This window comes from Lepisosteus platostomus, chromosome 24 (genome assembly GCF_059453375.1).
Source record: "Lepisosteus platostomus isolate fLepPlt1 chromosome 24, fLepPlt1.hap1, whole genome shotgun sequence".
Lineage (NCBI taxonomy): Eukaryota > Metazoa > Chordata > Actinopteri > Semionotiformes > Lepisosteidae > Lepisosteus > Lepisosteus platostomus.
In genome coordinates this window covers 13,577,112-13,792,500 of record NC_142634.1, presented here as the reverse complement: position 1 = coordinate 13,792,500, position 215,389 = coordinate 13,577,112, and the positions used below count along the sequence as shown (strand labels likewise).

General features: G+C 43.0%; 14 protein-coding genes and 1 long non-coding RNA gene across 35 annotated transcripts in view; 9 read left to right on the top strand and 6 right to left on the bottom strand.

The window, feature by feature from the left end:
* cux2b (cut-like homeobox 2b) overlaps positions 1–6,263 on the bottom strand; it is a 154,638-nt gene extending 148,375 nt beyond the window's left edge. Inside the window, exon 1 of one of the 5 annotated variants that reach the window (XM_088618155.1) lies at positions 5,576–6,263. In XM_088618155.1, coding sequence (XP_088474281.1) covers positions 5,576–5,638 — 63 coding nt within the window. In that variant the 5' untranslated portion in view covers positions 5,639–6,263. Of the gene's footprint in view, positions 1–3,356; positions 4,679–5,575 lie in introns of those variants that run through there. The other 4 variants (XM_088618157.1, XM_088618156.1, XM_088618158.1 and 1 more) reach the window with 4 other exon arrangements.
* A 12,689-nt stretch (positions 6,264–18,952) lies between these two features.
* Positions 18,953–23,883, top strand: LOC148641738 (myosin regulatory light chain 2, ventricular/cardiac muscle isoform). Its single transcript, XM_088618747.1, has 7 exons — positions 18,953–19,068; positions 21,028–21,117; positions 21,975–22,050; positions 22,145–22,249; positions 22,785–22,863; positions 22,945–22,993; positions 23,451–23,883. Exons 1-7 carry the CDS (start codon positions 19,066–19,068, stop codon positions 23,553–23,555), a joined length of 507 nt encoding a protein of 168 aa, XP_088474873.1. The 5' UTR covers positions 18,953–19,065; the 3' UTR covers positions 23,556–23,883.
* A 1,809-nt stretch (positions 23,884–25,692) lies between these two features.
* LOC148641737 (coiled-coil domain-containing protein 63-like) lies at positions 25,693–37,157 on the bottom strand. 4 transcript variants are annotated; one of them, XM_088618724.1, is made up of 11 exons: positions 36,865–37,157; positions 34,517–34,669; positions 33,919–34,108; positions 33,121–33,243; positions 31,858–32,039; positions 30,800–30,993; positions 29,686–29,903; positions 28,620–28,694; positions 27,114–27,306; positions 26,402–26,596; positions 25,693–25,925 (listed from the first exon to the last, which is right to left on the bottom strand). In XM_088618724.1, exons 2-11 carry the CDS (start codon positions 34,651–34,653, stop codon positions 25,768–25,770), a joined length of 1,665 nt encoding a protein of 554 aa, XP_088474850.1. In that variant the 5' UTR covers positions 34,654–34,669; positions 36,865–37,157; the 3' UTR covers positions 25,693–25,767. The 4 variants fall into 4 exon arrangements, with proteins under 4 accessions (XP_088474850.1, XP_088474851.1, XP_088474849.1 ...); XM_088618725.1 differs by lacking the exon at positions 36,865–37,157 and adding an exon at positions 36,007–36,099; XM_088618723.1 differs by lacking the exon at positions 36,865–37,157 and adding an exon at positions 35,902–36,025.
* Positions 37,158–39,732: 2,575 nt separating this feature from the next.
* Positions 39,733–51,526, top strand: LOC148641736 (serine/threonine-protein phosphatase PP1-gamma catalytic subunit A). Its single transcript, XM_088618728.1, has 7 exons — positions 39,733–40,047; positions 47,396–47,527; positions 47,917–48,147; positions 48,602–48,706; positions 49,119–49,342; positions 49,544–49,678; positions 50,828–51,526. Exons 1-7 carry the CDS (start codon positions 39,993–39,995, stop codon positions 50,915–50,917), a joined length of 972 nt encoding a protein of 323 aa, XP_088474854.1. The 5' UTR covers positions 39,733–39,992; the 3' UTR covers positions 50,918–51,526.
* A 6,215-nt stretch (positions 51,527–57,741) lies between these two features.
* Positions 57,742–65,997, top strand: hvcn1 (hydrogen voltage-gated channel 1). 6 transcript variants are annotated; one of them, XM_088618737.1, is made up of 6 exons: positions 57,742–57,765; positions 62,255–62,463; positions 63,081–63,185; positions 63,855–64,086; positions 64,368–64,480; positions 64,833–65,997. In XM_088618737.1, the coding sequence occupies exons 2-6, from the start codon at positions 62,287–62,289 to the stop codon at positions 64,887–64,889; spliced, it is 684 nt and encodes a 227-aa protein (XP_088474863.1). In that variant the 5' UTR covers positions 57,742–57,765; positions 62,255–62,286; the 3' UTR covers positions 64,890–65,997. The 6 variants fall into 6 exon arrangements, with proteins under 6 accessions (XP_088474863.1, XP_088474861.1, XP_088474858.1 ...); XM_088618735.1 differs by lacking the exon at positions 57,742–57,765 and adding an exon at positions 58,206–58,409 and having other exon boundaries at positions 62,156–62,463; XM_088618732.1 differs by lacking the exon at positions 57,742–57,765 and adding an exon at positions 58,208–58,409.
* Positions 65,904–78,267, bottom strand: LOC148641734 (tectonic-1-like). Its single transcript, XM_088618748.1, has 14 exons — positions 77,477–78,267; positions 77,090–77,207; positions 75,938–76,068; positions 75,600–75,760; positions 74,966–75,068; positions 74,603–74,715; positions 73,739–73,759; positions 72,483–72,623; positions 71,705–71,830; positions 71,166–71,248; positions 69,898–70,038; positions 69,147–69,300; positions 68,116–68,247; positions 65,904–67,574 (listed from the first exon to the last, which is right to left on the bottom strand). Exons 1-14 carry the CDS (start codon positions 77,976–77,978, stop codon positions 67,428–67,430), a joined length of 2,073 nt encoding a protein of 690 aa, XP_088474874.1. The 5' UTR covers positions 77,979–78,267; the 3' UTR covers positions 65,904–67,427.
* A 507-nt stretch (positions 78,268–78,774) lies between these two features.
* On the top strand, positions 78,775–100,714 carry LOC148641733 (protein phosphatase PTC7 homolog). Its single transcript, XM_088618729.1, has 6 exons — positions 78,775–79,406; positions 88,682–88,861; positions 92,595–92,793; positions 94,933–95,056; positions 95,337–95,466; positions 95,821–100,714. Exons 1-6 carry the CDS (start codon positions 79,205–79,207, stop codon positions 95,877–95,879), a joined length of 894 nt encoding a protein of 297 aa, XP_088474855.1. The 5' UTR covers positions 78,775–79,204; the 3' UTR covers positions 95,880–100,714.
* Positions 100,715–102,126: 1,412 nt separating this feature from the next.
* rad9b (RAD9 checkpoint clamp component B) lies at positions 102,127–119,339 on the bottom strand. The gene is made up of 11 exons (XM_088618727.1): positions 118,535–119,339; positions 118,208–118,278; positions 117,200–117,349; positions 115,288–115,402; positions 114,177–114,276; positions 113,638–113,744; positions 113,172–113,278; positions 110,860–110,924; positions 109,884–110,012; positions 107,485–107,719; positions 102,127–103,506 (listed from the first exon to the last, which is right to left on the bottom strand). Exons 1-11 carry the CDS (start codon positions 118,566–118,568, stop codon positions 103,408–103,410), a joined length of 1,212 nt encoding a protein of 403 aa, XP_088474853.1. The 5' UTR covers positions 118,569–119,339; the 3' UTR covers positions 102,127–103,407.
* Positions 119,340–119,435: 96 nt separating this feature from the next.
* On the top strand, positions 119,436–125,022 carry vps29 (VPS29 retromer complex component). 5 transcript variants are annotated; one of them, XM_088618741.1, is made up of 5 exons: positions 119,756–119,776; positions 120,980–120,991; positions 122,455–122,646; positions 123,148–123,383; positions 124,033–125,022. In XM_088618741.1, the coding sequence occupies exons 1-5, from the start codon at positions 119,771–119,773 to the stop codon at positions 124,148–124,150; spliced, it is 564 nt and encodes a 187-aa protein (XP_088474867.1). In that variant the 5' UTR covers positions 119,756–119,770; the 3' UTR covers positions 124,151–125,022. The 5 variants fall into 5 exon arrangements, with proteins under 5 accessions (XP_088474869.1, XP_088474868.1, XP_088474867.1 ...); XM_088618743.1 differs by lacking the exons at positions 119,756–119,776; positions 120,980–120,991 and adding an exon at positions 119,436–119,577; XM_088618742.1 differs by lacking the exon at positions 120,980–120,991 and having other exon boundaries at positions 119,620–119,776.
* Positions 125,023–131,618: 6,596 nt separating this feature from the next.
* gpn3 (GPN-loop GTPase 3) lies at positions 131,619–137,379 on the top strand. Its single transcript, XM_088618731.1, has 8 exons — positions 131,619–131,806; positions 132,759–132,867; positions 133,358–133,525; positions 133,657–133,781; positions 134,273–134,388; positions 135,157–135,253; positions 135,880–136,008; positions 136,392–137,379. Exons 1-8 carry the CDS (start codon positions 131,759–131,761, stop codon positions 136,458–136,460), a joined length of 861 nt encoding a protein of 286 aa, XP_088474857.1. The 5' UTR covers positions 131,619–131,758; the 3' UTR covers positions 136,461–137,379.
* A 1,181-nt stretch (positions 137,380–138,560) lies between these two features.
* On the top strand, positions 138,561–143,970 carry arpc3 (actin related protein 2/3 complex, subunit 3). Its single transcript, XM_088618746.1, has 7 exons — positions 138,561–138,689; positions 139,269–139,368; positions 140,088–140,164; positions 141,299–141,367; positions 142,060–142,186; positions 142,764–142,858; positions 143,519–143,970. The coding sequence occupies exons 1-7, from the start codon at positions 138,684–138,686 to the stop codon at positions 143,579–143,581; spliced, it is 537 nt and encodes a 178-aa protein (XP_088474872.1). The 5' UTR covers positions 138,561–138,683; the 3' UTR covers positions 143,582–143,970.
* On the top strand, positions 139,378–139,748 carry LOC148641729 (uncharacterized). The gene is made up of 2 exons (XR_015929885.1): positions 139,378–139,497; positions 139,696–139,748. It is a non-coding gene; the product is annotated as an uncharacterized LOC148641729 (long non-coding RNA).
* A 633-nt stretch (positions 143,971–144,603) lies between the features above and the next one.
* ube2g1b (ubiquitin-conjugating enzyme E2G 1b (UBC7 homolog, yeast)) lies at positions 144,604–152,536 on the bottom strand. Of its 2 annotated transcripts, XM_088618744.1 has the most exons (7): positions 152,315–152,536; positions 150,721–150,823; positions 149,394–149,491; positions 148,839–148,940; positions 147,938–148,116; positions 147,090–147,210; positions 144,604–146,743 (listed from the first exon to the last, which is right to left on the bottom strand). In XM_088618744.1, the coding sequence occupies exons 1-6, from the start codon at positions 152,355–152,357 to the stop codon at positions 147,124–147,126; spliced, it is 612 nt and encodes a 203-aa protein (XP_088474870.1). In that variant the 5' UTR covers positions 152,358–152,536; the 3' UTR covers positions 144,604–146,743; positions 147,090–147,123. The 2 variants fall into 2 exon arrangements, with proteins under 2 accessions (XP_088474870.1, XP_088474871.1); XM_088618745.1 differs by lacking the exon at positions 148,839–148,940 and having other exon boundaries at positions 152,315–152,535.
* Positions 152,537–152,914: 378 nt separating this feature from the next.
* Positions 152,915–163,923, top strand: anapc7 (anaphase promoting complex subunit 7). 2 transcript variants are annotated; one of them, XM_088618336.1, is made up of 11 exons: positions 152,915–153,142; positions 153,698–153,839; positions 154,288–154,407; positions 154,753–154,864; positions 155,784–155,937; positions 157,259–157,401; positions 157,895–158,012; positions 158,929–159,125; positions 159,398–159,622; positions 159,954–160,104; positions 160,786–163,923. In XM_088618336.1, exons 1-11 carry the CDS (start codon positions 153,042–153,044, stop codon positions 160,973–160,975), a joined length of 1,653 nt encoding a protein of 550 aa, XP_088474462.1. In that variant the 5' UTR covers positions 152,915–153,041; the 3' UTR covers positions 160,976–163,923. The 2 variants fall into 2 exon arrangements, with proteins under 2 accessions (XP_088474462.1, XP_088474461.1); XM_088618335.1 differs by having other exon boundaries at positions 153,698–153,884.
* Positions 163,924–164,875: 952 nt separating this feature from the next.
* On the bottom strand, positions 164,876–214,815 carry LOC148641725 (sarcoplasmic/endoplasmic reticulum calcium ATPase 2a). Of its 3 annotated transcripts, none has more exons than XR_015929837.1 (21): positions 214,006–214,815; positions 213,087–213,104; positions 212,896–212,978; positions 204,789–204,893; positions 197,831–197,969; positions 183,026–183,106; positions 181,592–181,677; positions 180,668–181,132; positions 178,001–178,089; positions 176,577–176,679; positions 175,829–175,960; positions 175,429–175,548; positions 174,935–175,153; positions 174,066–174,401; positions 173,719–173,939; positions 172,951–173,153; positions 172,528–172,613; positions 171,669–171,802; positions 170,960–171,077; positions 168,020–169,840; positions 164,876–165,713 (listed from the first exon to the last, which is right to left on the bottom strand). XR_015929837.1 is itself a non-coding variant. In XM_088618333.1 (21 exons), the coding sequence occupies exons 1-21, from the start codon at positions 214,121–214,123 to the stop codon at positions 165,697–165,699; spliced, it is 2,994 nt and encodes a 997-aa protein (XP_088474459.1). In that variant the 5' UTR covers positions 214,124–214,814; the 3' UTR covers positions 164,876–165,696. The 3 variants fall into 3 exon arrangements, 2 of the variants coding, with proteins under 2 accessions (XP_088474459.1, XP_088474458.1); XM_088618333.1 differs by having other exon boundaries at positions 169,720–169,840; positions 214,006–214,814; XM_088618332.1 differs by having other exon boundaries at positions 164,876–169,840.
* Positions 214,816–215,389: the final 574 nt, after the last annotated feature.

The following is a 215,389-nucleotide window of genomic DNA, read 5'->3' as shown; positions in this document are numbered from 1 at the left end:
AAGTTTAAAGAAAAACTCTCCTTTCCTGCGTGGAAGCTACAAGCAGCCTTGGGACAAGGACGTTCGGAGTTTAAACTCAACCAAGTGCTTCCCTCACTCAGTTGCATGCAATTATTTTGTCCATTTCATGTTTGCTTTTCGGCACACTTAATGTACCAGGGAAAGCGTGTTGCAACAGAAGGATCAGGACCATCAAGAACGTGGGAGAAGGCACCTTTCCACAGCATGACCTCGCTAATAATGTCCCCTGATGTCTATTCTGCGAAATCATCTTCATCTCTGCGCAGTGATGGATTACTTGGGCATTTCCAAATTACCAAACACCTCTAAGTGAAGCCAGCTCTAGATAAGACTGATTGATAGCTCATAACTTCTTGAACTTCCTTTGCCTTTACATCTCCTGTGATAGATCAGCATTGCTATTGCACTGCAGCCTTTTGGACAATGTATGTGTACAGTATGTGCTTATGTCCTGCTCTCAGAGGCCATAAAAGGCAATTACTGTAGGTAACAAGAAAAGAAGCAGCAACAAAAAAATATCCCAAACCCTGAAGCCACAGTCTAGGAAATATGGATATACACGAACACAACAAAAAGTAAATAAATTCCTAGTAAAAGGAATTAATAGAATACAGATAGTAGCTTCTAATGCAGTTGTTCCCCGTGGCAAAAAATCCAAAAAAGAGAGCAATAAATCAGGCCTATTGGGGCCCAGTTATGCACGTCTGGACAAAAGCAAGGAGACCGTTCCCCCAGCAGTGTCCTCGGTTCATCTATAGACATGTGGAGACCTCAAGGTCAGCAGACACCGACATGACTGTTCCTTCGCCCCTTAGCTGCGTTCAAGCAGACCTTGGAGCGGGACGGCTCACCTCCTGCTGATTCAGTGATCACTGGGCAGCACTGGGCAGTTCTGGAGACGCATCACCAGACAAAGAAGGAAATTCATCTTTAAGCGACAAACACAAAAATACCCATGTCCTCCTAAACAATGGAGGTTCCTTTTTGTACCATTTACGCTACTGTTAAAAACTATGTACTTTTCTATTCCAGCTTTCACACAGTCAACACCCCGCCCCTGTAGGAAAGTGAGCACAGGTTGCCCACTCTCACTCAGTTTGGACTGCGTTGTGCACGGGATTCGGCCATCCTATCTCGGTACGGTAGTTTTTAAAGTAATAATCCCTCACGGATAAAGATTAAAACGACTTCACATAAAGGTGGGGAGCTATGTTATCCACCAGTGAAGTTCACCTGGGTGATGTACAGCAGTAATTATATACAGCGTCATCAGCCCTTTAAATCATTGCAGCACAGTGGGTGGCTCCACTATCCAGCTATCACCATGCACAGCCTTGCATGCTAACCAATCCCTGTCATTTCTTCTCTGCTATTTGTTTTGATAATCTCATGTCTTCTTGGTCCACAGTCACTTCTTGTTAGTGGTGCTGTGTTTTTGAGTGGTATTTCTCAAAAGCACAACTTATACATGCGTGAAAGCTGTCACCTCACATGAAACGTCAGATCACTTGTGATTACATGTAAGTACCAACATTTCAGCTTTTTCCAAAGAGTAGCCATGTGACCTTTGTTACGATGAAAGTACTCAAGACAATGAGTGGCTCATCTGCATAATTCAGTTCTATACGTCTATTACCCCAGTCCAGCTCAGCTTCTAAGGATGAGAAAGTTTCAGAGTGTTTTCATATTATCTTTCATAAACACATTTCGGCTACTTAACCATGAAACTATGGAAAGAAAAATACCTTTTCAAAAGAATCAAAGCCTCTGTAGGGCCATCAAGATAGCATAATTAGAAGTTAACAAGTGTTTTTGACAGTGTATAACTGTGACTAGTGTGTGTAATCAATTCAGTAAACAAATTGCATTAATTAAAAAAACCCAGTGTGGCTCTCTTAAAGTAAAAAGCCTTGATCCTTGCTGCTAACCTAACTGCTTATGGTTTAAGACTCGGCCCACGCATGTTCAGTTTCCATTCATTCAGACTTCGCTTTTAATATAAGGCTGAATACGCTTCACAAAGAAAGACTCTTAAGCACTGATAGTCATACGTGCAAAGAGATTAATCTGAATAGGTATCTGTTCAAATCGAAGAATCAAAACAGTTTTGATTCAAAATGTACCACTGACCTTAAGGTCTGGAGTGTTTAGCAGAGTGAAAAAGTTAAAATCCCTTTGTTCCTTAGAACTGAAAACTCTTTTTAATCTGCAGAAAACCTGAATTGCAGTTCAACTCTGTTAAAAACTGGCATGTTAATTAACTGCATAAAATGGAGTTTGATAAGTAATCATGAACCGGTGACCTTCTATGATGAATATGCTGCATACCATAATACTACAGAAAATGTAAATATTTTACAATTACAAAAATCTTCTTTTACTCTATACAATCGGGTGCATGTTAATACCAGATAGGTAGCTGGCTCTTGTTGTTATCGGGGAAGAAGAAAAATGGACCATATGCCTGCAACAGCAGACATTAACCTGATTTGAACCCTTGTTCCTAATAAACTGTGCAATAGGTATGACTGTACTGTAACGTTTGCAAACTGAAAATTCGATTGGGCTCCTTTCTGGGTCTTGAAGATAACAGGCAGGAAGTCCTTGGTGTTACTAATGAGTAAAGGATACAAACGTGAAAGTTTTGTTCCACAAATATTTTGCCTCTGGTGAAACAGGCCACTCTTATATCAGGATGGCAGTACTACAGTGTTTTTCGCATTGCGATCGAGTTCGTCGCACATTACTTCACTACACTGTAAGAGAATATTTGCTGTCTGTTGCACACTTTCAAGACAGTTTGTACTAATCCCATTACAGAATTCAGTTATTGATCACCTGATGACACAACCTAACTCAAACAGAACCACAAACCCACAATCTCCCCTGTTTAATGTCTTCAAACATGACTCTATACCATTATGCTCCCCAGTTGAAATAATTATTTATGACATACAAATCTATTGATTCTCCATCCTTCTCTTTAATCTAGTCCCATAGCACACTTTTTTCATTTTTCATCCATGGGGAATCATATATATAAGTCTATGTGGACAGTGATTCTTTTCATACTTTCCCTTTTTTTATGATTTTGCCGTCTTCCGAGTCTTGGAAAGAACTATTTTTACTAATTGCCTTAGGGTGGGGATATAGTAAAGCATCCTTTGTAAACGCATTCTATTTTAAGGACTATGGCTCTGTTGAAAGTTGTTTTCCTAAATTAGTTTTAAAAATGCACCGTGAAAAAAGAGGGGGGTAGGGATACTTCTGTTCATCTTCGAGAACTACTGATGATAAAGAAATCTTATCACAGACATATAACGAAAGGTTTTTACCGATGGAAAGACTTCAGTCTAGTCCCGTGGAATGCGTGTATTTTCGTTTTATTCACCTCCGACGGTTTGAGCAAGGCAGACACACAAAGGGGGCAGCTGGAGCAAGAGCGTTTATAACAAAACGAAAAAAAAAGCGATAAGCGGTTTCTATCGGACAATATCAATGTATTGCCTTTTCCCAAGCATGGCAATTTCTCCGGAGGTGACAGCGCGTCACTAGAGCAATCAAGCCTCTAAGTACTACCGACAGTACAAGGCACCTCGCTCCTCCTGCGCGCAGAGCTGCTCCTGACAGCTGCACAGCGATGACCAGCGCTCGTAATCACAGACACAAAGCTCAAGACAGCACCTTCCTGCTTCTGGAGAAAGATTCACAAGGACATGTAAATCGTTACAGCCAACAGCACCTATCCGGGGCGCAAACATATCCCCTAAAAAAGGAATTTAACTGCTTTGTGTATGACAGCGTATAAACCTTAGCCAGTGTCCGTACGCCACACAGACGAACTGTATTAATTATTAATAATGATCTTAGTGTTGACATAACAGACCCTTTACAGTAAGTAGAATGTGGTGTCGAAATAACAGTTGACGCCGCTGAAATCCCTCAGTCTGATAGCCGTGCGGTAATGCGGAGCTGTTCCATCTCGCTCTGAATTTGCAGGCTGGTTGAAGGTGAATGAACCCCCCCCCCCAACTCTGCCGACGCTCCACGGCACAATGGCCGTACAACACACACACACACACGCTCAGACACACGGCACATTCCTCCGACAACATGAGTGATACGCCGTGGTATTCGCCAAGCCTGAATGACAACAAACCGGCCACACCAGGGCTCCAGCAGCCAGAACCCGAGCGAGAAGCGATCCAGTTCTCCGGCACGCCGCCTTTCCGCTACGCGCCTGTCATTCCTCCTGTTACAGAACATCAATCATACAGAGCGAGTCCGTGCCCTTGCTCTGCTCAGGTCTGATTTACAAACATTAGCAGGGAATACAATTACACAGTCCCTGCCTGAGTACCCTACTCTTGCACACACTGCGGCTGGAACACAAACTGCAGCCGTTTTCCTCTCCAAAAGGAGCCGTGCGTGCCCTACCACTGTGAAACACTGACGGTACCCCGTAAAAGAAAGCTTTATTCATATTACACAGACTTATTATAATCAATCGATCATTGTCCTTCGGATCCCGTTTCTTCTGCCTTTTGCCCACCTCCCCTGCTTTTAAAATAAAATGTCTTCTTCTAAAAATGAACAAAAATTGGAGTTGCAGGCTTATATCCAGTTATTTTAAGACCAACATCGTCACGATTGTTCCTGAAGAATGCAACCATCCAAACTTGTATTTAATTTTATGCCAACGACACTCATGCATATAGAATGGAATCCAGAATGAATACGATTTAAATTTGACCCGTACATGATAAGTGTGCGCTTCTCAAAGTTTTCTTTAAAAAAATTCCTGAGCACCACTGCAAAACACAAGCGCTACAATATATCTCTGACAAGCTGCAACGGTAACACTGCATTATTCCCGAAAAATATACATTGGCGGCAGATTAAACCATTTGCCTTTCAAATTCATTTTATGAACTTTACCAATGAATTAAAAGTTCTACAGAACCATACGAAATAACTTTTCGCGACCCCATTCATAAAGCAAAGTTTCGCAAAATGCAAAATCACACTTATTAAAATAACAATCGCAGCATTAATTATAATAATACTCCCTTGTTTAAAAACAACGAATGGTCCGAACAGAAATCCAAGCAAAACCGCGAGAGACGAAATGAAGGCTAACGTGATAAAGTCACGCACCGTTATCATCTTTATAAAACCGATTTTAGCAGGAAAAAGTAAAGTCCCCGGGCAAGACATTGGCACGTATCAGAAAAGTTTCAATTTTCTTGCAAACAATTGTACAGTAGGCTCAAATCAACAAGATAAATATTTCAAAATTCGCAAATTGCCAGACAGCATCCCAGCAGTGTCGGAGAGTGCACAGAGCGCGCTGCTGCTGCTCTATGGTCGCTCTACTGCTGATCAATGATTGAACTGAACAAAGGCAGAAGAAGATCAATTTCTAATACCTATCAATGCAACAGCGCTGCTTTTACTCGCCAAAACTCGCCCCAAAAGCCTCTTTCTCCTCATTTTCCGGTAGAGCAGCCTTTATATTTTCATATTCTCCAGAAAGGTAGAGATTCGCACTAACCTGAAGCCGCCGTAGATCAAATTTCTTCCAATATTGAAACATCGATCCCACATCGGCGGCCATCTTGGGGGATATTGAAGCGAATTTTTTTTTCTCACCGGCTAGACTAAATATATGGGCTGGATTCCCTCCGTTAAACAGCGCTGGTGATTATTTCATTCCCAACGAAAAAAAAAAGTCGCCCAAAAACTGAATGAAGCAAAATCGAGACGTAGAGTAGATCTACCGACGGAAGGCCGTTTTAAAAAAACAGCAAAATAAGATGTATCCTGCATTTGTGAAGTACTGGAGATTTTTGAACTGAGCAATTGCACTTGACTTTGGTTTTGTAAAGTTACCAATACTGACGTAACACGTTGATCAATACCGTCTGGAAATAGGGAAAACAAAACAATTTAATTAACCGATGTTACACGATGCTTATATTTGAAAGTGGGACAGGTTCGTTTTTATTTAGGAACATATTGATTGTATTTAAATTAGTGTATTTAAGTGCCAGATGTTACTCAGTCTAAACGTGGGTAATAGCGTTACATATTTACCATGTAAATCTCAGTGTTGTGTATAACTAACACGGCGAACAATTCATTTAAAAAAAACTTTTTCCAATACGCTTTCTGTAACACCTGTGTTGTAAATAAAGATTGTAATAGGAAATCCACAATAGGGCTAATCTGGGGTCATTCCACAGAACTACAGTTCAGCACAGACTTCTTATTTTATGCATTACCTGCTGCAAAATATGTTACGTAATCCGTTATATATAGCCGATAGATCGGTTGCGTTTTGGTGCAATCTGCGGAAACCAATCCTTCTTAAATAATCAATTTTAAAATATCCACATTCATTAACACATAGTGTGTTACTAGCAACGTCTGGGTTGGGGAACAAACGAAATGTCCAGAGGGGGCCAGCGGGGTGCCATTAGTAACCTCCTCGTAAGTAATACTATCTCTCCTAAACAGGCGCACAGCACGGACGAGTGTGTAATTGTGCGTTAATGCCCGTTCCTTATTGTAAAGGAGATCTTATCTCGTCTCGGCGGCGCTGCATTGATCGCGTTACATCTGAAGACACTTCGCGAAGAAAACAATGTACACATATGTATTTGCATATTTTAATGAGGCTGGAAGTCGGCGAACTCACGGGAGCGCAGGCGGGAGAGCCGAGAGGACGTATTGAAATAGCAATGCGTGTGTCACGTTTTCTCAAGCCTATAACCCTCATTCTCACGAGCCACCCTTTGGCCTATGACTCGCACTGAAAGTACTCAGTGTGCCTACTGTATAGGAGGAAAAAAGAGTCACCTACAGCACACAGGGGTGTTTATATTTTAATTTTGACCTCATAAACACTGGTATTGTATTGTTACGGAATATGCGTGGACCTAATTTTTCTGGTGATTTTGTTTTAGCAGTAAAGCCAAAGGTACCATTCTCTAATACCAAAAATAAGTCTGTATTTTGCCCGTCCTATCATTTTCAGAAACCCAGTCGCGGTGTGCGAGCCCGGCAGGCATCAGGCGCAGGGTGGGATAAATCTACAGTAGCAATGACCCACAGATTAGACAGGGCGGGCAGTCGAGGCTGTGGGAGGACACCCGAGACTCTACCTGCCCTGCTTCAGCACAAGACCAGAGGCAACAACGTGGGAGCGCCACGCAGACACACGCCTGAGTGCTTGGATCCCTCTGAAATGCACACCGTCCACGCACAAAAGTTTACCAGCAAGTGGCGACGATTTGACTCGTTATGTCAGGAGGCCTGTTTGACAAGAACAAGGCGGACCGCGCTGTTCCTGACCCAAGAGTGGAGTGCGCCCCCTACCGACCTACACCACGAGTTTGCGACCTCTTTTCGAAACTCCCAAGCGCTGGTTGTTATTTTGTGTCTAGATTGACCCACGACGAGAGAGAGAGAGAGAGCAAAGAAAGACTGGAAGGAACTAAGATCCACTTGTGTTCTGTAAAAGAAACTGTTTGCATGCCTGCTGTAAAATGTAGGATTATCGAGGCACCTCTAGCTCATTTGAGAAGGAATACACAGTATTCTGTCTGTACCTGCTAACAGCAGTATAAGTATGAAAAACTACATATTGATTTTTCCCGTATGTATAGGAGTATATTTAATACCACGATGTACCTTTTCATTAGTGAGGTCCAGGGTGCAGGTCCTGTACCTCTGAGGACTGTCCAGCAGGTATCTCACTCGCTATTGACATGCTTTTTTCATGAAGTGGTCGCTGCTGGGCCGCTTGACATCCATATCGTCAGTTTAGAAGGACGTTTCTCTAGCTGCAGTCTATAGTTCTCAATTGTAGATGTCTTTTAGTGAGGTCGGTGACTGGTTGTTTGTTGTTGTAGAAAGGGAATGGGAAAGCCTACAACTCGTGAAATATAATGCGTGAGACTATTATGAGGCTTGTTTCCAAACCGATTTTGTTTTGTTTTGGTAGTAGCACAGTAGTAGCTTTAAATTGCTTTTTGGTAATGATTAAGTAGGAGAAGACCCCTACACGTGTGTTTCATTTGATCAAATTGCGACCTATGTTTGTAACATAAAACAAGTGAGGAAAAGCAATAAATAATAAAATCCCTCTTGTTCAGATACTAAATATCAACTTTGGTCCTAGATGTCTGGTCAAAGATAACATTAGCCGTGTGCATGCAACCTGTTGCCCTACTCTCCGTGGGCATTTTAGGAGCTCATCGCTAGTTATCTAGGTTACTGAATAATTATCTACAAATACTTTCCCCCTCATTCCCCCCGGCCCAAGATTAGTTTTAACCCCGAGATCTGCTGCCTCAGTCTCACTCCTGCCATTCGTTGACGTATAGTTTGCCTGCTTTTTGCTTAAATGTTTAGAATTCTTTGCGAAGTCACGTTAGATCTCATTATGATTTGAAAGGATGCCCTATTCGTGTAATTGCTTCTTTCTTACTTATTATTATGTTCCTGAGACACTCGAAGTTCTGTTTGATCAATCAACACCGTTGGACCAATAGGTAACTAGATTTAACTAAGTGTACGTATTGTACACTTGTGTGTGTAAGGTATGGTGCGGAGGGGATGGTATAATCAATGACTCGTTTGAATACTGCACACTTCACCGGATTGGGACGGACAGTCGAAAACACGGGCCATTATATGAGACGTGAGAAACTCAGTTTTCTCTATCTGACTTGGGTTGAGTTAACCTTTTTGAAGCTCACACCTGGAAGAAATAGATGAGCAGACAATTTTCCAATGTGAAGTTTACTGTATCTTTACCGAACTGAAATTGTAGTCTATTCTAAAGTGTTCTACACATCTCCAGTCTGGAGAACTAGCACAGCTCTCACATTTTAGTGCACAATGTATTATTTTGGTCAGAGTATAACGTATCAAATATAATTGAACTAGATGTTCTTTTTTTAAGGGACGATAACCCTCTTAATATTTATGCAACGTGAATTGTGCATTAAAAATATGAAACGACAGCTTCCGGTGCCCTCTAGTGTCAATACTGCTTTAATGCAGGAGAAATGTTTCAATTTATACAGTGGCTCCGAATGATTTTGGATCAAGTGAGATTTTTTTTTTTCCAGAACGTGAAATTGGACATACTGTAAAACACGAGAGTCAAAAATATAAAATATTTTGTAAAAAAAAACGTAAAACAACTCGACTTATACAACTTAAAATAACATGGTTTACACCAAAGAATTCACGTGACACTGCAAGGTTTTTTTGGTTTAGAAGAGAAACCAAAATGGACCTTTTAAGTCACAATGCCTAAATCTGGCACCAAACCAGCTCGGTGCATCATCCAGTCAGCACCATCTCTAGTCACGCATGGTGGTGGCAGTATCATGCTGTCGGGCTGCTTCTCCTCAGCAGGGGCTGGAAAGCTTGCTTGGACTGAAGAAGAAATGCACAGAGCAAAGTACAGGCAAATGTTAGGGGAAAATATGCTTCAGATTCAAGTCTTTCCTTGAATCTGATTTCTGACCACTTCATTCGATTCAGGATCACAGAAGAGCCCGAGCTTATTCTGGCACAAGAATGCACAAGGCAGGATGCACCCTGGATGTAAACCAGTCTATCACAGGGCAGGCTGACACTCATAGCAGGGCCAGTTTTCTCACAGGACAATTAAGCTACCTGCATGTTTTTGAACTGTGGGAGGAAACCCACACAAACTCCACTCTGAGAGCACCCAGCTCCAGAATTGAACACAGATTCCCTGCACTGCAAGGCAGCAGTGTTACCACTGCACAACCATTCCTTGAATCCTATTGAGAACCAGTGGAGAAACCTGAAAATTGCTGTCCATAAGTCATCTCCAAGCAATTTAAGAGAGGTTGAGCAAATTCAAAATTGCACAAAGCCAGTGTTCAAAGTTAAGAGATTTATCCAAAAACGACTCGAGGCTGTAATTGAGACCAAAAGTGCACCAAATATCGAGTTCATGGGTCTGAATACTTGTGTAATTGACATATTTTTGACAAATTTCTTTATTTTTTACTGAAAATTACTGTAACCTACCTTATCCTTAAAGTATTCACTTTGAGTATTCAAGTACTGAATAAAATACCAAGTTAAAAAATTGTGTATTCATCAACATTTTGAAATTTCACAAGATGGGTCTATTCTAATTGTTTGAGTCAACGGCAGCAAAATATTTTTAAAATCCTATACATAACTTGGAAAATAATACAAACACAAAATTAAGAAGTCAGTAGCATTTGACCCTAGTTTCAAATCTATATCACATAAAAGCTATTTCAGAGTTATGAACTACTCAGTGCAAAGTCTGATTTTTAAGCTGTCCACAGATACGTACATGAGATGTATTAAATTTGGATGTGGGAACTAAAAAATTAAACATTTTACTAATAAATCAATCAAATGATTAGTCAATTTATTGCAAATGACATTGTAAATTGTATTTATAGCATGAATAACGTCTAGTGTTATAGACAATCACAATATGAAGCAACCATAAAGAAGATGCTAAAGACAGATGCTAAAATGTTTTTTATCTATAACTAATTTTTAGGCCAAATTACCTTGATTAATCTTTGTCTTGCAGACACTGTGGCTCTGATTATTCCCAGTGTGTCTGTGAGAAGCCTGAACTAAATAAAAAGAAGAATTTGATTTTTTTTTGTATAAAAGTTAATGAAAGCTTCCATTTTTCCAGAACAATAGATGTTCATCAAAACACCTGAGGGGAAAACACACAAAAGGTACTTATTAAAAGTTTCGGTTTTATTACTCTTTATTTGTAGCTTAAGGGAGGAAATATAATGCACAAGGTTGAAAACAAAGTAATAACATTTTTTATTTGGAAATGATTCATTGGGAATTTGAAATTTAAATGAGAGCTTTTGCATGAAAGGAAGCTGTATGTGCAGGCCTGTGTTGGGTTTTTCAAATACTGTGTACATGGCATAATACGCCCGTTTAAAGGTTTTTAATTGTGTTTTTAATCCCAGGTGCAAGGGGAAAAGGCTGTTGTTGACTTTGGTTGAATGCAACAAAAGAGCTTCATAAAATGTTTAAAAGGATCCTTTCCTACAAAATGTAATCAAAAATGTCCAACCTGAAAGACTCAATTGATCTGTTGTTTTGTTATTGTTATACTGTATGTTATTGTTGGTCTCCCACATTACACAGAAAGATCAATGATGTCTGCTTAATTAATATTAAACATTCATTGTAGACCTCTGAAATGGTCTGAGACAATACTAGTGACCCCCTTACAATTTAACAGTTTTGTATCTCTATGAAAAGGTTTCATGAGAAAAGAATATAGAATGGTGTGAATTAGTAGCAGAGTAAGCTAATACCACATTACTTTCAGTATGTTTATTTACAATATTTAGAGCTTATTACACTGTGTCATAAATTATCATGGTACAGCCATATAGTAACCCACCCATCCATTTTCTAACCACTTTATTCAATACAGGATAACGGGGAACCTATCCTAGCAAGCAACAACAACAACAACAACAATTATAATAATAATAATAATAATAATAATAATAATAATAATAATAATAATAATAATAATAATTGCTTACACTTATATAGCGCTTTTCTGGACACTCCACTCAAAGCGTTTTACAGGTAATGGGGACTCCCCTCCACCACCACCAATGTGCAAGCAATGAACTCAAGGCAGGATACACCCTGGATGGGACGCCAGTCCATTGCAGGACACACATAGATACAAACACACATACCAGGGCCAAGTATCCCAGAAGCCATTTAACCCAGCAGTATGTTTCTGGACTGTGAAAGGAAACCCACATGAACACAGGGAGAACATACAAACTCCTCACAGCACCTTCATAAAACATTTGAAACAGTTTGATCATCCTGCAACCAGTGAAATGCCCTGAACCCCACTTTATTATAATGAACATCAAAAGAACAAAATAAACTAATTACTCTCTGACTGTCTGTATACATGTTTTCAGAAAACTAAAGTACAAGGATTCTGGAGAATGATAAAAAAAAATTGCATTTTGATTAATTTATCATTCATGACAGACCATGATACACTCAAGTGACTGAAAAATGGTTTGTAAGCACTAAATCATGAATTAGTGAGAGAACTGATTGGGCACAGATGAGGTGAAATGAATATACTTATCAAAAACAGCACCTTTGTGCCATTGGTATGTTTCTCACTTTCCAGGGTTTTCACTACTATCAGTTTCTAACTAGAAAAGCCACATTCCTGTCTGTCACTAAGATCGATGAGGAAGTCCAAGTGTCTGGGCAAATGTGTCAAACCTACAAAGCTCTGCTTGTTGTGATTGATTAAATTCCTACTGTTCAGCCCTAAACTGATCGAGTCCTGGCCCCTCACTGATGCCCTTCCTGTGGGCTCGCCCTCGTATGACAACATTCCAGCAGGACAAAAGGACGTGGTGTGGCTGCTCGATTGACAAGCGCTTTCTTCAGTGACGAGAATGTGAGAATTATGCCGTGGGTGCCCTGGCATCCTGAAATGGGTGCCCTGCTTGACAGACCTGAGCACCGCTGAGCACCTGTGGGATGAGCTGCTACAACATGTGGGTTCTAGGGCTTAGAGACCAGTGAACTGGAACATGCTTGTCCAGGGAACTGAAACAAGAACAAGACTGGGACAGAATCCTACAAGACAATATCTGCAACCTGAGCCAGACATTCATCCCACATGGATAGCTTTCTTCCAAACTGTTGCCACACACTACTAGCTTGTTTCACAGTAGATCCCCACTGATCAAATCTGCTGTTGGCTGACAAATCAGAAAAATTGATTCCCTGTGTCATGCCTGGCCATTCATTTGCACATATGATATATACTGTACATCCAGTATATTTATCTAAAATAAACATATTGCAGAGATCCTGTGTATGTACTTCTCTACATCAACAGCTAAATAAAAAGCATTTTTTGAGGGCAACATTAATTAACGGAAGGGATATATTTCTATTTCATTGTTTAGGGGCACAATAAGGTAGCCTGCGCTGCTGCAGGATGCAGATGACATATTAACTAAAGCCAGCTGTGTTTCTATTAAAAACTGTTTTGTCTGCAAAAACCACCATCTTTCCCAGCTCTGCTTATTAAAAGCCAGAGAGGCGACATTTACTGTCTTCCGAGAAAGCTGTCAGCACTTAGAGAAGATGAATTACAGTTGTATTATGTCAAATATAGAATTGCACACAATTGAGTGCGATCTGGGCATTTGATTTGTCTGCAAATGGAGGAAGGTGGAAGGGAGGGGCTTTCAGACTGGTCTGTGATGAAAGCTGGGTGAAATGTAATAATACGAACAACAGGAACGCATCATTCTGTGCTTCTGTTCATACTGCTCCCGCTGCTGATAGTCTAACACTCGGGCTGGGGCAAGAAATTATTTTTCTCCTCATCCCTCACATATTCCAAAGACCGGCATAGTAGATTTGGTGTCCTCCTTGTAATCATATGAGATGATTGTGTTTCCCTGCGGGCTTGTACAAACCGGCCATCCGATGGAACAGATCCGGGGAAAATAGAAGCCGACAGTTCTTAACAAATGGCTTGGGTGTGTTCTCAGCTCCACCCAGTGGGCACCAACGAGGTGAAAAATAAAACAGTGCCACTGAGGCATCTCTTCAGACTTCGGGAGGGGAGAAAGGATGCTTGAAACAAGCATATGGGAATTTGAAAGGTAAGTGCATTGTGGTATGGCTGCTCCAGAGTACAAAAACCCTCTTCTGTCATCATCCACAGACGTCCGAGGAAGATGGTGATTAATTAGTGTGTCAGCTCTGTTGAAAACTTTGTGATCTGAGCACAAGCATCGAGGAGAGGCAGAGCAACAGCCTCAGGGATAGCATAAAAAGGGAAATTCATTTTAATAACAGAGCAAATCAAGATTTGTGTAAACCTTGGTGAGTTGATCTAATCCTATTTGACAACTGTAATTACCATAGGTCAATACAGCAGTGCTTTCCAAATCCTTTCAACTACTGGCATATTTATAATATCCCAAACTATAATATCCCAAACTTTTGACACAAACCAAGAGGTTTTAAAATAATCACTTCTAATAAAGCAAGAAATAACATTCATCTCTAACTGAAAAACAGACTACAATGTGAACTTGACTTCATTCTTTTGACTGGGATTTCAGTGTGAAATGTGAGCCTGCATCTGTGAGCTGTTTAATATTTGGTTAAGTGCTGCGAAGAGCTACACAAAACTCCTGATGCACTTTTTTAAACATGCTCTCTCCTGATTCCCCAAGTCACCTGAGACCTTTCTACAGTTCCCAGGTTAGGAAGCCCTACAACACAGTATAGCAGTATAGCAGTTCCCAGCTCTGGTACTGGAGGAACAGAGGAACCTGTCCAGCTACGTTCTTACTCACAGCTTAATTGATTTCAGTTTTTTCAGGTGTATTTGTAAATGTGCTTTCTGCTCTCAAAAGTTCAGATGTGTTTTTTAATTGGTATCACAATGCACTTACCTTTCGAATTCCCATATGCTTGTTTCAAGCATTTTTTACCCTGTAAAAATGTTTGAGTTTCAGACCTACCCTCATTCAGGTGTGCTGTCTTGAGTGTGCCCTGATTTGACTTGTGCGGAAGGAATAAATGCTCACTGTGTCCGTTCATCATCAGTTAATCAACTGCTCAGAACAATGTGATCAGAAATAGTGGCTGGCAAGCTGAGGAGAGGCTGTGTACAATTCTGCAGGCTGAAGCTGTTGGAAAGAGTTAAATAACAGTTATATAAAAGTCTCAGAAAGCATGTAGATCAATTAAGTCATTAATTAGCACCGGATATGTAGGGCTAAGCTGAAAACCAGCAGACACAGTATTCCTTAAGATCCAGAGTTTGGGACCCAATGCATTATAGCACAGTCTACGATCACACTTGGTCCTGTGGTAATTGCAATAATAAACTATAATAATTTAGTACCAGCGTATATAATACAGATTTGTGCAGGGTTAATTATGGCATTATGTAGTTTATCACGGAATGTATCAGTTTTATTATATAGCCCACATGGTGGCTGTTCTAGCAATTTTTCACATGAGAGGTTTATTACTCACCTCCCCTGATAGCTTTAATTTTGTGGCCCAAGGTCATGATAATCCCTTCATAATTCACTGTATCTCCCTGCCCATAAACTAATTAGGAAAAAGTTACGTTGCGGCATACAGTAATGTACTTGGCACAGTGTTGCAGCATTTCAGCAGATAACGTCTAAATCTCCTGTTGGAATAAGAGCTTGTTGGCCACAGCCAGGGCACTGCCAGCTGTGGAGCTGGAGAGAAAATGAGACAGCAGGCTTCTCTCTGCATCACAGGCAGCAAAAGAGTCCAAGGGCTGGGACTGTGCAGAAGCATATTGAACTCAATTCATATTTCTGATTTCTAAGCCTTTTCTTTCACTGAATTAAAACTCCCACTCAGATCTGAGGAAGTTCAGAAGACAGTCACACATTTCAGAATACAGATTCCATGGTTTAAGGACTGACAAGGGGAAGACATATACTGTTAGTGGGGCCATGTACATGTGCAGGATGCTACAATGTATTTAATGAAGATATCCATGTCCCCCAGCACCTACGTGGGCCTGAATACCACTGCATCCCAATAATCCGGGCCTATTCCTTGACTTTGAGCTGTGCCTTTCTTCTCATCCCATAACCTCGGCTGGAAGTTTGCAACTTTGAGTTGCTCACTGGAAGTTCATGTGATGTTGTTTGTCAGCTCCCAGTCATTTGTTCGTTGTGGGGTTTTTGTTTGAACGGTGATACAGTCATGATTGTTGTTTACCAGTATTTTATTTTGCCTGTACAGCGTTACTCTTTGCAAAGTGCCGTGGGAAGGGGAAATGATGAAAGACGTCCACAACAGGCCGTAAGGCTGCTTTTAACCTGCATTCGCAACACACTGCAGGACTTTCAGAGCCTTTCGCTCAAGTGCGAGGACAACGGCTCTGCTCTTCTCAATTCCAAATACAGGCAAGACAATTTGCCAAATGACTGTGCGAAAGAAAAAAAATATTTTCCATATTAACAGAACTCTTTTTTGACTGTCTCACCTGGCTGACCAGGTAAAAACTAGACTTTGGAAGATGTACTACATAAGCATCAGATTCACCCCCCCCAAAAAAAAAACTATTCCGTACTGATACATCTCCTGCGACTTCTGTTATACATCTTTCAACTAACTGAAGGCAACGGGCTACACTGAAATAAGGCAATTTAGGTTTATAAGTTTGTTTCCGTTTTATATATAGCTGTGAGACCTCTCTGTCTGATACTCATGCTAAGCTGTAACAATACCTTTCTCACACTGACGCGCAGGCATGCAAAGCAACAGCTGCCATTTGTGTCTTAGACTCAGAATAACCCAAAGAGTCAAGACAGCTGAAACGACAAAGGCGAGCTGAAGGGCATTGTCACACACGCAGGGAAAGAGCAGATCTCTTTAATCCATACCACCGCGCCCTCGACCCAGGATTAAGACACATTAAAAGTTAATAGCTGAACCGTTGACGTACTGTAGAGCAGTCAGGAAGAAAGGGGGATCGGACGTCTTTTCTAAATGTGTGCTGTGTGCTCTTTCTCCATTTGCTTTGAGGCGCGGGCCAAAAAAGAGGGCAGCTTATCAGTACAGCATGAAAACCATACATCTCTCGCTGCCACCCACAGCATAAGACGAGAGATCGTAGCAATCAACAAGAGAGGGAATGCCATGTGGATTTTTTTTAGCAACATTATTTTGATCAGTTTACTGGCTCGGCGTGCTGGAAACCCGCCTCGGGGTCTGCTCTCCTGGCTGTTCCCTGCCGCCACTGCGAGCTCACAGCCCTCGGCTCGGCGGCCTGTGACACATTCTCCTGTTTCACGCAGAAAAATCCCCTCAGCAGGATTGCCAGCGCCTTTCCTTGGCAATCCAACATGTTAAAATATAACTTGTGATCCTTTGTAAAAGAAAAACAGCCTCGTCAGACATGACATAGATGTAGATAAAAATATTTCTCCATCTGCGTCTACAACCAGATGCAGACGATGAAAAAGGAAAATAGAACTGGTACAGTTATGAACAATTTACTAAAGATCTATGGAATGATAAAATCCATTTTAGTTCCTTCATTATCATTCCATTTCCAAGTAATAATATTTCTGCTCCACGTGTTGCTTTTGCTGAGTTTTTATAAAGCTCTATTTTGTTTTCACCATAATTATCTTGACTAGATTATAAGAACACTTACCATTGTCACAATTTGTAATAACGATGTGAAACTATCCTGTGAAAAGCTACGTTTATGCATGCTCTGTACTGCAGTACATTGTACTTATATCTGTTCTCTGAGTTGGGCCCCACCTGACCCTTTCTCAGTTTAACCACTGTTACAGGGAGTAGCCTTTTCTCCCAGCACAGCTCAGCGCCTCTCCAGAGCAGAGGTTTGCTGATGGAAATGTTAGGGAGACGTCAAATGGCTGTAATTGTCAGGCCGACCAATTTGAGAACAAGGAAGCTAGGATTCAGCTGTTGTGAGGATGCCCACTGTTCAGACAGGGACGGCCACCCAGCTACAATACACTTGTAATGACAAGGAAGCAATTCCTGGTCATTAGGAACCTTTGGCTTTGAAGTAGGGGGTGTACATCAGAAGCCTGGGGGTTGGGGGGTGTCTTTGCTGATGGAGGATGGGCTCAGAGGGGGCGCTAGGACAAGCTCCTCATGTTTCGGTGAAGACAACAGAACGACCAGCCTCCCCATCTCCACCAAACCCCCAGCTACAATCCCGCGACCCTGCCCCAGAGAACAGCCGCCCAGCCAGTGCCACAGCTCGGTTCCACTGACAAGAGCCTTGGGGAAGGATTCTGCATGAGAGCCAGCCAAATAACTGAAGTCTCCTCTTGGGGCACAGGGCGAGTGGCAGTGATGGAAGCTTCTATTATTAAACGGTCTTTTGTTCTGGCCATTTCTGTAGAGTGTCAGAGTATCAGAAATAGGCCTTCGGGGGTCTTGTGTTTCAAAGCCAGGCAAAATCTCAAGAGGGCACAAGCTGCCGGGCAGGGGGGTAACATCTGCAGCAGGTTGTGTTAGAGGTTTCTGGGCGCAAGGCCGGTTGTTTTGACAATTCATGTCTGGAGACAGTTGGAAAGGAACACCTTGACTTCTGCTTCCTACTATCTTTCAATCGCATTTTTCAATGGAAACCTGTACCAGCTGTAGGTATAAACCATAACTTACAAGCACTAACTTATTTGCCATATTGCATCGGTGATTAGAAATCTAACAATGATTTATTATAAGTATGAATAGTGGCACAGGCACAGTTTCACATTTAAATACACTACAGTCCATCCATTTAAGTGCTCAGTCTTTCCTGGACCTAATCGTGGTGTCTAGTTTGTGCCACAGAAACTTAAGCAGGGGATTTTGAAGGTAATTTGAATATAAACAATGAGAAAGTCCTGTAATATCTTCCATTCTGCTTCAGCATTTCTTCCTTGCAGAGATAGCATATTCACATCAACCCAGACTATTGCGCTCAGTGCTGGTGTATATCTTTATAAGACACAAGAGTGGGAGCTTTGAATTCCTCTGCTGCTTTTGGGAGGTCTGCCGGGGCAGCTGTCAGTCAGCCTTGTGCGTGTGGAGCAGGTTTCTGACCAGGGAAGGGAAGAGATGCACATCCATCTCGGGGAGAGCGTGCCATTTCCTTAACCTCCAGGCCCTCGCTGTGCCAGCAGACATCGTCAGAGCACACTGCTGTTATTCGAAACCACTGTTATTCCAGGCCCTGGGACAATGCAGCGGGGTGAGGGGTGGGACATAGCTTTTACCTGTCACTGCCTAAACAAGGCAACGTTTATTTATAACGTGGGGTGCAGGGGTGGCGCGGGGGTATATAATTCTGCCCCACCCGGAGGCCTGATTGTTAAGCAGCAGCTGGGAGCCTCTCTTTAGTCCTGCCCATCTCCAGCTTCAGCCATGGTGAGTGCACTGCGCAAGAACTCTGCATTGACGATGAGTGGCAAGTTTGCACCCACACGTAAAGAGCTCTGATCCTGCAAGGCGAATCGGGAACTGCTAGCATTGCTGGATGCTTCCACTGGGGATCACGTCACCCCAGTTGTCCCTTCAGCCACCGTGTTGCGCGCGGCTTGTTTACGCGGAGATGGATGCACGTAGCGCAGTATAGAGGCGCACAGGACGTCGGGAATGTTATCTCTTTCTCCTAATCCGCAGATTTTGGCAAGTCATTTCCTCAGGCTGGGGAGAGTGGTGGCGTAGTGGTTAGTACAGCTGGGGCCCTGGGTTCAATTCTGGACCTGGGGTGCTGTCTGTGAGGAGTTTGCATGTTCTCCCCGTGTTGGTGTGGGAGTCCTCCCACAGTCCAAAGACCTCCAGGTAGGTGAACTGGATTCTGGGAAAACTGGCTCTGGTGTGTGGTGGACTGGCATCCTGTCCAGGGTGTATCCCACCTTGTGCCCATTACTTGCCGGGACAGGCTGCAGCTCCAGCACTCCCCTATAATGGGTAAAGAGGTTAGTAAATGGATGGATGGATCTTCTAAGTCTGATGTTCACCTTTAAAATCACACTTTGCCTGTGTTTTGAGTCATCTGTTTTGGGAACTACAGCCACAGTGTTAATAACAGTATCTGAAAAACTGCAGGCAGACAGAACGCCTAGAAAGCGCCTCAGTGCAATGGCTGGATATAGAAAAGAAAATCGTCAATCGTCTAAGAACACATTGAATATAATAAGACCATATGTCGTGCAAAGAAAATAGAGCATTTTCATGGTTTGCACGATATACAGTTTTGCTTACTTGCTTTTGACCATAAATAATTGTTCATTCCTAAATTTGGCATTTTTTTTAATATTCCTGTTTATATAAAGGATGACAGCTTAGATTGTTGAACAAACTTCTCCCTTGTTGATTTATAGGGAGATTGTAAAGACATTTGTGTAAATAAGGGACAGTTATTGATTGTCCTAAGATTCGTTTGTCTGATTTTGATCGGAAACGAGCTAATTGGAAACAGTGTCCCTTACTCAAATTCAATCTTTTAGGCTAACTAGCCAGAACGGAGAAAATCCATTTTTTTTAGTAAATGAACCGTGATTTAAAAATGCTTTACTGAAATGGTGAAAAAACTAAATTTAATTCTAATAAAAGGTCTCTTAACCAAATAAACCCAGCGACCCTGTTTATGTACAGAGGTATTGGAAAGTATGCTCCTGTGTCATGGCCCTGGGCTGTCATGCACATTTGTTGGTTGCTAATCCGCACACAGTTGTCCCAAAGCGGCTGAATTTAGAGCATGTCATTTGAACAGGAGAAACTCTGTTGACAAATTTCATTTGGGGGACGAAATGCACTTTTTCTTAACAAAAGGCTCATAATACCGGTCTTCAACACTGTCGAGACACGCACAACTCAGATCTATTTTTATCTTGTTGTGCGACAGCATTGGTAAAACCTATCCACTCAAAATGTGAATGATAAACATTTCTGATTAAGAAGAAAGTTATTTTATCTCTCAAAAAGTCTTCTATTGCGTGCTATGCTTTATCTTTATGCAATTAAAATATCAGTCAGATTTTTCTCCACAAATCAGGGAGTTCCAAGTAAAGTTTATATGATGGAACCCTATATATAATACAATATTTTTTAAATAAACCCTACAATGGACTATTAAAACAAGATTGAAGATATCTATAATATGGAGAAAAAGAACTCATACATTCAGGAGCATTTAAAGCTTATGCATGGTAACAACTACAATTGTATGGCTAAGAAAGCAGAGGCTTGATGGGGCTAATACAGTTGTGGTGCTTTACCACTGAGCTCCAGGTTCTCAGAGCTACTCTGAGCACATTGAGAAAGGGAGTCTTGATAATTCACACTGTGGAATAACTCGCTGGTCTTTGCTGCCCCCCACAGTCACCCAAAAAGGCCAAGAAGAGGGCAGAGGGAGCAAACTCCAATGTATTCTCCATGTTTGAACAGGCCCAGATCCAGGAATTCAAGGAAGTGAGTGTCTGCCCGTCCATAAAGCTCCAGCTCAAGGGATATTTACAGACTTCTTGGTTTCCCAAGTTGTTCTGCTTAATACATCCGGCAATCGCCTCGGTTAACTATTTATTGGCTATCAATAATCAGCCAATAATTAATTAGTCAATAATTAATCATTAAATAATCAAGGATGCAGCTCTTTCACCTTTCAGCAATACTTCTCAATGGGACATACATTGCCTGTAGGAACTTTTCAAAAGCTTCTCAAATAGCTTCTACGTGAAACATTTTCAGGTTTTAGGATTTAAAAGGTGGAATCCTGGGAAGGAAAGCGCTGGAGAGGAGAAGAGTGAAATATGTATTCTATTATATCTATATATAGATCTGCTTTTTAGCTGGATGTTATTTGTGGGTAAGAAAATGTGGGGAAAATGTGTTTGCATGAGAGCTAAACACCTTAAAATCTGTTCTGCAATATAATTAAAGAGCCATAAAGTTCAAATAGTCCCTCTAATATCAGGCAGCCACAGTTGACCCATAAGGAAAATAACTATTGTGCATACATCATTAAAGACAGAACAGTGCACTGCTAAACAGGAGTTAGGGTTACACAGAGGGTAAAACAGGCTATAATTCCTGAGTTTACCATAACATCTCCGGTATGGCTGTTTGTCGGTGGGAGATTTAAAAGAACACTAAATATTAACAAAAAGAAAGAGTTAAACTGGCTTTCCTCAGTCCCCCCTCGACCTACAGAGACAGTGATGTCCACACAGAGGGCTGTTGGACAGTTTGTGGAAATTCTCAAGCAAGTTTAGTTACTGCCTCCTCATGCCAGAAACGTGCTGTCACTGACTAGCTGTGCCCCCCGGTAGGCTTTCACCATCATGGATCAGAACCGAGACGGGTTCATCGACAAGAACGACCTGAGAGACACCTTCGCAGCTCTGGGTGGGTCTGACTGCCGCCCTTGTGCGATCGCCCGTCCCGCCCCGCCCCGCCTGAGCCTGACGGGGCTCAACTGTGCTTTCTGTCCCTACTTTAGGGCGGTTGAACGTGAAACAAGAGGAGATTGACGAGATGCTGAAAGAGGCCCCCGGCCCAATCAACTTCACTGTCTTCTTAACCATGTTCGGCGAAAAGCTAAAAGGTAAGGAGGGAGTGGCGCACACACACACACAGATCGGCCAATTTGGTCATGGTGGAAAGAAAAAGCCCGGGAAATCTGACCAAAACGACTTTCATTCATCACAGACACCACTCAGAGTGTCTAATTACATTTAATAGAGTTCTTTTGCTGTGTTGTTCTGCACCGGAATAGAGACATTGCAGGAAAACGCCTCCAGCTTTAAAATACTTTAACATCCAGTGCTGAAAAGCTCACCGTAGAATGTATGACACAAAAATAAGAATTAAAACCAGATACATGCATCAACGAAGATGCGAATAAACTTTACACAAGTGCATGGAAATGAAAAAAAAAAGTGGAACCTCCTGAAACATTTAACTTCACGCCTGAGAGCTGACAGAATTGATTGTTATCGCCGAAATGGACTTCTGGAGTTTTGCTTATCATCCTTCTCCCAGATGTTACACATACAAACAAAACATCAGTGCAGTCATATGATACATGTACAAACGTGGTTCAAAATGACAAGCCAGATGAGTCAATGTCGGCCTTGTAGGTGCTGACCCTGAGGAGACCATTCTGAATGCATTCAAAGTGTTTGACCCGGAAGGCAAAGGAATTCTGAAGAAGGATTAGTAAGTACCACTCTCCATTGCACTATTTTGAATGGGCTCTTCATTCACATTGAATCACAATATACTGCTCTCTGTTTTCAGCGTTACAGAAATGTTGACGACTCAAGCTGACAGATTCTCCCCCGAAGAGGTAGGTTTTCAAGAACATCTGCTCTCTACCAAACCTCAGTCTCTTAGTCATGGACAGTAGCAAAAGTGTCTGTCAGAAATCACAGCTCCCACATTCATACAAGAAGTAAAACACCTGGGCAGTAATCCAGAAACTGGAATCATGATTATAATGCTTAGGTGTTTCAGGTACAGGGATTTACTGCTGTCCTTTGAAGACAAGACCAAACTGGAGCTGAGGAGTTCCAGTGACTTGAATAACTTTTTCATGAGCATTTCTTCACAAAACCAAACAGAAGTATTGTATCCTCTTTCTTGTTGCATTAAAAAGGTGTGTGTAAAACACATTCTCAAGAGTAGTGGTGAAGCTTTAGCTGAAATGTGAAGGCACTATTTGTCTTTCATTATTAGGTAGGGAGGTGCTGGTTTTCCAAAGTCTTTTTACCAGTTCTGCTCTCTCCCTCTGCTCCCACTTCTAGATGGAACAGATGTTCACTGCCTTCCCCCCAGATGTGTCCGGAAATCTCGACTACAAGAACTTGGTTTACATCATCACACACGGCGAGGACAAGGATCAGGAGTAGTTATGGTTATATCGGTTAAGTCCCCCCCCTAACACATGATCTGCCCCCTCTCTCACCACATCCCACTTTGTCTTGCTTAGATGGCCGAACCCTGTTTAGTCAGCTCAGTGGTACAGTATGTCCTGCCACAAGCAGCGCAGCACAAAATAGACAGAATAGTGCAGGAAGTGACCCTTCATCTCCTCCCCACACTGTGTTTACATTTCAGACCTTATACGTGTTCATCATTTTTATTTCTTGTTTTGCTGCCTTTTATTTTCAATAAAAATATCACCCGTGGCCGACAATTCACCTATAAACTTGTACAATAAATGATCTCAGCACTGTTCTTGAGAGGTCTTGCTGCTGACTTTTTTTTACTGTTCTGGTAACCGCCCCACAGGCTCATTCTGGTATGCTGGTATGAAAAAGTCCTTTCTCAATTAACTCAAAATATTTCCAACAAAACAATTTTATTAAGGTATTCACACTCCTAGATGTTTGAGTATGTTAGACACTCAGACATGTAGCCACTTTGCATAGCTTAAGGTGTTTGTTTATTGTGTTTGTTATTAAAAAAGGTTACTCTGGGTTGTTTTATTGACATGTTTAAGGAGTTACAAAATTCGTAGTTAACACAAACATTACAGTAGCATGTTAGAAATGTAATATGTTGTCTGTGACAAAATTGAAAGGTTTAATAAGATCCTCCTGGGGGTTTCAGATTGTTTTGTACAAAGTTGCAAACTTTTTCGTTTCGTGATGTTATATTTTTAACTGAGCTGCGGCTCAAATCCTGACCTGTGCCTATTGACTCTAGTTCCAGGCAACCCTTGATTTTGCCCAGAAATTAACTGCTGAGTTCTCCAACTTCAAAATGAGGAAAAGCTCAGTTCACCAAGTGCAAAATCAGGCAATCAGATTTCTCTTTCACTTGACTGCCCCTCTCAGCTCAAGCTGTGCCACTCCACATAGAAGAAGTTTACAACGATGCAATCATGTGCAAAAGGATACCAGCAGTACGCTAGAGCAGCTCTTGTGCTCTCAATGTACTTAGAAATATGTAGAAACCAGAATAATCCCTAAGAACTGAAGCTTGTTAACTCATACAGTACTGGGCTGTACTAATGCTCTGGTCAACACATTGCCTGCTTCCTTTAGCTTCGACCCACTGGGAAAATGAAACCTTTACTTTTTTTGACTCCGCCAATTAAAAAGCCTACTGACTCACATAAGGCGGCAGCAGCCTTCGGGGATTCTTTAGGTACAAGTCCTGATTAGCATGTACCGCACAGCAGCCCCTGACACGAGCTCCCCGTGCTGCATGGACTGGATGATTGAAGTGCTGAGAGCCCAGCGAACTGTTGCACAGTGAGGAGAATGCAAGGGGCTTCCTGATTCATCCCTCACTAATTATACAGTGTGCGTTCATGTCAGCGGGACCCAGCTGTCAATTTGTATGTCGGCAAATCTGCACTGCAAGAATACACTTCTGTTTATGAGAATCTACGAGGAATTGTTAATCATCTCATTTATGGGTTTCAAGGCTCACGGCACTGATTCTCCCCAGTCCTGGAAGGTTAGTAAGCCAGCTGATTGTGTTCTTCAGTGTTCGGTCGTGCACTCTAATTGTTTGCCCTTTAAGAAAAAAGAAAGAGCAGCCAACACACGCTTATCTGATGTGCTTTACAGTCAAGGGCAGTCAAGGGATGCCTTTTTCTTCATTTAAATGCAACACATTTCAGTATGTGAGATCGCATGATGCATATTATTAACCCCATAGATAAAACAGTGCAGTAGTCACTTTCGCATGGAACAGAAAGGAGACCTTTCCCTGTACGAAATGTATTTTAAAAACATGAATGTGTACTGACAATAAATTACAGGGACAATCAAGACGTGTTTAACTTGCTAAGCGTATTTTTCAGAATGCATATTTTTGTCTAGCTACTTTTTTTCACTGTTCGACTTGCTGCCAGGAGTATTTGCTTTTCTTCCGTTTGGAAATATATCTCTGTGACAAGGGTTTGCAAATGATAAAAGTGAAACGAACTTCCTTTCAAAATAAAATTCAGTCTGAAGCACAGTTATAACTAGATGGCCTGTACACACAGATTCTCAGCTGCATCTAGTGACAGTCAAGCAACAGACAACCCACTATGACTAGAGCTTGTCTTTCTTTTATTGAACAGCTGGAGGTGTTGGGGGGATTTCTGGGCTCTGGCTTCACCTCTCAGGTGGTTTTGACCACAGTGGACAGCTTCTTCTTTTCCCGGTGGGTCCTGCAATCGGCCTTGGACAGCTCGCAGCGTTTCGCCAGCTCCTCTGAGGCCTTCACCTTGGGAAGCACCTTCTCTCGCAGGCTCCTAATATCCAGAGGCTTGCCGTCATCTGAAAAGAGTGACAGATCAGCCTATAGGTATGAAGGGCAAAGAACAGTGGGATAGCTGAGATCTTCACCTCCCACCACTAACTGATGAGCCACATCTGCAGTGCACATCTGGCTGAGGGCTAGGACTTCACACCTGTGTCATATGAGATGACACTGCATCTGGGTTATCCACATTGACAGTTTGTGAAGATTTGTCTTCAAATGCATTTCCACTTGCATACAGCATGCGTATTGTTCTCAGACAAAATCAAAACTTTCCTCACATATTAGGGCTTCCCCCCTTCAGACACCCGCAAGCTTGGCAGAACAGATCAGGAGCTGGGGATGAATTATTCCATTCAATGGAAAGAAAACATCTGAACAAAACTTACAAATACAAAATGAAACAAACTGTAAACAGGCCTGGTAAGACATAGTATTCACTGTCACGACATGACTCGTCTTGCTGTTTCGGAGGCTGGTGTCCAGTCAGTACCTGCCGTCTGCTGCTGTTCGGCCTCGCTCTCCTCAAAATCAGGTGGCACCTCCGTTTTCACAGGCATCACGGTGGGTATCAGGGCAGAACTGGCCAGAAGGGGGTTGGTGGCAGGCAAGTCCTGCTCCTCTGCATCCTTCAGGTTCAGGTACGATAAGACCATCAGCATTTCATTGACCTTTTGCTCCAGGATACCTGTCAATCAACAGCAACAAACTGACAACATACCTTCAGATGTATTGTATCTGAGTATCCAGTATGCCTGCCAATCAACAGCAATGCATTACACTTCAAGGTAAAGGAAATGGCAAAAATCTGCTATACAAGTATTTTGTAAGATTTCTTTAAGATGGTAAGGTGATTTTTTCCTTAATTTGTCTGGCGGTTTCAATCCCTCTCCTAGGTGTGACACTTGCTGAAAGCTGAAGGTCATTGCTTGTTCTACAAATCAGCGATATAAAAACATGAATAAGTTCATCAGTAAGGCCCAGTGTACCGTAAGATCCCTTTGCAGCTATTGTTGATATGGTTCATACTGTACATTACAGCAGACCCTGCAAAGAAACTATGAACTGACAGCTGAATGGTAGTGTTTGTCCTGTTACTCTTCTATAAATACCGGTGTTGACTTGGGGAGAAATGACATTCCCTTCGCTCAGCCTGTTGCACAACAAGAACAGTACATGTCTGGCTCTCTGCACAGGAAGCCTACCAATATACTGGGTGACGTTGGAATAACTGATTCCCTCACTACCGCCCAGTTTCTCCAAGATGGGCAAGGGGTCGCAGTTCATCTTGGTGAAAAGATCTGCAATGCCAGTCTTCAGCTGGTCCAGGGATTTGCAAGTCAACTTATATCGAGACTCCAGGGCATCTGCTTGGCTTCTGGTTGTCTCCAGCTTCACCTGAAATGGAAAAGTAGACAGATGATCAGCACTGAGAGAGTCAGCCTGTATTCAATCCCTTCCAGTTCTGTAAACATGCAGACTCTTGCTCCTCAAAATCATCGTAACACAACCTAAAGGATCTAGAGTCTTTAAAACTCTGCATGAAGTGTAAAGTCCCGGCAATAATGTACCTATGGAGCCTATACTGGCACACAGTGGGCAATACAGGCATGAGATACACTGGTGTGCCAGCATACAGCCTCCTAACCATGTAAAAAATGGGCTCCCACATGGGCAACTTAAGGGCACTATCCACTCATTCTGTACATGCAAAACCAACAGTAACCCTTATCTGGTGCGGTAGCCTACGACTGTTGAAAAATGAAATCGATAAATTTAATACTACTAATTCAACATTTGGAGATCCGGTCAAAAAGATTGCAATATTTCTGTGCAGTAATTAAACATCTTTAATATGGTCTGTCACTGAGCTCTATTTTTTATGGAGTGAGAAGAAAAGGTTGCGGAGCCCGACACCACAGAGCACACAACTTCATGATTAATTGGACTGCCCGTCAGGCCCATCTTATTTTCTGATCTATGAAAATATTCCACCAATCACAGTGGGCAGATTTCGCAAGGTCACAAGTGACTGCTGCAATTCCCACCTGCTCTCTACCCACTACATCAATCGTCATACACAACGGTCGTCAGGTCAGCGATCGACAGAATCATTCAAATACCCTTTTACCTCATAAGAAAGAATTTTATTTAGTTTGTTTTCTTACTGTGCTGTTTAATTTTTCATGTTGTAATAGATTCCCCGGTACAGAGTGTGAGAGGTCCTGAGATTGCTTCTCCTGTGTTGTGAAGAGAGAGTAGAATTCCCCCTTCCTATTTACACAATATACAGTGAAACTGATGAAGTAATACTACAATATCATGACAGTAAGTTTTCTAATTTTTTCTATCCTTTATATTTGTAGGAACAAACACTCAGTCCTCCCAGGACCTGTCTTGCACTTACAGTGCGATAACACGTTACTGCTTGATGAATAGTGTGACTGTCCCTGATTGATGGGATTGATGGGATTCCTTAGAGCTTAGATCTTTTTGTTTCTTTCTGTGAGTGTGGATGTCTTGCAGCAGCAGCCCCCTAAAGATATGTGCCTGTTCTGCAAGATTGCAGAGCCAATGGTGAAACCTGGTAAACCAGGTACTGTTTCTGATCTGAAATGAATGCTGTGATGACTTCAAATACAGTCCATCAGTAGAAGACCACGCTGCTGTGCTGTAGTGTGGCTTGAGTGCCAAAGCTCTGTTTCCATTACCTCTAGCTCCTTTAATGAAGCGTTCCTCTGTTCCTCATGGTGTCTGTCCTCCAACTGGAACTGGAGAATCTCATTCTGGAGAAAGTTGGCAAACAAAATGACAGCAAATTCCGTAGAACCCTCAGTGAACTGGTCCTGCCGCAGGAATGAATGTTTATTGAAAGTGACTAAAGGCATGGGCCGCAGCTGGACAAGAGGCAGATGGCATTATTAGTGGTCCTGACCCTTCGCCTTACGCATGGACCAAGAAGAGGGGATGTCTGTGAGCAGGGCTAAACCAGGCAGCTGATGGACACCATTATGACCCAGATTGACTACAGATACAGTATCTGCGACATGCAAATTTTACCAGAAATACTTGAAATATGGTCTTAGTGCACATTCTGTTCTTGTATGCCATATTCCTGCTGCAACCGATTTCTTCCTATCTGATTGCACACTATTCGAAGGGCTGCGGGCACTGGCCACCCTCCCTTCTATCAGCAGTCCTCAAGGTTGGCCTCAGATGACAGAACGTTCTCAGAATCTCTGTCCCAGGCTCCTTTTTTATAGGAGCTCTATATTTAGTCCAGCCGATGTGCTACATTTTACTACTGCTTGTCTTGAATTCTCTTTACCATCCTGGCCCCAGAAAAGGCATTTGGTAGCTTGCATAAATTTCAGCATACAAAGTACATGTTTCTTTTCAAATATTTGTTCTAACATCCGCGCATTTTTTGCCAAAACAAATCACAAGAGGCTTGGAAAATACATGTCATGGGGATATGAGCAAAGTAGGATATGAAAACGTCTAATTTTAAATGATAGAATTCACAATCAGTTGAGACTTTTTTAAAGGGTACTTTCTTGTAACAAAGTCACTGCATTCCATATTTTGAATTCCTTGTAACTGGGGTAAAGTAAATCAATTTTATAATCACACAAAAGTAATGAAATAAATTGCACTTGTTGCTGTCAACTATATCACTATCCATGTCTTCATTCAAATGTTTGCTGCTTTTTTTTAAAAAAAGGACTGTCCACTGTTCTGGAAGGACAGCCTTTGTGTTTGCAAGAGCATACTCACCTTCATCCTGTTAATCTTCAGCTCCAGCATCTCCGCCTCATTATTGAGCTCGTTGATGTAGTTGAAATACGCAAAGTTCTTTTCCTCGTTCTCCACAAACTTCCTCCCTATCTCCTTAAGGTTGTCCTCTCCTGCCAGCTCCACCATCCGCCTGTGAACGGCCTGGTAGGTCTCCAGGCTTTCTGCACCCGTCCTCTCCTGCAGGGCCTGCTCAGCATCTGCAGTGCATGGAGCAGAGTGAGGCACCAGCACACTAGTCGCTGCAGGGGTACCTAATTTTACAGGCACAGCTACCGTCAGGGGGACGGTGAAGCCCCAGACACTGCGGTGGTTTTCGTCAATTTAGCCTTTAACACTAGCTGTAGGCCTCTTTCTTCTTTATTACTTGGGGAGAAGACTTTCACTGCACTACGTCATGGAACCAGGGTTAATGTCACCTCGCTCACCCCTGTTTTCACAGGGAGGGAGGCCAGTCCTGAGTCTATCAGGGCAATTCTCTTCGCATCTGAATCCTCCCTCTGGGGGTTTTTTTATTCAGGATGAAATTAAAGTTGGTTTTGAATCGATGTTTTGCAATGAAATGAGTCAAACAGATGGCGCGGACAGACAAGGAGATGCTGGGGTGGATTTCCATATGGGCCGAGGTGGAGATTCAGACACATCTGAATCAGAGGGCTGGGCCACATACACATGCCTTTTCATGGCATAAAACTTTGCTCCTCCCCGGCTAATTTTCCCTTTACAGTGTCGGAAGACTTCCGGCAGATTTGAGTCGACCCTGCCCTCCACCTTGCGGAACAACGTATCGTAAACTGACCCAGTTCCTCCCGCAGTCACAGTGCGGTCTCCTAGCAACCAGGGCCACTCGCCTCTCCTCCGCAAAGACTCATGGGAACGCGGGACAATGTGGGCTACCCCAGGGAAAGCCAGCGAGGGGAGCCGCTGCCCATACAAGATGGATACATGTGAACAGCACACGTGTCCCCCTTCTCCACATTTGAGAACCCAAACTTTCACGCCCCGGAAACTTTAAGCCAGCCCGTCGGTGCTGGCACGGGGCCACCCTGAGACATACAGGGGACAAACCCCAAGGGGACCGGAAATAAAAAGTTACTTTTCTTCTTTTTGCCAGAGGTGGGCTCGTCCTCCGCAGCGGCGGAGCGCTCCTGGGACTTCAGCATCATAAAGCTCCTCAGCTTGTCCTCGTGGTCGATGACCCTCATCATCTCCTTCAGCTCGGTGTTGTACAGCACCAGGTCCTTCTGACTGCGGTCCTTCACCGCCTGCATACGGGCCAGGGCCTCGGACCTGACAGACAGACATACGGACGCCTTCTCACATGACCGCTGACACCGTTTTACTCACTAAGGTTGCCAGTCCACACCAAAGATCAGCAGTGAAAAAATTCTTAGGGACACAGATCCTTATTTGAACAAAAGGCTGTTTTTTTAGGACTTAATCAGTTGCTGGTTGAACAGTAGCTGTAAATTTTGCAGGACCAAGCACCTGAGCCTCTACAAGAATAAACTGAACTTACTAATTAAATTAAATGTTTTCAGAATTTGTAATATATGGTGGATGTCTTATTTTGCAAGGCTTACCCATTGGCTCTAAATAATTCTAACCCTGTTACTGACTGACCGCTGCTACCGATATCAGCCAAACAGACCAATGCAATAATTGCCCCAGCTGGTGATTAAACACATAATTATAACCCTCCTTCAATTCCCTTGAGACAAGCTGTACTGCTTCACAAATTGCCTAATGAGTACGACAGAAGGAGAGTGGAGCCGTTGTCCCTTGATCTCAGCCTGGAGGAGCTGTGGGATCTTGGCATTGATCTGAACTACAACTGCAACTTCAGTCATGTTCTGCTTCATCCAGTAGATGGAGCCATTGGACTGTCTTTCAGTGTCAGACGTTTCGGCAAGGACAGGACTATGCGTAACTGTATCATCTCCTGTATTGACAATGTGTTGTTTATGGATTTCGGTATGGGGTTTTATGATTTATCTGACAAGAGCTGTTAGAAACAGGGCCTGCAAACTTTCATTGAGACAAATGGCAACAGTGGTCAGCAGACAAGATTGGCAAACCCTGGTGCTCTTGCAAATAACGCTGACACTGACACAATAACACTGGAGTATGGTGGACATCGCGTTAAAACTTCACCTTTGGTCATAGGCCTGGGTTGACTTTTCCACCAGCTCCTGCATGACGCTGTGCTGGAGCAGCACGTCCTTGCTCATCTTTTGGTACAGCTGACCAAAAGTGTCCCTTTGCCACCGGAGGTGGTCAATATCCACTCGCAGTGCCTGGTTCCTGGACAGCAGCTTGTCAAACTGCATGGTGGCCTGCAAGCAACACAGGGAGAGCTGGACTCAGCAATCCAGATCACAGCTAGCACACAGAAACACAATGTTTCAGGGTGACAGTGCTACTCACAGTACGAATCAGGAATGACTCAACGCAGCTTAACGTCACACACTCCAAAGAGAAGAGATGTTAAATAATAGTCATTAGACTGAGAAAAAGAGATCCTAAACCTATTTCGGTTCCACTGACTTCAAGCTCACTACAAAAAGAGCTGATATTGTCTTTGCTGGATAAGGCTGTAGATCAAGGCTGTAGCTACAGTCATGTTAGAAATGTCTTTGCATTTCAAAGTACCTTTCAAACGTGCCTTTTCTATGATGAGATTGACTGCTATGTATTTGCTGTACTATATATAGTAGAGCAGCATGATGGCCAGTAATGACAGGATCGTGGCACAGTGGTTAGCATTGTGTATGTGTGTGAAGTCTGTATGTCTCCCTGTGTTCACATGTGTTTCCTCTGGGAGCTCTGGCTTCTTCATACACTTCAAAGACATACTGGAAGGTCAATTGATTTCTGGGAAAACTGGTCCTGGTGTGAGTGTGTGTCTGTGTTTTTGTTGGTCTGCCCTGTATACCCCGCCTTGCTCCCATTGCTTGCCAAAATCTGGCTCCCCTGCAACCATGAATTGCATGAGCAGTTAGAAAATGGATGAATGGACAGATCAAATATGGCCAATTGCCTAAAGATAAGTTATTATTTTACTACAAATATGGAAGTATTAATTCTTTTTTATTATATGTACATGGCAATTGTTTAAATCTCAGCTATTGTCATTTTTTTACCATGCTGCCGGCTCCATAGTGCCATACAGGAGAGTGAGAGACAATTGGAGGACAATCCATGTCTCTCTCTGATGTCACTGTAATCCTACAGACACCTGGGAACACCACTCTGCACCACCACATGTGGAGTCCCAGTCACCCAGTGACATGTCCCAGGCTTGACGTCGGGAATGGAGGGACCCAACATACACTCACGGCGAGGCACTCAGATCTTTTATTTTCCTTAAATTAGACCCCAACTGCCGGAGGACACAAGACTCGGAATGGGCCTAACCTGGCTAACACGGCTCTCCAGAATTCGGATCTGCTTCTGCTGCTGAGCAGGCCTGTGCTGTGTGCAGTTCCTTCCTCTCATTCTTTTCTTCTTCTCCAGGAGCTTCGCCTCCACCTCTTTAATCTGCGAACAATGCGAGAAACAGCAGGGCTGAACGACGGGGAAGAACGCGACGCACACTGCTGCATGTCATTTCCTTTCCGAAACGAGGCACACAATAGTACAAATGCAGTTCCGTTTTGCTGTCTGGCAGGACAAGGATATTTTCCTACTTTTATCACAGGAAGAATCCCAATGACAGCTTCTTTCCTGTTGGAATTCTTACTATTTTCTCCAGCTCTACTCCTCTCAGACTCATGGATCACCTAAATATTCCTGGTCAAAGTGTCTGAACCTTAAACTCAATCCTGTCTTAGCCCCAAAATTGCTGAAGCATTTTGTATTGCATTTGAGATTAAAAATAAGTTATTCCTACAAAATACTTGGGAGGAATTCTGCAGGAATTTGGTGCAAACATAATAGTTTTGGCAAGTGGTTTACAATACTTTTTGCAGGAATAGTGCAATGTTGTGTTGTTTGGGGAAATTCATCTCTGATTCCCAAATAGATTCTGGCAGAATCAGAAATTTAGTGCTCAGTCTATGCAAAATCATGTTAAAATACATATAATACAAACATATTACTCCCTACAATATGCTCAGCAGAGTGTGAAAATTTTTCTCTGTTAAATGAATTCAACACAACAAGTCATGCGGTGGAATGCAGTGATCACTGGTGTTGTGAAAATACTGTACCTACCTGCACTTCCAGCTTGGTAATGTGGTCTTTCTGCTTCTGGATGAGCGTGTTGTAGTGGTCCTGCTTCTCCAGCAGACACTTCAGCTCCAGTAGGTGACAGTGGTCACTCAGTGTCCTCTGATTGGATGTCATCAGATTTATGTTCGTCTCCATCTCCTCCTGTTCTTTTAGCATGCGGTTGATCTCTTCTCTGTTGGCACAATTACTTCACTTGAACATCAGCATCAGCCAGTAACAATAACAGAGCACAGTGTGAGTGAACGTTCATGTACCGTTTCAGTTTTGTCATCTTACCAGTCTAGTCCATAAAAACCCATTCCTCTGACCTTTCATGTAACTGAACTGAATACATGATTGGACCACTGGAGCAAACTGCATTTTATTCTCCATTGTTTAAACTAGGAGGTTGAGAATTATTAGTTCTTTAAAATGTCTTGTGACTTTGTACCTTCAAGGCCCAGAGAGTTTAACAGACCAATGGTATAGTTAATTTACTTTGAACAAGACTATGGCTTGTGGACCTTGAGAAAGATTTACAACTTTTTTTTCCGATTTTTCCTCGCTCAGACACACACAGCCCAGGAGAGCATGCACTCACTGCTGCTTGTGGATCCGGTGCTGGGCCTGGTCGCTGTAGGTCTTGCTCTCCATCTTCAGGACATGATGCTGGTGCCTCAGCCTGCTCAGCTCTGCCTCCATGCCGGCTTGTGCCTCTTTATCCAGAACTAGTGGCATCTTTCATGCAACAAAGCTAAAACCCATAAAGAAAAACATTTAAAATATATTCAGGTATTTAAACACATTAAGTCTGTTGCCTATGCACACTGGCCTTTAATCTCCCTGGTTAGGCATTACTGTATATTCACTATATGGCCAGCAGCCATATCACCCTGCAACTCACATACTGGACTCCTGGAAAAGCTAAGGCTGCTGCTGGAAGAGGTGTTAGTAGGGCCAGCAGGGGGTTTATGTGGGTCCTATTGCCCCAGTATAGTGATGGGGACACTATACCATAAAAAGGCGCCGTCCTTCAGATGAGACGTAAAACCGAGATCCTTACAAATCTTCTCGAAAAGAGTAGGGGTGTTACCCCAGCGTTCTGGCGCACTATGGCTACCGTCGCATTATCCAGGTGGGGCTGCATATTGGTGGTGGTGGAGGGGAGTCCCCTTTACCTGAAAAGCACTTTGAGTGGAGTGTCCAGAAAAGCGCTATAGAAGTGTAAGCAATTATTATTATTATATTAATTTGTTTAGCAATCGGTGCGTCGGGCTCCTCAAGGGGTGCTGGGAATCAGAGGGGCCTGTTTGTATTTACACACACTCCCACTATGGGGCTGCAGGTCCAAACTGGTGAGGTCTATAATTAAACAGTGGTAATTCTAAATGGATAAAAAAACAACTCTACATTTATTTTGATATAGATTAATCACAGACAAACCTACACACATACAGTACATGCTGATAGTACAGTATATGTGAATTACACTGCTCAGAGCTGCTCAGAAGAGTCCAAGCATCCCTTTTTTTAGAAATTAGTCTTTTATTAAAAATTGGAGTCTTAGGTTAAGGACGATGTAAATATCTGTCCAACATAACCACTTTATGTTATACAAATCTTATATCACCTTGTTGACATTGCTTTAAAAACCATCCACCATGATGTGTACAATTTTCAGCCACCCAAACTCCACTCTCAGAAGGATGACAGCACACCCACAGACATGATGCCATACATTTGTAACTATAGTGACAAAGCTGACTACTTCGATAAGTCATGCTGATCCCTTCGCTAATATGAAAAATAATAATTTAGATTTTTAATTGTGCTCTACACTAGATGTTTAATTTAAATAAATATTATATGCGACAGTTTAAACTTAATATTACACTTCAACATATTGTATTTCATGTCAAACACGTCAAAAAATATAACATTATTTTTTTTATAAAGACTATTTTGGGGAAATTATAATAATCGTACCTTAGCAATTTTGTAGACATCAAAGTTACGGTTTGCAGCGAACTCAAAATACAGTGTTTACTTTAAATTAAATTATAATAGAAAATAGCTAAAAAATTAAAAGACCTCTAATTTGCTTCGGAGATGGTCAATGTCACTTGAGCCCAACTGTCTCCTGGAAACACTTTCGAAGCCGCAGAACGTTGAGAAATTCCACGATTGTGAAGTTTTGATTGTGACGCCTTGCATTGGCCGGTGACGTTTATTTTTTTTTTAAATCTATACTTCTATTCTACAAGCAATACACACATACGTGACACGAGGTTTTATTGCTTACAGTCGACTTCGTTATGGCGATATAGAGCTGAAAGAATAACGGAATCGTATTGTACAGTATAGCCTACTTCATGCATGCTGTATTTAGGACTTTACAAATGCGATAGAAAACCTTTCTTAGGTTCGACACATCGCACGGGTTATTGGTGACACATGCAAATGTTTCTTTGTGAGATGTTGCATTGCTGATTAAACGTAACACAGTTCGTCCTATTCTGCTCTTTCTTTACATCCACGCGTTGTTCAGCCTGTATATTTACATCCCATGACTCATGACGGTTCATGTTGGCTGTACTTTAAATTATTATTTCGTGTAATGCTGAATTCTCAGCTTTATACTGTGCACTTTTGCACATAATTATTTTACTTCGTATTTATTGTACAGTGCAAGTTGCGACAGGTGAAGGTGTCAGTTAAGTTCCTATTATCAATTAAAGGAGGAACACGCTTGTCAAAAAGACGGGCAACGTATCGCACTTTCATTGCTGCGTTAAAAGGAACAGCTGTTGGCATGTGGAACAATCTGAGCTTTGTTACTGAAAAATAGAGAATTAATTACTCCGTAAGCCAATAATCTCACACCAGCCGGTAACATGACTGGACTGCTGTGAGGACAGTGAACCTGGTGTTATCCAACAATTGACTCACCAAGGGAGAAGCATAATCCAGTCAACACTGCTCGAGCAAAACACCCCACTGGCTGTTCTTGAAAAAAAAAAAAGATTTATTGAAAGGGTGAAGAAAATGAACCATGTGTCTACTTTTCAGGTATGTCTTGTTTAATGCATGTTTGAATACTGTTGAAAAATCAGCTGTTCAATTTTCAAAAACTAAACGAAGCAATAAAATAAAACAAGAATCTGAATTCATATTTCAGTAGTAGTGTTTTGGGGGGATTTGTGCGAGTGAGCGGGGCTTGCTGGTTTGAACAAACCCTTTTATGAGTCACCTGCACAGAGCTACAATGCTTGCACTTTGTTGCTACTTTTATAGTTACTGTATTTGTAGGCACATGATCCTTTTATGTAACTTGGCCCTTTTGTCCGTGTTACATCTTGTTACAGCTGATCTCATTATCAGCCTCTGGTTATTGTAATGCTGTATGTTACAGTGGTTTGCAGTATTGTGTCCTCCTGGTATCTGTGTTTGTACTTTGCTCCATGTGAAGCTGTGAAACTCTTTATCCTGAAGTGGACGTACTGTTCTTGGCAATGTGAGTGCCAGGTGATAGTAATAGAACTGTAATACAGCCCTACTCATTTTGTGTCACTTCGCTACATGTGTTTTTGAATTGTTTTGGAAAACTGCAAGAAAGAGAAGTGTTTGGTTTACAAGGGAATACGCAGCTGAAGTGTACCACATGTTTGCTGTACTGCACAAAGGTGTGTGGCACTCTGCTGGAAAACGCAAAGGCCTCCGTCTGTAAGAATTTTAGTACATGACATTTTCCTTCACCAGAAGCTCAGTGCAAAAACATCACAAATACATGACAAGCCTACGTTTCTAAAGCCAATCACTAGCGTGGACAAACACAAGGACAAAGGTAACATGGAGCTCAACTGCTTTTTTTTTTCCTTCACAGCCTCCTCCTTTAATAAGCATAAAATAAGGGCGTATATTTTACAAACCCAAACACCTATGATTACTAGTAGGTATGTTATTTGTGACGTGCATAGTGTTTTAGGCAGAGAATTTGTTTCAGACCTATATCCACTTTCTAACCACACCTTCCCATTCAGGGTCACAGGGCAATCGGAGCTATCCCAGCAGGCAACAGGCGCAAGGGTAAGGGTACTGACTGGATGGGACGCCAGCCAGACGCAGGCCAGACACACAGACACGCACACACCCAAACCTAGGGCCAGTTGTCCCAGTTGTTTTTGGAGTGTTGGAGGACACTGTGTGCCTGGAGGAAGCCCACGCGAACGCTGGGGGAACATGGAGAGTCCACACAGACAGCACCCCAGGCCTGGAATTGACCCCAGGGCCTCACTGCTGCAAGGCAGTGCTGCCCACTGGGGAGTGGGCTGCAGAAACCAGCTAACATGCTTTGCTCTACTCTCTGTAGGCTTGTGCTCACATCAAGCAAGAGCATTCAGGAAGCAAGATCTCACTGCGTAGTATAACAATTATATTTTAAGGCTTTGCTGTCATAATTTACACATTTAATAGTATGATGTAATGAATGAAAACAGTCATTTTAGCTTACTTTATTAACTTTTTTTCGGGGGGAGAGATATTTATTCTGAATGGGATAAAATCCTAGAAGAAGAGATATTATCCCATCTGTGTTTAGTGTTTCATAGTTAAATAATAGCAGTGTGATCAAAAGCAGCTGATTACTACATAGCTCTTTATATAAAAATAATTATGCAAAAATAGCTAACAATTCGGCTGTTCCTGTCTCCACTACCCTTCCACTAAAATACAGGGTGGTTGGTGATCCAGGATTTAGGCACTGTGTGGTTTTGCAAGTCTCTCAATAACAGTATTCAGCCGCACTGGGCGGGAGATGCTGAAAGGCAATTGCAACACTAGTAAAAGAGATTTTTTTTTCAGAATTGAATGTTTTTCATGGTTCTTGAGTTGTCGTGCTGGGCGTGGCAGACACTTGACCTGTCCGAGCCAGAATTAAACCGAGTCTGAGTCCATTACTGTCTTTGTCATGCTAGAAGCAAGAGCAGGGGCTTGCCCGGATTTTGTCACAGAGCTTGGTTTTGGTTCCAGCACTCACTCTGCCATACAACTAAAACCCAACTAAAACCAGAACAAAACTGGACTGTCGGAAAGGTTTTTATTTATTTTCAAAAGTGAACAGTTGGACTAAACCACAGAAAAATGGACAACAGGACAATTCACTACAGTACACCTACTGCACATACAGTACCCAACTGATGGGACTGAGGAGTGCCCAAAAGGATCATGGGAATTCTGTCTAATTGTGTAAGTATACATTTGAAATTACAATACTACCATATTGTTTTCTGCTTCATTTACCGGGTCCATAAACATTGTTTTAAATCGGCAGCATTTAGAACCTTGTTCCATCAGGGTACAAGCTCTGAAGTCAAGTCATTTAGCATTTTTTGACTTAAAGATAAATCAATTTAGAATAAGAAATGAGTAAGAAAGTGCTTGTCTAAAAGGTTACGCAGGTGACAATCTGTAAAGCATTGGTAAATGTAACTGTAAGTAAAAGGCAGTTTTAGTGTCCTATTTCCTTCGTTTCAATCAATTTCACCCATGTTGCCTTTATTTGTGACCTACACAACGCACGACGGCACCGAACACAAAACGCATAATGAAACATTTCCATGCGGGGTTTTGCGGTAGCCTCGTCGTACTTTATGGCATAACATGCTTTCAAAACAAAAAAGTAGGGGGCGGAGGGGGGGGGGGGACGCACTTTTTGTCTGATCGGATGAGTAACGGGGCGTGCATCGTGCTGTGTCTGCATTGCGTCCTCCGCCCAATAAAAAGTGCCTGTTCAGGGCCGCTGGTATCTCTACGCCACCCGGCAACGAAGGCTGAATAGAAACAGTCGCCATTTTTTATTTCAGGCCAGAGAGCTGGTGCCGCACATAGGAGCGGACGGAGGAGTGAAGTCGTCTTGTGTGTTTGCGTGTTACAGATCTCAGTTTTTTTTTGTTGTTCCCGTCGTGGTGAAAGGGAAAATCGTCCCAAGATCCGTAGCGTAAAATTGTTTTTTTTTCTTTTTTTTTTTTCTGTTGGTGGTTGTTTTTAGATTTGATTAGAACTGTAGCGTGATCCGAGATATGGCCGATACCGACAAGCTGAACATAGACAGTATCATTCAGCGCCTTCTGGAAGGTAAGGAGAAACCGCCTCTCTCTCTCTTTTTTTTTCCTGTGTTTGTGTTTTTCAACCCCCCATCTGGGGTGTGGGTCCACCGGAAAAAAAAAAACGTGAAATCTGACGGGATTGAAGCGAAGGAGCCGTGTCGGGTGTGTTTTTTTGGGCCGTTTCGTGAACTTGGCGGGGCAGGCTGTGCGCCGGGACCCACGCAGGGTGGGAAGGCAGCCGTTTCTGAGCCGAAAATGGAGGGGAGCTGGCGCTGCATTATTAATGCCGGGCGATGCTGTGGAGGTCGTCCGTGTGCGAGGGCCCTTTTTCGTGTCCGCCCGCGAATTGATTTTCTCTTTACGGATGAGAAACGGGCTTTTTTGTTTTGTTTTTTTTTTGCTGTGTTAGTCCACGTCCGAACGTGTATTTTGGTCCAATGGAGAGCCTTTCTTTTTTTTTAAATATGCGTTCGACGTGTGAGCCAGACGACACCTCTGAAAGCGTCGGTTGATTTTTTTTTCTTGTTTTTTTTTTTTTGGATGTTTTTTTCCGTGAACATGCCGCCCAATCGGGCTTTTTATTTTAACCGGGTTTTAAGATGTTTAAATCGGGGTGGTGGGGGTTACAGTCGATCGATTTGCGGGAGAGAAAACTGGGCCCGGCCCGACCCCAGCGGCTCGGCGCCCTGTTTGATGGGGGGGAGAAACTGGAACGACCCAGTTTCCGCCGTGAACGAAGCCAGTCGGATCTCCAGTGCGAACTGGTGACATGTTTGTGAATAATGGAAGAGTGTGTGTGAGGAGGGGTGGGGGGTGAACCGGTTTCTCGCGTTTAAAAAACGAAAGGTTTCGTCGTGCTACTCTTCTCGCAATAACGCCTTTTTGAGGGATGGCGGTGCCGGACGGATGACGTGCGACGTTTATGCGTCTCTCTCTCCGGTCCTTGTTGACCGACTGATGGTCCCAATGTGGCTCAGCGACTTCAGATCGTGACCGGTTAGAAAAGAGCGGATGGAGGCCATCCGTTAGGTCATTGATGGTCCGAGGGTCGCGTCTTGAAAGCAACCGAGCACCCCCCCGGGGTTCAACAATATGGCTGCTGAGCTTGTTCCCCCCTCCCACCACCCTTGGGGTAAAGGGGCTGCTGTTCTCGCTTTTAAATGCCCTTCCACGGAGTTTCTACTTGTGCCCCCCCTGGTTCGTGACTTGAGCCCGGGGGTCTCATGCGTGCAAAGAAGGCGCTGACTTTGAAGCCTCGTCCCCCGACGACGTGTAATAAATATTCATTTAAACCCCGAAATGCCTTATGACTACACATTCCTAGTAGGTACAGGCCTTTTAATCTTCGCCATTACGAGCACCGCGTCAGCCAAACGTGTTGTGGAAGTAGCCCTCGGTATTTTGACTCTTAAAAAAAATTGCACGATTTTAAACAAACCCATTTATTTCTTCTTCTTTTTTGGGGAGCAGGCCTCGTGTGGTTATATAGCACTTCCACGAGATGCAAACTGCTTTAAAACGAAAGGTCTTGCAAGATCAGTGAGGAAGGGTGGGACATGACGTTGAACCTAAGCTGTTATTTCTGAGAACCTCAGGCCCGGCCGTGGGACTATAATGAGACGCCTCAGCATCTGTGACTCTGGGGCGGCTGGTTTAGTGCTGCACGGCTCCACTGGGAGCATTTAACGTCTTCCAACCAATTAGGAGCTGGGTCAGCTTCATCTGCAGGTTATACTAAACACCTGAAGCAAACGCCAGTTTTAAAGCCCATAGAGGTCGGCTTTCCCCTATTTCCCATTGCTCTGACGTGATGCATTGGTTTTGGGGATGTCTCAAGTTCCGTTTGGGTGCAAGTTCCTCTCGCCATAGGAATCGAGGAAATGCCTTATGCCTTATTCACGAGCAGTAGTATTTTATGATGCAGCTGAAGCGAAACGTGTTTTTTTTTTTAACGCGTGACGGATCAGAACGATTATTTTGCTGTTGAAATGTAAATTGATGTATTTGCCGTGAGTTAGATCTGTACAGCGACAAGGCTGTGTCGAGAGCTGAAAGGCTGCGCTAAAACCACTTCCTGTTTTTTTTAATCTGCTTAGAAACCGATTCCATGACAGTGTTCCGCGAAGCCTCTGGTGCGATCGCGTTTTCACAACAGCACCGTGCTTCGGCTTCAGGTGGTTTCCCTGCCAAAACGGGACTTCATAGTGAATTCACCGAGTTTTGAATTGGGGGTGGGGAGAGATTCAGGAATACTCTGACCTTATCTGGCTGTTTCCAAGTACTACATATACACCGATTAGTTATCTCATAAACATGTGCAAGCAAGCTGGAGCTGGCAGTATTGAACCTGCCCTTTAAGTCCATTGACAGTGGGGCGTTACATGAATGATCCTGTCTTGATGTGCCAGCCGAGAGAATACTTCATATTAAGGGCGTGCTTATTGGAACTCGATTTACTGGAAAGATTAAGGCTTTGCTTTAAAACCTAATCTTTAAATGTAGAAATGAAGAAATAAACTTTAAGTGGCAGTCCTGCATGGTTTACATCCTGATGATTTTGTACCAATTAAACATAGCTGCTGCTCATTAGCCTCTTACAGTAGCATTTTCTTTGTGGCTTTTTTTACTAATATTTTTTTCTCTTAAATGTTTTTTTGTTCAAAGATTCAGTTTTGTTTGATGAAAATGTTACTGTCTTGTGGCACTTCTGCAGCTTTGCCTGAGAAGTCACAATCTGTAGTGTTACAAATGTGGAGTTGGTATTCATAAGACTCTTCCAGTGTCTCACAGGAATATTAATTTAAAATTGGCTTGTATTTTTTAATATTTAATACTTTCCCAAGTATTTTTAGTTGCATTAGAAATTAAGTGTATGGTCCTGAACATAATTCTGTACTATTTTATGAAATTGAGTTACAAGATGGGTTTTAAGAAGTGGTGTTGAAACATTGAAATTTACAATTTTAAATTACTGTGCATTCCAGCAATTGAGCTCTAAATTCTGTTTATGTACTGAAACTGCCACACCCCTGATAATTCTGTCAGATTTATGACTAAGGCTGTATTGAAAATTGTGATTTGAGCTTGATGACAGCTGAATTTCAGGGCCTCTCACGGCGCCCTGGGCTCCTGCCAGCGATCGCATGTCATACACAGCATCATAAAAGTGTCTCTGCATTTGTATGGCCATTTTGAGTGGCGATAACAAAAACTGAATTAGTTTGGTTAAAAGCTCATGAGTGACCATGATATTTGAGTGCCTTTCTTGGCAGTAAATCGCCTTATTTAGGCAGAGGTTGGATGGCGATATAACTGGTTTGCCTGTCAGTTCTGGTGAAAATCAAGGAATGCAAAGAAAGCAACGCGCCTCTCATCGGGAGAATGACATCGTGCCGTTTGTAAATTGAAGACTGGACTAAGATGCTTCAGGTGGATTCTCCAGCATCATAGCCAAGTCCTCTTTAAAAATGAATCAAGATTTTGTGTAGATAGCGTTGGATTTCTAATTCATAAACCCCTATTGTTACTGTGCCTTTTAAGTTGCTTAGGAAACACAGTCTCCGGCTTACACACAGAAATGAAAATGTACTGAAGAGCACAGCCGGGGCAGGCATCTACTGGGCCGTGGGCCTCTGGGATTGGGAGCATGTGGTGTAGACCACCTTGGAACATGCTGGCAAGTATGGTGAGAATGTGCAGAATGATAGTGTTATAGTGTAATTGATGGCAGGGGTGCTAGTGTGATGAGCTGGGTTGTGGAGTTGCTGCTGAACTCCACTCGTACTGCCTAATGGCAGCCTGGCTGCATGTCATAACCTTTTGCTGCCCTTCGTGTAGAATCACATTGCTGTGACACGGTTCAGTAGGACAGTGCGTTCTCGGGCTCCACCTGTACTGGAGAACGGCCTGCTTGCGAAATGTCAGTGTGGTGGCTTTGCTATGAATTTCTCCATTTCGTGGACTTGAGCCCCATTTAACTGAAGTGGAATGAGCTGGTTTCTGCTCTGTAGGGATTAGAAACCATTGAGCAGCCTCCTGCTTTTCGAGAGGAATGGGAGCAGAATCCCCCAAGCCAGCATCAGCGATCCGCAGTGAAGCATGAGTTGAGCAGTCTTCTTGATGACCAATGTTAATTGGCATAATGTTTTTAATCGCATCTCTTTAACTTGTCAGTGTATTTTTTTTTTGCAAAGTCACTTTCCTGATAACTTTGTGAATGTTGCAATTGTGAGCAGTATTTTTTCATGCTCCATGTACATACTGTACGTGGGCTTTCAGTAGTTGAGGAAGGCTGATTCAGTAAGTGATAGGCAGAGATGTCAGTGCTCTAAAAACCGCTTACTCTAGAGATCACACTCTCTTGTCCTGGAAAACTTCTACAGGTTTCATCAATTCATAGGAAGATCGGCTTTATCTCGAGTTGACTGAGTAGTTGGGAAACTTGCAGTAGTTGTAAGATTAGTTTTGAATGCAAGAGAACCCTGTGGCTCTCCGAAAAATGTGTTCACTCGTATTTTACTTTTCTGACACATTTGCCCTTGCATACAGCTGTTTACAAACTGTTCTGTAGCTTATGATAATTAATGAAACTACCATGTAGTTTAAGTAGTGAAGTTAAATCTTACACAGAACACAAGATGACATTTGTAGGATAAAATTTTTTTTTAACCCTTGTGGAATCTAAAAAATGAATTTTAAAGGTGCAAGGGCTGTGTGCATTTGAGAATCAATCTGATACTTTTATCAGTAGAAACATTCACTAGCTTGCATCTGGCGACTTAGAAGGTGTTCTAAGAAAACAAAATGCAAACAGGCTTTTTTTACTGGGCTTTTTCTGGGAACTTGTTTATGATTATAGTACAATCCTGTCTAGCTATAAATGAAATTGAGATGGTTAGGAATGGAGACTAGTCATTGTTCCTTTCAGGCCTTGTTTACTGCACAAGAATTAAGGGACTGCATATAAGCTCCTTATTGTTCCCCTGCCAGTAGAATAAGTAGACTTTCAAGTGTCGATATACGAAATGAAAATTTTATCAAGTCTGAGTTTGGCGTTTGACTTGTTGCATGGGAGTGTGGTTTTTGTTCTGCTTAACATTGATTCAAGAGCTTGTTATTAAATGTAATTGGTCACACCTAATTAAACAGCCTTAGTCATTCAGATGTTGAGCCATGCATTTATGGAACTCTTTTCTCTGCACCCATTTTGGCTAGTATGGGTCTCTTATTCCTTTTGTCATGCTTATAACTGATCTTGCTCTTGGTGGGGTTGTACAAATTCTCATTTGGCCGACTGAGTCAGTTTTGTTTTAATTGAGTTCTAGTTCTTAATCACTGGTTGCATAGCAAAAAGTCATTTGTCAGGCATACTGGTAGCTTCACCAGTCTTCCTGGAATCATGTCTTTGGCACAAGGTACCCCTGTGGATAGCTGGAGTGTGGGTAGATGGTTTAAAGAGGTGGCTGTCGGTTCTTTTCTCTAGGGTAAATTATAAGTAGGTTTATTTTCAGCCCACTATGCAAGTTTAATTTAGCCTTTAACTACAGGGTGACCTCGGACAAACGGTGTACTTCGATGTTCAATGTGTATCATTAATGCAGACGTCTGGCTTTAAGAAAGCAATCATAAAGACCTGTTTTGTGTTGTAGTATTTTCCAAAGCTGATAAGCAGAGTGATCTGTAGTCCAAGAAAACCAATCAGCTTTCAAATAAGCTTTATTTACGTGATGGTTACTAATCCAGAACTGTAATTTTATTAATAACTTAATCTGCTTATGTTCCAGTGTTTCAGCAGGACAGCTGACCTCCTATATTAAGTATATTGTGCTGGTTTATTTGACGCTTGATTATAAAAATAGAAGGTGTAAGGATTAAAAGCTTGTATAAAGTAGATATCCAGCTCAGCTCTGTATGCCATTCGTATACAGTAGCTATCCTAGCTTTCCGGGTGAGTTTAAAGTCTGGAAGACAGGAGTAGCTTGATGTGGAGGAGGAAAAATGGGCATTATCCTGTGCATGTCCATGGAATCACTCTTCATTCTCATGAAAGCCGCTGTAAAAAGTATTGTTTGGATGTTTTTGTACTGAGACATCTAGGAGTAAAGCACTGTCCTTTGGATGATATGTAGAACTGAGGTCCTGACTCTGATCAGTAAAAATCGTGATGGGTGTTTCTCTAAAAGAGTAGGGGTGTGAGTCCTGGTGTCCCGGACAAATTTGCCCCTGGCCGTTATCAATGCTGTCCTCCTAATAACCCCCATCTATGAAGTGGCTTCATGAAACTGTTCTCCCTGCTGACAGCTGGAGTGTGGTGAGCATACTGGTGCACTATGGCTGCCGTCCAGGTGGGGTCTACATGTTGGTGAGGGCGAGGAGTCCCTGTCACCTGTAAAGCCCTTTGAGTGGAGTGTCCAGAAAAGTGCCATATGAGTGCAAGGAAATATTTGTATCTCTGGTCATGGTCACGTAGTTCTGTTGCGTGGATGAATAGCCACAGCTTGTTTTGCGAACATGCTGTGCTGATTGTAGGTTGTACTGTATTTCCCATGAGGTGGGCTGTGATGCTCGCTTGTGTTCTTTGCTCAGTAAAGAGCTTCAGTGTGAAAGGGTTACATGGAGATTGGAACATGTCCATGCTTTGTAAACTTGTAATATAGGTTGCTTGTTTTTTAGCCATTGTTGATAAACTTTGTATCCAAGTTTCTTACATCCTAACGTATGAGATTTAAGGGGACAATTTCCCACTAAACTGGTTCTGTACATTATGCTGAAGAGGGTGAAGTATTCACTATAGCGGTTTAAATTCTTTCCGAGGGTCGGGTTACTGCTGTAAGTTGTGCACTGACATCAGGAAAATGTCAGGTTGTTGGCACTCTTGTCAATGTGAATAGTTAGCTGAGCCTTTTTTTTAATGTGGATGTTACGAACTTTAAAGTTCACTGAGAGATCGGCAAAACTGGCATTGTTTTATAAAAATACTTCACTTTAATTTTCATGTGTTAAATGGTAAAGTCTTGGAAAGGAATGACCTAATAAACCAGAGTCTATTTAAAGCTTTTAATGCAATATATTTTAATAGTGTTAAGTATGAAGATGGAGCCTTTCATAACTTTTCCAGTAAGGTGTCATTTCTGATTAACCTTAATTCTTGGCTTTCATTTAAAGACTGTGAATTCAGGTGGCTCTAACGAATTCATTAACCCTAGGTACCAAAGGTAAAAAATCTTAGAGAAGTATGTCATCCTGGCATATTAATAGTACAGTGTATAGTTATAGAATTGACTATCTTAAAGCTTCTTACTTACTACTTTAACACTTTCAATTTCCATGTTACTGAATTCTGTAGTGTTACCATGACTTTTTTTTTCTCCAAACAGTGAGAGGCTCAAAACCAGGCAAGAATGTCCAGCTACAAGAAAATGAGATTAGGGGTCTCTGTCTCAAATCCCGGGAAATCTTCCTAAGCCAGCCAATCCTGCTGGAGCTGGAGGCACCTCTTAAGATATGCGGTGAGTTCACAAGCCGCCCCCGGGCTGATGATGAAAGATCCTGATTCGAAAGCAAAGGGAGGAATATTGAACTTTCCCACACTGGGTGGATTGTTTGCGATAGCAGGGCAAGTTCCTTTTTCTGTGTGTATTTTAGTTTTCCAACGAAAGTGTGGGAACTTGCACACATGGGAGTTCTTGGATGACAAACCAGACTCCCTGACACTTTTCTTGAGCAGCATTGTGTTGTGGAACTGTGGTTCATGTGCAGAGCTAAACCTCAGACTGGTTTCCTTCAGAAACCATGCTAAAGATCCAGGTTTAAAACTTGTTGACTTGTTCCATTCACGTTAAATTAGTTTACTCAAAAATATCCGTTACAGAGAATACTAAAAAGGCTTGTTCTGTAGGTGACATCCATGGGCAGTACTACGATTTGCTGAGGTTATTCGAATACGGTGGATTTCCACCTGAGAGCAATTACCTGTTCCTTGGAGACTACGTGGACCGAGGGAAACAGTCACTGGAGACCATCTGCCTGCTTCTGGCCTATAAGATCAAATATCCAGAGAACTTCTTTCTGCTGCGAGGAAACCACGAATGTGCCAGCATCAACAGAATATATGGCTTTTATGATGAATGTGAGTTGATTGTATTTCAGAATTTTTAAAATGGTGTATACATCTTGCAGTGGAGAGCTGGCACGTTTTCATTTCATTGAGTAGTTGATGTGCTTGGGAGGGGTGGAGAGGTGGAGGTACAGAGGGGGAAACTGATTCAGAAACAAATTTTGATAGTGCTCTAATGCAGTGTTGTAAGTTTGATTACTCCACTTTTTGTGAATTGCAATTAGTGTATAATATACTCATTTAAAAGTGGGGGGGAAAATGGAGTGGTTTGAAATTTTCAGCATCCTGATAATAGTGATAATTCACACCCCTTCTTTGATACAGCAACAGAAGCTTTACACGTTCTTGTATTATTACAATACTCTTCTGTGATTTGAAGTCATGAGCACTTTATATTTGTTTGCCTGTTACCAATTTTATTTGCTTGAAATTCTTGCTGCTAAATGAAAAATCTCTTGCCCTGCAGGTAAAAGGCGATACAACATCAAGTTGTGGAAGACTTTCACAGACTGTTTTAACTGTTTACCCATAGCAGCTATTGTGGATGAAAAGATTTTCTGTTGTCATGGAGGTAGGAATTGGATAGAAATCTGATCTTTCATAGGTTGTCCTTGGGTGACTCCTGCAAGTCATGAATGTTAGTGACTCCTCTGGCATGTTAATGAAATTAGTGGTTAGTGAGCCAGTGTTTTTTTAAATGCACTTTATTCTTGAACGTAAAGGGAAATGGGCTTCTGTACATGTATATTATATGGGTGTTCTAGAAATGTATGCAGTCCTGACTCCCTTTCATCGTACTGTTTATTGGGATTTGACCATGATGCATTTTATGCAGGTTTTTAACTTTTAAGATACCTAAAGAGTTTGTGAACACTGTAGACTTTTAATAAATTGAGAATGTGTTCTGTAAATCCGTTTTAGGAATTAGGTTGGGCAAAACACTTTTGTGCCCCTTGAGTAAAATGTCTGTGTGTTGTCCTCAGGTTTATCCCCAGACCTTCAGTCTATGGAGCAGATCAGGAGGATCATGCGTCCCACTGATGTGCCTGACCAGGGGCTGCTGTGCGACTTGCTCTGGTCTGATCCGGACAAAGATGTGCTGGGCTGGGGAGAGAACGACAGAGGAGTCTCCTTCACTTTTGGTGCAGAAGTAGTTGCTAAATTCCTCCATAAACATGACTTGGATCTAATCTGTCGAGCCCATCAGGTAGGCAGATGTTTGGGGAATCGACACAAACTTAAGAAACGGGTTTAATTTAAAACTTGATGCATCAAACATAGCTAGGGGCTTTGAAGATTGGTCCAGTTGAGGGGTTTTGTGTTTTCAGGCTGTTTTTGTGCACATCATGAAACTCCATACTTAAGCAGTGCTAAAACTTATTTAGTGACTTTTTTTGGTTACCTCAAGGTTGTTGAAGATGGCTATGAGTTCTTTGCAAAGAGACAGTTGGTGACTTTATTCTCTGCGCCCAACTACTGTGGGGAGTTTGATAATGCTGGTGCCATGATGAGCGTTGATGAAACCTTAATGTGCTCTTTTCAGGTAAGATTCACTTCTAAATTGTTTAATTCTTGTTTTATGTAGTCATGTATTGAAGCTACACTGCACCAGAGCATCTTTTTGGTATTTACTCACATTCATATGTTGCTTCACCTTTTATCAAGTGTGCTTGGTGAGTTGAACAGTTACACTTCAAGTCCAGGAAAAAGCAATGGATTAACCACAGGTAAATTGGAGTGATCCATCTTGGGAAAACCCATTCTCCGTGTGCTTTACATTGCAGACGGACGTGATCACTGGTCACTACTAATCTGACTTGTGCATGTCTCTACCTAATTGCATTTTGCTGGCTCTTGGTTGTTGGGCATTATTATTACATCAGGTGCAAAGTAGATCATACATTGGTGTAACGTGATTGGTAAAACCAATTTCCGTTGTGGTTTAATTTACTCAAGAGCCTGCAGTTAATCCCAGGGGAAAGTTTTCAATCGCTCAGTAGCACTTTTTCAGCTGGGTATGAATCTCAATAGGGCATCAACGGGGATACTGGCAGGTTTCATTTAAATATTGGGGAGGGGGGTCTTTTGGCAAAAGTGCCTGTGGGAAGCTGTTTAATTCACACGTGCGGTTTTAATACCTGGCAAATGAAGTACTTGGATTGGTCCAGTCTTTAAATCAACAAATTCAGAAATCGCTGAGAGTCAACCACAGTGTCACTCCCAACTGTTATCTGAGCTTTGTCCAGAATGAGTTGCCTTAGTATAGTGTTGCAGCTTAGATACATCACTTGTGGTCCAAGTAGATGAAGTCAAAAGCTGTTGCTAAGAAATGTACATTTGGATAGTTCTGTACGGCTTCAACATACTTGTGCAGCTGCATGGCATCTTAATACAAGGACACAAAGTCAATTCACAAGAGTCCAGTGCAGCTGTGATTGTCCAGTTGATTGACATCTGCATACACACCTGGGTTGTCCTTGCAAAACTAAACTACCTTCAAAAGTAATTTGTCTGTTTAGAGTCCTGTCTCAAAGGTGCATTAAATGAACCACAGATCTTTTGTACACAAATGGAATATTAGTCCAGAAAACTTTGTAAGTTTACGAAAGTAGTAAGTTTAAACCTTTCCCAAAAATGCAACTAAATGGATACATTTTACTTTTTTCTTGCACTAATGCTTGTTTTTTTGCAGATCTTAAAACCTGCGGAGAAGAAAAAGCCTAATGCAAGCAGGCCAGTTACACCTCCAAGGAACATGATCACAAAGCAAGCAAAGAAATAATACAGCCTGGCATTACCCATCTGGACTTGTACCATACAATCTCCATTTTTTAAAAATTCCCCTCTTTGTGTAATGTTATCAGTTGGTGTGCTTGGAATAGATTTTTCTTGTTTATTGGTTTCTCGAACACCATACGCTGGTGATATTTTGCAACTGAGAAGACTGCTACTTCAAGATAAAGGATGGAAGTGCATAGATTTTATAGATCTTCAGACTAACTGGCTGTTCAACTTCAGGTTTGCACACTCCATTGTGGCCAGTCTTCAACACATTTCCGAACACTTGTAGCTACCAATGGATTTTAAGTGCTTTTTTTTGGAAGCTCAGAAGACATCTTATGAACTGGTTTGACATAATAATCAAGACCTGCTTCCTAGAACTGTTAATGATGGAGACATCACAATTTGCTCAAACCACTGTGAAAAGTAATTGCATAAAATAAACTTAAAGACATAAGGATTTTAGTTAAGACTAGGTTTATTTCTCCACTTTAGCACGTGTTGTGTAGCTACCAGAAATATCTACTCCGGTGTCACTGAGTTGGTGTATGATTTTAAGCACTTCTTGTACTGTGCACATCAAATAAATAAAGCTGTTATTTTAGATGTTTTTCTTAATGCTTCTCCATTTCTGGGTAGGAACTTTAAGGATAAAACTATTTTTTGCATTTAATTTCACTCTCCATAAGTGTTGTAGTCAATCGGTAAAAATACAGCTGTAAGTGACTAACCACAGACAGACTATCAATGGGATTATTACTATTGGCTTAATTTGTTTGCATTTAGAACGTTTTGAATCAGTTGCCTTTCTGTTTTATTGGAAAGTTCCTGGATGTGTCCCTAAGTATCTTTCAGTCCTGGAGGTGAACTGCTCCAGATCGGTGATGGCATGTAAACCCTTTCTAATAAGGGCTGGGGGAAGTCTTTTTGTTGCATGTATCTAGCTTTAGAACTACAGGAAATAAGGTCCCTTTTCCTTAAACAAGGCATGTGTATTTTCTGTCTTAAAGCTAATGTAGCTCTTGATTTCTTCAGGTATCAGTAACTTGTAATTACAACTTAGAACTTTTAATATTTGACAAGTTTCATCTTCTGTACCGATTATCTAATGTGTACATATATATTACAATGCTTTGGTCAGCCTTGGCAATATCTTGTATAAATAAACTCAAGCTCAGTTTTTCACATTCAGAGGATTGTATACTTGTTTAATAAAATTGTGGGGAGGGTGGGAAACTTGAATTACACAATGAAATATTAGTTTTTATTTGTGAAATAAAACCAAGAACATGACTTAACTGTTCCAATGTTTGTATTGTAAGGAATGGGTGCCTGGCCTGTGTGACAACAGTCTAAACTTGTAGCAGTTTCATCCGCCGTGATCTTCACGTTTAGAAAGACCGAAGCTAATGCATTGAGTCCCTATTTAACTGCATCCACGATGTATGTACATTTGCTTGAATTTATCGCTTACTCTGCAGTGTGATGTTGCCATTGCTTTTCTTATGAAATAAATCGCTGGTTTTTCCCAGATAAAGTTTGCATTTTTCCTTTTATAGTTGAAAGGTATGGGAAAAGTTACGCTTTCTTTTCAAATGAAAGGTGGTTTAATGTTTCTTGGTGCTGGTGTCTTTTGAGCGCCGTGAAGTTAGCCCCCCTCCAGCCAGCACAAACGATGAAACCGACCTCGTTAGTGCCATGTTTGTGCGTTGAAAGTAGCGTTTGCTGCTTTCGTTTCCGAGGTATCGCGCCTTGTTTTTCTCAGTCGTGGCGTCAATCAGCCCCCCTACAATGTCTTGGGGAAACCAAACCGGTCTCATTCGTTAGTGCTATGCTTGTGCCATTGAAAGTAGCGTCTGTGCTGTTTTCGTTCCCGAGATATAGCGTCTTGTTTTTCTGGTGATCATGTGACCATGCACGGTGACTTTGACCTCCAGTGACTCCGCCTGCCGAGTTCAAGCGCTTTGGTTGATTAGCTCGTACCCTTAACATTTTAAAGACAATCAATATCCATAAACATATGAGCCTCCTTAGATGTGAGTAATACTTAGACATGACGCACGCCAACAAGTTAACCATCTATGACATAAACCTGTGGTTGTAATGTATGTAAAATCACCGTGATTGTAAGATCTATGGTTTTTATTTTCTAAGGCACGTTTTCCTTTCTTTCCCTACCATGACATGCTGTTGCCAAACGCCTAACTGTAGGATATCATCACGATAAGACCTCCGCAGCATGTCATGATAGGGACCCCATGTATAAGGCATGTATATCACGGCAGTGTATATCACGACAGGCGCCTTGCTTCCATGCCACCATGGCACCGCTGTTGCAACAAATGTCTCATATCAGGACATGATATACCCAGATAGGACATGTCCCGATATATGGGGTGAGCATATCCTGTCAGGGTATGTCCTATCGCAACATAGGGACTCCAAGTTGCAACATGGGGGTGGGGCATTTTGTCGGGGTATGTCATATCGCGATATATGGACTCCATGTCGCGACATGGGCGTGGCAGTTTTTGTCATATTGCGATATAGGGCCTTTCATGTCGCGACATGGGGCGGGGCACTTGGGGTACGCCATATCGCGATATGCGGGCTCCATGTCGCGACATGGGGGGTGGAGGACGTTTTGTCGGGGTATGTCATATCGCGATATATGGACTTAAAGTCGTGACAGAGGCGCCATGACAGTGATGCGCCAGTCGCAATGGGTATCGGCATGTGATCGTGATGCGCGCACTCCTATCGTGACATGCTATCGGAGTCGTGAACGCGCTGTGGATGCCATGACATTCTTTGTCTGCTATTCAGTTTTGACCTCAGTGCGACTTCTCTTAGATTGATCAGTAATCGGAAACCAATGGATGTGTTACTGTTACTGTGTATCCAGCGTGCTCATACAGCACACACGGTACACAGAACTTCCGCTGTGGCGCTTTACCCAATCAGAGTGTCGGTTCTCACTCTTCACCCAATCGCGGCCCGAGCTGTTCGGGGGTTTAGCCAATCACGGGTCTGAGAGCTGTCAAAGCCAGCAGCGCCAGGCGGATCGGCTTGTTTACTGTCAATGAGAAACTATTTTTAAAATGCTTTACTAATTTGCAAAATAACTACATCGGCTTGTTTTTTTTAACTTCTTTATTGATTCACAATGTCCCGTACTCTTTTGTAATAAATACATTTTTTTCAATATAACTGTCTCCGCTGCTTTCTGTAATGAATACATGGTATTTGAACAATTTTAATCGTATATTTAAGGTAAGGGAAACACCTTCTGCTTTGTACTTCAAAAATGAATAGAAATGTAAAGTGTATGATCATTATATTATTATTATCGTGCTTTCAATTTTGTTTTTATTGTTAAATTATATCGATCTTGAAACTAATACCTACAAATGTGAATATGGGCTCTCGTGTTGTACCAGCGGTAATTTGGAAACTGGTGTCTCTTCACTAATGAAAGGAGTACACAAGCAATACATTTTCGAGAACATGGTTAAAAATTAAAAGAAAACACCTAACCCAAAGAACTAACATAGTAACTCCTCCCTAAATGTAAGGCTGCAAAGTCTGGGGTCAACTGATCAAAAGATCACAACTGAAAGATCTGGTTGGTGGTCGTGACTTTGCTGTTTTGTACGTCACAGAGTGGCGCTATATTGAAATGTATTGAAACATCCACCCCACCCGAGCAGACAGACTCGGGAAACAAATTGCCCCCATTGTTTTAATCACAAGTACCGAGTTTGTTGGTACCTGTAAACTTCCTTGTAGACAGTCACGTTATAATCCGAAAACCCAAGGCGCTATATCTCGGACACGAAAGCTGCACAAACGCTACCTACAGCGACACAAGGCAGCACTAATGACTGCGGTGAGTTTTGTCGTTTGTGCTGTTCGACGGGCGGGCGGGGACCTTCATGGAGCAGGACAAGCAAACATGTCTGGGTCATTACACTGCAGACTGCAGAAGACTCGCCTTCACCTGAGGATGTAACACAGGCAGCCACACCTCTGTCTTCAGAGGGCAGGTGTGTCCTCCCGCTGTATTCTACACCGAGGACTGCCGGAAACACAAAGATAAAAGCACTGTGAGCTCATCGCTTCATGTCTGCGCAGAAGACCCCTGTAAATACAAACACACGGATAATGACAGGTTATTAAATAATTCAGATATATGTTCACTTCTGTTATGTGAAAATCAAAAATATGTTTCCAATATTGACGCGGTCCGCAGGTGTTAGACGGTGGACTTTCCGGTGTTGCTTCTCGGCTGTGTTATTTACTACCCGCGACACCCTTGTACGTAGTGCCCCTTAAAAAACACCCTGGATCTTTTTCACGAGTGTGCTTTGCATAAAAAGTGCAACAGTGGTCTTGTTGTTCGTAAAGTTGCAGGTTCAAGCCTTTTTGAGCACTTGGCTCGACTGACGGGGTCGATACTTCACACGTCCCTCGGTGTTTATTTAAGGAGACTTTTTAAAAAAGCACACCACTACGAAGTATTAAGACGTGCTCGTTAAAGCCTCTTGGTAAGAACATGCAATCGTTTTCTAGTGTTCGCTTTTTGAGACTACACCCGCAACTCTTCTGATTAGGGTATGTGATATTCGTGACAAATTTAATTTTCCTGCTCACACAATTGCACAGAAGACACTGATATTAAATGCAATATCACCCGGGCCAACAGAGGAACACCATTGCAGAATTGTTACTCTCGCACCGGTAACAGACGCTTGAACTCGGCAACCGGGGTCACTGGAGGTCAAGGTCACCGTGCATGGTCATGTGATCTCCGGGAAAACAAGGCGCTATATCTCGGGAACGAAAGCAGCACAAACGCTAGTTAACGGCATAAACCGGCACAAACGCATGAGTTGGGTTTCATGGTTTGTGCTGTCTGCAGGGGGGCCAACTTCACGGAGTTTGTGTTATTGTGCTGGCGCTCAAGATCGCCATCTTGTGGGGGAAAGGTGGACGTTACACAATTCTGTTGCAGGAGGAATGTGCTTGCCTGTTTTTCAGATGGCCCCTTGCCCTTTTAAGATGCGCCGGTCATCATGGAAATTGACATCCGCAACAAAGACGTCGCTTTTCTGGGGGTAAGCGAATAAAATATTGGACGCCAAAATAAGGAAAATGTGCTTCAGAACGTTTCTCTTTAGTGCCTTAATACCAAACGAAATCGCGTCTAACTGCAACAACTGAGATTAACAGAATCATTTTAGTACTTATTGTAATAGTGCAGTGATTTTATTGAAGAGACCTGACGTAGTTAAACTGATGATCATCACATCTGATGATGCGGTCACGCTATGCCGTGGGTGACCCACGGCTGGAAGCAACCCACGCTGGACATCGCGACGCCCGCTTTGCACTGGTGGACAGAAGAGCGCCTGGCGGGCTTCAGTCCTTTGGCTGAGCAGACGTGAGCCTCCTCGCTGATCTGTGAGCTCCAGCTGACACCGGTCTTCCCAGCCCTGTGAACAGGTCCTGTTCAAGCCATGACGGTCACATTCTCGGCTTGGGACGGAGCCGCTGTCCTGGCGGGGGTCCCGCTGTAAGGACCCCCAGGGGTTGATCCCTGTGGCACCGGCGGGGCCGTTCCTGGCCACAATATCACCAGCAGGGCCCCCCCATCGGTCTGGGAAAGAGGCCGTGACCTGTGCTCCGTTACTGGCGAGCGGCGGTTGTAACGCCTTGCAGGGTCAGAAATTGCGTTGTGAAAACTTCAGACTTCCTCCGGCCTCCGACTGACCGATGGCGTTGTTCTCTCGAGTAGTAGTTGGGAGTATTTTTTCTTCGGGTTTTTTTTTTTTACTTCTTAATTTGCACCAAGGGTCGGAGGTCAAGGGGTTAAACCCCGAATTTACTGACTTGGAGGCGCAGGTAGCCGCTCGGGTGACAACTGTCAGTCTAAACGATCAAATAATCGAAATGCTGCCCTCCCAAAAAACATTTCCCTTGAAACATAACATGCATGGATTGAAATAAGCTTCTTTCGGTGTTCAGTGGACTGTTGTGCACGTTATATGGTCCATTCTTCTCCAGAATTTCACTAGAGGCGTCCTGTAGTCTAGGAACTTGGTTTACAGCAAGTACCGACACGCGTGTTGAAACACCTCTTGTGTTCAGAAGAAAGGCGAAGTTTTTTTTTCTCAGTGTCAACATATTTACATTGAAAACATAAATGTTGCTCTTTTTTCCGAGTATTAAATCGTTTAAGGCCCTTGTCAACTCAAAGCAAAACAAAATGGACGTCGTGAGAATTGTCAGATGAAGAGACAAAGCGTCATTTTAACCCTTTATTTACCTTTCGGATGATTAGCATAAAAGAATATGATCTTGGGTCACTGAAAGTCCATATTATTATCCTTCACTCTGAAAAAGAAGTTTTATAAAGTTTTTTTTTTGTACGAGAACAAGCATGCCATAATAATCTATATGATATATGAAATTCAAAACAATCTATCCGATTGTACCTCACATATGTTTCCAAACTCTGTTCGTCGGTCGTTTCTCTGATCTTCTTGGCTGTAGTAACATAAGGTGCTGGTAACGTGTGTTACTAATTCACAGAATTCCGAGAGCAGGTTACGTTTAAAACCACCATAATGTCCTGCCATAAATCTTTAAAAGGCGATTCACACTAGCATGAATGATCATTCAATCGATCGAGTTAATCGCTCTAGTGTCTACTCGCACTGCAGCTGCTGCAGAAAACGCTGAACACAATTGAACTCAGTCTGATCTGTGACTTTATTTTATATCGGCAGAATTACTGGAAACAAAGAAATGCGGACCTCACCACGCAAAAGAGAGAAAAAACATGAGGTAGGTCGGACCTTTTCTTTAATGAGCGTCAATACAAACATCTGTTTTTTAAAGACACAAGCGAGTCTGACGGTGTTGGGGAATGCCACGTTAAAATCGATAAACTTGTCATTCAACCTCAGCATCTGTTTTGAAGTTGTCTAAGAAGTAAAGCGTCGTTACGCGATCAATACTGTTATATCCGTGAATGACCATTGTCAGCACTCATGAGCACTTCAAAAGCCCACCAAGTAAAGACCTGAAAATGGTCCATGAGTGGACACTGCAGTCCCGTAGCTCCTATTACGACTCGCACAGAACAGTTTTTTTATATAAATAGTTTAATTCCCCAATTTATTTGTGTACAGAAGTCTCTCAACTGTTTCTTTGACTTGAGCAACGCCAGCATTGCGCAAGGGTCTTTCACTGGTTTGGGGGTAGTTTGGGATTTCTGAGCGCTCCTTCGCTCAAACCAGATTTTCCTGCAGGACTGGAGTCGCAGCGAATCCCGACTCTACGAAAACGACCATTCCAGCCTCACCCTTCAGGAAAAAGAGAGCAGGGGCGGGCTTTTGCTGGGGTCAAAGTTTTCACTGAGCATAAAACTAAGAAGGGGGGAAACGAGCCTATCTGCAACTTTTAAAAGACACTTTCACACGTATCAGGTACTGTTTACTTTCTGCAAGCATAAAGATGCGTTGATCGTGCATATATTACTTTGAGGAAAAAAGCAACATACATTGATTAGAAGAAGAAATCGCAGCAGTGATGCGAACAGTTATGGATTTCAGATGCTGTTTTAATGTTATTTACATTATGCTATTTTGACGCATTTGGTGCACAAGTAATAAACCGTCAAGCGAGAAGATCTACGATCTTAATTTCTGGGAGTTGTAATTCGGTTTTGGTTGGTAAAAACCTTGTCCCTGCTTCCAGGAAATCACGAGTTATCGCATCTCCGAGGTTGGATTTTTTCAGCCGTTTCCATTAGACTTTGAAGAAACCCACAAAGATACTGATGGATGCAAACTACTAGACCATCAAATCACAGTTATTTTATTAAATGTGAATAGTTTTGAAAGTGGGGTTAAGGATTTACCATCCTAACCACCTAAAAATAATTGTACACATCCGCTTTTTTAACTGCTTTCCGGAGACGAAGTGGATTTGCTCCTTATTTTGTTGTAAGCAGACTTAAAGTTTAATTTGCAAAGGAAAACGCAAAATGTACGCGCACCTGTAATATTCAGCAGCTGCTTGAGTATTTGCATACTGATAAAATTACCAGGTACAGGGTAGTATTTTTCACAAAAGAGGAACTGAAGATGGATTGAAGTTGTCTAGTCATCATGACAACAGTATATAAATAAAAACAAGCCGCAACTTGACATCTTCATTGAGTCTAGTTTATCTAGGTAAGTCACATTCGCTTTTTAATGCCGTTATTCATATCATTAGAGCACTGCTTTAAAAAAAAACATTAATCGAATATATCCACAATTAAGTTAATCCTGTATGCAACGATGCATCTGCATGTAGATACGTAAAGTTTTATATTTTACCTTAAAAGTATTACCAAACGCTGAAAACACCCACTCTTGTTTAGTGTGGTCGTGGACCCAGGACAGATCATTACATATGCCAAAGATGGCAGTATTTTTGATCTTGTGTAGATTCTCAGAACTTCAGCCTGTTTTAAGTATCTTGCAAATCACAGAGAGCGAAGTAAAAAAGGAACCACGAAAACTCTTAACTTCAGGCGAGTTGAACAATATTGCTGTTTTGTAATCTCCGTTCACTGTTGGGAACTACTTTGTTTAGTAGAAGTATTCCGAGGTGTACTTTAATCCCTGTCTTTTTCAGATATCTGATAACGTTCCTCTGGGTTTTTGTCGTTTTGTTTAGGGCGGCGAAAATTGTCCCTCGGATCTGTACTTTTGACTTTTGTTTTTGCCCTTATCTGATTAACAAAGAGGAATTGTATTGGCCAGTACCTTCCATTAATTTAACCTCCAGATGTTTGTGAATTTGTGGATGTGGCCAATCTATTTAACATATACAGGAGGCCTGTGCTTGGTTCAGATTATCATTGCCTGAGGTGAAGTGAGTCTTTGCTCGCTAATAGTCAGTAGTCTGTAGAAACACATACTGTAGAACACCATTACATATAAATCTCTGAATTACACCTTGTGCCTGCTCAATTAAAACATTCTGTATTCTGTCATTTTTAACAGAAGACAGCTTCTTCAGCATCCTAACAGATTGCTCTGTTTCAGAACAGTATATCAGAAAGGGAACATGTAGGCATCAGAATAGGCGTGCGTGTCTTGTAAAAAATGGATTGAAGAAAAAAAATAGTTTGAAAAAACACAAACTCATTTAGAGCCTCCACTTTCAGGCTCATGGAAAAAAAAGGCATCGCTCTGCTTGGATCAATATTTGCAGTGTGTTGCTGAGCTTTTGTGCCTGTGGATTTGCTTATCAGAGACCTGCCCAGTATCTGAGGATTGAAACAGTAGTGTTTATGTAGAGCAGAAGGATTCCATTTCACAACCTTCTGAGTGGGTTTAGGATACAAGAACGGATGAGCAGAATGGAGATTGATTAGTGGAGTGGGGTGCAAGTGATTAGATCTCACAGTACTGTATATTCATTGTGCCGAAAGGATCTAAATTGTTCATTACGTTTTTAACAGCCTTTCTGGTGAGTAGATTATTTAAATGTTTTAAAAACAGAATACTTCAGGCGGTACAGCCGTACACAGGAAATGCAGTTATACTGAAGATGTGTTGTTGCAGTCTTAGTCTGCTCGGTACAGGAGGGACCTCGGGTTCAGACATCTGGCGTCTGTTCACTGCTGAGGAGGCAGCGGTGCGGAGCTGCCATCTGTGATATTATGACTGATCACCTCTTAGTCAGAATCCCCCCCCCAAAGGTTTGAGCACTGTGTCTGGAGCATCTCTGGTTGAGTCGCAAGTCTGATTATTAATCCAATACTGTTTCTACATAGAATGTGCTTTTGAGACCCGGCTGTCTGTTAGAAAAAAACGGTTGCATAGAGCTTTATCTGTGCTGGAACGAAAATGCATCTGGCCTCTTTAATAGTTAGAGTAGACAGAAATGGAAGTCTGTTTCTGTAGAAGTCAGCATTTTTCCGTTTTCTTTTCTACCAGATGTAATGAAGTGAATCCAGTGGAAGGCTTCTTGGAAAAGACATGAGTTAAATATTCACAGTGCCCTTTGTTCCTTTTCTAATCGGATACCACAGCAGGTGTTTTGTTTGTCATCCAGATACACTTGTTTGAATTAATCTGGAGCCTGCACACGTGTATTGTGATATTTAACTATATTATCCGAAGGAACTGTAAGTGTCCAAGATAGAAAGACCTGGATTATACCTTTTTTTACTAATGATATCGATATTGATAATACAAGTAGTAATAGTAGTCAAATATTAAATTATTTTTCTTTTGAGCTTTCATTTTAGTGTAATTCTTTACCCTTTGTCAGACTCTGTTTTGATAAATGAGCTCTGTGACGTATGCTAATACTTACCTTGGGTTTCCACCTTAGATTATGAGCAGTGCTGTGTCGATCTTCATATAACATATCAGTACCATCATTTTGGTAGTCCTTGGTGTCACAAACGGTGGTACAGAGGTAAGCACTGTGGTCTCCCAGCACTGGGGCCCTGGGTTCAATTCCAGACCTGGGGTGCTATGTGCATGGAGCTTACACCCTCCCTTTATGTGTGTGGGTTTCCCCTAGGTGCTCCAGAGACACTCTGGTAGGTTAATTGGCTTCTGGGGAGACTGGCCCTGGTGTGAGTGTGTTTGTGTCCGTCTGTGCGCTGTGATGGACTGGTGTCCTGTCCGGGGTGCATCCTGCTTCCTGGCTCCCTCAAGATGACATCCAGCAGGACTAGTTACAGAAAATAGAGCTTGTATTTCACGTGTCTGGAATAAGAGTAATGCAATAATGCAAGATTTTGACTTAATTAACATTTTGGATAATGGTGTTGGATGGATGTCGTGCTCTATCTGAAGAGGCATGTAATGTCTGTGTCTCAGTCTTGGTTACCACATCCAGCGTCTTAATTTCATTCACTGGGCAACTCGTTAAGGGATCCTCTTCAGTGCAGACTGTTCTTCGATCTCCCAATTTAACAGCAACAGAAACAATTGCAGAAAAAAAACAGATTGCTGTTCTCTTTCCTGGAACTACTCCAGGCCCCCCGAGTGTTTACAGGTCCTTTGTGAGATCAAGAAAAACGTTTCCGCTGGAGGGTAAAGGCTCTGAGTATCGCAGTGAATCTTCTGTTTCACCACACTGCCTTCTCAGACTGTTCCTGACACACCTCTGGTCCTGCTGTTTGTCGTGTCAATGAAATAAAATGCTTCTTGTGTCCCAGACCAGGGGAATCTGAGTACAGGTACGTCTTAGAGCTTTCCGGCACTCTGGCATTCCTGGGTTTTCCTGAATTCCGGGTGGAAATCGTTGTTGCCCCCAGCGTGACGGCGAGAGGCTCCCGCGGTGTCCCCGATGTCTCGGTACCTGAGACACTTCACGGTGGTGGGCGATGACCAGGACAGGCTGGCCCGGCTGCACGAGGAGGAGCACCTGGAGGCCTCTGCTGAGCTGGAGCCCGAGCGGCCGGTAGAGCATGCCCTCACCTTCCGCCAGTCTCTGCAGAGGCTGTTCGCCTCCAACAAGTTCCAGGTGACCGACCGGCATTAAAACAGCTCAGCTGTAACTTCGTGTCCTGTAACTGGAGTTTGGGACCACCTATATCTACACATGGTCCCTAATTTTGGAATTTGGATCTGCTAAGAGACTTTGCTCATTACCGCTGCATGTGCAGCATCACAGGGGTGATGCAGATGACATGCATGGGACTAGCAAATTGATCTGAGCTGTCGGCTATGTCTTTCCCATGCTGTGAGCTAACAGTGCAGACAAGAGAATGTATAGATGAATAAGGACTAATCTAGCTCTCATTCCTACTGGAGGCTCACAGGTGCATGCTGGTGTTATATTATATAATAATGATAGATAAATTAACTGTGCGCACAGTCTTGGTAGAGCATTATGCTAGCCATGGGATTTGCTCCCTGTTGGAGCCAATCCTCTTGACCAGCATGGTGGGTCAAGTCTCCTCAACAGAGGAATCAGCCCTTTATCCTCATAATTGATTGATGGTGACTTTTCTGTTTATTTTACATTTATGACTAGATTACAGTGCCTAGGCATCTAATACTCTGTACATGGGAAGGTAGTGGAATACAAAACTTTAAACAATGGAAAAAATGGCCAGCTGTCTACATGCTGATTGGCAGATCTCTGTGGTTTGCTTGGTGATCCTGGATGCTGTCTTTGTGCTCTGTGAACTGCTTCTGGACCTGGCTATCATCAAGGCAGATAGTGAGAAGATTGCCCCCAAGGTAAGGAAACGGACACAGACGCCTGTGCTCACACCTCCTGCTATACGTACTTGTAGCAGATATTGCAGGGCCATTGTGTCTCTGTTGTATGTACCCTCTGCCAGCGCTCCCTTTGACTGTATTGGAGGGCTAGCTGGGAACTCCTGCTTCATAGCCTTAACAATTGTTCTCTTCACTGATCTGCCCCTTCCTACATCCAGTCCCTCATCTCCCGGCTTATACCTCTACTCATTCTCTCCTCTCCTGCTGGTCACCTCTTAGTTGTTCCTCTTTGTCTTGTCCAGTCGGCCCAGTCTCTTCCTCAGCCTGATCTATGTAAGGCTGGTCATTACAACTCACTGAGGCTGCCATACGACACCGGGTCCTCCAGTAATTGCTGTACATATATTGTGCTTGTGTCCTTGCCAGATTGCCCCCTGACTTTCACCAATCATGGCCTCCTAATAATCCCCATCTATGAATTGGCTTCATCACTCTGATCTCCTCCCCACTGATAGCTGGTGTGTGTTGAGCGTACTGGTGCACTATGGCAGCCATCGCATCATCCAGGTGGGGCTGCACATTTGTGGTGGTGGTGGAGGGGAGTCCCCATTACCTGTAAAGCTCTTTGAGTTGTTATTATTATGATCTAATACTGCTGTTTTTTTGTGTCATGTCTGCTGTGTCCAGGTGTTCCACTACCTGAGTCTGGCTCTACTAACCTTCTTCATGGTTGAGCTGTTGGGGAAACTCTTTGCCTACCAGCTGGAGTTCTTCAAACACAAGTTTGAAGTGTTTGACGGGATTGTGGTCATTGTGTCCTTCATACTGGATATTGTGTACATCTCTCACGAAGACGCCTTCGACGGCGTGGGACTGCTCATCCTGCTTCGTCTCTGGAGGGTAGCCCGCATCATCAATGGTGAGAAGATGGCATGCTGGCACATATGGGTATATGGGCTTCTTGAATGGAGAGTCACAGGGTTTGCAGAGCACTTCCAAATAGAAATTGGGAGAGGGGTGGAATTCTGGTTGAAACAAGTTTAATATTAAAGTACAAATAAAGCTGTGGGTCACTCCCATTGGCAGTTGAAACATCTTTGATGTGCCTTAAAGTTAACGACTTGTAGATTGTGTAGCTTCAGTCGCTCTGTAATTTCCCTGTTGGTAAATGGCTCAGACTTTCTTGGTGTTTCTCTGCAGGGGTGCTGGTCTCCGTGAAGACTCGGGCTAATTATAAACTAGAGAAACTTAAAACTGCCAACGAACACCTCACTCAACAGGTCAACGATCTCCAGCAACGCAAAGCCCACATGGTAACTAAGGCTTCTTAAGAACAGTTCTTCCTGTTGAGCGCAATTTCAGGTGTTTGAAACGCTGTCAGAAATTAATTGTGACACAGATTGCATTGCTGGTGTCGTCAATGTATTTGTGAGGAAATTATTGGAAAGAAAGCAAAAATGATCTGTGAGTGTATGAGTTTTTTTCTTACTTCAAAGATGATTTTAAAATCCTGTTGTGTTCCTGAGGAAGTACCGGTGGAAACTTGTTTTGGTCCAGCAAAAAAAAATAATGCAACATAAATAGTATATGGCTTTTTTATTATTTAACTTTTATTTTATTTACTGTGCTGTGGATATCTTTGAATTTCATTTCTTTTCTTTTCAGGAGGATGAAAACAACAGACTACGCAGACTGTTACAGCAGCATGGGATTAAGTACTAGAATGTGCAAGGGAAGTCTGTAGAACGTCACCTGAAGTCAAGAATGTTGTGGCATGATAACGATTATGTTTTTATACATAGTGACATGTAGCAAAGAGGAAATGTCAGTGGGTGCTGGGCATTGATTTTTTTTTTCTGTACAGGTAATTATCCAGAGTACAGAGTAAGTTTTTATTTTGCTTTACTTAAATACATTCCATTTCAGAGGTCTGATTTCCAGCAGAAAGAGAGATCCAGGGCACTTGCTTTAATGTATAGGCGCAGTTCAAGGCTGTTATGATGCATTGTGATGCCTCAGGGGTACAAACAGGCATGTCCCACACTCCAGACACGCCCCTCTTTTCCTGCTGTGGAACCTTTTCCACACCTGTACACTCACTCCCCTCCGCGAGTGGTGCAGACACTGCCCACTCCTCAGTGTGTGTGACGGCACACATGCAGGCTTCCTGGGAACTCTGGGCCTTTGGTTCTGGGGATCCGCGAGCAAGAGTCTCCGTCACAGCCCTGCCCCTGCCCCTGCCCCTGCCCCTGCCCCTGCCCCTGCCCCGCCTGGGGTCCTTCGCTCGCACTTACCCGAGCCACGCCGAGCTTCATCCTGATGACGCCCTGGAGCTCGGAGCCTCCCTGCTCATGCCCACGACCCCTACTGGCTCTCTCATCCCTCATGATGAGTACTTGCCGTTTTATTCTTTAACTTTTAGTTTACTTACTAAGTGTTCCACTGTCTGGTCATTTTATTGACTGAATATCTTGGAATTATTGTCTTTAATAACCTTGCAAACATTCTGTAGTAAGAGCCTGACCTATGAATTCTGATTTTAGATGTCCAAATTACCATAGAATTGTAAAAGTGTATGTGTTATTTTTGTGAGATATGCTTAATGGCTCTTTTTATGTGTCGGTGCTTAAATGTGAAGCTATGTTTAAGAAAAAATGGGAATTCAGATTTTGTGACATATTTAAAGAGATATATACATATTTTTCTATTTTAAAAGTACTCAAACATATAAGACACTTGTAAGGGAGAGTCTTTATCCAAAATTCATATTGTCACAAACAAAATATACCATTGCTAATGGCATTAAAGATTGCAAACATTGTACATGAAACGAGTCTGTATTTACGTTCTATATTTATAATCTGTCTTGCTTTTTAAAACTTTTATAACCCTTTGGTTAACGGTCAAGTTAATAGATTTGGATGTTTCATCATTATAACTTATAAAAAAGCATATTACATTTTTTATCAAAGAGTTAAACCATTTACAATATATATACAGTTTACAATAAATAGCTTGTAGTTTAACACAAGTAAATTTACAACACACCTCGCCTATGGTTTTTTTAAGGAATTGATTCCTCAGAAAGCTTGATGAATTAAAAGAGCAGAATCTTTCAATCAGTAGTGCTGGTAGCCTATTCAATCACAACCATTAGGAAACAAAGGTGAACTAAGGCCATCGCTGACAATGGTTGCTGCAACCCAACCAAATATATGGCTTATGTGGGCTAAGCTTTCTCTCTTACTGTTAAGATTGTCAATAGGATGTGGTTTGCACAGTACAGTACTAAACAAGATGAATGCAATGATAGAGAAGCTACTTGCTGCAGTGCAGTCTACCTGCGTCGCAAGAAACAGGCACAACACACGCAGAACCGCAAGTGGCCTTGAGCTCCTCAATGACTATATTACACAGCTGTGCAAGCATCCCTCAGTGCGAAAACACACCTTGGATCCAGATAAAAGCAGTTTCCAATCTTGCCAGCTGGAAATGCCAGTGATGTAATTGATGCCAACTTCTTTACTGCAAAAGGTTGCTCTTTCCTTCTATCCAATGGAAAGACGGCTACCATCAGTCCCGGGCCTGTATGTTTTCCAACTGCCTGGAGCGTGGGAGTTTTAAATGAAGTTGGGTCTCAACTAAAACAGAATTACTAGTGGTAAACTGGTTTTACAGTCTTCAAACACCAAAAAGGTGTAAGAGTAGCCTGCTGTACAAATCTTGTAAAATATGGCTAGATTGTTTTTTGCGGGGAGATAGAGTGGTAGAGATTGTACCAAACATTTGATACACAATTACTTCTTGGGCAAAAGCAATGCAGTTTAGTGAGAACTACTAACTAGCCCTCAGCCCTCCTGTTCTTGAAAGTATCTATAAGGGGAACCCTGAGAGCTACCGTCTAACGGGTTTCACAGGCCTTCTTAAATTATCGAGTGCTTTAGACTTGAAAATCCTGTGGCCACTGAGCGCCAAAGCCCTTAAAAAAATTAAAAGAATGACCTGAGAAGAATGACATTCATGTGTGGCATAGCAAGACCAGCACTGAGTTGAATAAAACTCCCCAAGTTGAATTAAGTGTTCCTTGAGTTAGAAAGTTGCACAAAGCAGCTATGTTCAGGGAGGAAAATGTTCATGTATAACACTAAGGTGATTTATGAAATCCTGTACATCAGTCCTCCCCATTACACTGCAGTGCAAACAGTGTTGTGGAGTCATCAACCCCCACTCGGCAGATGCCTTCTCACATCGCGGCCTGCTTCACACGAACGGGAAGAAGAAGTCAAAGGGCAGCTTGGCATCAATGGTGGGCTGGGCTCTGTAGCCTGGCTGTGCGGGAGCCGAGACGTCAACGAAGGCCGCCGAGGTGGAGATCTGCAGGATGCCTTCTCCTCCGGCGAGAGACGGCTGCAGAGGAACGCAAAGGAGAAAATGAGTAGCTCTCCAGACTGCAGGGTGTGTGGTCACAGCCACCTACTTCACAGACACGAACACTGTGAAAAAGCTAGTCTTTCTCACCACATTGGCAAATTAGCCTTATGAAAATTACTCACTAAATTTGCATGTTATCCATCATCTCCACTTTTTCCCACAATTTGTATCATGCTTTATCAGGCAATTTTGCTTTAGCATGCTTTGACCATGATGTCACTGCACTGCACTACACTTTGAGCTTTGTCGAACATACTAGTTAAGTAACAAAGGTAGAGAAACAAATGGCTTTTGAGTGTGTAATGATATAATTTTGCCCTACAGCTGGTATGGCGGAATCTCTTCCACATTGCTAACAGACCACAAATTCCAGGTGTTCGTGACTATAAATGTGAGTAATCAGTATTTTTTCCATGCAATAGAACGATTCAAGCATGCACGCTACTTATCAAATAGAGTTTTAATTCCCAGACAGAAAGCAAACGAACTGGGATGCGCTGTGACCCGATTGGCGTACCAGGCTGCTGGAGTTCGTGGAGATGCTTGCAGTGACATTCAGTATCCGCGCCTGGGGGTTCGCCAGAGACCCGTACTTCGTCCACCTCACTTCGATATCGAGGGACAGGGGTATGCTGCAGCTGGTCGAGCTCTGAAAGACCATCAAAGGGAGCCCAGTCAGAACACACTCACTGCAGTTTCATCAACATGCGTACCCGCCTGCGATTCTCCCTTCGTGATCCCCTGATTCATGGTCATTTGTTCATCCCTGTGAAACACACAGCAGGTTTTGTACACATAACTGTCCCTTGTGAAAGGATGCAAGATATAGCCATGTGTCATGGTGACTCAGACATTGCAAAACTCAGGAAAGTTTCCTGCCTCCACTCAACCCCACTTCTGTCTGCAGAAAGGAGACACAAATGATTTTGTATTGTATACATATCTGGTTTGTGATGCTTTTATTGATCTCTATTTTCAAAATTGTTAACCTTTTTTTGAGCAGGTGTTTTTCCACAAATAGTTTTCCTCTTCAAGAACTGCTAGACCACTTCCTGATACTACTAAGAATCAGGTTAGTGAGTATCAGACTACAGTCATGAGAACAGGCCATGATTAAAACATGACTTGTGACTGAACTGTTATTGAATGTAGTACAGGGGGAGCACATCCAGAAAAAGAAATTCCTAGTTTGTTCATCAACAACTGCATTGACACATTTAATCTCGGATGAAATGGCTAAATAAAAGCAGAAGCAGACAAAACCCCAGAAAAGGCAAATATTACCTTATTACATGTTCCCTAATGAAAGTTTCAAAAGTCAGCTTCTTTTGTAAGAGAATGATAATATCCTATTAAACTTTCTAAATGAAGTTTTTATTATACCACATATTTGTGATTCACCAAAAATGACTATGACATGTATATTAAGTATATTTATATATACTATATATATTTATATATACTATATAAATATATAGTATATAAATAGCATATTTCTCTTAAATATGATGTATAATATCATAGGAGGTGTCTTAAAGACTTTCTTACAGCTGTGGTAGTTTGGATCTTGACTGGCACCCAATCCAAGATATCCTGGGGCTGGGAATTCCCAAAGGATGCCACGTACTGGGGAAACTCCTGGCCCCTCAGCACCCCTAGGGTCTGTTCAGATACCACTGTGCAGTTATCAGCACTGTTCACCCTGCAGAGACACAAACAACCCCTGGCTGGTCTGTACATGGCCTCTACTCGCCACACTCGCCATAAATCAAGGAAGGGCATGCTAATGCAAGTTATATGCGAGTTTGCATCAAACTGCTACCCAAAAGGAATCATAGACGAAATAAATCTCTTAGTAAGGAGAAATAAGCAGGTACACTGAAATCGCTTCATTTGAATGTTGCTGAAAATTGGCTTTACAATCCCTTCATAGTTCCCACTGAAGACGTTATAATCACTTGCTTTGTGCTTTAAATGGACAGCAGCAAATGACATCTTACCCAGCATTATAAATTATGTTAAAACAAAGGCAAATGTCTTGACGTCTTCTGTACATTGTGCTATTTGTGCATGCCCACGTAAAGCAGTGTGAATGTGGTAATAATATCCTGTGTCGCGGTCATGAAGGAATGATGCAGCCAGTAAGCAGCGACACTCAAATAAAGCGTTACTGTTTGTTTTTAGTGTGCGAGGTGGGAAAATGCGTGTGAAAGCAGCACAGTGTATGTGCATGAAGAGGACAGAGCTGCTCCTGCCCTCCCTGGATACAGCAGTATCACTCCTGCTGGCCATCACCCACCTCAGCGTACATCCTGACGCCATGTTCACCCCAAACAAGACTGGGCTCCTCTCTCCAGCCGCCTCCAGGCAGTCCTGAAGGCTGGCGCTCTTAAGGACAGTCAGCCCTGCAAAACTGTTGGCGCTCTGCGCGATGCTGGAAGTACCAGACACGGTTAAGGACACAGCACAAAGCACACCCTTCTGTGAATCTAACATCCACATGGTCCTGCTGGTGCTCGGACTTCACATTCCGCCCATGAACCAGCAGCGCTTGCATTGGCTTCAGTTCAACACTGGGTTCCTTCACCTGCACCGTAAGCCCTGTAACACGTGTGATTGTCATTTTGTTCCCGTAGCACAATAAAAAGTACAGTGTGTCTGAAAAACGCAGATAGTTAAAGCAACTTTGCTTGTCGATCAAGAAAACCTTGCTTTTCCCAAATTTAATAAACAACCATACACGTTCATGTGTCCTGTGTATAATTAAGTAGCCTCATTACTTTAAGACTGGAATATGTTCAGCACTCCAGTATCTTGTATCACTTTATTCTACATTTTGTCAGGGTTTAATTTATTACATGTTACAGATCATATCGTGAGAATGCAACCAGGCTCCTGTTGCTGTTTCTGTTTAAGATGAGTGACTAGGATAAATAAATAATGCACCAATCATTGTTGTATGTGACTGTGCAACAGCGGTATGTCCTGGTGATCTCCCAGCAGTGCATGAAGAGATTAACAGCACACAGGTCAGAAGCAGAGTCGGGCTTGAACTGGGAGCACCAGGCAATAATCATAAAACTCAGAACCTGTTTCTCAAAGGGCTGGTCTTTCTACCGGAAACTGTGAATGTAATTAATCTGTATAACACTCATAGCCGTCTACTGAAACAAAACTGTCGTGCCCCCTGTTTGTGATTAAGGAAAAACAAAGCTAATAGCCTTATTCTTACATTTTTATAAGTCGTGCCCACTACATTTTCTTACTGATGGAAAAAGGTGGGATTTTTAAACAAAACTAGGCGTTAGAGCATAAAAACAGCGCTCCAACAGATATTTTGACTTGCAGGATTTTGAAGTATTGCAGTTGATGCTTTAAGTATCCTGTATTTTTTTAGAACAGGACACGCATGTAAAATCGCAACTAAAATACACTCTTCCACGTGATGATTTACTGACCACGATTCTGGTGTCTTAAATCCGTCTATATGCACCTCACGGCACATGGCAACTAGCTATAAACATCAATGAAGTAACGCTCGCAGTATGTAGCTCTGAAAAAGGATATTCGTCTTGTCTCCAGCCAGCCACTAGAGGGAGCCCAACAACGTATCCTGGATTTCCACTTACAGGAACGGGACTTGTATTCTCCTGAAAAACACAATATTGCATTATTTACAACTATAATATTTAAAATAAAAATGTGCTTTCTCCATGCAATGGTCGTCTGCATTAACTCATTTTAACATATATTCTAAGCAATGCACGTTACTTTTAAAGGTATCGGAACATCAAGAAGTCCACAGATGTGAGGAACAACATCTCCACATCTAGATCTCTTGCTGTGTAACCCTTATACTATACAATCCTTTACTGGTTGTATTGGGAATGATTCAGCGCAGTCTAAATCGACTCTCACCTTCATCAATCTGGGAGGTTGTGTGAAGACCAGAGCCCTCACATTAACCCACACTAATACAGGGAGGGCATATCAGTCTCACACAGGCAGGTGCCCCCAGCCAGGAATCCAACTCTGGAGCTGCCAGGCAATCGTGCTAACCACCCCACGAGCAATGGACACACGCAACAGGTCTTGCTTCACTGCACCTGCACAAAGGTGATCTGAAACTTCTGTTGTATCGGCACTTTGGAACTGTCAACGGCTCCCAGGACAAAAGACACTGCAATATTCACAATTGCGCCAGCTTCACTGTAGGTGACCACATACCCAACCTGCAGCACAGAAACACAGCAAACAGAAGCACTTCACAGTAAGTGTTCAATCAATCCAGCCATTTTCTAACAGCTTCTTCCAATTCGGGGTCACGGGAGAGCTGGAGCCTGTCCCAGCAAGCAAGAGGCACAAGACAGGGTACACCCTGCACAGGCCTCCAGTCCATCACAGGGCAGACTGACACACACAGGGCCGAGTTTCCCAGGAGACAATTCATCTGCCAGCATGTTTTTGGACTGTGGGGGGAAACCGGAGCACTCGGAGGACACCCACACAAACACAGATAGCACCCCATGTCTGCAATTGAACCTGGGGCCCCAGTGCTGTGAGGCAGCACTGCTGACCACTGCGCCACTGTGCTGCCTGTAAATGTCCTAACTCACTTGTAAATTCTGAAATTTAATTACAGGGAATTAAAAAGACGTAGGGTTAATTATCACATTACACTGAACTGTAACTGAGACACCACAACAGCCTTCCACGATTAGTTGGGAGTTGGGATCAGCACTGTACAACACTTCAATCAATTTTTATTGCTGTGCATTTCAGCTCAATGCTCATTCAAATTCTAGGGAAGTACAGTACATGACTCCAGTTCCAAAGGAACAAACAGTTCTAGTAGAAGGAATCCGAGAAGGAGGGGGATCTTACTTGGAGCACTGCGTTGTTGCACACGGAGCTTTCTTCCAGCAGCACGGGGTTGTACAGAGAGCTGTCAGCGGAGCCCAGTCGACTTCGAGCCCCATTAAGGGCCTGCAGCGTGATGGAGCTCACACTGACATTGACAAGCTGCTGGAGAGCAATCAGGCCGTCAGAGCCCACACCACACAGCTGCACACCAGAAGGGCTGTTTATATGATCGTACAACAGAATGCTGTATGATACTTTACCAAAAAGCACACACACTGTGCAGTAGTTCAGGTGGGTAGCTTACACCCGAAGAAGGCTCCACAGCCGAAGCTTTATGTTTTCTTTCTTCTCTTTTCAGCATGGAATAAACCTATTACTTGTTCCTTTGCACACTATGCAGTATCAACCAAGCAGTTTTAATGCTGGCGAAGTGATGGGGTTCAAATTGGACTTTTTTATGTTTCGTACTGTTTTTACTACAAATATGTCAAATTTGTCATGCTAATGCATCAGAGTTCTGGCCATTGTCTTCTGGCTTTTATTCTCTGAGGTGCTCTGCTTCTCGTAATTTGATTTGTTCAACAAATTGGATCTTTTTGATGTTTCTGCACTCAGACCCTGGCTTCAAAACACTTTGCTGCAGAAGTGGTGCTGCAAAGATATTCAGCAAACGGTAGCCACCCTCCGACGTGCTTGTGTTTGCTGTTTAAACGGTTCTTAACGGGTGACCAACTAGTGATGTCCACAGACAGGTGGGATTGACAGTAAACTGGTCTCTTGCACAACAAAATGACTTAACCCTTTAACATCCCACACCCCCGAATCCCACCTCTTCAGAGTCTTGTAATAAAAAAAAACACTAGAGGCTAAATTAGCCCGATTGATTAAAATCTCATTTGGATCAAGTGCAAGAAGGCACAGTGGAACTTCAGGACCAGGGGTTCAGAACCACTGATTGAAGTGGTTCTCTTGATATCAGTGCACCTCATATTTCAGGCACACCTTTTTTACCTTGATACATAACTGAAACACACCACCTTTAAAGTTCTTATGATACTGTTTAATTACTGTATCAATAAATCCCCCTTTAACAGCATTTCATGCAAAATAACATGAAAAACACTGCTATGAACAAATTTACCTTTTTGTTGTACCTGAAGCAAAAAATAGTTTAAAGCATTAATTCTGTAACTTTCATTCATACCAATCTACTCATAGGTTATGGCAACATTACTAAAACTTTGGACAATCTGTAAAGAAAACCAGCTGGGACTTACTTTATTGATGTCATTTTTAACCTGAAAAGAAAAAGAAACATGATGGAAATGGAAAACAGATTATATTGGAATATTACAACTGTAACTAGAAAGAGTTTCTGGGATTTAAGTACGTAATCTGAATCTGAAATAAATGTCCTTGGATTTCAGATGATTATATAGTCATTATAACAACAATGGGAATGAGTCAAAAGAGATGTGAACTTCTTTCAAGGCCTTTGATTTTCAAAACTCCTAACGGGTTGAGAAGGATTAATTTTGTTAATAATACAAATGTCCATATAATAAGTGGCACAATTGTTTGTCTCCAAATATGCTTCTGTTGCAAAAACAAATGATCTACTAAAGTTAGCTTCCATTTTTTTTTTAATTGACTACTGGGGTCTCTGTTCATGCCAGATACTCTCTATGTGCCCTAACCCATGACTGTAACTACTTTACTTACAGGGTTTAAAGGGTCATGGATACTGCACATCAGTCCTAGGATTTTTAAGATATTTATGACCTTCTCCAAATAGACCTGCTCAAAACCCCAAACCACTGCTGTAACATGATCGACACTGACACCAACAAACTCTTCAGATCTGATCTGGACTGGAACCCAGACTCACCGAGATGACAGACCTGAATACACGTGACCGTTATTGTTACTGTGATACTGTCAATTATCTTATCTTCTGTTCTATTTATATACTGCACCTGAGTGACTAATGAGAAACTCTTTTTATTATACTATGCACCTGTGTAAGTATAATGACAATAAAGCTGAATTGAATTGAATCTCATGAATGAATCTGCAGCTTTATCACTCCAACACATCTCTCTGCTGCCAGCACATGAGTGGAAGGCAATGCGTTCACTCACAGAGAGGACCTGGAAACTGAGGTAGCTCTGCTGGCTGAGTGCTGTCAGGTTGGTACATTCAGCTGCTATGTTGAGGCTTCGACTGCACTGGGTTACCTGGTTTTCCAAAAAGGCTGTAAGAATGGATAAAAAGTAGAAAAATAATTGTGAAAACTAGCAATAGTGTACATATTGTGTACGTATAATTGTACATATAGTGTACGTACTTATGAAGTAAATGTACAATACATATGTTTATAATAGTGCTTATAAACATCTTGTGCTGGTGGTTGGCTGGGTATAGATATATGGATAACCAAGGCCCTCCTGAAACATTTCACAATGATACCAGGAAATGGGGTGACGTAGCGATCAACCACCTACCGGCAGGATTGGTGTCGGAGCACTGGGATGTGGCTGTGGGAGCCGGCAGCTTCAGAACCCCTCGGATCCTTGCTCCGTCCACCGTCTGAATGACATCGCCATACTGAACGAGGAGGAGATGGCAGCTTAAGAAATATAGCCCTTCTTATGTCACACGCATTGTAGCCTTTATTTTCCAATGTGCACCAACATCATAGGATTCCATTCATCCCTCCACTTTCTGGGGTACCCCCCTGGAGGGGATGCCAGTCCACGGCTGGGCACAGAGACACAAACAGACACACACTCACACCAGGACCAATTTCCTCAGAAGCCAATTAACCCACCAGAATGTCTTTGGACTGTGGGAGGAAACCTGCATTGCTGCGCCACCCTAGAAAAATTCCATCACTTTAAAATTTAAAACACCACTACAGCTTCCCAGATCTTAAAAGGAACAAGTGATAGGTTTATTCCCTGTCGAAAAGAGAAGAGAGAAAACACAACGTCTTGGCTGTGAAGCCTTCTTCAGCTTTATTTTTTACGGAAGGTACCCGGAGACTTGTATGTACTGTATAGAAATACTTGAGCATTGTCCTGGCCTACACTAACTGTGGCGGAGATTAAACACACAGAGCCACTGCAGCACGTTTACCTGGTAGCCAGAGGCGGCCTGCAGGTCTGCCCTGTCGGGGACGGTATCGGTCCCACCTCCATCTGCGGGGCTGAAGAAGAACCCACCGAACTGCCTGAACAGACTGTCAAAATTCCCATCTGTGGGAATCTCCGGAGAAGCAAATGACAAGCCATCCTTATCTAAAGAAAAACCAAAGCTCTTTTGCAGTTTCTCTTTTGACTCATCACATATACCGTATGAGTAACATTCAGGCATGCGAAAGGCTACTTTTCTTTTTTCCTTTCCATTATTCCTGCAGTCATGGAGGATGATAAAGGGTCCTTTTTACATGCTGCTAGAACCGAAACTTCACCTACAGTTGGCAGTCTGGATGCAGAAGACACCTGGGTTGATCTCTTGCGCTACAGTGGATTCTACCTGCGCTAGGCCATCTTCTGTGTTAATGGTGTAGAGAGCAGCTTGCTGGCTGCAGAGCCGGGAGTCAGCACTGAAACACACAAGACCGAGTGTCACGCCATCACTCACACTGCTCCCACAGTGGCACATCCAGGCTGGCACTTCGACTGAAAATGAACTGCAAAATGTTGTAGGAACCGGTTATGCAGAAATAACGTTGTGTGGGTCCATGTTAACAGGACTGTAGATAACTACTTCATGGCAAAGAGAAAGCAAAGGCGATATCTAAGTAACACTTACAAACTGGCTTTCATCCATACAGTTTATCATTGCTAAAACGCTACTTTTTGCAGCTTCTATTTATTATTGTAGTGTTAATAGATATAATCATACATAGTACTCCTCAGACTGATGTCTTATAAATACATTGTGTTAATATATGCACTTTGGATATAATGACACACTGCATTATACACACACATTACCTGCAAATAACTTACACAGTATACTACTACGTAGTGTGATCTAACAAATACAAGGAAACATAAATTAAATACAATTACTATAAATACAGTTAGTCAAAAACAGGTATCAGAATTGTCATAAATTAGGGGGAAACAGAACATCAACTAAGAGAATAGAGCTGAATAAAGAGGCCAGGAAAGGGTGCTTATGTTCTAAACTATAGGACAAGCAGCATTTTGTAAGATTTTGAAAGAGCAAGATAGATCATAGGATAACTGGTAAGTTCTAAGGAGGGACTGGAAGTAGGATGCCGATCCATCCGTTTTCCAACCTCCTTATCCTATACAGGGTTGCAGGGAGACCGGAGCATATATCTGCCAGCACCAGGCTCAAGGGAAGATACACCCTAGACAGGACACCGGTCCATCTCTGGGCTCACACAGACACCACACACACCAGAGGCAATTTCCCCAGAAACCAGCATGTGAAGGACGTACAAACTCCACGCTGTTAGCACTGCGCCACCTAGCCGCGAAGTGGGAGAGGCACAGGACAGCTTACGGTTCTCCAGTCTGGAAAAGCCCCAGTGCCAATGCCCCAGTGCCAATGCAGGACGTTGCCATGCGAGCCCGGCAGCGATGACTTACATCAGTCTGTCGACGGTGCAGGTGGTGAAGAGAGCGAAATCGCCCTCGCAGTCCCTGTCGCAGCAGCAGTTGACGTCACACTGACTCGCCAGCAGATCGCAGGGACACACGTTCGCGACTGAGGAGAGAGGATCAGAGTGACTGTTGGCAACCGCTGACGACCCTCCAAAATAATGCTCATGGATGGGTGGTGGGTGAATGCCTAGTTGTTTCGACCCAGAACAAAATCTGATTTCAGGATCGGAGTGCGGGCTGCACTGTACTCGCACGGCAGCCCTAATAATAATAATAATAATAATAATAATAATAATAATAATAATAATAATAAGTCCCTCAGATATCTCCAACCTGTCACTGAACTCCTCATTGCCTGCTGTGTAATCATACCGTTAGTAATAGGCGGAGGAAGGGAACCCGAGAGCGGCAGAGGCCGAGAAGAGGGGACCGATGTGGTCGCAGCTGTTGGCGCCTCGGCTCTCGGAGACACGTCGCTCCGGGCTGTCGCCTCGGGTTGAGGGGCTGTGTTCGTCTCAGGGGTGCTGAGAGGAGAGGGGAAACCGCTTGCACTGGTCGGCTGTGCGGTCCCCGTCTCGGCTGACTCAGCTGTCGGCGGTTCGGGAGCAGCTCCGGCCGTCTGGGAGGCAGAAGCTGCCGCAAAGTTCTCCGCCGTAGTGTTGAAGTCGTTCGTGTCTGCTGGGGGGAACGGCTCGTCTGCCGTTGTCGCTCCGGTGTCTCCACTCTGCGCCAGAGACGTGGTAAACGTTTGCAAACGAGTGATAGAGGCGAAGTTAAAGAAAATCAAAAACCTTAGCGACACCGCCATGGCTCTTAGTAACCGTAAACAGACCGTTGAGCCTTCGAATCCAGGAACTGAATTTGGGAAGGGCATCCCGGGTAAAATAAATAAAATAATTCATGTGATCGTATTATTATTTTGCTGATGTAAGATGGGAGTAAAAGAAAACGAATTCGTGTTTTCTGGCCGTTAAAATAATAGTATTACGATAGCTCCATTCAAGGTTATAAGTACGAAAGGTTTTACGCATGCTGTCGCCATCTTGGCTCTTGGAAAGGGGTCAATTAAGGACAGGGTGTAATCATTCGGAGTCAGTTTGAGCCACAATGGAGACAGTTTCAGCGACCTCTCCGTGCAACCTTGGGATCTTCTTAAATTTCAGAATGTCAGTGTAACGTGATGGTAGTACCTCATTGTTATGATTTGTACTGGCAACGTCATAAATACATTGTATATTTGTCCTTATCATCTGGGTACCGTCTAATATGCAAGCCTCTTAAGGTAAATTCTGCTGGATCGTAATATTTATTTGCTCATTTAAATGTTTCAGTAAAATATCTGTGCAAAGTTTACTTTTACAAATAAAGCTAATATTTAAGATTGAACTGTAAAGCACAGAAGTGTATTTAAGTTCCTGATTGAAACAACAATAAGGTATTGTCCAGTTGCATGGTTGGGGAATAATATAAGACATTATACAACGAATAAAATCCTGTAAAAATAATTTCCCAGGAAACTAAAATAAATTAAATTAATTTAAACCAAACCAAATTAAATAATAAACGATAGCATTATCTCTGAAATGCCTTATGCTCTTGCAGACGGAGCTACATGATGATACGGGGAGAGCAGATCCTTTCAAAACGACAGTTTTCCCCCCGTTAACGTAGTTTGAAGAAAGTCGCGATTGATGGCCTTTTAAGGAAAACCCCCTATTGCGTAACAACGAATGACGTCAAGGAGTCACAAGACTGCCCCCCGAACTCTGTGGAGCTCGCGCTCGCCGGAACCCGGGCGTTTGTACAATCTTGAGCAGGGAAAGATGGCGGAGAGGATGGAGCACCTGAGAGCCACCGGCTTCGCGAAATACCACGCCAAAACCTGAAGACGCTTCCCAGCCGTACTCTTCGTCCTGGGCCTTTCAGAAAACAAAAAAAGACGTTAAAAAGGCGCCTCCTCTGGGACTGTGGGGCTGACCTTTTTCCCTGTTCGTTAGTGTGGGTAACCGCATGTTGTTTTGTTGAGAGACTGTAGTGAGTGAGGCAGAGTGAGGAGAGAGTAGGTAGGAGGTAAGGTGGACTCTTGCTATTTTTGGGGGGATGTTGTCCGTTCTCTCCTATGGCAGACTGGTTGCCAGGGCTGTCCTGGGCGGACTTTCCCAAACAGATAGCCGGGATTACAGCCTGGTGACGGCAAGCTGCGGTTTCGGGAAAGACTTTCGGAAGGGGATTTTGAAGAAGGGGATGTGTTACGGCGATGACGCCTGTTTCATTGCTCGGCATAGATCCGCTGATGTATTGGGTAAGTCCGGCGATTTTTCTTGATTTCAGCGCCAGGGCGAAGCGTTTAAAGCTGATCTCCAACGGACCTACTACCCCCCATCCCGAAATAATAATAATAATAAAAAATGATCAAGCATCGGAGCCCTTTCACCTTGGAGGTTTGTTGAGCTGCAGTACTGTAAAACGAGTCCACGCAGGTTAAGGAAAACACCGTAAATCGCGCTTCTTAATTTTTAAATACCCTTTCTGGAATGTCACTTGAATTGCATGACCTGGTCTCATGTCAACATGTGGCACCGGGCTGGTGTGTGGTACTTGATCGGTACCGGCAGGGTCTTGAGACGATTTTCCCCGAAGTCGTGCAATAATACTCCTACACGCAGCTCTGACACTGTTTCTATTTGCACCTGTCGGCGCACATCACCATTGAAGGTTTTAATGCCGGCATTATCCCGCATTTGTACTGCAGAGCTAATTAAGTGGCAGGATGTGTTTAAGAGCCTCTGCATCTGCACGGTGCTTCTACGCTTTTGCAATGCATGGAATTTGAACCTATTGTCATTTTACCGTGCTTAAACACTTACTAATGTTAAGGACTACTTCAGTGTTTTTGGTGCGGCTAAAAAAAATGCTTGAATTTGTTGCATGCGAGTGATCGTGACCTTTTACCTCGATCGCCGAGATGTAGACTGAGGCTTTGTATCTCCACCACTAGTGGCGATGATGTGCACTCCCAAGGTGTTGTAAAAAACCCTCCATTGTGTAGCTTTTACAGCATGAGGAGAAAGGTTCCGATTACAATTAACGCTTGCGGGTTTCATCTGGGTGTATTTGCGAGACAGATGTGGATCGTTATTTCATCTTCCGCGTACGGCTGCTGCACCAGGAAGCATTTTGTGTGCTGAGCGTAGTGTCTCGGCGTAGGCATGTTAGAAGCCTTAACGAGGTCTTAGATTCCTCATCAGTCCTCGCTCACCCTGGCGTTGTTACTCTTTTTTTTGGGGGGGGGTAAACGCAGTCTTAGTTTCCGGACAGCCGGTGTCCGCTCTGCAGAGGTCAGGGTGGTTAAGCATGGAGGCGGCCATGTTGGGTCACGTTCTGTACGCGCCCCGCGAGCGCCGTCCTTGTCCTTCTCCGGCGCGAGCCAGGTGCACTTGAGAGGGAGCGGCGCGCGCCGCGAGCTGTTTCAGTTCCCAGTGTCACCCCGGGGCGCCCGTCCTAACGTGAAAACCCACGACTCTGCCAAGCCGGGGCTGGCAAACACTGGGGCTGGCCAGGAGGTACGACCTTTGGCAGCAAAGTGATCTTGCCCACCTTTTGAACTAGGACAGACGTCAACAGTTTGGATATACGTGTCAGAGCGGACTATGACCTTGAAAAACATGTTTTCCCTCGAAGGGCAAATCCGTGGTAGTTAGTAGGGGAGTTGTGAGAAAATTTAGTTATTCCCATATCTTAACTGAGAATGTCAAGGGGGTATGCACCGAAGGACGCGTGTTTATTTTATTTCGTGTTTCACTCAGGTCGCGCACCTTTGTACAGAAACGAAAGATGTCTGCCACCGGTTTCTGGGAAACCTGATGCAGCCTCTATTCAGAAAACAGCTTTTAAAAAGAATGGGATTATCTAGGAATAGAAGAAATTGCAACATATTCTCAATCTTCAAGGGCTCAAATTCTGATGTGCACGTTCGTTTCAGCAGGCTCAGCTCTGATCATCCTATAGAGGAATCTGTATCCGAGTCCTGTCTTATCTCTGCATAGACCACAGAGCGCCTGATCCACCTGCAGCAGCAGCCTGAAGTCATGCGAGAGCTGTATTTGCTTTTTGGGTCCTTGTAATTTTATTAGCAAATTGAACAGATCTATATATCAGGAAGCAAGTCGGCTCTAAACATCTTTACTTTTACTGTCCCAAATGGGGAAATTTGTTTTGCAGGCAAAAGACATAAGACGAAACAAAATACGTTAAACACAACATGAACCCAGTAACAAAAACATATTTTGTTTTTCCCCGTACAGAATGTTAAATTGCACTAAAAGTGAGCTGGCCGCAAGTTCAGCTTTCTCTGCAAGGGTTCTGGAGTGCTGCTTGATGTATAAGGAGGGTCATGTTTTTGGTTTGTCTACTTTGGGCCTTTGTTGTGTGAATTGGCTGGTCTTTGCACAGCCAGTAGTGGACTACCATTGATGATTTGTGTTTTTGTTTCATGTGGGATTAAATGTTGAACTCTGCGTAACTGTTTTTCTTGGAAAGCTTGTCAGACTTTGAAGGATTGCTGAGTACAGTCTCATGTCACAAGAGCCTTGCATATTTAAGATATCAAAAATAGGTGACATCTGAAGTTTTAATATCGGCTTTCAGGCCTTCATATGTTTTAAGTCCATATGTGCTTTTGTATTGAATAATGTTTCGCACGAAAGAACAAAAAGACTACCCTTGTCTCTTACACTGCCTCCTACTATTCTAATAGCACATGATGCACTAAATCTTACCCATTTCCATGTGAACAGACCGATTCCCTGAATTTTCTTATTCTGCTGAATGAGTCATACTAATCCTCAGGGAGGATTTGTATTTGTGTGCTCAAATCAATTCTCAGAGAAGAGAGTGCAAACAGCTTGCAAATCGGATGTCTGCACAGCCCGATTACTGCAACTGCAGTTAGAGGAAAGTACTGCTTTATAATGCAAAATCAACATTTATCTCCTGTTCATGCCAGTATTGCTTCTCTGAACCACTTAGGCTCACATTGTTTTTTTTCGTCTCTCTCTAGCCTGCAGTTTCATGTTCCAGATGAGATTGCCAGTGCCTTGGTACAACATTTTTACATTGGTTATTTTTAAGACAACTTGTATAAGAGAATTTGCAGAAATTCTCAACAGTAGAGTTGATGGGGCATTGTATACTGGCAAAGCAGCACCACTAACTTTGTTGATGTGTCACACACACACACACACACTTTGCCAGAACTTCTCAGGAACCTGCAGGCTTGTAGTGATGTCGATGAGGGATGTGTCTCCTTTCAGATTGGTGCTGAATGTCCTGCATCTTACTGCAGTTCTTGGGAGGAGAACATAGTAATGAAGCCATTTCATAGATGGGGATTATTAGGTTGGTCAGTTTGGCTACACATTTACTCTTTTCGAAAAACGCCCTGGGATTTTTTTATGGCCACATAGAGTCATGACCTTGGTTTTACGTCTCATCTGAGGGATGGTGCCTTTTTTACAGTGTAGTTTTCCCATCACTTTTATGGGCATTAGGACCCACACAGACTGCAGAGTGAGTGCCCCCTACTGGTTCCACCTCTTCCAGCAGCAACCTTAGCTTTCTCAGGAGGTGTCCCACCCAGGTACGGGCCAGGCTCACTCCTGCTGAGCTTCAGGGGGCTGCCAGCTGTGAGGTGCACTTCCTCATTCACCCTGTGTGAGCACAGTCAGTGCTGTGACCCAAGATGTTAAGACTCAATCAGTCATGCCAATTAGGGTGAATATGGCATAAAAAAGCCTAAAAAAGTGCATCATTGAAATACCTGGTTACCGATATAGGATCTTTGAATTATTTTTGAACCTTATTACAGTTTGTGAAACTCTGTTAAGAGGCCGAAACTTGAAGGTTTAGCAGGCCATGCTTATTCCAAAGCACTTCTGGAACAACAGCGCTTCAGGGACATATGATAAACCTACAGCATGAAGGTCCTTTTAGCAAACGTGTGGATGTATTGAGCTTTATCTTTTATCTGAATTACCCTGGTGGTTTTACTGGCGGGTTAATAAGAGCATTACACTGGTCTCCTTTATTTACCATGACTCAGATGTTCAGGGCATAGCCTACTGCACCTCAGGAATGCGGGTGTGAGTGTTTTAAGCATTAACAATCTGCATATTTGACAATCTTTAACTTCTGTTTATCAGGTTGGACCTTCTTTGTTAGGAATACCCTGTTCTGTAACAGACGGCATTCCACAGCCAAGAGTGCAGCCAAGAATGAAACCTATGGACGATCATCCGATCAGTGTAGGCGTGCAGTGGTGTGCAGGCAGCTGTAAGCAAGTACGAATACCAGAGACTGTGGCTCAAACAGATGAACGCCCCTCCTCATGCTTGCAAAGGCCATTTCGGAATATTTTGAATTTGTCAAGCGGAGGAAATAATGCTGTACTCCAGAATTATGACCATAGGCTGCAAATTCCTTTGAAAGAGTTTCTGTATTAATTGTCAGTAATTTTACCCTTTGCTGCAGGTAGTGGCAAACCACAAGAAAGGTGGGGGAAATAGGTTCCTCAGGTAATGCTGGTTAGGCAGTTAGGCGTTTTTAAATCGTGCTCAAACGATTAGCCAGCGTAGCGCTATTTATATTTTTTTCCTTCCCACACACTGCTCATAACAGATGTGCCTTGTGATCTATCCGTAGAGGGAGAGCGCTCTTGTGCACGAGCCTTCCTGGTCGATGCTTCCTTGTATGGTCACCCGAGTCGATTCTTGAAGTATTGTCCGCGCTGCACAGCAGCAGATGGCCTTTCCTGGAAAATCTTTCCCCGTCTGCGCGCAGCAAGGCGGCTCTCTGGAAGGGGGGAAGGGAAGGGGCTGCTGTGTGACCGCTGGCGCCGGTGCTTCTTTCCCAGCTGCAGCCTTTGCGAGACAGTGCTCTCTTATGTGCAGGGGGGGGGGCCTGCTCGTGGACGGGAGGAGGCTCTTATTGACCCCCATTGCGCGTTTCAGCAAGCAAGTGTTAAAAAAGGCCATTTAGGAACTTGAAACCTTTCATTCCTTAAAGAAAATGTTTGCAGGGGCACACTGCATGCACGTGTCATCGGTTTTGGATCAGAATGTGACAAAGCCGGAGGGGAGATTGGAGGCTCGGCTGTGTTCATTGGTGGCAAAAGGGAAGGAGGTGCTGTTGTACGTCTTTGGTAGCAGAGGTACCTACTATGAAAGCCTGTTATAGGGAGAAGAGTGCTAAAATGCAGGAAGAGGATTCGGTGACTGTTAAAAGAAATAATGCCTAGAATAAATGATATTGGTTTATCTAAAAATGTTTTGATTTTTGGCACTATGGAATGTTGTACAAGGAAATGTCTAAAACCCCGTACAATTAAAATATTAGTTTTACAAAACGTTGGTTCTGAAGTTTTTAAAATGTTGCTATGAGTCAACGGGATCCAGCAGACCAGTTACAAGAGCTCAGGATCCCACACAGGTAGTTGGATAATGGGATTGTTGTGGGGTTTAAGTAGTGGCTTACCCTGGGATTTTAGAGAGATGTCAATGGCCTTTAGCACTTTACAGCTGTCTCATCATAGCACTTAGTAATACATCATGGAGCAGAATGTGGTGGCTTCAGTCTCACAATTCCTACTCGATCAGTTCCATTCTGGATGTGATCTTGGCCTACAATATTTAGAGTAGTTCAGGTGGGTAGCTGCGTCAGCCTGCGTAGTCTGCAAAAGAACAAGTAATGGGCTTCAGCATGGAATAAACCTATTACTTGTCCCTTTACAGTATTTATAGCTTCATTAGTTCCCAGCATTTGGGCAAAAGGGACTGACCAGCTAGGAGATGGAAGTTGGCAGAACACGAGTGGCCCAGTTAGGAGTACCTCAGGGGAATTTGCAGATTGTATTAATGAAATCTAAGTGAAGCTGGAACTTCTCAAGAGCATAATCCATTCTCCCTTGAATACAGTTCAGACACGCATTAGGGATTCTGCTGCTGTTCTTACTCCAGTGTCCCTCAGGAGAATCTGAATGGGATCTGAAGTTTGTGTAAATTGTTAGGAAGACTTTTTTTATTCTGTAGAATTGAACCTTTGAGCACAAATGTTTTACATTAATATACAGATTGCCAACAGTGCTCAAGGTTGGAAAAACAAAACATTTTGTATTGTAGCTGTTCCAGAACTTTTCATCACCCATCTGGGACTTAATAGCAATTACAGGGAGAGACAGAATGTCCTAACAAACTTTGAGTACGCGTTTTGTTTGTTATTCAGCGACTCTCTGACACACCAGCATGAGCTTTCAGATATTTAGCTACAGTCCTCAAAGCCAAGGACACTCCATAATCTCAGAGGAATATTCCACAATAAATTCCCAGATGAAGTGACATAAACAGCACAGGCACCTCCGGCGTGGACACGCAGGGTCTAGTGAACTTTCACTGCGGGTTTGCAGAGAAGGGCAATCGCGATTGGCTTTTAAGAGCAGAGCTCCAGGTGCACATTGTAAGGATTAAAATGGGACATGCTCAGCATTTTAGATTTTGCATGTTTCTCCTGAAAAAACCAGGACAGCAAGGAAATGTTTTTATTTCACATTGTGTGTTTGCATAAGCAGACTTATTAAAAATTGTGGTAAAAGGCTTAAAGAATCCACTATAGTCTATTGGCTTGTACACACGAGTTTCTAACTCCTGTAGTCTGAAACAGATCAAAGTGATGTGCAGGAGTTGTCTTTTTTTCCCCATCCCTGCGTTGCCAGTAATGCCCCCAGTCGACCTCTCTGCCACACAGACATGTCTGAGGGGTTGTGCTCTCATCGGGGGAAAGCTGCTTAAATGCCATCTCAGGTCTGCTGTATTACTGGAGTCTGCTGGGGGAAGATTAAGGAGTTCAGAGACAGGATACGCGTCTGGGCTGGGTCTGATTTACCCAGGCTACTCCATGTTGGCTGGGAATTCAAGCCGTTGATTGGCGTGTTTAAGGAGCTTTTGAAGGGCGTCTTGAAACAAGGTGGCTGTACTGGCTTCATCAGGGATCTTTGCCACTTGGTTTCAGGTGCTTCCTCTTCACCAAGATCACATTCTTCCGTCATCTGTCAGCTTCAGTACGAAGTACAAACAATTTATCTGCAAAGGGATTTTTTTTAAATCCCTTTATAAACCTTCCAATGTTCTTTTTTTTAAACAAAGGGATACATTTAGCAGCAGGATGTTCGTAAGATCTAGGCCATTTAAAGACCTGAATTTTACAGCTATCTGTCGAATCGGTGTTGCCCATTTGGCTTATGTAGCAGGGACCTGCAGCAGTGTGTAGCTAGGATGTGCGGGCAGCAGTGGCTTTGGTCAGACCTCGTGTCTTTCAGCTTGTCTTTTATCTCAGTGAGCGGACCCCTCGCATAGCAACCACTACAGTAAGTGGCCAAGCTGTGCCAGAAATGAGTTAGTATACATTGTGATGTGGGCTCCTTGCCTTTGTTGATGCTAGTTCGTGACTTTACAGTATTACTGTTGTTTATTAGTAGAAGTCTGTTTGATTTTTAAAAAAAAACTTCCGGTGCTCCGTCTGAACAGAGTAGCCAGTAATGACCTTATCTGTTCTTGGACAAGAGCAGGGGGCCTGTCCTGATGCCGGGAAACAGCCTGTGATTCACACTGCAGCAATGGGATCCCTGTACACTTTCTAGCACTCGCGGTGTCTCACAGCCTCTGCGTACAGGCAGGATTGGGAGAAGCATAAAGATTAAGCAGAATGAAGAAAATGAGAAGAACTTCAATTTTCCTGTCTTTAATGCTCAGTCCCAGATGGTAGTTTGCTGAGCCAGGCAGATGTTTTTTCCCTGGCGTGCATGAAACATAATGAATCTGGATTTACTGTTTGTGCATTGATACGGTCAGTAAGAGGACATTGTCTTGTGTATTTATCCATCTTGTTTGTCTTAGTTAATAATGTTAAATAATACCAGGGGGAGGGGAGTGAATGAGAAGAGTCTCATGGGGTTCACCCATTTCAGAATAACATAAATCCTCAAATGACTGTGAATGTATTGATACATTATACTGAATTCTGTGTTTGGCCTTAACAGAGCAATGTGTTTTGAACACAAGTGAGCTTTCATTTAAATATCTGGAATACTATTTCACTGAGTACACTGTGAGTACATGAAGTGAGTACACTGTGTTTTTCTGCCTAGGGGCAAATTTGAAGGCGTATCCCAACTTTTTGTTTCACAGTGCAATAATTAGAATACCCTTGTTTTGTAGTTACTCTTTGTCCACCTTTCTGTTGGTGTTTTTTTTTCATACCTGCTGAAAGACGTTTTTGAGTGGGTCTGGGCCTCTTGTCAGAGCAGATCATGAAGCTCATCTGACTCCAGCACAACACAGAACCCAGACATTTCAGTGTTTTCTTTACTGGCTAACAAAATCAGCTTGCTTCTTCTCTCAAGCTTCCTATAATTATGATTTTGTCAAACTGTAGCATCTGGAAGCTTTTTTTCACCATGGTTCCATAGTTCCATTTTACAGTTTGAGCACTAAAAATCTCTTCCTTTCTCTGTCAGTGTTGGTGACGCATCCACCTCAAGAAGAAGCAGAAGCATTTTGTTTTTCAAACAAGAGGCACCTTTACAGGATTAGTTGTAATCTCTAGCATTTGTAAATTATGCTTAAAAAAGCATATGGAAGTATCCCACTGTGTTGAATTACAGGGCTATATTTCTATTTTTAAGCATTAATTGCACTTTATTGTAAAAGTCGTTTCATGTGCTTAGCACTAATTAATATAGTGGTGCCCTGGCGTTCTGAATGGTTTATATTAGGAAATGGTTAGAAGTGGAATCTAATGGTTGCAGAAAATGTGATTTGTGGCTGTTGAGGCACCACTTGAATAATAATTGACTGCAGAGGTTTGTGATAAATAGAAATGAACACAAATGTACATTTTCTTAATTTTCTTGGTATTTTTATCAAGGCGCTCCATACTATTTCCGTGTTGACTTTCTTTTTTGTAGCCTAGTATGTACTGTAGCCGACCAGATGTCAGAGCTTTTCCATTAGTAGCTGTTCTTCATTTGAGGTGATGATGGTGATGTCTGTAAAGTCAATTACTGTACTTGGGACTCATTTCACATTTGTTATTAATGACTTGTATATATAGTCGCAGTACAAAGATCCCTTTCTCCTGTAAACATAATCGTTAAACTTGCGGAAGTCTTCTGTTTGACTGCATCTGAAACATTTTTAGTTCTTGTGCTAGATGATGTGTTAGAGAGATGGGGGGTGAGGTTTACAATGCACCACAGTTAGATGAACACTCCTGTGATGGTGTTCCTTCACGTAGCTGCTGAGAGCCCAACAGATGTATTGCAGCAGTGCATTAGAATTGCTTAACTGGCAGGCGGCAGAGATGTGCACCAGAGTCTCGCTCATTCTCATGTTCGTTTCCGGGGCGCGTGACCCCCCCGGCCCTCGTCTGGTTTCTCCGGGTAACGCCCCGGCCCCCGCCCCAGGGTGCCGGCGGCCGGGTGCGCACCACGGCCCCCTCCTCACGCGCGCTGCTGGCCTCCCGTTGCAGGCGTGGCGGACGGCGTGGGCGGGTGGCGGGACTACGGCGTGGACCCCTCGCAGTTCTCGGGGACCCTGATGCGGACGTGCGAGCGCCTGGTGAAGGAGGGGCGCTTCGTGCCCAGCAGTCCCGTGGGCATCCTCACGACGAGCTACTACGAGCTGCTGCAGAACAAAGTTCCTCTCTTGGGTGAGTGACACTCTTACTGCGGCTCTCTCCGAATGGAACCCGCCGGGCCTTCGCCACCAGTGCCCCTGGTTAGTCTTAACTTTTTTTTTCCCATGCAGATTAGGTTTACAGTCCTGGTTTTCAAAAATTAAAAAAAATGTCAAGCAACACGCTATTAGAGATTGTCAGATTTTGATTCCTGTTAGTGGAAGGTTCTTCTTTTGTGTACTATTACATGCACACAGTAAATGCTCCAAACACCAGGGAAATTTGTTTTGGGTTTTTTTTTTTAATAAGAGCTTGTGCTTTTATTGTTGCTTTACTCTGGAATTGTACGGCAGTCTTGTGAAGATTCAGATCCGGATTGAGGTTATGAGTAATCTTACGGAAGGCAAAAGCTTGACCGTTAAATGACAAATTAGAAGCTTATGTTTCCTCTGTTTGTGGGGTGGAGAGATTTTGTTAAGTTTGCGGTTGAGTGCTGAGGGGCGCAGTACTGCAGAGCTGAGTCACAGAAGCACTCCACCAACATTCAGCTTTGAGGCTGAGAAACATCCCTTCCGCTGAGCTCCTGTTGGCGTCTGATGCTTGACCAGTCCCGTCCAGCTGGGATGTAGCAGGATCTTCTTCAGAGGACTGGTTTAGCTTGTGTTGGCTGACGTGGGCATAGTGGTTCACAACTCTTGGGTTCTGGGGTCCCTATTTTGAGTTTGCGTGGGTCTTCTCCCGGTGCTCGTGTCTCCTGTCTTCCAAAGACACGCTAGCTGGGTGTCAACGGGCTGCAGGGAAGAAAAGATGGCATACCTCCGGGTGTGGAAAAAAACAAACAGCTCCACAACCTGCTTTTATAGTTCAGAATCAAAAACCAAGCGATCGAAAATGCTGCAGCTGTTTCTGATAATGGATCCATTTCACCGACTTCTTTCGCATCTGTGCAAATGTATTTTCCATGAAAGGTTACGCAGTACTGCACCCCATTAAAGTGCTATCGCAAAGTGTATTGTCTGCAAACATTTTTTCAAGAATGAGAGAACACATCTGGAAATGCGCCGATGGAATGCTCTTTAATTGGTTTAAACAAATAGTACCATAAATGAACTTGCGTGATCAACCCATATTTGCTTTCTGCCAAACGGAACATTTCCTGCAGATGAGTCACTGGCAGCAGGGTGTGGTTGGATCCATACACCCTTTGTTCAGTTTCTTTTTCCACATCCCCCTGAAGCAAAACATGTCACAATGTTCAGAGGGGGGAGCAACTGTTTCGTTTCAGATTCTAGGGTCAGATCTTGATTGAACCTCTGCTGGATAAAACATCCAGCTGTTGAGGCTGTAAGATGCTTTTTTTACCTCTAGTGCCAGACACTCAGCCCCTGTTGAAGTATTGAAAGATGACTAATGAGGTAAAAGATGGTGTTTTATACGATAAGTTTCATAGGTTAGAAAGAGTTAACACAAAGTTTTCTGTTGTATAGGTTTTAAAATCCTCTTTCTCTTTTTGTTACCAGTAAAGGCATTCTGAGCCATACTCTGACTGCTGCATGTTATGCTAGACAGTATTTATGTCATGGAAAATGGATTGCTGTTGTCTGAGAACTGACCATCATCATGTATAATAATAATAATAATAATAATAATAATTGCTTACACTTATATAGCGCTTTTCTGGACACTCCACTCAAAGCGCTTTACAGGTAATGGGAACTCCCCTCCACCACCACCAATGTGCAGCCCCACCTGGATGATGCGACGGCAGCCATAGTGCGCCAGAACGCTCTCCACACCTCAGCTATCAGTGGGGAGGAGAGCAGAGTAATGAAGCCTATTCATAGAGGGGGATTATTAGGAGGCCATGATTGGTAAGGGCCAATGGGGAATTTGGCCAGGACGCCGGGGTTACACCCCTACTCTTTTCGAGAAACGCCCTGGGAATTTTAATGACCACAGAGTGTCAGGACCTCGGTTTTACGTCTCATCCGAAGGACGGCGCCTGTTTACAGTATAGTGTCCCCGTCACTATACTGGGGCATTAGGACCCACATGGACTACAGGGTGAGCACCCCCTGCTGGTCCCACTAACACCTCTTCCAGCAGCAACCTTAGTTTTCCCCAGGAGGTCTCCCATCCAGGTACTGACCAGGCTCACACCTGCTTAGCTTCAGTGGGTTGCCAGTTGTGAGTTGCAGGGTGATATGGCTGCAGTTCGGAGTGGAAAATGGCCTTCAATGGTCTTTATTTATAGTCAGGATCGACCAATAAGAATATCTGTTGAACACAGCCTCCCAAGAGTGGACCAAGTGGGTTTTTTACAGTTGCTATGAAGATGCAGCAGTCTCATCAGTAGCCTCAGCAGCCCCATGACTGCTGCTGTAATGGAAAGGTTGTGGCTATTTTTACTTGTACTTTGGTAATATGTGTACTTGTGTCTGTGTTGGTTCAAAGCCTAACAAGACTGCTTAACATTCAGAAGATGATGACCCCTGTGGCTCGTGCTGATATGCAGAATTTGGCTTTGCTCAAAGGTTGAATTCTTTCTTGGTCCCATATGTACGGGCCTACAGCTGGCAGTGTCCTTTATCATTGAATGTTGCTCTTTAAACCTTATACCCCAGAGTTAAATTTTCATGCTTCATATTGAAGCGTTTTAAAACTTCTCTCTCTCAAGTTATTGATATTACACTGATCACCCCCCTGTGTGTAGTCACTAGTGGTGAAGCTGGTTATCATTTGTTTTGGTAATCTGAGAGAACAGCATTTTTTTCCAAAAACCTCCAAGTAAACTAGATTGCAGGCTTAGGTCCCTGGGATGATAAGGTGGCTCTTTGTGAGGGATTTGAGGTATGCGTACACTACTTTTGTATCGTCGGTGCGTGAATAAATCCTGCTTAATGAATCCAAAGATACAGGTGTCGGCGCAAGGAGTAATGCAGGGGAAAAAATACAATCATTGTTTGTATATTGTGACCCAGTTCTGTTGTCCAGCTGCGTAGGTCTGAGACTCAAGAGTGCCTTTCCCAGCAAGGTCACGCAGCCAGTGGTGACTGAGCAGAGCTCAGAGCCCTGGATACAGCTTGGCTCTTGGCCATCAGCTTTAATCATTTCTGCAGACTACCACATTCCTGCACAGCCCAGTCCTACATCCCTTAAACTACTGACGTTCCCTCCACCCTCTCAATGACTTGATTCGAATCTATTGTTGACTTAATTGGTCTGTATTACCACTGTTTCCAGGTCTTCCCACATTGAAGTCTATAAGTTGCCTATAAGCCCTGGTGGGCTGTGGCGCTCCATGACCAATGAAGAAATGTTGCTGTCTAGCTGTTGGAGTTGTGGTGTTATTGTATGTTTCGTGTTGGCTCTTTAGGGGGAGGTTGGATAGGCAGCACTGAGCACTCAGGTGGCCTCCAGGCGGACGAGATGCACATGACAAGAACTGAAAAGAATTCTGCTGTTAGCACACAATAGAGAAGCTGCCGTAGTGACAGTGTTGATTGATTATGTTCAGAAAAGACACTTCCTTTGCAGTGAGAGGTATGAATTGATCGCTGGCCAGAAAGAAGCAGCTTCCAGCCTCTGAATTGCTTCTTTAGAGGAGAAGAGACCAGTGTTGCTTCAGGAAGAGAGGTGATCTGACTCATCTAGCATGTTTGATTGCTACTAGCTAATTGAACTGAAGACTTCATTCGGCCGTTGGGCCTGACAACACGGCGTTCGCCCGACTGACCTCTCTTCTTCCTCTCTGTCGGGTGTGCAGGCAGCAGCACCGCCTGCATAGTGGTCCTGGACCGGCGGAGCCACCGGCTGCACACGGCCAACCTGGGCGACTCGGGCTTCCTGGTGGTGCGGGGCGGCGAGGTGGTCCACCGCTCTGACGAGCAGCAGCACTACTTCAACACCCCCTTCCAGCTCTCCATCGCCCCCCCCGAGGCCGAGGGAGTCGTGCTCAGCGACAGGTGGGGCCGGCGTCTTGCACGGACCTTAGAAGCCCGTCGTACAGCTGTTTGTGACTGGGCTGGGCTGCGGAAATGATTTTTATTTTTTGCACAGACCGATCAGTGCAGCGTTTACAAGAGCCAGAGTGTGTCAAAGCCGCACTTGGGTCAAACTGCTATGCACGGGGTTGCTAGGCTTTTTTCCATCCTTGTTGCTGGATCCCAGAGCTTATACTTCTGTGCTTTCTAGGAGTACGCCTTCTGCCTTCAGCAGAAAAAAGTCTTCCTTCTCAAATGGGCAAAATAACATTTCTAACAATACAAAGCAAGTCATCTCATTTGATTTTCCATTTCTGGGTTCATTTGCACTTAAAAACTAAATTGCCAGCTTTGCAGTTGTTTCCAAAGAAATTGGGAACCATGTGGTTTTCCTTAATATGCAAAGGTGCTTTTCCACTGCTGTTCCCCTGAAGTAAGTTGGAACACACCCTTACAAAGAGATCAGGACTGTCCTGTGGTTTGTCTGCTGGGACTGCATGGAGCTGAAACTCCAGACCCGCGGGTGTACACTAAAAATTGGCTATGCCTCTGTGCCCTGTATGAGCTGGAGCCGGGTTGTAGTCCAGATCTGTGATGTCACATGCTTTTCCTCTGAGGGCTGGCCAGTTTCATGTGGCACTGCTGTGATGACACGCGCCTGTGCAGAATGCCAGAAGCACAGTATGTTCGGTCTCCAGGGCAGCGACTGGGGTCCGGCAGACCTCCAGGAACACTGAGAGGAGAACCTGTGACTGGGAGCTAATAATGGAGATGGGTAGGCAAGAGGCCTTCCTCGCAACAGCCAATAGTCGTCACAGGGGGGGGGGGGGGGTTATCTTGAGGTGGAGAGGATATGAGCTGCTTGCGTGTTTCTAAATTTGTATCGGACCTTTCAAATAACATTTTATAGCTTTGGCTTCAGCGCTAAGCATCCTGCATTGTTGATAGTTACACGATAGCAACGTTGATTAAGTGCTGGAAGAGAACTTGTTTCTTCTTAGAAAAGAGGAGGATGTCCTGTTAATGACCTGAGTTTTGTGACATTTAGCAGCGGTCTGAGGACCTGCTGCCTCTGAAGTGGCACGGATTGCAGTGTTCTTGGTGTGCCCTGTCATTACAGGAACCTGCGGGTGTCAGTGGCTAGTGGGTTTTGTGGGCTGCTCAATAGACAGATTACCCATTTCTTTCTTTATAATTTCAAATAAATAATTGAGTCTGCATGTGGGGCTTTAATTAAATGCTTTTCTGTAAAACAATGGAATCTGCTTCAATCGTGATTTTTTTAGTTATTCTGTTTTGCAAAAGCAGTATGCACAGGGGTGCGTGTGGCAGATTGTTTTAAAATGTTTTTGAAACAATTGAGACTTTTCGGGAGGTGGTTCCCTTGTGGTTTTGAATAGTACACAGTCTGATCTGTCATGTGTTGGAGGGCTTTTTTAAAAAAAGGACCCATTATGCCCGTAATCATCTCCATCTGCTGGCAGTGTGCATGAGGGTGCAGCAGTCGTGTCTGTAGAGTCTGTGACCGCAGGCCACCAGTGTCTTGTCTCAGGGCACTGCTTCTCACTTCATGGAGTCCAAAAAAAGTTAGAATCAATGTACTTACATTCATGATTTCTGATCTTTAAAGTAAGATTCCAGTGTTAGAAAGCTGTAATCTTTCTATAGTGCCTTATTGAGCTTATGTTATTATATATAAGCAATATTACTTATTGCACATGTAAGGAAACACCACCTTGATCCTGTTTGATTCAAATTGGAATATGAACATAAAACCTAATTCATTACAGCAAATCATTCACTTTGTTTTAAACCTGTTGACCTCCAGTTGTCCTCTGTTAGTGTGATGAATGGTAATTTAACAGCTGAAGGACACACTGCATTGTTGAAAGTGTTGGTTTTATACACTGTTCACACCTGGTGTTATTTAATTGGATTTTGTTAAATGTGGCGGTGAACAACAAATAAACAAAGAATTCTGAGCCTCCGTTTCTTTCTTGAGGTATGTGGTGAAGTTCCCTGTGCCTTTAGAGTGGTTTAATTAATTCAGATGAGCACAGAGGTCCTTATGCATGCCAGAGGACTTCCCTCTCTAATGTGCGTTGTTCTCTCTCCCGGCAGCCCTGAAGCTGCAGACAGCACCTCTTTTGATGTCCAGCTGGGCGACATCATCCTAACGGCAACCGATGGCCTTTTTGACAACATGCCAGATTACATGATCCTGCAGGAACTTAAAAAACTTAAGGTGGGGTTTTGCTTAATCACAGAACTATACATATGCACTATTTCTAGGGATAATCGGCGTAATGCACTGACATCTGTTTTTTCTTGATTTAATGTCCTGGCAGTAACAGTTCAACTAAGATTCTCGAACACAAGATACTCAAGAATGTCAATGGAGTTTCTGATTTAAATGCACTGACCCAATTTGCCTTACTAGATTCAGATGTTTTCTGTAACTTGATGCATACATGTGGGTTTTAGTAGTTCGATCATGTTTCTGACCCTTCTTTCTGTTGTTGTAGAACACCAATTATGAGAGTATACAACAGACAGCAAGGAGCATTGCAGAGCAGGCCCATGAGCTGGCATATGATCCAAATTACATGTCGCCTTTTGCACAGTTTGCGTGTGACAATGGACTGAATGTAAGAGGTAAGCCCTGAAAAAGCATAGACTGCATGTCTGTGCGTGAACTGCGCCTTGTGGTGGCGGAGCTGGAAAGAGTTATTTAACAAAAAGGAGGGGAGTTTACACACTAGACATTCCCCTCCTGAGACTTCAGCTGGTGTTTGCTGGTTACCAGGCAACCATTCCAGGTTGTCAAGAACTCTTTAGAGAGCTTGTTGAAAGCCAGACTAGTGCCAAGCTTTTGCGTTCTCCCCCGCCCCCCCATTTTGTTCAGCTTTCAAGCAGCTAACTTGCACTGTCAAAACAAAGGGATGCATGTTAGGGTAAAAGGAAGTGTTTTAGCAAGGATTCTTAACTGCCTTTTTGTGTGTTCTGCAGGGGGGAAGCCAGATGACATCACAGTTCTCCTGTCAATAGTAGCGGAGTACACAGACTAGTGTCTGACTGAGGCCTCCATTCTGCTGTCTTCCTCCTGTGTTCTACTGGACTGTTTCCTGCTGGCAGGATCGGGGACTTGCCCATTTGCAGCCAAAATCGCCTCCCTCCCATCCACTCCTCCACCGCCCTCGGATCCGTTATTCATGTAGCCTCCAACCTTTCGTTCCCCGGCTCGGCTTCATCTTTCTCTCTGCGCCCTAACCACTGCGAAAGCCCTGCGTTCCAGCAAGGGGGACTTTCTGTCAGACGTGACAGGCCATCCTGGCTTTAGGGGTTCACTTTACAGAGAAAACTCTGTTGCCCTGCAACAGGGCCACCTGCAGCTTTCTTCTGAAATCCACTCTGAATCGGCCCTGCTTGATCTAGGCGTGCTCCTGGAGGAAAGCACTCTGTGTGCAGTAGGAGTAACACCTAACTACGAACCTTTAACCCGTCCAGTTAGAGAGACATGAGAAGCAATGAATTCCTGTTCGCATCCTTTCCACTTGCTGAAAAAAATCTTCTGGATCTTTTAATTAATCTGTTTCTTTGTCTCATTTCAAAGCTGTTCGTCCCCGTGTCGATTTCACTGGCTCCGAAGTATCACCTGTGGTTCAACAAGAAGGCGTGTCCTCAAACGTTCTATATGTTATAAAACCCCAAACCACCACCACCCCTAAACAGGCTGAAACGTCTATTTGAGTAACTTCCCCTTCTAAAACCAGAGCAAGAATGTGGTGTCACTGCTGTGCTCAAGCCTGACGCATACAGTCCTATCCGAGTTTGAAATTGTGACCTTTAAGAAAGATACTGCAGGTTGTTACGGTGGTGGTGGTGGGGTATCCACTCTAACATGTCGGTGAATGATCTATCTGTATAAAACGTCTCTCTGTTTTCATGTCATAGATGCCGTCAGTTTTAAAGTCCATGTTTTAGAGGAGAGGTAACTTGTGCCAGCAAGGGCTCCTAGTGGGCTGGAAGTTGAGCTGATTACAGCAGTCATAGGGCTCGGAAAGGCTCATTAATCTTTAAACTCCAGAAGGTGTGAGGATGTTAAGAGAGAGCAGTAAGGTCAAGTGATTCTAATTAAATTAGGAAAGAAACATCAGGGAGCAGTAGGTGTTACAGAAGGCTGCCACTCCAGCTTCATATCCTCCTTCCTCCATTGGCGGATTAACAGGGTTAATACTCCTGTTCCTTTTTTTAACAATGAGGGGTTGGGCTCATTAACGGTAACTGTGTTGTCAAGTTCAGTAACGGTAGCTATGTTTAATTGGCATATGTTAAGAGTGTAGAAGAGTAGTGTGTGACTTTGTTTTTGGCAAATGGAATATATTTAAAAAAAAAGGTGTAAAACTGATACAATGTTATAATTACAGAGTTGGATATATGCAGGTTGTTTTGGCACAACGACAAAGGCAAAGGTTTTCTGAGCAAGAGCAGGCAAACCTGAATTCTGCGTTCACATTTCAGTGGGTAGGTTAAAAATAGGAAAAATGTTGAAATGCCCATTTCTTTTTCAGGTTCTCCTTTGGTAGTGAGCTAAATGAGGCCTTGTTTGTTGTGCAAGTGACTAGGACTTCTTGATGTCAATAATCTTCCCTGTCCACTGTTGAAATTGTTGATACGGTCTCTCTTGAGTGTGTGTGCATATATATATATGAAGCGTCTGGATTTCAATGTCTGTTGGGTGATCTGTTCTTATAATCTTTAAAGAAAAGTACAATTAACGCACAAGAATAATCCTAGCATCTGTGAATGCTTACATCGGAGATATGTTAGGTCATATGAATTAATAAAGGTTTATTTTTATAACATTTTGTTATAGAAACTGAATTGATTCCACAGTTCAACAGTACAGCAATGTGAAGAGACATGAATGCCTCTTGTACATATGTTGTTCCACCCAGATATAAAGCATACAATGTGTCCCTGATATGAAATTTCCTAAAGCCATCTTTTATAAACAAACCTCTCTGTATAATTCAGGTAACATGTTTGTGAAAGGTTGTCTAACATTTTTTTTTTTAGTGTTACTCTTACTTTCACATGTCAGGCATCAGGATTATTGAATTGTTTTTTTGTGCTATAGATTTGTACTGTGTATTTGCATAACGTTCTGTGCAGCTTTTGATTTTGTAATTTAAACAAATTCAACGTTTACATGTACTATGTACATGTCAATTTTACTTTATTTAAATTGCTCGTCATGCTTGTAACAGGCATTATTTTTATCTTTTTTGTTGTTCTTAAGCTTTTTACTAGTGAAACCAAGAAAATTATTTCATTGACTATTCCTGTACTGGCATTGCCATTTGTTCTTGCCTTCTGAAACTGTGTGCTACCCAGTTAAACTACAGACTGCTTCTCTTAGAGAAGACTGACCACCAGTAAATTCTAGCCCCTAGGTTAAAAACAATTAAATTGCTGGAGATATCCGAACGTCCTATCAAGTCTACTGTAACTGATCTTCATTTAGTGAAAATGTCATATTGTCAGAATATATGGAATAGTAAAAGAATTGTTTCCAAACTCGTCCTGAAGAGGGGTTCGGTCATATAGATTGGAACAAGTCATATGCTTTTATCTCAGACCTTAGAAATATGAAGACGATGTAGAAGCAGTCACACAAAACATCCTTTACATGGATTTAGTAGATAGCGTAGTGAGATCGGATCGTTTTGAACATTATGCTGTTTGGAAAAGGGAAACGCTTGTAGTGGTGGAGCAGAAATATAATTGAGCAACACGGATTCTAAACATTCATTTTTCGTAGATCAGTCAGTGCTTTGGTTGTAAACGGTGATCGTGAGAAAAGGAATCTCCACACCAGTATTGCTAACCATGGAATTTTACAAAGGGACCTTTTAAAATGATGGCCATTAATGCCATGTAGCCTTAAGCCGATATTTTAACACACCCTACTTTTGATCCACTGACACAAAGCTCCAGTCCTACTTGAAGTGGAAGAGGACTCATCTCGTCTTGCGGTGCTGCTCCCTTTAGGCGGTGATGATCCTCTTTGTGTCTGTAGATTCAGTTCAATTGATGACGAGCTGCCAGGATGGTGAGGTGCGTGTCCAATTAACCCAATCCTCTCTTTATATGAAGATCCTCTAGAAAATGTCAAACCTAATCAAAGAGACCATAATGCTGCCATAAGTAAATAGGATAGATGCATTGGCAAATTCTGGCTGGGAACTGGGCGGCGGACTGAGACACCCTCTTCCTCCTGTACCTCTGTGTGGTGTTTGAGATGCAGGCGCACCAAAGATGTGCTTTGCCCTCACTTCTTCACATCTGACATTTCATCGTTTTTCAAATATACAGCAATACTGTACTATAAAGAAACCTGCTTTACTTATTTAATGCATAGTTTGCTGCCTGTTTCTTTGTTCTGAACATATCTGGTAGCTCTCTGCTTTCTTCTTTCTATAATGCTGTCTGCGCACAAACTTTAACCAAGGGGCCCAGAGCCGCTGACGGATCAGTTCATTCATAAGCGGCTGTGGTGACTGGGAGCTGCGGTACTCCTGTCTGTTGTGGCCGAGATGAGCACATGGGAGTCTAGAGTTTGCTTTCTCTTTTCTAGAATGAAACCAAAGTAGGTAAGGTAAGCCATAATTAAGTGTGAATGGCACGCTCCTTCTAATTATGCTGACTGCAGTGCATTTTAAAGTTGGTCATGCCCATCAGAAAACTGATGTACCCAAATACAAAGAACAGAGAAAAGAAGATGGTGTTTTAACCTGAAGCGGTTTCCATCAAAGTAAAATGCAGTGTTTTAAAGCTTGTGTTCACTTTAAGTATGTGCTGCATTGTTGTTGGGGTTTTTTTTTGTATTTTCCTTGAACTGCAAAAAAAAGTTCTGGGTAAGAATTCTGCAGCTAGGTGACCACGTTCATACCCGTATCAAGTCTCTCTGCATGAGCAGCTGTCTTTGTTAATGTGGTGTCTCCTTCTGCGGTTTGCTTTTCTGCAAACTGGTGCTCAGGCTGGGGATTGCTTTCTGCCCTCTGTAGTAGTTCTGTGAAATAGCTGAACTATACAACTGGGTTTGGGCTGGAAGAGAAAGTTAAGCCAAGCCCCTGAATGTTCTAGTGGAAATACTTTTTAAAATATGGACTGTAGAAGTTCCATAATCCTGTAACTCTGATTTCATATCTAGAAGCATTTATTCCCAAGGGGGTTCTGAGTCAATGATGTTTTAAGATGAGAGAAGCCATACAAAACATAAGGTGGGAGGATCTGCAGTTCTTAGTAGTTTAATCTGAAAACCCAATGTGGGCATTTTAATACTGGGGGATGACTAATTTAATATTTAAGCAAAGTTAACTTACCAAATCAAGAATAGGAACATCAATTGAAATACCTCCCAGAAGCATTAAGCATGCAGTGATAGAGAGTATAAAAATACTATATAAAATTATATTAGATATAAAGATTATCTTGCCCCTGTTGTTACACACCCCTTCTCCCTGGGTTTTGTGTTTTCACCCCTCCATCTAAAACCAGTTCGGTTTGATGTGGTGGATAAGAAATGTTGGAGGAGCTTGGCATGCACCATATCAGCCTTAAGACCTACCTTATTCTATCTTTCAAGCAGCCTCCTTGGCAAAACTGTCCTGTCCTCGTCTCCCGTGGCAGAATGTCATGCCGTTTCTCAGACTCTGTGTGTGACTTCCAGAGGGCGCTTCTGCGATGGAGACGTTTCTTACTCTCTTCTGGAGGCAGTGTTGTAGGAGAACGGCACATGCTTTTCGTTCTGTACAATGCAATAATGCAGGAATAGTTTTCTGTAAATGTTTAAAGAGCTGTAAAATATTGAAATAAAAAATATAGTATTTATACTAAATGCTGTTGAAGCTTTTTGTTTCTGTCCACTGCAAATTTTTTCCCAATTTCATGAGGGTACATTACAGGAAAAAAAGCAGTTTTCCAGTGTTTTTTCTGGAAACGTAGGACACAAGGCAGGAGGACTCCCTGGACAGAATACCAGTCCATCCCATGGCACAGTGGTGAGCTGTGAGATTGTTTTGGTCTTCTGCTTTGTACTGTGCTTATGTTTTGAGCATTTGCAGTACAGTCCATATGCATAAACATACAGTGATATATTACTGCATAACAGAAACTATATACCCATCTGAAATTTAATACTAATTATCCCATGTTTCAAGGTGTTTGTTCTGCTAACAAATCCTGAATGTTAGCGCCACAGATGAGCTATTCCCGTTGCAGGCTCAGCTGTCGGATTCCCATGTTTTCACTTGGTTTTCAACGTGTTATGCTTGTCCCTGGGATTTTCACATCTATTAAACACAGAGCTAAAGGAAAGCTTTTTGTCCCCCTTGCTATAATAATCAGCAATAGCTGGAATGAGAGATTTACTGAATTGTTTTTGTAAGAAAAATCACTGCTCTAGATCTAGGCAGACATTGGCTACAGCATGTGTTCTCACACCTGTAATTAATTTTTAGCTGTCTCAATGTAGTGTCGTAGCTCATCAAGTTAATTACATGCAGAAAGGTGTCCCTTTTAAATGTGCTTTACAGTTTTGATCCAACTGCAAGTCAACAAATACACATTTACCACTCATGATGAGACCAGTTCATAGAAATCTAACAAGAATATAAGTAGGAAAAATAGTACAAATCACTGAAAATCTGGTGAACTACTCATGCAGTGAGATCAAGCAATTCCACCCTAACTTGGTGGTACGTTACTTCTTGACTGTTTTATAAGGTACAAAGGAACCTTTGGGGGGTATTTTTCACAAAGCGGATAACATGTGTTGACCAGGGATTGTCTATTCCGGTACTCTGGTGCAGTACTAGCTATCTGCAGCTGGGCATGCTCACTCTTTCAGCACATTAGTGACACAGAAGCACAGCCATAGTCTGACCTCCCAGTCCAGGCACTCTGCCCCCTAAACATTTTTTTTATTTTGAACACTTTGAGCCAATCCTTTGTGGTCAGCTGCTGCACATTCCTCAATTTTACTGACAGTATGTGCCAGGCAACACAAATACCTGGTTGCAGTGCCTACAGCCAGAAATCTTTCAGTAACAGCTGGGTACTTTAATGCAGTGCTGTGTATTAAAACTGCCTGCATTCTAAGCCTTTAGCTCTGCGTAAAAGTCATGCAGAACATGGGGCCGGTATTAAAATGTTCTCCTTTCAAATACCTGAAGGTTACAGCAGCATGAAGCCTCGAAACACGTCACACTTGAAGGAAAAGGTCAGTGAGAGACAACCGCAAAATGCTAGTGACGATTTCAAGACTTTATGTAAGTTCTACACAAGGGTTGAACTGACAGAACCTACAGAATTTCTCTTGCAATTGTGAACTACCTTGGGTGTAAGTCTTCTGAAACACACAAAGTACTGTGTTCAAGCAAACACTTCTGTCGGTGGGCTGAACCATTCATTTAGCTGAACCTTCATGAATTTGCCACAATTTTTAAGAGTCATCGGATAATGCTCATATTCAAAATTTATTTTAACTGATAAATTATTTTTTTAAATTGCATGCTGTTGGTACAACAGAAGTAACAGAAACAACAACATAAACAACACTATTAATTGAGAAAATTGGAAGACGTTTTCACAGGCAACAGCTCCTTTCTGCAGATGGTTGCCATTTTGGCCATGTTGTTAACACAAAAGTGAGAAATCATCGTGGTCTAGACTATCGCTTCAGAGGTTAGAAACTGGATTTGGTTGGAAACAGGCAATTATGACTCTGTCTAAGAATTAATTACAATGTCTGCCAATATACTCACCTAATGGTGTGGTGCTTAATTACAGAGCTATGTATAGAGAGCTTGTTTCTATCCCCGGAGGGACCAGGCCAAGAAAGTGATATATATATATAAAAGTACACTGCAGACAATGTTTGTCAATAGCAACTAGTGTTTGTGCCAATAGTTCTTGTCAAGATGTTTAACAAGGGGATTATTTTAGTGCAATCACTTGTGTCTCTTACACATTTAGCTTTGCCGCCAAGAATGTTTACAAGTCACTGACCTGGAAACTACCAGCTTTCGTACAACAAAGCACAGTCTTGGTTTCATTAACACTGAACCATTTGTGCGGAACTTTTCAAAAGGAAAGCCATTTCTGCCCAAGACTGTAACTGTAACTGAGCCTCTCTGGGAACTAGTGTGCTCTATTTTATAATGCCAGCCAATAAAAACAGTAACAAAAATCTCCAGCACTACTGGTTTCGGAAAACTCCAGCCGAGACCCACAGAGTTTTCCAAAAGATTTCCTAGCACATCATAGTTTAAATTTGTCAGAAATGTCAGCCTTTGTCTTCTGGCCCAGAACTGGATTTGCAGACACAGCTTTCAGCAAAAAGAAGAGTGTTGTGACTTAAATCTGAAAGACCCTTCCCAGCCTGACCAGTAATGTACCAGCAGCCCACCAAAAACCCAATGCATCAACAAGATGCGAGATGTACAGTCCTGTGTCACTCAGCCAGTGTGGACTGCTTGAGGCGCGCGTGCTGTCAGGATGGACAGGGGGCTGGGTCTTGTCCTCTGCTGGCTATTCCTCGTGGTCACTGGCGTACACCAGAGGAGGTGGCTCTGCCGCGGAGGTCTCCTTCGGTTGACTCAACAGCGCCCCGAAGAGCAGGGAGGAGAACTGCAGCATAAAACAGCACCGGCGTTAACAAGCACAGACTCAACACGGGGAAACAGGAAACGTCACACTCTGCTTTTCTTCATCTTATCTTTCACTTTATTCACAATGTATGTACTTTTAGCATCATTTAGAGTTTCCCTTTTTATAGTTTTCCCTCTTGTTTTCCGAGACATTTTACTGGTTCCATAAAACCAAAGCAACTTTAAGAAAAGATGCACAAAAAATTGTGCAAGATTTTTTTCATTCTTAATATTTTTGGAATTTAAATCAACTTATACATATGAACTCTTATTACCTTGCATTATTATGACTTTATTAAGGTAAGCAACAAGGAAATATGGAAAAACTGCAGAAGATAAAGGTTAAAATCTATTATCAGTGTGGTGACAAGCAGTTTTTTCTTTCTGAAAGCTGTTAAGAAAAAAGGGAGAGGACCTGTTTTTTGCTTTGAGACATTTTCCCTGTTTTTATTTTTCATCCTTGAAAATTATCTGTGGGAAACACTAAGTCAATATTACTATATGCCCTCAACAGAAGTCCAAAAGTGCAGAACAGAATGAGTGGGGAAAATAGGGTCAGAGGTCAGCAAGAGATGTTATCTATTACAGCACGTGGGTAATTGGCAGCTACAGTTCAGTTCTGTCACACTGGGACTGAGGTTTAAACAGCACAGCCTAGCCAGCACTCACTGATAATCTAAGAAAACCTGCATCAGCTACCTTGAGAAATGTTCGATTTCAAGGTCAATTAAACCAACATTAAGCTTTGGTTCCTAAGCACTGTTTTTATCCTTTGATCTTCAGGAAAAAAAAAATTTAAAACTGAGAGCTACTATCCAAATATTTAATAGTCACATTTAGGAATAGTTTGTATCTGCACATAGAATTCTGGAGTCTAAAATAGAATACAAGTCAAAACACCTCGAGAAATATATAAAAGAAGGCAAAGGAAAGAAAACCGAACCCCAACAGATAGTGAAGTGCACTGAGGCTGTGGGGAAGGGACAGAGATACAGAACGAGCACAATGCTAGATTAGTGCTGTAATCCATACCCTATCTAAACACGTATCACCTCCCAAAGCAGAAAGTGTACCTGTAACACCTTCAACATGCCAAAAGACCTTGGGCAGAAATTCCAGGATGGAGGAAAGTGAGAAATTGAAAACAGAACTGCACTGCAAAGAATACCATTCAAGATCATGATGTAAGATACTGTACACTGTGTTCCTGGCTAAACGCTTAATCACAGCCTTAGATCACACAGTGCTGCTTTATGTGTATCTCACAGGATTATGTCCAACAGCAAGTTTACAAAAACCTGTAGGCTAAAATATGCAGATGTTCTAAAAAAATAAAACTAGATTACGGTGAGTATTCTGATGACTCATTTGAGATTAAGGATTAACAAGGAGTATCAAGGAATATTTGGCAACAGGAGATTAAATTGGTAAAGATTTCGTTTATAAAACCCTGCCTTTTCTGCAGCACGTTCTGGAGGGTTGGGGGATTTGTGTGCTCATTTTGATATGCTGAAGCTCTGTGACTGAAAAAATATGGGAAGGCTCCCTTCACAAAAACACCTGAATGAAACTGTTTGGTGCCAGGAAAGTGCTGGAGATGCACTCCTGAAAACCTTGTTGCAGGTGCTGTGTTGCAGGAACTTCTCTTCTGGCTTTGTCTTGTATTGATGTTTAATAATATCCAGAATATTGAGTAGCCCAGTCTGCTGTCTCACTCCTGCTCTTGTGGCCAGGCTTCTTTTTTAAAGTTCCTATCTGCCTGTGAAATGAACTAACATGCAAAAGTGCTCATTACTGGTGCTGGAGGTAGTCAGCACAGGTTTGGAAGGTGACGTTATCGGAGAAGATGCCGTCTCGAGTTGTTGCTGTCCTACCGTTTTTCCCTGCTCTGTGACTCATTCCTAATTTTTCCCCAGGCACCCAGCTGTTTACAGCTCTGAACAATCAGCGAGACAAAAGGGCGCAGAAAGGAAGAGGCAATTAACTCACGGAGGACACTAGTCATGTTAAAATAGACTCCAGCTGAGGCAAACAGGAAGGCAGGTGCTCTCGGGGACACTGGTTCACACTCCACCTGGTGCTCTTCGACTGAGAAGGCAGCTGACACGAGCGCTTCTTGACTTGCCTCAGGAAGCTGCCACTCTTGACAAGTAGTTGTAAACATCAGAGAGGGCAATTATGAGGTAGCTAAGGTTCATACTGTATGTGTGAAGTGTGTGGTAGATCTGATCCGCTGTCTCTGGTACCTCTGGTAACACTCATCTCCCCCTCTACACTCTGCATCGGCACATCGGTCTCACTGATCTGAGTCACGGCATCAGTGTAACATGTCTGGGACGTGGGCAGGCCAGGTGCTTGGAGACGTCAGAGAAGAGAGTTGTCTGCGGTGTGGATTTATGCTCATGGGTATTTTACTGTATGTTTCCTTTCAGCTACAAAGACACAATGTGTGGGTGTCTCTCAAGACACTTCAATCAACTCTTTTGCATTTGCATAAAAACTCAAACTTCAGTGTCAATGCAACCCTAAACCGGCCTGCCAGTGAGCAGACGTCTCATATTTAATGCAAATTTAAATAGAGAGTGACACTGAAACAAGTCATTTTCATCACAGTGCTTATTATTCATTAGATCGCCGGTTTTATCTATCTTAGTACTGAAGCCGACAGAAGAACAAATTACAATTTTCTCCTCGACGCGCATATAAAAATTGATCTTGGAGTGAAGGGACATTCCGTTTTCTAAATGTGTGTGCCTTATGACAACTTGAAAATAAAACAATCAATATTAAATCATCTCCAGTCTATAGATATACTACTCGGAATATATCCAGAAGGAGAAGTTTAGCAAACTCTATATATTCTTTGACTTCTACAGTATATATTTTATATTGACCTTCCATTTACAGAATTTTGTTATGCCTTAAATTTGGGGAATAAATCCTGTATCCTCTACAACCAAAAATACAGCTGAAAAAACACAAAATAATTTGATTTGCGAATCCTGGCTTCTTCACTTCTACTGAAGACTATGTGACGGCAACACACAAATATTAACCACGATACGAGCCCTGGAATATGAGCGAGGAGGGAAAACTGCTTCTGAAGGCAAACCCATAGGACTGGGCCTGGCAGTTAACTCTAAGGTCTCCAAGCCGTCCCACACCCTGTGTGAGGAGCACGACAGGCCTCTGCAACTGGTGCAGTCTGTTCCCTCTCCTGTCCTGCACGGTTATTACTGCTCCCTTCCAATCTTTGAAATTTACAACCCCTTGGTTGTTGTTTTTCATACAACGGAACAAAACTATTTTTGACGAGGCTCGTGTCGCATTGGGAATTTCAATGAGTAAATAGGGGCAGCGTGGTGTCGAAGCGGGTTAGCACTGCTGCCTCACACCACGGGGGCCCTGGGTTCAATTCAATTCCTGGGGTGCTGTCTGTGCGGGGTTTGTATATCCCCCCCGTGTTCACGAGGGCTTTCGCCAGGCGCTCCGGTTTCCTCCCCCCAGTCCAGAAACACACCTGTATGTTAACTGACTTGGCCCTGGTCTGAATGTGTGTGTCTGTGTTTGTGCCTGCCTGCCCTGTGATGGACTGGCGTTTCGTCCAGGGGGGATCCTGCCTTGCACCTGTCGCTGGCAGGAGTAGACTCTGGATCCTCCATAACCCTGAAGCGGGAGACGCAGTTAGAAAATGAGTGGATGATTAAATATATGCAGGACATATTTAATTGTGCAATGCAATACATCACTATGTATAAAGTGCATTTCTGTGTATGTGGGGGGCTTCCCAGCCAACCACGGCTTTCAGGCGCGTCCCATCAGTGCCAGCTGTTTTTCTCTCCTACTCCAAGGACACATTGTCCCCCTGGATCCCCCCGGATTCAACATGGACCTTCCCGCGGCCAGAAACTACGTGGCAGCAGCAGAATGGAAGGCCGAGCAGGTGGCAGATTCTCACCTTGGCGGCGGCCGAATCCTCCTGTATCTCTGGGGCACCTTCTCCGCGGCCGGCCAGGTCTCTCGGCCACACCCTCCCGGTCGGGACGGGGCTGCCCTGGCTCGAGGGGACCAGCTCGGGCTCGTTCCCCGGCGGAGCAGGGGCCGGCGCGCTTGTGTCCACCGCCACCAGGCCCTGGCCAGCGGTGGTGCCCACCCAGCCGCCCTGCCCCTCTGCAGCAGGGGGGTCACAACAGCTGTAAAGCAATGAGATCAGTAAGGGCCCGGGCACACATGGCCTACATGGTGGCGGCGCCTCTCACTGTAAGCTGATCATTACAGTGGGATTCTGATTCAGCTTGCTGCCTTACTGAACTTTCATTCTGGCCACAACGCTGCAGGAAAGACTGCTTGGGATTACCCGGCGTTTCATTCCGACTTTTGTCTTTTTCCTGGCAGCTGGAGTGTAATCGCAAAGGTTAGGAAGCAAAGTCGAACTGAATTTTTTTGCGTTACTGAGTAACTGAGTCATTCAGATTCCTTTTGTATTTTCTAAGCTGAAATTAGATCTGAGCAACTTTATGAAAAGGAAACCTGGAAGAACATTTTGTGCAATTATGCACGCGGGCACAGGCTGTAATTGCTCTGCGAGGCTCTGTGGAAAGAGATGCACGCTCGTTTAACCAGAGGTCTGATAACCCCTGGCTTTTCATTGTTTTGTTTTAAACAAGGATAGAATCTTCTGGGCTGTGCCCGATACAAGGAATGCTGCCTTATCGTGTACCACTTGTCTGGACAAACAACTCAGAGTGTTCCATCTGTGTGTTTCAGGGCTGTATTTTTGCCATGAGGAACACAGCATAAAGAATTTTTAAAAAGGTAAAAGATAATCTATATTGTCTTTTGTACAAAAGCAGGGCTAAACAAAATAATGACTAATAATTTCTGAATGGTGGCATGGGAGGCAAATATTTTCCAAATCAAAATGTGTTTTGTTACTAATCTGATTTTGTTTTTTTATGTATTTACAAATCGTGTTTAGGAACTAGGACACAAGGTTGCAAAGGGAAACAGAGAGAAAGTGCATTAACATTTGATAACAGGAAGCCCCTCTTCACAAGAAGAGTTGCAGGGTGTTCGAAACAGAGCTATCCCAATGACAGCCTGTAATCTTTCAGAAAATGACTTGACGATTGCAATCAATTCTCTGCTTGAAGCCAAAGCAGTATGATGTGCCCATGGTCTCCTGTCACTTGTAAGCGTTTTGTCTCCTCACATTTATGCAGCTGCCTGGAAGTTTGGGGTTTTTTGTGTGGCAGTCTCTGTGTGCGACTCTGACGGGACATGTGAGATTCAGTGTCTGAGAGAGTGCCAGTCCAAATGTGTGTATATGTGTAAGATACTCCTCCTCTCTGGAACCACCCCAGAGCCCTGTGCTGTAGCTGGCCTAATTCCAAGACTGCATGGCTGCAATTACTTATCCTTCTGTTAAATGACACAGCCTGCTGTCACACAGCCAGACTCCACACCTGTACTATACTGAAGCTATTATTTCTGTATGTCTGCCCTTTTGTTTATATTGTTTATATCTTGTTATACAACAATGGAGAGGAAGAGAAGCCTCAGGTCCATAGTATTTAGAAAAGGAAGGGAATCATTGTGAACAATAATGACTGTGCAAGTCTTAACAATCAGTGATTATATTATCTCATAATCCACATGGCTTTATTCAGACCAGTACTGTCTGCCACAAGTTGAAGAGCATCAGAGTATTTGATGTTATGCAAGGTATTTTGAGGAGCTGACCAAAGCTTGCCTTGGCACCTGGAATTTTGATTTCTAATTTTTCGAGAACACACTTTTTTTGCTGCCCTGCTCTATAAAACACATTTTCTTTTCATTCACTGTGAGGTTTCACAATAAGCAGTCATAATACAGTTCTATTTGGATATTTTTGTTATTTGGTTTGTGTGTTTAATATGTACATATATTCTATATGGTTTGCATGTGGTCTGCTCTACCAAAACCAGTCCTCTCTTTATTATTTATCAATAAACTTTAAAAGGTTTTTTAAGGAGCAATATTCAGTGTATTTGTGTTTTCAACTTTTTAATGTAGAATATTTATTATGTGCAAATATTTTAAATCTCTCTTAAAATGTCTGTTACACAGTTGAGGCATTTGCAAGACCAAATCTGCAAAATCATACCAATAAGCTGAAACTTAGTATACACATGATCTCCCCCCCTACACCGTCATCCATTAATTTAGACATTTTCCATTGGTGGCTAGAGATCAGGAAAAAAGGACTAAATTCAGCCAATGTTTGATCCAGGAAAACCAGAAGAAGTACCCTACAGTTGGCTCTGATGGGTTAGAAACAGCTGATCACTGTACTAATAGAGATCGAGCAAGCTGTACCTGTACAAGCCTTCAGCCTGACTGTGGACTCCAGTGCTCTGGGAGCCAGTTCTGCTCCTGGCATCGGTCAGAGTTGCCAGCACCACGGTCGCCTCCAGCACCATGTCCTCAATTCTGAAGGCCACGGGTCTGCAAGGAAGGAAAGACACACAGGTCACCAACACTCCTTCCGTATGGAGCAGCTGTGGGTGCTTTTGTCATGACGTCAAGTCTGGTGAAGTTCCAGGCTCATTCGAGCTGGAGCGAGCCTCAGTAGAAATGAGAGTTGAGTCCGCCACTAGGCTGACACCGCTGCAGCAGTAAGGGAATCGGAGGGCGAGGTGAACAGTTTGGGGAGGTGCTGTCCCGGCAATGAAGACAAATTAAGAAAGGTTCTGCCCTGGTTTACTGAAGCAATGCAAGCTCTTGCCATCACTAAATTGGGCGGAGGATTGCCATATTCAGGAATTTGTTTCATATTTCATACGTGCATTGTTGTTCATTCTCAATAAAAAATAAATACACTTGAATTAGCCCGGCAATGGACTGGTGGCACCAACTTTGCCCCACACATTGGGAATCCCAGGCATAGCTGGCCAATGCAATAGCTCAGAAAGCTCTGGAACGCAGTGCAAAATCTGCATTCCTTAAGGACTGATTACTGTAAAACCCTTTTGAAGGGCTGTTCTAATTCCTGTGAAATTCTACACTGTCTCTGTATTCACTATCTCTGACTTTAGACACGGCCTCATATGCAGACTCAGTGACTTGTACAAAGCACACAAGACTCGGCAAGGTCCTTCAGAGTGACACGCTGCCAGCCTGTGCCCACACTGGGAACTGATAAGGCAGAAACAGGCTCTACCGCAAAGCTGGCACACCCAGGACACACTAGTGGAGGTCTGACAGTATAGCCCACTGTGTGGTGGTGGAAGTGCACTTATGTTTTTCTACTTCCTTCATAGCTATAACTCAAGAAGACTATGCAGTGCCCTACTTTCCCGATGTTCCAAAGTGGATGGACACGGATAAGGCATGGGACTCTGCAAATGCCAGCAAGCCCTAGAAAAACAGAGACATGTCATTATTACAGCACAGGGAAGGGGCAGAAAGAGAGAAAGACCAACAGGATACATTTGCTCTCCAAAATCCAAGTTAATTTCGGAGTATCGAGGCTTTGGTTCCCCCAAAAAAATCACTTTAGGAAATACGGTCTTGCAGAAAATATGAAAATATTGTAGTTCGCTCCTTTAAATACTTCAGAGCTTATTAGTAAGATTAATATGGTTTAAAACTATTCCGGAACAGCTTGGTTTTGGTAGAGATGGATCTATTTGGAAAACAAATATTGTGCTTTAGCCTACTGAAAGTTGATCATAATAATAGTGTGGAGTAGTGGTAAGAGCTCAAGAGTTCAAACTGGAGAGTGCTGGGTTCATAGGTAAGTACATGTCAGTAAAGTAGTGTACCCAGACTGGTCCAGCATGCCTGGGGATATAAAGAGGAAACAAAAGTATATGTAAGACAATTTGTAATATAAACCTCTGTAGGTTACTGTGGATAAACGTATCAGTGTCAATTTAAATTCTAAAGACTGGATTATGCTGTTACATGGAGTGGCACAAAAGAGAAGCATCTGGGTGCTATTAGCAAAGAATTACACAGTGTTGATGTAAGTCTCAGAGAATATCATTAAGAGCTGGCATTGACACAAAAAGAAAATTCATTCTAATTCATTCCTTCGATTCCTTCATGAGCCTGCTCTGATCTGTTCTGTTCTCGTTTCCTGGGCCTGAGCTCAGAAAGCCGTTGATTGGCCTTGCATGGTGTCATGGTATGGTGAGTGCACACGAAGAGCCCAGCCTTGTGCAATGTGCCATGGCTACTCTTCAGACTTAAAAGTATTGGCAGTGTGTAGCCCTTTACAGGCCCTGTAACTCACTCTGACAGCTGAGTTATATAAAGGCAGCTTGCCTGACAGTATCTTAGCTGCCTCCCACTCCAGTCATTTTAATCTATGGGTTGTGCAAAGTGAGCTTTTTCCAGTCTACATAACACCTATTCTGTGGAATGAACGTGCTGTCCTAGTACACTCTGTATTGTCAGGTCATGCAAACTGATGCAAACTGTTTAACTGGAAGTCATTAAGAATTAAGATCTGAGTAACAAAGTTTTTTAACTTTAAAAAACAGAATAATATAAAAAGATAACAGCTATAAAATATAGAATCCCCAATTATTTTTTCTGCTTTCTCCCTACCCATGTGGATTTTCCAGTTTCTCTCTGGCTGCTCGGCCCATGATTCATTGCTTCTTCCAGGATGACTAAAGTGTCAGTACCACAAGGCCTAGGCCTTGTGCCACTCGTCCATCATTTTGGTGGAGCCACTTGGCCCAAATAACACCCTAACGTTAATTTGAAATAAGAATCTGTTTAGATAAAAACTCACTTAGCAAAAAGTTTGGAATTAACGGGACTAAAATTAAGAGAAGTTTTGTGTCAGGCTTCGCAGTGCTTCTGCAAAGACCTTGGGTGGAAGATTGTGGTCAGTTCTGGCTACCATACCACAAAAAATATCAAATTAGAAAAAAAAGAATGACTCCAGTACACATATGGACTGGTTAATGGATCTAAATCTCTGCAGTCTAGAAACAATAACACTCACAGAGGAGTTGTTTTTCCTTTATGTTATTGTAGACCTTATCTGTTCTAGCTTGTTTGTTGTCATTGTGTGATTTGCACAGTATGTTTTATACAGTTGACTTAATATTCTTCGTGTACGTTTGACATGTTTTTGTACTCGATTAGAAATAAGAAATCAAAATAAATCTTAAAAAAGCAAAACCAGGACACAGGATCGCAAACGGAAACTGAAACGGAAGGCATTTAGAAGGGTGGAAATGACCCATCCCATCCAGGTGTTTAAAACACAAAGTCTTCAAGAAGCAGATGGATGGAATTTAAGTTTGACTCAGTTGCTTAGCTGCCACATGAGCAAGATGGGCCCAATTGTATGCGGCCTTCTGTCCTTACCTACTAACTTGTTAATTACACCATGGGAACATTCAGACCATCCTTTCACAGCTGAGATTTCAACATTCCCAGAAATGAGGGGTTAACAAAAAGTTCAGCCCCACAGCTCTTTAATACAGCTTCTTGTTGGGCTTGAGGCCGTTTGCTACATGATAGGACACAGCTTGTACTGAACACTCAGGTCTAGTTCCACGAATAAACCCCAGTAAAAACCCCACACCACCGTGCAAATCATTTGACTTGACAGCTGGCAGCCATGCCAAAATATCGTCTCACCCTCAGCTCCTTCAGGCAAAAGGTTATTTCTGAGTCCATGCTGACCTGGAAGTAGTCAAACTCATCTGGGTGAAGAGACACTTCGGTGTGCATCACCTTGAGTCTGTCTGCAGCCCAAAGAAAACACCCGACACTAGTCTGTACAGCTAAAGAAAGACTCCTACACAGATCTTTCAAACTTTTATATCACTCAAAGAAAACGATGCTTTTAAACTTGTCTAGAATACACAATATGAAAATCAGGAGTTTTAAAAATTGGATAATACTTCGTATTATAGACATGTATTACACTGTCCTTTCTTTCTTTTAGCAATTTAAATGGTTTTCCTTATTCATACGGTGTCTTAAAGTGATATGGATGAGACACTATCAAGACCATAACTTAAGAGTGAAGCACAGACAAGCCCGTGATCAAAAGCTCTACTGAATTTCCTGGTTTGAAAAGAAGATTCAGGGAGATTCTCACCCATCTCCTCTTCATAGTAATTTTTGACGTTCACCTTCTCGGCAGTCACCGTCAAAGTAATTTCTTCTTGAGAAACTGGAAAATGCGTCACAATGCCACCCAGAAGTCTAATGAAATCAGTAAGGACAGAGGCTTGGGTCAGCTTTTTATGTAGCTGTAACTCGGTGAACTGGTAACACTGTCATTTGTGTCTGTTTACACACAGCTTTTGTTTCACATTTTATTCTGAAACTCACTGAGGGATGGAAGCTGTCAATTAAAAGTGATATTCAAATACTGTATAACCACCCTTCAAATACTTAGAGCTTAAAATACGGAGGAGCCTATTAAGAAGTTGTTATTTGCAAAATTGGGTTGCCTGCCTTCACCCATCTGTACATCTGAGAATTTCTGTAAATATTTATTTTTTATTTACATTTAATTATGTAAATCTTAAATGATGGCTCTATAAAAATATTGTGCATACACACTCCGTATAAAGACTTGATTTAGCCCTTGCTTCTCCCTGTGCAGACGGAAGACAGGTGTTTAATTTGTACCTGGACTGTGCCTTCAGCACATTCGGACAGAGATGCGTGGGAAACACAGCCTGAAGAGACTCGCACTCCTGGTAACCCAGATTGTAAGTTTTGGTAATACCTGCAACACAATTCATAAGCATGCAAAGTTATTGAGTCTGCAAATGGTAAACTGCATAGCAGCCAGATGGGACTTTCCAAATGTATGTTAATAGTATAGTAAACCTTAAATGGGCTCAGGTTGCAAATGGCTCTATTCTGAGAACAGTGTGGCCCAGCAGTCAGCTTTGACTGGAATAGCCTAAGTGTCTTTGGACAGTGGGAGGAAACTGGACCACCTGGAGGAAACCACCATGAACACAGGAAGAACAGCATCCCATGTCTAGAACTGAACCCAGGGTCCCAGTGCTGCAAGGCAGCAATGCAAACTAATGCACCACTGTGCCGCCCTATAGCCTAATGGATGATGGGGTATCTGCAGTGTTGAGCTTGTCGTCATCTCTGGTATGCTAGATGCTAGACAGCTAACAGTACCCCCTGTGGTTTGCTGGGAGCCTGTGAGAGCATCACTATGAACAGAACGCTGCTCTGGGATGCAAGGAGCTCAGGATGAGGAGTCTTCAATGTGACAAGAAATGGCAAATGGTTTGACAGGACATGTTTTAATTAACATACATGTTCCCAAAAAGATTAATAATCAGAAATTCAAAATCTGGGATTACAAAAAAAAAAACTTATAATCTTAAGGGGTGGGGATATCCAAAAATAAATGTGTTTCTTCCCAAGTAATAGGCATTTGTTCTTCCCTATCTACACTGTTTTTATTTTGTTTAATATAAGGCCAACAGAGAAAACACCACAACAAATGAAACTGTGTGATGTAAATACAATTACAGCAAAGGACACACTGCCCCCTAATGTTTGTATCTTAAAATAAAATAAAATAAAATAAAATAAAAACATCTAGGATGTTTTTAGGGATTTTGGCCCCTATAAAGTTTATTTTATAGTTTATATAAAAAGTCTTGAATCCACATTGCTATTTGGTAGAACCCATAGTTTTTGTGGGAAATAGGAACTCACATCAGAGATTCTATTCTGACTTTCTCTTCTGTTTACAAACTCCACCTACCATGCTTGCAGAAAAACTGGAACATCACTCGGGTGCCAGGACAGTTAATGGAAATGTTGCACCTCTCCACATTTCTTTCGATGGTGGCCAAGCACCGGAAGATAGGCAGTACTGTCTGAAATGAAAGAAAACCAGCTGGCCTTCACAAGACATAGCACTGCACTGGACAGTCTGCAGTCTCACACATACTAGATGTGTCAATGGGTGCTGATGTACATCTTTATGTACTAAGGATATCTACTAAAGAAGTCTGATAAATGTTAATTATGAAGTCCTTTTCTTGATATCAAATTTTGTAATGTTTTATATAGATGAATTGGCAATACAATAATGGGAATATTATCAGTATGACCCTTTTATAATTCAAAATTATGAAAGGAGAACATCGTGTATACCTTTGAAAAGTAGGGTCAGTAGGATATACTGTATACAATAGCAACTCAATGCAATTATAGCAATCTAACAGAGATTCCCTGTGATATGAGACTGAAAATATATTTTAAAGAGATGAGTGACTGAAGTCAGACTGAGTAGATGACTGAATGCTTTATGTTTTTGTATGAAACGGTGCATAAAACCAGCTATTTATTTTGCAGTTAAGTTAAAACAATATCACCTACACAAGCATTGTAGCTTGTTTTAAAAAAAAGTGTTGTATATAAGTCTTACACCAAAAGAAAATCATAGTGTTTGTGTTACTGAATATTTGAGTTCTGCGTTTCACACTTCAAGCCCCACTGTAAAGACTTATAAATGTTTACAAAATGTTTGAAAACAATGTTTGCTGTGTTGCAAACAAAATATTTTTCCCACTTCTTCCAGATTTTCTAAAAAACACGTTTGCATGCCTGCACAAAGAAGAGCCCAGTGCAAGAATAATTAGTGAATCAGTCTTTCTCCTAGCCCTCCTGACCCCTGCTGCAGCCCATCATATATCTACTATTTATTTAACAATTCAGAGCTGCCTGGTCACCAACTGTCCATGTTCAGACTGAACCTGATCTGTTCAGATTCACTGACTGTTAACCTGGAGATCAAACAAGCCTTTTTGTACACATCTTGTCAATTTTCTTTTTCTTTTTAAACTTTTTTATTCAACAACGACCAAGACATCATGACATCATGCTGTGGCAGCCTGAGCCCACTCTGAGAGCAGGACCTCCTCTTTCAGAGCAGCACCATCACCTGTGGCTCTCTGCTGAAACTGGCTTCACCTATACAGTATGTGTCGTAATGTCTTCCTGTCTTTTGCAAGGGGACCTCAAAGACAGATTTCATGTTTTTAGGTTTTGAACTCTCCACTCGCTTTCCCAGCATCCCTATCTCTGTGCTGGTAAAGACTTATTTTCATCTGCTTTGTATCTGCAATGATATTTTTAACAAAAGGCACACATTTCTTATGATGATAATAATATTCATTCACAACTCCCCATCATTTAAAATGATGTGTAGTCTGCAGCTCTGTGGCTCTCAGTCCTGCCTAACAGCCTTGGCATTTAAACCCTGGAAACTTTTAATTGACCCTTTCATTTACTTTTATTTTCAGTCTATTTTTACTGCCCACGTGCATTATGGACAACAAGTGATCCATGGTCTACTGAAGACTCAGTAATATCATCCCACAGCTTTACAGGAGTCTGCCTGGACGTCATATTTATACATTTTTTCCAACTGCATTTGAAGGAAGACAAGATCTATCAAGATCAACCCCGTGACTGAGTCAGTGGAAGAAGCGGTCCAGCCACTGTGGCAGAAGATACCCCGTCTACCTGCAGGGGTCGGCTGGATTAAAGATCCTTTTAGTGCTCACGTATTAGAAACTCGATTAGCCAGACGGGATCAATGGCCTGCTTTCGTTTGCAACCTGCCCTCTGTCTGCGGGGCTTGCGAAGGTTCTGTGTGCTGTCTGTACCTTTGTGCTCAGTTTGCACTTCAGAAATGGCTTCTCATCTTTTGCGGCCGACAGAGTCTGCGCTCCGCGGCTGTAGTGCTGGAAGAAGAGAGGGGAAAACAGGAAACAGCCGTACGCGGAGTGGGAGGAATTCACTGACCTCACCGCCAGCTGCAGGGAAGAGAAGGAAGACAGAGCTGAAGGCAGGGGCGCTCCATATTGAATACAGAAACCTCCACACTGAAACGCACTTTGTTCACGTCGGGACAAATGCATTCAATGTTGAATAAAATGGATTCATTAAAAAAAAAATTGAATTCTAGCGTAAAATGGGCCTGCTGTTTCCAATAGATTTGAGAACTTTTGACAAATATGAGGAATCAGGTTAACGAATATAGATCAAAATACAGGCAATGGTTCCTTAAAGTTCCCTTCTAGAACCTACTGTATCAGTACTTTTCTGATTTAACTCAGAGTACAGACCACCTGTGCATTGAAGAGCAGGTCTCATTTTTACAGTAGGTAAACGATAAACAAATGAGCATTAAACACAGTGCTGAATTAATTATAATGTTAAATTATAACTATAAGGTAATAATGTTGAAGTCAGATTTACAGTTCAACTTTCAAAATGAATTAGTTCCACTAAAGTGGTTTACAATGTATGTGGCCATTTAAAGGCACCTTAAATCTGCTACACATTTTAGGAGAACTGATTGCAAGTAGGAAACGTGAAATATATATCATATATACTATATAACAGAGGTATCCCTGTGAGCCCAAGAACACAACACTGAGTTTCAGTATTAGCTGTCAAAAAGCCCTAATGATACACATGGCTGATAACCCACACTACACACGTCTGCAATTCGGTAGATTTGGACAAAACCATCTCTGGCGCTGCAGAGGTGACCGGTGAGCTTTCTCTGAAAGATGAGCTACAAGACCAGAGGCCGGAAACACTCAATAGTATTTTTTTTAATTCTGGGGAATGGTCCAGACTCGGGTCACTGTGACAGCACTACTTACTCCTTTTTCCAACGGGTCCAGCCACAGTTCCTCACCAATCCGGGCAAGGGCATGAATTGTTTTCCCAAAGACTGCCAACAGAAAAGCACGGGGTTATACAGTATATACACCCATGAAGAAAAGATGTCAGGGAGACATAACGACAGATTGATTAATTATAGGTTATTTTGCGAAATAATTATAGCTTTTTATATTTACTTTTACCTGAATGAATGACTTAATCAGGCCCAATTAGCCCAATCTACCGCAAGCTACTGTACAATCACAGCCAAATGATAACTGAATAACCGTAATTTCTCAAGTATGACAGAACTCCTTCATAATTACCTTTCACGTTGCCTCCTGCTATTACACACTTCATTATGTCTCTAGGGTACCGTAATGGGTTTGAAAAAAAGGGTTTAACTTTCAGTGTCAAAGCTCGGCAAATTTACTGCGTCGAGAGTCCCGTGTGTGTTTCTGGAAAGATCGTGACGTGATGGTTACTATATCGGGAGTTTACCTGTGGTTTAGTCTATATTTATCTATATAATAGTACAATACCTCAAAGTAACATAAGGAACTCGTGAGGAATATAAACAGATAATTAAACCGCGGTGAGGTAGCCGGGCGTTAGGAGTCCGACTCTGATGGCGGGCCGGTTGTCTCCTGTAGTCCCCCGGATAGCCACTGGATCACCCCAGTATCAGGAACGGGATGTATTCATGAGAAGTTTTGAAATATCAAAAACAAAACATCCATAATCTTTATATGGTGGTATATTTCGGGGACAAGCATGATATTTTGCTTACCCCTCGCAGCACCTTTTGTAAGAGAAATCGTCTTTTAGGACGGAAACTATAAGAAAAACTAATGAGACGTTTGACATGCTGTCGCCTGTCGTTTTGGTGGGTTTTTCTTTTGGGGTTAACGAAATGCAATTTGCAGATTCGCCCACTGTTCGGACAAACGATTGTGCCACTTTTGTAAACATATTCCATCTAGAGATGTCCGCGTTTCCCCCTTATTACAATTCGGGTTCCTTTGCTTTTGTGGGGTTCACTTTTACTGTTGTGTAAAGCAAGAATATTAATTATACAGAACATCCTGACTCTTCGTTTTTTTATTTATTCTGTTATTCCTGTTGATGTCCCTTATCTTAGTGCTTCCTTTCTGCCATGACCCCTTTCCTATGGTATATTGTACAGTTGTTGTGACAAAATACAAGTCATTTAGAAAACGCTATTTGTCAAGTAGGTGTGTCCGCGCTAGCTTTCCATACTGAGTCTCCCTCAGCTCGACGGTGATTGGCTGCTGGCTGGCCGTCACTGGGATAACTACGGTGCGGAGAAATCTCTTCCTGAGCTGTGGCGGATACTGCGGAAAAGATGGTAAGAGTGAAGCATTCCCTCAAAATTCCTCTACTGGTCGCTTTTTAATGGAGGGAGTGGTAGTTGTCAGAACACGGAGGACCTTTAATATGGCATGATGCGGGCCTGGCGAGCTGGGGCGCGGTGGCGAAAAAGGCACAGTCTTTCCGGCCTCCCCCTTAAATTAATGGGTCTCTAGGTGGTGGACGATCACATGACGGTACGGGAAACAGGGACAGGATTGTCAAAAAGTGCTGTTGTTACTGGGGACTGCACGGGATCTTTGCATTTACTCATCCCACGTCCATTCCTCGCCGATTTCGATTTATTTTAGTTGGGATCTTTTGCCATTGTACCCCTGGCACGAAGCTTCAGTTTTGTCATTGAGCCCATTCTGATGTAAACGTTTTGTTTCTCGCTGAGCACATTGCAGTCATGCACAAGCACAAGGACTACTATCACACATTTGCACGTTGTAGTTAACTATCACGAGTATGGTCTTTTTTTTAAATGTAAGTGGAACTGAACGCGGAAAAAAGGGGCTTTGGGTGCAAAGCAACATTAATCTCACATTGAATCCCGTTGCTTGCTGAAGGTCTTTAACCCTTCTGTAAAATTACAGTGACTGACAACTAATCTTGAAATGACACAGTCCAGACCCTTTTTATCATGTGACAGGACGTCTGTAGACTCGGTAACATTCTGACGAAATTTGCATTCGCTCATTTCTTTGTGATTTTTGTACTACAAATGTAGGTAAGGAGTTTCTTTATTAATAATTTTAAACAAAACTTGTCACTCTAAAGTCAAGGCTACTAATGCTGCTTCCCAGGCCATTTACCCTTTGATTCTCCGGAAGCTTTTAACGTTTTTGTCTGACCAGTGGAAAAACATGGAATGCTTTGATAGCAAGTCGAAAATCAATTTTCCATTATTCTAATTAAAATGTACGAATTGTGTTGTACTTATTGATTGACTGTTGCTGTGAAAACTGTAGCTTTAGCTTTTAAAAAATATATATTTGGGGAACATCACGGACGGACATCATATATCAATGGAAAACCGTAGAGAGCTGAAAGTTAAGTTTACTGACGCTCATTTGGATAATTTATTTCAATCTGTTATTTATTTTCGGCGTAAATCTGTATTAAAAGTTTGTATGTAAGGCCTGCAAAGCAGTATTTTAAGAAGTCCATTCTTCACTCACATTGAAAAGTAACAAGTACTAACCATTGCAAGCTGTTAAATTCATGATCACCTAATACCCTTCATCAGTCTTTTTGTTTACTTTTAATTCCATAATTTTTTCTTTCAAATCTCATTTCTCTTTTTCTTTTTGTTTTGTTAAACTTTGATCATGTCTCATCCTGTTCCTCATCCCTACCCCCTCCCTGTCTGCAATCAACCTCTTCATTGTGTTCAGGCTGGTCACAGAGTAAGTGTCCCATCTTCAACCCTTCTGACTTCCACTGCTTGTACGAGCTTCGCTTGCAGACTAGTGGGATGGCTCTTAGTAACAGCTGCACTTATACACCTGCTGCCAGAACAATCATGCATTTCAGACTGCAGTCCTGATCTTAAAGGTCCTTCTGGTGGTGTGTACATCTAATGGTTTCCTGTTGCATTTCTAATGCACAAAAACATGTATGCTACTCAGCAGGTAAGGTTGTCTCAGCTGAGACTTTTCTTATTTGCCTTCAATTAAGCAACGGTATTTGGTGCACTGGAAAAATGCTCCCATTGCACAGCAGTTTGATCCGTGTCAGGATTAAGGTTCCTGTACAAATTGTATTTGCTGAAGCAGGAAAGCAATCTTTGTTTAAACTCATACATCTGTCAGTGCAGCTTTATCCGGAATATAGTAAGAAGCTTCTAATTCCATTGCCTTGTGCTGGCTCATTTAGTCATGCTGTAATTAAAACTTTAAGTCGATCCAGCAGCTATTTGATGAGAATCTTATCCATCTACCTGCAAGTGTTTAAGAATTTAATACCTTCTTCATTTTGTAGGTTTTGTACTAATACCTAGTTTAAAACTAATGATATACTGTATTATTTGCAAATTCAATTTAAATATGCCACAGGCAAAGGGTGGTTTTAAGTTAACAATTTATGACCCTGTTACATATTTATACGCAGCTTAACACTGCTAATTTATCACATGGCTTTAGTACAGCACCAGTTATCTAATATACTAACAATAATGGCAGACAGAAGTCACTGTCCAGGGCTAAATTTTATGCAGAAAGATATATATTTAGTATTTTACATTATTGCTGAAATGCTTTTTGATATTCACTTTGTCGTATGGGTGTTAAGTGCCAGTCCCAAGTGCCTTTTCATATTTTTTCATTCAGTAAATTTCTTACTTTCTTGCAATTCTGTTTGTGTTTTTAAAATGTCAGTATTATTAAGATTTTCAGTACGGTTTGCAGTCTTGAAAGCATGGCCTGGAAACCAAGATTAAGTGATTTAAAAACTGAGAACATGAGGCTCAGATTTATACAGAGGGGCATGGGAGTCTGAAAATAACCTCTCGGCAGTCTTATAGTTGAAGCAGGTATCCTGGCTTCCTTCAAGAAACAGCTCCACAAAATTCTTAGTTCAGTAAACAGTTTATTTTGTTTTTTGCCTCTTTGTGCATAATATAAACATCAAAGTTCTGTCCTACGAATATCAAATAAAGGTAGCCGATGAGTCAGGGAAAATGGAACTTTCATATGAAAAAATATTAATTTTGTAGATAATGCAAGGAGGATATAGGACTCCCACCTTTAAAGCCGAACCCGTGATTTTGTTGTGCGACTTGCTGGGGACCTCCCAGTCCCCCATATTTGTGAAGCTTGCAGCCCCTCTGGTGTGCTTGCTCATGTCTCCGCCCTTGCCTCTTCCTGCTCAGTTGGTACTGGTGCTAGGAGACCTCCACATCCCCCATCGTTGCAACACTCTGCCAGCCAAGTTCAAGAAGCTGCTGGTTCCTGGAAAGATCCAGCACATCCTCTGTACTGGCAACTTGTGCACCAAGGAGAGCTACGACTATCTGAAGACACTGGCTGGGGATGTGCACATTGTCAGGGGAGACTTTGACGAGGTTTGTCGTGATGCATTCACCAGTCACATGCATGTGGTCAGCACAGCCCTGTCCTGTGGATGAACAGATGAAAGGCTAGCAAAGTTCTGTCAGGTCAATTCACACATGTTGTAGCTCAAGTAACATGTTGACTACATTATACCACACTTGTACCAATGTACTTATGTAGTCTTTTCATTCTAGACCAAGACAAATAATTGCACAGAACTTTACATTTATTAGATTAGCTTAGATTTATTGCCTTTTAGTTGGGTATCCTATTTAGGGATCACTAAAGGACTAGCATTTAACTGTTTGTACAAAGCTGCAGGAAAAGCAAAAGTAGGAGCACACATTTACAGGAAAAAAATGTTTATTTTTCTGTGGTGCAATCTTCTGCGAGCTATAAAAGCAAACCTCTCGTGAAACTGATTCTTTTAGAGATTAATTTCAGTTAGAATGTTATGTTTCAGCCTTTGAGACAGGAGTTTGTGACGAATGGGTTTTCAACTGACATTGCAGAACCTAAACTATCCCGAGCAGAAAGTGGTGACAGTCGGACAGTTCAAAATCGGCCTGATTCATGGACACCAAGTCATCCCCTGGGGTGATATGGCCAGTCTGGCCTTGCTGCAGAGACAGCTGGATGTGGACATTCTCATCTCGGGACACACACACAAGTTTGAGGCATTTGAAAATGAGAACAAATTCTACATCAATCCTGGATCAGCCACTGGGGCTTACAATGCTCTGGAAAGGTGAGGAAAGTCTCCTATATCTAGTGCTTAACATACTGTATACTGGCTGGCAGACCACTGCCTGCAACTTATCGCTTGGAAACAGCTGTAGACTTTTAAGGTTACCGTGTTCAGTTTTACATCTTTGAACAACTCCTGGAAGACCTATCTCTACAATGAGTAGAATTTTCACAGTTTTGGATGCAATAAGGATATTTTAGAGAGAAAAAAAAGCTTTCTTAGTGGCCATTGAGGTAGGTAATCATCATATCGCAGACTGCACAGTAGTAAATTGTGTTCATAGATAGGAATAATTGAAAGGTGAACTCCCAATTGGATTGAATTTCATTTATTGCCTTTTAATTTCCTTTGTAATGCGTTATTGTGAGACTATAAAAGTAGGCCTTATGACAGGCTGGTTAGCACAACAGAATGCACAATTTCCCTTTCCGTGATTCGGTCACATCTCCGTGCTAAATTTTGAATCCAGCTTGCATCTGCCTCTATATTGTCTTTTGGTTACTTGGTAACCTAGTCTGTACACTGATCATTTGATCTAAAAAGTGTTCTCTCCCACTGGATGCTGAATCGTCTATTGTAAAGCACACCGAAGCCATGCGCAGTGATTTCCAGGAAGGAAAAAAACAATTCTTGTGCTTTCTTTTCCTAGCAACATCATCCCTTCCTTTGTGTTAATGGACATCCAAGCCTCAACGGTAGTAACCTACGTCTACCAGCTCATCGGGGATGATGTGAAGGTGGAAAGGATTGAATACAAGAAGTCCTAAAACAACTGCTGTGGGGATTTCAGCTGATTCATCTCGTTTCATTCCTTAATTCCCGCAAAACACATAAGTAGAATTCTGTAGCTGTATCTTAAATGTTTGGCTAACTTCAAAAAATGTATACGGTATATTCTGACAATATACCCTTACTCACCTGAGGTTATGAAGAGTATGCAATTAAACAACATCTTGCAGCTCAGAACATTGCTACATCACTGCTGTACTATAACTTTTTACAAAAATAACCATGGTATACAGTACTGTCTTTAATTTACATGTCTTTCAATTTACCGTGAATAAATGGAGTATGTATATAAATAAGCAACAAGGATTAACACCATTTCATTAATAAAGACATGGTGCCCCATTTTTGTTTAACAAATTTGCCATGTAAATATATTTTAAAAGCCATTATTAGTTTCGTTTTCAGACTATCATTGTCTCACCTCAGTGGTGTGATCTGTAAGGAAAATACAGTTTGTTGTTTTCATTCATTTCCTAACATTGTATCTGCTATGACCTCTTGGAGAAAATCACAAATTTAAAATCTAGGCTCTCAGGAGCATTACCCCAGAATGGAAATTGATTTGATGAATAGATTAACTCTGGTATAATGACAAAAAAGCATCTCAGAATCACTCAGAAAGAACAGATTTGCCATTTGGGATTCATTTGCTTTTAATTATGGTTTCAACGTGAAGATTCAATTAAAGCATTCAATAATAAAACCGGCCTACCACCACCTAATACTTCAGATGTTCTTCATTTCACTTTATATGTAGACAAATGTACTAAGGTTTTTTTCTGTTAAACTATTTGAATTGTGAGGATTCAATTAAAGCATTCAATAATAAAACTGGCCTACCAACACCTAATACTTCAGATGTTCTTTGTTTCTTTATATGTAGACAAATATACTAAGCTTTTTTTTCTGTTAATCTATTTGAATTATAAATACTTAAACATCACATATCTTAGTTAACTTTATTTCATATCTTAACATATCTTAGTTATCTTTTTATACACTGTACATACAATACTTAAATAGAATACTGGTATTATATTTAGATATATAAACCTTTTACATTTAGAAGGGGACCTACACTGTCCTCTTCTGAAATGCAGCATCCTCCTCAGTGATTTGTGGCAGCTAATATGTGCCAGTGGCCAAACTACCCAGCTGGTCAGGTGGACAAGGGAGAAACTGCTCCTCCAGTTGAATTAGGAGGAATCTTGAGGTAGACTAGATTGAAAGTTAGCCAGGACAATGGGGTTCACTGCCTTACTCTTACGAATAGTGCCAGGGGTTCTTTAATAACCAGCTTTCAGAAGACTGGTTTAGCATCTCACCCAGAGGACCCCACCTCCTACAGCACAGTGTCCACAGTCATCATGGTGGGGCACTGCTGTGGAAAGTCAAAAATGGAAGTGGATCTAGTGCCCCCTAGTGGTCCCCCAAGTGCCCAATGTCACTGTAGTCTATCACCCTGATTATATTACGTGGATCACTATATAAAATGAAATGTTATCACTGTGCATCACCATTTTAAAATTTAGGCTATGCTAATTTTATTTTCCTCAGATTTAAACATGTCACATTCAGACGTTTACCCCAAGGCATCTATAATCAGAGTATGGTAGACCGGCATTAAAAGAGCCCCACTCTGTAACACAACCACGTTAATTGTATAGCTATATTCTATTCTATATTAAGAGAGGATTCTGGTAACCGTTCCAGTTTCTCTCATTTCTTGAAATCTCCCCATGTGACTTCTGACCCCCACCTTTGGAGCCAGGGCTGTTTTCTCTCTTGCCTCCAGACAGTAATATCAATTAGCAGATGGATTTTGTTCCTCCTCTTCAAGTGACAGTGAGCTTATGTTTTCACTGAGTGTGTCTTCTCCAGTCTGTCTTCGCTTCTTGCCAAGCTCCTTCTTTGTATCAGCATCTGAAAATAAGTCATTGTAATATTTAGCACCACGTATTACAGGAGCTAAAAGTGCTACCTGGAATGGGAAGGTGAACCATGCTTTGGTTAAAGAGCTACAGGAAGATGTGAAGAGCCTTGCCTGTTCAGAATACTGTCATTTCCTTTCACACTGCCATTACTGTACATTAGTTTCCAATGCTGTCGGTTCAGCTTTTCTGAAAAACCATTATACACAAGTTGTGCGTTACCTCTTACAGAAGTATTCTGTGGTGCACATGATTCTTTCCTGGATTTTCTAGGTTGATTTTCATTCGGAGCTGAAGTGCTGCATACCGCCCTATAAAATAAAGCATCACATTGTTCATCTGACTGCATTATTAAAATGTCCAAAGGTCACATATTTTTTAAAGGCGTATTTGTTATAAAGGTTTTTAGGATTATTTTGGTCATTTTTTCATCATTTCATACATCATTGTATCTGGGCGAATCTGGTTTCTTAATAAAATCCTATAAAAGTTTTTACAAAATTACTTAAAACCTGAGCTGGCCCTTAATTGAGCTGACCAAGTTGGCATATTGTACTTCTACTGCAGGTGCCTCATAAGCCTTCATTATGTACTGCCCTTATTTTTTTTCAACGACTAGTTGACCAGCAGATGTCCTTCTTATTAAAAGGACTTCCTCACATAATATTAATCGACAGTGTGAACAGTAGTCATAGTGTTTGAAATATTATCCTCAGGTGACAGTGAATCCTTTCCCCTGAATTGAGATACAGAGACAACAATCATGAATTGAGATTTGAAGCGCATTCATTTGCGGACAGCATCCCTAATTATTAAGGAATTGTGAGAAATCCAAGAACAATAATAAATCCAAGTACATCCATGTACAATCATAAAAATCATATTAAAGTAATCTGTCCACGTCACGCACAACCCCGCATTTCCGAGTGCCTGAGAAAAGCCTGCCGTGTCAGACCTGTGATGACCTTCTGCTATCCTGGGCAGGACGAGCCTCTCGCTGCGAGCCGTGGCCGTGTTTCTGTCACTGGTGGGCTTGCACTTGTGATGGCAGACGGGAACGGTTTTACTGCCTGCTGCCGTCATCCGTGTCTGCTGGTGCTGTAGTTTCACACTTGGGTTCTGGTTTTCCCTTGAGGCATTATAACCTGTAGACAACACAATCAGCAAACTAATTAAAAAATAAATAAAAGGGCTGGCATTAAAAAGTAGATACTAATCTGCTGGATGACAACTGTACTGGGTTTTGACTTATTTAGCTGATTTATGAATTTATAGCAGCAGCACAGTCCAGCAGGAGTTAGCACTGCTGCCTCGCAGTGCTAGAGCCCTGGGTTCAGTTCTGGTCCTGGGGTGCTGTCTGTGTGGAGTTTGTTATGTTCTCCCTGTGCTCGCATGGGTTTCCATCCACAATCCAAAGACATACTTGTTCATTTGCTTCTGGGAAAACTGGCCCTGGTGTGAGTGCGTGCCTGTCTGTGTGTGTGTGTGCCCTGCGATGGACTCGTGTGCTGTCCAGGGTGTATCGTGCCTTGCACCTCTTGCTTGCAGGAAAAGACTCCGGCTCCCCCACCTGTATTTAATAAAGAGTTTAGAAAAAATGGATGAATTTATAGCGGGTAGGACATATACCTGTTCTCATGCACTGATGCAAGGTGTTCTGATACTGTCTTCTCATTAGTTTTCGCATGTGGTCAGTGCTGTAGATATTTGCAATGCTGCACAGGTATTTTTTCTGCCCAGTTGTCAAGTCTGGGTGCTACAAGGAAAGCAGATATTTACATACAGCGTACTACATACTCAATACTTGCAACTACATGCGAGGTTCTTGAAAATCAAAGGGACGATATTTTTTCCAGAATCTGTTTTGGCACAGCAACCGCAGATAAAGCTGTTTACGGTGCTGAGTTTCCTGGCATGCCCACCTGCAGAAAAGGAGCGCTCATCATCGACTTTGGTATATGCACCGTTTTCATCTGCTGAGCAGAGACATGTTGTCCCGAGTTTGTCCTTGCCTTCTGTGTCTCTGTGCTGACATCCTGATCAGCGTATGGGGTGCCAAATCCTGCAAAACAGACAAGATGACGTTTTCTGATGAAATACCATGTTGCATGCATGCATGTTGGGGGAACACACCCCATTTTAAAAAGGTAATTCCTAGAAGAGTGTTTGCATAAACTGTAGCCCTTATCTGATCTTTTCACCTGAGGCAGTGACAATGGCTAGAGATGTGAGTGGCCTACCTGTAACAATTTTCTGTACTGGTTTTCAGTCCTGTACTAAGCAGGACTACACCAATTGAAGTGAAATCGTTAAGCCAGCCTTCATGGGGGATGTGACATTAGCAGACTAGGCCCCAAGACAGAATACAGGAGCATACAAAACATAACCATAAACAGGTAGAAAGAGTAAGAACTAGACTAGAGAGAGCAGGAACTGCAAGAGAAAACTCTCATTCAACAGACCAAGAGACCGCAATCTGTCCTGGTTATCTGAACATTAAAGAGAACTGGACTATATGCTTCAAGACAGGGAGTTGATATATTATTCCTTTGCAGCCTACACATGCTGATGCAGCTACCCACCTGAACCTATATATATATATGCCTATTTGTGTTATCCCTCAGGCTGGAAGACATCTCTCTGTTGAGTAGCAGGTTTTTCTGAATAGAGAACTCAGTTCCATCTGGGTGTCAATTTAAACTACCTAAATTCAAGAGCAATAGAACTAAGTCATCTTTTATTCCCACATCAATTAACCTGTTCAATTTGGAAAACTGATTGTATATTTTAATTTATATATAGATTTATGTTGTACCTCATCATACAGGTATATCTCTTATTTGTTACAGGGTCCATGTTGTGTTAAATGGATTGTGAAACGTGTTATGTCTTCTGCCTGCCTGCAAAGCAAATTTCCAATCTGGGTCAAAGAAGTAAAGTATGTCTAGTTGTAAATAATTGAAAATATCCGTCTGTCTCTTACTTTTGCCACCTTGTTATTACCATGTCACAACGCTGTACTAGAGAAACCAGGAAAACGTGCTGTTTGGCACAATATTCCTTGACTATAGGGAATGTTCTAACTATTGTTTTAATAATTGGCTAGAATAATAAACTTGTGTCAAGAGGTGATATTTAGTATCTGATTAAGACTACTTATTTAATGATATTCCCCAACCCATTACAAGCACTGGGTCAGCAACAAAACCCCATGCCAAATGTTGTGCAAAGGCAAAGCACTGCTTCATATGGAGAAACCCTTCCATCTGCTTGTTTCAAAAGCAGAACTTAAACGTAATCCTAATGCTTTGTTCACATACTGTAATACAATAGCTATGACAAACTGAGGGATGTTGCATCATTAATTTGTATACGGCCCCTTCCATTTATAATACCATGCAAAAATGAAGTGTCCCGATGCTTCTGGTTGCCTGGCAACAGTCCTAATTAGTCCTTTCCGTCTGGGGGCGATCTGCTCTGCAGTGTTGTAGAAGAGAAAGAGGAGCAGCCTCTCACAATTGCAGCTATTCACTTGCATTGCAGTTAAAATGCATGCCCTGGGGTATAGAGTTTCACAGAAGACACAGGACACTGCCACTGCCATGTGGAAAAATAACACTGGAGTCTACCCAATTAGCTACAAAACTACACCTTTCTTTGATAATGCATTCATACTGGTTTAGGAAATTGTGAAGGTTACATACCAGTGAGTATATTTCTTCGTGGGTAGCAGTAACCTGCAGACCTTCAGGAAGAAGACAAAAATCATCGCTATTATTAAGATGTTACCTAATAAGATTCACATGCAGTGAGCATCATTTTATTGATAATTGTATTGATAAACAATTGTATTGATAAAATGTGCACTCTAACCTATGTCCACGTTGCAATGAATATTTCCTGTTTAAGCATCCAAAACACTTAATTCAGAAAGTGTTGATGCAATGCTTTGAAAGTACATTTTTTAAAGCATTGCAGTTTTTATACTTCTGTATTAACATAATAACATTAAGTTATGTACAGTTTTTTTAAGAAAGTATTTGTACAGTAGGTCTATTAGATTTATGAGTAGTATGTAGTACTATTTCATTATAACATATAATATTAGTCAACAGAGATAAAAAAATGAAGCAAATTAAATTTATTGGGATGTGTGTGCCTGGTAAACACGAGTCCCAGTAAAAGGAAAAAACTTTCCATTTTCATTCCAACATGTCATGGATATCGTAGGAGACAGGTGTCCAGCCCAAACATTTTATAAACCTTCTTTTTTCATTTCCCATCCTGACCAACCACTACCCCCCCAAAAAAAAACCTTCCAACGAACAACTTTAAGAACTCCATTGAAAAAAAGTTAATTATTCACATGAGCATAGAATATATAAAACATACCGTTTTATGGATCTAACATACTGTTTTATGTATTAAACATGCTGTTTTAGATATATAAAACATACTATATCAGATATCATAAAACAGCTACTATACATATCACGAGAAAAGAATACATTATTAACAATAAGAAAAAGAATTCGTATCAATACAATTTTCACTGTTTCTGGCAACATGACCCCATATTCTATGGACGGTATAAATGATGTTTTAATCATCCTAATGCAAATTGCACAAACAAATGTAGGCATCGGTCATGTACTTTTTGCCATCATGTTTAAATGGAACAACATCAACAAACAAGCGGTGAAAAAAAGATAAGATAACTTTTTATCTGGCTTACGGTTTGGATGCAAGCCTTGTTCGGTGGTATTTACCTTGTCGCTGAGATACGACGGCCGCTGTACTGGGTTAAGTGCTCCCTTTTATTACCTTCCTCGACGAATGTCACTTGTTTTCTCATGTCTGCAGACCTTTATTCTAATGACGAAAAAGTTACTTTGTAGATGTCCAGTGGGAATATATCACCATATCGCTACACAGCTGCGGACAACGAATTCAATAGCACCCCGGAGGTCTTCACCTTCTTGTGCGCCTGCGTGTGAGCATCTTCGTTGCCATAGTGAAATATTTTTTTGTTGTTGGAGAGCGCCGTAAATTATTGAACTATTGATAGCTGCAAAAACAGGCTTGCTTGCGAAATGAAGGCAAAACAGCAAAGCACGCAGTAGCGCAGCAACAACAACAAAAGGCTAAAGCATAGCTGTTTTTAATGCGATATAAGAACGGCTGGAAAACGACAAAACAAGGTTGAATGCATTATATAAGCACGCCGGAAAACCGAGTACTGTACAATGCACATTTACAGCTGTGACCCCCTGCCAAGAGTTTATTCACAGTACAGTTTCTGCAACGCGCCCAGTCTCAAATTTCACGACGCTTGAGTTACGCTTCCATACAAAACGATATCGGGAAACTGTTTATTAGGTGGGTTAAATAGTTGCACTGAAAACAATCTGAATCACACCATATAACTTATTTATAGCAGTTCATTTTCAGAATACACGAGCTGTCTGGAAATTGGAAGCTGTTGGCTTTTAGCGGGAGCGCTGTTTGACTCAGTGAGGGACCCGTAGTTCTGAGGGGCGGAAGTTGTGAGGTGATTGGAAAGTGCGTGATACGAATATTATTTGGGGGTATACTTATTTTCACTGGAGAGCTAATTCGTCAAATGTTGTAAAAGAGTAGGGATTAAATAGCAAAATGCCTCGTTATGCGCAGCTGGTGATGGGTCCGGCTGGAAGCGGAAAGGTAAGAGAACCTACTTTCAGAAGTGAGGAGACGACACGAGTACATGCAGGATTTTTATTTGTTTTTTCTCTTTGAAATACAGTAGGTATTTTACAACTTAAGTATAGAACAACGAAATCATTTCCCCCATATTTTGTGTGCTTAAAATAAAATAATGCGATGTGTAGTTGAATATTGATCAGAGGTAACTGCTATAGTTGCTACTGTGAACTGTAGTTACCGACCAAGGTATTTTTAGAAGATGCATTGAAAAGCACTAACATTCCTTTAGTTATCACTAATTTTTCCACGTTAATTTTCTTTTACACTTCTCCTGTCTCGATAATTAACTGTTTACTAACACAAGTACAATCTTGTCATCAGTACAATGCGGTTAGAAAAAAAAACTATAAGGTGATTATTTGTACTTTTTATGTTTTCCATCTGATTGGTTAAGAAAATTGAATAAACATATCTATTTCACGTGTAGTCTCTGATATTTAATTAAGGCCGATATATTGAAGACCTGAAGACAATAACTCTTGTAAAAGAGCCTATACTAAAATAGCACACCATCGCTTGTATTGCTGTTATAGTTCATGATATAGTAATATATACAATTACAACATACTATTTTTATGTTCTAATACTATATTGACAATTTTACAGAAACTGGTTCTTAACAGTACATAAGCCTCTTTCTTAATATGTGGTATACCCAGCACTCTTTCTAGAAGAAAGGGTAAGCACAGATGTTATAAATAAAAAGTATTAATTCTGAAAGTTGTATAATACATATAGATCTTGCTTAAATTGACATATCTCCTGTTTAGGCTTCAAGTCTGTGAAAACAGTGTTGGTGAGAACAAATATTAAGAGCTGTACAAATGGCACTGATCTACAAGTCTTCCATTTATATGTACTATGTTTTGTTCTTTGTTGCATACTGATTGTCTGTTTTTTTTTCCATTAGAGCACATATTGTTCTACTTTAGTCCAGCATGCGGAGGCCCTCAACCGCTCTGTACAGGTGGTAAACTTGGACCCTGCTGCGGAGTACTTTGACTATCCTGTCATGGCAGGTGAGGAAATACTGCCCTCCCTTCTGAATATCTTTATGTCTCTTATACCTTTACCTCCTTAGACCTGATAAATCTCTTAGGCATTTTACCCATAGGGCAGCATGGTGGGGCAGTTCCTGGGGTGTTGTCTGTGCAGAGTTTGTATGTTCTCCCCTGGTTTGTGTGCTTTTCTCCCCTCAGTCCAAAAACCTACAGGTTGGTTAATTGCATTCCGGAAAAACGGGCCCTGGTATGAGAGTGCGTGTCTGTACAGCATGTCTGCCCTGCAGTGGGACTGGTGGCCTGTCCAGGGTGTGCCCTGCCTTGCACCTGTTGCTTGCCGGGACAGACTCCTGCTCCCCCTTGACCCTGAATCTGAAGAAGTGGTTATAGAAGGCATAGCTTTCACTTTGAGAACCATGCAGAAAAACGTGTAACCAAACTGTAGTGTGAAAAAGCAATGAAGCTGCCTTTGAGGCACATGAGCGCATCAGAATCCTTTCCTCCCCAGACATCAAGGAGCTGATCCAGGTGGACGATGTGATGGAGGACGACTCTCTGAGGCTCGGGCCCAACGGCGGGCTGGTTTTCTGCATGGAGTATTTTTCCAACAACTTCGACTGGCTGGAGGAGTGCCTGGGTCACGTGGAGGATGACTATATCCTGTTTGACTGCCCAGGTAGCGCAGCACTCTCCTGCTTCATCTGCGGCAGGAAGCTCTTGCCGGTTGAAATAGCTGGGGATGCCAGCGTCCTGTACGATGCCCGAGTGACTCATCTGTTAGGCCTGTGTCTCGACGCTGTCCCCCAGGTCAGATCGAGCTGTATACCCACCTGCCCGTGATGAAGCAGCTGGTGGAGCAGCTACAGCAGTGGGAGTTCCGGGTGTGCGGCGTCTTCCTTGTCGACTCGCAGTTCATGGTGGAGTCCTTCAAGGTCAGGAGCCAGCACCGGGACACCAGCGCCCCCAGGCTGCCAGGATCCCCGTGAAATATCGCTGTCTTTCCTGCAGCTCTGCTACCTGCTCTTTCAAATCTGTGCACATTATGTGAAGGGCCAAATGGCTCTAAACCTGACAAAAAAGAGTGGAAGTAAATGGACAATAAAAGGATTAGCTTGTTAAAGTGGATCTTGGTTCTAAACTATCAACACAAGATTTTACCACACCACCAAATAAATTCTTTTCTAAGAAACTCTCCATGTTTAACCTATTTTGCTAATCTCAGATCACAAGAGTACCAGGATTTGAAGTGGTCTTTTTGACTGTCCCCATTTCCTGCAGTAGAAACATTCGGTTCCCTAGCTCCTGACGTAGCTTCAGAAATCCCGATGAAGATCATATATTTTAGAAACCTGGCCTCTGCTCTTTGTCTGTCGACATGGCCGCCGGTCTTTGACAAGCACTTTCCCTCTGATTGCTTTTCCAGTTCATCTCTGGTGTCATGGCGGCTCTCAGTGCCATGGTTTCCCTGGAGATCCCCCAGGTCAACATCATGACGAAAATGGACCTGCTGAGTCCGAAAGCTAAGAAGGAAATTGAAAAGTAGGTTCAAGCCATGGGGAGCAGAGAGTTTTAGCAAGTCCTAGAGTCATGAAGAAGCGGTAGTGGTGAAGTAGAGCACATGTAAAGAAAAACTGTGTTGTCAAATCTGTTGCTCACCTGAGGTTGACAGGTTTTGTACAAAAGCGAACCAATACTGTGCTTGAGTCAGTGCAATTTTGGTTTGTTTTTATTCTTTTCATTCACTTTGTTAGGTCTTTAAGTGAGAATTTGCTTCAACGGTTTCCTCCCTGTGTGGGCTGCGTGGGGGTACAGTGGCCAGCGCTACTACCTCGTTGCTTTGGGGTGCTGGGCTCAGTTCCAGACCTCAGGTGCTATCTGTGTGTGTGTTCTCCCCGTGTTTGTGTGGGTGTCCTCTGGGTGCTCAGGTTTCCTCCCACAATCCAAAAACATGCTGGTAGGTTGATTGACTTCCTGGACAGCTGGCCCTGTGAGTGTGTCTGTCTGTCTGGCTGAGCCCCTGCTGGCTGGGGAAGGATTTGCCTCCTCCGTGACCCTGGATTGGAAGATGCACTTAGAGGATAGATGGATGATTAATTTTATTGTATAAAGGATTAAATGTTAAAAAAGAAAAGGTCCTTTACATAGTCATTCTTTTTTTATTGTTAACGTCAAGTCAAAAATAATGGAATTTTAACAAAGGTTTTGCTACCCCCTTTGTGTTTGTAAATTACTAATGTGTTGACTTTTCTAGCATTTTATTTTAGAATGGTAAAAAGGATTTGATATTTTTCCTTCCATGTCTTTTAGATATTTAGACCCAGATATGTACTCTATGATTGAAGATAATTCTCTCACGCTAAGAAGTAAAAAGTTCAAGAAGCTGACTAAGGCTATCTGTGGTTTGGTAAGAGCATTTAAAATTCTGCATATTCAGTGAATAATGTATTCAAATATATATATGAAGAAAAGTTAAATGTATTATTAATTCATAATTATAATTAATTTACCTTCACAATAATGATCTGCCAACATTATCTCCCTGAATTTGTGATGAAGGAATTGGGGATCTTCCTCATTTCAAATCCATAGCTAAACAAAAAACACAGTTTTCCTAGAATCTCACAACCTAAAACTTTTTGGCTTTCCTTTTTAAATTTTAACCCTAATACATTTGTCTCATTTCAGATATTGTTATTGATAATACAGTGCTTTCTGCATTAAAGGAAATAGAGGATATTAGATTATTAAAAAAAATACCCACATGTCCTTTCTATTTGGATACCACACTTTGCATTACAGTAGTAATAGCAAAGGTACAAAAGTGCTTTGAATTACTGAAACAAGATGCAGATTTGCCAAGCATCGGAGGCAGAAAGACTGGCACCTAAATGCATTAGATAAGCAGGTTGAACAGAAAAGGAGCAGAAAACATCTGTTTGTCAGACAGGAATGCAGTGAGATGTCAAATAAAATCTGTCATTACACTGGGTGGCGGGTGTGTCTGAGCTGTCCTGGGGTCTCTGTGTGCAGATTGACGATTACAGCATGGTGCGGTTTCTTCCCTTCGATCGCACAGACGAGGAGGGGATAGGCATCGTGCTGCAGCACATCGACTTGTCCATCCAGTACGGGGAGGACCTGGAGTTCAAGGAGCCCAAGGTAATTGATGCAGCAGTCACCTGCTGCTTGGAGATCCGTGTTATTTAGCGTTGTGAGTTGAGCTCTGAAGTAAACACTGTTCTCGAGAAATGCATTCTGAGATATTTACAATCATAATGAACCTTCAGGATTAATTTTGGAGATTGTGTCATTCATAATATGCATTTTTTGTATTCCTCATATTCAGTGAAATCAAAACCACTTTTAGATACTTTTGTCTTAGGTCACAGTGTAGGTTGTGTGTCCTGCTGTTTTTTTGGAAGCGTGTATCCAAGGTTAACTTCCCACAATTCATTGAAACTGCATTCAAACCTCTTTAAGTAACAAGTCTGTGCCCTTTCTGCAGTCTGATTGTGTGGGAACCTTACTGTTGTCCATTCCAGGAGCCTGAGCCTGATGAAGACTCCAGTCCCTACTGTGATGAGTTCTTCCAGGACAAACTGGGGGAATGAGATGAAGAGAAGGAAGGAGAGGCAGCAGATGCCGGCCAGTGACATTCTGCTTTGGCTCCTCATCTCCTGAAAGACTCCGAACAGGACTCCCGCACTGAGCCGATGCCTCCGTCATCTTTTAAATGTCCTTCTGTTTTATAGAAACGGAAACCTCTGATATCTACTGCCTATGTAATGCCGGGTTGCCCAGCACGAGTCTCATGGTCCTTACCTGGAGTAGCTTGAAAAAGGTCTTCAGTTATCTGATTCATTTCGTCCGCTGTGAACCTGACAAGCCTGGTAGGAAGAGGAGGACTAGGGTCTCAAGTGAACACACCCTCCTGCCCCCAGAACTCTTGTTGCCTTGTTGTCAGTTCCTTGGCAGATTTTATTTAGGTTATTTATTGTTTCACGGCAAATAGGGACTTTTTTCTATCCTTTTACACTGAACTGAAACTTTGTTCAAACCAACCAAGATGGATTTTTAAAGACATTTGTCTTTCCTGTTATGTGGGCATTCAGAGGTACAAATGTTGTTTTGCATTTTATTTTTTAATTAGATGATTGAAATGTAAAGAGTTGTTTAATAGTAATGCTTTTTATCACTGCAGTAGATTCCAGCATTGGCCCTGGGGTGCCCCAAGTCTTTCAGACATCACAGGACCCATTAACCATGAATATTCTTAATTATTCCAGCAACTGGTTGTGTTGTGTTGTTTGGGAACCCTTGCATGTCTTTCTCTCCAGGATCAGAACTGGACTTCTGAAGTATGAGACCTTCAGCTTTGTCACAAGGGTCTGGGTGGGGAGGTATGGGCCTGTGGAATGTATGGATTTTTTTTTTTTTAGTGTGGGAGTTCATGGTTAGTAATTTAATTTAATCTTGAATTGCGGTTTGGAAATTTATATTTTATTAATAAAATAATTGACATTGAAACAACCTATAGGGTGCAAATGGTAACTGAGGGGAAGTGTATTTTAAATCAGGGGCCAGATGGCACTTCTGATGTCAAGGTTTGTAGGAGTCTGGTACAAGCTACCCAGCTGCAATACTGAAGCTGAGACACTGGTTCCCTTCAGAAAACAGCTGCTTGAGATTCTCTCATCAATTAGCTACTTGCAATGATCTAGCAATCAAAACAAGACGGATGGACTGCAAAGCCACCTCTTGATTCTAGCATTGCACATGATCTAGAGACGTGTTTCTACATTTTCTGTTCTGAATCACACATCTTAATTATCCTGTATAATGCTATAAATGAGATATTTTACAGTACATTATTTCTTTAGAGAAAATCAATTTCCAGCTTCCTGTTTTTTCATAGAGTGGTTTTATGCTGAAGTTACTTTCGGTGCTTCTTGCACAGTTAACTTCTTTGGAAGAATACAGCATCTAATTTGATTAAGAAAAACACTGCAAAACAACTCCCACACATTATCACATGCTCTTTATTTTAAAGGATAATAAAACTAATGGATTAATATATATATTATGACTCAAGATAATTCAAACACAATGTCAAAAGACAGCACATCTTCCAGTCGTGATCAAATTCATTTAAATGGAAAAGAGAACATCACTTTAATTTCTATTTAAATATATTCACATAAAGCCCTTTCCAAGATACGACAATTCTGTTAACCACTGATTTACTTTTAATTGAACTCCAGTAGGTGTTCAGTCTGCCAGTCTTGGTATCGTCTCTGTATGTCATAAAGATAAAGGGACCCGTATTATTAAGCTACACCTGTCACGACTGCTGTGACTAGAGCAATTTAAAGATATGGGTTGTCAGCAGTGTATGATGTCCCAGGCCTTGAGGGTGGTCCAGGGGTGTAAAACCCGAGCTCCTGGAAAGTCTCAGTTGATTAGGTCTCGCTAGCCAATTAAACAATTAAGCTGATTATTTTCTATATAATAATCCAACATGTTGGATTTTATTTTCTGTTTATCCGTGTACTTAACTGTATAATTCGCAAATCGAAAACGAAAATCAGTGAGTTTATTTTAGCTCAGTGCTTTTAAGGATTTCGATACAATTGATCTTCTGTAAAATCTCACGTTTTAAGAAAACGTACATCGTGCTGTGCGCCACCTTGTGGCAGTGCGGTGCACTTACAGCTGGAAGGTGGAAGCGGTTTGTCACTTCCTGCTGGTGCAGATTCTGGGTGGGACAGCGGAAGTGTTGTGCGCCGGTCTGACAGCATTTTATCGGTGTTAACAGGAGAAAATACAGGTTCAAAATGCCGGTAAGTTTTGCTAGTTAATTTAGTTCATGTTCGTAGGTGTATGAGCCTGCTTTTAATTACTGTTGGTTTATTTCATGGCTTTTTGTAGCTAACGAAACGGATGTGAAAAGGCACTGGGAGCGACTACAGTAGTCAATCTATAGGTTTTTTTTCAGGAAGTGAATCGGGCCCAGTAGGAATTTTAAATTATTCAACTTAACATTTTGGTTTTTAAAAGTAAAAAATAAGCTGCGTTGCACACAGGGAAACGAAGCACGTTTTGCACAGGGCAACGGAGGAAAGAAGTACCCGCACTTCAACGCATAGAAGCTTCACCTTACGGGTGTTTATTTGAAACACTTCCTAATCCCCAAGTATAAAATGCTTCTTTTTCAAACAACAGTCGGGGGTTAAAACTGACTTCCGACGTACTCGAATAACTTCAAGATGTATCATTTTTTATCCCACCAAAATATGTAATTTAGTTGGTTTGATGAATGTTAAATCCTCATTACCTTCAGCTGACAGGGCTCTGAATTGTGGAGTGATTTGTTTGTGTGCGGGGAAGCCGATCGTGCATGTCTGTTCTGTTCTGTGCAGGCTTACCATTCGAACCTGATGGACCCCGACACCAAACTGATTGGAAACATGGCTCTGCTGCCCCTGAGAACCCAGTTTAAAGGGCCGGCTCCCAGGGAAAGTGAGTACCCCTGAGCCTGGGTGGTCTGAAGTACCCTGAAACCTGGAAGGTAGCGCGGCATGTGAACAGTGCGTCTTGTGTTGCTGATGGTTTTGCTCAGCTTTACGCGATGTTTACTCCTGTTCTCATGTCTTCATGTAATAATAATAATAATAATAATAATAATAATAATAATAATAATAATAATAATAATAATAATAATAATTGCTTACACTTATATAGCGCTTTTCAGGTAATGGGGTCTCCCCTCCACCACCACCAATGTGCAGCCCCACCTGGATGATGCGACGGCAGCCATAGTGCGCCAGAACGCTCACCACACATCAGCTATTAATGTATATTCCAGATTTATCTTGTGGACAGGTGGATTAAATTATTCCCCCCCAAAAAAAAAACAAACGTCGATTTTACATGATCAGACTTGGCGACTGGACTGTCGTGTGTCTCTATGCACGGGCAGATATTTTCCGTCCGCCTGACTTTTCTGCGGTTTGTTCGCGTCTGCGTGTCAAAACCAGACCTGCATGGTTGTGACGTCACGACCCGAACGTCTCTGGCTTCCTTATTTGGAAAGTTTGCTCTTACTGAAAGTTTGTTCTCTGATGCGAAATGTTAAGATTCGCTGCTATCATCATCGTTTGTTTGTTTTTTTTTACCCATCACCATTTGATTTTTTAAATTCAGTTCGCTTAACATACACGCATTCTCCCCCGTCTTAGCCAAAGATTCTGACATCATTGACGAAGCCATCTACTACTTCAAAGCCAATGTCTTCTTCAAGAATTATGAAATTAAGGTAAGTGAAAATACCCCCCATGTAGCACATGAGCACACACCACCTTTGCATTTATATTGTTAACGTAGGCGAATAGAAACAAAACGCGTTCTTCTATTGAAAAGGAGTTTGTGTAAAGCACAGCAGTACGAGCCTGTTAAAATCGGGAACGATTTCTTCAAATTTTCTTTGATCCCTTAAAATGTGACGTTGTCCGTCTCTTAAACAGTTTTTAGTGTTCAGGCAAGTCGTCTTACACAAATGAATAGAATCATGAAACGTGAAGTTTCATTCTGACGGAAAAAGAGAGGGAATGATCCTGGCTACTTGTCTGGTTTGACTAGTATTGCACTCAGAGAACATGCAGTCTGTGCAGTAAAATCATTCAGCTGTAATTTGTGCTCCATTGTAATAATGCTACATTATTTAATCAAACAAGATGATTAACTTTCCTAAATTAACAATTTTCGTGTGGGTGTGATTACCAAGACATTCTGTGGTCTGACTCGTTTTTTACGTTGTCCGAAATTGCTCATGAGGTACTGCTGCATGATGGGGTAACTGTTGCAGTACCCCTGCAGGAAGTGGGGATGGTGTGTTTTCCTGTGACCAGAGCACAGCTCCGCTCAGGAGTGGGCGTTTCCCTCTGCCCTCGGCTCACAGCTGCTTCTTGCCTCCTCCAGGAGGGAAAGGTGCCTACCTGTCTGGGCCTGTCTCAGTTGCAACAGGACCCCATGCCTCAGAGTCTAATCATAGCTCTCCATCTGGGCCCCACTGCAGCTCCTCCAGTGAAGTTCAGAAACTATTCTCCCTTCATTAATGCCCTGAGCTTGATCAAATAGAGAGACAAGAGCTGTACTGGGTATTTACCACAGTTCTTCCTTTCAGAGTTACAGCACGCTGTACTGTTCGTCTTGAATGTATATATTGGGGAAAAATATTCCTTTGATGTTCAATTACTGGTTGCCACAGTCAGGTTGGAGGTGATTTTGTCTATAAGAGGTTAAAGCACATTGTTCTGGAGGTTAGTAAAGTCAAAAAGGTTTGGACTTCCTAGTTAAATCAAAAGACTCAACTGCTTGTTGAATGGAGCCAAGAAAAACTGCTTTGTTTTTTAAAATGGGTTAAAAAGTTTGTTTTTGATTTCCTTTGCAGAATGAAGCTGACCGGACTTTAATCTACGTGACTTTGTACATTTCGGAATGTCTCAAGAAGCTTCAGAAGGTGAGAGAGGCACGGATCATGCAGTAACTTTCTACTGTAACACCAAACCAAATCTGGAACTTTGTTTAGGACTTATTACTAATAATTTTCATAGGTTGGACCATTTAGTTCATAGTCTTATCCCCTATCAAAAATCTTCAGAAGACATTGCATGTATTGATCGTTGGGTCATTCTTTGTGGGCAAGATGAGAGACTCCTCTACTGGAGTCAAATAGACTATGGATTGTTAATGGGAACCTGGCCTATAGCATTAATCAATCAGGATCAGAACTGCCCAGGTGAATGCACGCAGTTACCCAAGTGCTGTCCGAGCTAGAAGAAAGCCAGGTGACTTCTGCATCATAGGGACCCCTGAAACCTGCTGGGCTTGCAGTGCCAGTGCATTAAGGACAGCGTCTGTTCTGTCAGATGCCTAGTTCAGGTACTAGCACTATGCAACAGAAATACAGTAATGACATTGCACGAACAGTGCTTTTATCACTGAACAGGTGGTACAAGGTGTGGAGTTGGATGCTACAGAAAATGTCCAATTTCACATTAGAAAGAGGTACTCCGTCCTCTTATCATAATACAGACCTATTTAACATTCCCTTGTGGGTCCTCCAACCGGGTAAAGAGAAAATATGTGTTGCAAGAGTGGAGTTGGCTGGTTTTCAGCTGTTGATTGTGACCTGGTTGCGGTTGTCTACAGTGCAACTCCAGAGGCCAGGGAGAGAAGGAAATGTACACGCTGGGAATCACCAGCTTCCCCATTCCAGGAGAACCGGGTTTCCCTCTGAACGCCATGTACGCCAAGCCGGCTGACAAGCAGGAGGAAGGTAGGGGACAGCACCAGCCTGCAGCAGCAGCCCAGTGCTCAGACCTGCTTCCCAGAATCTTGCTTTGCTGGGATGCAGCAACACTGGTAAAATCCCACAGAAAAATCATTTCTAAAATCAAGAACAAAAGTCTAAAACATCGTTAACATTGAAAGACAGTTTTTAACTATAGCATTCATAAAAGTAGAGACCTGTATTTCATCTGCCATTCTTTATTAAAAACCTTCCTGGCACAGTGATGTGGCTCTTATAGGAATACATTTTAGTAGGGATTGGACTTATAAATGAGCTGCCTTATTTACACACACATCGTATACAGGATATTTGTATTATAGGTATTTATTTTGGAAAAATTAGGGCAGGTATAAATTTGGAATAAAGGCTTTACCTGACCTTTTGTTTGAAAGTAAACAAATAAGAATAATGTTCCCTGTTGAGCTAGCAGTTGTCTTTGTTGGGTAGAGCTGTTGATTCTTTCCAGGGTACCTTTGAGGTTTCCAGGCATTCGAGTTGAAGCCCCTCCCTTTAATCGTGTCTTAACCTCCACTGTCCGTCAACCTTGCGTTTCTGTTCACAGAGACAATGAGGGCGTACTTGCAGCAGATCAGACAGGAGACGGGCTTGAGGCTGTGTGAAAAAGTCTTTGACCCTCAGACTGATAAACCCAGCAAGGTGAGGACTATTCGTCAAGCTTTGCAACAGCCTAGCACTTGCTATACTGGGTGTGTGTAGCTTCATGCATGACATGTACTGTAAACTTGTAGGTTACTCTACAAATTGGCACACTGGAAAAGGAAGGTACTGAAATCTGTACCTCTGACCTGCATTTTAAAAATACTAATTCAGGAGGTTTAGGATTTTTTCTTGTATCCAGCCCCTCTTAACATAGCACTGACTGGCTGGCCATGTAGAGTACGCAGTTGGAAACTGAAAGGCATGGGGAATGATGATTTGTATACCATGGGCACAGATGACTAGTGTGGGGGAAGTAAAACTGTCCCACTGTTTGTGGTGAGAGTACTCATTTCAATACAATTAGTTTTTTTACTGTATTAATTATAATACTTTTTCTAACTGCCACACGCACACACCAGTGCTCATTTTTCCAGATGCTCATTAACAGTATGCTTTTAGACTATGGGAAGAAATGAATGCAAACACAGGGAGAACATAAAAACTCCACACAGACAGCAGGCTAGGAATTGAACCCAGGGTCCCTGGTGCTGTGAGGCAGCACTGCTAACCACTGAGCTACCCAGTATCATTCTCATAATGACAGTTTGGCAATGGTTGTGTGTCGTCCAGTAATGCACTGTTCTCTTCTTGTTGCAGTGGTGGACCTGCTTTGTGAAGAAGCAGTTCATGAACAAGAGCCTTTCTGCTCCAGGGCAGTAAAACCCACTCTTGCTCTCTGCAGCTAGGCTACAACTGTGTGTGTGCATATTTGTCCTCCAAGATCATTTTTATACCGTGTATGGATGTACTGAAATAAGTGTATAACTTGGGCTTTCTCTGTTATAATGTTGAGCTGGTGCTTAACAAGAACAGGATACAGATGAAAGTAATAATTCAAGTGTTTTAAACAGCTTAGTTAAGAAATTGCCGTTTTTTGTGCGTGCTAAAATTCCCAAATGCTGTTTCATACCTGTCACTCATATAACATCTTATCTCTACTGCTTCTGAAAATCAGATGCTATGCCCTTCAACTTTTAAAGTTATACGATGACTGTATCACATGTTCTTTGTTCTTGATTCATTTCAATAAATATTCTTTTGGATGGTCAGATTTCCATGGATGACACTGAAACAGTACCCTTTAAAAAGTCAGCATTTTGTGGTCAGAGTGATACAAGGTTGCTACAGTCCATGAAGATGACCATCTTTATGAAGGTTTAAATCCATTAGAACATCACCCCATCATTAATTTAAGACTGTCACTTAAGCATGGATTAAATCAAAACAGCAAGACAGAGGTGTTAGCTGTTAGCTTCCTTGTAAATGAAACCTACCACCTGATTCTGGGTGTACAAGTGTTGATGGCAGATGGGCTGGGCCTATGCTTTTAGATGTATAATTAGATTAAATGCAACAAAAATTACTAAGATTATTAAGCAGTAATAACCTGCTCCAGGTGCTTAAAGAACTGCACGCAGGTCTGCCTTTCCAACACTGATCCTAATCAGAGGTAAAGACAGCAATAATCTGTTGGAGATAGTAAAAAAAGGGGCTGTTTGTTACAGCTCCCATCAGGAAGCACTTGAAAGTAAGGGCTGAATGGAGGAAACATGTTTAGAAAGCCAGAATGTGGGGTTTAATTTCAAATATAATAACCTTGGTTTCCCCAAAGAGAGAATTTAAAGTAAAATGGGCACCACCAGGAGCTCCTGTTATAGCACAGCAAAGAAACTGCAAGTAAAGAGGTTTTACACATTTTATTGGGCTCAGATTAAATACAATTTACACAAAAATACAACAGGAAAGGGGGGGTAAAGGAAAAGGTAAAATTTATCAAACCAGAGTGACCAGCAAACAATTAATCTGGTGGGAGAACAAATAAGATCACTGCCCCCAGTAACATTAAAACTTAAAAAGTAACAAAATAAATGCTGTTTTTTTTTTTAATTCTATTGCTTTGTGATCTTTCAAACGCGTACAGTGTAGACCAGTCTGTAGTGGCAGCCAATGTAAAAAAAAATACTTTACAACATTAATTACTTTAAAGTGATATTCAAAAAATAAGAAGGGGTTGAAAACAGCGTAAAAGCGATTTGCGAAACGCAAATCAATGCAAATACCAGCTGCCAGCATGCAGACTTTTAAACATCCAGTACATCATCTGATCATTTACCAACAACCTGACATCTTGGGAGGCTTCAGTGTCCAAAATCAAAATAAATGCTGGTGTGTTCTCTCTAATCCAAAAACAATGAAAAACAGCTAAAGACCTAAACCTGTCAGTATGCCAGCTTTTTAAAATACCCGATATATTGTATAGGAGCATGAAGCACCTCTGAAAGCAGTTATTTCCCCCCGCCATTGCTACAGGTTTTCTTTTTGCTGGATTTCTTACTTAAAATGGAAAATTACAATGCCCCGTTGCAAGGCCATTCAAATGCCTGCTTTTCATTTCTTTGGCACAACCTGCTAACTAATTATTCGATTAAATTTGAATCAAATTGCAAGGTCTTATCTCAGCAATGGGAGATGCCAAATGCACCGTTTTGCAATCGCCCCTTCTGTTTCACAATGCAATAGTACATTGAATGCACCCGGTCCACAGAAAATTGACTTCATAAAATGCTTTTCAAGATGATCACCATGAAAAGGCATTCTGTAAAAGATCTCCTGCACACTATTCCTGTACAAATGACACCTCTAAGACTTTTCAAGGCTCTACACCAGACCTTTTGCAAACACTGTAGTGCAGTAGTACACACCTTGACCTGCATTCTGCTCTTCCACTTTGGGTTTCCTTTGCTAAGCAATTTTTGCTGTAGCATGTCGCACACACATACAGAAAGAAAAACATAGCAGTAGACACAGGGTTTAAAAAGAAAAAGCAGATTACATAGCCAGCTTTTAAGTGTAATTACCCAGTGAGTCAAAATCATGAAGACACGTCACTGCCGTGCTAAAGTGTGCTTCTGCCAAATTTGGGAGAAAAAAAAAACCCAGAACGGAACCAAAGTGTTTGAGCTTGGAGAGACACATTCCTGTGCAAGTCTAACCCACACTCATTTCAAATGCAGCAGAGAAAGATGAACAAATCCCTTCATGAATGCACAAGAGAAGCTCAAGGTGAATCCATGGAGGTGTAAAAAAAAAAAAAAACTCAAGTTCAGCATTTTTTGGGGCTCATCTGCACTATTATTTTTGCTCATCTTAAAGTTTCTTTTCTTGGACTCGTTTTTCAGAGCCACAGAGGGAAAAACTGGTTTGACAGCAGGGGAAAAATCTAGTCTGTTTCCGTGGTTACCTAGGGGCTGCATTTTGACAGTTTGGGGCCTAGTCTGACAGCAGAAGCACACTCTAACTATTGCCTGGTATTTTTACAGGATACCTCCCAAAAACAAATTAAGGCAGCTGTGAGTAACTGAAAATGTTGCAGCCTTGGTGGGAGAAAAACCAATGCATTTTGCAAGAGTGCCCCCTGAGCAGTCAGGGAAAACAAGCAAAGAGTTTGAGAAATTGTTTTAAATCTGTTTCACAGTCTCTTCAAGCACCACAATTGAAAACCCAAGAAATTGCATAAGAAACCTGATATAAAGTAGAAACGGTTTAGTGGCAGATAAAAAAGCAAGTTAATTTACAGAAGTGATATCTTACACGGTTTATAACAATCCTCAAAATAAATAAATTAAATGTACAATTCCAGGTAGGAAAGCAAAGATATTCAGCTGGTTGCTTGCTTTCTTCACAATGCAAAAAAATATTTCAGAACAACCAGTGTGGCTAGTTTCGAATTGCCCTTCCCAAAACAGTGAAAGTAAGGGTGCAAAACACATAGCCTTTATTGAAGATCAAGATAATTTCTTCAGGAAGAGTAATTTCCTAAATCTGTTTAAAAGAAAAAAGAATTCTTTGATCCACTAATTCAAAGCAGACAATCATGTACAGTGAATTAATACCTTACCCTACCTCGGTACACAAAACACAAGAAGGACAAGCTTTGTAATGACAGATTATCCATCCCTTCTTCATTCCATGCTAAAGGTTAAAGCACACAATGATAATGCAGTAAAGTACTGCCATTCCTGCTAACACAGACTTGCTTATTCTGAAACCTTAATGAAATGCCATGTTATGCTGAAGAAGAAATAAAACATTACAGAATTGTTACTGTGCCTTTAGCTGCTAAACCAAGAGCCTGAGTTTTTATAAAACTGTTCTTAGAGTTACTCACCTTGCATCTCAGACAGTCAGGAGACGAGACTGGTCTAGTCGAAAGCCATCTCCTGGCTCTTCCGCACACAGCGCGCGACCTTCCTCTTGAATTCGCCATTGGGGTCTTCCCTCCATTCTTTCTGCAGAAGGCAGACAGCACGGCGATCTTACATTTCATCTCAGCCTTCAAAAACAAGACATTACCCTGAGGGAATTTATCACAGGCTTAGCTAGAAAAAAAAAATTAAGGGACCACTTTAACAGTCACGCCCACCCCTTCACAAGTGTTTAGCGTGTTTGAGTGCATACAGACAGCAGCGCATACTTTGGGGTCTGAAGATTTGGGTCAAAACATGCAAGACCCATAACTCCATCCATCCACTTTCTAACCGTTTTATCCAATACAGGGTTGGAGTATGTCTTCGGGAGGAAACCCATATGAACACAGGGAGAACACAGACTCCACACAGATAGTTCCCCAGGAATTGAACCCAGGACCCCCAGTGCTGTTAGGCAGAAATGCTAACCACTGTGTCACCTTACTGCCTGGAATTCAAAGCCACCCAAAGGTCTTTAATTGCTTAAATTATCACTGGCATGATCACTGTATTACTACTAAACCACTGGGCCTATCATGCTTATTTGTCTGGTTTCTCAGCAGTGGAATAGGAATAGGGGAACTGGGAACAGCCCTCTCCTCCCAGAAAGAGACTCTTGAGTGTAACCAGTCAGACCTAACTCACATGGTTTGGGGACATGGATAGCAACAACCCACGTGACGGAACAAGAGAATTTCTCCCATACAGGCACCCCAAGCTGGAATCAAGCTCGGGACCCCCGAGCTGTGCCGCCAGGGCCGGAGCTCACCGCGGCGTCCACATTGGCTGGAGAGTCGCCGTTGGGGTCGGCCAGCATGGAGATGACGCTGATCATGATGGTCTCCACCGTGTGGATGGGCAGCCAGCGCTCCTCGGGCTTCTCGTAGCCGAACTTGTCCTCCCCGGGCTCGTGCAGGATCGAGATGCACACGTCCCCGTTCTTCGCCACTGGGCCGGGGGGGGAGAGCATACCACAGTGAGAAACCCAGCGGAACCACCCCCCTGGGGCAGAACTGGGACGGGTGGAGCCCTGCGAGACACCGGATCCGTCATGCGGAACACACCAGTCAGCTCCCTCATTCACCGGCACAGAGATCAAATCCCTTAAATCTGACAACAGCCTAGTGGGATCAACTTCTTTGTTCCCTAAACAAAGAAAGAATGATGAAATAACGTTCTAAAACCAGCAAAAAGTTTAGACTTAAAAGGGTGCTCTTCCTCGCAGCTAAAGACGGGTACTTCTGCAAAACCGTTTCTCATTGGGATCAGTGACAGGTGGTCCGTTTAGGTTCAAATCCAGGATGACACATTAAAGGTTTTCCGAGGTGCCACCAGCTCTGACCAGGAGCTGTCGTGCAAGAATTCCACTGGCGGGCGATTGCTGTGGTTGCCTTTTCAAGTGGCCGCGACGTGAATTTCAGGAGCTGAAAGGGGTCACCTGGTCTTGGCTACATCAGCAAACGGAATTCACTCCTGACACCCACCGTCTTTACTGGTTATCAATACATTTTATACGGTGCTGCTTCAGAGTTTCAGTTTACCACAATTAATCTTAACCAGAAACCAGCTGAGATATTTCCATAAACAGATTCAAGCATGCCAACCATTTAGAGTTACTGGGTAAGAGTTTAAAGGATCAGCATGTTAAAAATGATAAAACAGTATAGTACCATCAAACATCGGAGCAGTGAGAGTGTTGAATCCAATGCATGATGTCATTCCAGTCCAACAGGCATTGTCTCTGAGTGACTGAGAAACATCCAGAATGGCAGCTGAAGACAATGCAAACCAGAGCAGGAGGGACAATACTCGTTTCTAACGGGTCACTTTGTAGCAATAGACTTCACTATTAGGTCTTGAGAGATTCACATGGATTTTCAAGACGAACCTTCCCAGAGTAACACTACCAGTGTTGGTAAAAGACATTTCAATTAGTCTGTGCTAATGAGTGTTATAAATTGAACCTGTAAACTGGACAGTAAGTTGTTACTATCCACCTCTGTATCTGAGGGTGCTTTCAATTGTACTGTTCAATCACTCCTGCCTGATAGTTGCACTTAACAAAAACAGGATGTGGTACTTTTAATATTTTACAGTATGTTCTTTCTTTACAAGAAATGTGCAAGTCTCTTGGACAGGTAGTAAGGTAAATGAAAAAGAACATGTCCATAAACCAATGCACACAGCACTTCCACACACAATCGATAGATAACTAGTAACCTTACCGTTAGGATGCCAGATTTCAGTAATGAACTTCATCTTTGGAGGCCGCAAGGGATAGTCATAAGGAAACGTCAGATAAGCCTTGAAAAACCCTCCTTCGCTGCATTAAAAGAAAGATAAAGATGGTGTTGGCCATCTGTAGGCAATCACTACTGATGCAATTCAGCTCATCTTGTCATGTGGCCAACAACATGAAGTTACAAACGAAGATATAACTGCGTGTGGTTGCACCACTCTTTTCATGGATGGGCGCTACAGTAGCAATTTTCCAGTCAGCAACTACAACCCCTGTCTCGAGAGACTGATGGAAGAGATTTGCTCATGGACTATTAATAACATCTCATTTCCTTGAGCAGACTTGGTAGAATATCATCAGGTCCTGCAGGTCTATCTCAGTATTTAATATAGGACTTTAGTCTATCTTCAGCCTGATGCACATTGTCTGATCGTTCCCAGATAAGCACGAGTAAAATATTGCATTTTACATCTTTTAACTGGATCTAGTTTTTTTTTACTGCTTTAAAAAGTTAAATCATTAAGATTTTTTAATTAAACTATTTGTGCCACCACTTCCCTGACCAATTTAGAAGAAGCTAGAAGCAGAACATCTTTAAGTTGTTCCATCAATTTTTTTATTGGAAGATTGGTCACATTCCCAAAAATTGGAAGCCTCAGAGTTGAACTCTATCTTTACAGTTTCAAAGGAAAATAGAGTTTCCTTATTATAATCACAGCTATATTAAACCAATACATACATGCATGCCCTCTAGTAAATAAGTTTTTCTGACAAAGAGTGTAAGAAAGCCATCAACTCCAACATGAACCACCTCATTTTTCTTCTTATTATAATAAACTATTTTAAAGAGCACCTTTAAAGGTGCCTTCTCAAAGCCCTTTACAGAATGACAACAACAACAATAACAAATACACAAGATATTCACAATGAGAATACACAGTAAATGGAGGTACTGAATACAGTAGGAGCAGAGGGATAAAGAACAGAAGCAGTTGAGTAAAGGCTCTTCTAATTCCCTGTTTCATCCAAACAACGATCAAACAGGTTCCATTGACCACTTTTCCCATGGGCTTTTAAATACAGTAAAAGACACGGTTATAATCTTTTGGATGTGCATATGATTTCAAAGCTATCCTGTTCTTATTCTATGACTAGGACATTTCTAACTGCATGCACTCTCAGCTACTGTTCTTCCTGGATTTTTAGGATCTTCTCCCATTAGAGCAAACGGATAAAGAAGGAAAAGTCTGACATCTGACCAGGTTTCTACCGCCCTAACAGCACCAGGACAGCCACTTAAAATCCACACTTACAACAGCGTGTCCTGTGGCCCAATTATGACCACCTCCCATTTGTAGATGTCATCATCATCGATGAGCCCTGCCGAGAAGCCTTCCACAGGGTTCTTGTTGAGCTCTGAAATTCAAACACAATTTTAAACACTTCCCTCCAGTAGGATGGAACAGCTGGTTACACAGTGCAAACAGGATAAACTTACCAGACAGCCAACAGGATACATATGCAGAGTAAATGAGTCAAGCAACCTGATACACGTTAGATCGCTGTGGAAACTGTACTGGGGCATATACTACCCAGGAGCATAAGATAAGGGCACCCTGGACAACCAGGAGCCAAAGGAAACAGTACGAATAATATGCTCTTATTATTTCTCAGAGAGATCACATTCAAGGTTTAAACTGAATATCGGCATACTGCATACAGGCAAGATCTCAGGATCCTCTATCCTAAGTCGAATTCTCTCTCATTGCAGTTCATCTCTGCAACATCGCATCTCTCAATAAAAAAAAAAAATGCTGAGTCAAAGCCCTTCAAAAGGAGGAAAAGTAAAAAACTGGAGGTGCGCAAAACGAGTTTTTGCTCGGCTGTATTCAAGAAATGCAGGAGACGGCTAATTATTGTGCCACACTTGCTCCCAGGTGGGGGCGGTACTCTGTATTAGTCATTTTAAAAGTTAATCCTAACGTCAGAATCACAAAACCAAAGAGGAGCAGACCTGGAGGGGGAAAGAGCTACAAGCCGAAGACTCAGGGTCTCAGTTTTCCACCCGCAAAAAAAACACACTTGGAATTCTGGGAACGGCGTAAATTGCGCAAAAGCCAAAAGATCAGCTTTCGAAACACAGGTCTTGACACAAAATAAATAAAAATAAAACAGCTTAATCACATTAGAATTTAAAAAAATGAGCAACCGCAATACAGAAGGGTTGTGTGGCTTTTACCTGTGTGTGGGAGAGTTCTGGTTGACTCGGATTACGCGATATTTTTTTTTAAGAGACACATTAGTATTTTAAAACTATGTACGGATACGGTGAAAGTGACACAACTCGGCCCCGTTGTAGATTGTAGCTGTAACAGGTAATTTATAAACGTTTAAGCACGTTAAAAGGGAGTCCAGCCGAGCAGATGATGCAGTTGTATCGACCAAAAAAAAAACCCCAAAGTTTAGCTAGTTGCCAATTACTTCCTTGCATCTGAACCGCTTCTACAGTTCAATGGCACGACGATTCCAGCTTCGTTTTTAAAGAACCAATTTTGTTGGGGGAAAAAAAACAAATTGGAACTCTTAAACAACCCAATAAGATTAATCCGTCCTAAACCACGACCAACGTGCAGCCTGCTAAAGAGAGGAGCTAAATCTCACTACTGTATAAGATACGCCAACCAGCCACATTTTTTTAAAAGGAAAAAAAAACCAACAACCGAATTAGGTCGTTATCACCCGCTACCGCGTTACACAAACACTTTGGCACTAGCAAAGAAAGCTTAAAAAAAAAACTCATCCCTCACACGAAGGAAAAAGCTGAAGTTCAAGAATAACTGCTTCTTGTAAACAACACATCCTGCTAAAACCTCGATCTCGTCTCCAGACCGAGTCGCTCTCACTAACCTGCCAGCTGTTTTCGAAGAAGCAGCGCTGATTGTTCAGTCATGGTATGTGGGGCTTGTTTTAGATAAAATATATATAGATAGAGACGTGGTTATCTGTAAGAGAATATCGACAAATAAATAAAAAATGCTATGAAATCCGCCAATTCCTTCCTGCCGAGTCTCTGGCTGCCTGTCTGACACATTTAGGGCTCCCGGAGTGATTTAAGCTGCTCACACCGCATGCGCGCTGACTCGGGAGAATTGGGGTCGTCCAAGCTATCTCCTGCTTAAAAATATCCCATATCCTTCTTTCATTTGTAATTCCTTTAAAACTAACCCAACAACAACAAAAAAAAACAAATAAGCGTGGAAACAAAATCGTATAAAACACAGACTCTCATTTTAGTTTAGTGTGTGTGTTCCTTCAGTGCTGTTTGAGATCGTGTTTTTGCGGAGACCCAGGGCATCAAATGAAGAGGCACGCTTCCAGAATTAATAGGCGACCATCTTGACACTACCAAAATTGATTGAAAGGTTTTCAGTGTTATCTTCTTGTGGCGAGGAAAACAAATACAATTTTAAAGAGGCCAGTTGAAGGCAGCGTTTGAAAGGACCCCCCTATTTAAGACCTCAGAGGCGCCATATTTGATGCAATAAGGGAGAAGTTTATCAGGAGGGTTTAACGAAAGCTGTTTTGATTATTTTTGTCGATTGTTTTGTCTTTGGAAACCACAATTGCTAAAAAAATGAATGTTATAGATCACGTTCGAGAGATGGCAGCCGCCGGACTCCACTCCAATGTCAGGATATTGAGCAGTTTGTTACTTACAATGAGTAACAACAACCCGTATGTACCTTTCGTTTCGTTGACAGGTTCTGGACCAACTCCTCTGCATATAATATGTAGTATATGTGGAGCTTTTATCAATACAGTTTTTTGAAAACGTGTTTTAAACCCTTAACGAAGATGTGTGAGCTCCATTAAATATGATACCTCACTATTATAGTGTAACGGAAGTGCTCAAAACAAGTGATGAAGTGGTACGCCGTATGCACTAGTGCACTCATGCAAAAACGATAATAGAATATAGGTCGGACGTAGACAAGGGAATGAGTACATCCATTCACAAGCAAATCATTTTATAGTTGTTAATCATTTATGCAAACTATTTGCAAAATCTCCGGAGAGAGCAGAAAAAAAATAATGTAAATGGTGGGATTTACTCAACATAGAGTACAGCACCAGAGTAGACCAAACTCTTTTCACTGCTTGTGTTGAGCTCTTTTGCAGAAGTGTCTATAGTATGCATTACCTATATTGATGAGCCATTTCCTGCAGCTGCATTTTAGATTTTGTTCAATCCATGAATTGTTTTATGTGCATGCAAATGTTTTTTTCCAGGGAGCTGTTTTCCCCATCGCAGAAATACCAGCTGCTGGTGTACCACGCGGATGCCCTGTTCCATGATAAGGAGTACCGGAATGCAGCTTGCAAGTACAGCATGGCTTTGCAGCAGAAGAAAGTGTTGAGCAAGACCTCTAAAGTAAGGACCTCTGCTGGGAGCAATGCATCCTCTTTGCAAGGACAGGTACATACTGTTTACTTGACTAAGAGTTTTAGGTACCATTTAACTGGTCACTCAGAGATAAAAAAAAACCTACCCAGGCAGGGTGATCCATTTGGTCCCGGTAATCACATGAATGCTTTAAAATCAACTGGATTTTTAAGTTTGTATTATAGTGAAAGATAGGTCATATATATACTGATGCAAATCTAAATTGTGCATGAGGAACACAGAGGTCTTGTTCAAGTATTTAGTGTGACAAGCTGAAATTATTTGCTTCTAAAATAGTCATTTCAAATTAACGTGGTATAAAAGGTGAATTGACTTCAATATGACAAACACCAAAAGGCAATAAAAATAAAATCTAGAATTTTTAGCCTCCAGGTTAAATTGAGAGTGATAAAGAGTCCACATATCTTGTTTTTAGAGCCTTCCGTCTGAGATTGAGGTGAAGTATAAAATTGCAGAGTGCTACACCATTCTCAAGCTGGATAAAGATGCCATTGCAGTTCTGGATGGGATTCCATCAAGGCAGAGAACGCCCAAGGTTAGCTGTAGTGTTGTGCTCAATAAATGTCAGTATATACTGTATGTATTTATGTCTTCTAAGTTTTGTAAACTCTTTAATCTTAGCAAATGGTTATTTGTATTTCTGTTAGTAGTGTAGTATAGTAGTGTTTATTTCTAGAGCCATAAAAACGTCTGCATGCAAATCAGTGCATTGATTGTTTCCTTCACCTATTATTTAGGAATGTTCTGTTTTCATAAAAGAGTGCAAATTACCTACACTAAACATGCTATTTAAAATACTCATTAGAATTGGTGTTTGATATGTTGTATAGCTAAGCTCAGATGTTGAAATCACTCAGCAGTGTGTATTTTTTATTTTCAGATCAACATGATGTTGGCTAACTTGTACAGGAAAGCTGGGCAAGAGCGCTCAGCAGTAACCAGCTATAAAGAAGTTCTGAGACAGTGTCCTCTTGCTCTTGATGCTATTATCGGTACATACTTTTAATATGTAGTTTGTTTTCACATGGTATCCCATTCCATCTCCCCTAGATGCTTAAAGATATTTAGCTTGCAAAATGTCTGTTTTTGCAAGTTAGAAATGGCCCGTTTTTGAGAGGGAAGTTAGTTTTGCAAGCTTTTGCACTAGTAAGAATTCTGGAGTGTGTGTGTGTATGCTCTCTGCTTTGACTGTATACTTTTGTTATACCTAATGCACATTTTCCCTTCGCTTTTAAGGCTGAAATTGACCTAAATAGAATTTAAGATTTCAACTCTAGGTTGTATTGCTTTTCTTTGGTTTGAAACATAGTACCCTTTTTAATTAAAACTATGTAAAAATTGGAGTAGTTTACATTTTCAGCCATGTAAAGAAAATGTGCCAGTAATATTTTCAGTGCACCCTTAAAGTCAGAATATTGATGTAGTGCATTGTTTTTCTGTATGAAAAGTATATAACTCCCAACTGTAATGCTACCCTAGCATGCTACCATTTATTCCTTCTAAATGAATTATTACCGATAAAGGGTGCTTAGGTATACTGCCACATTGCAGTCCACCACTTGCCAAATTCCAGAGCAAAGAAAACTTAATGCAAGGAAATATAGGACATCATTTTTTTACAAAAAGGTAAACTAGACCAAAATGTTAATCATTTATGGAGTTTTTATATGAAGATGGTCAAATGAATCCTGCAAAATATCTTACAAGATGCCATTAGTGTTTTGCTTTAGTGGAATACTGGAACTCTCCTTAGATATTATAGCTGACACTTGCACGTCTCCAGCTCGAGGAAATCCATCATCTTTTTTATTTTTTAAAACATCGGGTAATGCCAGGTTATAACTAGAGTCAGCGGCGTACGTGGTCCTGCTTCATGTTGTTTCCTGGATTAAAGGTCGGTGTGTTTTGCAGGTCTGCTGTCCCTGTCTGTCAAAGGAGCAGAAGTCGCATCAATGACCATGGACGTGATTCAGAGCATCCCCAGCCTGGACTGGCTTTCCGTGTGGATAAAGGCCTATGCTTTTTCACATGCTGGGGACAACCTGAGAGCCATCAATACTATCTGGTGAGACATAAAAAAGTCCCAAACTAGAGGAGGTCATTCAGTCTATGAAGCCTGCTTGGTAGTTAACTGATCCAAGAATCTCATCCTGCCATTTCCTGGAAGAAGCCAGGGAACTCAATGTGACTGAGTAGCTTTTTCCATACTCCCACAAGACTTTACGATAGGCAAATTCTGTTCCTTTTAGATTGTAGTTTTAGATTGTAGTGATCTTCAGAAAGCAGTGCTAACTCTTTCCTTCACTAAATAAAGAACTGCAAAACCTAGAAGCAGTCTTAGCCTTTATAAACTTGTTCCAGTATTGGCAAAACAGTTCATTTTATTACAAATGAAAAAATAAAGTTGGCAAGTGTTATTTAGAAAATAACATTTGTAAATAACATTTGTTATTTTCTGTACCGTTAAAGTCTGATTGCCAGTTGTTTTCCGTAAAATGATGAAATCCATTTACTGAAAGAAGATACTAGGCAAACTGCCTTTAAATCTCATTTTCCTGTTAGCTGTCAAAGATAAATATATGGTGATTTAAATTCTCAATTTAGAACACTTGTACAGATCCAGTGGTCAAGTATTACTATTAAATATCAAACAGAAGTAATTCAGTTTTTACAATGTATGTTTTTTCATGATGAAGAGATTTTGACAAACTTTGCTTGAATTCTTGAGTTGTTGTTCTTTAAAAAAGTATTAGCATTGGTTTGGTTTGTTAATCTTTCATGGCATTTTTCTTTTCCCATCTTCATATTTAAAAATCAAATCCAAAAAGTGTCAAAAGGTACCACCTAGTGGCCATTGCTGGTGGTGCAGATATAGCCCCTAAAGAAGCAATGTTAGTGCATATTACTGCACTATTGAGATACAGCACTGGATCTGATAGCTGGTGTGTGGTGAGCATTCTGGCACACTTTGGCTGGTGGGGGGAGTCCCCATTACCTGTAAAGTGCTTTGAGAGGAGTGTTAAGAAAAAGCTGTATAAGTGTAAGGAATTATTATTATCGTATGCAAAGTGCTACGGAAGTTCAATACACAATTCCTTTATATTTAGCAAACATTTATTAGACATAGGGACTTTAATGAAGTAAAGAATGAGTTAAAGTGTGACTCATGTTGATTTTCTGTTCAGTGAGCCGAATATCTAAAGATTGCTGCATAAAGAAGTTTGAGTCACATTTTCAAGACAAAATGTAAAGATGCAGGATGTCTGAAATTTGTGTGATGAGAGCATTGGCATTTATTTTTTGCTGATGACACTGTACAGCGTGTACCATTAAAAACTGTAGGCTATGTTACTAAGCCTTCTAATGATACCCTTTCTTTTGCTAAGCTCCCTGGAGAAGAAATCTCTGTTGCGTGACAATGCTGATTTGCTAGTGAGCCTGGCAGATCTGTACTTCAGAGCTGGGGACACTAAAAATGCAATTCTTAAGTTTGAACAAGCTCAGATGTTGGATCCCTACTTGATAAAAGGTAACGGACTGTACTCTTTGCAGTACTATGTTTTGTTTCTTTTAATAGAAATTTTTCTTTTTGTGCTTCCCCCAAATGATTCCTTAATCCGTTACGGCTCACCTCTTCAGACTTCAGCCCAACACAGGAAAGGTAACCTTGCAGACTCTTCCTCTAAGGCCATCCACTTCACACTCTCACGTCGTTCCTTTAAATATGCATTCACATGCTCAAGGTTTCTTTGAGATGAGCCATAAAGCACTCACACCCAAACCGTCTCTCACATTTACACTTTGTAATTGCTGTTCACATACAATCTCCTGCAACTATCTGTTGCATTAGATGTTAATTGCGGCGCAGTGTCTCAAGGCTTTATGCTTGTGCATGGAAATGTACATGTAAGAAAATGTAAGACATTCTGAGCTTGTTTCCTTTAGAATGTGACGTACATTAGTTCCAGGTATTTATTCCCTGTTACTTTCCTTTTTGGCCATCATGTTGTCTTTCTTATTAGGGATGGATGTCTATGGGTACCTAATGGCTCGTGAGGGACACCTGGAGGATGTGGAGATCTTGGGCGGAAGACTGTTCAATATCTCGGACCAGCATGCTGAGCCCTGGGTCATATCTGGGTGAGTGTTTTGGGAAAGTTCAGCACAGCTGCAGGATCCTGAGTTTGATTTCTAGTCTACAGCAACACTGTGGGGGCACTTGACTCTTTATTAGCCAGTGAGTGGAGAGGCTTTGTTGCCTCTCTCCCCTACTGCCAGCTCTGGTTATAAACTATGAAGAGATGTACTTGAAACAGGACATGCTTCTTAACTGGTCACACCAGTATTGTAATGCCACAAACACTGTTTTGGAAGATGCAATTGATATCAACATTGATAAGGCGTCTTCTGTGTTATGATGTACACCTGTGTGAGACAAAACGTACAGTTACTGATTTTACTTACTCTTGCAGTCCTTTGATTTTTCTTTTGATTTGATCTGTTGTTTGAGTAGAGTGGGTATTTCCTCCCAAGGGGGTGGCATGGCGGCGCAGTGTCTAGTATTGCTGCCTTGTGGCAGCTTGCCTTGTAGCACTGGGGCCCTGGGTTCAATTCTTGGGGCTTTTATCCGCATGGAGTTTGTATGTTCTCTCCCTTTTCGTTTGGGTTTCCTCCAGGTGCTCTGGTTTATCCCCACAGTCCGAAGACATACTGGTAGGTTAATTGACATTTGGGTAAATTGGCCCTGGTGTGAGTGTGTGTGTCTGTGTGTACCCTGAGATTTGACAGGTGTGTCCCATCCAGGGCCTATCCTGCCTTGCGTCCATTGCTAGCCAGGACAGGCTCCGGCTTCCCCCGACGACGTATCGAATAAAATGGTTTAAAGATGGATGAATGGATTTACTCCAAGAAATACTTTGTGATCAAATTTCCACTATTAACCTCCTGGATGATCAGTACAAGCGTACCTGAGTTACAGCGCCCAAGTCGCTCCTTGGCTGTCTTGCTGTGAATAAAGTCCACTGATCAGTGTTTTCTCTGTTCTGTGTGAATGTAGGTGCCACAGTTTCTACAGTAAGCGGTACTCGCGGGCACTCTATCTGGGTGCCAAGGCCATCCAGCTGAACAGCAACAGCGTGCAGGCCCTGCTGCTGAAGGGGGCGGCGCTGCGCAACATGGGCCGTGTGCAGGAGGCCATCATTCACTTCAGGGAAGCCATGCGGCTCGCGCCCTGCCGCCTGGACTGCTACGAAGGCAAGGCCCGTTCGCTACTGCTGCCTAATTCTGATAATTAGAGGTTATCTTCAGACCTGAATCTGAGTATTATACAATTTTAGCTGTCTTTATAGTGCATGGACTAGAACTGAAAGTACAGATACATTTCCTTAAAGGACACACAATGACCCCAGAAATCAACGGTTGTCTAGTGAACAGCACCGATGACCTGTCTGTCCTGTCTGCGTGTAAACAGCTTCAAATTCTTTATTTTCAATTTTCATTCTTTATTTTAAATGTGGATGCTCCAGGTTTGATTGACTGCTATCTGGCATCGAATGGCATTCGGGAAGCAATGGGAATGGCCAACAACATCTACAAGACTCTTGGTGCCAATGCTCAGACCCTGACTATCCTGGCCACAGTGTGCCTGGAGGACCCCATGACCCAGGAGAAAGCCAAGACACTGCTGGACAAGGCTTTAGCCCAGAGACCTGATTACATCAAGGCTGTCGTGAAGAAAGCAGAGCTGCTGAGTGAGTGTCAGCTAAAAAAAAAACCCTTTCAGGATGGACTGTGAGTGTGGCTCAGAACTGAGGTAAAGAAGGAGGAACTTAAGTTTGAAGTGCATAATGTTACTTTCCAGATTGAGGTACTGTCTACATTCCTCCTTTCTGTTTTTATTAAAACAAATGTTCTCAGCAAAGTGTTTTGCCATCGTGTCACAATTACAGAGCTCTGTAGCAAAGTAACGCAGTACTGTGTAATGACTAGACTAAAGTTTTCAAAACTGCTAGAGTAGTCAAGAATGCTGAAAGTAGATTGTCATATTAAGTTGTTTATCAGTCTTTTTTCCCTTTGTTTTAGGTCGGGAACAGAAATACGAGGAAGGTATTGCTCTTCTGAGAAACGCCTTGGCTAATCAGAGTGACTGTGTGCTGCACAGGATTCTGGGTGACTTTCTGGTTGCAGTGAATGATTATCAGGAGGCTATGGACCAATATAGCATTGCTCTGAGGTAAGTAGCTCTAAAGTAATTTTTGTTTGAATTTACATTTTTTTTGTCAATGTTTGAACATTTCAAACATTGCTGCTATTAGCAGGGAATAAGTTTTTCATGGCTACTTCCTTTATCGTTCTTATCTGTTCAAAACAAGGTCACAGGGCGTTTGACCAACACATCTCTAAAGAATAAACGTGCCTGTGGTGCTTTTTGTAATTTTGCATCATTTACTGTTGCACGTCAGGCAGTGTCCCCTAGTGGTGGCCTTTCACAATGACACCAGAGGGAAATGACAGACTGTGGAGGCATTTCCTGTGAACAAATGATGACTCTGAATCTTAAAATATTTGTTTCTTCCACAGGATCAATATTAAATGTGCTTTTTTTTCTTAAAAAAGTAACCAAAACTGGATCTGGTCCCCTCATACTTGGATAATACTGTTAAAAAATAGGAGACATTTCAGTACAAGTGATCAATAGTGCATGATTGGTACACTATTCAGATTCTTGATCTTGCAGGTAACACGGCATGGATCATGCTTTAAGGCTTAGGGCCTTTTTAGTGGAGCTGAAGTATACGAGCCAGTAGCTGACGTGTGGTCTGTTTGTGTGGGAATCGGGCTCCACACTCTTGAGCTTTCCCCGCAGACAGCAGTACAAGAGCATGAGAGAGCCCGCGCTTGTGTGTCCCTGCAGCCTGGACCCCAATGACCAGAAGTCCCTGGAAGGGATGCAGAAGATGGAGAAGGAGGAGAGCCCCACGGAGGCCACGGCCGAAGAGGACGTGGACGACATGGAGGGCAGCGGGGAGGACGGGGACCTGGAGGGCAGCGACAGCGAGGCGGCGCAGTGGGCGGACCAGGAGCAGTGGTTCGGCATGCAGTGACCCGCGTGCGCTCGGTGGTCGAGTGCGAGCTGTGTGCGTCTCTGTCGGTGTCTGTGATGAGAGGGTGGCTTCAGAATTACTGCCCCCTGGAGCAAAGAGAATTACCCCCCCCCCCCCACCTGTCTCACAGGGGGCTACCACCACCTGCTCAGTGTCAGGCGCACCAGTGGCCTTCCTACCCAAGTGTACAAGCGGTCCAGGACACAGACGGCAGGGCAGTGACATTAGCTTGCTTGAAATATTATAAGGTTCAGGTCAGCTTGTTCAGTATTGTTCAGTTTGAGAATCCAGCTTATTCTTAATTAGGTTAAAGATGGGAAAGAACTGTATTGGATAATGACCTCTGAACTTCCCTTAGTACTAGAAGTTCTAAGGAATTTCTAGTACGCTTTTCTTGATCTGAAATCGTGTTTTTGTTTTCTTATGATGGGGCAAGGAATTGCGTTAAGCCTTATTATGAGAACAGTCAGAAAAGGCAATCCTATAGCTTGAACTGTGAGAACTGATTTGGATCGTTCCTCATTTTTTTTTATTTATGCCTGGCTTGTTCTTTGTAGAGCTGTCTTTGGTAGGTCTGAACTGAAAGTCCCCAAGCTGTATTTCACACCATAAAGAGTTAACCCAAATGATTGTGGCTCCTAACACAGGATTTAGCAGGTGGGAATGGTAGAGAGGCAAAGAACACAACAAAGATGTGTAGAGTTGGGTGATAATTGAGTGGTTGTCTTTTTTTGGTGTGTTTTCATTGAGCTGGGATTATTTTATTTGAGATTAAGTATGTTTTTGCGTTGTTGTGAGAGGATTATATTTTTAAAATGTATCAGAATATTTTTTATTTTATGTGGGTTACAGGAAGATGGCAACTTAGTGTTGCAGTATTTATGAAGGCAGGAGTTTTTTTTTTAATCATCCTTAGGTCCCATCTTCATTCAGAATCCTGACAAAACAATGGTCATGAGCAGACTTTTACTGTATCTCTGTGATTTGCAGGCATGTGTAGGGTTAATAAAAAAAATTAAAGTACAAAATTTGCACATATCCCTGACATCTGTTTTCCATAGCCCCACTTTCTCCTATTACATTTGCTCCTTTATACGTAGTTATTTCCAGAAAATTGAGCACACCCCATTCGTTGACCGTTATTGTGCAATTGATATATAGGCTGCTTTTAAAGTTAGTTGACTTCTGCGGACAATGTCAATATTCACCAGCCCTTCAACTACAGTTGTCCACCAGTCTTGATGAACTAAGGATGTATTGTGCTCCTTCTATTGGACAATGGAGATCACAGCCATCTGTTGTAATGGTTCCCAAACCTGGTCCTGGATGGACCCTGTCTGATGTTTTTAATTCCTGCAGGGCTCTAAATTGATGACTTACTTCATCACTCTGCTACAAGGTTCATCAATTGCCAATCCCATTTGACCTATTAAGATGAGAAAGCGAATTTACAGGTATGCCCCCATTAACAAGCCTTGTGATTAAGAACTTGTCTGAGTAAAACCCCAAGAGAAGAGGCTGCTCCTCCAAGTGGTTAGGAACCACTGCTCCAGTATGTGTGCAAGGGGAGTGGCTTTATTTATGCATGTGTTCATGTCACTGTTCCAAAGTGCAGTATTCTAAGTGTGCATCAGAACCCATTGCGTCGGTCTTCTGGTTTTACAACCGTAGGATTGTTTTATTTGAATAAGTGCAATCAAGTACCGCCCCTTCCTGCTCCACTTTAGGAATACCATGTTCATGTTTGCATGCAGTCATCACAGCTGAATGGCTGACCTCTAAAACTTGCCCAGCTCCTGTCATCACGACAGAAGATCAAACCTGTGCAACTGTGGCCCAGCCACTACAGCAGCAGGGTTGGTCATAGATTACACTAGGTGTATCTATCTAAAACCGAGGTGTGTCTCGGTTTCACACCTACCACCCACTCTTGTTTTCTGCTGCTGTGCTAGGTACTGAAAATCACAGTTTGGTTTCTAATTGGAGAAACCGTACTGTGGGTGGAATTGGTCTGACCGATGCTTATAAACCTGTCGGAGAACCTGGACAGAAATAGATTTCATTTTTCTCATCACTGTTAATTCTTTTGACAAGTAGAGCGTAGGGCTGCTTAAAAAATGCATTTAATATAAATGTCTTGGCCATTCTGACTCAGTAACTAACAATCAAGCCGAAAAGAGGGAATGCTGATTTCAGGTGGTGGATCTGCCATTAGATGTTGCCTAATTAGAGTGTTCGTGATGAAAATGATGCTCCCTGAAACAAGCTGTCCTTCTAAAGCATTAATATTCACTTCTGGTCCTGGAGGGCCAAAATACCGCAGGTTTCTCAGGTAACTCATAATCCTTCAGAAGGAAAGACCCAGTGAGTGAACAATTGGAGTTATTTAGAATCCAGGGTGATAGATTGAAAATTAGACCAGGACCAGAAGTGAATACCTGTTCTAAGGCACTGGCGTACTGTAGCTTTAGGTGGAGTTCTATAATTAATAACGTGGGATTTTTTTTTCAAATTGGTGTTTAATAAATGATTTAATAAATTGTCATACTGTATTGTTTGATGTGTTGCAGTCCTGGTATTCTAGTGGTCTCCAACCATGGTCTGGGGTTCTATGCTTCTCAAGAAACTTTAAATAGATCATGGTCAGTCACCTTGATTAAGTTATTCAATAGGTAGTTTAGTTTAGTATACCCCTCCCCACAACAAATGTCTTAATGAGCTGCAATGCAGCGTAATGAAAGAGAACCTGGATTTTTGATGACTACCTTTCACACGTGGTTTAAGATGTTGATGAACACTTTTGTCATATGTGAAATATAACCTCTTAACTTCTGTATGTTATAAGAAGAAAAAGTTGAAAGAAGGACGTTCATTGGAAGAAACTGGCTAAACTATGTATGTGTAACTTTGTGATGTTTAAAATAAAAGTGCATTATTAGTAGAGTAAATTTATATTACTGGGATATCTGGCATCAAATCCATATTTTAGTTCTTATAGACACAGACTACCTTCCACATGTTCTTTCACTGCTTAAAACAGATGTAGATTTGGATAAATATTGCTGCAAATTTGATACCTGATTCTATACAATCACATTACCTTTGGTGGGTGTGAACCTTAAGGACTGTACTATAATTAAAATCAGAAGTTCCTGTTGCTATATAGGAGTGGATTTGAGCCTTCTAGGCTAAACCATTTTATCTTTTGTTTAGAAGAGAGAGCAAGAAACCAGTCCATATTCTGTGTACAGAATGCAATCGCCTTTGTTTAAATGCTGTGAATTGTGTTGTCTGTAACAGTGCAAATGCGATTGAATTGGATTAGGGCATCATGAGGATCCATAGTCTCCATCTTTACTGCTGTCTCATTTTACAAGTCATGTGTGGTGCATACTGTAGTGACTTTGTCCCCATGCCTTTTTTGGCATCTCATTCATAATTATAATTAAGTATGGCTATCATGTTAAGCAGCATTTGATTGCTTAAGTTCTCTTCTGGCAAAGGTCCTTGCTTATGCAGGGGGTGAGACCTATGCTCACGGGTTCAAGCCACTAGCCAACTGTGCCTCTGGTTCTAGAAGTGGAGTCCACTGGCAAGGTTACGGTGGGGTAAGTCAGGCAGGGTTTCTTGGTGTTTGGTGTCAGAGGGACCCCTGCAGTCTCCTGTGTGCTGGTGGGCTTGTGCTGCCTTCTCTGAAGGACTTGGTAACGTGCTGTTAGAGGATGAGTGGCAGGATGGTGGTGAAGTCAGGGGGGGGGTCTGCCTACACCTCTCTCTCCCCCAGGGTGCAGGGTTCATAGTTCATAGTTGTGAGCCAAGAGGAGGCTGTAACAAGAAGTGATTTTTTTTTCTCACTTAAAAGTTCTGCTGCAGAAACACATCAAACACCACACGCAAGGGTCTGGTAGAATTCTTTTATTTACCTGAAACCATAAGTCACGTGATGCATTTTAACAATCATTACTGAAAAAAACAGCACTGCCTTATTACAGTCGCTCAGGGTTCAGACTTGCCGTTAAAGGATCTGACTGCTTGTTTCAGTATGTTTGCACCACAGTTCTGTTGCACCAATGCCTGCCCAGCTATTGCAATATCTTATTTAAATAATAGTTACATTATTACAGTGCAAAACAAAAAAAGGCCTAGTCGGTTATTCTGCACACTCGGAAAAAAGCTTTCCTTAGGAAAAGTATCGGATCATGAAATGAAATAATGGTTTTGAGCTTTAACATTCAACATCTGTACTACCTTCTCATGGAATTTTATATATATAGCACTTAGCGATATTGTACATAGCTTGTTATAAACTTCAGATAAAATACAGTTTTTGGCTACTTACAACTGGAGAACATGCGTTACAGTATATTGTACAATTATATAAAACTATGACATTTTACACAGAAGTGTTTAAAAAGTTGGCATGAAAACTCCTTACATCTTCGTTAAGGTTCGCCTTCATGCAGTGATGTCCAAGGGCTTCTCCTGAGAGTTGCCCCCAGTTCTTAAAGATGATTTGCACAGTTTCATTTCTGCGTCTCCTATGTAGTTACACACCTTTTTTGTCCATTAAAAAAAAACAGTTTCCATTTTTAATGTATATATTTGTTTGCACATATTATACATGCAGGTCTTGGTAGATGTGGTGCTGCTCAAAACACACATGCACAACACTAAAACAAAACCTTACATTTCTGCAAAGAGTTTTAAAAGAGAAGCTGGAGTTACACCAGTTCTCTTGCTGTAGAGAGAAAAGAAAAAAGATGAATCAGTAGTGTAACAAGCAACAAACATACAACAAGCCTGGACAGAGTTCTGAGTCAATACAATTCCCTTTTTTATGCTTTGTGAACCACTGTGTGTAAATGCTATAGATGGGGGGGAAAAAAATCTTAAATGAGCTAGTCACCCTCTACTAAAAAGCAGTATTTAAACAGAACGAGTCATTTAGGTAAAAAAATAAGGTTTCCTTTCATGTGCCACTTCTTGTAAAGTTTGGGATTTGACTGATAGAAAATTTTAAAGTAATGAGTGTTTGCCGTTTCCCGAGATGGTTGATTTTAGAGACTTTAATATCCAGCTGCTTAGTGTAAAGGGGTGCATTAGATTAGGAAGGATTAAAGAGGAGGAGTAAAAAGGGAAGTTTTTTTTTTTTAATAGGAAGGATAAGTTATGCTGGGAATAAATGGTATTTCCTGCAAGCAAATGTGGCACTGCTGGGGTTTAAAAGACCAACATCTAGCTTGTGCATTTCCAAACTGCAAGCAGCTGCAGTTCAGAAAATGCTGTTGTGATCATGAAATTCTTGCCTGATGTTTTAGCTTATTTTTAGCAGTTCCCCCTATCCAGCAGCCTTAAAAAGCCTCAGAAACAGGGAGAACTACTCAAGGGCTAGAATGGATTTTGCAATAACACCATGCTGGGAAACGCAGGGAAAGGGGAATACCGCCATGTTAGTGACGTCTGAACTACAACCTCTAGTATAGGTGTCCTGAATGAAAACCGATCAGGTTTCCAGGCTGGTTTTCTCCGAGTGTCCATTTGAGCACTTAATATAATTCCATTTCTTTGCTTTGGGGATGCTGTACCACAATTTAAAGCTTCCAGCTATAAAAGAGTAGTCATTTGATCTTGAATCAGGCTTTAAAAATTTACAATAGATTTTAGAAAGTGAAGGGTAGGTGCTTTTACCATTGATTTCCAACAGGCAGTAGCCTTTACTGCATCACAACGCTATAAAAAGAGGGTTATCTTCATCTAGAATCAGATTCACTGAAATCACACCCGACATGACATTTTTAAATCCATTTACAGAAACTGCTCATTGAGCTGTGAGCAACCAAGTATAGGCTATTTTTTCTTGCTTTGGATTTAAAAAAAATGCAATAACTTGTCCTCAAGTACAAGTCCTCACCCCTGTAACTGTAACTGCACAGTACTTTGAATTTGTTTTCAATTATTGGGGGAAGAACCAGATTAAAGCTTACACAAGTAACCTCCATTTCACTGGTGTCACTCCAGCCTTGGACATTCATCATGCCGATGTATTAAAAGACCTCATCAAGCCCCAGATTTCTTTTCCCCTAGAAATCCACTGTCGTATACTTAAACCAAAGCCCTTTCCACATCATGCACCACTATTGCAAAACTGATCCAAATTCCAAATGGTTTCTAAATACAGACCAGTGTCTGTTTCCACAGCCACATCACTCGTGTCAGAATTGAAAGACATCGATGGTGCCTTTACCATCTCTTCTCTGGCCTGGGTTGTCTGAACAGCTGAATGTCACGCAACCTGAGTGGGAGTTTTTTTGAATCGGCTCTATTAGCGAGGTTTTCTGGCTTCATGGAACACGAACAGCATCTCTGATCACTCTTAAAATAATGTGGTCTAATATGTGAAGCCATCAGCCTTTGGCAAAGCAAATATTTCATACTTAATTATCCTTTTAACGATTAAATCTGGGCTGATGACACTTTTGTTGCAAGGTACTTAAGTCAGACCCTGACCTCAAGGTTTAAAGGTCCAATATGGTTATCAATTTAAATATAAAAATGAGTATCTGTCAATAACCAACAGGTGGTAGGGGTGAGGACTGTACATGCTTTTCTCCATAAGTATGGCATGTCCACTCCGGGTGACACTGAAACTTCCACAAGCTGGCATGGGATGTTTGCATGGCAAACTATGGCCAACCTGGTCAACCGAAGCCCAGAACCAATGGGGGCTTTTAGCAGCATGTTTACCAAGACTTGAATCAGCGATGTCTGGGCTATAGGATGCAGCCTGCACTCTACATGTGCACCTTCATGGTACAAACACTGTTTTTGCAATAGCAATGTCACATGAGAACTGAAAGACAAGTATTAATTAATTCATTAAGCTTTTCTGGTGGGTAAGTCATCAAGACCTTCAAGGAGCTCTAGGTGGTTTATTATTTTAACACCACTGGAAAATGCAGGGACCCAATGGACACACCCATACTGGCAGGGAGCTATGGAGTGAGTGAGGTGGTGCTTTTCGGGCATGCAGGCAGTGGTACTCACTTCGTTGGGGAGACGTTGGAAGGCATTGGAGGAAATAGCACAATTAGGCTTGTTAACACTTGTGAATCAAGAACACAGCAGTACTGGCCTGATATTGCAGGAAGCATGCTTCAGAGGTACAGAAGGTTATCATCTATAGCACACCTGGTGTAGACTAGAATTAGTGGGATGGGATGGGCAAGCCTTAAAACTTTCCTATTATACACAAAGATAATATTTGGTAATGTGTTATGTACAAATTTACAGTCCTCTAACAGAAAGCCTTTTGCCTTTAGAGTTCAGACAAGCAAAAGGCTACTGATTGAGCCCTGGACTATGGGAAATCAACAGGCACAATGAACAAGGGCCAAATCACAGCATTGTTTTTGTGCTCAGCTCATCACACAAGTACCCACTTATTATATATAAATTCAAGTATGTGCACTAAACACTTTGTATAGAAATGATCACAATGATATGATGCATCAGTGCTTCTAAATTAAGACAAAAGCCTAGTTAAAGGTTCAGGTGTGTGTGTATTTTTCAAAGAAAAAAAAAGACAAGTTAGATATTCTTAAAAGTCCACTTAAAACAATGTTTTAATTAAACGTAACTTCACCGGGCAATTTTTTGTTCAACTTCTGAATTAATCCCAACTTTTAAGAAACTGGTAGCATTTACATCTTTATGTCCATCCCCCCCCCACCCAAACAAACAAACCATGAATGACCATTCAGATAAAACAGACAGAAATAAATATCCTTAAAATGATATGAAAAACATCTGTGAAACAGAGGGAAGGACTTGTTTTCTGCACGAGCAAGTATAGGCATACCTCAAACATTACCAAGATGTAAACTTAAGAACAAAATGGGAGGGGTGGGATCTAGAAAAAAGCAATATCAATTGTGTTGAGGTAGCTGTGCTCTGCCTGGTGCAGAAAAACTGGCTTATTTCATACAAAAAAACAGTGACACACAACAAGCATGGCAAATGTCTTCAAATCAAAGAAAAATTACCCACGAGCTGTTCATGCAAGAACAGTACATGCAGCTTTCATTGTTGGTTTTTGTCAACAATAAACATTCATAAAACACTCGTGATGCATCACTTAAATGGTGCATGTCCGTTGGCTCAAAGGGTTTCTGAATTTAAACCAAAAAACGATAAAACATTAGTACACAGAATCCTGTACCTGCTCTTTTCCCCCTGCTCTCCTTTTAGAACTACAAAATACATTTGCATAAAATAGTGTTAAATCTCTATACATGTCAATGCACATTTTCTCAAACCAGTTGTGTTGTGGAAGGGAGGGGCGAAAAAAACACTTATTGGATTCTACTTGAAATGAGACACCAAGACAATAAGAATCTGAAATCCATAAAAAAAAATAAAAAAACCACGTCACTGACAAAGCAACGATAACTCTCCAACCCATGTCAGCAGACACGCACAGCCGATGGAATGGTGAACTTAGTTTCTCTTATTCAGACAAGTACAAAAATGGTGGTTTTATGGGTTTTAGTTTAGTACGGTTTTGTAAAATTCACCCACAGCAGCCTGTTACAACAGTCATGACCAGAACATGTCAGAGACGTTAGTGTCTGTACTGTACAGCCAGACTATCAGAGGGAAGAAAACCAGCACAAACGGCCAAGAGATGCCCTCAGTGCATGCGGACAGAGTGCAGCTGCCACTCGCAGGCTTGGACAGCTCTTTACCAGGCTCCAGGTAGTTGCGGGCTGTGAACTTGAGCAGCTCATCCAAGAGGATGACTGGGAGGGAGATTTTCAGCACCATCAGCCACTGGATCACGTTCAGGGGAGTGATCTGGAAAATGAGCTGGAAGACAAAGAGGAGGAATCAAATCAACAACAGCACTACACTCTCTGTAGCTCATATCACCATGGAAAACCCACATTCTCCGATGCATTCCAGAATAAAACCACCAGTGCTCACTACCACTGTAGCCATCTCATTATCTTCTGTAAAAAGAAAACCTACAGTTACTTAATGGTAGCTGCCACTTTTTAACTGTCTGTTATTTGACTCCGACGCTGGCAGTGTAGTCGCAGCCCGTGCATGGCCTTGCCCAGGCCCGACACACACACCCCTGCCACCAGGGGTCCAGCTCCGCTCCTTCAGTGCCTGAGCCCACTGGTGCAACCTTTACCCCGACAGGATGCGTCGAGCCACTCTCCAGCGCCGCCGCCGTGCAACGCCAACGGCCCACGAGTGATACAGAACACTGGACGTGCATTTCCAGTGTGCAGCAGTCTGGAGCTGGCCCGCCACTGCCGTTTGGGTGGATGGCCCAGGACAAGGCTGGCATGGTGAGTGAATGATGAGGTGGTCTTGACCGCTCAAAAGAGCCCAACAGATGAAGACAATGAATGGTTGTTCCCCAAAACATACAACTGTCAATGCCATCACGCTACAGGCCCAGAGAGCAAGCCCTGGGCAGCTCTGTGTTTTATCATTGTTTGAAAACCCTGAAAATCTATTTAGAAAGCAGAAGATTGCTACAGCGGAACTTTTGACACTTTGCTAAATTCTGGCTCAGTTTGCATTACGCGCTCCATTTACTGTCTTCACTTCAGGATAAATACAGCTGTTGCTGATCCCGGTTCACGATTTGATGCACTGGATTACTGCCAATTCTCCTCTCTCCCTGCTGTAGTAGGTGCATTAATTAAAAGTTTTGCTGTTCAGCCAGCTGATCCATAAAAGGTTACAAAAAGAGCTGTGTCCAGATAACGTCATTGTGTACAGGTACATTACCAGCTGGGCTCGTGCACAGTGGAGGACAAGGCTGGGAGCCCAGAGGAAAGTGATCACGAGGGTCCCCACCAGGTCTGTGCGCTGTTGTGAGTCTGCAAGACCGTGGGAGCCTTCAAGATCAGTGGAGGAGCCCTCAGCACTCTGCTAGAGCCACCTATAGGACCAGGAGCAGAGACTTACTGGAAGAGGCTCCACATAGAGGATGAGGAAGTGTAGGGACATGGACAGGCAGATGGCACCCAGCAGCCAAATATTCTCCCAGGGGGGCATCCGGAGCAGGGACTGGTTCTCGGACAGACTGCAACGAAGACACTGCTGTTACGGCACTTTCCCACAATGCACTGCAATAAGACCTGTCTGGAGTCAATGCTTGACAAATGCTGTCACTCATAATAATAATAATAAGATGCCTTTACAAAGTGGCGTTCTGTAATGTGTAGGCTTTTGTCAGGCATCATAATGTTAATAGACCCTTTTGTAATTGGAAATAAAGCTTGGTTTCTTGCTAAGATAGTGCCAGCAGAACTTAAGTGTAGCAATTTCTATTAAGATGTTTTATATCAAACACTTTTAATGCTAATGGAGACACACTGGCATACGCAAATTAAGACAATTCCTCCCTGCCCTTTGATAATTTGAGTGTAAATGTTGTATGCATAGCTAGTACCTTCTGTAATTACTAATTTTGTTTACTGTAAATGTCAACTGGGACATTTAGCCTTCCGCGTGTGCAATTCGACACGCACGCGCCTGCCGAGACTGGGTCCTCACTGCTGTACAGATGAGCATGTAAGGAACACGCATCGTCGGTCCCCACAGGTGTTCAGGGTGAGAAAACGGACAGCCACAAGACGGGACGTCCCGGGAAGAAGGGAGGGGAGAGAATGACCTGTTGAGGGCGTTGCACATCTCGATGGTCACCAGCACAGACAGGGCCATGGTCATGGGGTAGGGAGACTCGAACACCTCGCAGTCCACGTCCTGGAAGTCCGGATTGTCGGGAGCGCACTGCAGGAAGTGGCTCTGTGCGGAAAGAGGTCAAACGGAACAAAGACAGGGCTCGAGGATCGTTCACAGAGGTGGATGAAGCTCCCGAAGCTCGGGAGTCACAACCGCTACTGGAGACATCTCTGGAGGTAAAAACCCTTCGTCTGCACCTGTTCAGAGCGTCAAATTTCACACAAAAAAAAAACTCCCAAGGAAATCGGACCGAATAAAACCAGCTGGACTCACTTCGGCAACACAGCCTTTCTCATCGTCTCCAGTCCAGAATTGTTCTCCAACCAATCCCTTAATTCCTTAACTGATAAGCCACAGCATCTATATAGGGGTAGCCCTGCTGTACCCCAATGTCTCGGCACTCTTACGAATTTCCAATAATATTGCCTCACAGAACAAAGCTCAACATGCAACTCTTAAACTGTGAAGCGTGTAACAGCCAGCTGAAGAAAAAATACTGAGTAATGAACCCCTATAAATAATAAAGCCCTCTAAAAACTATGACCATCAACTCTTTGAAAGGTTAGCTGGCAATGGTAAAGATCAAACCATAAAGGAATGGGGAGCAGACATTGGACTTGATGGGTCTTTTTTCAAACTGTAGGCAGAAGAATCGTCATCAGAATTGGAGCAGAAGTCTGCGCTGGCGCTGCTGAAGCATTTTACTGGGGGGTCCTTTCGGGAGAGGGATGGCAGGGCGCGAGAGGGAGGGACCTGCAGTGGGGAGACTGAAAGGAGCAGTCGCTTACCAGCTGGTAAAAGGTGACTCGGGGCCCGTCGTCTGCTGCCATGAACCACCAGGCGGCCGCCCCCACAGTGGCAGCCCCCACGTAGCCTGCAGAAAGATTCAGTAACGAAGGAATACAATTAATTTCTGCATCGGTGTCGGTACAACTGAGGCTAACAGTCTGGATCATTGGGTTTAAGAATCACGGAGGGGTCAATCTTCATTAGAAGAGCATTTAGAGGGAGAATCATGGAAAGTCATGGTCAAGAGAAAAGGGCTTGATACAAGTGGTCCCCCTGTGTCACCCTGGGCAGATTTACCTAACCTCCTCCAGATGAGATAAACTTGCAGGCTTAAAACGTGATGGATTTAAGCCTGCCCTTCAGTCCATGCCCGCGGGCGTCAGGACCCCACACGTCTCCGCACCGAGCCGACGGGCACTCACATCCGATGGCCAGGTATCTGAAGAAGAGCCAGCCGGAGATGAGGGGCTCGCGGGCGTTGCGGGGGGGCTTGTTCATGATGTCCAGGTCGGGGGGGTTGAAGCCGAGGGCGGTGGCCGGCAGCCCGTCCGTCACCAGGTTGACCCACAGCAGCTGCACGGGGATGAGCGCCTCAGGGAAGCCCAGCGCGGCGGTCAGGAAGATACTGGAGAAGAGGACAGGGACACACAGTCCATCACGTCTACCGCCACTCAGCTTCTATTCACTAGCGCGCAGGAAGACTGCGATTTTACAATGCCACAAGCTGGGACACAGAATTGAAGGAACTGCGGTTCCAATTTCTAGGACCAGTTATTAAATTACTGTAACACAATAAATCCATTGACGTCACAGGAAAATGTGACAAATTTCAAATGGGGCACAAAATCATGAACTGTCATGTTTGTTCCACAAACTGCACTGTGATCTTGCCCTTCCTGCTCACTAGTCACCGTAACGTGACGTATGAGCAAATACAAGTCGCGCAGCAGACATTTCTACGCAGAAATGCTCCAGCACGATCTGCACGCAGAGTTAACGAGTCGTATTTGTCGGCAAAACCCCTCGAAGTCGAAAGCAATCTCTCTACTGGATTGAAAAAGAGGTATTCGCAAGCCTGTTTAACCAAAGGAATTTTAACCATGTTCTGGATTTTTATCCTTGGCGAAGAGAGGATGATGCAAATGCTAAACCAGGTTTGCAAATGCAGCGTGGTAGCTCTGTGCTCTCACCAGACGACCTCGCCCACGTTGGAGGAGATGAGGTAGCGGATGAACTGCTTCATGTTGTTGTAGATGGCCCGGCCCTCCTCCACCGCCGCCACGATGGTGGAGAAGTTGTCGTCCGCCAGCACCATCTCGGAGGCGGTCTTGGCCACGGCCGTTCCCGAGCCCATGGCGATCCCAATCTCCGCCTTCTTCAGCGCGGGAGCGTCGTTCACGCCGTCGCCCGTCTGCGGGGCACAGGGGGCACAGAGTGAGGAACGAGAAACGCTTCCCCACACGGAGGGGGAAAAAAGAGGGAAGGCCTCCAGACTCGAGGTGGAAGGACAACCCCCCCCCCAGACGGTCATGCTCACCATGGCAGTGATCTCGTCGAAGGACTGGAGGAACTCCACAATCTTGGACTTGTGGGAGGGCTCGACTCGGGCGAAGCAGCGCGCGTTCATGACGGCGTCCCGCTGGGCGGCGGGAGACAGGTCGTCAAACTCGCGACCCGTGAAGGCCATGAGGGACACGTCGTCGTTCTCGCCGAAGATCCCTATGCGACGGCAGATGGCGACGGCGGTGCCCTTGTTGTCACCCGTGATCATGATGACCCGGATTCCCGCCAGCCGGCACAGCTTGATGGAAGCCGCCACCTCCGTCCTTGGGGGGTCCAGCATGCCCACGCACCCCACAAAGGTCAGGTCCGTCTGGGCACAAGAAACAGAGCCATCAAGTCCCATTCCACTCACTAACCTACCTTCTCAAATGTCCCAATTAGCTTAGATTGCTGTATTCCAATTATGAGGATTTCACCTCATCAGACAGCAGATTGTCTGCCGATAACGGTTTGTTTTATTTTGACTACAGAAACCATTTCCATCTCATCTGGAACGAATGAACGAATTGAATGAAGTTCAAGTACACGACCCGAACTTATGGTATGGAGCATGTCTTTTTTTGAAGCTGGTTAATCAAATTCACAAGAGCAAGGAAAATTGTTACTGAAAAAGAAAACATCTGTTTAAGTTAATCTGCAGCTGGTCTTTTCTACTTGCAAGCTACATAGCACTGCATGCAAGGTGCAAGCTCTTTTCCATGGATGAGAACGGACTACGAACCCTAATGCCCAGAAGAAGAAATTCCCCAGAACTACTCGGCCTTACAGCACAGGTGCAGTCCTGCCCTCAAGTACTCTGCAGTGAGAGCACCTGCAACATGTCCAGAAGGGCGGCGCTCTTACCTCGTACTCGATGAAGCGGGCACTGTCCACCAGCACCAGGTCCTCCTTCCTCAATGGGTTGTCTCGTGTGGCCAGCGCCAGGCAGCGCAGGGTGTCCTTGCCAGTGCCGTACTCCCTGATCACAGACATGATCTTCTCCTTGATGCCCGCAGTCATGGGCACTTTGGAGCTGCCCACTCGAACATGGGTGCACCTGTCGAGCACTCCTTCAGGGGCACCCTGTAACACGCAGCAGAGGCACTGAGGAAGTACCCTCATACACACCTACCACACATGGCTTTCAAAATGGACTGGTTTCAACCCAACACTTCAGAAACTGCTGAATCAAGACTACATCAGCAGACGAACGCAGTACAGTCTGGTTTTAAAATTCATTATGAAAACATGCATCTTATGATTCTGGATGGTTATGTCAACTGAAGAAAAGCCCTTCTGTGGAAACGCTGACAGAGACCAGAGAAAAGAGAGGGGCAGCACGCGAGGGCTCTGGTTACCTTAACAAACATCTTTCCAATGGAGGAGCGAGCTTTGTTGGGCGTGCAGTACACAGACATGGACTTTCGGTCTCTGGAGAACTCCAAGGTGAACTCCTTCTTCATCAGTTGTTTGATCACCTGACGATTGACAAAGAGCATTCTTTACCACCTTCACACAGTCACTTGGGCTTGAAAGGCAGCCCCACAGAGGCCAGGCTGCATCTCCAGAAAGGACTTGAAATGACGCATCTTGGCACTACCCGTCACTGACCTCTAATGTGCACAACACTCAGCGGATTTTAAGACATTTTGGCTACAGAGCACTGGAGTGTTAAACTTTCAGGGACAGAGCTTCGGAGCTTGGAAGGTACGACAGACAAGCTGACCATTCACCACGTCAGGGGACAAGGAGACTCACCGAGTTGCAGGCATTGGCTTTCTCAATCTTGGTCAGTCCTTTGAGTTCAGTGTCAAAGACGTTCATTTTCTCCACAAGGCAGGTGAGGGCTGTCTCGGTGGCCTCACCAACTTTCTCATACACCCCTTTTGTCTGCAGGAGAGACGGCACCAAACTTAGAGGAGTCACTCAAGGAACAATCTTGTGGTGACTGACGTTCCTTTTAATGCTTTAAGAGCATCAAAGCATTGGGTGCTGACTGCATTACTCCTAATGCTTTAGCTTCAAACAAAACCAGGGCTTCATCTCCTCATTCCCTGGAGATTTAGTGACCATGGTCTGCTGAAGTGAAGTCAAGTCGGTCACGATGTCACTAACCCCATCAGCTTATAAATCTATAGGATCATGTCTATTCTGCAGCAGAGAAATTACAAGATAAATATTGCTGACTTTTATCCACAATATTGCTCAGAAAGGGGGGTATAAAAACCAAAACACACTGTTTTTCAATTAGTTATCGAACAAAGACAAGTGCTGTGGATAAAACACAAACACAATGTGAAGGCAAATGTAAGAATCTAGCTACCACCACCTTTAACATGGGAAACATCGAAGCAGGACTTTCATTTACTGCACAAGGAGATGTAGTCTTAGAATCTCAGAGCGCATCATGGTACTGACACTGTCAGTGACTTTGCCCTCAGTCACAGCTTTATCAAACTGTTCGGTCACCTAAGGACCTGCTGGAGAAGCAGGCTGTTGCACTGACCTCATTAAAATCCAGGGAGGAGTCATTGCAGAGAGCACAGATAGTTGCCAGTTCCACTAAGCCATCATACTGAGAGGTCCTCACCAATTTTCCATCCTTAAACCTGTAAGAAAGAGGACACTGATTTTGCCAATGGTAAAAGAAACGACAAACTCTGGATCTGGTCTTATCCAAGTCTGCATCTGCTCCACTCTCATGGGGGGGGGGGAACCCTCTGTCTTAAAATCTGTGACACAGCTGACCATCCCCATTTCAGAACTCCAGACGAGCATCACCCTGAATACACCCGGAAATCCAAACTCCTCACTCCAATGCCATGGAACTCTCCAATCACTATAGGACTTCACCAGATTAATAGGACATGGATGGACAATTTTAATCAATGTCAAAAGGACCTTACAAGTGCAGGTCTTCATTTAAAACTAGCAGGGAGTATCTTGTTCTCGAATTCTCAGAAGCTTTATTTTATTTACAGTTGACTTATTTTAAATGTTGAGGATGTATCTGAGCCATTAATAATGGTGTTAGCTCTGTATAGAAAATACACTGTATAAAAAAAAAAAAATCAGGAACTGTCTTTTAGTCCCTCTATGACCTGATGGGAGCTGAGAACTGCTTATGAACCAGGAGCCCAAAGACAGGCCTTTCTAAAAACAAACCAGAAACGCAGAGGTGGCTTTGAAAAACAAACTGCTCAAAGCTCACATGCCAAGTCAATGTAGAATCTATCCATAACCCATGCCTAGTTTACAAGAAGATCCGTCATGAATCCTCAGAACCTCTAAACCCCAGGTACTATATAAAGTCCATATATATTGTACTACATAAAGTTTTAGACAAACGTCCAAAGGGAATACATCTAAAGTAAGGTTAGCCAGTACCAACTAGTCAACACAGGACCAGCACATTCATTTCATTACACAACAGAAATAACCCAACTAAGTCCAGTAAACAGTGAACAATCCCCACAAAATGAAACGTATTAAAAAATACCCCCCTGTCCAACATCCCAGCTATGGTTCCAACCCGATGAACTTTCAATTCACAGCAGCCTCAGCCATTTATTGCTTCAAGGGTCAGGTTTAGAATTCCAGTTAAGCCCTTTTAAAGAACCCATTTGAGATGAACTGGGAATTCAAGTGAACAAGGAATGAAATGGTCTCGAAAATATTAGGCACGCCGAGTATATTCGCTTTGTGCCAAAGCTATAATCTTGGATACGTTTTCAAAGCAGCAAAGACACTCCCACACACTCGACCTGGATTTCAGATTACTAGCCCACGCGAGCCGATGGCGAAATGGCCATGTGGACGCCGCTCACAGACACAACCCAGGCTTGCGATCAAAGCTCTGGACAGACCCCGCCGGAGCTGCCTCGCACCTCGGTGAAAGGGCACCGCAAGCAAAGAGGCGGGCACACTCACACTTCTCCCTCGGGGGCGTAGGTAGATCCGGTGATCGTGAACTCGTTAAGAGAGCAGCTGTCTCCCTCGGTTTTGTCAAGAATGAACATCTGAAAGAAAGATCGGAATAGTTGCAGCCAAACATGAAACATCCTCAGGTTTTTATTCTGATATTTGCTTTAAAGGGGATATCATTTACTTTATGAAATTCAAGGATATTTTCAGGATACGAATTTAACCAAAAAGCTCTAAAAAATGAATATATAAGTTGCACTATATTGTATTTAATTGCAAATTGCATATACATTTTCATCAAGATAAATAATTTAGGCCTATTTCTAATCTACAACACACGTGTGCTATTTTACTTCTAAAACGGAAATAAATTGCATTACATTGAACAAGTGGTTTCTTTTATTAACACTTTGGACTGTCTATGGCTACAGTTCTGTCACACCTAATTGAAATTAAAGACATTTTGCATTATCTGTTGTGTCACGTGTGCACATCAGTTTGCTTTTCTTGACAATGACCTTAGAATTAACAAAAACAGTTTCTTTAGTTATTAAAGAGCATTCTGTTCTTATTCAAACAAACTGGAGACCCCGAGATTTTTTCTTTTAAATCATCCTTAACCTTAAAGTTGAAATCCCAGAAAAATGCAGTCACTTCCAAATGAACGGGACAATTTTTTTATACTGGTTTCTTTCACACATTTTCGGACAGGATGGCGTGCACAGAATATTCTGGAAGGTTGTACATGCACTCGGAATCGGCAGGGGAAAGGGAAAAACTATTCCGCACCAGCAAACGGGTCCCTCAATTGTGAAAAGGCGACGGAGGAGGGAGAGTCTTCAGGTACATTCGAGTTGAGGGGAGGAGGTAAGAAATGTAGTAACCGGCGGATCCCTGCGCTTTTCTAACTAGGCCAAGTCTTGATGTAACCTGTAGCAGCAGGATAATGATCCAGCATGAAGTCTCACGCCCACCGAGAACGGCACTTGTTTCAGTTCCTGGGGGAAGCCAGCAGCAGGGCTGTGTTTCTACTCCCGCAGGAAGGCAGACGGGCCTGGCTCTTTCAGCCAGCAGTACGGGCTGACAGGGGACATTCATCTTCCCGACATCGGCGCTCGGCGGAGAAAGGCGAGATCCGTTAAGGACAAAGGAGCCGCGAGGCTCCTCTGCCGCCGCAGGGACTGCAGGGCGGAACTTCAAAGAGCCGAGACGTCATCTGCTAAAAATGTAAATTCGATTTTGCACAGGCTCGCTAAATTTAGAACCGTCTATTTTTTTTTAAGCATCACGACAGACTGGCAGCCATGTGAATCGGGATTTCACACGAAACCCAGTGCTCACAATGCTCATCCGTGCCGATTGCCCTGCCTTGGATCAAAGCATGCTGAACAAATCAGAACGATTTACAATATGTATTGAGAAATTACACATACTTTTAGCCACGGACAAAAAAAAAAAGTGGCTTAGACGTTTGAAATCTCCACACTATTTGAATCGGGATTCAGATATTACTACTTTTACCGTTCACATGCCTGACCGTTAACTGATTTCTGCAGGGTACAAAATGCAAGACTGTTCAGTGTTTTCTTCATATATTGAGCTTTAGAACATGACCTGAATGTTTTTTTAGCCGTTCTATTTAAATTGACGCTCTTAGTTTAGCGGTACCTCTGCTTCCCATCAAACTGAAAAAAAAAACCCGACAAAAAAAAGGGGAAGGAAAAGAATAATCTTGCTCTTCTTGGAGAAGTCACTCCAAGTTCCAGATAGCTGCCAGCTCAGATTCCTCTGAAGCGAGAGGTGGGGAGGCGCGGGGCTGAATGAACGCCTGTTTAGCACAAGGTCAGTTACGCAACACCACTGCAAGTAACCTGGCTGCTGAATACAGATTAGTCACAGCGCCGTGGAGCAGTGCGTTTCTCCTGCGCCAGCCCAGGGCAGGCCTCGTGCCTCAGCACAGTCCCCCCAGGACCGAGATGGCACGTCCTGCCCCGCCTGACCGGGCAGCAGGACTGCCAGCCTCTCGGACAGCTCGTCATCAGAACGGAGAGTTCCTTCTCAACTGACTTATCTGGCTAAATAAAGGATTATTTTTAAATACCGGATTACAGCGGGGCTAAACCAGCCAGGTGGCTCCAGACAGGGCTCTGTCACCCTCAGATGCAGGTGTTTTGTGGTCACAAACACATGGACATGCAGCACAGTCTGTGGGTCAACTGCCTTTTCTCAAATTTATCCCGAGTGCTAGCGCATGTTCAATCTGTAAAAAGGCACATGGATGTGCAATCCACTCTTCTTAAACCTTTATAGCATAGTCAGATGAGAAATAACCATTCATGAATAAAATGCAGTGTTTGCTCACTTGTAATTATCTTATTAAATAAAGAGAAGGACAAGAAAAGAGTATCCATTCTTGACTACTGAATGGCGCTCTTTAAAATCAAGTTGTGTTATGCTGTACAGCATCATACAGCATTCTTTTTCCACCCCTCTATTCTGGAATTATAAACTGGGACTTAACCCGGGCAGCTCTAAAGCAACTCGGCAACCTCACTGGAACCTGAGGCCAACGCCACATGGTCAGTACCGAACCCTACTCCCACCTGGCTTTGTCAAATGTGTACCGTCAAGTCACAGAAAGGTCACGGCAAGGGCCCCAACATCAAACCTCACCCTGCACACGGACATCTGGTTGGTGGTGAGGGTGCCAGTCTTGTCGGAGCAGATGACGGAGGTGCAGCCCAGGGTCTCGACGGAGGGCAGGCTGCGCACGATGGCGTTCTTCTTGGCCATGCGGCGGGTGCCCAGCGCCAGGCAGGTGGTGATGACGGCGGGCAGCCCCTCGGGGATGGCGGCCACGGCCAGCGCCACGGCGATCTTGAAGTAGTAGACGGCGCCGCGGATCCAGGAGCCGCCGTGCACGGGGTCGTTGAAGTGGCCGATGTTGATGATCCACACGGCGATGCAGATCAGGGAGATGACCTTGGACAGCTGCTCGCCGAACTCGTCCAGCTTCTGCTGCAGCGGCGTCTTCTCCTGCTCCGTCGAGACCATCTCGTCGCGGATCTTGCCGATCTCCGTGTTCACTCCGGTGGCGACCACCACGCCCACCGCCTTGCCAGCCGCAATGTTGGTACCCTAGGAAGAAAACGACTGTCGTCACCACCACTCCCACGTGCCCACTTCTGCAGGCAGCAAAGCACTTTGGGGATAACGTCCTACTCTCCTGATTCCATGAAGGCAGAGAGTCCAGAATAGAACACAACGCATCACATGAAAACACTGCAAGGACAAACCAGGAAATAACTGATGTGCAGAACATTAAAAAAGATCCCATTCCTCTCTCGGGGATAGCAAAATGCAACGGGGTCACAACGAGGCCAAAATGGATAAAATACCAGCACTGGACTGGTTATTTAGGGAACAAGGTCTTGAAAGTTTAAGCCCCTTGCAACTACAAGAACCCCACAGAGAACCCACAGAGCTACTCATCTGCTAACAGGTCTGTAAAGTTTTGGGTTTTTTACAGCTCTCTAAAACAAACCAAAAAAAGTTAAATTCTTCAACTCTAAGGGGCATGCCCCAGGAGATACGTACGGAGAAGAGCATGTTCTTCTTGTCCTGGTTGACAGCGCGGGGATCAGGAACAGGGTCGGTGTGCTTGATGACCGAAATCGACTCTCCTAGAGCCAGGGAAGGAACAGAGGTGGATGTCAGTCGGAGCGCCGAGAACAGACAGCTTCACTCTGCACTCCCCTGCTCTTTCAATTCAAGATGAGCAATTTACATCCGGGAATCCTCTCAGGAATAAACATGGGCTAGAAGAAGTCACTGTTTAATCTTAAATACCACATCTCCCAACAGAAAGATATGCATGCATAAGAAATAAAGAACAAGAAAAAAACTTTTCGGACTGCTACCAATTATAGGCAACAGTACAGTAATCCGTTCAAAGTGCTTGTGTTGATACAGTGGGTGGACCAGAAGTCACTGACGTCTTCACGAGGAGAAATGAAGTGAATTCCTTACCATCACTATAAGCTGCATCAGCAGACCATGTTAAAAAAAAAAACTCAATTTCTTTGACGTTTTATTGAAAGAGAGCGATTCCAGCATTTCACAAAAGAGTAGCCCAGGGATCACTAAAAACATCTGTGATATCATTCGATTGAATTATAAATCTAATTTGGATTCCTAAATCTGAAATATAATTCAGGAACTTGCAAATAAAATTAGTGTCATGTACCAATTCAAGTGAAGAATTCTTCAAAGGCAAACACCATCATTAGGCCAAAGCATCAAATTACTGACTTAGTTCATTCTTTTGCGGTGGCCAATGTTTGAAGGAAGCTGCAGGAAATACTGTGGAGTATTTCGGTAAAAAATCAGCTACTGCAGTGAGATCTCCAACGGGTGAAACACAGTACCTCAACAGTCCTCAAACAGCAAATCTTCAAAGTGTGCTTGCGTTAGGTCAAAATAGGACAGAGACTGGGGCCATTTTACAACCCAACCATCCACACAAGATCTGGCCTTTCAAAAAAAAAAAAAAGGCCTGGAAGAGTAACAGCATTTAAACGAGTAGGAGGTACTAGGACACTTCATCCTGAGCATAGTGGTGATCTCATGATGCACCTCACTGATTTTCCATGGATAATGAGAGGTTTATATGTAAGCTTAAAATGGATGTTAATAGCTCATTTAAAAAAATGAAAAGCTTAATCCTGGAAAATGAAAATGTCAATTAATGAGGGTACAGTGGAAAAAAAAAACCCTTAAGAACAGTGAGTCATAAGTCACCAGTCCTTCAAAACTTTACAAATGTTATCAGGACAGCCATTTGTGGTGCCTGAGAATTTTAACAAGCTTCTATAGAGGCTCCATTCAAATCAATTAATGCAATGCAGCAGCTCCCTTCTTCAGCCTTCGATTTTGATGGGACCCAAAATCCAATTCCGGAATCTGCACTGGCCCTCGTCGAATACCATGCGTGGGTGAGAACAAAACATCGGGGAAAAAAAATCAAGTTACCTGTCAGAATAGACTGGTCTACTCTCAGGGTCGTGGACTTGATCGAAGACAATCTAATGTCAGCTGGAACCTTGTCTCCCACTGAGGGGGAAAAAAAAAAACATGACAGAACAGTTAGGGGTTAAAATCAAATTTTAAAAGAAAAACACGCTCCTAGAAAAAAACAAAAAATCAACCCATGCAAAAGTAACAGCTGAGGTACAATGGAGAATTCATGGAGAACCCCTACTCCAACCTGTCCTCCAGAGTGCACCAGGTCTGTGGCTGCCCACAGGCTGTACTGACAGTCACTGAAGGCAGTGCATCAGGCACCTGTTCAGCCCTGTCTGCTGCAGCAGTCTCTAGCTCTAGATCGGCAACAAATTAAGAGTGATCACTTCATGAGCTTTGACAATAACTACTTGACCTGCCACATTAACATGCTTCTGAGGAGCCACTCCGGACATTATGATGTCTCCCCCTCCTGTGCACGTTATATAAATAAATGGTGCCCTTTCACAAAGCCCCAGGGTCGTGTGGCCGTCTAAAAGACAGTCAGGAAACCAAAAGGGATCATTTAAGTATTAACATTGCTGTACGGGAAGAACGGTTGGGAAAACAGGTTTCCCTGATGAAGCAATCAATCCGCGTCAGAACTGAACCAATTCTCCGGAATGAGTTGGAGCTGGCAGATGTGTTATTAAATGTACGTTGGACAGATTATTTTGTGCAAAGACTTAAAAGCTCAAATGGTTAAACATACACAAAACATGCAAACAGGATTCAAAGTAAGGAAGACCAAAGTGTTTTCTCAATTGAAATTCACATGCAAATTCCCAATCGGGAACATGCACAGCTGCTGTGGTGATCCTTCGATTTGCCTTCCTGCCGTTTCCGAACCTTAGCCCTCAGCTTCAGAAGACAAAAGGCAGCCTAAGAGATATCCTCCATTTCTAAACGTTTTCTGTGCATCTTAATTTCCCACACCCTTGCAGGATGCAGTAGGAAATACATGGGGAATATATCCTTCCTTTCTTTTATGTACAAAGAAGGGTGTCCTGTGTAAGACACAGCGCAGATCTACAGTATGTATACATCACTTCCTACACTGTACATAAGAGGTGAAACTTCAAAAGGAAGAAGTGACAAAGCATTAGGTATACAAGTATCAAAGACAAAAATGCTGACTATCACTCCTTTATAAAGCTCTCTTTAAGAGGCCGCCAATAAGATCAATAACACTGCAAAATAACCTTGAGCAGGTCACACTTATTCAGAATCTGATGGGTGCTTTCTGCTAGCAGCAGAACATCAATAAGAGGTCACAGGGCGGCACGCCCTTGACCAGACAGCTTTCTGAATTCTGCTCAAACTGCAGGGGAGGTCAGGAGGGGATTTCATGTATCAAAGCAATGTGAAAGGCGGGGGAGATTCACATTTATTGGAGATCCTTCACTACCCACAACAGGAACTGCATGGGTTATATGGATTCAAGTCCCCATTCTCCAGTCCTGAGTTCAGGATTAAACGTGAAAGAATAAAAGACATTCTTGGAATACTAATGCTTTATTAATCTTCCCCCCTCCAGCCTGGAGTGGCAGAAGCGAAGAGAAATAGCATTTTAAACAGATTATATTCTACCCAAAATATGTTACCGATGCCAAACAAAAATGTGTATTTACAGCATTAGTTTCTAAGCTACACTGTTTAACTATCATAAAATAGATAAACATTCAGGCGACACTCTTGATTTTCTAATCAAATCAAGACTCGTTGGACAGTGGTTTGATCCATTCCAGGTTTCTTAAGCCTCAGGTTCTTATGCAGACTGTAATGCAGCTCAATCGCTCCTGTATGCAAACTCAAAATCAAGCTAACAAACCTGAAATATCCAGTGCGCGGCACTGAGTCGCTGACTTAATCAAGGCTTAAAGGCAATATTGGTTCAGATTCATCGTGATTATGTCACAAACAACGATGGAACTTCCCCTGATGAGGAATGAACCCATGCTGCCACAGCCCTTCCCCAGCCAGGCCGTGTGCACATAGCCTGGCGAAACACAGCTCTCCTTGTCCCTGTCGGGATTCAACCGGCACAGCACCCGTCCTAGACAGCAGATAACCAGTCCCGTGCCGCTGTGCCGCGGCAGTTTCACAGGAGGCCGACGTCACGGCTGGCTCAGTGTACCAGCGCGACGTTCAGACCAGCGGGGTCAGCACCTTCCTGAACTGCCAGTTCATTCAGGTTCTTGGAAGCGTGTCGGAAGTTCACCAAAGCTCTGTTGTTTCCCATCAATCAAAGATCTTGACTGTGAGCGGCGACTGACTTGAAGTCAGTGGTGCAAGTCTTACTAAATAATTGCCTGGTACATTCTAGTTTTGTAAAGGTAGCATCCAATGTCAAAGCCACTGTAAAAGATGTATCCAATACAAAGACTGAAAATTAAAAACATGCGAAGTTCTCACAGAAAGGGTGCAATTGATACCAAATTCAGGAATTTAATGATTTCCTTGCAAAGTCTCGCAACAGCACAGCAGCACCTATAAAGTCAGGGATCCCATTTCAAACCGAAATCACTTCTGCTACCAAAAGGGGGAATGAATAGCTAAATCTGAGCCTGTCCATGAGCATTGTTCAAACTCCGTGCTGTAACGACAGTGCAGAAAACAAAGCAGATGCAAGAGATTTCAGGGGGAAGCTTTTTTTTTTAAATCAGTACGGCAGACTTAACACCTTCTGCCAGCCAAGCTTTAAAAGAGGCATTCAGCCGAGTTTTGACAAAAATACCTCCTCACTTTGAAAAACGTGGATCATTACACATCTATAGTTTAAACTGCGGGAAGAAAAGAGCCTTTTTGCAGCAATATCCTTCAATTACTCCCATTGCTTCATGCCAAACCTACTGTGGGGTTTTTCAGGACATATTCTTGCTATGCTAATCACCCATGAAAGACTTTAAAAACTGAAAGCAGGGGATAACGCAAGGTGGTCTTTTCTGCACATGAGGCTATTCCTCTTTTGCTCATCCTACTCTCCCAACTGGTCATCGGCTTTCCAGAAACAATGTCTTGCCCTACTCGTAAAAATGGTCAGCAAAGTTATTCACCCACGGATAAAACGGGAGCCCGACCTCAGAGGAAAAGCAGCCACAAGAAAAACAGAAGTCAAGAAATACCATTTCCTTCTCCCTCAAAAACGTTCAACATTAGGGCTTCAGAACCAAATATATCCAATAAAAAATTGTTTGAAAGTCAGTCTTTAAAATACAAAATACACTTGGTTTCAGTGCTGGCTCTGTAGGACAGCCATGCCTGTTGTGCCCTGTTTTTATTTTTTCTTAAAAATCCCAGTAGTGGCCACTGCTACCTGAAGCACGAGCCAGTGAAAACGCTGGGATCTGTCTGAAGAAAACTACAGCTTCCTCACCCTGTCTTGCCTCTCCTGGACACACAATGAAATACGAGTTCCTGTCACGTGCTTTGTTGAAATACTAGACACCATTATACAATCGAGACATCTTGTTAAGGCAGGCATGTCAGAACCCAACTGCACAATTAAAGCTACGGACTGAGGGAAATGAAAAATGTTACTCTCCCAGGTGAAACTGCACAGTACTTGTTCCTACGTGGGTGAATTCAGGTGCAGGTTATTTCCATGAAAATGGAAAACACTTTCTAATGGAGGTTAGGAGGGCTAATGGGGAAGGAAACTGACTTGTAACCACAAGGTCTTCGGTTCAATCTCCTGCACAAACCCACTGTGTGCCGCTATGAGCAAATTGTTTTAAGATCATGTCCAGGACATTGAACAGGATATAAAAATAATCTCCAATTATAAGTAAATCTGAGACAGCAAGTGGCAAGGCTTGACCTCTGGTCTTTCAGTCAGTAAATGCCATGGTATTGTTCTGTACTTAGTTATAAACATTTCCCTTTCACCCCAAATGGCAGGTTCTGTTGGAGAACCGAAAAAATCAATTTCTGTGTACTGACACCCGAGCCGGGAGGGGGTGTGACACATCACCACCTTAATAACAAAAAAATTAGGAGCTTCCAAAAACAATTTTAAAAAGGTTTCAGCCTGGCAAAAACACCACCAAGATTTCTCATTTTCAGGATCTGGAAGTAATTTGTTATTTCAAATTCCACTGTCTGGTTCAATGCATGATCCCTGAACATATTCCTGAAAAACTTGTCAGAACGCAGCCTGAATTTTAAAATCTCCCCTCTCCAAATACTGATAGCGCCGAGTCTTTTCAACACCTACTAGGCACTGGGGGGGACATTTGCATATTCATCTTGGAGAGCGAACAGAAAATGGTCATAACAACGACGGTTTAGTCAGTGCCAACCACCAGATCATTTCCACAAAAAAGCCAAGCACTTGAACTACAGTTCTAATACCAACCAGAGAGGAAAAAGTCAGAAAAGCTACTGCCGGATTCCCTTTTCAGGACCGAGCAACATGAAAACTAATCTAAGCCCTCATGCCCTTGAGCAGTGAGAAAATAGCGTTAGACAAACAATGAGCAGGGCCAAAAATGGGAAAACTATTTCAATATGTTCCCCGATGCTGTGATCAGGTTTAAATGTGGACACACGATAGCAGCTGGCTTCCAGCTATCACAGTTCCACGGGAACAGCGAGCTAATACCACAGAGCAGCGATCGTCAGGGCGCACGTCAATCTCTGTGCACACATTGGAACCTTTTCCACTGGCTCGACAGCTGAGCATCCACAGCGCTGCACTTCTGTCATTACACGACTACCAGGCACAAACGCGCGCACCGCAAAGGAGACTCTGCTGGGTCTTCCACAACACCGAGCGGGCTTCCCCCCAGAAAGCAGACCCCACTGCTGTGGAGTCATACCCCCACAGATGGGAACTCTCTTCTTAGTGCTGCAAAAGTCCCCCCAAATTTGACCAATTTGAAAACACTTATCCATCTGCCCCACAACAACTAAGTAAAATCTACCGAAGTTCCACATATCCTTTACATTGGATGGAAATTCTCTCTCTTCCAAAGGCTCGTTTGGAATGGGGGGTGGTGCAAAATAGAAAACAAGCTAAATTTAACCAAAGCTATACTACCGCGATATTTCAGGCTGGAAATAACAGGATAAGAAGATTAAGGGCTTTTAATACAAATGGAAAGATCTGTAGTTACAGAAGCTAATTGCCTAGCAGGAAAAGATACACTTTCACTCCAACCCATCACTTTCCCGCAGCTCCATGTCATTTTGAACGGCATCATATACAGTCGATACAAAACTACTCTTGTGGAACAATCCGGGCTATGTGCTTTTAACCACATTTTCCTTACAACAACTGGATCAATTCCTGGTAGGTTTTGAGTGGCAATCCCAGAAGCCAGAAGACTAAAAAGCCAGACCTGCTTCAGAACCCGAGCTCATGGCATATTCTAAAATCAGAACGGGTTCACCACTTCAGTAACATGCTAAGGATGGACTGAGCTGAAAGCCATCACTTATGGGTTTCACAGAAACCTCTTACGAACATTCCCCCAATTATTGCAAGGAATGAAAAGGTATCCTTAAGGGAATGGAAAAGGCCTGCAGACCTCAGGGTAGCTTTAAAACGTGCTGCAGGGTTGACAAAAGAGATTGCTGTTCCAAAGCCTATTCCATTTCAGTTCTGCAAGATGCAGGCATTTGGATTTTACCCAGCAGCAGATGGCAGGTGCTGCCTGCTTATCTTATTGTAAGTAAACCTGCACAGGCATACAGGTCACAATATTCTTGGATTTCATCAGCATGTATAAGAGAAGACTGCGAATTAAAAAAAGACAGACTAAACTGCTGTGCCAAAGGAGTAGCAGCAGGTTTGCTGACCAGCCTCTCAGTATTGTTGTCAAGCAAAGTGGTAAATAGAAAAATGCTGGAATATAAACCCTAACTTTTTAAAAAAAGTTTAGCCTTACGCCTTATCTGGCCCTCCCTCTTAGTGATGTTGCACAACTGACGGAAGTTTGTTTAGCAACACTTCCTCCGATATGACATGCCTTTGATAAAAGGAACGGCTCGGAGAAGGAAATTCTGACTGCAGCCCGACTGAAATGTGTGGATCGAAAAGCCAGATCGGCCGATTCTGAGGTCAACAATTCAAAGACGCAGCTTGATGTGACCAGCAGATTTCAAAGAAAGATTCTTCGCTTTGATTTCCTGGATTCTGGTTTGATTCTGGTCCGTGTAACAGCGGTGTGCATTACACACAGTTTCCTACGTTGGGGTCTAACTGATATGCAAAAGTGCTTTATGCAAACACCGGAAAAAGTGATACTAATGATGAGGACCACCTAAATCTCACAATTAGATTTAAACGCAGTGGAGCTGCCAAGGCTTAACGCCAGTTCATGCATCTTTTACCTCGAGTTAGGCTGAAAGATTCTCGTGTGTGCGGCTTCAACATTTGATGAGTTTGGTTTCTTCCTCACCTATACAGCCCAAGCTCTGGCCGTTATTAAACACGGAGTCAACGCACTTACACACAGGCCCGATTCTGTTAAAGATGTCTAGACCTTTGTGTAACAGTGGGCACTAACAACAACTTTGCGCAGTTTTTACATGAAAACAGCTAGGGGAAAAAGCAAAGGAGGGCTTTGTCAGGAAATGATCACCCCACAACGGTTAATGACGAAAGGGAGGCTAAATATGGTTTTGAAGAGGATTCCTAGCATTGCTACATTTTTTACAAGGTTTTTCCCCCCTACTGCAGTTATGACAATGGGCAACCACACAACACACACACACACCGCTGTGAAAAGGGCTCACATTTCCAGTGGTTAACCTATTAACTCTTGATTTCTATTTCCATTTGTTTGTTCTGTTTAAAAGTGCATCTTTGCCAATGCCTTCTAAAGAACTACAAGCAAGAAATTCTCAACTCTCCTTCATTCCAGGACAAATTCCTGGATGAGAACAGACAGACTTAACTGGAACGCTATTGGAGTGAGGTCTACATACTAACATGCTCAATATATTTGTTACAAAAAACACAAAACCACCAATAATTTTGATTTTGAAATTAAAGGCATGATTTTCCTGCTTGTGAATAGCCAAGCCTAATACTTTCATGCCAGTCCTCTTCCCTCACCCAACTCCGCCAGCTTCAAAAGACAGGATGACCTAGAAAGAATGGGGGCTATAAGAAACAAGACCCACTGTAACCCACAGGCCTCAAGGTGGGATACATCAGGAAATGCTGATTTTACACGCCTAGGTTCCAGCATGGTGGTCATGAAAAAACAATAGAAAAGAAATGGTTGACTATAAAACGGTGGTGGCCTACAATTTAAAAACCAAACGCTTATAAACTATAAGCTATTTTCAATTTCACACAAGGAACTGGGCCTTGGCTATTCTTTCACTACATGACGTCCGATGAACCGCAACATGAAGGCAGACGCAAACAAGGTGGCATGGCTCCACAGCCCCTCTCATCTGGCGACAGGCGTGACAAGGCAAGCTCTACAAACATGCCGTCACAGGTCCGCGGGGCCTCTCCCATCATCGGGGAGGCTCCTGTTGCTCCTGTTCCTGCCGACACCGTGCTCCGCAGCAGATGTGCGGGCAGGAGAGGTAATCCGTGCTGAAGCAGGGATTCTATTTCAGGAGCACTACACGGGGACGTGCCAAACCCAAGCTCACCGGGCTCCGCCACCGCACACTAAAAAAAACCGTTTTCAAAGATTTTCTACTCCCGCGCAAGACTTGCTTTCCCCGAAATGGAAAGGCATGGAAGGATTGACCGATATCGAAGTATAAGCCACAAAATAAGGAAAGCCTCCACCCTGGGCTGAAACGGCTTTGGAACACATACTGGACATGGGAAACAGAGCAAGTGGGGCTATGAAGCAGAACCGCTCCTCTCGGAGTGGGCAAGCACACCTCACATCTACTGCACCAAGCCAAGATCCCGGCAACGACTGGACTGCAAGTCAAAAAGCCACCCAGCTGCACCTTGACCCGCCGCAGAAGAGCGTGGTTTTCAGACAAATCCATCTCGGTGGACTCGGCTGCCACCACCTGCAGTCCAACCCGTTGTCTCCCATTAACAGGGGGCAAACGGACACAAAATGTCTCCGTCTCGGATGATGGGAGTGGTCCGGCTAGCTGCACAAGGGCAGTGGCAAGACAGAGGGTTTCTAAAGCTCTCAGCTTGCAGCCCTTCCCACCAGGGAGCTCGGGGTACAAAAAAATAATCCATAGCAATCCCCACATAACGATCGAACGCAAACGATGCGATTTGCTTAAAATACCAGAAGTCCTTGGGTTGCAGAGCTCTGATCCAGTTCCTCTCTACAAACACTGCAGCGCACCCAGCTTGTGCTGCAGACCCGGAGATGACATCTGAACCTCCCCATCTGCTCCACAGCAGGCTCTTGATGATCGCGTGCAGCCCATCACAAAGCCCCTAAGTTTGAAAGGACTGATTTATCTCCGGAGACAGTCAGGCACATTTTCTAAGGCAGACTGAAAAGTTTCTTCACCTGGGTCGAATTGGAACTGATCAGTTTCAGCAACATTTCAAGCGTGTAGCGATGTCCAAAAGCAGAACCTGTTATGAACTTGTAATAAGCAAATAGGCTGGATCTGAGTCTACAGCTGACTCAACTAGGGCCTACTCACTTCACAAAATAAAACATGCTCAACAAGTTTCCATTTCACTCAGGAGTCGGATCCGTCTGCTTTTTTTTCCTTACGACACCAGACAATTTTGGAAAACAGACACCACCACTCAAGAAACACCAGATCTGGTGTGTTTACTACAGTTCATGTGAAAAAGCACAAAATGCAGACCTCTTTACTTTCATGAAAGAGAGGCACAGCCATCTGCTGTGCAAATTATTTATCTGACTAATCTGCCAGCCTTTAACTCTTACATCCTGTTTCCACTAGCTCCGGCTTTCAGAGTTTTTTTTTCCCACAGCTCTGGTACCTTCATAGTTTAGATTATGAAGTACTACAGAAATGTTGAACCAAACTTAGATTAGTTGGGCTTGTGACATGCTAGATTCATGGCCAGATCTGGATTGGTCTAAAACAGAGAAGAGGGAGAAGGAAGAAACCGCCGGGGTCAGGGGTGAAGGGTCAGGGGCCAGCAGAATCCTCAGGGCAGGTTCGGCTCGAGACCGACGACGGCGCTTCAGGGAGGAAGACAAAATCATTCCACGCAAGTCGGGTTGCAGGACAATCCGAAAGATGAGCCGAGAAATGATCAGAACAGATCAAGGGCCCAGGATCTCAAAGGATTTGAGGGTTTAGCGCTGGTTAGAGACACGATTCCGATGACAATACCAAAGCACAGATGGCTATAAAAGTACTCAAGAAAGGCCATATCTTCAGCATTCCTCAAAGGCCTTCTCAAGAACTGGTGAATGGTTATTGCCTAATGACATTTTCCCACTCACTCAAAAGTAAACTAATTTTCCAGATCGAAGCTGATGCTCATAAACCGTTTTCTTGAGGTCGACGTTTTCGGCCTTATTTTTGCTCCCTCCTAGAGGCACAAGAGCAGTTGAAGGTTTCCGGCACGTTCTCTATGCAGCCATGGGCCACGGCTCCCCTCGTTAGCGGTTCCTAGTCATTAGCCTCCTAGGGGTCAAAACTACTTTTCTGCGCCTTCTGCTGCCTGCCACCAATTACTGGGAGTGAAGCTCCCCACGTTTCACTGCCTCGCTAGAGATGCTTAAGGTTAAAACTCTTGTCAGGTTCTCCGAACTGAACTGCAGGGGAAAACATATAAATGGTGGTGGGGAGGTGGCTGGAGGTAAAAAACTTGCCAACAAAGTTTTCCAGCCCAGAACTGCTGATGGTTTTAATTTTCTTCATTGACCCGACATCAGTATTCAGGCGAAGAGAAAACTCCAGGCTCCCTACATTCTGGAGTCCAACAGATTCTGAAAGGGCACTTCAGAAGCAAACGCCAGACGATGCAAGAGGGATCTCTGCTGGTTCAGCTTTTTTCTTTAAACAGACTTCAACTGCAAAACCCCCGTACTCATTTATTTATAAGGCCCTTCTCCTGGATACCAGACACCTGGCCCGTTCTAACACTTGCAGTGGGCCTAGGTGGTGACAAGAGATGCTTGCCAGGCTGCACAAAATGCCACATGCCATCCTGGGCGTCTGGAATCCCAAGCCAGCAGTGGTAGTAATGGGAGGAGGGTGGGGGGGGGGTGCTGTACCCCTGAGCATGCTCTGCTGTTGCTACCCTACAAGGTCATCTTGCTCTCTGCTGACAATGGGAACAGCTGGTTCCCCCACACATCTCCCTGTAGCATGTGCTCAGGGCAGAGCTGCTCGTTCCACATGTTCACACCAGCATCCCCGTGCCTTCCACTGAGCCAGCGCGCAGAGGAGACGATACAAGGCTGCCTGAAGCGAACACCCGCTTCTACAGAATGAGCCATGAGCAGAAAACAGCTGTTTCTCACTTCTGAAGGAAAGCAGCTAACGGTTCAAAGGGTCACTTTCCTTTTTCCTTACAGTTTTCACAATGCACAACGCAGCGAGGTCAACCCCAGGCACGGCGGGGACAAGGCCTCATTTGCAGGTCTGCCGGCCGCGTCCAGTGTGCGCGTTTCTGGGAGGACACTGGGAGCCAGAGGACTGTAGCAAGGACACTTCAGCAGACAGGACAAGGCACATCGTTCATCCAACAGCCCCCCCCCCCCAAAAAAAGGGGAAAGCGCCTCGCAATTGGATAGCTTCTAAAAATAACATTTGAAGATTTTTTTGGAAACTTGCTATTCCTTATCTGTGACGCATTTCAAGCCGCCTGCACTCGGTAAACCTGAAATGGAACAGACTGTTAAACAGGAGCCTTGTTTGCCTGGAGTCTGCAGGCTAAAGCTGATGCAATTGTTACCAGCTAGATTCTCAGATTAGATTAAAGGAGAACAAATGGGTTCTGTCTGACCGCAAATGAATGGATGGGAGGCTGCTTGAGATGAACCAGGCAGAGTGTGAGTGTGAGTGTGAGTGTGAGTGTGTGTGTGTGTGTGTGTGTGTGTGTGTTGCTGGTATGAAAGAGAGCTCCTCTGACTGGGTTTATACAAGAGAGTCACATTCTGCATGGTGTTTAAAATTCTGTTCATGAAGCGTCTCCCATCATCCGAGAGAGCTTGTCCCTGTGTCCTCTGCCGTGCTTGCTCTGCTGCTGCTGCCTGCGTCAGAGCCGGATGAGGAGAGCAGGGGGGGAGAGGGAGGGAGGGCAGCCGAGTCCCCACGCGCGCTCACTTTCCGACGCAAAAGGGGAGAAAATAGCTCAAGCTCAATTCCTTTGCCTTTTTTTTTTATTTACATGGGGGGAAAAAAAAAATCCATGAAACTTTCCTTCCGTTTCTTGCCTCCGGAGCTCTCTCAGTGACATGCTACAGAGGGCGTGTGCAGGCTGGCAGGTATGGACTTATCCTGCATACGCAAAACATTTGTTTTGGGTTCTCATGGGGAAAAAAAAAACAAGAACGTATTTCTAAGAGGACACTTTATTGTAATTACACATACCTGGATGATGCGTAATAAAGAATGCCCTTTCAAATTTAAAACCTTGTCTTAAGGTATTGGAAGTGTATCTATAGCTAATAATCTAAGCCCCTTTAGCTAGTTATATAACCATACTAGCACAGTAAATGCAAATACTGTACATCAGTCACTGCAATGAGGTCATATGGAGGGCCAATTTTTGGTTCATACACTTACATTAACTACATTACTGAAGCAAAGAGCCAAGAGGTTTCTAGGTTAGGATTCTGATCTAAGTGCACTTAAATTAGGAACACAACCTCACACGAACTGAATCCATATGCTGCCCATTTCCCGTGAAACTAAATGCTTATTGGGACATTACAGCTATCAGCCACCATAGCTTGTCAAGCTAACGACTGACTTCAGCACCTTGCAAACTGGCTTTTCAGTTCACTGCCTGCTCACATTGAAAGCAATCAAAGAGAACAATCATGCTTCCTAACTTTACCACTATGAATTGCCCACAAACAAACTGGACTCCAGTGTGACAGGACCTTATTTAAAACATACATAAAAAAACAGGCTCCACAAGCATTCTAAAATGTGCAAGCTATATCTTCAGAAATGTCTCCAAAAACTGTTTAAGGAGAACAGTAGCTGATACTCAATATAACCTATATAAATCCTCCAGGTTATTATTCATTATAAAATAACCTCCAGGTTTATTTTTATAATAACTGTGCTATTTAAGCAATAAATTAAAAACAAATGCTGAAGTGAAACGAGTCCTCTAAACCGGTTTGCCACTCTTTAAGCCCCTCAGAATTTTGTTACTCCTACATTCATGTTTTAGTTCTGGGTGCAAAAGAACCTTACTCTGTGAGCAAACAGACCTACCAGTCTGGCTGCTTAGAACTGCCACCTGCCTCCCACAATATCATGAGGAAAGGGGCGTACTTGGAAGACTAACACTGCACCACCGTACAACAGGATGAGGAATTCTCACTCTTGGCCGTTTCTAAGCATCTGAGTATCTCCGTTCCCACACGAGCTACGACTGCCATCTCACTACGGACCCTGCACAGGACTTTGGGGGGGGGGGGGGGGAATCACAACTCCACATAGCCACTGTGCCTGCTGTACTCGTCTGGTTACACACCCCCAAACATTTTTTTCATTTTTTTTTTTTTAATCCTCAGGCCGCCTGACTGACGCACAATTCGGCTTGCATTCAGTGAGCCCACACCGCCTTGAAGTCGATCTCGTCTGCCAGAGAAACTCCAACTAAAGGCAGCTAGCGGGGAGTTCCTCTGGCAGCGGAGTGATGAAACACAGACAGCAGTGGGGAGCCCACGCCTCTGCAGAAACACAAGACCCACTGACATCCTGGGAGCCAGACCAGTGGAACTGAGTCTAAAAACCTGTCAGGAGGAGAGAGGAAAAAAAACACCCGACGGACACGATGCTTTGACATTTTAGCAGCACGTGACACGACCCATGACTTTCTCTTCCCCCCCCCCCCGACAAACCCTGTTTCTTACCGACACTCCAAACGCCAGAAGGATCCCACAAATGAGTATCCATCCTGCGTGTCTGCTGCAATTCGACTGGGCAACATTGCTGAGAACCTGTCACTGTTGCTAAGACTGCTCTAACAAAAAGCTTCTTAAAACGGCAGATTTAAACACCCAGTAATAATAGCAGAATCAAGATGAAATAACTAGTAGTATTCTCCATTTTCCGACTTTATTCTTGATGTTCCTTAAGCCTTACCACCGGGCAATTGTAAAAGCACAAAAAAAAAAATCTACAGATTTAAAAGTTTCCCTTCACAGGCATGGAGCTCTCAGGCTCATCAAGCCCAGAGCAGTTTACAGGCGACACTGATCACTGGCCCTGCAGCCAGTTCAACACACACTTTCCTCCAGCTGCTGAACAAAATGTCAACAGTATTCTTACGTGGTTAAAATTAAAACTGTTTCACGGCATTCTACAGCCATCATACATCAATACAACTGGATTCCAGGCAACCAGTTCTTCCAAATATCTGCATTCTAGAAATAAATGGAAATGCCCATAGGAACACACCTTGTCAATTAAGTAATGGCACTTAGTGACCTGTGCTTTTCATTGTTTTCTTTCAGAAGCCCATCATAAGGCATGCACACTTATCAGTCATAATTAATTAAGAGAGTCAGTGTACCATGCTCTGAAAAGCCAATACAACTCCAAGGTCAGAAGCAGGTCAATTCAAAATTCCCCCAAAAACCTCAAAAATCTGAATTCTAAGGTCTTTGAAAATAAATGTGTAAATTGCAATAAGTGTATCTGAATGTTCTCTCTCTCTGTAAATATTTACTGTGCAATATTTTATTTCAATGTATTTTTCCTCAAATTCAGTGATCAAAGCTTATTTTACGAATCCCAACATACTGGTAAACTAAAGCGAACTTCCCCTTGCCTAGGTACCACAGAAAACCAGCCTGGAATGAGCTCGTGAGAAGGGAAAATGATTTATCCGAGAGGCCAAGGAGGAGCAGCACTACTTCCCTGCACCTCCGACAGATGGGGAAAAAAACCCTTCAGAACAATCTCACCTTCTCACTAGCCGGCACTAGAAAAACCCCTAGAGAGAAGGGGTGCAGTGTCAATTGACACAGATTAAGGCAAACCCAGCACAGTACAAAACTTCATACAAGTGGGGGCTGTCTCGAGCCCCACAGCCCTCACGGCCCCTCGTCTCCAAGGTGACTCTCGCAGAGCAGCGTGCTTCCAGCTCCTCTCATCAAGCCGCCTGCCCAGATCACCAGTCTACTACAGGTGGGCAGGGGCGCTCAGACCTCCGGAAGGATTTTTGGAGCTTCAGTCAAGTACCTGTACAGCAATGACGAAGCCTCCACTCAAAAGCTCCGAATGACGACCCCACTCAAAACCTGCAGGGGATGGGGGCAACAGTTGGATCTCCAAGGGGAAAGGAAACCAATGAGCCAAAACAGCCCACTTTCCTGAGCGAGGACCTCTTCCATCGGGACAGAAAGCGCTTCTGGACTCCAGACTGGACGGCCCACTCAACAGCTGCCCAGCTGACTGCGGACCCCCCCCATTCTCACGACTACTCTTTTACACTACGCAGGCTGCTTTCTGCCATCACCGATGGACGCCTTGGTTAACGTGTTTCAGGCCTCTTAACTTTTACAATCTGCTGGAATTAAGCCACATTCAAGGCCTGGAGGAGCAAAACGCTCCAGTGGAGAGGAAGGCGAGCCCCGAGAAGGAGCACAAAAGGGACAGCAAAAATGGTACGTTCGAGATTGGCGAAGACGACGACGCCCCAACCTGCTACTTCCACGATATCGCCAGGGATGATATCCCTGGCTTTGATCCGCTGGACGCTCTTCCGGTCCTGCCGGTACACTTTGCCCATCTCCGGCTCGTACTCTTTGAGGGCTTCGATGGCATTTTCAGCATTCCGTTCCTGTGGAGCAAGAGAGAAAACCAGCTCTGAACCCCAGAGTGCACGGTCACGGACTGCCACTGGCAGCTAAAGCCGAACTGGGTTAATAACCAAGACCGTCACTGCATCAGCGCGTGGAGAGCCATCTACTTGATGTCTCACAGGCTGCAGACTCATCTTTAGGACAAAACCCTGGGGTTGCACACATCAAGCTTGCTTCCCTGAATACAACGGAAGTATGGAAAGTTGAAATCGGGCAGATTGTTGCTGGTGAAGCAGAAAGCAATAATATACGCAAGCACGCCAAGCTCTAAAAAAAAAAAAGTCAGCCTCCTGCTGCACTAAGCTTCTCTGCATGTTGTCGGTCCTGCCATTTTAAGAAAAAATAAAAAGGAAAATGGAAAAGGTTTGCAAAGACGTTTCAAGTGAATTTCAATTCAATATCACTACCTTCCCAGACTTTGCATGGATATGTATATAAAAACATCTGTACACAGTACAGACACAGGGGTTTCAACTTTCATTCTGAAAATATTTAAATGCATTTTAACTCATTGTTAGCATTCTTAATTCTTGCTTTTAGAACCGTATACAGATCATTAAAAAGAAAACAGCTGACAGGGAGAGAAGTCAATTTCTGCCACCTCCAGGTCAAACAACGACCACTGTTGGGACATAATGAGCCATCAAGTCCACCATCTGCTGGGTAAAGTCTGAGGGCATCACATGCTGGACCAGTGGGAAGAACATGAGGCACGCTCGGCCACACTGCTACAGCCTGGCTGCCTCATGGCTTTCTAAATAGATCAGGTCACTGAGATGCCTGCGACCTCCTGGAAGCTTCCTTTCTCAGCCAGAGGAGCATCAGGGGATTGTGGGAAAGCTGCACAAAGGTGCCAGACGGGGCCGAGAGTCTTCGCTGAAGTCCAGAAAAGTCAGTCACAGTGAAAGACCTTCTAAAAGCTAGTGTTGGCGTGCCATGATTAAAACAAAGCCTATTACAGCACAGTTATTAAAAATCACACACACCGACGAGACCACAAGTCAAGACAGAAGCCAATGGAAAACCCAAGCAGCGCAGACGAGGACCAGGCCAAAATTGCCAGTCTTGGTAACCGAGGGAAAGACAAGGACCTCAACTGGCAAGATGGCATCTACCCAACATCCCCAATGTTAAGAGATTTTTACATCATAGCATCAAATGTTCATGATAGTTTTCATAGGTAAAAGTTACCTTCTGCATTGTAAACTAAGTGAGAGATTCCCTATGGCGAGGGGATGACCAAAAACCCACCCATGGGTAAAAGCATGGAAAAACCTAGGACTGAAATAACTTCACATAGCACCCTAAGGGTCACCTCACTATCCCTGCCTTAATGTTCTGTCCCACAATGCTCCGCTCACAAGTCCCATTTACCATGCCAAACGCATTGTGTTGAAGGTGCACCATCAAAAAACCCTGCTCTTACCTTCTTACAGACAATGACTGACTCATGTACTGTAATTCTTGTGGTTTGGGGATACAAACGAGAAGCCTGAATCGGCTAGTCTGAGCAAAACGGGCTTATCAAGGATGTCCACAAAGAGCCGAAGGAAGAGACATCACATACGGCAGGACATTTTAAGTCTGGATGTGGACGTAGCCTTTTCAAAATCACCTCACCACAGAGCACACCCACCCTCCCGCCGCTGAACTCTGGCAGCTCTCACAGTGGAGGCGATGGACAGGAGCCAAAGAGGATTTAGAGATGGAGGACTATCACGGCGACATTCAGTACTTTCTAGTTTCAAAAATAACCCTGGCAAATGAAAGGAAAAATGTGAAAACTATTTTGAAATAACGCTTCCAAGCCTTAAAGGGAGAAACCCGGGCAGCACATGATGTGAAGAAAAGAGGGCAAAACTACCTTGCTATTCTTTTCAACATAAATGCAGATTCCGATCATTACTTCTGGCCTCTTGCTGCAAGACACGGACAACAGGGAGAACCTGCCCCTTGACGTTCCTCAGAACGGTACAAACAGCAGTGCCCCAGCTCCATGCTCTCTTTAATGTGCTCTCAACTGCTGCGTGCGTTTGGAAATTAAGACACTGCAGAAGTCAGGCAAGAGCAACGCCTTTGCAACAGCTTCCTTTACAGTGTTCTCAGCCCGCTGACTTTGAAGCTGCCCCTCCCTCCTGACCGCCGAGCACTAAGGGATAAAGTCCACTGGTGTGTCAGCTTGTGCTGTGGACGCCCAGCTGCCTAGGAGGACAGACACCGGCAAGGGAGCGACTGCCTGCTGATCACAAGTGCGGAGGTCGGGGGCGCACAGCTGTACTCTGAACCCAGGGCTTGGCGTCTCTCAATGCAACAGCAGGACAAGAAGCTCACAAAAGGGGCGTAAGACTGGCACATCGATGCCAACACATCACCTAAACCTACCACAAGGGACATCGAGCCAACCTGAACTGACATGCATGCCTCCAAACCAAATTACAACAATCTATTTATACTGCTCCAAGGGCAATGCTAAATATTAAATTGCTATCGGGTGGAAAAGTGTTGGTAAGGGGCAAGGAGAACGGAAAGTAACCTTCCCTCATTCTAAAATTCTCTACAACCACAAGATAACCTGGTACAGGTGAAATTGGTCCTCAGTTATAAAACGAAGTCGCCACCTCTTGAAGTATGCTATAGCATTATCCAATGCCGAGTGGTCTAAAGCTCCAAACACGTCATTGTTTTGAATACTGCTGTACTCGGTTAATATACTCGGCACTCTGTTCATATGCAAACAGTTGGCTACAGCATAAAATATTTTCACATACCGTGGAAAGTAGGTCTCATTCACATAGTTTTACCAAAGCACACAACTATAGAATTATTTTTTTTAAAAAAAGTTAAATAAGGTCAAACAAAATATTTATTGCAACTTTCTAAAAATATGTTGTGCATCAGAATTAGTGGCATACATCTAAGAAAATCTGCACAATGTGAAGAATCAGATAAAAAGTATGTTTCACAGAAAGTGCAAAAGACTATCTTAGATGGTATTCCCCCAGGTGAAGACTGTAAAATCTTTCTCTCAGGAAATTCTCTTTAAATAGCCAGTCAGTTCAAAGGAGGAAACCTTCCATTGCTCTTGGGTTATCTGTCCCCGCACAGGGAAGTACTTCACTGGCTCTTTTCGGCAAACGTGTGGATTGATTGCGACAAGACCATTCACACGCCCCGGACAGGATGGCATGGTCCACTTCCTGGGTAACACGCCAAGATCAGCGCCCCGGAGTACAGAGCTGGCAGGCTTCAGCGCACAGCAGGACGAGAAACAAGCTGCGCTGTGCCAGCCTAAGGGAAGATTAGTACCCTCATTTTCACAAACCCAGGGTCCTGCGCGCTGGGTTTAAAAGGAGACCTGCAACGACTGCCACACGAGAGACGTGGCCGATCCGATCTTCTCATTCACAAAAAACGCCTTCAGCTCCTCTCGTCTTGCGTCATGAAACACGGGCCCTAGGGAGAGCGACCTTTCCCCGATTTCCTGCTTGACAAAGGGCCCAGGAGAGGTCACTCCATCTCGAAACCAGAAAACCTCTGAGAGACAAGATTTATTGCGACCACAAATCTCCCCTGCATCCTCCGCTGGAGTCCTTCCAGGAGGCTTTGAGGAAGGCCAGGCCAGAGGCATCAGCCCTCACTTGCGTTAGAGCCCAGCCTTCCAATGATCAGAAGTCACAGAAGAGTCTGAATTGTGACTGGAAAAACAGCGCTGGGGAGCAAGATGCCTTCTCTCATTCCATTGCAACCTAAGGTGCCATTAACTAAAAGCTGCGGAGGCATTAAAGGATGATCTTTGTTTCTCTGTGGCTTTGACAATAGGCAGAAAAGCTGTGTGTCTGCTAATGCCTAGAAGAATGAAAAACATTTTGCACAGAGGCAAGTACAGCCTCACAAATCAAAAGCCACCTTATGCTTTGATACACCAGCATTGACTTTGCACTGTCACGTGGCTGGAGGATAAATGCACCCTGATCAAAATGCGATGGGACAAAAGGAGAACCTGCCCGGTGAAAAAGTGCAATAGGAAGCAAAGCACAGAGCACCACTGGTGATTGGGAAAACTCTGCCCCTCCGTTTTCAAGTGGTTACAAACTGTTCCAAGTCGCAGGCTCCGATAATCACACCCGACACCCGGAGGGGAGAGATCACAGGTTCTCAAGGTTTTTAGGAAGAAACCTAAAAAGCAGCAGCCCTCCAGCTTGACCTGGGAGTTGTATGGGGGAGGTGACTGCTGGAGATGCTTGTTCAGCAGCTACTTCTCAATATCTTTTACACAGAAAGAGTAAGCGATAAGAACGCTTCTCGGCCCACAATCACATTTCAAACACCAAAACAAGCAGATTAGCTGCAGCTCCACTCCTAATCAAAGGGATCCTTACCGGCTTTGGTTTCATGAAACAAACCTTCCTATCAATGGCAAAAGCCCGTTTTCAATGAGCTTGGCAAAGTGGGATATTAATGAGCTTTAAAGCTTATGTTTAAGCCCTGCTGCGTTTCATCCAGAAGACAGAGAAGGGACGGTTTGTACAGTAATTCAGCAGTAGAAAGGGACGCTAAGGATGAACTGCAAGAGGATCCTGTGCTAGTACAAGGACTGGGCCTCCTCCACTACAGCATTCCAGAGATGGATTTATTTTAGGCTACGAATCTAAATAAACCTAAACAAAGCTGAAGACAAAATCACTGGACTTTAAATTTGATTTGCCAAATAAAGAATACAACTGAGGACCTAAACCTTAAAGTATGGGATAGGTTGAAAAACTACAAAAAGACTAAATAGTGGTCTTGCAAGACATTCAGTGCACATGAATCATTTGTAGTTGCTTTCCAAACAGAGGTTAAAATCAGCTATAATTTTAAGAAAAAAACCTTGCTGGAATTTGGTTTCATAGCAACACATCTAAAGATTCTAAAGTGCATCAATGACCCAATTCTAAGTTCTATTTTCAGAAGGCTTTTTTTCTTGCCTTCCCCATTGAGGCTCTGAAGACTATTTCAGGGAAACTGGGAAAAAAAACTGTGATATGACATTGCAACGTCCTTCTGTGGAGATCAGTTCTAGCAACTACATAAACGTTTTATAATAATAATAAGTTTTCAGCTGTTTCAGCAGCAGTAGGAGTAGGCAAAAAGTTAGGGATAGACATTTTCAGCATTGGGAAGAAAATGTTTATTTACCAAGCGTTGCTTCCCTTTTTCGTCTCACCTTGGTTTTGAAAATCCTTTCGAACGATTCCCTGCTGCAGGTGAACAGTAGTCTCTGCATTTTTACGCTTTGAATGTCTCTCTCAGGCCCGTGGACAACTTCTGCCACGCCCTGACTCATTCTCGAACCCATGTCGATTCTGTGCTACTCCCTGCCCACTCATTTCCCAGCCTGCCCACTCAATCACACCCAGTTTAGATTGCCTTCTGCCTTGTATCAGATCTCATTTACTCCTTCTCTTCAGTCAGCCCTTCTGTGACTGGGTCATCTCTTCCTTGGTCATAATCAGAGCCCTGTCTCTCTCATCTCACCTCTTCCTGCCTCTAATCCCCTTATTTCCTTTCTCCTTAACACCTCCCTGGTCCCAGGCTTTCCATACAAACCCCACCCATGGTCCCTCATCCCTTTAACTATCGACCTGTGTCTCTTCTTCCCCTTCTTTTAAAACACTAGAGCCTGCAATGCTCCATCTCATTCCAGAAAAGTATAAAACCTGAATTCGACTGATGCAATGCTTTCATCAAACACTGCAGTTAATACCCGTGGATACTCTTGCGTTCTTCCATTCAGTCCTTACCCCTGTAACGCCCATGGACTGTTACAGATTTCAAGAGGGGTTAATGGGGAGTGTATGAAAATACGAACAGCACCAACTATGAGGAGATCGCAATGCTCATCTGAGTCGCTTGGTTGCCAATAAGCAGCATAACAATCCCTCTTCATCAAGATGCTCAGTCAAGAAACTGATCTTTCCAGATGGGCCCAGAAGGCTTCCTAGATTGCAGAGGAATCTAATTCTTGAGTGTTGCTACAGGATAGGGGATCAGTGTAAAGCAGTGCTTTGAAAATGAGACAATTGGACTCATTATTCAAAATACACCCTAAAATTATTAGGCAAGACTACTGCATCACAAGACCAGGGAACATTTGTAGCTCACACTGTTTCGTGGATGACAATCATATCCCAGCTGTGGTGCAGACATATGATGCGTTCAAGCACAGTTGATCTAGTGCCAGAAAGATGCCCGTTTCACACTTCCTGCAAAGATCAAAATGCCATCAAGAGTGGACCTGGCTTCATGGTAACGGAATGCATTATCACATTAGCCCTCAAGCAGGACACACATGGTCACAAGGTGGCGTTACCTAACCAACAAGTCTGGAGTACTGCTAAACCCATTTTGTTCTCATATATTCGATTTGAAACAAAGGTAAGCTTTGCGCAATTGGGTTAAACATAGCGTAGCCTTTTCTGTTTCTACTTGATGACTGCATTTTATTTTGCTCACGTTTACGATGTGCCATTCCCATTACTAACAACAGCGGGAGATTAATTTATAAGATGAAGGGCCTGTCACAACTATAAGAGCACCATCTGTATAAATACACATTCTTATTACACACATATTCAAAGTGAGAACTTCCATAGCATACAACCTGAAAGAAAAAGGATGAAAATAGGCAGAAAATCCATAACACTGTTGATGAAAGTGGTACAAAGTCTCCGACTCTCCATTTACATTTGAAGACCCCAATCAATGTAGCAACAGAAAGCACCCACCCCTGCGTGGAGAGTTACTAATTGTCTTACCTGCCACACTCCCACAATGGCATTGGCTATTAAAATAAGTAGGATCACAAAAGGCTCCACGAATGCTGTGATTGTTTCCTCTCCCTCTTCAAACCAAGCTAGTACCTGAAAAGAAAGAGAGATCCTGTTAAAACAGAAACTGCAACTACATTCTGCTACAGACCTCTTAAATTTCAAAATATTGACCTCACATTTATTGAAAACTATTTCTGAAGCCATTCTGTAAAATAAAACCATAAAGATCAGGATCAAATGGAAGTTGCGACTGAATGGCTCAAATTTAACTGCGACTTTTCAGCGGCGTGACGGGCACCTCTTTTCAGGCAAAAATGAAATTCAGCAATGTGAAACTTCCATAATTGTATTTAATAAATGGAAAAACCAGAGGCTGAAATCACTAGTGAGAACCCTTAGCTCATTATCAAGGAGTGTTTTTCAAAGTTAAGAAAGCTCTGTAGCTCTTAATTGGCAGTTTCTCTAAAGGTCTTAGGTCCTCTTTATCTATAGTGCCATCAGCCAAAAAAAAAACCAACAAAAACATAAATGGAAAAAAGAGGAAGTATGAATGAAAATGGGGAAAAAAACAACATTCTGGCAAGAATGAAACATTTTGCCGAAATGACTTCCAAGGGGCACGACAAGTGAAAGGGCTTTGCTTGGAGCAGAGATCACGAGTTCAGGTCTTGAGACCTTTTGTTGACTTGGGTCCCTAAAACAGCAGTCAGCCAGGGCAAACACTGCTGGCTTAACAGGGACTCTGCTGGCACCCCCAGCTGCGTGAGCCTTCCATTAGGATGCTTCATTCTGCTCTTTGTGTGCGTGGGGGGTTAATAGTGTTATTAGAGAAAGATGACAATGCACTTTACAGAAGCAGTCTGTGTCCCCGGTCCATAGTTCAAGGAGTTTAGTACTGGGGCTCCCTATTCTACAACAGGGAATTCCATAACTGCGGGTGCAAAACAAATAACTGAAAATAACAGCACAGACATTAACAGAAGGATTTGAATTAAATTTTCCCCAAGCTTGCCCAGTACTGAGATTATTATAGTAGTGTTAATATACATCTCTAATTAAATATGCTTTAATTTGAGGTCCCTTCCCAAGTCTCAATCCTGAGCACGGACTCTAGTTACCTTCCCATTAGCATCTATTCCTTCCACAATATATTGTACAGTCTTGTTTTACTCTCAACGTTAGCTACTGAAGCCTTCTTATACAAGGCTGTTGTAAATATGCTCCAGAAACACAAAGAGGCCCAAGCAGCACTGATGCATTATAAACACTTCCCTTCAGCGGCTTGTCCTCCTTGAAGACACGATGGCAGACGAGCTCCTGATGACAGGAGATCTGCATCACTGCACCAGCTGTCAATGAACTCAAGGCAGAAATTCAACCAAAGAATCCCTAGGAAGTCCTCTGCACAAATGAATCATCGTGCTCCTCCTATGTTGCCAACAATACTGACGTCCTTAAAATACCATTTTTTGGCATCGACAAAAAGACTGGGTGACTGAGCATAACCAGTATCCAAGGATAAATCTCAGTCAGCTTCAAGGACAGCAGGCTGATCCCCTCCAATTCCACCCAATCCACAAACCGAATGCCTTGGATCTTGCCGTGTCCTAATGGCCACTCCAGAAATCAAGAGACAAAGGCAAAACGGAACAGAGCCCACAACCTACTCACTCCAATGTCACAGCACTGCCAGCAGGATGATTCTCTCAACAAGAACTCCTGCATATTCCACTGCCCCTTTAAAAGCTACTCGTCTTCAAGTGGCATAAATGTGCATAAGCATTGTACTTCACACAGACTGAGACAGAGTTTTACCATACAAAGTTATAGTGAAAATGCAGAAGAACATGCGCTTACAATACAGGAAAACTGCATTCTACTGAATAAGACATTCTGCCACAGCCGACAATGATGCTGATGTATGGCTAGCTTGAGCAGCTCCAGAGACGCCCCGAGCACCTTTCCCGACCAGAACAGCCCCCCAGTCTCAATCCTGCGGGACACCAGTGGAACTTGTGGAACGGCAGCAATCACAGGCCTGACACACGACCAGGACAAGGCCGGGCTATAAATATGGTTTAAAAAAAAAAAACACATGCCCTACATGCCCCATTCCTGTCCAAACTGTTCTTGCTCCTTGTAAAGGCCCATCGTGCTTCCTGAGTTTTTGGCCTGTGAATATACGAACACTTGGGTAGTTTAGACCATCACATTCCCAACCAAATACCCATTTGCAGTATATTCTGTCTGACCTGAGTTTCTCAACTACCTGTGACTTCTAGCAAACAAGGGGACTCTGCTAAGGCATGATATCTATAATACTTCAAACACATGATATGAAAAAACAGCTATACTGTCAATATTTTTCACCATTTCACAACAGAGGTGGCTGTGCATTAATATCTGCACAATTTGTCCTTTAAAGTACAAAAGTACAATGATTATAGTAAAGCTCCAATGAACTATAAGGAGCTTCCTAAGGTCTTGGTAACGAATCTTAATTAATTTTATGACTTGTTCTTTCAGGATTTAAAGCTACTGTTAGCAGGCCAACAGCAGTAACTGGCATATAGCTAACCAGCTAGCTCCAGGTTCCAGCGTCGTCCATTAAATAACTGAAAAAACTTGTCTTGATTAATCTGTAAAGCCCTGATGTTACTCTTGGCTTAACTTCTAACATCCAGAATTATGCATAGTCATATAATTCATAACAGTAGTAAATGTAAACTTCTAATAGCTAATTGTCATCACAGAAATAAGGTTTTATAATGTTAAAAACCTGGGAATACACATCTTCCTAATACAGCTCGATTTCATTCCAGAAGACCACTTCAAATCCTCAAAACCCAACGTTTCACAGTAATTTCATACAGCGCCATTCCACACCTTAATTACATTCATTCTTCTTGATAATGGTCATCTTTCCAAAAATGGAACACTATTTAAAAATACACTTCTGTCTCCTTGCGCTTTAATCACCTTTTCACCCAAAATCTTTGATTCTCCAACCTGTTGGGGTTCCCAGTCAACACTCTGGGTTGTGTGTTCAGTCCCAAATTCTACTCAACCACACACTGGGAACAGGAAAACTAGTTTACACAGGGAAGGTTTCTACAGAATTGCAAACAAAACACTAAAACAGGGGAACAAAGACCAGGTTAGAGATCCACCTGGCCGACCACTGTTCACCTAATTAAATTAGCAAAGGGCGTCTAATTAAAATGCGACGCCTTCTGCGACAGCAATTCAGAAATGCAAAACGTCCACTATGCCAACAGTCAAATATAGGCGCACCTGATCAACAGCTGTTTTAACTGGCCTTTCCATGCCACACTCTAGCAGGACAGAAACAGCACAGGAAGCCCAGTTGTTTCAAGTATGGGAGCCCATTGGCACAACACATGCTAGATGTTTCTATGAGAAGCGCTGCTGTACACACAAGGAAAATCCTGCCTTTCCTACGCTGCCCATGAAAACCCGACTGTTACTCAAAACTCAAAAACTTAGTGGGGAACAAATCCTAAACCATTTAAGCCATGTAGCTGAACTGCCAGACTGGCTGAACCTTTTCAGCAGCAAGATAAATCTATCCCCTCCGCACAATCATAAGGCCCGAAAGCAGCTAATGGGAAGCAGCTGGAGGAACTGACTTGACAGCTAGACCATTAAAGAGCCCAGTAGACAAAGACGGCCAGGTACCCACCCTCTCCGCCCACTTCATCTGAAAGGGCTCTGCATTCGTCAACAGATACCCTGCACTCAACTTTCTCAACACTCGGTCACATCATCCTCCACAGGCCGTTCTCTCTTTTCCCCCACCAAGTTCCGGATTCCAGAGAAATCTGGCCACTCCTTCCCGTTTAGTGGGGGAAGTAAAAGCAATCCGTTTTATCATCTCTGGATCAAAACATCAGGAATGCCGAAAACTCCGATTCCCGAACCCTGGCGCCGTGCCACTGCATGAACAACTCCGTCAGCAAGGGAAAAGACTGCTTTTCTAAGTAAATGCACTATGTGTGAATATGCAGTATGCATGAATATTTAATAAAATTAACTGTCCAACAGTCTCTCTTCTATTGCTTTGTGCTTTAAAACCACCCACACATCCCGAGCTGCTTCAACAGTGTCCACATCTGCGTTCCGAGTTTATTATATAATGGACATCAAGAATCCCTGGTCTAAACAGACCAAGATTACTCAACATATTTTTACATTTTTTCTTAAAACCGCACATTCAAACATAAACAGGGAGCTGTTTTTCAGGACTGCACGCTACCTGAAAGGAAACACAGCATGACAGACAATAGCAGGATTTGTTAGCACAAGTCCTATCTGAGATTAATAATCACGTCTGAAAAGACCGAGACTTATTTTGGAGGCAAAAAAAAAGGGCGACTTCATAATTAACTGTACATATAAAAAATGAACCATTTTCCAACTGAGAAGTCTAGGGCAATGCATATCCATACAGTCAGTACACATACATAACTGGTATTACAACTACGAAAGGCAACGTTTCCACAGATGAATAAGAGTTCAGAAACTCTTTCTTCTCTCTGCCACTCGGTTTTGTTGTCTTGAACACCATCTTCCATCATCACCGTGCCACTCCTTCCCAGCAAGAGCCAGGACGACCCAGAGAACATCTTATACTCAACTTGTTTCTGGGGCCGTGTCGCACCACGAAGTCAAGACCGAGACGCCCCACAATGCCCGCCTGTAAGCCGCTATAGGATTTTGTTTTGGACTGGGGCCTAAACGCGGCTGCGTTCTGTTCAACTCCCGCCGATTCGGTAAATCATCAAGTGCAGACGAAGTGGCCAACACTGAGTGGCTCCGCTTCCCTTCCAAGGTCAGTGCCCAAATTTGGTCAACCTGCGTGCCCCCTCTCACCTCCCCCCCCCCTCATCACTCAGAGAGCTGTCAGGAGCAGCAACTGCCACCTCGCTATCGCAGGGGAGGGCATGCCAGACAACTGGAATGCCATTTTCCAACAGTGGCCAAAGATCCCTCTTTTACGCAACAGGACAGGCCCGGCTCCCACACCATCCCTCTGCGGAGGAAAGCTATAAGAGGATCTCAACGATAACCGAGTACAAAACCTACCACTCAAGATGTACCGTACATCGACGGGCTGTCACGGGGCCAGTCATGCGAACTGCGTCAGACGTTTCTCATGGCGATGCCCTGTAATCTATGCTTTATGCAATGAGCCCTGCACGATTAGCATCTGACCTTTATTTATTAGGAAGGTAAATGCCAATTCAGTCTTTTGTACCATGCCAAAACCACACAAGAAGTAGAGCACAATGTGGCACCACATTTCTACAACTGCATGACTTGGTAACAATCCTGGCCTTCGTCTTTTTTGTCCAGAAACGCGATACGTCTTCTCATATATCGATGCACGTCTCTCCCAGCCAGAGCCTATTTTGCTTCTAGGATGCAATTAGTTATTTTCTTCCAGTAGAGCGAAGGACAGAACAAGGTTACTCAGGCATGCCTTCATTTCAGTCTTACAGACCACCACTGACGTAATTTTTCACATCTTCATGCTATTCTTCCAATTATTAATCCTTAGATCCAATAATTAGGCTGACTGAACCTGAAACACTTGGACAGTCTAATATTACACAACAAACACCTAACCATTAATACAAGACAATACCGCAGGTTCTGCTTATACAGGTATCACCTTTTACATTCGAGATCCGTACAAAAACGTGCAGTTAGACATAACGTAATAAGCCAAGTACATTGTTGCTTCTATGTCTGGCTCGGCATGTGCCAACTAAAACCCCATTCCGGTGAGCCCATCCTGCATTAGACTTGTCATCAGTTCAGGGGGAATTACAGCATGGCCTGGGTGAAACTGGCCCCACCCCCAGGCAATTACAACAAAATGCGAGATCTCGTCACAAGTGCACTGAGAGCACAGCAGATGAACGCGAGCCAATCGGCAGTACAGCCAGCCCTCTGCACTTCATGTCAGCCCCCGGTAACCTGATCCTCGTTCCCCGCTGTCGTCGCCATTCCCCAGAAGCGTGGCTTCTTCCCAGCGGTGTCAACCGTCGGATCTGCAAGAGCAGCCTCAAACAGGGCACACACGCCCGCGCCCATGTTCTCGGAAGGCTCTGCTAATCTCCTCGCCGCCGGCACTGAAACACCGGCTTCCTTGGTATGGCCATTATTTTTAGCCTTCCTGATTTATCAATGCCGTTTGCCAACACCCGACAGTACAAGTGTAGCCAAGGCAAACATTTGCTGCTAGACGCCAGTTCGTTCGACAAGCCCACTCTGACAGCCTCCTTGCACAGGGAGACCAAATTAGTGTTCGGGCTCCTGGCCTTGTGATGGGATGACTCACTTCTAACTCCTTACATCTGCAAAGAGGCTTTCATGCCAGAGCATCACACCCCTCCATCAGTGTCCCCAGTCACCATCCTGGTGCGCCAGTTTGAAGGCTGTGGTCCAGATGGAAGAGCACCACCACCTGGTCCACTCAACACCTGCCGCTCAGGGGTCCCACCCCAGCACTGCCCAGGCCCAGGACCCATGCTCTGTGAAGTTCAGTCACTATATCTGTTCACAATTAAAATGACACGTATCCTCAGTAAACTGACAAACGAATGAAGGCGGCAGGTGGGAATAGTATTGACGCAAAACAGAGAAACCAGCCGACGACGGCCCATCCCTGAATATAAACCACTGACTCCGCCCCACGCCAATAAACAAGGGCGCGATTTTCATTTTTCGGCCAACTAAGCAAACCTACATTAACCTCACATTTTGAAGTGACCACTTGTATTACAATACAAGCATCATCAGGAGATTTGTCAAGTCCATTAAGCCAAGAAAGTATTTCCTGGTAAGTTTTTTTTTTAACACAGAGGACTTATTTAACACTACTAGCTCAGCTGTCATACCTGAAGATCAAATCTCTGAACAACCAACATGATGGCTACACTCCCTTGCTTATACCTAACCTGGCCTATTCACACCTCAGCCAAGTACTTTGAATATTAACAGCCACAGACGTGGGCGGTTTAAAAAACTAGGTTAGGATCTAAATACCTTGACTGGAAACTGGTCTAACACATTAATGGCACCAGGTTCTCTAGAGTGACATTACGTTTACAGTGTTACAGTAGGCATACCACTGGAAAAAGGTTTTAAAGTTCAGTCAGGGACAACGTAACTTGCGAAGATTTAGGCTTAAAAATTTTAAGGCCTATATTTGGGCATTTCTGACTGCATAAGGAACGGCTGATGTTTAAGCAATAAATCTATACTGCCACAGAAGTTTCCAAATAAGAATAAATTTCAACAAAGGACAAAATCCCTCATCGCCACAGTAAGTATCCTTCCAGACTCATGCAAAAGGCTGTGATAAATAAATTACTAGTACATTAGGTCAGTGTAGCAGAGTGGGTGTGTTTCTTCTTTACTGACACACTGTGGGTTCGAGTCACTGCTGGTGCAACTTGAGTGAGGTACCTGACCCCAGTTGCTCCAGTCCTCCCAGCTGTAGAAGTAGGGACCAGCATTGCTGGGGGGGGGATTCCTGCAAAGGACTGGCCTCCTATCCTGGGCTACTCCTCAAAACTACACAACTCATACCTGAGCCCATCCTGAACTTGACCTTTTTACCTTAGGCAAACGACGAGAACCAGGTAGTGAGGTTAAACTGAATACCCAAATCTGTCAGGAAGAAGCATGCGCAGTTAATAAGTGATAGCTAGACAAGGACTACACTCTCCTCGACTAATTCTAGAGTTCCTACACAAGGAGGAAAAGGTGCAAAGAGCATCAAAGTAAAACTGCACTCAGATACATGCAAATTATGCACGCCAGCATTTGCTTCAACATAAGAAGTAAGATGTCCACCAGTTCTGGGCCTAAGTCATTTACAGTGAAACATTTAGAGCTGCCTGGCTCAGGTCAAACACCTGCAAGGCAGCCAAAGTAAGTTTCAACAGCATGCCGGGAGGCTGCATCGGGAAAATACCCAGGACAGGTCGGTTTTCTGTGCCTCATTTTTTTTAATTGTAAGAGACTGATACTGGGTGAAGGCTTCGAGGCGCATACTTACGAAGGATATACAAGCTGCCAGTAGAAGAATTCTGACTAATAAATCTTCGAACTGCTCGACAACGAGTTCCCATAAAGATTTTCCTGCGGACAGAATAAACAGACAAATTCAGAGTGGAATAAAACGGAATGAGCCCCTCCAAAAAAAAAAGGGGGGTTTTAAAATATTAATAAAACAGCGGTGCTGCTTACCTTCCTCGGCTGGCAGTTCTGGAGTTGCGTGTTTCCAAGGAACAAACCAGAAAGCGACCGGGGGAGGAGGGGGGGGAGAGGAAGAGGAGAGAGTTACACAGGCAACAAAAGATCAAAATCTCCGTTTACACAGCAACGCTAATAAGATATGCGCTTTGTTGACATTTGAAACACGACCCAGGGCGGCCGTGCATGAGGACCCCCCGCTCCCCGCAGCGTCTTCGGGCGCAGTGGCAGGCGTGTGCCGAGCCGTGCTCCGCGTCGCTACGAGGAAGTGGGTGTCCACGCCGAGGACACGGGGAATCGGCGGTGTTGCAATGCACAGGGCTGGTTCAGCCGAGTCATGCGCAGGGGCGAAGTGAGTACAAGGCGCCGCACACGGGCGGCCCGCAAACCAGCCCGGCGCCGCCGGTGAGATGAAGCCGAGAGGCGGCCGGAGCTGTTCGCATCCAACCCCCACCTCACCTGCGCTTTCGCTAGGTCACCGGGCTTGAGACGAGACAGGGAGAAACGTGAGCTGGGAAGCCGAGTCCGAGGCCCTGAGCCGGCTATTCCCCCAACCCCCCAGCCCGCTGGAACCGGGGAACAGCCGCAGAACAGCCCCCTCCCCTCCGAAATCTTCCGATTCTCACCCACCGGGTCGGTTATCGCACGCATTCAAGGTTAACGGCGAGCTTCCCCCTTTCCCCCCCGATAAGGCGAACGGATTGAAAAACCCACGAGGTTGTACATGATGACGTCAGCCATTTTCACTATCCATTTTTGAGCATGCCGGTTACTGTACTATAACCTGGCTGCATAAGACGGGCCTTGCGTTGCGTAAAAATAAACCACTAACCCCCCCACACACACACACACAAAAACCCAACACATATTTGTATACATAAAAGACTTCTGGAAATGAAACGGCATCACTTACCGTTCGGTCCCCATTTTTCTTTATTCTTTTTCACCTGATCCAAACTCAGCCCTGTGCTCTCATTGACGTTAAAATAGCTATAGACCTCCTCCACAGTCTTTGTGTGCGCGTTCTCCATGGTGGAAATGCTCCCCTTGTGAAGACACTTTTTTTCTTTCTCTCTCTCTCTCACTTTGTGGACTCGGCCACCTTTCAGTCCGTGTCAATTTCGCCGCACGTCCCTTTCGCGAAGGAAGGAGAAGAAAAAAAAAACAAAACAAAACAAAAAGGCGTAAAATACTCTAAAACTAGGCGTTTACATAAAGAAAACGTCCGGTGGGGTGAGAAAAAAAATAATAATATCTAGAATTTATGTAGAAATCCCGGCACTTATGGAGAAGGAAGAAAAACGATGCGTGTGTGTGACTCCCTCCCCCGGCAGCTTCTCGTCCAAAATGTTTTTTTTTTTGATGCGTGTGTTTTGCCGACTTAAGTCACGCTTAAAATTTAAAAAGGAGAAAAAAAAAACAACCGATCCCCTCCCCAGGCCACTTTGCTTAAGGTGTCTCCTTTATTCCCAGAGGAGACGGCTGCAACAGTCGCCCTCCGTGCCACACGCTGCAATGGCCAGTGCACTCCTCAGGCTGCAGTGGGTGCGCGTCTGCCCGTGTTACAGCCGCTCTCTCGTCAGTGGCTCAGCCCGTCCAGCGCCACTCGCGTTTTATTGAAAGTGCCTCACTCGCTGCTGCCCCTCTCGCCTGCTCCGCATGTGGAGTGCGCTCATTGGATGGAGGGAGTCCGGAAATCTGGTGGGGCTGTGTGTGTTTTTTTTTTTGCGTGTGTGTGTGTGTGTTTGCGCGCCTCGTCGCTCTCCGGCCCGTCTTTTTTCTTTTTTGAAACTCGCTGCGATCAGCTGATCTCCACGCTGCGCCCGGCTCACGCCGCCCCTCGGATCCGGGAGCGGTGACGCAGACGCGTTTGCGTTAACCTTTTCGGCGCAGGGGAGGGAAAGGGGGGGACCCTTTGGCGATTTGTCCGGTTTTGTGAAGTCGTGCACTCTCCCACCCTCTTCCCCCACACACACGCTGCCTTCCCCTGGGGCACAATAAGATGTCTCCACTCGCAGATCTACAGGCAACGCCACAATGTGCATGTATTTTAACTGGGGGGGTCGATTCCAGTTTTAATTCCAAGGTGCTGCCGCTGACCCAAAAAAAAAATGTTTTGGGAAACGACGGAGCTCGAGTTCAGATGCTCTGGCAGGGGAGTTTAATTTGTATGCCACTTTTCTCTGAAGAGCCTCCGTTTTTGGCCTTGGAGGTGATTAAAGACTTTCGCTCCTATCATCCTTCAAACCTAGAATGGTGTGTGTGTGTGGTGGGGGGGGGGGGGGGGGGGGTCATTT

What these genes read in the sequence shown, in the direction of transcription:
- LOC148641738 (XM_088618747.1), top strand. An exon ending in AGATCCAGGAATTCAAGGAA is followed by an intron (nt 21,118 to 21,974) that starts GTGAGTGTCTGC and finishes GCCCCCCGGTAG; the next exon opens with GCTTTCACCATCATGGATCA. An exon ending in GTTCGGCGAAAAGCTAAAAG is followed by an intron (nt 22,250 to 22,784) that starts GTAAGGAGGGAG and finishes TCGGCCTTGTAG; the next exon opens with GTGCTGACCCTGAGGAGACC.
- LOC148641737 (XM_088618724.1), bottom strand. Translation starts at nt 34,653, where the DNA reads ATGCCACTAGTTCTGGATAAAGAGGCACAAGCCGGCATGGAGGCAGAG. An exon ending in CACCGGATCCACAAGCAGCA is followed by an intron (nt 34,109 to 34,516) that starts GTGAGTGCATGC and finishes TTGTGCCAACAG; the next exon opens with AGAAGAGATCAACCGCATGC. An exon ending in TGGAGAGCCGTGTTAGCCAG is followed by an intron (nt 32,040 to 33,120) that starts GTTAGGCCCATT and finishes TGTTGCTTGCAG; the next exon opens with GCCACCATGCAGTTTGACAA.
- LOC148641736 (XM_088618728.1), top strand. Translation starts at nt 39,993, where the DNA reads ATGGCCGATACCGACAAGCTGAACATAGACAGTATCATTCAGCGCCTT. An exon ending in TAATCTGTCGAGCCCATCAG is followed by an intron (nt 49,343 to 49,543) that starts GTAGGCAGATGT and finishes GGTTACCTCAAG; the next exon opens with GTTGTTGAAGATGGCTATGA. An exon ending in CCTTAATGTGCTCTTTTCAG is followed by an intron (nt 49,679 to 50,827) that starts GTAAGATTCACT and finishes GTTTTTTTGCAG; the next exon opens with ATCTTAAAACCTGCGGAGAA.
- hvcn1 (XM_088618737.1), top strand. Translation starts at nt 62,287, where the DNA reads ATGTCTCGGTACCTGAGACACTTCACGGTGGTGGGCGATGACCAGGAC. An exon ending in GTGAGAAGATTGCCCCCAAG is followed by an intron (nt 63,186 to 63,854) that starts GTAAGGAAACGG and finishes TGCTGTGTCCAG; the next exon opens with GTGTTCCACTACCTGAGTCT. An exon ending in GGTAGCCCGCATCATCAATG is followed by an intron (nt 64,087 to 64,367) that starts GTGAGAAGATGG and finishes GTTTCTCTGCAG; the next exon opens with GGGTGCTGGTCTCCGTGAAG.
- LOC148641734 (XM_088618748.1), bottom strand. Translation starts at nt 77,978, where the DNA reads ATGCCCTTCCCAAATTCAGTTCCTGGATTCGAAGGCTCAACGGTCTGT. An exon ending in TCCTCCGCCTATTACTAACG is followed by an intron (nt 77,208 to 77,476) that starts GTATGATTACAC and finishes CTCTCTCCTCAG; the next exon opens with TCGCGAACGTGTGTCCCTGC. An exon ending in TTCAGATCACCTTTGTGCAG is followed by an intron (nt 71,249 to 71,704) that starts GTGCAGTGAAGC and finishes TGTGTTTTTCAG; the next exon opens with GAGAATACAAGTCCCGTTCC.
- LOC148641733 (XM_088618729.1), top strand. Translation starts at nt 79,205, where the DNA reads ATGTTGTCCGTTCTCTCCTATGGCAGACTGGTTGCCAGGGCTGTCCTG. An exon ending in TAGATCCGCTGATGTATTGG is followed by an intron (nt 79,407 to 88,681) that starts GTAAGTCCGGCG and finishes CTCCCGTTGCAG; the next exon opens with GCGTGGCGGACGGCGTGGGC. An exon ending in AGGAACTTAAAAAACTTAAG is followed by an intron (nt 95,057 to 95,336) that starts GTGGGGTTTTGC and finishes CTGTTGTTGTAG; the next exon opens with AACACCAATTATGAGAGTAT.
- rad9b (XM_088618727.1), bottom strand. Translation starts at nt 118,568, where the DNA reads ATGAAGTGTGTAATAGCAGGAGGCAACGTGAAAG. An exon ending in GTGCTGAAGGCACAGTCCAG is followed by an intron (nt 113,745 to 114,176) that starts GTACAAATTAAA and finishes TGATTTCATTAG; the next exon opens with ACTTCTGGGTGGCATTGTGA. An exon ending in TTTGCCTGAAGGAGCTGAGG is followed by an intron (nt 110,925 to 113,171) that starts GTGAGACGATAT and finishes CTGTTTTTCTAG; the next exon opens with GGCTTGCTGGCATTTGCAGA.
- vps29 (XM_088618738.1), top strand. Translation starts at nt 120,914, where the DNA reads ATGTCTCATCCTGTTCCTCATCCCTACCCCCTCCCTGTCTGCAATCAA. An exon ending in GTGTTCAGGCTGGTCACAGA is followed by an intron (nt 120,992 to 122,454) that starts GTAAGTGTCCCA and finishes CTTCCTGCTCAG; the next exon opens with TTGGTACTGGTGCTAGGAGA. An exon ending in GCTTACAATGCTCTGGAAAG is followed by an intron (nt 123,384 to 124,032) that starts GTGAGGAAAGTC and finishes TTCTTTTCCTAG; the next exon opens with CAACATCATCCCTTCCTTTG.
- gpn3 (XM_088618731.1), top strand. Translation starts at nt 131,759, where the DNA reads ATGCCTCGTTATGCGCAGCTGGTGATGGGTCCGGCTGGAAGCGGAAAG. An exon ending in TATCCTGTTTGACTGCCCAG is followed by an intron (nt 133,526 to 133,656) that starts GTAGCGCAGCAC and finishes GCTGTCCCCCAG; the next exon opens with GTCAGATCGAGCTGTATACC. An exon ending in GCTAAGAAGGAAATTGAAAA is followed by an intron (nt 134,389 to 135,156) that starts GTAGGTTCAAGC and finishes CATGTCTTTTAG; the next exon opens with ATATTTAGACCCAGATATGT.
- arpc3 (XM_088618746.1), top strand. An exon ending in AGGGCCGGCTCCCAGGGAAA is followed by an intron (nt 139,369 to 140,087) that starts GTGAGTACCCCT and finishes CCCCCGTCTTAG; the next exon opens with CCAAAGATTCTGACATCATT. An exon ending in TCAAGAATTATGAAATTAAG is followed by an intron (nt 140,165 to 141,298) that starts GTAAGTGAAAAT and finishes TTTCCTTTGCAG; the next exon opens with AATGAAGCTGACCGGACTTT.
- ube2g1b (XM_088618744.1), bottom strand. Translation starts at nt 152,357, where the DNA reads ATGACTGAACAATCAGCGCTGCTTCTTCGAAAACAGCTGGCAG. An exon ending in GGGCCACAGGACACGCTGTT is followed by an intron (nt 149,492 to 150,720) that starts GTAAGTGTGGAT and finishes CTTTTAATGCAG; the next exon opens with CGAAGGAGGGTTTTTCAAGG. An exon ending in TGAAATCTGGCATCCTAACG is followed by an intron (nt 148,941 to 149,393) that starts GTAAGGTTACTA and finishes CATTGTCTTCAG; the next exon opens with CTGCCATTCTGGATGTTTCT.
- anapc7 (XM_088618335.1), top strand. Translation starts at nt 153,042, where the DNA reads ATGAATGTTATAGATCACGTTCGAGAGATGGCAGCCGCCGGACTCCAC. An exon ending in GGATCCCTACTTGATAAAAG is followed by an intron (nt 157,402 to 157,894) that starts GTAACGGACTGT and finishes CTTTCTTATTAG; the next exon opens with GGATGGATGTCTATGGGTAC. An exon ending in GAAGAAAGCAGAGCTGCTGA is followed by an intron (nt 159,623 to 159,953) that starts GTGAGTGTCAGC and finishes CCTTTGTTTTAG; the next exon opens with GTCGGGAACAGAAATACGAG.
- LOC148641725 (XM_088618332.1), bottom strand. Translation starts at nt 214,123, where the DNA reads ATGGAGAACGCGCACACAAAGACTGTGGAGGAGGTCTATAGCTATTTT. An exon ending in CCTCCCTGGATTTTAATGAG is followed by an intron (nt 175,961 to 176,576) that starts GTCAGTGCAACA and finishes TCTCTCCTGCAG; the next exon opens with ACAAAAGGGGTGTATGAGAA. An exon ending in GAGTCACCTTTTACCAGCTG is followed by an intron (nt 171,803 to 172,527) that starts GTAAGCGACTGC and finishes CTTTCCGCACAG; the next exon opens with AGCCACTTCCTGCAGTGCGC.